Here is a 225872-nt window from a genome sequence, read left to right on the forward strand (position 1 = left end):
GCGCAGCTCTGGGCAGATCTGAGGGACGTTTGGGGCACACCTCCTCCCCCACGACGAGCCCCGCTAGCGAGCAGAGCAGAGGTCGGGACAAGTCCCCCGAGTGGAAAGGCAGAGCCGCTGGAGCCGAACCCCAAACGCAGGCGCCTGCCAGCGGCTGTGCCGTTTTCTTCTCTCTGAGACGCCAAAACCACAAGGACGCCGCACGAACTCTTCAGAAAGCTCAGGTTCGCACGTCAAAGCTGTTTGCAGGCACGCCCACACTGCTCTTCGTCGGCGTGTCTGCCGTGAACGCCCCCTGCTCCGTCGCGCACCACTCCGGGCGACGCCCCGCGCCCCGTCGTGGAAGGGCGCTGCGGGCCGGGCCCTGGCACGGACGCCTCATTATCACCGGCTGGTTTCCACACCGCGGCCCAGACCCGCTGGGGTCACGCTAAGTATGTCCTGGTGACAACAAAAGAGCCCTATCTGTCCGGAGTCGGTTTACCTGCGGCTGCCAGCAGTCACCTTGAATGACACGCCACCTCTCGTCCCTTCCCTGCCTCCCTCGCACAGCAAATGTCGTGCTGACTGTCACTGACTGTCTCCTGGCCAGCAGGAGAGGTCAAAGGCAACGGGTGAGCTGCTGTGAATTCACCAACGGGCACACGGGGGTGGGAGTCAGCCTGCCAAAGAACACAGCACAGTTGCATCACAGAACAGGCCCCGGCTGGTGGGGCTCAGCGGACTGAGTGCCAGCCTGCAAACCAAAGGGTCACTGGTTCGATTCCCAGTCAGTGCACAGGCCTGGGTTGCGGGCCAGGTACCCAGTAGGGGGCGTGTGAGAGGCAACCTCACGTCGATGTTTCTCTCCCTCTCTTTCTCCCTCCCTCTCCCTCTCTCTGAAAATAAATAAATAAAATCTTTTTTAAAAAGATGTTTTTCTTCGACCGGCAATAAAGCAATTAAAGGGCTGATGCTCCGGTTTCCGCCGCCTCCCCTCCCCCGACACTGAACTCGCCACTCCCCCATCCGCAGAGGGAGACATGGGGAGCTGCCCAGAGCCTTGGGGGCTCACACCCTTCAGGGAACCCCTGACCCCAGGCTGTCCTTTGAGGGGGACAAAGGGACTCTGGGCAGTCAGCAGAGGCTGCCCCACAGCCCCTTGGGCACGTGCTGGGGGTGCAAAGCTTAAGTGTCAACATTTACATAACAGTAACCACGGTAACCCTCCACTGGAATCAATGCCAACAGAGTTCCAGGCAATGACAGCACTGTATCAAAGCACAACCTCCCTTCCTGAACGTAACACCATCGGCTCCATTAGCGAAGGGACAAGACCCCAGACAGCGCTGGCAAAGCAGCCTGAGCCCAGCGACGGGCCTTCGGCAAACGGCTCGTGTTCAGCAGGAAACCGATTCACAGTTTCCGAGCCGCCGAGAAGCACCACCGGGGACACAAGAAGCCGCAGACTTACCCCGTGAGGGGTGTGCTCCCCGTTTCTCCGCGCTTCCACCACCGCTCTCCCTCGAGCCCCTCCCTCCGGCGAGGAGCCCAGTGCCAGCGTCCAGGAGGGACGGGTGGGGGCACCGAGCCAAGGGGCCCCCTTCCTGCGCACACGCCACGCCGCGCAGGCTGCTGGTTCTGGCCGTCGCTCCGAGGAACGAAACACTGTTTTTTACTCAGCAATTCGTTTTCCGGTGTCCTTTTTAATTCATGAGCGTTTGAGAAAAATAAATATAACGTTGCCGTACAAATTTGACATTCGTTAAAAAACATAAAGGTGTTTTATTTCGTGTCCTCGCCCGCAGAGAACGACATACGGAAATTCGCCGACGGCACTGGCAGTGCGAGCTCGGGCGGGGTGACCCCGGTAACCGGGGTGACGGGGGTCACCTGGCAGCGTGGCCAGCGTGAGTCTTGTCGTGCCTCCGGATGATGTCCATGAGGTTGGCGCCGGTGACCAGGCGGCCCTGGGCCTGCCGGTCCCCCTGCTGCTCCCTCCGCTGCTGCTCGCGCAGGTAGGGGGACTGCAGGAGCTGCGGGGGCAGCAGCGACCCCGTGGGCTCCACCCGCTTCGCCAGGTCCCAGAAGAGCCGCCGGGAGCTGTTGTTGACGAAGGTGATGGCCGTCCCACGCTGGCCCAGCCGGCCCACTCTCCCCACCTGCAACGAGAAGCGCGGGGGCTGTTGAGAGCATCCTCGTGGGGGCGTCACGGCACGAGCAGTCCCTCTGGCGGCACTTTTCCCGGATTCACATCAGCGCATCCCCACGTGGGATGGCGGTCCGGGGGGCCGCCAATGGCACGTCTCCGAGGAACGGCCCCAGTGGAAAGTGAGGGTGCGACCACACGCAGTGAGAGTCAGTGCTGCTTGTGACACCCCTGTTCCCCTTACGTGTGCGTGTGTGTGCACACGCGAGTGAGCCCAGGGACGGGCAGTGGCTGCTGTGGGGCGGGTGTGGGGTTCTCCGTGGGGTGACGAGAAGCCTCTGACTCTGGCCGCGGTGACAGCAGCGCAACGACGACCCCGAACACCGCACCGCCGCACGGCACACGTTCGGTCGGCGAACGGCGCGGGATGTGAACAGGCCCGTGGGGACCTTTGCACGGGGGGGTTTTATATCTCACTGCGCGGCTGTCAAACACTAACCGTCACCGTCTCCGAACTCTACCAGACGGAAGCCCGCACCCCCAGAGTCAAAAAGCAGACGCGGGAAAACCTATCACAGTGTGAACACATGGGTCCTCCCACCCAGCCGGCCGGCACCCAGGAAGCTATGCCTGAAAGAAAGAGCCGCGTCAGGAGCACAGCGAGCAACACAACACTGGGGACCCTCCCGGTCCCTGGGCGGGGGATCTGCTGGTCACAGAGCGCCTGTGCACCCCCGCCCCCCCAGCAGCCAGTGGAGCGGCCCCAGCAGAGCGGAGCAGACAGGTCGAAGTGTCAGGGAGCCCCGAGCACAGCGCCTGTCCGTAGGGCAAGCACTCCCACGTGTCAGCATGCACCCCGCCACTCAGTGTCTGAGACACGCTCTGCGGAGAGGCCCAGGCCACCGCAGGCACACGCACGTGCCCGTGTGACACTCGAAGAAGACACAGGCGCTCGTCTTTTCTGCACCGTGAGCCCGGGGGTCCCTCATAGGAAGAGGCCCGCTTCCCCTCTGCCACCCCCGCCCTCTGTGTTGTGTGTGAGTGCAAGTGTGTGTGCACACTGTGGTTACTGACACAGTCACACGCACGCCAGCATGCGGGCACACCGCCAGGAGGCCCGGAGATCCCCACGTGTGTCCCCTGCCCCAGGCCACCGCAGAGGGACAGCACCGTGCCCTGCGAGTGACAGGAAACCGCAGGGCTGGCCCGGGGGCGCCCGGACAAGGTTAGAGAATTGCCTCAGCACGCTCCCTGCGGGACGCCTCGGTGCTCGCTTCTCGAGCGAATGCTGTGATGTTTTGGAAAGACTCCCACCCTGAACCACTGCACATTCTTGGACGCTAACATCCCAGCCGGTGACCAGAGGGCAGGCAGAGGGGCGGGATGGGGGTGGGGGGGGCACGGTGACAGTCTCCAGTCTCAGTGCGCAAGTCACCGAGACAACTCTGAACAAAGGCAGGGACAGCGTCTCCTGGGCAGCCCAGCACAGCGGGCAGCAGCGCTGCCCCGGGGACACCGGACACAGGCTTTCCCCGAAGGGCCCGAAAGCGATGCCGCGGCAGGAGGCCCGGGGCGGCGGGGCGGCCGTGGGCGCTGAGAGCGGGCTCTGTTTCCGCGAGAAACAGGAGCCCGGGCCGGCCCCTCTGGCAGCGACCGACGGGAGAAGCTGCTTCAGAGGGAGACTGGAGCGGACACGGGTACGGGCAGCGGCGGTGGGGACAGGTTCCTGGAAAAACAAGCACTTTCACGGGTTCGCTTTGCTCTGGCCGGACGCAGCAGCTTGAAACAAAGCCCCTGTTTTTTTCCTGATGATAAAAGCCATTGGACATGCTTGCTGAAGAACATCAGAAATAGGAAATAAAGAGAAACCAAACAGCAGTAACTTGCAAACATTAAGCTAACATTTCAGGTTATTATTTCTTACTAGGCTTTAATGAATTTAAGGCAGAGCGTTATTATAAACAAATTTGGCTTATATGCACATACACCTAAGCAGAAAGAATCAAGTTTCACGCCCATCACAGAACCTTTCCCTCTCTCCCTCACACTGACCGCGCCGCGCCCAGGGAACGGCGCCGCACCGACACCGAGAGCCCTCACCTGGTGCACGTACTCGTCCATGCTCGAGGGCATATCGAAGTTCACGACCAGCCGGACCCGGACCAGGTCCAGCCCTCGTCCCAGGACCCCCGTGCTCACCACCACCTCGTGGTCTCCGTCCAGTAGGCCCTTTGCGGGGAAGCAACAGAACACGGTCTTCAGGGAGTGTCCCGCGTGGCTTCACAGAACCGGGCGGCCCTCCCCTCTAACCCCCCCTTCCAGGTCCTGCAGCACCTTTCCCGGCCTCGAGGCTCAGTGCCCCGCACGGAGATGCCGAGTCCCTCCCCAGCCCCCGTGTGAGGGTGCTCCTCACGCGCTCAGGCAAACCTCCGCCGGAGGGGGGCTCCACCCACCCCGGTCCACGCGGACCAGCCTGAGGCTGGGGGCTTCCCAGTCCGCCAGCTCTCCGGCAGACGGCCCCTGGGGGCCGGGTGGCTGCTCCCAGCCACAGGAACCAGTGACAGGAGCAGCTCCCTGCAGTCACCAGCACCCTCCAGCTCTCGGTGGTTAAGAAAGGGTCCGCTTCAGACACCAGCTGGGGGCACGGAGTCTTGTGCGACAACGAGACCCTCGCAAGCAGAGCTGCAGGAAAGGGACAGAGACGGCGCCGGCGCCCGACCTGCACGATGCGCCTCCGCTCGGCCTGGGGCTTCTCCGCGTGCACGGACACGCTCTTCAGGCCCGTGACCTTGCCCACCGCCTCGCTCAGCAGGTCCGCGCCCAGCCTGCAGCCCACGAACACCAGCACGGGCGGCCGGAAGAGCTTCCTGTCCTGGGGGCGAGAGCGTGCAGTCAGACTTGTGCGGGACCGACCGACCGCGGCCGGTGCTTCTGGGGGCGTCAGCGCAGCTTCGGCAGCAAGCGTGGGCGCCAGGGGGTTAGCGACGCCATTCGGGGGGAAACGGCACGTTCCCAAGTGAGTGTTTCATTCGAAATGCACACAAACAGGAGCCAAACAGCCCACTGCCCTTCTACGGCAAAAAGGATTTTTAAACATTTAAGTGCAATTAAAAATTTTAAATACGCCCTGGCTGGCGTGGCTCAGTGGATTGAGCGTGGGCTGCGAACCGAAGCATCGCAGGTTCGATTCCCAGTCAGGGTACATGTCTGGGTTGCAGGCCACGGCCCCCAGCAACTGCACATCGATGCTTCTCTCTCTCTCTCTTTCTCCCTCCCTTCCCTTCCCTCTCTAAAAATAAATAAATATTTTTTAAAAACGTAAATCTTTAAAAAATAATTTTAAATACTGTTCATAATAAAAACAAAACAAGGAATGATAAATGCTGCTCACGAGGCAACCCAAACCGCACCTGAAATCACCCGAGCTTGCCGACGCACTCACCCCACAGACTGCTGTGCAGCTCAGTCACTGGCAAAGCTCTGGTTCTCAGGACCAACTAGCCGAGAAACAGTTTGTCCCCCCTACACATAAAACTACTGTGGTCCGCACAGAACCCGAGTCGGGCACAGCAGCCGAGCCCCCGACAGCGAAGCCGGACCCCCGAGGCTGCCCCGCACGCCCACCCCCGCCCAGGGCCAGGGAGACGGGCAGACGGGCCCTGCAGACCGGGGCCGGCCGCCCTCCCACTCACGTTCAGGACCTCAAACAGCTTCTTCTTCTTGGCGGGTTCCTCCACCCACAGCACGATCTGCCGCACGTGGGCGCCGGGCAGGTTCGGGGCGCCGGCGGCGACCCTCACGGGCTCGCGCAGCAGCCGGCCGGCGAGCTGCTCTATGCTGGCGGGGATGGTGGCCGAGACCAGGATGGTCTGGCGGCCGCGCGGGACGCGCTCCAGGACGTCCAGCACCTGCTGCTGGAAGCCCATCTTCAGCATGGTGTCCGCCTGCAAGGGAGCCGTCTCACCGTCCGCCTGCTCGGGCACGGACCCCACCCCGAGGACGCGGCGCGGCCCAGTTGGTGTCTGCGGCCCCTGAGGAACCGCGACGCTGCGGCTCCCCGTCACCCCCGCACCGACCGGGGCCTGGCAGCGGTCTGCACCGCGAGAGCCCGAGCACAGCCCTCAGAAAAGACCCTCCATCCCTTCAGGGGGAGATGCCCGGACACACAAGGCAGCCGTGTGACGGAACGCGCCTTTCCTGAGCCTCACGGCGCTGCGTGACCCCGTCTCTATGCGCCGTACTCACTTCGTCCACCACCACGATCTTCACGCCACAGAGCTGGACGGAGCTCTGCTTCACGACGTCCAGGAGGCGGCCGGGGGTCGCTATGACGACCTGAAGGAAGGGGGGAGGCCAGTGAAAACATTACCGAGCGAGCTGGAAGGCTGGTGAGGGACGATTCAGTGTGCAAGTCCCCCCCACACACACACACACAATACTACCTAAACACAAAGGGAAAAATAAGCTCGAGAGAACTTGGCAGATCCTCTCGTGGGGGTCCGCCAGGTTCTGCAGCTGCGTGGTGGTTGCACAGGGTAACATCCCTGTTCGTAGGCCTCCCACACCCGAGTGTACGAGCTCCGGACCCTTCCACAAATCCCGTCTTTCTGAGAGTCGCCTCCTCGACCTTCGTCAGGGTGACACAGGCCACCGGGCGGCTGCAGGAGCAGACGTGATGATCACGTGGCACCTGCGTGCACACCCAGCAGCTCCTGGCACGCGACACGCCCCGATAAACATGTCCTTCCCTTCCCCACACAGAACGAACTCTACAAAAATGACGCATGGCAGGAACTGGGGGCCGGCTAAAATCACACAGGAACCCCTCTCCAGGCAGGAGCCCCGAGGCCGCGCCCCACCGAGAGCCGGGCTGCGGGGTCAGCGCTCACCTTGACGCGCTGCCGCAGCCGGTGCAGCTGGGGCGGCAGCGGCAAGCCCCCGACCAGGAGCGCGGTCTTCATGCGCGGCAGGCCGCGCATCAGCTCCTGGGCCTGCCTCTCGATCTGCATGGCCAGCTCCCGCGTCGGGGTGAGGATGAGTGCCGAGGGACCCGTGCTCTGCCAGGGCGGGAAACGAGGCTCAGAACGGCAGCCAGGCCCCCCTCCCCATCTCCGCGGCTACGGGCCAGCTCTTCAGAGCTTCCCCGAGCCGGCCCTCCCGCCAGTGCCCATGAGCTTGCCTGGAAGCAAGCCCTCCCGCCTCCCGCCCACTACAGAGTCCATCGGAGAAAACCGCCCTGGAGAGAACCACGTCTCCCACGACATAGGCAGACTCTGCGAGCCGAAGGCCCAGGCCCGGGCGAGGCATCCACAATGACCGAGGGGGGGCCGCAGAAACCCTCATGCAAACTCTGCGATACTCCTCAAGGGGCCGTGAAGAGCTAGGTCAAGGCTGACTGCCTGCCCTTGACCTCCCCTCTTGGATTCCTTGTGGATTCACTTCTCTCTTTGTCCAAAGAACTTACCTGTACACACACCCACCCTATTTGCTGCCCATCGCTCTGTGTCTGGGCCCCATGGGAAGCGTAACCCGAATCTTGGCCGTTGGGTGCTTTATTTTTTTCTCATGTTGTCTTTCCCTACTTTTTGGTTTTTCAAATGTGTTAGGAAGGAAACATTTTGTGAGGAGAGCCATTTTTGAGACCTTCAGTAAAGACCTTTTGTTCGGTATCATGTAAGAAAATATTCCTTAGAATTATGCTTTTCAGAGACAGTACTAACTTCTAAATATTCAGTTTCCGTCGGCAACTTGAGTGTGGTTGAGCACAAAAGCTGGTAAGTACCTCCCTTGTTTCCGAGAAGGGTCCCCTTGAACTTACCTCCGGCAAAGCTCGGATGATCACGGGAAGGAGAAAGGCAGCTGTCTTCCCAGAGCCCGTGTCGGCACTGGCCAGGATGTCCCTCCCCAGGAGCCCCACGGGAGTCATCTGCATTTGGATGGGGGTTGGCACTTCATAGCCCGAGGCCTTCAGGTTGAGGTTCAAGGCCTCGGGGAAACCACAGTGCTCAAAGTCAATGATGGGCCTGGCGACATCTTGCCCCTGAACTGAAATTCCCAGCTGCTGTTTAAGGTTCTCCACCTGGTCCTCCTGAAGGCTCGCGATAAAGGGGTGCTCTTTATACACGTACGGCAGGGGAAGCGGGGGCTCGGGCTGCGAGCCAGCACGCTGCGGGCTGCCACCTGCTGCCGTCCCCTCCTCGCCCCGAACCTGCAGCAGGTGTTTCGCTTTGCACTCCAGGCTGCACACGTCCTCATCTGTCTCGTCACAGATGTACTCCCCGTAACGGCCACAGACCACGCACACGGGTTCCCCGGGCTCTGCCCAGCGCTGCGTCTTGGAAAACGACTTAACGGGCTCCTCAGACTGACGGCTGTCCAAGGCACCCCGCCCGGGTCCCGCCTGTGGACTGGGGCAGGGACACGGTTCCGCACCGCGCCTGTCGCCGGCTGCGGCTTCTTCTGCAACGCGGGCATCAGCTGGGTGACCGGGACCGCTGCCTTCGTCCCGCCGGAGGCCTTCTGCTCCTGGCTTCGCTTTCTTGGCCGTGCTGCCGCCTCTGCCGTCCTCCTGCGTGTTCCTCTTGACGGTGAGGGACCGCGGAACAAACATCCTTCAACACGCTGTGGAGGCAATCACATAGTGAGACTCCTCTTACCCGCCATCAAGCTCAAGTATCAAGTGCCAGGTGGCTCTCCTGGAGTCAGCCCAGTGTCCCTGGGCTTTGCCTCAGGGAACCGGGGAGAGCGTCGTGACAGCACCGTTATCAAACTACTCTTCCACTCACCACTCTCCCGAGAAGACAGAATCCTTTTTTGTGCACATGCGTGTGCACGTGCACACACCCACATGGGCACACAGCCTACTGCTGCTTGCTGGCTGCTTGCACTCTGAAAGAGCATACTAGGGAAATGGTAGTAAATCCCGTTGCCTTTTCACAAAACAGGAGCAATACCTCCCAACGGGAATCTTTACAACCAAAACCACCATGCACGGGGGAAAATGCTACTTTGACCCAGTAAGTAACAGCGACGGCGCTGGGGTGTCCAAGCCCGGTGCTTAGTGCTTCACGTGCTATACCCGCCCTTCGCGGGTGTAGTAGACATTATGCTGTGTCGAGCCTTAGCCCAGACACGCGCGTCCGTGGAGGACACCGGCCACGCGGACACCGGGGGCTCGCGGGCTCCTTCCGCGCTGGGGCGGGCCGGACTCCGCGGTGCCCGCCGTCACCAACACGTCTGTGCAGCCCAGGGCAGTGGCTGGGAGAGAACCCTTCCACCCCACTCGGGGACCCACAAATACACAGTTTTCTCCAAAGTCTCAGGACAACTGCCCGATCCCAGCGGAACGCAGCTGCGGGTCTGCAACTGCTACCCTAAGGCTCCGGGGAGGGAGGCGCTCTGTTGGGTGCACTAAGGGCCGGCGACGCGGTCCCCCAAGGCCCACAGAAGCCAACCCCCACGGCCGCCACGCCGCCCCTCCACGCCTCCACCCCGGCCTCCCAGACCCTCCCCAGCGCCCAGCCCTCACCCGGGCCGCGGCCCCGCACCCAGAGCGCCTGCGCGTCACGGAGGCCCGCGCCCAGAGCGCCTGCGCGTTTGGGCGGCTGCGCACCCAGGACGCCTGCGCATCTCGGGGCTGCTAGGAGACGGGCCGGGAGGGGCGCGGCGCGGGGCGAGCGGGAACGCCCATCCCGGGGCCGCGGTCTAGGGCCCGGGGCCCAGACCGGGCGGAGTCCCGAGCCGCCGGGCCGCCGCGTCCCCTGCAGCGCGGAGCCTGCTCCCCTCTAAGCGCCGGACCGGGCTTCCGGCCGTCAGGCTCGGCCTCGCCGCGGCTGGGAGGGGCGAGCGGAGGAGAAGCCCCTCCTCCAGCCTTTGGGAGGGAAGGCGGAGCCAAGAGGGAGGCGGAGCTCCAAGAGGGAGGCGGGGCCTCAGCCCGGCGCGCTGTCCACGCCCCCTTCCCGGCTCCCGGCCGGAGGCAAAGCTCGGATCCGGATTTGGGCTGGAAGGCTCGCGGGGAGGGGCGGGTGTGGGGATCCTGCTGGAACAATTGACGCGATGGCGTGGGCCGGGCTGGTGAAAAAGAGTCAGACGGCCCCAAAGGGCGGAAGGGGCGGCGCGGGGCCTGGCAGCCTCCTGGAGTGGGAAGTCTGCGGGCGAAGGGAGGGGCGCCGGCCCCGGGGCCTGGACGCAGTCCTGCTGCCTCCGGCTGGCAGAAGGACTCTAAAATTAAACAGGACGTTTCGTGTGGCGGGTGTGCTGTACCGGGTGATGTTTCCGCCATTGCCACGCCCACCGCGACAGGCGAAGGAAGGACGCAGCCACCGCTCCTGCGCCGCTCTGCTGCGCAGCCCCCCGGGCCACGCGCGGGCCACGCGTGCGTGTAACGGGCAGGGGGACGAGGCTGATGGCTTAGGAGACACCTTCATGTGTCTTCAGTATTTTTAGATAGTTTCAGCCCAACGTTTGATGCATACAAAATAATACATTGACTATAAACGTTTTAAAGCAAACTAATACAATGACGGTTTGTGACCGCACCACGTTATTAATGTCACCCGCATACCCGCGCACTCTCGGGTTCTGCGGCTTCCCTCAGCCGCTGTCTGGGCTTGGTCTGTCTCTCCTCGTCGTTTCTAGGAGTTTCGGCCTAGTTAGATGATACCTTGTTTCGTTTTTCCCCTTTTTGAGCTTTGTAAAAATGACGTGTATACCCTTGCCATTCAGCAAGTGTCTGATTCACATGCGCGAAGCGCGAGCGCGACCATTTGTTCTGCTGCAGTTACCCTGTGTGGCGTCGTCTGTCCACCTCCCTGCGGACGCTGGAGTTGTCGCCAGTGTATCCTTATTATGAGAGGCAAATTCACCGTGAAGCTAATGAAATGTGAGCGTCAGGGCTGCTCCCTCCCACGGGTCCCTGGCAGTGGTTCACATGGTCGTGTATTGTTGTGAACTCTGCAGAAGGAACATATTTGAGCCTCGGCGGATTAGGGCTGCTTTCTGCCCACACTCCGTCAGCGCTTCTCCACCTGGGGGGTGCTGACGGAGGCTGCAGGCGTCCGGGGACCCCGCCGAGGGGGGTGGGTTGGGGATGAACTTACTACTCTGACTCCAGTGGAATGCATTAGCAGGGTTCAAAGTCTGTGCACGTTAGGCCGCTGTCCTGCACCCCACGGCAGGAAGGTGCGGGGACAGACGTCTTATCAGCATGTGACAGTGTCCCACAGCATGCAGCCCTGGACGCCGTGCATGCTGGGGGAGAAGCCGTTTGAGATGTGGGGAGCTAGAGGCCGGTCTGTAAAAGTTCGCTGGGTGCGTGAGGTCGTAGGCAGGGCACGCAGCTCTGAGCAGTGACCAGTCGGGTGGAAGGCCTCTCTCCTTGGGAATGTATTCACGGCCGCGTGATTATACACGCACGGCCCATTTTCACACACAAAATGTATCAGACTCCATGAGTTGGTAGGTCACAAACCTGTTACAAAACTTCAGTGAGTCTGGATGCGAAGACACATGTTTTTCATAAATGTTAATAACGAAAAGATGTTCGACGAACCATGCTAGAAGAAGTTTCATCAGTTGTTCCAATAATGTCATTTAGAGCAATTTTTTCCTCCCCATCCAGGATCCAGTCCAAGATCCTTTCACTTTCTTTATTTCTGCACTAATTTTCCTTTAAATTTTTTTTAAAAATATGTTTACTGATTTTAGGGAGAGAGGGAGAAACATCAATGTGAGAGAGAAATACTGGTTGCTTCCCATACGTGCCCTGACCAGGGATCACACCCACAACCTAGGTGTACGCTCTTACCGGGAATTGAACCCCCAGCCTTCTGGTATATGTGTGGGACAATGCTCCAGCCCACCAGGCCACCCAACAGGGCTGCTCTAACTTTTAAGGAATAAAAAAGTTCTTAAGTTTAACGTAGTCCAACCAAGGGTCGTGGTTTTAGCCACCATTTCTAGCATGCCCGGCACATCCTGATCCCCAGGAAACCTCAGAAGTCAGTCCCACAAATGTGCGTTCTGGCTTCCAGCGGCCTTCTCCCGGAAGACCTGGGGCTTGGCCGTAGGCACTCATATTCACCTGCGGAAAACTCGTCAGTGCTTACACGTGGGATGCTTCCCTCTTAACTCGCAGCCTACTGAGTTACGGCTCACCTCGGCACGTGCTTGGGGAGTGCTGGATGGGGCCTGGGATGGGACATCCAGGCTGAGATGGGACATCGGGGCCCGGGATGGGACACCAGGCCTCCACCTTCCAGGGTCAGCGACTCAGAGCTCAGGGCCTGTGCCTCTGCCCCCCTGTGTGCGCTTTCATCAAGAGCTCGGGTTCGAATTCCTGATTAGGTGTCCATGTTTCTCCCTAGAAGTCTTCACCAAAGGGCGTGACGGTCCCCTCTGCATGGCGGGGCCGCGGGAAGCCTTACCTGAAGTGGCTCACGTGGAAACCCCAGAGGTGTTCCGAGTTCCTTCCTAGCCTGCGTGGTGCTCTGCGGCGGGGAGGGACAGGAAGACGGGCCGGTGACTCAGCGAGCCGAGAGCCGGGGCCTCCGCAATCCTGCACGACCCTCCCGAGGGCCCGCCTGAGGCCGTGCGTCAGGCAGGAAACGCCGAAACAATGCGGGCCGACCTGCCTGTCCGTCACCCTCAGGTTGAGACACGAACACAAATAAAAATGCCTATCATTCTTCCATCCGGGCACCTCCGCGCTCACACCTAGTGCTCGTTTACAGCCGCGCCTCACTCTCGTGGTGTGGGAGGCTTGGGAAACCTGTGTGGATTTTTGTGCCGGGGAGACAGAATGCACAGGGCGATAGCATTCGAGGGCCGCTGATCTTTTCCCCCCACGTCATCATCAGAAGGTCCCAGACCCCTGCTAGGACCTTACCACTATCTGCCTTTGGTCCCTGTTCCCGATAAATAGTGTGACGAGGCCTTCACGTTCCAAACTCTGAATTATGTGCTCCTCTGACAGCTCCATGGGCTCTACCGCGCGGCAGGCTGGGAGCACGATGGTGAACCAGAAAAACAGGCTCCGCTCTCACCCGAGCTTCCTGGAGAGGAGGGGAGATGCCCCAGGGTGCCACAGGACACCCGGGGCGGCACATGCACCAGACACGGGGGTCGGGGGTGGGGGCGTTCCGGAGGACACGACGAGGACATGGAGGTCCAAAGGCCGCATAGGAGTTGAGGCGAGTGACACCGGACAGAGAGGGGAGGAAAGGCTCCCAGGAAAGTGGGGCGCGTCCGAGGAGCTGCCCGAAATGGGGAGTGAGCCCGCTCAGGGCGGGTTATGCCGGCATTGACACACGGCCCCCAGATCTCAGCGGCGTCTGACCACGAAGGTTTCTCTCACTCAGGTGGCCGCGTGGAGAAGTGGTCCTCGGGGCTGAAAGTGCAGGGGGAAGCCGGGGCAGTCCTCCCGGCTGCAGAAGACGGTGGCCGGAGCTAAGGCAGCGGGGGTGGGGACAGGGAGACAGAGCCACGGGCAGGTGACAGCTTGTCCCGACGGGACATGGACCTGGAAGAGGGGTCGAGGATGGACACCAGTGCAGCCTCTGTGGTGAGGTCCTCCACTCGCCACAGAGCAACGTGAGGCTGAAGGCTCTTAGAGCCGCCACGGATTTAATGCAGCAGCACAGTAAACATTTTTCTGTGAGTAACTTCAGAAATGTCTTCCTGTGCGTCTCCAGTACATTATAGACGCGATGGCCTCTGTGGTCAACACTGTTCTTTCTGCCCGAACTCCAAGCACAGACGATGTTCACCCAGGCGCACAGTTCTCGACGGGGAAGCTTCCGAGATGCCGCACGAGGAGATGCCTCGCTAAGACTGTTCTGCACTCTGCACTCGCCCTGAAACTGGGGCTTGTGGAGATGTCATCGGGGGCGGGAAGGACAGGCTGGTACTGAGCTACGGAGCCCGCTTCTGTGAACCGCAGCAAAGTCGGGCACATACAGGTTTCCAGCAGCAAACGAGGTCAGGTACCTGCCTCGCTCTACACACAGAAATTAACTCAAAATGGTAGACTCGAATGTCAGAGCTGACGTGTAAAAAACTCTTAGAAGAAAACCTGGGAGCGATCCTCATGGCCTTGGGTTAGGCAAAGCCTTCTTAGTTGTAAAATAACTAAGGGCAAAAGGAAAAATGGATACACTTAAAACTTTTGTGCTAGATACAACACCATCAAGAAGCGAGAGGACAACCCACAGAATGAGAGAAGTGAGTAGAAATCCATATAACTACCTGATAAGGGTCTAGTATCCAGAATATATAAAGAAGTCCTACAACTCTGCCCTGGCTGGCGTAGCTCAGTGGATTGAGCGCGGGCTGGGAACCAAAGTGTCTGAGGTTCGATTCCCAGCCAGGGTACATTCCTGGGTTGCAGGCCATAACCCCCAGCAACTGCACATTGATGTTTCTCTCTCTCTCTCTATCTCCCTCCCTTCCCTCTCTGAAAATAAATAAATAAAATCTTAAAAAAAAAAAGAAGTCCTACAACTCAACAATTAAAAAAAAACAGTTTTTAAAGGGTCAAAGGATTCAAATGGACATTTCTTCTCCAAAGGTATACAAATAGCCAACACATACATGCAAAGTTACTCAGCATCATTGGCTGTCAGGGAAATGCAAATCAAAACCACAATGAGATAGCACTCCGCACTAGTTAAGGTAGCTAATTAAAAACCAGACCGACAATAACAAGTGCCGGCACGGAGGTGGACAAATTGGGACCTTTGTGGACTGCTGATGGGAACACAAGATGCTGAAGCCGTTTGGAAAGCAGCCTGGCAGCTCCTCAAAATATTAAACCCAGAATTACCGTGTGACCCAGAAACGCCACTCCTAGATTCCTGAGGGAATCAAAACCAGCGTCAAACAAACACGTGCACGACCATATTCACGGCCGGGTTACTTGTGACAGCGAGTGGAAACAATGCAAGGCCCATCGCTGGTGGGCGAGGAAAGCATGCTGGGTAACAACGTAGCACTGGGAATGAGGCCCTGGCACGTGCTGCAGCTGGGTCATCGATTGAAAAGAGCCAGCTGAGCGAAGGAGGTCCGGCACGCACTGTGGTTTCATTGATACGAAACGTCCAGAACAGGCAAATGTTTAGACAATGTGAGCGGTTGTTCAGGGCGGGGGGCGGGGCATGTGTGGCAGGAAACACTAGAAGTGACGGCCAATTTTTTTTTGGGGGGGGACGAAACGTTCTAAGTGGTACTGTGCTGATGGTGTGGACAGCCCAGTGAATACTGGAGACTGAAAAACACTGAGCTGTACACTTAGAATGGGTGAATCGCATGGTGTGGGGGTCTCAGTAAGGCTTTTAAACAACACTTTTAAAGGAACTGGTCTTGGATGGTGGGCCTTTTGTTCATCGATATCTTCCACAGAGAACAGGTGCTTCTACTTGTAAGAAGAAGGAACAAAGTTATCGGTGCCAACGGTCTATCTGCACGAGGTCACTTCTTAGAACCGTGTCCAGGCCCGCGGGGCGGAGACCACCGAGGACCCCTGAGGGGACTTCCTGTGGTTTCCGGCGTCTCCCGCGGCTCTCTACTGTAAAATACAGGAAGTTTTATTTTTTCCTCCCCACAGCCAAATCTGTGGGCGTTTCTATTTTTTCATGTCGTGTGGTGATTCATTTCGGGCTGAACGCCTTTCCATTTTTGACGCTGCATTGTTCGCTGCCTCGCCAGAACCTTCTGTACTTGCACGTCCCGGTTTGCGGGGGGGGCACGTGGTGTGTGGCTTCCCCGGCGGGGCCTGGCCCTTCGTCCACCCCCTCCAGCAGACGGAGTTTGCTCCCCGTTCCGTCCCACTGCCCGCTGACGGGTCGTCGCCCGGTCAGAGTCTTGTCATGGTGACAGACCAAAGCAACAATGGATGTGTGTTGCAGGAAAAAAAACAAACAAAAAAAAACAATCTTACATTTCAACTTGATGGTGTGACAATATACTTTGGGAATTTAAATTATTATGTTAAAATAGACTGTAAAGAGTCTAAAAGATGATATAAAGCCATTGTAAAGAATTGGAATTTTTCTGTGAATTGCAGCATCTGTTAACATGTTGATTAATTACTTTATTGTGGGGGGTGGGGCACTGGATCAACTCCCAAAAGGAAGGTTTGATGGAAGAATTAAAATAATTCTTCAAGCCCTGGCTGACGTAGCTCAGTGGACTGAGCTCAGGCTGCGAACCAAAGTGTCGCAGGTTCGATTCCCAGTCAGGGTACATGCCTGGGTTGTAGGTCACAGCCCCCAGCAACCGAACATTGATGTTTCTCTCTCTCTCTCTCTCTCTTTCTCCCTCCCTACCCTCTCTAAAAAAATAAATAAATAAAATCTAAAAAGAAAATTCTTCAGAACCAAGTAGGCCATCTGACTAGGTCACAGATTCAGTGAATGAGCTACTAGGACACAACAGAGACCCGGTACCACTGTCCCACACTCCGCTTCCAGAACAGGCAGCCCTCACCTGGGTCCCGCTCCCGGGATTCTTTCCCAGGGGCACAACTGAGTGACAGACACTCCTGGGGATTTAAGAGCCTAGAGCCGGGGTCCTGATGGAGGGTTCGGCCTTCCATCTTCCCGGAATGCGGGGGGACATAAATAAGTTCAAAAAGCATCATGCGACATCTTTCCTCATCTCCTAGCTCCTTCCCCAGGAAGCCAAGCCCCCTCTCACCCCGAGAGACCCCACCCTCGCCCTGGGGTTGTCACAAAGCTCCAGCCCTCCTCCTCCTCACCGTGTAGAGCGAATCAATGATTCGGAGTAAGAGTATCTGGTGGACACAGGACTAACCGAAGGACTTCCGAGTCCCTTAAGAAGTGTCTGCACCAGAAGTCACTGAAGGACACCTGTGCGGGTTCCTGGGTGGCTCCTGGTCGTGGATAGCAGGAAACACGCACACGCGTATTGTCCGCGTGGATGAGCGGGCGGTGCCGGTGCGGAGCGTTGCCCGGGAAGCCCCACCACCTGCCAGGGAAGCGGACAGGCTGCGGGTGTCCCCGCACGAGCCCCCGAGGGCGTGCGGGCCCAGAACCGCCCTGGAGACCAGGCGCTCCTCTCCTTTTCAAGACTGGCGCGGGCAGGAGTGCATGCCTGCCCGGCAACCCGCGTGGGTCCCCTCGCGAGGCTCCCGAGACTGTAATCAGCGAGGTCCTGACCACGTCCCCTCCCCCGGGTGGAAATCCTTCGCCCCCCCCCCCCCAGGAGACCAGAGCGGCTGACCCCGGGGGGGGGGGGGGGGGGCTCGGCGGGAGAGCCCCGCGCGTGCGCAGACTCTGGGACTAAAAGCTCCGCTTCGTGCGGAGCATCCCGACTCCTCTGACCCAGACACTATCCACTGGGGGAGCGTTCACCCCAGGGGACTTCTTCTGTCGTCGCGGCTGGAGCGGGGAGTTCCGGGGGCAGAGGCCGGGCCCCCCCCCCCCCCCCGCAAAAGGGCACTGGACTGGAGCGCGCGCATGAGCACACACTGAAAACTCCCCCCCCCCAAGGCGGGTGGACACCCTCTGCTCCTTGTCCGCGCCCCGCCGCCCAGCCGTGTGTCTCCCAGACCCTTCGCCACCATTTGAGTCTTCTTTGAACCGCGCCTACAACTCACACTGTCCCACGCAGCTCGGAGCTGCAAGCGGCCCGTGGGCCTGGCCATTCCTGAGCACAAAGGACAAATGTCTTCGTAACTCCTTCAGTCTGGGACACCGGTCAAGGGGTAACCCACCCCACCCGGCGCGTCCTGGGTGGAGGTTGCTACAGACGCAGAGCCTCCCCGGGGGCGGGGACGGCCCCCCGCTGAACGGAGGCCTGGGCTGCACCCGCCGCCGTTCTTCCCAAACGGGATGCCGCTGCCCGAGGCTGGGGGACAGGGCAAGGGCGACAGCTCGGGCCAGGGCCGGAGGGCGTCCCTGCGCCATGGCGGGAGAGCCAGAGAATGCGCCAAGGCTTGCTCTCTGCGCTCCCAGAAACAGGGCCCCCACCCTCCCCGCCCTGCGCTGCACCTGAGGGCACTCACTCGAGGCCACTTTCGGTGACTTCTCAGGCTTCTGCAGCTTCCCCAGTGTTGTTCTGACCCCGTTTCTCAAGAACGGAAATCAGGGAAAACCCTAAAAATGGAAAGGGTTTTGCTCTTGCTTCAAAAACAGCAGGGAGGAGACCTCTTGGAGGCTAACCACACGGCGGTGGGGGGGGGGGGGGAGTAGTTTTCCAGAAGAAAAACCAGAGTAGCCACAGCGAGGAAGAGAGCGATCTGGGAAAGTCCCGGAGATGCGCGGGGAGAGATTCGGGACATGCGGAGGGCTCGTTCCGGGTTTGGAAACAGCCTTCCGGCTGGGACAAGTGTGGCCGAGCCCTGTGGTGCGTGGTGCTCAGCCACGAGGGGGTTAATGCACGGGGTTCTGATTTTGATTAGCATTTTCTCCTAACTACTGCTCTTAAATTCAAATTATAGCTTTCCAGAGGGTTCAAAAAAAAAAGAAAGAAAGAAAAAGAAGGAATCAGCTGAGGTTTGCATGGTGATCCCACTCTGCTCTAAAACCAGAGATTCCGCCGTCCGTGGAGTTCCGTGCCAATCTGCCCTTCCTCGTGCCCGGTGGCCCCGTCCGGGCAGTCACCCGGGGAGAGTTGGCACGAGCATCCCTGGGTGGGTTGGAGTCCCGCGTGGGACACAGAACGCAGGCCTGGAAATGTCGGTTCCCAGTGTGTGTTTACATGTCGGTGACTCACAGAGGTGTTAGCGACACAGCCTGCATTCAGCGGGGGTCGGTCCGGGACGCACGTAAGGAGCAGTGAAATGCACCTGTGTGCTTCACGTGGGCCGAGGTGCCGCTACTTTGAGGTCCACATGCGCTCGGGGGGAGGGGCTCCCCAGGAGGCAGGTCGGCCGGAGGGTGTTGCTCACGGACACGACCTGGTGGTGTCTTCCCCGTGGGCCGGACAGGAGCTGGGGCGGTGTGGGGCGGTGCTGACGTGAAGACCAGAAACGGGGGTCCACGGCCCCTCGGACCCCACAACGGTGACAGCTGGTGCCGGGTGCGGGCAGGGGTGTGAGCGGGCGCACAGGGCAGGAAGACACCCGAAAACGAGGACCCAGGGGGAGCTCACCCTCCGCGCCTCCATGGTCTCCCTCTTGTGTCTTCAAACCTCTTTTAGAGGCTCGTGGGGCCTGCTCGTTCTTTCTTAGGCGTTTTATGTTTTAAAGGCTTATTTATTTTTAGAGAGAGGGGAAGGGAAGGAGAAAGAGAGAGAGAGAAACATCCGTGTGTGGTTGCCTCTTATGTGCCCCCCGCTGGGCACCGGGCCTGCAACCCAGGCCTGTGCCCTGACTGGGAATCGAACCAGTGACCCTTCGGTTCATAGGCTGGAACTCAATCCACCGAGCTACACCAGCCAGGGCTGTTTTAGGCATTTTAATAGACAGATGGGAGAAGGAGAGTCAAACATGGGGAGTCGACAACGAAAAATGCTGAGAACTGTCCCGCCAGCCAGCCCATCCTCACTCTGCTTCTGCTTCTCCAGCAGGACATTCTCCGTGACACATTCCTGGAAATCCGGGAGAGGAAGTATCAGGGAGGCATCCCGTCGGGCCCCAAATCAGATAAAGCCCAGGGAGGAGCAGCCAGCCTGCAGGCAGGCAGCCCGCCATGGTGGCCGCGATTTTCTTTTCAGTGGATTTAATCAAACCAAAGCCTCGAACCCTGGTTTTCAGCCGGTGTTTGAGTCGCCCGGCGGGAAGGTGGTTATTTGCTCTAACTCGGAGTATGAAATTAAAGCAAACAAACACGAACCGAACGGGTTGTGTAACACGCGGCGCTGGAAGTCTCTCGGTTTTGTTGACACGGAAAAGCACGCCGTGCTTTTTCCAAGGAGAGGTGCGTGCCAGAGTCATGCTGGGTCTGCAGGAGCCGGGGAGCGGGGAGGTGCCAGGGACATTTTAATACACTTCTTTCCGTGACCTTCGGTTTTCTGGGGGGACCTCACCGACCGCTCCGAGACCTGATGGCAGCTGGTGACAGACGGGACCGTGGAGTGGCTGGCGGGGCTAGTGAATGCTTCTTTGTTCCATGTGCGGCCAGCCAGGGCTCCGGCCCGCCCAGCCCTGGCCTCCCAGGCCCTCTCTCTGCCCAGGGTTGTAACTTGGCGGGGACACTGTATTCACCAGACTACTTGGGGTCAAGGCATTTTTTATTTTTTATACATTCTGAAAACACGCCATGTTCAACAAAACCAGCATTTCAGGGGCAGCCTGGTTTTTCTGCTTGCCTAAGTCGTGTTCTTGCTGTTTATTCCAGTGCGTTTTGGGAAAGGAGGTGATCGGAGAAAGGGTGCTTCAATGAGACCTTTGATCAAAAACCGATCCTATACTTGGCAAGGGTTAGTGACGTCACGCAGCCTTGGTGCCACTTGGAACCGAGGGAAAACTGGGACGTGGGCGGGGGCGGGGAGGGTTGGCCATTGGTTTTCTCCTGGAGAATGTCCACGAAGAGAAAGCACCCCGGACTGTATCGCATCGGCTGAAAGACTCTCTGCAGTAACACCCACATGATGCCTGTTCTAAACTACAATAATCACAGTTTTTTTTAAAGATTTTATTTACTTATTTTTAGAGAGGGAAGGGAGGGAGAAAGAGAGAGAGAGGGGGAGAGGGAGAGAGAGAGAGAGAGAGAGAGAGAGAGAGAGAGAGAGATACATCAATGTGTGGTTGCTGGGGGTCATGGCCTACAACCCAGGCACGTGCCCTAACTGGGAATCGAACCTGCGACACTTTGGTTCGCAGCCCATGCTCAGTCCACTGAGCTATGCCAGCCAGGGCTAATAATCACAGTTTGTTTGTTTTTTAAAAAAGATTTTATTTACTTATTTTTAGAGAGGAAGGGAGGGAGAGAGAGAAAGAGAGAGAGAGAGAAACATCAATGTGCAGTTGCTGGGGGTTATGGCCTGCAACACAGGTATGTACCCTGGCTGGGAATCGAACCTGGGACACTTTGGTTCCCAGCCCGTGCTCAATCCACTGAGCTATGCCAGCCAGGGCTTAATAATCACAGTTTTTTAAAAAATACAGTAAGACAGGCTTTTTAAAAAGATTTTATTTATTTATTTTTAGAGAGGGAAGGGAGGGAGATAGAGAGAGAAAAACATCAATGTGCGGTTGCTGGGGTTCATGGCCTGCAACTCAGGCATGTGCCCTGACTGGGAATCGAACCTGCGATGCTTTGGTTCATAGCCTGCGCTCAATCCACTGAGCTGTGCCAACCAGGGCTAGTGAGACACTTTTTAAAAAGCTCCACGGCACTTAGTGGCCACGGAGAAGTCGCAGAAGCTGAGGCTTGAACAGGCTTCTGAAGTCACCGGGGCCGTCTCTCCTGGAGGAGGCACGGTCCCCTCCACCGTTCTGTTCTGAGTTGTCCCCGGCCGCTGGGACTATGCAGCAGCACAAGATACCGGCCTCTGGGTGCCCGCTGCGATCCCAGCTTCCTAGCAACTGGGGCGGTGCCGAAGGGCAAGGGTTTTCCAGGTGGAAGGCTGCGTCTGCCGCCCCCTCTGTCGGGAGATTAAAAGGCCGGGCACCGAGACGTCGGGGTTCTGTCTGGGGAAGGGTCTCAGCCGGGGCTGCAGCCTGTGGACTGGGCGTAGGTTCAAACCTTCGCTGCAACTGCTCCGTGTGTGGAGGGCGGGCTCTGGGCGGGGGCGTGTTGCGAGGAGGCCCTTCTAGAACACTCCGTGTTCTGGGGCCTTACGGCGTCATCACACACACACACACACACACACACACACACACACACACAGTGATTCCATAGAGTCACTCACTGTCCCTTCAGACGTTCTGCTGACAGTGTCTGCTGGAGAAGTACTTACTGCTTTTCTTTCCTTCCCACCTCCAGCTTTCGTTCCAAATAACCTAGAAAGAAAGTGGTTTTCACACGTCAAACAAACAAACAAACAAGAACATTGGATTACCGAAGTTCCATACGCCCTACCCTTGTGGGGGCCACAGGCTCGCTCCGCCTTTTCAGGCTCTGAGCGTCGAGCTGTGATTTCCCTCTTCCACTCTGTCCACAGACCTCAAATCCACGACATGAGAAACTAAACAGGAAGTTACAGTTCTCTGATCTAGAAAGTGAGGAGGAAGATAGGGAACAGATGCGGGAAACGCTCGGGAGACGGAAGCCACCATGTTTTGTTTGCTAATCAAAATCATACATTCGAATTCCTCCTAAACCCCAACAGCACCCCCCCCCCCCCGGGCAGGAAGACATGCGGTCTCTTTGCCAGCTGTCCCTAGGTCATGGGGGGAGGGACACCCCTGTCCCACGTCCACTGGTGGCCCACAACCTAGTTAGAAAGAGGTCCTCGAAGCTCAGCAGAGCTCTTGCAGCCAGAGCTGCGAAGGGAGATCTGACTTCTATTCTTAGTGACTACCAGAGGAGGAAATTAGCCCACACGCCAGGACTTACTCTGAAAACCCCAGCGAGTTTGAAAACCCCAGCACAGCTGAAACGGCAACAGTAACTATCTCTACAGCAAACACGAGGCCCAAAACGACACACGTGCGTCCTTTCTCTGAAGGCTCCCTGGGGCCGGCTCTGCCCCAAATGCTCTTCGGGGTGAACACACTCAGTTCTGTCGGCCGGAGCAGTGGCCTCCAGGCCTGGGGGTCCCGCGGAGCCGCCGAGTCTCCCAAACGAACGAAAACATAAATGCATCGGCGAGGGGGGAACGGGGCGGGGGTGGGGGGAGCTATGAACATTTCCTTTCACCCAACGAGGGGATGGAAAAGCTCCACCATCACCAATAACCGCCGTTTGTGAGTTAGAGAAAGAACATTGTAACAGGAAGAAAAGCAGGAAGGGAATAATCTCATGATAAAAACAACAGTCCTTCAGAGGAAAAAAAATAGCTTTATAAAAAAGTCAGTACATTCTCTCAGTGTAAATTCTAATAAAACGCAACATACCAGGGGCCACCGAGAACCACTTAGCATGCAGCTTTACGGAGCCCAGCTCTCTGTGTTCAGTCCCAGGGGCGAGGTAGTTGGGGTACACTGATCTGTCTTATTTGTATTTTTTGTTACCTACTAATTCACTGATTCTTCTGTTTGTTCAACAAACACTTGCTGTGGGCTCTTGTCGCTCAGGTGCTGACGGAGATTAAGAAGCAGAGTGGGGTGGTCTCTTCCCTGACAGTGCACGGAAGGAGCCCTAATTCAAGCACACACAGATCAGGGAAGCTAGGGTAAGGCAGGGAAGGCTGCATGGAAGAGGAGGCATTTGATGTAGATACTGACGAGATGGAAAGGCTTCCACCGCTTGGGTCGGTCTGCTGGAGAGCATCCTGGAGGGAGATGATGACACTGTCCAAGCCGAGAAGCCTTGGAAAAGACGAAATAAATATGTTCACAGTCTCGAGAGTAGTCCGGCTCGGTGAGTCCAGGAGAGTGAGTGCCGGGGAGATACGTAGGTAAAGACAGGCCGTTCCGAGAGGCTCCCCAGAGTCGGGGCGAGTGTGCAGTCTAGCTCCAGCCATGAGGCGCAGCCCCCAGGTGGGTGAGTGGGGGTGGGAAGATGCCGGGCTTTGGGATCAGGAGCCTCGTTCTTCCCGAGAACCCTCTGAGGGGTTCCGGTAACCTCTCGGGGCCTCCGCGCTCCACCTGTGCGTGCCCCTGCCCGCCCCACGCCTTTAGTGACTAAACAGCCTCAGATGCAGCAGGTGAAAAGCCCAGCCCGGCACTCGGCCTGTGCTCTGAGACCACGCGGGACTGCTGGGTGTGCACCCTCGTGCAACGGTCAGAACCCAGGTTCGGGGAGGTCACCGAGGGGACCTGCACAGTCCGCAGAGAGGAGCCACGTGGGGGTGAGGGACGCTGAGAAAGACGCAGGAATGGAGCAGTGGACGGAGGAGAGGGAGGTCCGACACCGGGACCCCTGCCTGGAGGGGGGGCAGAGGAGGGAGAGAGGAGGGCAGAGGGATGGCACAGCACTGGGAGCTGCAGGCAGCATCCTCAGCAGCATCTGGGAGGCCTGGGACGGGAAGCCCAGCGAGAAGAAAGCCTGCTGAGTTTGGTTTTTGATCCCGTTGTCGCCTGTGAGGCCCTAGGGCTGCATCCGGGAGGGCAGGCCCCGCGGGTGTCAGGGAGATCCTCAGGATGGGACTCAGAGCCCAGCTGCAGGTTGCAGAGCCGCCGGCCTGGGGACGAGACTCAAAGCCAAAAAGCCGTCTCTGCGGTGCCCAGAGTGTGAGTGCAGCAGGAGGGAAGGAGGGACCGGGTGTGAGGGCCCCCCCCCCCCTTCCTGCTCCTGCTCCTGCTCCTGCTCCTGCTCCTGCGCTCAGGCCGGCAGAGCACGGTGGGGCTGGACAGCAGCGGGGGAGGGGTTGGAAAGGCCAGAGAGAACCAGGTGCGCGGGGAGGGCCAGGAACCTGCGAGGGAAGATCGTTTAAAGAACAAAGGGGCCCTCGTGAGTGCCACGTGCCACAGAGGCCAGGGGAAGGAGAGCCCAGGAGTCCCAAGGAGCCGACCAGGGACTTCTTCAGTGCGAAGAGCGCCCGTGGTGTACGGGAGCAGAAGCCAGCTGTCGGGGAACGAGTGAAGAAAGACACCAACTTACATTTCACATAAGCGAAGGTGCGCACGGATCAAAGGCACGTGAACTAGGGAAGGCGAGGCCTTTCGCCCTCGCCTCTGGTTTCGTGTGCGTGCTTCCAGGGAGATCCGGGGATGCTCCGGGAACGTGTGTGTTTTGCACGCCCTCCCAAAACACACTGCCCTGCACCTTTCTCCTTCCACTCAACCCCGTGACATCTCCACAGGAGGGACCCGTCCCCACGGTCCCCCGGTTGGTCCTCCCCTATTCCGGCGGGCGGAGGGTGGCTTCCACTGAGGAGTTGTTCAAAACAACAGAACTTCCCCGGTGCCCAGGCGACGCTCTAGAGCTCCCGGGCTTGACACTCTGGTGGCAGGACAGCGGCGATTGCCAATGAGTAGAGTCCCCCTGTCGTTGATCTGGTCCCTGCCTGCACGGGAGGGTCCGTCTCCTCTGTCACCTCCCCTAGCCTGTCCACAGGATCCCGTCGTAAAGTTTCAGGGAACTGAAAAAGCAACTTCTGCTCTAAAGACTTAACCCGGATCGAAGGCAGCTGGCCGACCTAACCTTCCGTCACGGTCTGGTAAAGCGCACGGATGCCACCTTCCTCTCGCAGGCAGGCAGGTGGCCCTGGGAAGGGCTTACCCGTTGCCTAGTCCCACCCCCTCGCCCCCAGCAGTGGAACCCAAGGAGCAGAGCAGTGGCACGTGCTCCCAAAATCACGTGGCCGGAGAATGCCGGAACCCCGGGTCCTCGCTTCCAGCCGGTGTCTCTTGCCAGCTGCCTTCCTTGGTGTTGAAAGGGAAGGAGCCTCCGCCCATTTTCAGAGACTCGGGGACCCTGGTCTGCGTAGGGGCTGTAGCTGGGCACCTGAGGGCCAGGCCTCGCCTTCCGGCTGAGGCCCTGACTCAGTGCGACTCTGGGGCTGCGTGGCCTCCCTGGGTTCAGTTGCTCCAGCCACCCTTGGCAGCACGCCACGCAGGCCTTGCTGGGATGATGAGGCTGGTGAAGTAATCCTCGTAAAATTCTGCCGGCTCTTCAGATGAAAGCCACGACTGTGTCTGGAGTGACAGAGTGTCGGCTACACAGCACAGGCCCTCCCAGCCTGCGCTGGTTCGCCAGATGCCCTATTTCGTCTTCAGCTAGTCAGGCACTGCCCCCCCCCCCGCCCCCCGCCCCCCCTTGATCATTCTTACCCTGGTGGATTCAAAGTTTCGTTACTCCAGTCCCTTGAGTGTCAAAGTAACTAAGGCTTTCATCACTTAAGTTCTCTGCACCTTGGTCTCTCCATTTGCCAAGTGAGAACAGTAACAGTGCCGGGGTGAGGGTTAAATAAGTTAATATGTAGAGAGCAGGGGCTGGTACGTAGAAAGTGTTGATACATAGTTGATACATAGTACGTGTTAGTGGCTATTAGTGTAACTCATTGAGAGTGGATGGTAGTATGTGGATACAAGCTTTCAATTTAAAAAAAATAACACCAGGTCTCAGGGGAGGACGATAGGTTAACTGTTTCTTTGTTTCTGAGATTTGCCTGGATGTGACCAAGCTTCCAGCCTACAGGGATACAGACATGACAATGAGATGAGAGCTGGGCCACTCTGGCCCTGGGTCTCCAAGTTTTCTCCTGAAAGAGTCGCTTCCCCAGCTGCCTGGTTCGACAGTGCATCCTCAGCAGGCAGGCACTCGATCAATATTTGCTAAAGACTGAACGAGCACACTTGTGACCCCGTCCGAAGACAGAGAGATGGAGGCCGGCCACAAGGAAGGAAGTCTGGCTGAGATTGTGGATTTTCTAGGATAAAGAGAGAAACAGTTACGACAGTGAGAAGGGGGATCGTGTGTGCCGGGATAAGCGGAGCTGTTGTCCGGCGGATCGAGATTCCGAGCCCGGAGACAAACAGAGGGATGGCTGTGCCACAGGACAAGCTGGCCCAAAGAACTGCGGGGTTCAGGTTCTGCTCCTAACAAAGTCAGATATCTTAAGAAGGTGGTGGAGGGCATTTCTTTTCGCCTGGTATTCTGCAGAGATTTCTAGTTGCTGAAAGGGATCATTCTGAAGGTGTCACAAAGAGCACCCTATTAGAGTGTCTGTCTCCCTGGAAATGAATCCTCCTTTGTGCCCAGGGTGTTTCTCTGTTAATAAGAGCCTCCCGCTCTGACCCCAGGCCTCACAGCCTCCCGGAAAGTGAAAGGTGCTCTTTGTGCGAGCGTTCTGTTTCTTATTCCTAAACACACTCCTCCCCAGCCCGGGTCACAGTCAAGCCATCAGTACTAAATGCATTGCCAGTGAATCAAAGGACAAGTCACAGCAACTGTCTTTGTTTCCTCCTCTTCCTCATTGTGTTTATTTAGGTTGAAGTGGTTTTCAGTAAAACTCAGCAAGTGTTTACCCAGCACCCTTTGTGAGCACACCACTGTGCCAGGGCGCACACAGCACGAACTGGATGGGACAGGGTGGCTGGCCTCCAAATCTTGTATCTGCTTGCAGATTATTATAATAAGTGGCAAAATGTTTCAGTATCTCCTTTCAACCTTTCCAGGCTATAGGTTCCCCTGGATTTGGCTTGCTGCTCTAGAAGTCAGCTGCAGGGGAACTTGGGTGCATTAGATCTAACAGAAGTCTCGGAGAAGCCTTCCTGATCTCGTCTCCTGCGTGTTCTGCCTGTCCATCGTCTCTCACGGGGCTTACCTCTTTTCCCCTGTGTTACTCAGTGTGTGCGCCAGCCTCCAGAGTCCGGGAAGGGGGTGGACGCCAGCCCTGGTGCCCCCCAAGTGGTGGGGCTGGCAGACGTGGGCCTGCTTTTGCAGTCAGACACGGAGATGAGTCGGCCGTGAAATCTTGGCCTTGCAACTCGATCTCCACAACCCTCAGTCCTGCGTCTAGAATGGAAAGATGATAACAGTGCTGGATTCCTCGAATGGATGTGAGAATTTACCTGGCTAACATATGAATCCTCTTTGCAAACTGTTGTCCGTCTGTTAACTTTATCATGTCCTATGTGCGCCAGCAAAGGGCCTTGCCTATGAGACATGCTCTATTAACATTCATTAAATTATTGGAAATGACATCAGCCACCCTGCAGTGCCTGATTCTTGTCACATTCTTTTCCTGGCCCACATTGTTAGCAAGGCTCACCCGTGGTGTCTCCTGGGTCCAGGGTGGAGTGTTTGTGGGGATTAACCAGGATCAAAGGGATGTGCATACTACTGGTGGAGCTACCTGCCCCTTTACAGAGTAGATCCCTCCCCTCACGCTTTCTGCATCTTGCTTCTACCTTAAGGGCAGGTAATTCCAGGGAGGCTGGGGCAGTTAAAACATGGGCTTTGGAGCACTACAGTTCTGTGTTCAAATCTTGGGTCTGCCAGTGTACTAATTGTGTGATACTGGCTGATCTAAGAATTTTTTGAGCTTTAGTTTTCTCATCTGTGGAATGAAGAGAGCACAGGACTTGATAACAAATAAATTTGGTAATACATTAAAATGAGATATTGTAAAGGATCAGTGAGTTAAATAAACTCAAGTAGCATTAACTACAATAATATCCATCCTTAGTCCCTAAATACTAATTGAGCAACTACTATGGTCTAAACAGTACAGAGGTGCTGGAGAGAGACCCTCCCATAAGTGGGAAAGGCAGGAGTAATTGCCCACTGCACGGAGTGTGGCCAACGCTATGACAGAAATAAGAATGGGGTGCACTGGACACAGGTGGGGTGGGCGCCTATGCAACAGCCCTGGCCGGGTGTCAGGAGCTATCGGGGAGGGCTTCCTGGAGGAGGTGATTACCGTGAAGCGGCTTGCGGCTGGAGCAGGAATAAGCAGGGTGGACAGAGGGGGCACACTGAGCACGGGCGCAGCTCTGAGAAAGCACCCCAACGTCCCTTGGGAAGATGGAGAGCGGCTGTGACAAAACGAAGCCGTCCAGGTGGAGTAGGTTCCAGATCCTGGGGCGGGGGGTGGGGGGTCGGTTTGCTCTGTGACACAGTCCATGCTTGTTTGACGGGAAGGAGGAGGCACTGGCCGATGAGCCCCTCCCCCAGAGGGCACGTCGGAGCGGAGAGCGCGGCGTTGAGCAGGGTATCCTGACGTCACAAATGCAGGCTTGGAGGCTCACCGACCCTCAAACCTGGCTAAAGCACGCCCCTCCGCCGCCGCCCCACCCGCCCTCTCTGGGTTCCTCTGAGTACTAACTAGAATTGTGCACGTCTGGTTCGCAGCCAAGTGCGTGACTCGCAACCAGCGTTTTCACAAACACCAGTTCTCTCTGCTTACCCAGCGGGTCGCTGCCGTACGAGGGCCACGAGAGCCAGGCCTCCGTCCCCCCTTCCCCTTCCTCCCCCTGCAGTGTAAGCGGCGGCAGCTAAGCGCCAGGGACGCGGAGGACGTCCACCCAGGCTGGCATCCAGGAGATGCTTACAAAGCAGCCCTACGGAACGCGGGACCCGGGCTGGCGAGGCCGGCGCATGCTCCGTGAGCGCAGCCTCGGGGCCGTGCCGCCCGCAGCCTGCAGCCGGAGGAAAGCCGGGCAGGGGTGTGGCTGAGGGCGTGGCCGGGCGTGGCCTGGGCGTGGCCTGGGCGGGAGCGAGGTCGGGCATGCTCCGTGCACCGGGGCCGAGGCGCCCGCGGCTGGGGGAAGCCTGTCGGGGGCGGGCACGGGGGTGTGGCCAAGGGCGTGGCCAAAGCGAAAGCGAGGCTGGGCATGCTCAGTGCTCCGAGACAGGAGGGCCGGGATCCCTGCGGGTGGAGGAAAGCCAGGGGGAGGCGGGCCTGGGGGCGGGCTCGGGGGCGGGGCCTGCCCGGGGCGGGGCCGCGCAGCGCGCATGCTCAGTGCCCGCAGCTGCTCGCTCGGTCCAGTGCCGCAGCCGGAAAACCGCAGCGGCGGCGGCGGCGGCGGCGGTCTAGGGGGAGCGGCGGACTCGCGCGTGAAGGGGACGAGCGCTGCGGGCGGCACGGGGCGGGCGGCGGCCGGCGGCCGGCGTTCGCGGCGGCCCGCGGGGAGGCGGGCGCGGGCGGGGGGCGCGGGGGCAGGGCCGGCCGCAGTGATTTTGACGTTTGCCGAGCGTCGTGCCCGCGGCCGCCCCCGCCCGCGCCCCCGCGCCCGCGGCCTGCCGGAGGGAGCGCCGCCTCGCCACGGCCGGCCCCGCGCCCCGACGCCGGGGCTGAGCGCCGCATCCCGACGCCCGAGGCCGCCGCCCCCGCCGCGCGGCCGAGCGCAGACAAAGGGGACCGGCCCCGCTCACGCGCGCTCGCGGGCGGCGCGGGCGGCGGCCGGAGGCGGGGGCTCCCCGCGCGCGGACACCCAGCCGCCCCGCCGCCCGCGCCCGCGCCCCGGGCCGCGCGCCATGTGAGCGCCCGCGCGCGACGCCGAGGACCGCGGGACCATGGGGGACGCCGCGGAGCCGCGGGAGCTGCGCAGGACCTTCCTCGTCCCCGCCATCAAGCCCTTCGACCACTACGACTTCGCGCGGGCCAAGGTCGCCTGCAACCTGGCCTGGCTGGTGGCCAAAGCCTTCGGCACGGGTAGGCGGGGGCGTCCGCGCCGGGCCCCGGGGGTCGCCCGCGCGCGCGCCGGCAGCTGGCGGGACACCGGGAGGGGCGGGCGGACGCGGAGCGGCGCGCGCCGGGCTGGGCGGCACCCGGCGCCGGGGGCGCAGGTGGGGTCTGGCCGGGCCCCCGGGGCTGGGTCGCGGGGCGGCGGGTCCCCGGCGGCCCGCGGGGTCCCGTCCCGACCCCGGCGGCTCTCCGAGGCGCTGCGGCTTCCGGCCCCCGCCCGCCCGTCCCGCCCGTCCCGCCGGTGTCTGTCTCGTCGGAGACGCGGGTGGCCCGCGGGACCACCGCGATGTCGGCGCTCGGGGTGCCGGGTGCCGCCCCGGCCCCGGAGCGGCGGGCGGCCGCGGTCGAAATGCGCCGAATCGCCGCGGACGCTGCCCTGGCGCTCCCGGCGCCGGGAAAGCCGCTGCCGGTTTCGTTTCCTGTCGCCAGCGAGACCTGCCCCTTTCTCCAGACCGGCTTCGGCTGGACGGACGGACGGACGGACGGAGGGGGTGCGGGGGGACGACAGCTCCCTGCCGCGGGATGCGTCGGTTTTGTGTGAATAGGAGAGTGTTTGCGGGGCCTGCGCTGCCGACCCAGACGGGCGGCCGGGCCCTCCCGCCGCGTCCAGCCCTCGCGGAATCGCAGGACAAGGCCGCGCTGTCAGCGCCCGGCCCGATAACTTCCAGCCGTTGTGCTCGGTTTCCGTGCCCGGCTCCTCAGTTCGGGGCGTGCGAAGTATTTGCCGAGAAATTTCCTAGCGTTTACAGACCTTCCTCCAGAGGTGAAGTCGAGTTTGGGGGAGGGTGCGGGCAAAGATTTAGGTCGCTCTCACCGCTGACATGTGCACAGTGGGGTGTTTCCCGGACCCCACGCCTTAGTCAACCAGCAGACGGATCCCACCCAGGGTTTGGGGGCTATCTGAATTGGTTCTCACAGAAGCTTCGCATTGGCCCGATTCTGTGTTTATGATGGCTTTCGTCTTGTTTGGGCTCTCATGCTCCGATGCTGAAGTAGACAGAGACGTGGAGTGTTTTAAAGCGGGCACCTGGAGTAGATGCAATAAAAAAAAAGTCGCTTGGAAATGACTTACGTTTTAAAGGTTTCTTCGGAACTAAAGGTGCAGACGGACACCGGAGCAGGCACCGGGCACCGGTGTGTGTGTGTGTGTGTGTGTGTGTGTGTGTTTTCTGGCACCCCCGGCGCCAGTGGGGAGGGCAGTGGGGGTGAGAGCTGAAGCGGCACCCTCAAGCCCAAGTCCCCTTGGAGGAGGACTGGAAGCTGCTGAAGTATTTAGGAAAGGGGGAAAACAGGGCCGGGGGTGCGGCGACCCGCGTGGAAAAGCAGCGCGTGCAGAGTGGGGGGCAGAGGGGCCAGCCGGCCCCCGCCGCATCTCTCTCCCCCTGAAGCCGGCGCACCGAGAGCGCAGAGGCCGGCGCTGGCCCTGGGCTCCCAGAGGCCCGGGGCCGGAAGCGCCTCCTGTCCGACACCAGGCCCTTCCCCGGGCTCTGCAGCGCGGCAGGGACACACAGGGACACGCAGGGGACACGGCAGGGAGGCAGGAAGGGAGAGCGGTCCCCCGCCGGGGGCCCCTCCGGCGGGCCGGGCCCCACGCTCCAGGCTGCGACCACCTTGTCCGGCCGTCCGGGACTCCGGCCCCTCTGCGACGTGGGTGCCGTGCTCCCCGCTGTGAAACAGCAGCCCCAGTGTGGAGAGCGTGCACAGCCTCCCCCCCCACACACACGCACACTGCCCTTTCTCCAGGGCAGCGGTGAGGTTGGGTTTGACTGACTCCGGAGTTCGGCATGGCGGCAGGTGGGGCCGGCCCGTGGGTCCCCGGTCCTTCGCGCAAACTGTGTCCTCCTGCAGCCGCCTCCCCAGACTGTCCTCTGGTCAGAGCAGATGAGGGAGCGGCTCGGAGGTGGGAGGTTGCTTTGCTCAAGCCGAACGAACACCTGGCCAGTGGTGGGTGCTGCGTGCCAGCCCGGGGCTCTCTGGCTCCTGGAAGTTTCGCTCTTCACCTCACCCTGCAGAGCAATCCCTCCAGCTGCGAGTGTAGAACTGTGCACATAGCACGTGTTCGAGTCTTTTTTTCCTTTAAAGAGTGGCTGATCTTAACTGTCAGATGGTTTAAGGGGATATTGTTGGTACTTAGTAACATCTGCCTTGGCAACAGTTGGAACAGATTTAAAGAATCATGAAAAATGAGCTGAAAGACCTTAGCGTGACAGAGCAGCAAGAAATGGACACTTTAGTAACGAAGTTTTATTTATGCATGTTGTTTATGCTTTAGTCGACAATCTTCCAAAGTGCAAGTTTATACGGTGTAAGTAAAAACGAAGTAAGTAACGTCTTATTTCTCTGGGTGTCAGTCTTCTTCACACGCTGGAAATACTGTTCTGCAGCAGAAGTGAATGGAGAACGAGTCTGAGAGGCTGTTTCCCGGGGGTGACAGTGATGAAGCAACGGGGGGGGGACAGTGACAGGCAATGGGAATCGTTCACAGATTAGCCCCACTTTGCTCTGATTGGCCCAAACCACCTCTGTGACAATGCAGCCGTCTTCAGGCATGCATCTCGTGTCTGTCCATGACGAACCTCCTCACTGTTGGCACGTTTCGAAGGAGTCAGTTTTAGAACCATGTGTTGAAGAAGTCATTTGAAATGATAGCTAGAAATACACTGTGGACGTGGAGTGAAGTCACCGAGCCATGAAAAGTAAATAGAGCGGAAGTTTGTAGTACCTAGAAAGCAGGTGAGGCGTGTACTTAATCTGAAGTCTCCGCGTCAGAAGCTTTGCCTCATGCTCTTGTCTTTCCACTAAAAACATTCCAAACAGCCCGGATCTTAATCGTTTATTTTGTGGGAGAACGCAGGTTCAGTTTTGATCGAACCAGGAACCGTCTGTTTACATGCATTTAACTAAGACAGAGAGACTGTAACTTAAGGAAGGTGCCGAGGAGCGAGAAGGCAAACCGCTTTCTCCACTGGCCAGCTGAACCGCTCTCGCGGTGGCCCTGTCTTCCCCGGCTTGCTCTAAATGTGTGCCCCCCTGAATCCTTGGGCGGAAATGGTGGGGACAGAGCCTCTACGGACACTGTTCCTCCCCGAGTGTTTTTTCTTTATTAGAGAGAAGGGGGGAGAGAGAGAGAGAAATACTGATGTGGGAAAGAAACGTCAATTGTGGGCTTCTCGCACACGCTGCGCCCCAACCAGGAGCTGAACCCCCAACCCAGACCTGTGCCCTGACCAGGGATTGGACCGGCGGCCTTTCGCTCTGCGGGACGGTGCCCAGCTGCTGAGCCACAGGGGTCAGGGGTCGCTCGTTCTCGAAAGCGGAGGTCTCCACGGGGCTCTGAAGCCCACTGCCTCGTGTCGGTCGGCCATCCCAGCTCTGTCCGGTGGCGCTCCCCCCTTCCTGCCCGTTCGTGTAAGGCTACACGAAATCACTTGCTCTCAGGAACACCCCTCGACGCGTCCCTGTGCACGCCCCGGCACGTGCTGCAGCCCCGACCCGACCCTCCTGGGAGCTGGGTCTCCTGCACACGTGACGGCCGTGGCCTCGGTGCTGGGGAGGCTGCTCTTGGGAGGGGACGCACAGCGGAGGCAGGTGGGGAAGGTGCCGCCGGGGTCAGCGAGGCAGGGGTCAGCGAGCCGTCCCTGAGAGCTGGCGGTGGGCGCACGGGGAGGAGGGGTGCCAACTCTCTCCGGGGCCAGGCTGCTCCGTGTCTGCTCTCGCCACCGAATCCGAGTGACAGCTTCAGAGCTGGAGGCTGTTCACCGCGCTGTTGCACCGACGAGGAGCCGGCAGCAGCCCAGAGGCTTGGGAGCCCTCCAAAGCCACCCGCCTGTGGGGCCAGGGAACGGCCTTCGCCCTGGGCTCCTGGCCGCGCCCTGTGTGGGTAGAAGTCAAGTTCATGGGAAAGAGGTGTTAGGGACTGGGGATGATCCTAGTATGTTTAAATGGCTGCACCGGGGCTCGTGGGGGGTGACCTGAGTTGAAGGCTATGTACAAGGGTGAGGTCACCTGAGGTTCTAGGGAGGAGGAGGTCACCTGAGCTCTCGAGGCCTAGTGACCGGGAGAATGAGTCGTGATGCCACTGGCGGAGAGGGCGGGTGGCAAGTTGGAATGATGGCAGGTCGCCTTCGTGTGTGGAAACCTCGGACGTGACGCGTTGGCCAGATGTCTGAGGAACCCAGCGAAGTCGCCGGCCGTAAGTGTGGGTGTGCGTTGTGGCGGGGAAGTGGGGCTGGAAACAACCGTTTGGAGTCTTTCCTGGGCGCAGTGGTGTCAGGGACTCAGGGACATGGGGAATAGATGAGACCAGGGAGGAGGGAGAGAAGGCAGTTGGGGCCGACTGGTGGGGGACACTTGGACCACTTCTTGGGGGGAGGCCTGAGGGAGGGGGCCAGAGTTGGGGAGGGAGTTACTTGAGTGTGCTCAGCTCCTCTCGTACTTCCCCTGCCCCAGCCCTGGCTCCAGCCGTGTCCTGAGGAGCCGAGGTTCCTGTTCGTGGGAAGGCCACCAGAGACCCAGAGGGAGGCGCCGTGCTCACGGGGCTGGGGGCCGGGAGACCCGGTCCCTCCACAGCTGACACGCAGCTGCACCTCTCCCTCCCTCTGGCTGCAGGAGGGCGCGCCACACCAGGGGCCCGTGCGGACACCTCCCGCTTCCGTCCCCCACAGAGGCCGTCCGGGTCCGGGCCCCTCCCTTGTCCGTGTCTCCCTCGGTCACCGAGACCTGGCTCCCGCTTCTGAGCTGGGGTTTCTTGGGACCCCCCTGGAGAAGGGGGGTGGGCCGGCAGCCCCCGGGGAGCAGGAGCTCCTGGGAGGCCCTGGGGGCTCACGGGCCCTCGCGAGGATGGAGGGGGTTGAACGCAGCAGTGCCGGGCCTCTGGCACGTGGGGGGCGGGGGGAGGCCAGGCTGGGTGTTTGGGAGCGCCACCTTCCCCGGGTGGGTGTCGAGCACCAGGGTGGCACTGTTCCGGGTGCGGTGGCACTGGGTGGAGGCGTGTCCTGCTGTCCTTGGGGCTCCGTGCTCGTGGGAGGAGTCGGAAGTGCACACGCCCACCGTCACGGAGGACTGCAGCTGGGCGGCCGACTGGGTGGTCCGGGGAGGTGCGTCTGAGGAGGTGACAAGTGTCTGAGGTCCAACTGGACAGGCCAGCCCTGTGAGGGTCCGGGGGGAGGGGGACGTGATGGGCAGAGGGAACGGCCAGTGTGTGCAGAGCCCACAGGGAGGACGCAGCGCATTGTGCCCCAGAGAGAGGCCGGCGTCGGGACCCCGGGGCAGGGGGCGGTGGCGGGCGGGGAGGCCCGTCTTGGAATGGGTCTTGGAATTGGGGGAACAGGAACCGAGAGAAGTGAATCCTTGCTCTCACAACCCCTCATCAGGGAAGGGGCGGGTGGAGACCCCCCTTTAAATCCAGGGCCCGGTTGTCCCACTGTATCACGCCGCCCCTCTGGTGCGAACGCGGGTAATGGACCACAGGCTCGGCCTCAAGGGAGGGGGGCCCCTGCGGCCCCTGCAGCGCTCCCAGCGGGCGGGTGGGCGCGGCCGGCGTGGGACCTGCGGCCCCGTCCCGATTCCCAGGGACACACGGCTGGGGCGGCTCCCGCGGGAGGCCCGGTGCCCAGGAACCCCTGCGAGTGGCGTCCACGCCCTGCTCCCCACGAGCTGATTTCTTATCTTTGGGAGAGGAGGGAGCAGGCGAAACCTCTTATCTGTGATTCTGCCTGTTTGTCTCCTGATGCGCCGTTTCGGTCGCTCGTCTCCCAGTGTGACGCCCGTCCAAGCTGCTCCTCAGGAGGTGACAGCCACGCACTGTGCACTGTCGGTGGACACGGGGGACGTTGTTGAAGTCCTCCCTCAAGCAAACACTCGTCCTCAAGAGTGACCTGTTTTGTGGTGTTCTCCGTGCGGTTTCCATTCTCCGGGGGGTGGAAGACCTGTTGGTCGTGTTCCCGACACCTTCCTTGGCTTGCTGTGGGTCCTTCCCCTTCCCTGCACCGGGGTCTCTCTGCTTTCATGACCTGGGGTGTGGGCCTTCCATGATGGGGGGGGCGCTGAGTGTCCATCTCCCACCTTCTAGCCCGAGACCTTGCTGAGCCATTGTCGTTTCTGGACATGTTCCGCGGGGAGGTTTGCAGCTGGGGCTCTGCGCTGTCAGCCGTGTGCCCGTGGGCAGTGGCCCTTCCGGGTTCCTCATCTGCACAGCGGGGACGGGGAGGCTGGGTGCAAGTTTGGGGAAGCGAGTGGTGCCGAGAGGGGCCTTGGAGAGAGTCGGTGCCTTCCCCACAGCTGTCTGCGCGGGATGCCACGGGCCGGGGCAGTAACTCGGTCTCTGGTGGGTGCGCAGGCGGGGCAGGGAGCTCTGACGCTGACCGTGGGCGAGCCTTTGCTGTGCTCGGCTCGAGCCAGATGCCGGGAAGTAAAGCCCCTGGGCAGACACTCTATAACAGTTACGGTAACGTCCAGTAAGTCCCCTTTCAGCGCGGTCCCCGGGAGGCTGCCCGGCATCGAGGTCGGCCCCGCGGTGCACGGCCCAGCCTGCGTGTCTCGCCGCGGCGCTGTGGGGCCCGGCCGGCTCTCCGCCAGCTGACGGCGGCCGTGGCGGAAGGAGAGCGTGCTCAGTTAGTAAACGAGGGTGGCGGTATTTTTAGACGTCGCCGGGTCCCAGATTCCCAGATCGCCGCATCTCCTCTTGGCCTCCTTGCGGAGTCCTGCGCGGGCCGCCCTCCCCCACGCCCCCGCCCCCCCGCTCTGCAGCGCGGCCGTCCCTCTCGGATGCCCCCGCTGCCACCCCACTCCTCCGCGCCTTCTCCCCGTGTCCCCTCCTCCTGCTGGTTGTCACCACTGCCTGTCACCGCTGCCACTGCTGTATGCCAGGGTGATGTCCCCGGACGTCACCCTTCCTGTGTCACTCTGCCCTCTGGGACGGCCAGCGGTTCCCCGTCAGCTGCTGTGCGAAGGCCTCCCCTCCCCGCTTGGCCCCCCACGGCCCCCCGCGGGCCCTTCCCCTCCTACTTGGGGCAGTGGGCGTCGGCCTCCCCTCCCCCTGCTGGCGAGAAAGCCTCTCTTCTCCTGGTGAATCCCGTCAGCCTGTTCCTCCGACTCTGGTGCTTCCAGATGAGTCACGCCAGCCTGCTGCTGCTGCTTCTCTCTCTGGACTCGGGGGCTTAACTGTTCGCTTTCCTCCTGGGCTGCGTAGCCACGTGATGCTTCGCGTGGCCTCCAGCTTCCCAGTGGCTGGACTGGGCCTGTCTCTCTGGACGCCTGCCGGCCGTCGACTCCTTGAGGGCGGGGGCTGTCTCTCGGCCCCTGAGTCCCCACAACCACGCCGGTGACACGGAGAACGCACCTGCAATACGCGCTGTAGTACCGTGTGGTGACCAGTTGTTCTGGGAGGGAGACTCGCAGAGCTTCAAGGTGAAGGTCTCCAAAGACTTCCTTAATTCTCTGAGCGTGCCTGTTGTGGAACGCGGGCCTTGATCGGCACCACGCTTCACTGCTCTGACGCCAGAGCGGCCCGCCCAGGAGACTCCGCCGCCAGGGACGCGGGGTGGCCGTCTGGACCCCGAGCTCTGGGAGGAGGCGGGCTGAGTCGGCTCCCCGTCCCCGTGGGGACCCATCCTCGTGGGGGCAGACCTGAGTCTCGTCCTGGCTGTCACGGGAAGCGCAGTGCCCGGTTAGGAGTGGGGGGAGGGTGGGAAAGCTGAGAACAGGGTGGCCCGCGCTGGCCGTGTCGGGCTGGTGTGGCAGCCTTGCTGCCGGCAGGTGAAAGGTGCCCCTGCCGAGGATTTGGGGGTGGCCTTGGGGGCGTGGGGCGGCGTCTTCTTCGTGGGGCGGCTCTTGGCACAGGGTGGGGGTGTGGGCATCTGGGCTCCCTGTCAGGTCCCAGGTGTGATTTCTGCGTCTCCGTTGAGCGGGTCGGGCTGGGCGGGGTGGGGCGTGGCCCCTGGAAGGTGCGGGTGCCGCAGGGTGCGGGGCAGGGGAATTCAGGAGGAGCTCTCGGGCAAGGGGCTCTGCACTCAGAGGTGGCCAGGCCAGCTGTCCCTTGAAGTACCTGTCCCACTGCACTGCCCGGTTGACTGCCTGGATGGGAGGGACGTCTCCGACACTCGCTGTCAGGGTCTCTCGCCCACTCTGAGCGCTCGAGTGCGCGTGCGTGCGGGTGACTGCCCCAGAGCCGGCGGGCCGGAGCCCCCGTCTCCACGTCTGCTCTGTGGTCCCCCCAGAACTCGCTCGGCGCGGTGTCTTCCATCCGGGCGGGCCTGCCCTCGTTTCAGAGCAGCTGCCACGCTCTCGTGAGTCGTCTTCTCAGTTGAAGGACCACAGTTGCTTTGAGGAAGAGCCTTGACTTCCGCGGCCACTGAGTACACTGTTGCGGCGAGGGTAGTGACCAGCGAGTACGCTGTTGCGGCGAGGGTAGTGACCAGCGAGTACGCTGTTGCGGCGAGGGTAGTGACCAGCGAGTACGCTGTTGCGGCGAGGGTAGTGACCAGCGAGTACGCTGTTGCGGCGAGGGTAGTGACCAGCGAGTACGCTGTTGTGGCGAGGGTAGTGACCAGCGAGTACGCTGTTGCGGCGAGGGTAGTGACCACCGAGTACATTGTGTCTCCCTTACGGAGAGCCCGAGCGAGCTTCCCCCTCTCGCCCTCCGCAGAGAACGTGCCGGAGGACCTGCGTGAGCCCTTCTACACGGACCAGTACGACCAGGAGCACGTGAAGCCCCCCGTGGTCCACCTGCTGCTGTCGGCCGAGCTGTACTGCCGGGCGGGCAGCCTCATCCTCAAGAGCGATGCCGCCAAGCCGCTCCTGGGCCACGACGCGGTGATCCAGGCGCTGGCGCAGAAGGGCCTGTACGTCACCGACCAGGAGCGGCTGGTGACCGAGCGAGACCTCCAGAAGAAGCCCATCCAGATGGTGAGTCCCGCCCCCCGGGTCGCGGGGTCTGCAGGGGCGCCCCCGGGCGTGGGCGGTGCGGCGTGGCTCCCGCGCTGGAGTGGCCAGCCGGTGAGTTTCTGCAGGGCAGGTGCGTCAGTGCCTTGGATGAGCAGGAGCTCCCCCTGCAGGACGCTCAGCGGAGGGCGGGGAGCTGCCCGGGGACAAGCAGGCGGGGACCTCGCAGGACTGTGTCTGGGGCCGGAGCCATGCGTAGGCGGGCCGCTGGCTGCCCCAGGCCCCCATCCCGCTGCAGCTCGGGTCTCCAGAGTGCCGGGTGTCCTTGAAGCGGTGTTAGCAAGGACAAGGGTCTGCACGTTTGGTGCAGCCCCACTCCCCTGCGAGACCGCCTCACGTGGAGGCAGGTGTGTGTGGAAGGACACACCAGGAGCCGTGGGAGACTGGGGACCCACAGAAGGGTGGGCAGCACCGGTCCCCCCAGCCCAGCCCTTAATGAGGCGATGACCTACTTCGCTTGCTGCCTATTTTTCTTCTTTTTTTTAAAAAAAGATGTCATCCATTTATTTTCAGAAAGGAAAAGGGAGAGAGAAAGGGAGAGAAACATCAGTGTGTGGTTGCCTCTCACACGCCCCCTACTGGGGACCTGGCCCACAACCCAGGCATGTGCCCTGACTGGGAATCGAACCAGCGACCCTTTGGTTCGCAGGCCGTCACTCAAGCCACTGAGCCACGCCACCAGGGCCTGTTTTTCTTCTTGTGAACAACCCGTTTTATCACTTGCAAGGAATGGAGATGAAGTCTCAAGAAAGATTTGGTTGATGACTTGGTCACAGGTTTATGATGGAACTACCAGGGGTAACCCAGAATGTCTGGGAGCTGGCAGCTCGAGGCCACGGCTCCGGTTTCGCCCGAGCCCGCCCTCTGATTGCTGGGGACTCGGTTTAGGGGCTGTCCCGTGTGCAGGCAGCTGGCCGGCCCCAGGGGCGGCAGCGGCTCTCGGCCACGGCCCCCTCCCAGGAACCCTGCACCGTCACCGCTGGCGGCTCCGTGCCCCCGGAGGAGCTGTGCATTTGCGCATGGGGGGACGTGAGTCCGGTAGCCTGGTGACCGTGTGATGGGAGCGGCTCCCCTTCGACACGCTTCCCGAGTCAGCTCCCCATGAGGTCGGCGTGCCAGAGGCCACTGCAGAGGGCTCACGGTGTCACTCCGGCTCCCCGCACACCACTGAGCAGCTGCCAGCTGGGGCGTGCTCAGCCGGTGGCAGGGGCCAGCGTGGCGATGGCGCCCTTCCCGTGCTGCGGAGCCCAGTTCCCCCGGCTCTGGCTTCCCCTGTGGGCGGCCACGGGGGGCCTTAGCCCTCTGCGGCCTCCCAGTTGTGGAGCTCGTTTTGGGTGTGTATTGTCTCGGGTTTCGTCCCAGTTTGACTCAAAGCTCCCGGTCGCTGCCGTGACACTGATGGACAGAACCACTGTGTCTCTGTGGCCCGTGTGAACAGACCTCTCGGAGCTCGCGGGGGGACTGTGTCTCCTGAGCTGAAAACCACAGACAACCTTTGCCAGCGCAGGGAGTGAGAGTGGACACCCACGGGACCCAGCTACTTAAGCACCCGTGTGGGTGTGCCGTGCGTGGGATGCGACATGAGATCGAGACTTCCACACGGGACTCACGAGCTGATGTCTGTAGTTTGATCAGACCTTCTCTGAAATAGTTGTCGCTGTGCAAACCAGAAACGCACCCTGAGGTGCCTCCTCTCACCAAGCACCGAGGAGATGTTGGGCACCCGGGGCGACGAGGGACTGTGCTCACCCTCCGGGAGGGGGAGGGGGGGCTCCTGCTTGTCGAGAGGTGTTTCCTGTGCCCGTGTTCTGTGGCCCCTGCGCTCGGCTTCAAGCTCACGTCGTCCTTGGTTCCAACTGCAAGAGAAAGTCGGCGTGGGAAGTCCCAGTGGACAGGCCAGCTGGGCTCTGCCGGCCGCCCTGTCCGGGCGGACATGGGTGGCCCCCCGCTGCTGGCTGGGCTGGGGAACGCAGGCACACCCCTCCCTGTGCCGTTTGAGATTCTCACAACGCTTTCTTAGCTCCTCTCCCGCCTCCAGTGGTCTTTGAGGCAGGACGCCGGGCCGCACGAGCGGGGCGGGGCTGGAGGCGGGAGGACCGACGCGGAGGTCTGTGTGGCTGAGACGCGTGGGCCGCGAGCAGAGCCAGGTGACGCTGCGGGGCGTGGGTCACGTTGTTCGGTCATGGCCACGGCCATGGCCACGGCAGTGGCACTGCCCCACGCAGGAAGAGGCGGGACGGGGGCGTCCCATGAGGAGCAGATGAGCGGCTCCCTCGTCCTGAGCGTGTGCCCCTTGCACGTGCTCCTGCAGTGTCGTCTCCGGGGTCTGCGTGTCCTGCCGCGGCAGTCAGGGAGCGTGACTGGCATCCCGGCACGCACGCGCTCACACGCCAGAGCCCCACACGTAACGCCCGGCTCTTGCCCCTCGTTCCAGAGCGCCCACTTGGCGATGGTGGACACGCTGATGATGGCCTACACCGTGGAGATGGTCAGCGTCGAGAAGGTCATCGCGTGCGCCCAGCGGTACTCCGCCTTCTTCCAGGCCACCGACCTGCCCTACGACATCGAGGACGCCGTCACCTACTGGATAAACAAGGTGGGGGGGCCCCGTGCTGGAGCGGGGAGGCCCTGGGCCCGGGGGGTGGGGGGGCGAGGGGGGAGGGGTGACGAGAGGACCCGGTGCACGGCAGCGAGCGGGAGCGAGGGAACCGCCGACCGGCGTCAGACTTGCACGAGGCCGGGGGCCCGCCCCTGTTCTGCATCTTAAAATGAGGGAAAGTGAAGGAAGCGCCAGCACCTGATTTAAAGGTGGCGGCTGTTCAAAGCGCCGGGACGCTGACGGAACCGCCTCGGGGTGCCGTCTGCCCGCCGGGGGGGCCGAGCCCAGAGACCTTGGGTCGCGGCAGCCCCCAGCGGACCCTGCGGTGTCGACGACAGGTCCCCAGAACGCCGCAGGTGGGGTGTGCGTGGAGGAGGCGCCGTCGCTCACGCAGCTCGGCATCACTTAAAACCCTCCACGTGTCTAGCCACTGAGCTGGGTGTTAGGCGAGTTCAGAAAACTACTGATTTAGGTTCAGTGGATGATAACGGCGTTAATGTTTTCTAAAGGCCATTGTTGATTAACTTGAACTTTTACTATTACTAGAATGACCTTGAAATCATTGACTCAAAACCCAGAGCTTTCCAGATACTCTCAGCAAGTGCTGCATGCACTGGACAGGCGTCCGTTGACCGTTCTGGGCCGGGGCCGCTTGAACAGCCTGCTGGGGAGCCAGCCACCTGGGAAAGGCCCGTGCGGGCCCGCTGCACGCACCGCAGCGCTGGCTCTCCCTCCGTCCACACGCTGGACCCCCCCCACCCCCCTGAGGCTGGGGCACGTCTGGGTCGCAGCTGAAGGACTGACCGTCCGGTCCTGCAAGAGATGGCAGGGCCTTTACTGAACAGAGAGAGGCCGCACGGTTCCCTGAGCGTTAGAACCAGGTGCTGAGCAGCTGTGTCTGCCCTGGCACTGCGGCCCCTCCCTGACACACGGGGGCGGCCAGTGGGATTCGACAAGTTAAAGAGCTGATCCCAGGTCACCAACGCAGCCCCCGTGACACACGCCCTCTCTGGTCGGGGTAACGACGCGCCCCTCATGTGAGCGCAGTCGGTGCCTGGCCTCGGAGACCGGCCACGGCCACCTACACCTTGAGTTACCGTAGCCGTGTGTTTGAGTGTGAGTTCAAGCGGCTGTGTCTGTGTTTCAAGGTGAATGAGCACTTGAAAGACATCATCGAGCAAGAACAGAAGCTGAAGGCGCACCACCCCGCCGAGGCGCCGGGAGGGCAGAAGGTATGTGTCTCGGAGGAGAGGCGGGCACCCGGCGTGGCGCCCCCCCCCCCCAGGGCACTCGCTGGGCTGCCTCCGGTGGCCTTGGCGTTGCCCTGGACGCACAGCCCGGCTGTGGAGCCCGGGGGCAGAGGAGGTGCAGAGAGGAGGTGGGCTGGGCGACGGCCTTGGGGGAAGGTGTCAGCGGCTGGAGCCGTTTTCCCAGGTTCTCCTGGGAAAGCGTGTGACACGGGAACACGGGCGCACACTGCCGTGTGGCCAGACCAACTCTGGAAGTCCCGTCGGGCATGTCAGCTGCCCACGTGACCGCCCCGGGGGGGCAGGAGGAGATGCTGGCGTGGGCCCGGGCTTTGAGAAGCTCGCACGGCGTGTGGAACGCTCGGCTGGGTGCGCGTGTGTGTCGCGCACTGAGACTGAGCCGAGAGCGTCGTCTGCCATGCGGCGGAACGTTCCATCTCTGGAGGTGCGCGGCGGTGGGAGCCCTTTAAGCGTGTGCTGCGGCGGTGGCGCTGAGGCGCGAGGACCGGATCGGTCAGAGACTCGGTTCCCATCCGGACGACTGTAGCCTCTGCATCCCCACGCAGGCCTCGAGCTCCTCTGGGGCCCCCCCGCCCCAGTCCTGGTGCGCTGCTGCGGAGGGGGAGGGGCGGGGAGGGGAGGGGAGGGGAGGCTGCCAGCAGGGCCAGCCCAGGCGAAGACGCTCTGTGCAAGGCCCCGGACACTGGACACTGGGTCTGCGCTGGACGTCGGGCGTCACAGCGATGGCCCTGGCTCAGGGCACGGACTCGCTCGGGGACTGCTGTGGGGGCTCCACGTCCTCTCCCCGGAAGTTGGATCAGAGTGGATGTGGCCTTCCCACCACCGGACCTCACTGCTTGGCGCCGTCCCTCCCCTCCCTTCCCCAGGCCTCTCCCCTTGAGCCCCTCCCTCCCGCTTCTGGGGGCCCTGGGGGCCTGCGCCTTGCGGATGGGTGCAGCCCCGCCCCCCGGTTGTCTCCGGCTCTCATCAGGGGTGAGGCCGGGAAGGCGGCCCCCGGAGTGGTCACTAGTGCCCCCAGGACGCTGTCGCGCCCACGCCGCTGACCGGTTAGACTCCGCGGTGCGGCGCACAGGTTGTGAGCTGAGGGCCCAGCGAGCGTCGCTCCCGTGGGGAACCGGGTGTCATCTGTGTCCCAGACCGGTGGGACCCCCGGGCGGCCGGTTTCTGAGGGCGGCCTCCGCGGCGTCCTCGGAGGTGGGGGCGGAGAGAAGCGTCGCGCTGAGGAGCCTCCGGACGGTTCACTGATGGGGTTTCCTCTGGTTTCAACTCGCTCTCTCTGCCGCCGGTGCCCCTCCGGGTCCTGCCGTGGAGGCCCAGTTGAACTTGAGGGTCAGACCAACAACAAGTACCTCTTTGGCATAGTTTCCTGAGCACCTCGTGGTCCCTGTTTGCCGAGTCCCGCAGCCCTGCGTTAACGCTCTCGAGGTCGCGGCCGGCGGCGGGAGGTCCACCTTCCACTCCCCAAAGCGGCTGCGCGGAGCGAGCTGAGCGCAGGGCGGCCGGGCAGACGGGTCTCACCGCCGCCGCGCTCCCCGACCCGCAGGAGGCGCCGGGCCTCTCCGGGCCTCGTTTTCTGTGTCTGGGAAAACTGAAAGGTGGGATCGGATGGCTCCCAAGTTCTGTGGCGGGAGTGCTCCTCAGAGTGTCCGTCCCCACTGTGTCCGTGAGCGTTCAGCGCCGGGAGGAGCGTGGCAGCGGGGCCGGCACGTGAACGTCCACACGGACACGCCTGGCGGGACTCCACAGCCCCGGGGCTGAGCGGGCACCTGGCGGCCACCCCCGCCCGTGAGCGCCTCCCGGCACGTCTCACGGTGCCTGCTGCTCGCAAAGTAGGGCACTAGGTCAGGGGACGCGGGAGTGGGGGAGTGCGGCCCGGGGGGGGCGTGGTCGGCGGCTGTGGGGGCGTGGTCGGCGGGGTGGGGGCGTGGTCGGGACTAGGCTAGCCGGCAGGCTGTGTGGACGGTTTTGGAGAGAGCCCCACGCTCACGGGTGTGCGCTCTCCAGCCACGGCGCGAGCTCTGTGGAGAGTCTGCCTCTCGGGGGAGCAGAGATACGCGTCCCCTCGGCGTCCCCTCCGCTGCTCTTCGCGGAGAGTGTGGGGCAGGCGCTCCCCGGGGGCTGGGGGCTGGCGCACGGGCTCCTCCTGGAGAAAGAAGCACGTCCCCGGCTGTAGCTGCTGTTCGTTTGAAGGGCCCGTCTGGGAGGCCAGCACGCTGTCCCCGGTGCGAGGGCTTTGAGCACCGTGCCGAGCCGGCACAGCCCGCGCGGGTTTCCGCCCGGACCCGGGTGCCGGAGCACTTGACCCCCGTGGCTGGCTCCCTTGTTCGCCTCTGCCTCTGCAGACGGCGCCTGAGACGCCTTCGAGAGGAGGGCTCCGGAGTCAGGCCGCTGGGGGCGCGCTGCCCTGCCCCGGCCCCTTTCCGAGTGTCCCGGCCCCTTGCAGGGCAGACAGGACCCTGCTAGGGCGCCTGTCCGTCTCTGCCCCCAGTGCATGGGGCCTTTGACCTCTGTCACGAAGGGCGTGGGCTGACATCCCGAGGACTTAGCCCCTTTGGCGCTGTCTTTGGGGAGTGCTGGTGTCTAACCTGCAACGTTGTAGCTGGTTCGGCTGTCTGTCTCGTGCGTTCGTGAAGGCGGAGAGCAAACCCTCGAGTCCTGATACAGTGACTCGCTCTCAGGTGCATCGCTCGGTCTGACTCCTAGGTTTGCCTTGGGTTCCTTTCCTTGCCATCATTTCAGTGGAATAATTGCGAGGACTTGACCCGCCTAAGTCAGGTGGCTTTTGTTTAGAATTCCGCCCCTAAGGTTCTGCTTCGTAGTTGCAGTTTATCCCGCGGGGGCGTTTGTGGCCGGTGCTGACTCCGTTCTTCCCTGCCGCTCACCCTCTGCAGGCCGCACAGCACCCGGTCTGGCCTGCACCCTGGTCTCACTCTCAGCTCCGTGCAGCTCAGCGGGGAGCCCGGTGCACTGAGCATTTTAAAAATTCGGAGATGGTTACATGGTTTTTTTTCTCCACCCAATACTCTCTGCGGAGGGCTGGGCCTGAGGAGAGATGCATTAGCGCTCCCAGAGCCCGGCCCCCTGTGATGCCCCCTGCGCCGGGGCTGCTTGCTGGCGCCCCCCCCCACCCCCAAGCAGTGTGACTGTGGCGCTGACACGGGGACACCGGGCGCCTTTCTCACGCCGCCCTCCCCTCTGCGTGTGCTGTGGGCTCTGATTCGCTATGAGCAGGTCTGCCCTCAGCTGCCACCTCCCTGTTACCTGTGGGAGTCGGTGGGTTCTCGCTCAGTGGGTTGTAGCCTGGTTCTGTCCACACGCATCCACTTCTTAAATCCACGTGTGTTTCGAGCGGACAGTAATCGGCATCTAAAAAGGCCGTGTGGACTATACACGTGGAACCCCCCCGCTGTCAGAACTGACGGGCCTAGCTGGACGCGATTCTGATGACTTTTCCCTCTCCCTTTGTTTCTGCTGCTCCCTCCGAAGTCCCCTTCGAAGTGGTTCTGGAAACTGGTTCCCGTAAGTGTGCCCGCGCCTCCCGCATGCCCCCCAGACCTGAGACCCCGAGACCCCGGCGCGGCCGCCGTGTCTCGCTGGTGCCGTCGCTTCGTGTGGACCTGTCGGTCTCTGCCCAGGCTGGGTACTCGGGTGTTTGCTCCTGCGTGGGCTGGAGAGAGTTAAAAAACCAGTCGGGGTCTGGGGCAGACGCCGTAAAAATCACTTGACGCGGAAGCCTCTTTTGCTGGCAGCCACAGACCACCAGTAACTGGGGTGAAAAGCGTGAATGTGGACTGATGAGTTCCAGCCTGACTGGTAGGGGACACCTTATGTATGAACAAGTGACATTCCGTGCACCCTTGTTGCCAGTACTGGACTCCGCTGGGTCCGGTCCCCGTTCGACTCGGAGGGCGGATCTTCCGGGACCCAGTGCGGGGGGAGGGGGGGTTGGATAGGTCACCGCGAGGCTTTGGCATGCCGCTCATGTGTCTCTGCCCGTCTGGCCTGAGCGTCGGCACTCGCTGCTGGAGCTCCGTACAGACCGCTGTGTGCATCGTGCTCGTGCGTGTGTGTGCATGCCTGTGCATGCGTGTGTCCGTGCGCCCTCGTGTGCCAGTCCATGCACGCGTGACCCTGGTGCAGAGATGCTGCCCGGCAGAGCACAGTAGGACCAGGGCACGCTGCAGGTCTTTGTCCTTGACCCTGGGCGGTCGGCTGCCCTGGGGAGTGGGGCGCATGGGCAGTCGGGGGGGACCTCCGAGAAGAGGCAGATGTTTCTCGCTGGGAGGGTGAGGCCCTGGCTGGAGCTGACCGGGCATGAGCACGGGCGCCCGCGGCCGGGCTCCGGGTCGGCTTCTCCCTGCCCCCTTCCCGCACCCGCTCCCGCCTTCTCAGGGCTGATCCGCAGACTGTCGGCCGTGTGCCAAGGGCTGCGTGACGTCAGCAGTCCCCGGAGGGACGTGTGCAGTGCAGTGCACGCAGTGTCTTTCTGGGTGTCGTGCCCTAGGTGTGCAGGTCTGCCAGCCCCGGGGGGCGAGGACGGGCAGGGACGGGCACCTGGGAAGGGCTACGGGGTGGGGGAGCGCCCTGCAGCTCTTGCTCTGGGGCACCAGCCGGAGGGGCTGGGGGACAGCGCCCCCCGGAGGACGCATCTGCCCGGCTGAGGGCCACCCGCCCTCCAGAGGGGGTCAGCCTCGCCCGGGGGTTACCGCTCTCTTTCAGGACGCTGCGTTCCTGGTTTTATTCTGACAGAAGTGTCTTACTTCACAACCGTGTTTTAGCTGTGAAACATACAGACGAGCAGCTAGACGGACTGGGAGGGGAACTAGTTTTATTCGTAAAAGCTCTTTAAGCAGCAGCGACCGACGTGCCCACGGGCTCTGCTGGGAAGGACCTGTGCACACACCTTCCTGACGCCCCCCGGCCGGTTCCTGGCCTCGGGGGCTGTGGCTGCAGTCGGCGCCTGCCGCGTGCCCGGCTTCAGGGGCCGCGCAGCGCTTTGTGGCGTCTTGCCCGACCCCCCAGGATCCGGATTCGTGGCCTCGGGAAGGTGGGCGTCTGTATCTCCCCATTTCGCAGATGGGGCGGCAGAGGCATGAGGCTGGTGAGTGGCGGCACCAGGACTTGAACCTGGGTCAGCCGGTGCAGGAGCTGGCCCCCGACCCCCACGCCCCCAGGCGGGCCTCGTGCTCGGGGAGCTGCCCTGCACACCCGCGCCCAGCGCACCCTCGGTCTCCCCGGACCAGGGTTCCTCTGGTTTCCTGGGGACGCGGAGGCCCTCGGGCTGCCCTGCGCCCGGCCAGTGCGGCCGCAGTGGGGGCGGCTCTTCCCGAGTCAGAGCTGTCCCGCCTTATCCGTGCCGCCGCACTGTTCAGACCACAGTCAGTGTATCTCCGGCCGCCACCCGCGGCCCTCGGGGCGCTGCTCCTGCCCACCAGGACCCCCCACCCAGGGCCACGTGCCCCTCCCCGCCCCAGTGTGGCCCCCCCTGGCAGGTCTCTCTGCCCTCCCCCCGCCCCCCGGGTTGCTGGGGCCTTGCTGGGGAAGGACCGCCCAGGGAGGGCCCAGAGCGGGAGCCCCCGTCAAGGCCGGGACCATGTGCCCTGCAGGGGAGCGTGCTGATGGCGGGCGCGGCGCCCTCAGAATCCGGCTGGCGCTGCTCCGTGGGGGGGCAGCCGGGCTGGGCGTGCTGTCCTGCATGGGGGCAGCGGTGCCGCGGTGTGTGTGTGTGTGACGCGGGTGAGGGCCCTGGGCCCCGCGGGAGAGGGGGCGGCGTGCGCGGTCCTCGCTGCTCTGCCGGGCTGCGCGGGGGCTCGTCCGGCCGCAGTGCTGGCTCTTCCCGGGTGCCGCGGGCGCCGGCTCACTCTGGTCTCTCCCCGACGCCGCAGGCTCGTTACAGGAAGGAGCAGGCGCTGCTGAAGCAGCTGCCCTGCATCCCGCTGGTGGAGAACCTGCTGAAGGACGGCGCGGACGGCTGCGCGCTGGCCGCCCTCATCCACTTCTACTGCCCCGGCGTCGTCCGGCTGGAGGGTGAGCGGCGGGGGCGCCCCGGGCCGCGGGGGGGGGCTGTCTCAGGGAGTAGGGGACCCCCGCCCCCCCAGGGCGTCTGTGCGTGAGCCAGGGGCGGGGAGGGCAGCCGCGAGCTGGCCCCGGGCCCCAGCCCTCCGGCAGCAGGGTGCGCCCGCACGGAGCCACTGCCTGGGGTCGGAACAGCGGGGGGGGGGGGGGGGGGGGGGGGGTGCCGGGGTCCCCGAGTCACGGCTCGCTCTCCCCCCGCCCGAAGACGTGTGCCTGAAGGAGACCATGTCCCTGGCGGACAGCCTGTACAACCTGCAGCTGGTGCAGGGCTTCTGCCGCGAGCACCTGACGCAGTGCTGCCACTTCACGCTGGAGGACATGCTCTACGCCGCCGCCTCCATCAAGGTGCGTGCGCGCGCGCGCGCGCGCGCGGCCGGCTCCCGGCCCCGCCCCGCCCCTTCTCCGCGCACGGGCGTCGGGAGATGTTATTTCCACGTGTGTCTTCTGAATGCCCTTCCTGGCACTTGCCCGTTAAAAGTCTCGGTCCCGCCTCTCTGACCGCAAAGGGACAGGTGCTCTCGGTAAACACGGGGGTGTTTGTGCGGCGGTAAAGCCCGCAGGTCCAGTGAACCACAGCCACGCTGACGCCGAGGCCGCCTCGGTCCCGCGTGACCCAGACGGGGGCTGTCCTCGCTCGGGCGCGGTGGAGGCAGGTGCGCGTGCGCCAGGGGGCTGCGCTCAGTCGCCGCGCTCCGCGCCAAACCGGAGACCGAGGCCTGGCCTGGCCTGGACACTGCACGGCGTCCAGCCGCAGGGGGATGCGCAGCCCCAGATGCGGGCACCTCGCGGCAACTTTCCCTCTCACCTCCGGTGCGGTGGACGTGCCGGAGCGCGAGCTCGTCCCCCTGCCCGCCCTGCACCGGTGCGGCGGTGCGCTGCCGGGCCTCCGTAGCGGGCAGGTGGACGGCCCCGCAGGGCAGTGAGGGGTCGGGAACAGGGCATCTCGCTGGGGACACAGCGGAGACGCCCTGCGATGCTGCCGGGTTGCCCCAAGGGAGGGCGGGGTTCTGCTGGCACAGGGAGCCCCCCAGACACCCTTCAGTGCAGGAGGCAGGCAGCAGACGCCATGAGGATCGCGGGACGCGAGTCCCTCGTTCCTCAGAGCCCTTCCCTGCTGTGCGCACACGGAGACGCACCCGCGGGTGCCGGGAGAAGGCCCGCAGGAGCACAGGCGCAGACCTTGACGGTGGTTCCCCCTCAGCGCGTGTCGGGGGTCGGGACGGCGGCCGGGAGGGCCTCTGTCTCGGGGCGTCACCGCGGCTGCCCGGCCGTGCACCAGGAGAAGAGCTCCCAGTGAGGCCGGGCCGGGGTCCCCGCGGGGAGAAGGGGACGGGTTTGTGCCTGTTCTCGGCCCTCAGCCCCGGGGAGCGGTCTTCCCGGGCTGGGCTGCCTTCCGGGGAGTGGCTTCCTGCTGTGCTGACCCCTGGTGGCCACGCGCGGCGCAGTCGCACGAGGACGGTCGCCTGCCCCGGTGCCCGGCGCGGCTGGGACAGCGCAGCCGACGTGAAACGCCGCGTGGGTCTGGGGCGTGCAGAGCGACCACCACCGCGGCGGGAACCGACGCTCCGTCGGCGACCGCGTCTGTCCTGGGCTGAGACCGTTAAGATGTGTGACACGGTGCCACCGACTGCGGTCATCAGCACCCCCAAACTCATCTTCTCACGACGGGGGCTCACCCTTCGCCTGCACCCCCCCCCCCCCCCCCCCCCCCCCCCGTCCCCGCCGTGGGAACCACCCCCGCCCCGCCCCGCTTCTCTGAGTGCGGCTCGGACCCCGCCTGTGAGGAGGGCGTCAGGCAGAACCGGCGCTTCCCCGGCTCAGTCCGCGTGGCACAAGGTCCCCGAGGCCTGTCCCTGTGGTTGCAGGTGGCAGGGTCTCCCTCTCCCTCGGGGCTGACGTTCCAGGGGTGCACACACACCTCATCGCCGCCCGCTGGCCCGCCCTGGCCCCCGGGGGCAGCGCTGCGGCGGGCGTGGGGCGCGGGCGTCTCCTTCTCCAGGTCCTGCTTCTGCTGCTGCTTCTGTGGGGAAGACCCGGCAGAGGGTGCTGGGTCGCGGGTGGCTCTGTCCTGAGTCCTTGGGGACCCCACGCTGTCTCCGTCGGGGCTGCGCCGGCCTGCATCCGCACGGCGTCGAGGGAGGAGCGAGACGCGGTCCTCACGTCGGTGGGCGGTCTCCGTCCAGTCCCGGCCAGCCCTGCTGACTTCCCTTCTCCGCCCCCCACACCCCCACCCCGCCCTCCCGTGCAGAGCAACTACCTGGCGTTCACGGCGGAGCTCTTCTGGTGGTTCGAGGTCGTGAAGCCGTCCTTCGTGCAGCCGCGCACCGCCCGCCCGCACGGAGGTAGTGCCTTCGGTCCCAGCCCTCACCCTCAACGTGTCCCGATCGGGGTCCTGGGCGTTCGGTGGCTTAGAGCCCCGGGGTTCGCTGCGGGAGACGGGGGTGGGGGGGCACAGGAGAGCAGGGAAGCAGAGGGGTCGCCTGCGGGTGGCGGCCTCGTGGGGTGGGGGGGGCTTGTAGCTGTCCCTGCCGTTCCCTCCCTCCTGTCTGCTGCGTCTTGTCCCCCACCCCCAGCTCTCGTTCCCTGTCGGACTCTGGGCTTCCGGCGTTGGGACCCAGAGCCCACCCAGACTGTGGCTCGGCTTTAGTCTGTCACTGGAACTCGCCACCACACTGTAAAAAGGAGACAGACAGACAGACAGATAGATAGATGCCCTAATAGGTCTTGTGACTAGTAGTATGGTTTCTTGATTGCCATCATGGCAACTAGTAAGAAGGAATAGAGGGTTGTCATGAAGATCCCCAGAGACGAAGAACAGACCCCTTCCCGAGTGGCTCTGAGGCAGAACGGTCCCCCGTCGACCCCCCTGCACGACCAGAGGCCGGTTTCTGTGGGGGAGAGACAGCCCTGGGTCGTGAGGTCGGCCCCCAGAGACGCTTCTTCCCGCCGATCAGCGGCCAGTCCTCTCCGCTGCGGCAGCGGGACTGCTGGGACATGGCTCTGCCCACCCCCCTCCCCGGCCCTGCCCTCCCCCGACAGTTAGGGAGAGGCAAGGGAGAGGCGAGCGAGAGACCTCGGAGGGGAGGGAGGCAGACTGAGTGTGGAGCCCGTGTGCCGGCACCATGGCCCCAGCCCTCCTGGGGCCAGGGGGCAGGGCCCAGCACCCTGGGCAGCTGCTGTCTGCCTCAGCACAGGGCTCCCCCGCGCCACCACCTGTGGTTTCATGTGGGTGGCCCGCCGCCCGGGGTGTGCGGCGGCTGGCACGTCAGCTCCCCCCCCCGAGCAGTTTGCCAAAGTGTGGACTGCACCCAGGGGGTTGCGTGCTGACCCCCGAAATTCTCTCCTTAACTGGTGACCAAACAGCTTCACACGGAAGCAAACGTGGACTCACGTAACCGAAGTCCTGCGGGAGCTCCCGCAGGGTTAGACACGCAGGCCTCCTTTTGTTTTAAATACCTGCACGTAATGTTAGGCCTGTCCCCCTGATTAGCCTTGATTACGTGAGGTTTTTAAGCCAGAAGAACACTTGAAGAATGTAAAGAAAATTCTACCTTGTGAAGGTTATTTAAGAAAGCTTCCAAGTCCCTCTGATCCCTCTGTAAGGTAGAAGGGAAGTCAAGATCAAGTGTCCACACGGTCTCGAGGTCATCAGACGATGATGGAAATGTGCCGGGTCCGTAACCGGGGTTTTTAAATCTCGTAGCCGAGCCTGCGTACGACCTGCCTGCAGCCTCCCCAGGGAGCCCCTCGGACAGCTACCCCCACTCCGCCCGCAGCGCCAGGTAGGCCGTCCACCTGCGGTCCGCGGGACCACAACGCAACCACTGGGACGGGACGAGCGTGTCAGGGGCAGGCTGCTGGGCGCCGCACCGAGGGGGGGAGGGGGGGTTCCGCGGTCCGGACCCGCAGCCTGAGCCCCGCCCCTCGCAGCAGAACCTGCTGTCCCTGAGGGTCGTTGGAACGAGAGTGACCCTCAGGGCCTGGGGAGAACTTTCTTTATTGTCTTGTTTAAGTGCAGTCGGTACGCAGTCCCGTGTCAGTGACACTGGCATCTGTGCACGACACAGTGACGTGACGTTTCCGTACCTCACAACGTGACCGTCCCCCCACGTCCAGCAGTCGTCCGCCACCGAGCGGACGCGTCACAGCGTCACTGACTGACCGAACCCCCCTCGCGTGCCAGCGAGTCCACGCAGGGCTCGTCTTCCCTGCCCGCGCGACCGCACTCAGTGTCCGTGTCGTCACCCAGCCGCGGACTGAGACGCGCCCTTGCTTTTGCCTTGCAGCGGGGAAGGGGCCGTGTCCCCACACTCCCGGCACCTGCCGCCTGGACAGTCTCGCCCCCACGCCCGTGCGGCAGCCGCAGGTAACAGGGGTCCCAGGGGCTCCGCGTGTGGAGCGGCGGCTGGGGAGCGGCGGGAAGTGGGGGGGAGCGAAGGCAAGACCCAGGCCGGTCTTCTGGAAAACACGGTGACCGCACCCAGCGGCCGCCCGGTCCGTCCGTGCTCGCTCCTCCCGGTGAAACGGCCCCTTCCCCACGTGCACCTGCTGCCTTCTCGGCGCTGCTAACCAGCCCTCGAACACGTGAAACCCGTTCAGCTGCTGTCAGTCAAACCTTCCCACAGCTCCAGTGACCGTCTTCCCCGGTGTTTTTTGCAGGAGGAATTAGAAGGTCTTCGTCCATGTCCTACGTCGATGGCTTCCTAGGGACGTGGCCCAAAGAGAAAAGGTAGCGAGCGTTGCACCAGGCTATCCGCACTGTGGAGAGGTGCTGACCCGGCCTCCCCGGCCGCGTGCCCGGCTGTGAGAGGGCGACGCGGGCCGCGGAGGGGTCCCAGGGGCTCCGGGCGGAAGGTGGCCTGGCTGTCCTGGCCGGGCCCTGCGGGCCATGCGATGGAGCGGTCGGCCGTCCACGCCCGCGGGGCGCACGTCCGCGGGGTCCTCGTCCGCGGACTCAGCCCACCGTGGGTTGAAAGTGTTCCGGGAACGAGCGCCGCTGGCGCGCCCCGTGGGGTCGCGCCTGGGACTGTGGCTGCGTCTGCGCTGAGCACGGACTTGTTCTCGTCATCGCCCCCTAGTGGTGCGGCGCCGTGCTGACACGGGCGTCAGGTCCCGTCCAGGGAGGGGCGGGGCCGGCCAGACGTACGTGCGTGCGTGCGTGCGCGCGTGCGCTGACCGCGGCGCGATGCGGTCCGCACCGGGGCTGGGGGCGTCCTGGGACCGCGGAGCCCTCCGCGGACGCCGAGGGGCGGCTCAGACTTTATTTTAAGCAGCTGCTGTTCAGTGACACACGGCCGTCCCTCGTTTGGGAGCATTTACGGGCTTTTTCTGACTCCTTCTAGGTCGTCGGTGCACGGAGTTTCATTCGATATTTCCTTTGACAAAGACGACACCGTGCAGAGGCCCGCTGCAAACCAGGGCATCACTCGCTCTCTCAGTAACGAGGGGCTGTCTCTCAACAACAACCGTGTGCCCAGAAACACCCGGAAAAGCGCGTCCTTCAGGCCGGTGAATGGCGAAGAGGAAGCCGAGAGCATCGAGGAGGAGCTGGGCGTGGGCTCGCACCCGGACCCCCAGCCCCGCGTGCCCATGAACTTGAACGAGCTGAACGCCAACGCGAAGGTCCACTACCGGCTCCCGAACGGAGCCCTGCAGAGCAGAGCCCTCCTGGACGAGCTGGGCAACCCGGCCGAGGCCCCGAGCATCGAGGAGGCGCTGCAGATCATCCACGACACGGAGCAGGCCCCGCGCACGCCGCCGCCGGGCCAGCGGGCCGACGGCTTCTTCCTCCACGGCCAGGAGCTGAGCGTCCTCAACGCGAACCTGCAGCTGCGCCAGACGGGCCCCGACCCTGTCACGGACGTCGGGGGCGCCCTGAGCCCCGTCACTGACGACACGGAGGTGGACACCGGGATCCACGTCCCTTCCGAGGACATTCCCGAGACCGTGGACGAGGAGTCGTCCCTGCGAGACTACACGGTCAGCCTGGACTCCGACATGGACGACACGTCGAAGCTCCTTCAGGACTACGACCTGCGCGCCGGCGGCCCGCGCGAGGCCTCCAGCCCCTGCCCCAGCACCGTGAGCACCAGGTCTCAGCCCGGGAGCAGCGCGTCCTCCAGCTCCGGGGTCAAGATGACCAGCTTCGCGGAGCAGAAGTTCCGGAAGCTGAATCACACCGACGGGAAGAGCAGCGGGAGCAGCTCGCAGAAGACGACCCCGGAGGGCTCGGAGCTGAACATCCCCCACGTGGTCGCCTGGGCCCAGACGCCGGAGGAGGCCGGGCCCCCGCAGCCGCGGGACAGCACGCAGCTGCTGGCCTCCGAGATGCTGCAGCTGCGCATGCGGCTGGAGGAGAAGCGGCGCGCCATCGAGGCCCAGAAGAAGAAGGTGGAGGCCGCGTTCACCAGGCAGAGGCAGAAGATGGGGAGGACGGCCTTCCTCACCGTGGTGAAGAAGCGGGGGGACGGCGCGGCCCCGCTGCGGGAGGAGGCGGCCGGGGCGGAGGACGAGAAGGTGTACAGCGACCTCGCGCGGGAGAAGGAGCCGCAGCGAGCCGGCGGGCAGCGCAGCCGGTCGCTGGCGGACATCAAGGAGAGCGCGGAGAGCCCCCCCGCCCGGTGGCCCAAGTCGCCCACGACGCCCGTGGAGCCCGAGAAGCAGTGGGGCCTGGCGAGCCCCGCGGAGGAGGCCGCGAGCGAGGGGGAGGTGCTGGAGTACACGCGGTCCATCGAGAAGCTGAACGCCTCGCTGCACTTCCTGCAGCAGGAGATGCAGCGCCTGGCGCTGCAGCAGGAGGTGCTCATGCAGATGCGCGAGCGGCAGTCCTGGGTCATCTCCCCGCCGCAGCCCTCCCCGCCCCGGCAGGGCCGCGAGCCCAGGCCCGCCCGGCCGGCCGGCCCGGCCCCGGCCGGCGCCGCCTTCTCGGAGCCCCCGCGCCCCGCCCACCCGTCCCCGCAGTCCTCCCACAGGAAGGGCCCCTCGCCCTCCGCCAAGAGCCCGAGGACTCCCCGGCCCAACGAGCTGAAGATCCCGCCCCTGACCCGCACGCTGGCGCCGCCGCGCTCGGTGGACAGCCTGCCTCGGCTGAGGCGCTTCTCCCCGAGCCAGGTGCCCATCCAGACCCGCTCCTTCGTGTGCTTCGGGGACGACGGGGAGCCGCGGCCGAGGGAGCCCGAGCCCCAGGCCAAGGAGGAGGCCCGCAAGGAGGCCTCGGAGCAGCCCGCGCCGGCGCCCGCGCCCGCGCCGGCAGAGAAGGAGATGAGACCCCTGGAGTCCACCGTCGCGGAGGTCCTGTCCCAGCCGGTCACGGAGACCGTGTGTCTGACCCCGAACGCGGGCCCGCCGAGCCAGCCCGCCGGGCCCCCGCCCCGGCCGGCCTTCCCGCCCGCTGCGCCCAAGAACGCGAGTCTCATCGAAGTGTCCCTCTCGGACCTGAAGCCCCCGGTGAAGGCCGACGCGCCCGCCGAGAAGGAGGACGGCGAGAGCGACCGAGAGCAGGCGGACGAGGACCAGAAGGTGTGCTGCGGCTTCTTCTTCAAGGTACGCCGGCGCGTGCGTGCGCGTGCGCGGGCTCGGGCGTCCGCTGGGCGGGGCCCGCGGCGTCTGCTCCCGGCGGCCTCGGCCGCCCGCCTGCCGCGAGTCCTAGCGGGCCGGGGCGCCGAGCCCCTGGCGTGCGGAGCGGCCCCGCCAGGCAGGTGCGCGCACGTCCGGACGGGGGCTGCTCTGCCGCTCTGCCCCTCTGCCCCTCTCTCTCTCACAAGCGCCTGTAGGGGGCGCTGCGCAGGCCTCTCCAGACTCGTTCGCGTGCCGGCCTGTGAACAGTGCGTGCCCTGGCGCTGTGCACGAGCACGTTTGGCCTTTTCTAAAGTCTGGAGCATCTTACCTTGCCTTACGTTTTTTTACACCCTTTCAAAACTGGCCACGTGGGCTCCTGCAGGATGGCCCGCTGACAAGCTCGTGCCCCTACTTCGCGCAGCTGTCACTGCAGTCGCTGCTGGAAGAGCCTGGGGGGGGGGAAGGTCCGGCACCCACCCGGGCTCCGTGTGGCTGCAGGGTGTCGCCTTCAAACAGCACTGCGGCCACCTGAAGGAACCCCGAGCGCTGTCACCTCTTGATGGTGGAGTGTTGACGTTTTTCATAGATATTCACAAGACAAGAAAAGCCTGATGTTTTTAAGCTTTTATTCTAGTTATCATTCACTTTTTTCATTTTAATGTTTCTCTGTGTTTTCCAAATTACCTGTAGCATGGGCCCTATAGGGAAGAGCATGGGTTTCGTCAATCATCAGGAACAGGCGTTTATTACTTGCTTTCGTTTCTACGCGGAGGGGCCGAAGCAGCTCACCTCCGGCTGGGTGTGCAGTGCAGGCGGGAGGCGGAGGCCGGAGCGCGTTTAGATCCCAGCGGGGGCGCACGGCGGCCGGACCCGCGAGCGCCGGAGCGCTGGCCATGGCGGGCTTAGCTGCGGGGGCTGCAACGCGGGACGTGAACGCAGAACCTCTGTTAGAACTGGCCTCGGGCGTGCGCCCTGTGGGCCCCTCTGAGGGTCTGTGTGAGGCGCCCGGGCAGCGTGTTGGGCCCAGCATCAGAGAGTCCTTAAGCCGGTGGCCCCTCCTGCCGTCTGCGGCGCCCTGAACGCGGCAGCGTGTTGGAGGCTGGCTAGAGCGGGCGGTCCCGCGGATGCAGGCAGAGACGCGGCGGGCCAGGGGGCCTTCGGGAGAGGCAGGGTAGGCCGCCTCCCCTCTCCTCCCACGGGAAGAAAGCCTTCCGTGTGGTCCAGAACCTCCGCTGAGAAAACCACAGCGACAGTTTCATTTACGCGATGTCACTTCGGGGAACCAGTTGTTGGTGTTTCAACTCCACTTTTCTTTATCGAGCATATATCTTACACACCATTCAAATGCGATTTTAAAAACTAGGGGGGAACTCCCCACTTGAACTATTTATTAGGGTCCGAAAAAACACCTCTATCCTTTTTTTCCTTTTTATGGCTGGTTGTTCTTTGCTAACGTCCCGGGTCTGGAGACGCGGTGACAAGTCGGTGTCCCCCGTGACAAGTCGGTGTCCCCCGTGACTTGATGACACTTGCCACTTCGGTGCCCGTCTTTCCCCGCATCCCCGGAGCACGTCCCTGTACGCGGTGCGGCTGGGAGGAGGCTGGACAGGTGTTCAGGTTCTTAGTTCCGAGGGTGGGAATGAGAGCATCGGTGCCTAAAGCGTGCCCCCCCTCCCCCGGGAATCTGTCCCCAGGACGACCAGAAGGCGGAGAACGACATGGCGCTGAAGCGGGCGGCCCTGCTGGAGAAGCGGCTGCGGAGGGAGAAGGAGACGCAGCTGCGCAAGCAGCAGCAGGAGGCGGAGCTGGAGCACCGCAAGGAAGAGACGCGGTGAGGGCGGGTGGGGTGTGCGTGCGTGTGTGTGTGTGTGTGTGCGCGCGCGCGCGCGCGTCTCCATCAGTCGCTGGCGGATCTCCAGACGTTTGCGCTGCCTGGGCTGCTGGATTCAGACTGACTTTTAGGTTAATATTTAGACGTTAATTTGGTTTCCCAAAGTATTACTTGGCTGTATATTTTCACCTACGCTTGAGGCCATTTCAAAGTCAAGTTCTCTAGAAACCACAAGAGTTTAACTTCACCGGATTTCACACACACACACACACACACACACTCTCACACTGTGTCGGTGGTACGCGCATGTCGATTGTAATGACCTAAACTATCTGAAGCAGGTTTTCAGTGACCCGTTTACCCCCCGCCTCCCCCCCCCCGGGTGCGGACACATGAGGGCGCGCGCTCTCCGGGGACTGCGCCCCGCGGGCACAGCCCCGGCCCTGACCCAGCCTCTCCCAGGCGGAAGACGGAGGAGGAGCGCCAGAGGAAGGAGGACGAGCGGGCGCGCAGGGAGTTCATCCGGCAGGAGTACCTGCGGCGCAAGCAGCTGAAGCTCATGGAGGACATGGACACGGTGCTCAAGCCCCGGGCCCCGGCCGCCAGGCAGAAGAAGCCACGCCCCAAGTCCATCCACAGAGACCACGTGGAGCCCCCGAGGACGCCCACTCAGGGTCCTCCAGGTAACGCAGCTCAGGCACGGAAGCACCAGCCTGGTTGTCACACCGGCGTGGCCGCACCTGGTCCGCCAGCCCGGGGAGGGCTGGCCCGTGGGCACGCACGCTCCCCGTGTGGAGATCGTAGGGAGCGAGGGCGGCTCGGGGCCGTGGGCTGCTGTGTGCATGCGCGCGCGCTAGAGGGCGTGTTTACACGGTGCTGTTGGCGCTCCCGTGTGGGTGGCCCGCCCTCCCTCGCGTCTGTGCAGGCGCCTGCGTCGTGGGCTCGCAGTGCGGGAGGGACCCGAGACCAGGGCTTCACGCAGGCCTCCGCTAGCCAAGAGGTGCTGGGGAGCCCCAGTTTGTAGTCTTTGGAGTTGAGAGGGGGTATTTTTTTCTGAAATTCAGCACACACAACCACTTTTTAAGACAGTGTGTATCTTGTTGAAACTAAAAACCACTGAGCATTTCGGGGAATTCCCGTAGTTATGCCAAAGCTGAGGAGAAAAACAGCTCTCTGCCTTTTCTGGCCACCAAAACTTGTTGATACTCAGTATCGGCTAAAATCAATCGATGGATTTCTCATGTAAATGTAGTTTATCTTTTTAATGTCCTTTGTGTTCATTCTTCTCATGTAGCCCTGGTGTCCTGGCTCACATGTTCCTTCTGGAGTAGCTCGTGTCAGTAATGAGCTTTGTTTTTTCTGTAGAGAGGCTCGCTGCCCGCTGTAGTAAAGCGTGGCTACAAGCGTGCAGCGCGCTGGGGCTGACGCTGAGAGTCAAACCAGCAGCGCCTCAGAGGCCGGGCTCCCAGAGGCAGCGCCGCCCCCCCCAGCCCCGAGCAGAGTCTCTGTGTCACCCCTGGGAGCTGCCTGGCTTGGCTCTCCCTCGAGACCGACTGTGCCGTGTGCTTTCAGTGTCCAGCCTCTCCCTGGCGTCGCTGACCACGGGCGACAGCGAGAGCGTGCACTCCGGCAAGAGGACCCCCAGGTAACCGACCCGCTACCGTGGGCTGGTGGGAGTCCGCCCCCCTTACCCTCCCTCCTAGAATGAGGGGTGTCTGCCCCCCCACCCCCACTGTTGTCCTCCCTCCTAGAATGAGGGGTGTCTGCCCCCCCACCCCCACTGTTGTCCTCCCTCCTAGAATGAGGGGCATTGTCCGCCCCCCTTACCCTCCCTCCTAGAATAAGGGGTGTCTGCCCCCCACCCCGCTGTTGTCCTCCCTCCTAGAACGAGGGGTGTCTGCCCCCCACCCCGCTGTTGTCCTCCCTCCTAGAACAAGGAGTGAGCCCCAGTCAGGGCCTCTGGTAAGTCGGGTGGACGGCAGTGGTTCAAAGACACCCCCACACAGCGGGCACTCGCCTGGCACTGGGTTAGAGTTCCGGCAGCACTGGCGTGGGTGAGACAGACCCTTTGTGAACTGCAGCGTCAGCGACGACTGTGGACGCAGTGGCGGTGGATCCCGTCCACAGATAAAGGGGGTTGCCCCCCCCCCCGAGTGTGTCTCCCACCAGGCACAGTGTCGCCCCGGGGGAACGACCCCAGAGCAACAGCCGGAGGCCTCTCTCGCGCCCGCCCCTGCGGAGCACAGGCTGGGAGAAGGGTCAGCGTCTTGCTGCCCTATGCTCTGACACCCTGGGGACCCTGTCCGCCGTGTGGCCACCGTGTCGAGCCAGCAGCTGCTGCGCAAGGCGCCCTCAGAGCCTGCTGCACTCTGGGCGCGGCCGGCCCTGCTGTACGCCACCGCCGGGCGCGTTGAAGGCTCGCGCTGACTCTGGCCCCAGCTGTGCCGCTCCCCGCCGCTCCCCGAGCGCTCTCCCTCTCCCTCCGCGGGAGCAGCCGTGAACCGCGCCCCTCGATGCCCGCAGGTCGGAGTCCGTGGAGGGCTTCCTGTCGCCCAGCCGCTGCGGCAGCCGGAACGGGGAGAAGGACTGGGAGAACGCGTCGACCACGTCGTCCGTGGCTTCGGGGACGGAGTACACAGGTCTGTGCCTGCGCCTGCGCCTTCCGGGGGAGACGCCGCAGCTAACCGCGGGGCGGGGGCGGGGCTGGGTTCCCCCGCCCCTTGGGGCGTCGGGGAGGCCGGGGCGTGTCCGGGGCCGGCCGGGCTGCTTCTGGAGCGAGGCCGCTCCTCACGCTTCTCCAGCCCTGGCCACGCTGGGTCGTGGTCTGGGTCTGAAGATGTTCTCAGCGTTCAGAAGCCCGCAGCTTTGCAAGTGGTGCTGCTGCTCGGTGAAGAGCTAGGACGCTCTGCGTGCCGGCGGGCGGGCGTCCGTGGCGGGAGCGGAGGGGACAGCAGGGTGTTGTGGGGAAGGAGAGGCTGCCAGCGGGCTAAAGAGGGCGGGAGAAGGCAGGCAGGTGCCCGAGGGGCGGGGGGAAGGCGCAGGGTGTGCCGCAGCACTCTGTCCCCCTGGGGCCTGCCGAGGGGGCACCGGGGAGGGTGGGGTTGGAGCTGCTGGCACCCGAGCACTGCCTGTGGCCCTCGGCACAGCCCCCACGTGCAGGACGGGGTGCAGGGGGGTGCCGGTGGGAGACGGGGCTCTGTGCGCCCCACTCTCGAGGGGAGCGCGGCGGGAGAAGGCGAAGGTGCTTCAGGGGTCCGTGGGCCGAGGAGCAGGCGGTGGTGGGAACGCGGCAGGCCCAACGGCATGGGAGGGGGAGAGACGCAGCCTCCCCTGGGCTGTCTAAACGCTGCTGCGGCCCAGGGGCCCACAGCCCCACTCTGTCGAGAGCCCCTGCAGCCCCCAGCCCCAGGGGGACGGGCACAGTGGCCCGAGGACAGTCAGGGGCGGGGGGTCCCACAGAGGCTCCTGCCCGTGTGGACAAGGCGGGTTCTGGGCGGGCGGTCACTGCCCTGCGCTTGTCGCCGCAGGACCGAAGCTGTACAAGGAGCCCAGCGCCAAGTCCAACAAGCACATCATACAGAACGCGCTGGCACACTGCTGCCTGGCCGGCAAGGTGAACGAAGGCCAGAAGAGGAAGATCCTGGAGGTGAGGGCGCCACCTGCGTCAGCCCTGGAGCCAGGGCTCCCGCCCCCCTCCCCCCACCCCACCCCACCCCACCCCCCTCCGCCTGCACATGTGAGGCCGTGTGAGGCCGGGCTCGCTGCCCGTGGGGAGCCACGAACCACACTCTGGCCCCGTGCACTCCTTCACGTCTCCTGAATGTGGGTGGCGTGGGGGTCCCTTTCCCAAGCGAAGCTCTTGGGGAGTGGAGGGCAGGCACAGAGCCCCTGGGGCCGGGGCCTCCCATGGGCCAGGGCCCTGCAGAGCTGGCTGAGCCACAGCCCAGGCGCCTGCGTGCCCTGGCGGTGGAGGTGTGCCCCGCCCTGGCCGCGGGCGCGCACTTCTGGCTGCCGGGATCCGTGTTTCAAGTGTCACTGGGTTCGGCCCAGACACGCCACACGGTGGCTGGGCAGGGTGTTCACCGGTTTCTCTGGTTTTGTGTCTCGTTCGCCGGCTGTCGGGCCAAAGGAGATGGAGAAGTCGGACGCCAACAACTTCCTGATCCTGTTCCGGGACTCCGGCTGCCAGTTCCGGTCCCTGTACACGTACTGCCCAGAGACGGAGGACATCGCCAAGCTGACCGGCATCGGCCCCAAGGCCATCACCAAGAAGATGATCGAGGGGCTGTACAAGTACAACTCGGACCGGAAGCAGTTCAGCCACATTCCCGCCAAGACCCTGTCCGCCAGCGTCGACGCCATCACCATCCACAGCCACCTGTGGCAGACCAAGCGGCCCGTGACGCCCAAGAAGCTGCTGCCCTCGAAGGCGTAGGCCTGGCCGCTCCTGCTCCCAGCGCACGGACCCTCCGCGCCCCGCCCGGAGGGCGCCCTTCTGGTTGCCCAGGAGGAGACCTGTGGCTGCCGGGGCAGCCCGAGCGCCCTGGGGCCGGGTCCCCGGGGGCGGTGGGCGCACTTGGAGACGGAAGCGCACAGCTCACCGGGGCACAGGGTCGCCGGGGCACCTGCCAGGCGCCGGGTGCGAGGCCCTCACTGTCACACACTAGTTGGACTAACGGTGGGGATATGGCGGAGGTTACAGATCATGGGTTTATTTGTTGCTTTTTTAAACTTTTCACGTATGTGCTGTCTGCAAAGGGTTTGTCTCATCCTTCCTGTCCATGGGTTCATTCTCGCCTACCTTTGGGTTCTGTTTCATGTGGAGGTGGTGCGAGTGGGGAGTGGGCCCCCCCGGGGTGCTCGGAGGAGCCCCGAGCGTCCGGGGTGTCGGCGCCCTGCAAGGCGCCAGTGCTCGGGACGTACGTATTACTCACGCAAGTATTAACACTTCTCGGTGGACTGAGGAGAGCGTCGTGAAGAGCTGCTAGTAGATTTGCTTTAAACCACAGGAGCTTGACCAGGAGTCGTCGCGAGGAGCTGCTGACTCAATCAGTGTTGTTCTGCACGCGCCGGCTGACCGGAGGGGGTCCGAGCGCGCCGGGACCACGGGCGGCGGGCTCGCTCTTTGGGGCCGGGGAGGGCGGGCCTGGCGGGGGGCACCATCCCGAAGGCAGAAGGTGTCCAGCTGGCCCTTGCCATCTTTCCCTTGTATTTATGACTGATACAGAATTATATTTAGAATTCCTAAACATGTACGAAGGGCTACACTTTAATTTTAAAACAGCTTCCCGTTCCTCACCTTATGTTATTCTCCTCCTCGCCCCGTGCACGGACGGCGCGAGCTGGCGGTCCCTCAGCGGTGTGCGCGGGGGGCTGGCGGGCGGACCTCCGTTCTCAGGAAAAGGCTCTGGGGACCACGTGGCTGTCCCGTGTCAGTGTTGTGACTCTGTGTGACATCGGGCGGCAGCGTGGTGTCACACGCGAGGTGCCGGCTGGCTTTCTCCCGTGGGGAGCTGAGGCCGGGGGGCCTCCCTCCAGTCCAGGGCGGGGGGGGGGAACTGCCGGCGCCTGCGGGGTGCACCTCCCGACGCCGGGCGGGGCCGGGAGGGCCCGGGCTGCACTTTCCTGCTGTCGCGGGGCCCGCGGGCGCCGCTGCCCCGAGTTCCGACTCTGCCTCAGATGCTGTCGATATTTTACTGTAATTTATGTTCCTATATTTATGTATATTTGTTAAAACTGTAAAAACAGCCACAGACTTTTTTCCAATATCTGTGCAAGACACATGTGTAGCTCCAAACCCTTTGTGACCTGCTGTTTGCATGTGAGGCCAGGCTGTGTAACCCCTGTTCCCTCGGTGTATACATACGGTGTATATAACGTACGGACATTAAAACCGGGGACCGCACGTCGTCCTTCCCGTTCGTCCCGCGAGGAGGCGGCGGCCGGCGGGGGGTCCGCAGGGGGCTGGTCGGGGAACCGGGGAGCCGGCCCAGCCGAGCGGCGGTGCGCGGCGGCGAGCAGGAGGGCACACGACACAGCGTGTCCCCTGAACCGCAGTTCCCGCACCCGCCGGTCCTCGGGGCTCTCAGGGGTTTCTCGGACACTGCTGGGCGGTGCGGCGTGCGGTGAGCACCCCGTCCCCGCAGAGCTGGGGCGCGGTCCCGGCTGCTGTGCCGTCGGAGGCCACCCGGGCGCCGAGAGGTTCCCCCTGCCGCCTGAACAAAGGCACGGCCCCCGACGACCTGCTCCCGGGCGAGAAGTGCTGCTGGTGTGACCCTGTCGGGGCCGAGGCGACCTCACCCCACACGGCGCTCCGGGGTCCCGACCCCTGCGTGAGGGTCACGCCTTGACCCCTTGCAGGAGGCGGGTCTTACTGGTAGCACACGGGTCTGTGAGGCCCCGTGCTGAGCTCAGTCCTCACGGGGGTGGGGGGTGAGTTTGCACCCACCGCACGTCAGTCTGGCCCGCTGGCTGCGCCTGAACCGGTGCCGGCAACAAACCAAGCGGCCGGCAGACTCGGGCCTGCGTGCCAGCTCTCCGCAGGGGTTCTCTGGGTTTCCTGGGATTTTCCTTGTCCTCACGAGACCAGAGCAATTAAAACACAAGGATCTCGATGACAAAACCAAAACAACCTTCCCACATCACCGTGCCGGAGCAGACACCCGCCTTCGGCCCTCCGCCAGGCGCCCGCGCCCCAGAGCCGAGCGGCCTGCCCGCCGCGATGGGCAGTGAGTGCCCTCGTCATCGTCAGCCGCCCCGGCGTTCCCCCAGGAGACTCCGCTGCAGAAGAGGGGAGTCCGAAACCCGGCGCCCACACCCGCCGACAGCGGGTCCCCTGCTCTGGCCGATGGGGGTCAGCCGGGCAGGGCAGGGGCCGTGACCTGTCTGCACCAAGTGCAGGGAGGCCAGCCAGACCAAGGGTGGGGTGGGGGCATCCAGGGAGGACTCTTGGAAGGTGGCTGTGTCTCCGGGGCGCAGCCCCCCTGGCGTCCGTGCTTGGGGGGGGCATTGTGCCCGCTGTGGAGTCAGAGCCCTGACCTCCCCCGCCCCCCCGCTCCATGTCCCCCCGAGGGGGTCACGCTGGGCAGTGGCCTTGCCAGCTTCCTGGCCGCAAGGTCTCAATGCAGACTTGTCCAGCAAAGGGGTCCTGGCCCAAATTCAAAGTCGGACCCTGCGGGAGAGGCCACCCGGGAACTGGCCCCACTGCTTGGGGACAGCAGAGTGATAGCACCCCCTGGGGCAGCCCCACCAGGGCAGGCGGGGGGGGACCCTGCCCAGTCCCGCTACTTACTGTGAGGGACATCGCCAGGCAGCCGGGGCGCGTCCTGGGGAGCAGCTTCGTGGGCCACGGGGTGACCGGGGAGAGAAGAGGGCCCGCCCTTCCCCAACGGGCCCTGAGCCCTTTTTGTGCCGAGGGGCTTCCCTGCCGCTCGGCCCTGCAGCCTGGGCTGGGTTTTTCCTGTCAGAACTGTGGACGTGGGACCAGAACTGTGGGCGTGGGAGAGACGGGGACCCTGCTTTCCTTGACAGCCCGTCCTCCCCTCCCCCGGCCCCGAGGGCCACGGAGGAGTCAGCCGGGAGGGCCCGGCACACCTGCAGACCACAGGCTTTCCACTGAGTCACCCCGGGGGCGGAGCCAGGCTGCTGCGGTGCAGACACAGGCCCCGGCCGGCCGCCCCGGGGCGGGACAGGATGTTTCTGAAATAACTGCGCATCCTCAAGGCCTCAGGCACCGGGGGCAGGGGGCCACTTCCCCGGCGTGCCCACCAAGCCTTCACACACACACACACACACACACACACACGGCTCGGCGCTTCCCCAGCGGGTGTGGGCGCACCAGCAGGGGCGGCTCTGCCTGGTCCTCCTCGCCCTCGCTGCGCCCACCGCCGGTCGGACCGTCCCGCTGGGCTCTGAGCAGGCGCAGACGGGTGACCGGCACGCCGGGCGCGCAGTGGGACAGCACCGTGCCGGGAGCCGGTCCCGGGTCTGTGTTTTACTGTCTGCGACTGTCAGTACCCAAAATGACTTCACAGCAGTCGTTTCAAGTAAAATCTCTGCTCTCGGCTTAAAAGTTTTGGGAAAGTGCAACAGAAACCTGACCAAAAAAAAAAAAAGATCGCACTCTGAGTCGATGGGAAAAAACGACAAGCTTACTTTTTAACAAGAACAGAACTGAGGCCCTGGCTAGCGTAGCTCAGTGGATTGAGCGCAGGCTGCGAACCAAAGCATCGCAGGTTCGATTCCCAGTCAGGGCACATGCCTGGGTTGCAGGCCATGACCCCCAGCAACCGCACATTGATGTTTCTCTCTCTCTCTCTCTTTCTCCCTCCCTTCCCTCTCTAAAAATAAATAAATAAAAATCTTTTAAAAAAAGAACAGAACTGAATGTTTTTAGATTATCAAAGGGAAAGCAAGTTTTTAAAAAAATCCGCACCTGAGGGCATGCTCTTAAAGGAGCGGAGGGGGAGGGGGAGAGAAACATGCATGGGGTGCCTCTGGCACGACCAGACTGGGGTTCGAACCCACGACCTTCCCGTCTGCGGGGCGACACTCCCACCAACTGGGCCGCACCGGCCAGGGTGAGGAAGTTACCGCCTCAGACTCTGACGTTGCCGAGGACGACAGGCGTGATGACGTGCCCATGTGAAACTCAGAACAAGGACACACCGCTGGGAGCAAAGCCCGGGAGAAGATCTGCACCCAGGGGCCCGTGGCGCACCCCAAGGTCGCCCAGAGGCCTGTGTGTGGACAGGGGGGCACAGGCCCCGCAGGGGAGGCGAACAGGCAGAGACCCCATCGCGTTTCCACTGGAGGAACGCAGATTTCTAAACAGAGGTGCCCTCTCACCGCCTCCCCTACGGAAGCAGAAAGGACGGGCCTGGCCGGAGGACGTGGGCAGCGATCGCACGGAGCCCAGGCCCCCGGACGCCGCCGCGCAGTCGGTCACTCAGCCCTGAGCGCGTCCCGGCGTTCGACCCGCACGAGGGACCCCCCCCCACGAAAACCACGCCTGAGCAGGCAAACGGGTCCCGAGTGGGGTTACTGCAAATGTCTGCAGAAACACTGGACAGAACCTAAATGTCCAAAACTGAGGAATTAGAAAGTTAAGCCATCCCCCAAAATGGGAGGTGGCTCAGCCTTCACCTCCTAATCAATCACAAGTGCGACTGGACCCGGCGGGGTGCAAGACAGAGCAGAAGAGAACAGAAGAATCTCGTGGGGAGTCTCTGAAACAGAATGTGAAAGCACAGAAAACCCCAAGAACGGAGAGGCGGTGAAACGAGCTCCCCCTGGTGCAAGGCCCGCGCGGGCCGGCAGCGAGAGTTCCCCGGGTCACCAGGACCGCGAGGGCTCTCTTGTGCCTCCTCCTGGGGTGTGGCTGGACGGCGTTTGTGACGGAGGCGGCGAGGGTGGTTCTCGGCCCTTCCCCCAAGGTTCAGATGGCTCGCACGGGACACGGAAGTCGGGGGGGCACGCTGCTGCAGGAGCCCGAAAAGGGGCAGAAGTGAACCCCACTGCTGAGAGCACACCAGTTCAAGGCGACGTCCACTGCTCAGGGACCGCCTGCGCCCCAGGCCCGTGCCGTCACCGGGGGGACAGGGAGTGAGCAGGCCCCTGCCCGCTGTGCCCTGTGGACCCGCCAGCAGGTGGCCAGGCCCCGCGGGGACCTCCTCCTCCGGTGGGAGCAGGCTGTGCGGCCGGCCTGGGTCACCAAACCGGGAGGGCGGCTGGGTTCGTGGGCCCGGCCTTTGCCACTCTCCGTCTGTCTGGACTTGGCGAGAAAGGCCCGCGGGGCCCAGGCCCCGCAGAGAGAAGCCCCCATGTACTCGGGGCCACCGACTTCCCTTGGGTGCGAGGCCACAGCCCAGGAAGCAAGTCTCTGTGCTTCTCACAAACAACCTCATTCCACTCGCCAGCCCCACCCATGCCCCCTCCCCCGGCCACTCACCCCACCTCCTCACCTGGTGTTTCCCCTCGGTTTCTCTCTCTATTTCAGAGCCCGGGCTCCAGGTGCCACAGACACAGGGTGCTGGGAGGGGTGGGGTGTCCATCCAGGCCCTCCACAGGGGAAGGAGGCTCAGCCCCTCGGCCATGGGGTGTGGGTGCCACTCGCCGGCACCCAGGGCGTCAGACATTAGGACTTCTCTGGATCTCCAGCAGCCCCTCCGGTGTCTGCCCTCAGGGGTACGGGGCTCTTTGGGGGGGACCCATGCCTGGGGCTGGAGTGCCCCCTCGGCCTGGGAGAGGACCAGCCAAACCCAGGCAGGCCCCACTCTCCCTGAGAGTCCCGGCCCCCTGGGGTTGCCGTGCACCGGAGGGACCTCCAGCTGGAAGCCTTGCGTCCCGGGGTGCCCGGGTGAGGACAGAGCTCTTAAGACTCTCGGGGGTGCCTTGCTTTGAATCATAAATAAATGCCTTCATCGGCCTCCGGGAGATCAATGCCAAACCTGACTCACACACAGAGGCCTCTCTGGGGCCCCGGCCTCAGGGGACTGGGCGACACCCACGGACACCCCAGCAGAACGCCGGGCCTGCCCTCGGCTCCTCTCTGCCGGGACCACTTCTCTCTAGAGTGGACCCTCCCCCGCCGTCCCACCGCCAGACCTCCCTGCCCCCGACGTAAGTGACCGGAGCCCACGGCGGGTCCCCGGCCCGAGCCTGTCCCCGTCCAGCCCCGCCAAAGATGGCGTGTGTCCTGCGCGACGATGGCGGGGCTCCTCGCCACCTACAGAAGGAAATGCAGGCTTGCCACCTGCTCCCTCCCCTCACGCCCCTCGCACTGCCCCCCCCCCCCAGTGTGGTCACCCTGGGCCCAGTGACCGCTGCTCCCCCTCGGCTCAGGCTCAGCTGCCTCCCGGACCTGCCCCAGCCGCACCTCCGGCACCCCTCCCTGTCCAGTGCCCCCCCCATCGGGAGGCCCTTGTCTCCAGCGGCTCCGCAGTGTGACTCTGCTCGGGGGGGGGGGGGGGGGGGCGAGGGGACACCACTCGGCCGCACGTGTCTGTGCCTGGCCTGGACCGGGAGCCTCGAAGGCCAAGGCCGCCTCCCTTGCAGTGCCGGGGACAGCGCCTGGCACTGTCGGTGACGCGGGGAAACGTGCTGGTCCTCCCCCCCCCCCAGGTGTGACACCACACTGCTCCGGGGGGGTTGTCACTTACCCCTGGTGCCAGCAGGGTGGGCCCTGGGCTCTAGCGTGGCATCTCACGGGGGTGGGGGGGGGGGGTCAGCCTCACCGGCATCGCCCAGAATCCCCGCTGCGCCCCACCCTCCGGAGACAGGGCGCGGTGTCCCTCACCACCCCCACCTCCTGGAGCCCACCACCCCAGGGACGTCTCCCCCCGCACCGACTCCCCTCCCTCCTGTGCGCTCCCGACTCCTGATTTGGGACCGCCGCCCTGGGCCACACTGGGTGCCGTCTGAGCTGTGCTGAGCTTCCCTCTGTGTCTGGCTTAGGAGGCAGGTTTTGCCGAGTGGAGGGAGGTGGGGAAGAGCTTGGAGTTGACCCCCAGGCCCTGCTCCTTCCGTCTGGGGAACGCCCCCCCTGCGCCCCCCAGCCCCTCAGCCGGAACTCCCCCACTCGGCTTCCTGAGAACCTGATTAGGTGGGGAAAACGACTCTTTGTGGTCAGACCTTCAGCCCAGTGTCCCAGGACGCTCACACCCAGTGGAGAGCCCTGGTGGCCGGAGGCAGGGCCCCAGGGCAGGCTCCCCACGTACCCACCAGCCCGGGGCGGTGCAGGCGGGCAGCAGAACTTCTTCCGGGAGCACAGGAGGGTGGGCTCGGGGCCCCCTACCGCCCAGAGGAAACCCTCCTCCGGGCCTCCCCCCTCCCCTCTGAAACCGGAGAACTCCGGGCCCATGGCCCCGGGGGCAGGGAGGGGGCTGAGCACAGACAGGGCTGCAGGGCACTCACACCTCCGCCCAGCCTCAGGCTGCCCCCAGCGGGAGGCCAGGCGGGTCTTCGGGCACGGGGGCTTTTCCTCCAGGGAATGGGGGCCTCCGCCTCGTTCCTTTCCCCTCCTTTCCCCTGTGCAACCCCGAGTCGCAGGCCACCCTCCTGCACCGGGGAAGCAGCTCCTCCCCCACTCTCCTCCCCTCCCCCACCTTCCTGCCCACCCATCCCCTGGGCCCGGGTTGCAGGAAGGGAGGTGCTGGGCACCCGCCTGCAGAGCCGCTGCCGCCACCTGCGCCCGTGCTGCGTCGTCGGTGCGCTCAGGCTCCGGCCCGCCATGCCCCCCACCCAGCCCTGGAGCCCCAGCCCGGAGGCGGCGTCCTGGGACTACTCGGGGTCCGGGTCCGGCGCCCTGGAGGAGGAGCTGGAGCTGTGCGCGCCCTGGGAGCTGCCCTACGCCCGCGTCTTCGTCCCCACGCTCTACCTGGCGGCCTTCGCTGTCGGCCTGCTGGGCAACGGCCTGGTGCTGCGGCTGCTGGCCCGGCGGCGCGGCCCGCGGCGTCTGGCGGACACCTTCGTGCTGCACTTGGCAGCCGCCGACCTGGGTCTGGTGCTGACGCTCCCGCTATGGGCCACGGCGGCGGCGTGGGGTGACCGCTGGCCCTTCGGCCTCGCGCTGTGCAAGCTGAGCGGCTTCGCGCTGACCGCCTCGCGCTGCGCAGGCGCGCTGCTGCTGGCCGGCCTGGCCGCGGACCGCTACCTGGCCGTAGCCCGGCCGCCCGGAGCGCGCCCGCTGCGCTCCCCACGGTGCGCGCGCACCCTGTGCCGGGGCGCCTGGGCCGCGGCGCTGCCGGTCGGCTTGCACGCCCTGGTCTCCCGCGACCTGCAGCCGCGGCCCGAAGGCCCCGGCAGCCTGTGCGGGGAGCGGCCCTCGGACTCCCTCCAGGCCCTCGGGCTGCTGCTGCTGCTGCTCACCTGCGCGCTGCCCCTGGGCGCCACCTTCTTCTGCTACTGCCGCCTGGCGCGCCGTCTTCGCGGGCCGCGGCGCCTGGGCCGCGCCCCTGCCGCCCCGCTGCGCATCGTCTGCGCCGTCGAGGGCGCCTTCGTGGGCTCCTGGCTCCCCTTCAGCACCCTAAGCGTCATCCGCCACCTGGCGCACCTCGGGGCGGTGCCCCTGACCTGCCGCCTGCTGTGGGCGCTGCGCTGGGGCCTCACCATCGCCACTTGCCTGGCCTTCGGCCACAGCTGCGCCAACCCGCTCATCTACCTGCTGCTGGACCGCTCCTTCCGAGTCCGGGCCTGGCGCCTGGTGCACCGGCGCAGCCTGGCGTCTTCGAGCTCCGGGGACCCGGCAGGAAGCTGGGGACGGGCGCACACGGAGAGCCCAGCGGCGGCAGGTCCAGCCTGAAGGTGGCCCCGGGAGGCGGCTGGATCCCCCAGACCAGACGCATCTCCCCTGCCGGCAGCACGCCGGCCGGCCAGCACCAGGGACTCCTCCGCCGTCGCCCTCCCCGACCTCGGGGCTCCAGGAGCTCCCCCAGCCAGGCGGCGGGGCCGGCGGTCTCTCAGCCCAGCGGCCGACTGGGCCGACTCCCTCCAGGCTGCGACACCAGCAGACCGCAGCCGGGACGCCCACGGCCCACCAGGTCCAGGAGAGGGGAGTGGGCTTCTTCCCTGCCCTCCGCAGCAGCAGCAGCAGCAGCAGCACTGGCCGCAACCTCCACCTCAGACCCCGAAGCTGCCGTCCCCAGCCGTGGTGCCTGCAGAGCCCCCGCGTCCTGAGAAACACCTTCTCCGCGTCAGACCGCGGGCCCCTGCTTCTCCAGAAAGCCCCAGAGACCGTGGGAACGGGCCACCCTCGTGCTGTGCGTGTCACCTCGCAGACCTCGCCATGTGGGTTAGTCACGCCAGTTCAGGTTTTCAGTTTCAAAGTTCGCCAAAGCCCTGGGAACCAGCCCCGGCGTGAGCTGCCCGCCGTGCTCACGCGGCGACTTCCCAGAAGGGCTGCCCTGGGTGGACACCCTCTCCCCGCTCCGTGGAGCTCACCTGGCAGCCACCGGGGCCCTTCCCTGGGGCGGGGGAACCGGGGATCCCTCACTCGGCAGGCGGTCAGGTCCTCTGTCACACGGCCAGGGACCCTGGAATGTTCTGTGTGGGTTCCCCTTTCTCAATAAACGCTGCTGCTGGCCTGAGCACAACCCGGTGTCCTTTCTCACGCGCGCATGGGCAAGAGATGCGTGTCAGGTGGTGACTGAGCCCAGGGGCAGACAGAACTCCACCGGGCGGCCGAGGCCGACCTCGGGGTGGCCGGGTTGAGGTGGTGGAGGCCCTCCTGCAGGGGAGCCACAGACGGGTTCTCCTTGTGAGTTCACAGAGCGAGTCCCGTTTTGTAGGTGACGGAGAGAAGGTCAAAGGTGGAAGGGCCGCTGGCAGCCAGGGGCCCCTTGGAAGAGGACATGTGTCCTCAGCTACGCACAGGGCCTTTCGGGTGTCCTTTCTGAGGTCGCCCAGCCCCAGAGGTCAGGGCTGTCCACGCTGCGGCTCCGTGACCTGCCTCCGGGGTTTCTGGGGGCTGGAAATTCAGTGTTGGTGCTGTTTATACATATACACATATATAAATAGTACATATAGTGTATACTATCTGGTGCGCATACAATGCTTACACAGTGCATTTATGGATCTACATAAATGGAGCCACTTCAAAATGCAGTCGGAGCTGCCGCCCCAGAAACCACCTCCCCCGTCGTCTGCCTCCAACCCCGGGGGTTAAAACGGGCAGAGTGACCTCTGGGCGCCCACGGCGGCCGCACCCCAAAGAGCCGTCTGCCAGGGTCTCAAGAGAGCAGTTACCGTGACTGCCAGCTGCAAAGAAAGACGTTGTTTGGAATGAGTGTCCCCAAGTTTCTGTGGAGCTCACGGTCCCCTCCCGTCCCCTGAATACACCCCCCCGCCCGCCCCGCCCTGGTCTCCTAATCCGAACAGACGCCACTGGGTTTCTGCCTGCTCAGATCCGTGCTTCCAGAATAGCTTCTTTTTTTTTTTAAGTCTCAAAAACATTCTTGTTGCTGTTCACGTTGGCCTTTTATTCTCAGGTTAACAGTGGTTTTGCTTTAAGCAGATTTGCCACAAAGGAATTCAGTCAGTCTGGGGGCTGGAGCTCAGGAATTCCCCCGAGGCCAGCCTGCAGCCTGTGGGGGGCCAGCCGGGCAGACCTCACTTTCCTGCCCGGGAGCCCAGGCCCTTGGGCCCTCCCTGTCCCACTCGTGGCTCTCTGGGGCAAGTGGCAGTCATCTCGCCCGGAGAGAGCTCAGCTGCCGGAGCAGGCCCTCAGGAGGCTGGCGGGCCGAGTCCCCACATCCGCTCAGTCCCCAGCAGCTTCCGACGACTCCCTACCTGCGTCCCCTGAAGCCGGAGCAGGAGTCTCTCTGTGCCCAAGGGGCTTCCACTGCCCCCACCCCCTGCCCCCCCGCCGTCACGGAAACTCAGCATCTCCCTCCGGTGTGGCCAGAAAGTTCCCTCCCTGCGTTGGGTGGGTCCCTGCGTGAGCCCGCCCGGTCCTGGGGAGCCGGTTGAGTGAGCAGGTGGAGGGCGGAGGGCAGGGTCTCCAGAAAGAAATCAGTCAGTCTGCAGCCAGAGCCTGAGGACCAGTCTCACCCCCACCCCCACCCCGCCCCCCCCCCCACCCCCCAAACGCTGACTGCGGGTGACTCCCTTTCAGGTTCTTCAAGGGCTCTGCAACTCAGCACATCCTCACCACCGACTGTTCCACGCACGTTACCAGGTTGCTCCAAGAGAGACTGGAAAACGTGGATGATAAATTCAAAAAGGTCACAAAGTCCTGCTCGGCACCCACACACTCCAGGAATGCAGAGTAACGGCCACTTGGGTTTGGGAGCGCCACCAAGCACCCTAAAGCGGATCAGAAGTGCCTTCTGCCCGGTCTCCAGGGGTCCGGGGCTGGCCCTCTGTTTCACTGCCCGGCTTAGTGTCCAGTGTCCGTCTCCCGGCAGCCCCTGAGGTCCCCTCGCGAAGGGGCTGTGTCTGACCCCATGCTGCGGCCCCACGCCTGCAGCAGGGCCCAGCACGCAGCAGCAGCGGCAGCAGCAGCTGGGGGAGGACGGTCAGGAAGGCCGTGGCACCGCGTGAACCGACACGCCACGAGGTGTCGGGGACAGGCAGGACGCCACGTCCCGTGTGTGTTTTCTGAAAGGGCACAAGGGCACGAGCTGGAGGGGCCACGCGAGCGTGAGGCTGTAATCCTCTGCCCGCCTCCGCCTCTTCGCCCTGGGCCTGTCCTCAAGCCTTTTACTGTTCCAGGCAGCTCGGGCAGCGCCTCCAAGTCCTGGGCCCGGGCTCCCGCCGGCCCAGCCACCCAGCCGCCCGTCTCAGGTGGCTCCCGGCCCCTCCAGCCTGGCTCCCTGGGGCGAAGGGTGGGCAAGATGCACCTCAGTCTTCGCCAGAAGGGAGGAGCCACCGGGTGGGGCTGAGCCGGTTACCGAGAGGTCAGCCCCCGGGCACCCCGGGCACCCCAGCACGGGTATTTCTGGCTCTGGGCTTGTGACTAATTCTGGGCTTCCTGGTCGTCTGCCGACCCCGGGGCTCCCGCTCAGGGCACAGTGTGGGAACCCAGGCCCGCGGTTGTGAGTGATCTGGGGAGCTCAGGGGCTGGCAGGCTGGCAGGGCTGCGCTGGCGATATGACTCAGCCCCTCACTCCGGGGGGCAGCGAGGGCTCCGGACGCCAGGCAGGTCTGAGGGTCTGCACTGCTCCGGGCCAAGGCCCAGGGGCCTGAAGGAGGCCCCTGGCACCCTGCGCCCCCACCACCGGGCCCCCAGCAGGAGCCCGGGGAACGCCCGGGAGGGAGGGGGGAGGAAACAGAGGTGCGAACCCGCCCCCCTCCTCACCCTCCTCAGAGCCAGAAGGTGTTTACTCAGCGCGTGCCTCCCGAGAGCGGCTGGCGGGGGCCTGAGACGGGCACACCTGTGGGGGGGAGTGGTGTAGCAGGAGGAAGCCCCTTTCATCCGTCCGTTCGAGGACCCCGAGGACCAGAGACGGGAAGGCGCCTGCTCAGGCTCAGGAGCGGCGCCCCCCACGTTTTCAGAAAGCACACCCGGGGGCCCAGCCGTTCTCACGCCCCCGAGGGAAGCAGGCCGAGAGCCCCTCTGCCGCGTGGAAGTGGGTCGGCCAGGGTCCCCCGCCCAGCGGGGCAGGAAGTGAGCCCCAGACGGGGGCTGCGGGCGTCTGGGGGAGGCTGCGGTCCGCCCCCGGAGCCGCGCCAGACGCCGGCCGCCTGATCTCACTCAGCCGCTCTGGAAATGACTGTGACACGTCGAGGTGCCTGCTCCTGGTCCCCCCTTCTCCTGTGAGGCTCTGTTTACCCCAGACGTCTCAGAAAAGCAGGCTGTGCCCACGCGCCCACGCACGCCAAGCCACAGCACGGGGTGGGCCACAAGCCCCCCCCAACTCTTTGCATCTTCTGAACCAGGTCTCATACTTTGTATGCCCTACGGCGCCAGGTTTTCCCAGGGCTCGGTCACTAAAACTATGATTCCCACAAGGAGAGGAGGGATTTAATACTAAGAGCAAAATAACCAGGGCCCTCCAAGAATCTCCTTTACTTTTTCTCTGGACCTTTTCTTTCCAACCTTTCTCCACCGCGTTCCCGACCTACGACACTGGGACCACGAGACAGGTCTGTGTTTTCAATTGCAGAGCCTCTTGCAAGCATTTTCCTGCGCCGCGATGCAGGCGTGTGGACGGCCGCTTTGCAGGCTTCCCCGGGGGGGGGGGGGGGGGGGGGACCGTAAGGGCCCGCCCCCTGAGACCGGACCTTCCATTTGCTCAGGGGCCCCGTTCCCATCCGGCCCCTGCCCTCAGTGGGTTTGGAGTGTCTGTTCCGAACCGAGCGCGTCTCAGCAGCATCTACGGTGACTTCAGAGCCCAGCGCGCTGGCTGTGAAACGCAGCGGGACCCGGCAGCTGCTCGCTGTCCTGGTGACCTGGCGGGTCACGCCCCCGTCTCCAGTTCGAATCCCACCTGTGAGAGGGGGCGGAGGGCCTCCCCACCCACCCCGCACACGGAGCAGGCGTGACAAGTTCCCTGGGAGCACGCAGGGCTCGCGGCCCGGCCGAGCCCGGGTGTTCGCTGGGGTTGCCGGGAGCCGGGGAGAGAACGCACGTGACTGGTGACGCGGGACTGAGCTCCGCGGGGGCTCGGACTCCTCGCCGCGGGTCTGCTGGGCACTCGCCGCAGGCCCGCGAGTCTGGGAGCCCCCCCCCCTCCTCCCGGGGGAGACTCGGCCCCCCCGGACGGCCGTCTCCGGCGGAGTCTCCGCCCCCCACGGAAGGGGGACAGTGTGGGCTTCCCCGCACGGAGAAGGAAAGACAAGCGGGCGTGGGGACCTCTGATTTTCGGTGAAACAGGTGTTTGGCTTACCTGGTTCTGTTTCCTTCAGACTGAACGTCTTACGAGAGTTCTGTGCTGCGTGCAGCTGCTCGTTGGCTGACACAGAACGGGTCGGCCCCGTGACCGCCAGGGAAAGCCTGCGAGTATGCCCAGCACGCCGTCTCCCTGGGCCAAGAAAGCCCGGAGCGGTCCCCCAAAGGCGTGGGACTGAGGGCCTTCACCCCAGATGAACGAGGGGCCCCTCCCCGGCCCACCAGCCCAGTGACTCCACATCCCCACGAGCGGGGGCCCAGCCTGCTCCCCTTTGCCTCCTGACTGCGTTTCGGCAAGACTGAAGAGGTTTATAAACTGCACCCATCCGAAGGCGGGAGGCGTATATGCGCCCATTACACAGAAGGAGACCCGGGCGAAAGAGTCCCCGTGCACAAAAGACAACCCCGCCACACCACCGGGTACCACCGACAAGCCACCCGTGAGACACCCAGAGCGCACAGCCCGCTCCCCCCACGCTGCTCCCCCACCCCGGTCCCCAGAAAAGGCCGTTTCCCTGCGCCCCCGCGCCGAGATCGCTCTGCACACGCAGATCCCTGCGCTCAGGGTCCCACGGCCGCGGAGCCCGCCGGCCGCCCAGGGCTCCCCAAGGTGCTGTATGCGCAGGGGCGTTACTTTAAAATATGACTAATCAACACGGCTGCCTTCGGGGAGCGGGTGTTTCTTCGATCCCAATCTGAGTTTGGAAGACAGATGGACAAGAAGTTTACTGCTTTTTAAGAGAAAAAAAAAATCACCTTTGGCAACAATCCCGCGGGAGAGGTGGCCCGGCGCGGGACTGGGGCAGGACGCCCTCAAGTCACCGCCTGGGTCGTTCCCCCGGGACAGTGGGAAACACCATCTCACGGCCAGGATCCACGGTCACCCCCTGGGTCCACCCACCGACTTCGCATCACATGAGGGACCGGGGTTCTGCACTTCCGGATGGGGGCCGGTGGGGTGCCCAGCTCCTGGGACGCATCCCCTCCGAAACGGAAAACCAGGAAGCATTCAAACCTCTGCCTCTGACTTCCAGGTCCCAGGACACACGGGGGTGACAAGTGAGTTAAATGTGAGCAGGGGTGCAAAAAACTGTAACTATCTTCCGGAGGGGGGGCCCTTGCAGTCCAGGCTCCCCCTGCCAGGTGAGTGTCCCAGGAGCCCACCTGCATCAGCGCACCAGCTGGCGTGGCTGTGAGAGGCTGTGTTTGGCCGCAGTGGAATTTTTTCAAGGCTCTTTCAACACATTTGCCCACTTCATGATGGGTGATTTACCAGTGCACCTGCCCACACCACACTGAGTGTTCGGCTGTTTTTGACCAAAAATGGCTTGACCCCCAGGCCCCACCCTCCCTATTTACCCAATCTCACCCCGAGCAAGCTTTTCTCGTTTCCCCAGATAAAAAAAGTCCTCAAAGGGAAATGTTTTGCCGATGCGGGAGAAGTGAAACAGAAAACGGCAGAAGCCCTAAAAGGCGTCGAACTCGGAGGGTTCAAACACTGCTCTGAGCAGCGGAAAAACCTCTCGACAGGCGTGTGGCTTCGAGCGGAGAGTGCTCTGAGGGCGACTGGAGTTTAAACACGGAAGAATAAATACACGATTTTTATATAAATAAACTCCAGGCGTATTTGGGTCCCCCCCCCCCGTCATGTGAGGCGGCACGCAGGTAAGACACAGAAGGCAGGACACTGCTTCATGAGACCTCTGACCTGATTTCAACAAGTCGCTGACCGACCAAGTCGGGGGAGGGGAGCGGATGAAAGAGCCACACACACACACAAACACACACACACACACACACACACACACACACACAAGCCAAACGCAACGATCTCTGCTGCAGCGCAGGTACAAGCAGGCCGCCCGCACCACGGGGGCGGCTGTGAACGGGCGGGGGGTTACTGGGACCACGGTCACATGGGTCTGCCAGCAGCATGCACGGCTTTTTTCAGCAAACACCTAGCCGTGATGTGTCCCCGCGCCTGGAAGTTTCTTCAAACCGCCTCACGGGAAACATACGCCAGGAGAATAATCACCAGCAAGTCTGGCTGGTGGGTGCACGGCAGCTCACTGCACTAGCCCGCTGTTGCGTGCCCTGGAACGTGCCCAGAACACAAGTTTCAACAACAGTTGAATCACAGCAATCGCACGCAGATAAGGCTTATACTTGCGCAGCACAAAGTGCACGCGGAGACGAGAACGCCGAAGTCCCCCTTGTCCCCCAGTCCCTCGCCGGAAGGGTCAGCTGCCACCACTTGGGTGTATCTCACTGGTTTTTAGCGGCTTACCCTTTGCCGACAGAGTCCGGGCTCTTGACTGCGGCCCTGGGGCAAGAGAGAGGTCGCCCGCCTGGCAGCATCTGAGAGGGCCTCGGGGTAGTCGGTTTCGGGAACAGACCCAGTGTGGCTTCCCCTCCCCCGACGCCGGCCCAGGCGGCTCTGCCCACCAGGACGGCCCCCCACTTGCGTCCAGGTGGCACGCACAGCCCCCTCCCCGCCCGCCCCGCTCGGGGCTGTCACCGCGCCCAACCGCTTCAGTACGTGTGTGTGTGCGGCGAGCGAGAGGGGATCGAGCTCAACCCTCCGGCCCGCGGCGTGGGCCCCGGGGGCTGGGAGCCGTGTGGGAGGGCGGCGTGAGGTCACACGTGGCCTGTTTACCAGCCACTTCAGCACCTTTCAACATCCTCTGACCTCGGTTGAAGCCACCCACCCGTGGGAGCGGCGGGCCGCTCTGCCTTCCCCAGCCCTCCCGGGGCTCGGCGGCGACAGAGGGCTTTCCGGGCGAGGAAGCCCAGACCACAGGCCCGGCGCGGGCTGGCCCGCGGCCCGCGGGGGCTGGCGGCCCTCTGAAGCCGGCACTGCGGAACCACAGGAAGCGACACTCGTCCCTGGTAAGGCAGCTGCGGACCGCAGAGATGAGATTGGCAGGTGCTCGTTTTAGCGTTTCTTCCTCCCGGGTGTCCGGCAAGAGAAGAAAACAGTTTCTTCTTTGAAGACCAGGAACGTGGAAAACACCCTTGACAGCGATCACTACCTGTGAGGGCAGAGCCCGGGTGGAAACGCATGTCATCTCTGCACGTTTGTCACGGTCACGCAGTCCTGCCTGGGTGCAGCCACCCCCACTGCACACGGGGAGAAAACCGAGGCACCTGGCTGACGGAAAATTCTCCCCTGAACGTGGTACCTGAGCCGCCGAGTGCCCACCTGCCCAGGGAGGGCAGAGGAGAGGAGTCCTGCCCCACCCCACCCGCACCCCCGGGCAGCAGCTGAGATCTTAGATGCATCTCCATGCCCTTGAGAAGGGCGGCTCCGCCCTGGGCAGGGGGCAGCCCCCCATCCCGGACCCCACGCACAACGGCCTCTCCTGCAGGGCCCAGGCTCCTGCCTCCTTCCTCCCCGAGGTTCAAGGGCCGAGGGCCAGGGCTCTGCATCCAGGGGGCCTGGCAGCTCACTGCTCACACAGCCCCACGAGGGGGCCCACGGTGGGGGGGGACCAGACTGACACCTCCCTTTACTCTGGGCCACCCAAGGCCAAGCAGATAGGGGCTTTCTTGTGGGGCGGGGCTGGGTGGGGAAGGAGGTGGCCTCAGGACCCTGGTGTCCTGTGGGTGGGGCGCTGGTCTCCGCCTTATTTGAAAACCCCCTTAAAAACACTGCTGGTGTTTAGCTTTTAATCCTCCGGTAGTTGTTGTTATTTTTAACACAAGTCACTATCTTAAACTCCCACATTGTCGGGGGGTCTCCAGAAACCAAGGTGCGAGTGGCCGAGAGACCAGCGCTCTCAGACGAGGGGCCCAGAGGGGGGGGAAGTGGGCCAGGGTTGGGTTCACGGTGAGGAAGGGCCAGGCTTTGCCCTCCTCAGGCCCTCAGAGGAGGAGGGGGGGACCCGTCCTCCCCAGCTGATCCTGGGGGGCAGGGAAGAGTTGGGGCTGGACCGGAGCCTGCAGGCCTGGTGCCGGGCCCCGGGTCCGGGGCTTCAACCCTGGGTTTCCACCAGGGCCCTCGGAGGCCCACCCCTGGTCCACACCCAAGGGCGGTCCGCTGCCAACTGCTGCCCCTCCTGGTGGCGGCGCTTGGGGAGAGCCGCTCGCAGGGGGGCTTGGGAGTTGGGCGGGGGGTGGGTGCTGGGGCAGGGTCCAGTGGGACTGGACCCTGTGGGCTGGAGGGGCCGATAGGAGGTGGAGGAGGGACGAGAGAGGCGAGGCGGAAACGACAGAGGAAGAGAAGCGCAGGGCGAGCTCTGGGATGGGATGGGGGAGGGGGGGCATTCGGATCCCGTCAGAGAACTCTGGGCTGGCAGGGTGCTGGAGTGTTGGGGGAGCAGGTTCCTCCTCCGGCTCCTCCCCTCGTGCTCCGAGCCCCAGGGGTGGGTCTGCCCTGTTCTCCGAGCCTCGCTCCCCACTCGGGGCCTGGCCCCGGTTTCGGGGTGTCTCTTCCCTTGAGCAGTTGAGGGGAGCCCCTGGCTTGACCCTTTAAGTCGGTGGCACGCCCTCTGCACAGCCACTCACCTGCCTGTGCCCAGCCCAGAGGGTGCTGGCCGACAGACGCCCCGGGGCCCAGCAGTGCCCCCCGCCCACACACACCCGCCGGCTGGGAACGGCCGATGCAGTCGAGACAGGAAGCGGGGCCTCAGCTCCAGCTCACTCTGGGGTTTCCAAAGAGCTTCTACCTGGGGCATCGCCGGGGCACTGTCTGGGCCTGCGAGACTCCACACTCCTCACCCGGCCCACGAAGCAAGGGGGCGGGGCCTGCTCCCCGCTGGGCCCAGGGCTGAGGCTGTGAGACGTCGGGGCCAGCCCAGGGAGCAGGCGGGGGCGGGCTCTCCCCTGTGTGCACCGGTGGGGGTGGCCCTCCAGCAGCTCCGGCCCCCCCCCCGCCGCCACTGCCGCTCCCACAAGCCCAGCCAGATGGCCCTGCCCCGGCCCCCTTCCTCCCCCTCAGAGCAGGGACTCGGGAGGTCTTCCCCAAGGGGCTGCTGCCACTTCCCAGGAAACCTGGCGCTGGGGCCCACCTGAGGGTCGTACGGTGAGCACCCCTCCGGGGGAACCCCGCAGCCAGACGCCTGGGGATCCCCAGGTCCCCCTCTGCCCTCCGCAGCCAGCCACTCACAGAGGGAGGCCGGCCCGCTCCAAAACAGCTCTTGACTCACCTGCACTCACGGCCCCGACGCCACCGCGTGAGTCAGGCGCCATCAGCCCTGCCCGGGGGACCGTCTAGCCACGGTCTCCCTGTTTCCAGAACGCCCCCACGCACACACCACGGTGAGTCGGCCCCGGTCACCTCTGGGTACAGTCAGCCTTCCGTGGCCCGACGGCTCCTTGGCATGTCACCCTGGTGGCGAGGCCCACGGTGCCCAGAGCGTTGGCCAAACATTCTTCTAGATGTTTCCGTGAAGGCATATATGTATTCAGACGGGATTGACATTTCAATGAGCAGTAGACACTCTGGCTGGTGCGGCTCAGTGGACTGGACACCGGCCTTCGGACCAAAGGGTCGCCGGTTCCATTCCCAGTCAGGGCACACGCCTGGGTTGCGGGCCAGGTCCCCAGTAGGGGGCGCTCGAGAGGCAGCCACACATTGATGTTTCTCTCCCTCTCTTTCTCCCTCCCTTTCCCGTTCTCTAAAAATAAATAAGTACAATCTTTTTAAAAAAGTAAGTGGACAGTAAACGCTGGGAAAAGCAGATTACCTTTCCTGACAAGGGCGGGCCTCGCCCAATCAGTTGAAGGCCTCAACAGAACCGAGGCTGACCACCCTGTGAGGAAGAGGGGTCCTGCATGCTGACCACCTTTGGGCCACACAGCAAATCTTCCCAGGGTCGCCAGCCCGAGGGCCCACCCTGCAGATTCAGAGGCTCTCAGCCTTCCATTTTCAGGGTGAAACCCTGAAATCCCCCCTCGCCACCCCAGGGCTGTGCAGCCAGCCCGCCTCCTGCAGTGCGTTTGGGCACGTCTGAGAAAGCGACCGCGTGGGGGCGGACGGCTGGGACCCCGGGCTGGGAGGCTGGAGCAGGGATGAGCCTTCCTTAGCGCCTGACCAGGACAACGCCCCCACCCCCGCCCCAGCCCTACCCCCTCACCCCATCCCCGCAACCTCCGCGCCAGCAGCCCTGCTTCCCAGGGGGCCGGCCTGCCTGCGCAGCCTTCGACCTCCTCAACCTTCCTTCCCGGCGCCGCCCCCCCGCCCCCCCCCCCCGCCCCAAACACACACACCCGAGATCCCTGCAGCTCCTACACCTGCGGTCCCAAGTCTTGAGCGTTTGTCCGGCCGGTGCTACCCCGCTTCCTGCTCAAACCTCCCAAATCCGCCTGGCTCTGCCTCCTGCACCCGGCTCGCCGCCGCCCCCCCACCCCGCCCACCCCGCGACCCGCCCCCCACTGCGCGCCCAGGGTCCTGGCCCTGCCTCTGTGTTTCGATCACTGTCTGGGGCGGGGGTGGTGGGTGCACTGGGGAATGAACCTGAATTAGTTTCTTGAGCAAATGAGAACGGGGGAGCGAAGGAATGAATGATGGGCGGGCTGGGCACGTGGCTCGCAGTGCGCAGCGGCGGGAGGAGGGCTTGGCCGGGCGGAGGAGGGGAGGCAGTGCCGGCTCGCGGGGCGCGCGGGAGCAGGGAGGGCGCGGCGCCCCCGCCGCCTCCGTGCCCTCTCCCGCCCCGGGGCCTCGGAAATGGAGCTGCCCGGCCAGGCCTGGCCAGGGCGCTTGGACGAGGGCGGCGCTCGGGCGCAGAGGAGCCTCCTCCCGCCCCGGCCGCGGGAACCGGCCGCGCCGGGGGGGTCCCGCAGGCGGGCGCCCGAAATCGGGCGCAGGGGGACAGCCTCGTCTCTGGGACCAGAGCCCCTGCAGGCCGCCCATCCGCGCTGACAACCTCTCGCCCTGTACGCGGCCCCGCCCGTCTCCGGGGTGGGACTCTGAGCCCGGCCGGGCGCCTTCCCCCCTCCTCCGCGCCTTGGTACGCCCCGGGGGACAGATGTCTTGGGATCTTTAACATTTGGGATGCTGCGAATGCCGAAGTTAAATGGAATACCTCCGGGGAGGGCGGGCTGGGGGGAGGCTCGGGGGGAGGGACGGCGGCCTGGACACGCGCGCCCTGCGGCTGCGGGGCCCGGCCGGGGCGCGCGGGCGCGGGCGCGCGGCGCTGCGGCTCCGGGGGACAGGTAAGGGGGAAACAGGGGGCCGCGGCCGGGCGAGCGGGGGATCGGCCCCTGAGCCCACCGTCCTGGGCCTTAGCGGAGGGGGCCCTGCGGAGGATGGGGAAATTCGCCCTGGGGGCGGGAACGTCGCGTTCCTACCCCACATGCCTGTTTCCAGCGCCTCCACCTTTCTCCTTGGACCCTTTCCGCCCCCCAGCTCCCTGGCCAGGTTCCGGGAAGCCCGAAAGCAGCCAGACAAAAGGAGCCAAGTCTCCGCCGCCGGGATGCGGAGGGCGTGGTGGGGGAGGGGAGAGGGTGGACAAAGGGGCTTTTAAGGAAAGTCCGGGGTTTGGTTTGGGGGCGCGTTCCCGGCTGGCCTGGGGTTCCCCGGTTCCAGCCACGCCACCATCGCTTGCGGGAGGTGAACACCTTTCTCAGCGGGAAGGGAGGAGAGGAAAGGAGGGAAACGGCGGAGGAAGGAGCCACCCCGCCCCCTCAGCCTGCAGGGTCCCGGGCCCTTCCTCTCGCGCGTCTCCGCGGCGGGCTCAGCGCTGACCGCGGGTCGTTAATTCATTCGGCGGAGTTCGGGGCGCCCGAGTGGGCCCTGTGCTGGGGGTGCGCGGAGCGGGACAGGCCCTGGCCTGCAAGGACTTCTGTCTGGGGGATCCGAAGCAACTTAAAGACCGCACCTGGCCCTGGAGAGTGGGTGGTGGAGGGGCGTGGGGGCCCTCTGATGCAGGACTTGTCCCTAGGAAGGGGTCCCCCGAGAGAGAAGCAGGTCTCTCCTCTCAGAGGTGTCTCCGGGTGCTGTGCTGTGCTTCAAGGAAACTCGGCGTCCTCCCCAGCTGCTGGTCCCAGTGCCCCTGTGCTGGGTCTGGGGCCGGGCATCCTGAGACGTGCTGGAAGTGGGGTGTCAGACCCCAAGTCCCCAGCCAGCCATGGACTGTCCACCTCCCCTTGGTATTTTGACTGGAATGGCAGACGGCCGGCCCCCGTGGGCCTGGGGGCCTTGGAGGAGAGAGGTTAGCCAGTCCAGCTCCACACCCCAGATCCTGTGAGCTGGGGAATGCTGCCTGTGGGTTTGAGGGTGCAGGGGCCTTTGGAGGCAGTGACGAGGGACTACCCGAAGGCGGGGTTCTTCACGGGGTTCAGGGGCCCCAGAACCCCCAGAGGGAATCCTGAGGGCTTGGGAACTTAGGTGGAAAACCTGTGTGTCGCCTTTCGCAGAAATGGAGCCTCAGTCACAAAATCCAGGAAGGCCGGCTGCCTGCGGCTCTGCCGCTGGTAGAGCCTGCGGGAGTCCCGTGTCTCGGGGCGCTGGCAGCTGCCGTGAAATACTGTCCGCACGCGTCACTCCTGTGAAATTCCCCACAGACACGCCTGTGCCGCCACGCCGCTGCACGGCTGTGCGCTTTTCAGGTTTTCGCCCTGCATTTCAATGTAATTGGTTCTCAGGGATTCTCTCCACCGTATGCATCCAAAGATACGGCCGCTAGCTGATTCCAGAAACTTCCATCCTCCCCACCTGGAGCTGGGGGGAGGGTGTCAATTATGTGCAAAGTCAACTCCCCTCTGTTTGAGGTGGTAAGAATGCGCAAACCTGGAGGGGCTGGGAGGGCTGTTGTTTTCCTGAGGACTGGGGGGGGCGGGGAGGGCTTCCAGTTCCTGACCCAGGGCTGGCTGCTCCCCCGGGGAGGGGGCGGGCCCCTGGCGGGGCCCCTCGGCCTCCGTGGAGCAGAGGAGGTGGTCAGCCTGGCGGAGTGGCCGCATTGTTTGGAGAGGGGCTGTGCAGGAATGCGAGGCTGCTGCAGGGGCGGCGGCGGGGGGGCGCAGTGCAGAGGGGAGGGGGCTGGGACTCCGGGCTCCATGGAAGGTGCCTGCTCTGGGGCCATGAGCCATGTTGAGGGGCCGGGCCGGGGGAGGGGGAGAATCCGAGCGTGGGGGACAGGGTGGTGCGTTTAGGGACCGAGAGGCCTCCCCACCTGGCGCCAGCAGGGCCAAACGCCAGGCCGAGCAGCCGCAGTGGGGAGAGACCGAGTTGACAGCCGTGCTGTCCAGGGGGCGGAAGAAGCCCCAGCCCGCCACGGTGTGCAGGTCACAGGCCCCACGGGGCGGAATCCGGAGACTGGGGGGGGCGGGTGTTCGGGGTCCCCCCGGCAGCTGACTGCTGGAGGGCGAGGTGGGAGTGGCGGGTGAGTCTCTGCTTCGGGTCCCCCGATCCTCGGCCTGGTTTCGGGGGAAGGTGGCCAGGGGGCCTGTGCACCTCAGGGCTCTGGAGCCGAAACCTGACTGAGGCGCAGCTGTGACCTTTGGCCCTCAGGGGTCGGTCCTGTGACCGTGGGTGAGGGTCCGGCCTCTGTCTTCTGCGACTTGGGGGTCCCCAAGGGTCACAGGAGAGACTGGTTTCCAGAGCTCGGAGTCACAACGGAAGGTCATCGGGGTCAGGAGGGCCCTTGGCTGCGGGCGGTGGGTGAGGCTGGCCAGGGCCAGGCGACAGGTGGCTTTAGCTCTGGCCTTCCCCGCCGAGACGGGCCCAGTTCCGACAGCACCTGGCTGAGGGGTCGGCGGGGTGGGACACCTGGGGGCTTATTTCCTGGAGGAACCAAGTTCCACTTGGGTCTCTGGCCCCTCGCTTGTGGGGAGTGGGCTCAGAGCCCGGGGTCCCCTGGCCCTCCCACGGAGAAGGGACGGGCCTGGGGCTGGGGCCAGTGCTCCGCGGACCCTCCTGTGGGACTACGGGAACAGGGAGCAGATGGCCTTGACCGCAGGGGAGATGCCTGAGAGAGGAACTGGGGACAACCCGGTCTTCTCGGGACCCCAGAGCCGTCCTGGGGCTTTCGGTCCAACCTGGGGGCAGCCCTCAGGCGTGCGGGACCGTGGGGCCCGGCCTAGTTCCTGCTGCTGCTGCTGCTGCCGCTCCCCGTGGACAGTGGCCCTTCACCCCGCTTCTGGGGCCTCGGAGCCTCGATTTCAGCACAGGGAAACTGAGGCTGGGGGGAGCAGCGACCTCCAGAGGCCCGAGCTGGGGTGGGGCCAGAGGGCCCTCCGGCCCCTCCTAGCTCTGTGTGTAGCCCCTGGGCCCGGAGGGCCGTGCAGACAGGACCCCGGTGCCTCCCTGTGGGGCTCCCCCACGGGGAGCCCCCTCCCTGCCGCCCGGAAGTGCAGGGGCCCGGGAGCAGCCGGGGCGGGACTGTTCCGGGAGGGACCGGCTCACCTGCTCCGCCCTCTGACTCAAGTCAGGACAGGCAGCCTGGCTCCCGGGCTCAGCAGCCTGGGAGGAGGGACGCAGGGACACAGAGCTGGGGCCGGGCGCTGGCACTGGCAGGGTTAGCGAGAGGACAGTGGGAGCCAGGGGGCCAGGTCCCAGAGCAGCGGGAGGCCCCCTGTGGCCAGGGAGACCCCCGGGCCATAGCATGTGACACCCTGGGTCCCCGACCTGGGCTCCGAGGCTGCGTTCGGACTCTGGACTCCGGGAGGAACCACAGAAGCAGGTGAGGGCGGGACTCGGGGCGGGGTGCCGCCGGTCTCTGAGCGGCCGGGCCCGCGGCCGGCACCGCCAGCTTCGGGCTTCTCCTCCTGTGGCCGGGGCCCAGAGGTGACCGGGGTGCTGGTGGGTCTCCCCACCCCGATGAGGAGCCTGCAGTTCGGAAGCCTCAGTTTCCGCAGGAGGAGGGGGAGCTGGACAGAGGCCCAGGACTTGGCTTCGGGGCACCCGTGTGAAGGAAGGACCCCCGTGGCCGGGCCTGAGGGACTGCTGTGGGTGTCTCTCCGCCTCCCCACGCCCCTTCTGTTCTCTGGGGGCCTTGTAGTTGGGCCCGTGGGCTGGGGTCTGGGGGCAGGAGGGTTCCTGGGTCGGGCAGCGGCGGGGGGCTCCGGGGCAGGGCCCCACCGTGGGCAGAGCAGCTGGGGCGCGGCCCGAGGAGGGGGCCTGTGGCAGGGCTGTGTTTTATGCCGTGTCCCCTGCCCTGTGACAGTCGGGGGCCCCGAGAGGCACAGTGACTTTCCTGGGGTGACAGGGACTCGAGTCTGGGGCCCCGACCTGGGGCCCCTGCTGCGGGCTCAGCGTTTGGTTGGGACCACCAAAAGCTGGCCCCTCCCGCCGGACCCGGCCGACCTGGGCTGGGGGTGCAAGCCGGGCTCTCCACCGGCCCCCCGCCCCTCGTCCTCAGAACTGCCCCCCTCTGCTCCAGGCGGCACAGCTTCCCCAAGGCAACTCCTTCCGGGTTAATGATTAGTGAGCAAGTGTGACTAATTCTCGATCCTTACCCTTCCCTGTCCAGAGCCTGCCGAGACCACCCTGCTCCGGCCGGGCCTAGGCCCTGGGGAGGGTCGGAGGGTGCCTGCCGCCGCCCTTCAGTGCGGCCCCGCCTCACCTCTTGGAGAGGAGGGGTTGGGAGGGATGCACGGGGCAGAGCACCCCCTCCCCACCACCCCGACATGCTCCCGGGTCTGCAAAGGCCCCACATCAGCCTCTTCTGTTTGGAGCCCTGCCCCCGCCCGCCTGGGAGGCTGTGGCCCCAGGCGTGGGGCACAGGGGTCCGGGGAAGCGTCTCCCTCCTGCTCCCCTGTCTGCACGGGTGGTGGAGAGGTGGCCGCTGCCAGTCTCTGCCTCGCTCTGCGCTGGCTTTCCCCCCGGGGGGCGGGCGGGTGGAGGGGCAGCCCCGGGCCCCCGCCTAGGGTCCTGGGCCCCCGGCAGGCAGGGTGAGCTGCAGACGGAAGCCTGGGCGGCCTGGGCCGCTGTTGCTCAACGGGCTGACTCAGTGAGGAGGTAGCTGGGCTCTCAGACGGCCGCCCGCCCCGCCCCACCCGCCTCCCTACCCCTGCCCCACTCCAGCCGCTGCGCCGCCCGTGGATGTGGGGAGGCGTGGGGGCGGGCAGCAGGTGCTGCTCTCCTGACAGGTGCCAGCTGGGCTGAGAGACACAGCAGGGACCGTCCCTGAGCCACCTCTGCTCCCAGGCCCCAGGCGGCTTCCGCTCTAGTCACCTCCTCCCTGCCCTTCTCGCAGCCCTGACGGCCTCCTGGGGCTCCCCTGGCCGTGGGGGCTGGGGTCCAGGCCGAGCTGCCCTCGAGGGGGGGTCTCCTGGGCGTGGGCGGCGTCCTGGGAGCTGGTCCGGGGCATGGGCGCAGCCCTCTGGGACCTGCCCGGGTGAACCCCCTGGTCAGGGAGCAGGGCGGCCTGGGCTGGGGGGCCGGGGCCCGGCTGAGTGCCCAGTGTCAGCACTTCCTGAGGGTCCCTCACCCGCCGGGCAGCAGTGGGGCCTCATGCCTCCCGGGCTCGATGCAGGGGGCCGGGACCCCACCTGCTCCCCTCCCCTCGCGCTGTCCCGGGAAGTCGTTTTTTGCCTCTTTCCCTGCCAACCTGTTTCCCAGGGTCAGTGGTTCCTGGGGCCATCCCCGCTGCCCACCCCCCTGGGTGAGAGGACTGTCCGGGAAGGAGGCAGCCGGGGCCCTCGAGCCTGACCCCTCAGCGCTGCTCGGAGCCCAGGGGGCGGACTCGTAGCTTCTGCTTCTGTCTCGTTCCAGCTGGGGAAGCTCCAGGCCGCCGGCGCGGCCCGGCCCAGGCCGGGAGGGGTGCCGTGCCTCCTGGCCCCAGAAGCCCACCATGGAGGCCAAGGACGAGGCCAGCGACACCGACAGCGGCGTCATCCTGCAGTCTGGTGAGTGGCTCGGGAGGCCCGCACCCCCAGGCGGGGGCTGGCCAGGGGGAGACACTCAGGGACTATGTGTGGGTGGGGGTGGGGTGCGGGGCGGGGGTGGGAACTGGGAGGGCTGGACAGTTTCTCTCGCCGGAGGCGCCGGCCTGGAGTCTGATCCTATCGGGCACAGACGTCTTCCCCGCCTTCCCTGTCCTCCCGGTCTTCCCCCGGGGACGCCAGTGATCACTCAGACGGAAAGTCCCTCTGGTCAGGGCCCGAGCCGCGGGCCCAGGCTCGCCCGGCCCGGCGGAGGACGGGGAGGAGAAGAGACGCACACGCCTGTACGTGTGTGGGGGGGGCACACGCTTCCCTACGGGGGCCTGGCCTGTGCGGGCCCCCCCCCTGAGCGCGTGCCCTGCGCCCGCAGGACCCGACAGCCCGGTGTCGCCGCTGAAGGAGCTGAAGGGGGCCAAGGAGCTGACGCACGCCATGCGCAAGCAGCAGCGGGCGCTGGAGGCGCGCCTGGAGGCCTGCCTGCAGGAGCTGCGCGGGCTGTGCCTGCGGGAGGCGGTGAGGCCCCGCCCCGCCCCCCGCCCCCTGTCCCGGGGCTCCCTGGGGAGCCACGTCGGGGGTGCTGGGGCTGCCGGAAGGGGAATTCTGGAAAGGAGAGGGGAGCATGGTGCCCCGAGTCCTGGGTGTGGGTGCTGGCTGCTCCGGGCGGGGAGAGGCCCACGGTGTCGGGGGACCGAGCAGATGGAGGCGCGGCCTGGGTCAGGGGGCAGCTCTGGAGGAGGGGGGTGAGGAGGCTGAAGGAAGTGGGGGGGGCGCTAGAGAACACCGGTGTCACCACCCTGGGGACCACAGCGGTGGAGGTGTCCTGGAGGTGGGCGGAGCCGGAGGGGACAGGCCCCGCCCAGTCCCCGGGGCTGGCCAATGGAGCGGAGAGGGGCGTGGCCTGAGCTGGACGTTGCCTCCGCCGCAGGAGCTGACGGGCGTCCTGCCAGCCGAGTACCCCCTCAAACCTGGGGAAACAGCCCCCAAAGTCCGCCGCAGGATCGGGGCCGCCTACAAGCTGGATGAGCGGGCCCTGCACAGAGAGGTGAGGAAGTGAGGGGTCTCCGAGGAGGACCCCAGAGGAGGTGGGGGGTCCCCGAGGGTGGGTCCGGAGCCGGGACTTCACGGCTGGACGGGGACGCTGAGCACGCTGCGCCTCTCCAGTGCTTGGTGGCCTCCCCCGGCACACCCGAGAGGCGGCTGGGCTGTGTGTGGGCCCGGGGCACCCCGGAGGGTGTGGCCCAGGTGGCCGTGGGGACGGTATGCCACCCCAGGGAGCAGGGCAGCGGGCAGCTCCGGGGAGGACGTGGCCTCGGCCCCCGGTGGGCAGAGGTCACCGAAGAGCTCAGCCAGCGGCCCAGTGAGGCGGTGACCTGATCAGACTGGTCGCTGCGGCCCCCGGACTGCCCTCCCTCTCGTCAGGGTGGCGGCCCGGGTCCTCCTAGGGGGCCTCCCCTGAGCCGTGAGTTGTGACAGTCCACCCCGGCCGGCTCGCCTGCCCAACCCTCTGGAGTCAGGAGGGAAGGTGCCCCGGTGGGTCCAGGCCGGCTCTCCGGGCCAACAGCTGCTTGGCTGCTGGGCACCTCCCCGCACTGCACCCTCCGCCCCAGGTCGGCGGATCGGGGGCTCCGGGCCGGCCTGTTCTCTGCGCCCCCGCTCACCCTGCCCCTCCCCCTCTCCCCGGCGCCCGCCCGCCCCCGCAGGACCCCCTGAGCGGCCTGGAGCAGGAGCTGGCCCTGCAGCTGCAGATCGCCGAGGCCGCGCGCCGCCTGAGCCGCGAGGAGAGGCTGAGCCGGCAGGCCCGCCGGCAGCGGAAGCGCGCCCTGCTGCAGGAGGAGCAGAGGCTGCGCGCCCTGGAGCGCTGCCTGGGCGAGCAGCGGCGCCACCGCGCCTCCCTCCCCGCCGCCGCGCCGGCCCTGGACCCAGGTGACCCTGCCCGCCCTGCCAGCCTCTGCCCCCCAGCCCTTTAGGGGGCGCCCCTCCTTCCTTCCGCGTCCTCCCAGAACCCACCGCCCCCAGGAGACCCCCTGGACGGAAGGCTCGCCCCAGGCGGGCCCAGAGCCGGTTCCGAGGGTCCTCACCTTCCCGCCCTCACGCCCTCCCGGCCCTGGGCTGCCCAGCCCAGAGGGGGTGCAGGGCAGATTCCGGTCAGTCCCCAGGGCCGCCCTGGGCCATTCAGAGTGGAACCCCGTCCCAGCAGTGCCCTGCCCGCCGTCCCTTCACCTTCGGGGACCACCTGGCTAAGGGCGCGCCCCTTCCCCTTTCCCCTATTGCGTCCCTCAGCTCCACGGCCTGGGGGCAGGCAGATGTGGGGCGCCTGGTGAGTTATTGGGGTCCAGGACCAGCCGTTGGGGGTTCAGCGGTGAGGGGACTGTAGGAGGGGAGGGGTGGGCCTGGGGTGGAACTGGATTCCAGGCGTGGCCTCAGCGGGACCGGGACCGCTGGGCTGGGTGGGTTGCCGATTGCTGACTGATTATGCGCAGCCCCCACCCCCTCAGGCCCCAGCCCCACCCCTCAGGTGGGGGGCTGGCTCTTTGTCCAGTTGGGACCTTGGAGTTGGGACCTTGGACGGAGCTCTTCCTGTCCCCTGCCTGGTGACCCACGCCTCGGGCAGTCCCACGTGGGCACCTGATTTAGGGTAGGAAGGGTGTGACCAGACACCTCCCAGCCCCCCTCCCGCCGCCTCCAGCCAGGGGTAGAGGCTGAGGAGGGAGGCTGACCCAGGAAGCACGGGGCACGGGGTGTGACCAGCTCCGGGGCCGACCTCTCTGGTTGAAGGCCTGTGGCCTGCACAGGACACCGCTGTCCCCGAGGCTCTGAGGGAGGCGGCAGCAGCATCAGTCCCCCCTGCGCCCCCCCAGAGCTGGCCACGGCTGTCCCGTGCCGGTCGCCGTCATAAAGAAGTTCCGAGGCGGCCGCATGCCTGCCTTCAGGGTTTTCTGGGTGCCCGGCTGGGCGTTCTGTCCGCCGTCGGGAGAGCGGGCTCGGAGCCCGGCTGCGGCCAGGGGGTCCGGGCGTGAGTTCCAATGGCTGCCTGTGGGTGGACTGACCCCCAAGGTGGCATCCCTCCTGCAGGCCCCGTTTCCGGGGCAGCTGCCGGGAGGGGCTCTCGGCGTTTCCCCCTAGACGGGTGCTGGGAGGGGCCCCTGAGCGGGCACAGCCAGCGTGCGGTTACTGGCACAGTGGAAACGAAAACCTTGTTTTCCTGCTCGTTGTCCGCAAACCCAGTTGAAGATAATGGCAGAGTGGGGGGGTCCACCCGGGTCGCGTGAGGCGGATTCTCACCATCAGGGGGTCGCAGTTGGCTGCGGGCAGTGGCCAGCGCAGGCCCCTCGGCTCTGCTGGGGCCCAGCCAGGTCGGTGGCCGGTTGGATGCCCTCCTCCGGCCGGCCCAGCCTGGCCGGCTCGGTCCCACAGGCCCGCACTCAGAGCCGCATTCGATGGCTCCTGGCGGTGGGGCTGAGTTCTCCCAGCTGGGTCCCTGGCATCTGTGGAAGCCGAGACGGTAGCTCAGAAGTGAGCCGAGCGCCTCCCTGCCGAGGGCCTCGCGGAGCTCTCCCCGCCCCCCCCCCCAGCAAACGCTGGCTGTTTCTGACAGAAGGGGAAACCGAGGCCCGGGGCATGGAAAATGCTTGTTCAGGGTTTCAAAAGTGACGTCGGCCGGGAGGAAATCGGGTTTCCTGACTCCTGGCTTTTAACTTCTGCCTTTTTTCTGTTTCCAAGCAATACATGGACACCAGTAGGGGGCTGAACACACAGCAGGCACTTCCCGAGGGGGTCCCCGGTGGGGGGGCAGGGCGGGGCCAGGCCTGGTGGCCCCGACGTCTGGGGGTGCCGCCTCAGCTCCTCTCCTCTCCCCCCAGAGCTCTGCGTCTCGGACGACAGCTCCCTCTCAGACGGGCTGCTCCTGGAGGAAGGTGAGTGGGGCCGTGTAGGGACGACTGTCAGGGCCGGGACCCCGTGGCAGGACCCCGGGTTCAGGCAGAGTGCACGGGCGAGGACTGCCATCGGGGAGCAGGTGGATGCGACCCACAGGTCTCCCCGACCCCCCGCCCCAGCCGACACTGGCGTCTCCGTGCCCCAGCCCGAGTGCAGCGAGCGTGGGGACGCACTGGCCACTTTCCCTTCTAGATGCCCGGTCACCCAGTCGGGAGAGGGAGGGTCCGTTCCAGCTGGGCCCAGGGCCCCCTGCTTTGCTCTGGGGCGTTGATTTCTGTGTGCACCTGTGGGAGCCGAAGGGCCTCCTGGCGCAGCCATTGTGCTTGGCGAGAGGAGAGTGGCGGGAAGCAGAGGTCCTCCACTGTGACCCCTGTGTACGAACTGCAAGGGTGCGGGGGTCAAGGAGGCCGAGACGGGGACAGTCCCACCCGGGGGAGTGCCCGGACCCATGAGGCAGGGAAAACAGGCGAGCGGACGGTTTGCCGCGGCACCAGGAGCCAAGGTTACGGGGGGGAGGTGATGAGAGGCAGGGCGAGTCCACCTGGGCAGGCTTCTTGGAGGAGGCAGGCGTCCACCCGGGCCGTGAGGCAGCCACTGAGCCCCAGAGGAGGAGGCGTTGTTTTCGTTTCTGACTCTCTGGGCCCAGAGCCACGGCCGGCACAGCCGGACAGGCAGCCGGGGGAGGCAGGTTCCTGCCGGGCCGGTTCCCCAGCCGCTGCCTCCACAGGTCTCTCTGCTCCTCCAGAGGAGGCCCGGGTGCCGGAGCCCGCCCCGGCGTCCCCGCCCCAGAGCCTGGAGGGGCTGCAGCCTGCGGGGCCCGAGCCGGGGGGCCTGGACCCGGCCCCCATCCAGAACGGCCCCTGGAAGGAGACCAGCCTGGACCAGCCCTACCAGAAGCCGGGGAAGGCTTCAGACTCCAGCAGCGAGTCCAGGTCGGGGAGGGGGTCGGGGAGGCGGGGCTGGGAGCTGGGGGGCTGCCCTGTCCCCAGCTGTGACACCCGCCCTGACCCACTCCTGGTCCTCCTGCAGCAGCCCGGCCACCACGCCACAGGACTGGCCCGCCTCCTGCCACGCGGTCCCGGTCCGTAGCGTCCCCGGCCAGCGGCAGGGCCGGACGAGTGCCCCGGCCACGCCTGACATGCAGGGGCGGAGGGCCCAGTCGCAGTCTGTGAGGTAAGGGGCAGGGGCACAGGGGGTGGGGGACCCACCCTGGAGAGCCCGCCGTGCAGGGGAATGGCTCCTAGGCACAGGCAGGCGCCTGGGGGCAGCGCTGGCCGGGGCCTGCTCGGGGACCCCCAGCCCGGGACGCCTGGGCAAATCGTTCTTGGGGCCTCTCTCTCCCCACGTCCCCCGGTTTGTCCTTCTGCACAAGCCCCCCCGGCTGCCACCCTGTTCTCCTGGCGACGGACTGTGGGTGTCGGTGGGCACCCGTGTGCTGGTCTCTGACCACGTGCCGCCGAGTCCCGTGAGTCCCATGGTTCCATGTCCTGTGAGTGACGCTCGTGGCTGCGAATGCCCAGTCCACCAAAGCCGAGCCGCTGCCCCCGCGGGAGCCCAGCGTCAGGTCCCCAAGGGCATCTGCGCACGGCGTCCCCGTCAGCGGCATCTGGACCTCATTCTGCGGGACTTCCTGTCAAAGATCTAGTGTTCAGTACACGTTGTTGACGGGTCAACACGGACCCCGGGTCCCGGGGAAGCTGGTCACCACCTTCGGGGCGGGGGGCAGGTGCGGGGGACACAGAAGCAGGTTGCCAGGGTGACACAAGCAACCCACACAGCGATCAGTCCACGAGGGCACGAGGGTGAGCTGCGTCTCACTCGCTCTCAGCTGTAACCCTGCCGTTGCCCGCCCCCCCGTCCCCTCCCCGAGGCCTGTCACCCCCTCGGGCCGGGGACACCGGGCAGTGTCCGTGTGGAGCGGTGACGTCGCTCACCAACAAAAAGCACAGAAATGCAAGCGTCCGTTCGCCGGGGTCCGCGCTGGCCGGCCTCCCGCCTGGCCTGGCCGCCGTGCCCGCCCCTCGGACTCAGGGTGTCCGTCTGTCTTCGTCCGCCCCCAGGATGGACTCCTTCCGGGCAGGGCCCCGCCGCCGCCCCACGCACTACACGGTGACCGTGCCCAGCTCCTGCTGGCCCCCGAGCGGGCCCCCGCGGCCGCCCCACGCGCCGCCCCACTCCTGCTCCGAGGACAGCGGCTCCGACGGCTCCAGCGTGTCCCACGCCACCTCGCCCGGCAGCAGCAGCCCGGACGTCTACGCCCTGCAGCCGCTGTCCCCGCCCCGGGCGCCCGGCTACCCCGGGGCCTGGGGCCCGGACGCCCCCCGCCCCTCGCTGCTGCTGCCCCCCGGGCCCTTCCCGGCCGAGCTGTACGTGCTGGTGCGCGAGGGCTGCCTGCCGCCCGGGGAGGCGAGCCACGCGGCCCTGGAGGAGGAGCGGCTGGCCCTGCGCCTGCAGCAGCTGCAGCACCTGCAGCAGCACGTGCGCCCCCGCGGGCGCCCGGCGCGCACGCCCTCCCTCAAGGACAGCCCCGCCGGCCGCGCGCTCTGCCGGGCGGCCGTGACCCAGGAGCTGCAGTCCTGGCACGAGCGAGCCCGCCTGCGGGGAGCGCGCCCCCACTCGCTGGACCGCCAGGGCGCCTTCCGCCTGCGCAGCCTGCCCCTGGGGCGCTCCCTGGGGCCCCGGACACAGGTGAGGGCCCCGGGTGTTGTGCCTTCCGGCCAGAGGAGGGTGGCCAGCCCCACAGTCTGCCGGCCGGGAGATCGCCAGCTGGATGGACAGGCCCACCCCATCCCCTCGTGGCTTTGGGAGGCACCCGGGGCCCCGGCTGTGTGTCCCACTCACGAGTACAACCCCACGCCAGCCACGGGAGAGGGTCCCCCCGAGAGCTGAGGCCTCACACCAGAGTCCGGCCCTCATCAACGCCCCCCAGCTGTCCCGGCTCCAGGGGCCAGGACAGAGGGGCGCTGGGACGGGTGGACCGAAGCCAGAGCTCAGGGCAGCCTGTCCGCCAGCAGCCTCACCGACACCCTGCCTGTGGGCGAGCTGCAGGGCAGGGCACCGTGTAGGTTAAGGGTGCAGAGCCAAAGGCAGACCGTCCGGGTTCAAACCTCGGCCCTGCCCCTCCCTAGCGATGTGGACGGGCAGGCCGGTGAACGCCCAGGCTCTCAGCCCTGGGTAGGGAGGGAGCACTTTCACCCCAGACTGTCGGGGACTTGCACTGAGTGGCTGGGTGTGAAAAGGGTTGGGGGAGCAGGCATTGTGAGCACCAGACAGCTGGGCCTGGACCAGGTGGGGCTGAGCACCCTGGCCTGCGATGTGGGCGGCCACTGGGGTCTGCGGCCAGTTTCCTCACTCTGGAGCGGGGGGTAGCACCCACGAGTGCATTCTGCTTACCCGGGGGCCGAGGGCTCTGCGGGGGCCACGCTCCTGAAGTAGGCCGCAGGCTGCTCCTCCGAGACCCTCGCTGCCACCGGCAGGCCCGGCTGGACGTGGGTGTCCCCCGCCTTCCACCGCTTCAGGCCGGGCCACAGCCGGCCCCGGCCCCGGCCGCACCCTCCTCCGTGCCCTCCCTGCGAGCCCGGACCTGCCGGTGGCCCAGCCCCAGTCCGGCCCAACCCGCCAGACAGGGAGGGTGCTGAGAAGGAGCTCAGGAGAGGGGGTCGGAGGTCAGGCGCCCGTCACACCCCTAGGACAGTGGGGGGGGAGGGGGTGAAGGGTGATTCCCTGGGGGACAAGCTGCCGCCGGCCGGGAGTCCTGGGGACCGGAGCGGTGCCCCTGGGCGTGCACGTGGGCCGCCCACCGGCCTGCTCACCTCCCGCCTCTGCCCCCCCCCCCTCCGGCAGGTGCCCGCCGTGTGTGTGCTGCGCCGATCGCCCGAGGGGGCGCCCGTGCAGGTCTTCGTCCCCGAGAATGGAGAGATCATCAGCCAGGTGTAGCCGTGGCCGGCGCCCTGGGCCCCCGAGAGTGCGCTGCTCCCCGGCGGGGCTGCGACCCCTCCTGTGCCTTCCGCAGCTCCCCCGCCCCCATCGCCGGCCGATGGCCTGGAGCTGAGACTTCCTTTTCTTTTTAAACCAGTTTTTGTTCAGAAGTCCTGGTCTGTGGGTTTATATTGTCGTTTGTTCCCAAGATGGCTGTCCCGTGGCGGTGCCCCTCAGAGACTGGCCGACCGGCCCCGAGGCCCCCCGCCTGTCGGACTCACAGCGCGCCTCCGTACGCAGCCCGAGTGGCGGGGTGCGGGGGCAGCCGGGGCCACAGCGGGTGCCCCCACACTGCACCCTCTGGTTCCGAGAGCGTCCCTGAGAACAGCCGGCACCCCCGGCCCTGCTCCCCAGCTCTCTGGGCACCACAGCGGTGCTGGCTGGGGAGCCCCTGCCCCCCGACACTGTGCTCTGTGACGCACGCACCGAGCGAGGGCGCCCGGTCTGTGTCCTGGTGGAGGCCCGTCTTCCTGCCCCCTCCAGACCCTGCTCAGGGTCCCCGTCACTAATGGCTCTCGGGGCCCCGTGGGCTCCCAGCGTTGGCTGGCCTCTGAGCCTTGGGCATCAGGAGGCCGGGCGGGGGCCCAGCCCGCGGTGCTGGCCGGAGAACAGCTCACTGGGACCCCTGCGCGGGGCATCCAGCCCCGTACAAACGCTGTGGACATGCACAAACACTGTGGAGAGACGGTGTGCTCCAGGGCAGGTGGGCGTGGCCACGGCCCTCCCACTTCCCGCCTCGCCCCGCCCCGCCCATCTGGGCCCTGAGAATGTTCCGGTGCCAGGGCCAGCCCTTGTTTTCCCCGGCAGCGGGGAGTGCCCACGCCAAAGGGCGTCGACGACCGGTCCCGGCAGCCGGGACTTGAGTAGGCCTGGGTGGCTGGCTGAGACGGTCCCCTGTCCGGGGCCTCTGCTGCCCGGCGCGGTGCCCAGGGGGTGGGGGGCCCTGCTCCGAGGAGGCAGGCAGAAGCCCCAGATGCTGATTGCCCCCCCACGGGGATCCTTCCCCTCCGAGGTCCCTGGATGTGGCCAGCGGCACGGACGTGGCCGCAGCCTCCAGGACACCGATGCCTGACCCCCAAGAGGCCCTGCTGTCCTGCTGGACAGAGGCGGTGCTGCCCCGGGGGCCGGCGGTCCGAGGGCTGAGGGAGGAGGGGGCACCTGCATGCGCGAATGTCCTCCTTTGGCTGTTGTCCTCGCCCAGTGTGTCTCTGAGCCCCTCCCCCGGCCCAGCCGCCTCCCCGCCCAGTGTCCTCCGGGGCACCTGCCCACACACACCTGAGCGTCCTTCACGTTAACTTATTGGTCCTGGAAGGTGCCGGCCGTGTCCTCGGCGGTGGGGCCGCACCTGTGTGGATTCTTGTGCCAAACACTCCAATAAAGTCTGTTTCTGTGACCGGCCGAGCCGACTGGGTGACGGTTCTTTCGCGCCAGGCAGCCAGCTCTCGGGGTGCCCGCCGGGGGGCTATGCGGCCGGGTCCTGGGCACTCGGTGGGCCGGATGGCATGGGAGGGGCCGCCCGCGGCTCCCCTGGCAGGATGGGAACGGGTCTCCCGGCCCGGAGCCGGGCGGGGCTGTGGTCGGCGGTGAGTGCGTCTCCGTCTCCGGCTCCTCCGGCCGGTCCAGCAGGCCCTGCTGCCCCCTCTGCAACGCTGGACACGTGGGGGCTTCCTGGGGGGGAGGGGGTGCTCTGATGAGGGACTGAGGAGGGGGAGGGGAGCTTCCACCAGGACCACCTGCCCTGCAGGGGTCGCCTCGGCCCGGGGTAGGCGTGGTGCCCCCTGCAGCGTGGTGCCCCCTGCAGCGCGGTGCCCCCTGCAGCGCCATCCCCGGAGGAGGAGGAGGAGGAGGAGGACTCGTGCCTGAGTCTGAGGTGCCGCTGCATCAGGTAGGGGCCCTGCCTGCCCCCCCCCCCCAGCTAAAGCGGGGGCTGGCCGTTCAGCCCCACGCCTGGTGCCCAGCCCTGGGGACCAGGGGTCCTTGAGGCTCAGGGCCTGGCCGGCCGAGGCCCGGGGCGTCCGTTCCTGGGGGCGGGGGCTGGGAGGGGGGCCAACTCGGTCTGACCGTGTCGGGGACACGTGGCACTGGGTGACGTGTCTCAGACGACGGTGCGGAGTTCGTCCCCAGCGTCAGGGACTCCTGGGGACGGCAGCTCCCCAGCCCCAGGACAGAGCAGGAGCGGCCCAGGGGAGGGGGGGCCAGGTGGGGCCCCCACGCAGACGGCCGCTAGGGGGCGCTCTTCTGGGGACCCCGAGTGCCAGGCGAGGGGAGCGGCCGCCTCCTCCCTGGGAGGGCAGCCTTGGGGACCCGGCCCGGGGCAGACGGGTTCCGAACGGGGACACAGGGGTGGACCCACCACTCGGGAGGTCACGTCTGAGTCTGAAACGTCCCCCGAATGAGGGGGAGACCCCCGGGCAGCCGGGGTGAATCGGGCCCTTCAGAGGGTCTCCCCGTCCCCCCACGGGGAGGCGCGGGGGAGCCGGCCCTGCGGCCCAGCCGGGCCCCGCTCAGCCACTCCCTGTCCCCACAGGCCCCGCCCCTGCCCCCTGCCTCTTCGCCGTCCGTGGACTAGCCGCGCCCCCAGGGAGGAAGGAGCGGGCGGCCCCGCTGGCCCGGTCCCCACGGTCGCCGGAGGCTGCGGACCACCGCCCTGCGCGCGCAGATGAACCCCGCCGACCCCGGCAGGCCCCAACCCAACAGAGTGACCGCCTCGCCGTCCTCTGAGCATGTGTCCTGGAAGCCTCACCTGATGGGTGAGCCCCGGCCCGGCCGAGCAGCGGGTCACAACAGCCACTCAGAGGCCGTGGCGGTGGCGCAGCCGCCTCCGTCGTCCCCTCTGAGCTCTGCGCGCCTGTCCCTCTGCAGAGGGGGCTGCTGGAGACCCCGCAGCCGGGCAGGGGCCGGGCTCTGTCTGAGCGACACCCCGCCCAGCCGGCTCCAGAGCCGCCGGGCTCCCGGATCAGTGTCTGAGTTCCAGATTCTCAGCCCAACCTCACTTGGGGTGCCCAGCGGAGGTCTCACGTCTTTATGTGTTGCTTAAAATTTTCAAAAAAAACCCCTCATAATTTCAGAGGGCACCCAAGGGTGCATGTATTGATCTTAGAGGAAGGGGAGGGGGAGAGAGGGAGAGAAACACCGGTCAGCTGCCTCCTGTACACGCCCCTCGGGGGATCGAACCCACCATTCCAGGCGTGCGCCCCGACCGGGAATCACACTCACGACCTTTCGGTTTACGGGACGACCCTCCCACCGGCTGAGCCGCACCAGCCGGGGCAGGGGTCTCCTGTTCAATACGCCCCCACCGGTACTCCCAGCCCCCAGCCCGCCCACCCCACACCCGACTCAGTGCCACTCAGCGTGTCCGTTCCTCAGGCCAGCCCCACGGCCGTCTGTCTCCCAGACCCCCCGGCCCCGGCCCGCCACTGCTCCTGCTGGCCCCACCTGCAGGGCGGACACAGCCCCTGACCCCTCGTGACACTAGGAGACACGTGGTGGCCACACCCGAGATGAGCTGGCCGAGCTGAGGCAAAGCAGGTGGGGGGGGGGGTCGGGCAGGGATTGTTGCTCACGTGCGTGAATGAGCTCCTTCCCTCCCCCGCCGCACAGACAGGGCGAGGAAGCCCAGGCTTCTGTTTGCTGAAGGGCACGGGGCGAATCAAGTGGAAGGCCTGAGCTTTGAACTTGGCGGTTTGACACTGAACTGTGGGCCTGTGGCTTCCAGCCCCACCCCAGGGCGCAACTTTAGAGACACGGGAAGTGGCCTGGGCGCCCGTGTAGCTTGGGGTCCCCACTGACACCATCTCCACCCTCTTCCTTCATCCCCTCCCGATGGGCCCTGGGGTGGACAGGCTCCCTTCCTAGCCTCTCCCCCGAGCCGCCTCGCGCCCGCGTGGACGCTGCATGGACACTCAAATCCCTGCTGAGGGAGGCCTGCCCGGAGGGGGGCTCCCAAGGCTGGTTTGGGGTTCGAAGCCCATGCGCATCCAAGAATTTCACAGCCCGCGGAGGACAACTCCAGTGGTTTGGGGCCCCGGGGGCTGACCCCCAGGTCTCCCCTCTCTCTGCAATCTCTCCTCGCTGGCCCTGCCTGACTCTGACTCGGAAAACCGCTTGCCCAGGTCCCGCGTAATCGCCTCTTCCTGGGGCCGCTGACGGCCACGCGGGGCCGTGGGCCTGCAGAAGCTGGTTCTCGGGCTGGGACCGCCCCCTCTGGCTCCGGAGCCTTCCGGGCACAGGGCTGGCCGGGTGGGGTGGCTGTGCTCCCCGGTGCCACCCCAGGGAGCCAATGGCGTCCCCTTGCAGGACTTCGCCAATCAGAGAGAGAAGCCTACTGGTTCATCCTGGAATTTCTAGAACGAGAAGCCGTGGTGAGGAAACTCTCGGGGAACGCTTTGGGAGCTGAGTGGGAAAGGAGGGCAAAAAAGACGTCTCCCCTCTTCCTTGGCATCTGGGGGGCTGGGCCCCTGGGCGGATCTGTAGGAAAGGGCGTGCCTCGTAGAACCCGAGCCCCACTGACCCCAGCGGGCTGCGGAGGGGGCCCGGGCGCCGCGCCGGCTGCTCTGCGGGCTGGGCCGGGCTGGGCGGGCGGGAGCGGCCCCGTGTGGCCCGCAGGGGGCTGAGGGCAGGCGTGTGTGTGCTCTGTCCTAGTCGGAGCTGGACAAGCTGGAGTTCCTGCGGGCGGTGGACACCCTCTGCAGCGCCGTCCGCGCCCAGACCGGCGTCACCATGGACGACTACCTGCCCAAAACCGTTCTGGCCAAGGCAGTCGAGGTGGGAAAGGCCAGCCCTCCGGGGGGAGGGTGGAAGCCCCCATCCCCCATGCCACGAGCCCAGCATCTCTCTCTCTGATGGTTTTAGACAATATTTATTTATTTACTTTTAGAGACGGGGGAGGGAGAAAGAGAGGGAGAGAAACATCAGTGTGTGGTTGCCGCTCGAGCGCCCCCTACTGGGGACCTGGCCTGTAACCCAGGCCTGTGCCCCGACTGGGAATCGAACCGGGGACCCTTTGGTTCCCAGTCCGGCGCTCAGTCCGCTGAGCCCCTCCAGCCAGGGCTCTCATGGGGACTCTTGTTTCCTCCGGCCCCTCCAGACTCTGATCCTGAAAGAGGCCGGCGAGCTCCTCACCAGCAGCGTGTGCCAGCAGGCCATGCTCTGCGTCGTGGCACTGAGGTGGCCCCCGCTGTCCCCCCTCCCCGCCCCGGGGTCTCGATGCTGGGACATTTGGGTTGGGAGGAAGGGCAAGGTCCAGGGATTCGATTTTCGGGCTCTGGGTGGAAGACCCCATGACTGCCCCCTCGTCCACCAGCATCCGGATGGTGGGGTCCCCAGCCTCACCACTGGGGTGAGACTGTTAGGACAGGCGTGGGGGGGCTTCCCGGGAGCCAGGGCCTCCCACCGTCCCCAGCGAGGGCTCAGGCCCCGGTCGCACCTGCGCCTGAGGGACAGTGGCAGGTGGGGCCCTGGACACGTCCCCCAGCTCCCCAGGTGTCCCCCAGAGCCCTGGGTCCTCCCTGCCCTGTCCCCAGCCAGGTGGACCCGCCCTTCCACTTGGCCCAGAAGCTGGACCTGGTGAGCGCGGCCATCTCCTGCGTGTTCCCCCTGCCGCCCATCGCGCCCAGCCCGGACCGCAAGGACAGCGCCAGCCTGTACCTGCAGGTGCGCCCACCGGCGCCGGCCTCGGCTAGAGGCTGCCCCGGGGCAGGAGCCCTGCCCCCTGTCTGGAGGCTCCCCTGTCCGGCGCCCCGCCCCCACCTCCGTCTCGGGAGCAGACAGTCTAACGAGAAAACTGGAGTGCGGAGCAGTGGGTGCCGGCCCTGTGCCGTTCCGAACGGAGGCTTCCCCTGATCTCACCGAACAGCTCTAGTGGGCAGGGTCCCTGGGGGCTGTGTTTGTCCAGAGGGACCCCCAGCACCAGCCTTCCCCTCTTTGCCCCTCCTCTGGGTGGACCCTGGTCCGGCCCACCGAGAGGTCCAGGAAGGTGGGGGCGTGGCGGCAGAGCTGGACCGGCCCCCGCTGTCCTTGCTCCCGAGGAGGGGTGTCTGAGAGGATGGGGGCTGCTGCCGTGGCTGTCGGCCCCCCAACCCCCACGTGTCCTGACTTGCCAGACCATCCAGGCCTTGGACGACATGCTGCAAGCCCTCGTCATGGACCAACTGGACCCCGACATGGCCGTGCTGCAGAGGCTGCTGGAGGTGAGTGGCCCGAGCAGCCAGGGCGGCAGGACCCGGTGCCCGCCTGGCACGTGGTGTCCCAGGGCAGCGGGGGAGCGGAAGGAAGTGGACCCCAGGGTCCCCCGGGCGTCATCCTTGACCAAGGTCTCAGACCTCACCCCAGTCGCCTGGGGACACATCCCTCCGTGTCTAGCAGACGGTTTCATGCTCTGGCACAGGGGCCAGGAGGGCGGGGCTCGCTTTCCCAAGGGCTTGCGCCGGCACCCCGCCCCCCAGACAGGTCAGCCTGGGGGCTGACACCAGTGCCCGCCCCGCATGGCTGTCGGGAAGGTCAAGTGGGTTATGTACGGAACTGGTCACCGGAAGTGCCAACCTCCAGAAACAGGTGGCTCTGCGTCTCCCGTGCAGAGAGCACCTGGGCCCTGGGCAGCCGGCGGGCCGCAGGGGCGGGGCCTGCCGCAGGGAGCCCCCTCTCCCCTCTGTCCCCCGCCCCTCCTGGGCCCGGCTCTGCGATTCAGGCAGCACTGTCTCTAGACATTCCGGCAGGAAGGGCCAGGGACGCTCAGACACACCCTCCCTTGCACTGTCCAGTTCTGGGTGCTGTGTGCGGAGTCTGCACATCCGTCCTTTCAGCGGTCGGACCCCTGGCGGGGAGGGAGGGGCCGCAGAAGGGCTCGGTGACCTCCCTGCCCCCCAGATTGTCCTGCCGTGGCTGACCATGTCCGAGAAAGAGCAGGAGCAGACCCGGGCCGCCTGCACCATCTCCCACCTGCTGCGGTTCATTTGCAATTTCCCGGGGCTGCTGGTGAGTGCCGGGGCGGGGCCGCGGCTGGTCTGGGGTCCGCTCTGCCCAGGGAGCGCCAATCCGCCGGACACAGCCAGACTGCCGGGCTGGGTCTGCAGCTCTCCACCGGCTGGTGGGCTGCGGGGGCCTGGCTGCCCGTTCCGCCGGGAGCTGCCGTGGACGGGTTCTCCTTGTGCGGAGGCGGCGAGGCGGGACCCCCTGCAGGCCGGCCGGCCGAGCGGCGGTCGGGGGGCTGCAGCTGCAGTGTGGGGGGCCGGTGCACGGGGACCGCCTCCTCTTCCTGCAGCACCTGGAGGAGTTCTCCGTCAGCGGGCGGCTGATGGGCGCCCTGGGCGTCTCCTGCATGCACGCCGGCCGCGACGTCAGCACGGGCGCCTCGGAGGGGCTGCACTACCTGTTCAAGCTGCTGGCGCTCCACAGAAGTAGGCGGCAGAGGCCCGGGGGGCCGTGCGGCAGGGCGGGGTGGGGGGGTCCACTGGCCCACAGAACCAACCGGTCCCTGTCCCCGGGCCGGGCACCTCGAGGGGCAGGTCCCAGTGGGGGGGTACACGGGCTTGTTTTATCTGGACGAACCCCAAGCCCATTGCTGAGGAGGTACCCTCTGTTAAGAGGTTCTAGAAGATTCTCAGGGAAAGGGGGAGGCTCGACCTGCAGCCACCTGCGAGACCACTTTGGACCCTCAGGGCCTGCCAGCGGTCCCATCGTGGCCCCCGGGGGTGCAGCGCAGGAAATGAGCATCCTATCTGGGGAGCAAACGGGGTGTCCTGGCCTGGAGCTTCTCTGCCCCCGGAAAACCAAAGATCAGACAGCCACTCACACCTGTGTGTGTGGCGGGGGCGGGGGGGGGGCAGAGGAATTGGCAAATGCCCCCAAGGGCGTCTCAGAAACCTCGGCGTCTTGTGGTTCCTACGTAGGACCCACTCCCCGTGAGGGTGTTTTCCTAGCAGCGGGGCAGGGGTGGGGACGGTCCCCGTGCCGGCGCACCCACCTGCCAGGGACAGCAGCTGCCACGGACCAGCCGCCTCCCCAGGCACCGCTGCCCCCTGCCGCCAGCCCGGCGGCCGGGAAGGCGCCCTGTCCGGCAGGCCGACCTTCTCTGCCTCGGAGGGGCGGTGCGGGCAGGCGAGGCCCTGTCCCCCGCGAGGCCCCGCCCGTGACTGCCGTTGCTGGGTCCAGGTCGGCCGCAGAAGGCGGAGAGGATCCTGAAGGACCTGCAGAAGCACTTCCGCGGGACGTCCCTCGTCTACATGCAGTACCTGGCCACGGTGACCCTCGCTGCCCCCCGCCCCACCCCCCCTGCGTGTGGGGCGTCCCCGCGGGGGGTGTCTGTTTGCAGGGGAGAGAGAGGGCCTGGCTGAGGCCACCCGGGGCAGCCCTCCCACGGGGGAATGTCCCCAGAGGCCAAGGCCCCTGGTCCTTGCCGCGCGTCGGGGGGTGAAGTTTGAGGTTGCACCATTTCCTGTGTGCAAGCCAGGGAGTTCCTTCTAAGCCACCAACACCCCTGCCGTGCCCTCTCCAACTTGGTGCCGCCTCCGGCTGTTCTCACACTGAAGCCCCACGTCCTGTAGCCCCCGGGGGGGGGGCATCTTGCTGAGCCGCCCGCACTCCGGCCTCCCCTGGTCCCGGCCCCCCTTCCCGCCCGGCCGGCCTCCCCGGCAGCACCTGGCGGCCAGGCCGAGCCCTGCTCCACCCACACCTTCACAGCCTGCTCCCTCCCCTGGAACTCCACCTCGTTGGCAGCAGGCGGGGACTTTAGAGGGACCCCCCCGCCCCAGGAAGCGTCCCCGGGTCGCCCACTTCTGGCTTCAGTGCCCACCCTGTCCCTCGAGAGCACGTCCCACCCAGACTTGCTCGAGGGCGGGGGCAGTGGGGTGTCCCATCTGGGGTGCCAGGTGGCACCAGGGCGGGGACGTGTGGATTCAGACGCGAGGCACAGAGTTGGAGACCGTTGGTCGCCTCGCTGCGGGGGCTGTAGGCTGACTGAACGCCACGCCCCCCCCCCCCCCCCCCCCGCAGTGGGACCGCTGGTCACCGGGGTTCCAGATCCAACAGAGAAGCGCCTTTGGCATTGCCCTCTGCCCATCTCACGGTGTCTGGACCCCGGCTCCGGCCTGGGGACCTCGGAGCGGCAGGCGTCCTGCAGCTCAGCCTCCCTCCAGGGACTGGCCACATGCTGGCCGGGGCCACCACGTCGGCACCCGGGGGCCGGGCGCTGGGCGTCCCGAGGCTTCTGGGGACGCGGGAGCAGGAGCCACCGCATGGAGACAGCGGTCCTTTCCTTCCTCCAGTTCTTCCGGAAGTGCCTGACCCCCGAGGAGAGAGCGGACGTGATCCTGGTGTTGCTGGAGGCGGCGGCCAGCGCCCGCGAGAGCGACGTCGGCGCGGCGGCCAAGATCCTGAGGGTGGTCCTGGGGCCCTCGGTGCCGGACATCGGGAAGGTAGCCACCCCGCGGGCCTGGGCGGGGCTTCCCTCCGCTCTGTGCCCGGTTGCTGCCGGCGGGGGTTTAGGGAGCTGCAAGCCGCGAACCCAGAGGAGAGGAAGGTGCAGTGGCCAGGGCTCTGTTCTTTGTGCGAAAGCTCCTCCTGTGGGAGGGGCGGCCACCTGGCGTCCCTCTGCCCGGGAAGGGACAAGGACGCGCGTGCAAGCCGAGGGAGTGGATGGGCAGCAGCGTGCCCTGCTGAGCCACCCTCGGGCTTCACGCTTGGGCTGGTGTGTGTGTGGGGGGGCAGCCCCCTTTGCTCCGGTGGGAGAGCACGCTGTCTGGACGGGTGTTCACGCCTCGCACACGTGGTGTGTGGGCCTGTGACACAGACCCGCGCGAGGGATGGAACCCCCGGACGCTCGTCAGCGGCGGGCTGGATCGCCGTCCGGCTAAACAGCACAGTTTAACGTGGGGGTGGATTCTTCGATCTCCTTCGACGGACGACACGATGTTGGTGTCAGACACGCACCGTGTGCGGCCCCGCGGTCCCGTGGGCGCCTGGCTGTGGTCTCCCGGGCTCGAGCGTCCAGGACAAACTCCCTCTCCCCCCCCCTCTCCCCCTCCCCCCCCCCCCCCCCCCTCAGGTCCCCGAGATCGTTCAGTACGCATACCACAGCATGAGCAGCGTCCCGGAGCCCGCGGCCCCGGGGACGGTGAACAGGGTCCTGCAGCTGCTGGCGCAGGCCTACACCGACGACGTCATCCTCACCCTGTTCCAGATGCAGGACCAGGGCCCGAGGTGGGCGGCTCCGCCCCCCCCCCCGCCCCTCCCGCCCCCCCCGCAGGCCTCCGATGGGCGAGTTCTCACGGGGACCGGGTTCCCGGGCAAGTCCGCCCCTTGCTTATTCGGGGCGGGGCGGTCGTAAAACCCACGTGGGCTTATGGCCGAAAGTTTGAAAGCATGTCCCGTGTTGAAAAAGCAAAAAAGAAAACATTTAACGCCCCACCCCCTGACAGGGCGCCCTCTGCTATCACTTGGTTATAATTTTGAATCCACCTATCCTTTAGGAACAGTTTAAGAATGAATAGTCAGACTTGCACTGTGTCTGCCGATTAGCGTAGCTTCCCTTTAATGTTTGAGCGTGGCAAAAAAAAAAAAAAAAAAGACAGCAACAACAAATTGCACCGTGGCGTTTTCCCGAGTTAGAACCCCTTCGTAAACGTGATGTTAATAATGGCTGTCTCACGTGACTTTGTCTGCACGTCTGATACCACGCATCTCCCCCGCTCCGCGTTTTAACCTGGTTTTTAGGTGGTGCAGTGCGCCCCCCTTCTGTGTGGTTCTCCACGGGTCCTCACGTGTGTAGTCCGTCGGGTCCCAAGGCGTCCCCGTCACCCCCAAGTCCCCCCTGCTGCCCCCGGAGCCAGCTCCCGTCGCCGCCGCCCCAGACCCTGGGGCCGGCCAGTCCGTTCCCACAGTGGCGGGGTCCGGCTCCCGTCCCTGAGCGCCGTGCGGGTGGGACCCGGGAAGGCGGCCACACGGGTTTCCTCGCTGAGGAGTGTCCCACGGTGGACGGGCCGCACTTGGTCCGCTCGCCTCTGGCACTGTTCCCAGTTCGGGGTGATTTCGAGTGAGGCCGCTGTCGACCTCTGGGCACAGGTTTCAGGGGAGTCGCCCACTTTGCTTTTTCTTGGACACGTTCCTGGCGGGGGGGTGGGGGTGGGGGAGGCTCCCGGACCATCTGGGGGATAACCTGAAGGGTCTCGCACAGCGGCCGCGGCCTGGCGTCCTCCCTGGCTGCGCGGGGGCCCTCTGTTCCCGCCCTCGCCCGGGCTGGGCACGGTCCGTCCTTAAACGGAGCCCAGCGGCTCCAACAAGGGCGCGGCGCCATCCCTCTGAGGTTGAGGCTGAGGCTCGAACCTGCCTTCCCATAATGCACCTGCCACGGACGGTGCCGAGTCTCCCGCGGCATCAGGTGTCTGCCGTCTGTGCCCGCCCCCGGCCGCCCGTCCAGGTCTGGGTGGGGCTGTCGGCTTCCTTCCCGCTGAGATTTGAGAGCCCGTTATGTATTCCGGATCCCACCTTCTGCCGGATAGGATTCTCCCCTACCCCCCCCTTTTCGTGGCTTGCCGTTTCATTCCCCGGAGAGTGTCTTCGGCGGCACAGACGTCTTTGAGGGATGGGAGTCGGGTTTACCGTCTGTCCTCTCGCACGTTTCTCTGCCAGCTTTCCCTCGGGGAGCCTTGCACGCGCGTGTGTTTGTGCGGAGTGAGGGTTCCTCTGTGGTTGGCTGTTGTAAGGTCCGAGGACAGCCCCCCGGCAGCGCTGTGAGGGGGGGGTCCGGCTCCGCCTGGTTGCGGGCGGACGCCCAATTTTCCCGGCACCGTCTGCCCAGCAGACCGGCCTCTCTCCGTTGGGCTGTTTGGCCAGTTTACCCAAGTGACCGGGTGACCGGGGCACGAAGCAGAGTCGCCAGCCGACGAGCGGGCAGAGCCGTGGAAGGGCTGGCCGGCGTTTCCCTCTCCCCCGTCCCCTCCCTCCTCCCTGAAACGGGAATCGGCCACAGTCGTGTCTGCTCCTTCGGCGCACGCCTAGGCGGTGTGTTTCGGGCTCGGGGCCGTGTCACCGACGTCGTCACACTTGTGGGGAGGGAGCGGGTCCTCTACTGCCTCGCAACAGAGCGTCCCCTTACCACCGCCGCCCGCCGGTGGCGACTGCCCGCCTTCGTTCCGACGCCAGGCGCCCAGGCCGCCTCTGTCTCTCGGCCCGCCCGGCTGGCTGATCGGGAACCCCGGTGTCCTCCTCCGGGAAGCGGCCTTGGCCGACTGGCGCCTCCCCTGGTTTTCTGCTTCCGTCCCCTCAGTCCTGCCGTCGTCCGGGTGGTTTGCTGCCTTCCGCTGGGTTTGCGCTCCACGGGCCCTGAGCCGGAGGGGCTGGTGGGGCCCGTGGTGGGCGGGACCAAGCCGGGGGCTGCTTCTGCCTCCGCAGGGGCGACCACAGACACTGGGAGACCCTGGCGGCCGCACCGCAGTGCTACGGAGCTGTGATGGAGCACCTGCTGCAGAGGCTGACGCCGCCCCTGAGCCCCGGCGGCCCGGAGCCCGGCGCCGGGACCCACGTCACGCCGCTGCTCGTAGGGCGGGGCCGTGCGGCTGTCCTCAGCTCCCTGGGCCCCCACCCTCTCCTGTCAGCGTGCGGCTGACCGGTCCGGAGTCTGGGGCGGGGCGGGTGGGAGGGTCCCCCCGCTGGTGGCCGGGCCTCGCAGGGAGACAGAATAGCCCCTGCTCCTCCCTGGGTGGGCTCTGGTGGGGGGGACCGGCAACCCCCACCGCCGTGCCTTCTTTCTCGAGGTTGGCGAGACAATAGCCAGCCCCCACCGTGACGAGGGCACTTTAAGTCAGTCACGTTCTAGAAGGTTCCCTCGATCTTTCTGGCTCACACTGATGTAGCCTCCCGCGTGGGTGTCCTGGGCCAGCCTGTCCGTCCCAGGGACTGTGGGCTGAGGCTCCCCAGTGACGGGACCCAGGCGTGGACCCCGAGGACAACCATGCCCCCCCACACACAGGCCACCAGGGCGGTCCAGGAGCTGCTGCTGCAGCGCAGCCGGCGGATGGAGGTGCAGGCGCTGCTCCCGCCGCTGTTCCTGGCCCTGCTGTCACGGACCTCCTTCCTCGTGCTGCAGGGGGGCGCCGAGACCCCCCGGGACCCGCAGCCTGCTGCCGCCGAGTGGACAGACCCCGTGAGGTACCTTTGGGCTCCCGGCCACTGTCACTCGTGACCGTGCTCCCGGGCCTGTCCACTGAGCGCCCAGGTCTGGGTGTTTCCTGCCACCCGCCCGCCTGGTCATACCCCCCATTGCCAGGGTGCCGGGATGCTGGGGCCCCGCACCTCCGTTCCACAAACCTCAGAGGCGTCCTCAGACGCTCCTCAGGCGGCAGCGGCGATTCTGGGCCCGGGGAGACCGGGCAGTGATGGGCTCCTGCCTGGGCCCACAGCCGCGGTTCGGTCCCCGCCTGCTCCCCACCACTTCCGGCCGCCCCTGGGGGCCACACGGCTCTCTCGACCGGGGTCTCCAGGGCTGTCCCATCACCAGCCAGTCTCAGGGAGGCTTGGGTGGCCGGTCGGGTTGTGGGTGTGGGAGGGGCGCGTGGGGTGAGGGGGCGACCTCCCGTCTGCCCCCTGTGCCTCCGCCAGCTCCACCATCGAGGCCCTGAAGACCTTGATCCAAAGCGCTGGGTACAGGGACCACGTGTCGTACGTGCAGAGGCTCGGGGGCTGGCAGCTGCTCCGCAGCCCCGAGAGACACTACGAGGGGGTCACCCTGCTGGCCAGGTGAGCCGGGGCGGCGTCCCGGGCCCGGGCGCCCCCATGGGCCCTGCCCTGCGGCCCAGACCCGACCCCAGCGCCCGCTCCCGCCTCCCCCGCAGGGCCATGGTCGTCAAGAACTGTTGGCACAACCGCCCCCTCTTCAGCCTCATCATCTCGACGCTCCGGGACCTGGGGGGCGGGAACCACCTGCCCGCCTTCGTGTTCATGACGGAGGTGGGTCTCCCGGCTGCCGGTCGAGGGCCGGCGACTGCCGCCGGGCATGCCGTGGGCACGCCCCGTCCCGAGGGCCACACGCAGGGACGCGCCGACGCCGTCACACGTGTGCGCCTCCAGACGCGAGCACAGCTCGTTCAGAGGTGTCGGGGCCGCTCTCGTCTTTTAAGTTTTATTCCCAACAACACACGCACACACGTTTAATTGCACACGCATGTGGCAGACATGTGCACGGAAGTCATGCATGCCACGTTCCTTTTCGGTGCAGCCTTCTCAAACCCTCCCGGGCTTGCCTTCTCCCGTGCGGTACACCTGGCTCACCCACCACCGTCTCTCTGTCCCCCGGGGGCGGGGGGTGCTCGTGGGTGGGCACGCAGCCTCGCCTGCGCCCGTCCCGCTGCAGCCTCCTGCTGGCTGAGTCCCCCCACGCAGGCAGGCCCGCCCGGCAGGTCGCAACCCCTCCAGCCCCCACACCCACGTGGCACGTGGGGCGCACTTCTCAGGACGCCCCAGGCGAGCTCGCAGCAAGAGCGAGGGGCTCGGGCAGGACGGGGTGTGGACCTGCCCCCCGCTGGCCCCCACACCAGTCCTCCCCGCCCTCGGCCTCCTCCTCCAGCTGCTGCGGTGCCCAGACGTGGCGGCCTCCGTGGACGACGCCACCGTCCACGTCCTGGCCGAGTGGTTCCAGTGCGAGGAGCCCACCACCGTGAGGCTCCTCCTGCAGGTGGTGGAGACCTTTAGGCGGCACGGGAACATGGTGACCGGGGCCGGGCGAGTGGCGGGGCCTGGGGCGGGTCCCTCGGGGAGGGAGGGAAGGGAGACCTGGAGGGCAGCGCGCCCGCTGGCAACAGGGCAGGCGGTCCCAGGGGCAGAGCAAGTCCTCGTGAGGCCCGGGCTTGCGCCGCCGACGGCCCTGCCTCCCAGGAGAGGGAAGGGAGGGTCACTTGGGAGAACTGGCCGGGCTGGTCTCGGCCCCCAGGACGGAAGGCAAGGGAGGGAAAGCTCCCGGGGTGTCCTCTGTCCTCCCCCCTTCCCGAGGGGGCAGACCACCCCTGCCCGGCCCTCCCCGGGGAGCTCTCCGGGGCTGCCACCTGCCTGGTCTCGGGAGCGACTGCAGGCCCTGTGCGCCCTGGACCGGCAGCCCCCCCATCCCTCCCCAGAGCAGGCAGCTGCAGCTCCTACAGCCCTATTTGCTCAGCTGCTGCTACTCCCTGGACGGGGACATCGTGGCGGAGACGCTGCTGGTGCTGCGGGGCCTGGTGGACAGCCTCCGGTGGCCGCAGTCCTCCTCCTTCCTGGTGCGGCTCACCTTCACGCTCGAGCCCTTCTTCGAGGCGGTACGGCCCCCCGCCGGCGCGGGGCGAGGGGGGCGGGCGCAGCGGCGACCTCGGAGGCCCGGCCAGACTGACCCGGGTGCAGCCCCCGGCGGGGGGGGCTGATGGCTCATGTCCTTCAGAATGAGGAGGGCGAGGGGAAGGTCGGCGGGGGAGCCCCGGCCGTCCCAGGACCGCGGACGGGGGCGGAGCTGTCTTCCTGCGCAGGAGTCGGAGTCCCTGCGCCTGGCGGCCTTCGAGATCTACGGCACCCTGCTGGCCAAGGTCAAGGGCACGTACCTGGCCTTCCCTCTGAAGCACCAGGTCCTCAACCTGCTGGTCCTGCTGGTGCTGCACCTGGCGGACAGGAACGTCGGCGTGGTCCAGGTGAGGGCCGTCCTCCCGGCGGGGGGGGGGGAGGGGAGGCGGGCACAGGTGCTGCCGGCAGGGGGTGCACTCGGACAGGGGCTTTGCGAGACTCGGCCTCGGGCCGTCTGGCAGGACCGGGTGGGAGCAGGTGGGGGACTCGGACGGGCCGCCCGCCTCTGGCCCCGGAGGGTCGCAGGAAGGGGCGGGCCCCCGGGTTTCCCGGGCTCCGGGCTCACCCCGCTGGCCACCGAGGTCCAGTCGGGACACCCCCTCCCTCGGCCTGCCCCCCGCCCCCACCCGGTCCTGCCCCCCATCGCTCCTCACGCCGGGCCTGTCCGCCCAGGTGTGCCGGCCGGCCCTCCGCCACGCGGCCTCGATCCTGGGCTGGTCGAGACTCAAGGCCGTGTTTGCCGAGAGAGACGTATGGACGATCCTCACAGCCGTGGTGAGCGGCAGCCTCCTCGCTGGCGGGGGGGGGGGGGAGGCAGGAGGCCGGGGGCCCCGCCTCGCGGGCCATCGTCCCACCCCGTCGGGCCCCACCTGACCCGGCGCCCCGTCCCGTCCCGCAGCTGAAGCAGGAGCCGGGCAAAGCCCTGTGGTTTCTGCGGCAGAGCGTGGTCCTCTTCAAGAGCCCGCAGGCCCCCATCCGCCAGCTGGCCGTGTGGTTCGTAGGTGCGGGACCCTGCGGGCCTGTCCCGGGTCCTCCAGACAGCCCGAGGGCCTGGCACAGCAGGGCCGGGGGACGGGAGGGCCGTCTCCGGCTGCAGGGGTCCCTGCAGGCTCCTGGTCGGGTGGGTGACCCTCCTCACTGGGAACGGGCCTTGTCCCGGGAGGCCAGGCACCCCCCCCCCCACCGTGCTCCCGGGGGCGGGGTCAGGGCCTCGAGTGAGTGCTGCCCTGCAGGAGGCTCCGAGCCTGTGGGGCTGCCTCCGGTCCCCCCTGGGAAACGCATCTTCGGAGCACAGGGGTTCCCTCTCTCTCCCCCTCCCCCTCCCCCAACTCCACAGGCCTCGGACCCTCAACCTCATGGGAAAAGTGCAGACCCGAGACTGGCGTCCGCGGCCGTTGCGGGGAGGGGACAACAGACAGGGCGGGCGTGTGGGGGCTGGGGGGAGGCCCAGGGTGGGGGCAGCCGGGCCCCCCTGGGTCCTCCGTGGGCCCTGAGGCGCCGTGTGCCCCGCAGGCCAGATCTCGCGAGTCCTGGACACGGACGTGGGCAGCGGCATGGAGGAGGCATACGACGGTGAGGGGCGGTTTCGCCTCCCGGGGGGAGTGACGCCCGCTGGCCAGGGAGCTCCTGGCCCCCCTTCCCACCCCCGTGCCCACCCACTGACGCCCCTCCCCCTGAGCTGCGGACTGCCCACCAGCTGGGACTCTTCCTGGGCGCCTCAGAGGGGGGACACCCGACCTCCTCTCATGGGAGGGGCCAGGAGGTTCCCCCCGCTGGGGTGGTGGCCAGGGGTTCCCTCCACCTCACCGCGTCCCAGCCCAGGGCTCTGCCGCCACCTGTCCCCGAGTGCCGGCTGCCTCGGGCCACCGCTCTCTCTGAAGCTGGGGGGCTCGACTCACGGTTTTGAGCTGGGACAGGGGCGGGGGGACCTTGGTGAGGACCCGGAGGGCTGGTCGTGGGCACAGGGCTGGGAGCAGCCGGCCTGGCGTTCCCCAGCCTGTGCTTGTGACGGAGCGGCGTAGCCCCCGGGGGGAGCTGAAGCTCGGGTTTCCATCCTGCCAGCCCCCTGCCTGCCCCCCAGCCCCCGGCCCCCTGTCGCTCTGTGCAGCCGTCCTGGCCAGTCCCCACCCCCGCCCCCTGCTCCCCGGCCCCTGGGCCAGCCTCCCGCCCCGCCCCGCCCCACCCGCACCTCTGGGCAGAGTGAGCGCTGCGTCCCCTCTGCCGCAGCCCTGAAGTCCATGAGGGAGGACCCGGACCCTGCCGTCGGCTGCCTGGCCGAGCAGACCCTGCACGTCCTGGAGGTCAAGGAGCGGCTGCCGCCCAGGACCTCCACCTCCTGCTCCTGCCTCTGCGGCAGGAGGCTCTGAGCCAGCTGCTCCCAAGCCAGGCCCTTGGGCTATGGCCGTGCCCCGGGCCTCGCCCCACGGCCCTGCGCGGGAGAGGAGGCCAGGCGAGCCCTGCTGCACCTGGGAAATAAAGGGAGCTGACCCTGTGGAGCGGGTTTCCTGGTCTTTGTGCGGAGTCTGGGCCTGCCGGGCAGGCCAGGTGGGCGGGCCAGGCCGGGGCCACCGCTCGGGTGCAGCCTCATCGGCAGGGCCCTGGGGATACAGGCCCCCACCCTGCCCCACCCTGCCGCCCCTCTGCCCTCTCCCACTGGGCGGCGAGGCTGAGGGTTGAGGGCGCGTCGATGGAACTCCGTCCCGGGAGGGCAGGGCCCTGTGTGGCGGTGAGTCATGCCAGTGCCACAGGCTGGAGAGGGTTTATTAGAAGGCTGGGGAGAGCTCGTAAAACCTCGGGGGACCAGGGGTCCGGCTGCCACTCCCCCGGAGCAGGCCTGCTCTTCAAGCTCTTCAGAGCCGGTGCAGGTGGAGGCCTGGCCTCCGCTCCCCGGGGCAGCCAGACGCTGCCTCCTCCCTCACCCGCCGCAGGGCAGCCGCGTGGGACCCGGGTCGCTGGCCCCCCGGCCCGGCTCTGGGGGCTGGGGCAGTGTCCCAGGATGGTAAAAAGTAGTGCCCCCCCTGGCCAAACCTGCCTGACCGGGGCCCCGCCTGGCAGGCCTGGCCTCTGCCCCTGCACCCAAGTCCCCGGGGGCACGGACCTGCCGCCACCCCCCGCTTCCACCCCCAGCGTTATTTCCTATAATAAGCAGATATCACTCTTATAATTTTGGGGGGGGGAGCGTTCCACATTAAAGGAACAGGGAACCAATGCCCCTAAACCAGTGTTCCCGCCCCCCTGCCCCCAAGTGCCTTGGCATCTTCAGGACCCCGGGGGTCCTGGGTTTGGAAAGACCAGCGTTTCGGGGAACACTCAGGCAGGGTGGGGGCGGGGGTGGGGGAGGGGAAGGGCACAGTCCCGGGGAGGAACCCGTTGGTTGAAGTCGGCTCCCCAGCCCCTGATGGGTTCAGCCGCCCCTAGGCCCCTGTTTGCTGGGTTCGCCCCCGCACCCCGGGTCACCCCCACAGTCAACAGTGGTGCCTGTCCCGCAGGGCAGGGCCCTGAAAAACAACGAGCGGGTGGGGAGCCCGGGCGTGGCTCCGCCGGTCCCCAGAAACGGTGTCCTCCGAGGCCACCTAGGGTGCCCGCAGCCCCGGGGGGTGGGCAGTGAGGCGGCCATGCGTTCCCTGGGGGCCCAGGTCCCCTCTCCTGGGCCAAGACCCCTGCATCTGCGGACAAGAAGCCCCCCCGCCACACCCCGCCAACTACTTCTGCGCTTCGGACTTCCGGAACCCCGACTGGACCGTCGTGGCCACAGCCTCGGTCCCAGATGACGAGCAGGGACTGTGTGGACGGACAAGGCCACCCCGGGGTTTACTGTCTGGGGCACGAAGCAGTGACCAGCCGGCTGGTGGCGGGGCGGAACTGGCCCCCTGCTCTGCCCCGGCCTGTCCTCCCAGAGGATGGGCCAGCCTCTCGGGAGCCGCTGGGGGTGGGGGCTCAGGGGTCCAGTGACCTGTCACGCCCCAGCCCCCCGAAACGGCCCATTCCCTCATCATCCCCTCACTCATTCAGTGCGTGCTCAGCATCTTGGGCCACAACACGCCCCTTGGGGGTGCAGAAACGCGCCGGGCGAAATCGTCCAGCCCGGACTCAGCTGCAGGGAGGTCTTCACAAGAGGGAGTCGGGTGCACGAGGCAGCGGGATCCCCGAGGACCCCGGAGCGGAGGACCCTGAGGCTCAGGCCCCGACGATCAGGGACGTGCCCTGCACAGCGCCCGTGACAGGCCGCCCCAGGGCCGCAGTGGCTGCGTCCCGGAGCCCCACTCCCGTGTCCATGGGGTGCGGTGCCCGTTCCAGGCTGCCTGGCGTCTCACCAACTCCGCGCTATTTCTGTGTCAGAACAATGGGAGTGGAAGGTGGAGCACAGGAGAATTTCACGGGAGAGGGGATGTGAGTTTTTGAAACAGCACTGGAGAATCCTGACTGAGAACGGGGACCCAAGGCCAGTGTGGAGCGGGGTTTGCTTTTATGCTTTCATGTTTCGTAATTTTTCTTTTATTGTTAGAGAACGGGGAAGGGAGGGAGGGAGGGAGGAAAACGTCAATGTCAATGTGTGGTGGCCTCTCCCGCGCCCCCTACTGGGGACCTGGCCCACAGCCCAGGCAGGTGCCCCGACTGGGGATGGGACCTGTGACCGTTTGGTTCTCAGGCTGGAGCTCAGTCCGCTGAGCCCCACCGGCCGGGGCTGGAGCTGTTTCCTCCCGAGAGCTGTTCGTGTTTCTCCGCCCCCTCTTCAGCGCTGCCGGGAGGCAGGGACCTGGCGCCCACACATGCAGCACGTCCTCCGGGCCCCCCGCCGCCGACTGGACAGGGGTGCGGGGACGGCAGGTCCGGGGTCCGGGTTCTGACCCTGGCCGTCTCACTAGCTGTGACCCTGCACAAGCCACCTGCTCTCCGAGTGCTCTCACTTCAGAGAGCGAGGACCCCGCCCGTCCCAGGGCAGAGAGGACCCAGTGAAGAGCCGGACGCGGTGCCCGGTGGGGGCCCAGGTGGGCCCATCCCGGGAGGCAGCACACGGGTGTCGGGGAAACGTGACACGCCCTGCCCCTTCGGAACCGGGTCAGCCCCCCCCCCGGCCCGCCCAGGGCACCCTCACCAGGCCAGCCGCCCCCTGCCCCGAGAAGGGCCACCAGTCCGGTCGGCAGGCCCAGGGACCCCACCGCGGCAGGTGACAGCCATTCGGGTTTTATTCGGGACAACTCCTGAGGGCACACACACATCCGGTCTAGGGGCGGAAATGTACAACGTGAGGCTTAAATAACTTTCATACATATGTACAGTCGCGGGCAGAGGTACAAAACCTATGGATACCTTGTGCTGGCCGCAGAGCACCCGAAGGGGGGGGCCGCACCCGTGGCCCCCGAGGCCCAGCCCGGGGCGGCGGCTGGAAAGAGCTGGTGGGGAGGGCAGGGCCCCGATTCACATCCGAGGTCTTCTCAGACCCTCGGCTCTTCTTCGCAGAGCAGCGTCCACCTCCGTGCAAGGCCCTCATTGGGACATGGGTGCCAAGGGCTGGACTGGGGCCCTGGGGCCCTGGGGCGTGGCTGGGCTGGGGCTGGTTGAATGCCGGGGAGCCAGGGAGGGGCGTGGACGGGGGAGAACGCGGGTGCCCTGGGAGAGACAGAACTTTCCCTGCACCGACCGACCGAGGGGGTGGCGAGGGCCCGGGGGCTGCGCCCAGTGGGGAGCACAGGGCGCAGCTGCCCGTTTGGGATGGTGAGGGGGCCGAGGACGCAGGCTTGGGTCGCCCGGTCGGGAGGAGCTCAGTACTCGCGCACAGACGCTGGCAGGGCCGGAGCATGCCGGAGGGGAGGGGCCGCACCCAGCCCCGGCCGCAGGGGAGGGGCCGGGACAGCGGGTGTGGAGCTGGCTCCCAGCTGCCCTGGGGGGACCAGTCACCCCATGACAGAGACGGGGGAGGGGGGAAGTGCGGGCCCAGGCTCACAGGGACCCAGCGTGGGCTCAGCCAAGAGAAGATTGGGGGTGTGGGGTGCAGGCAGGGTGCTCCTCCCGGGCCAGGCCTTCCCGCATGGCCTGGCAGCCCGCAGCGGCCCGGCCTCACGCCCTCCGAGGGCCACAGGACAGGACGAGGACGATGACCAGCATCGGAGTGGGCCCTGGTGGGAGGAGGGCCGGCCCCCGAAACGGACCCATGTCCCATGGAGCCGCCTGGGCCCAGAGAGCACGGGCCACCTGCCTTGTGCTCAAACCACGACCAGTTTGTGCTTCCAACACGGGGGTGCTTGTGCCACGAGGCCGGGGGGCCGGCCCCCAGCCGAGTACCTTGGGCCCCACGAGGGAGGGGCTGGGCTGCTGCCACCGCTGCGGGGCTCGGCTCAGGGAGACTTCAAGTGTCAGGTCGGTGCCGCGCAGGGACAGCAGAGCCGCCGGCGGTGAGGTAGCACGCCATCGGCAATGGGTGGGGGGGGGGCACCTGGCGGGCCACAGGGCCCCCCCAGCAGGACGCCGGCCGCCCCGCCACGGGGTGACGTGGGGGCAGTCTGTCTGTTTCTGCAGCCTGCGAAGTCAGGCAGGCGAGTCTTCCTTACGGGTCGGCGCTTCCAGCTCAGGCGGGGAGAGGCCGGGGCGGGGACGGACCCGGGGGCATTGCCGGGCACCCCTGGCGGCTGGAAGGGAGGGTCCAGTGTGGGAGACAGATGGTCCTAGGGGCCCACGAGGGCGCGTCCAGCCTGCACAGAGGCTCACGGAGACGTCACCACTGCGTCCAGCGGGGCCACCCGCGCAGAGCAGCATTCTCAGACTGGGGAGGGCTCCGAGCAGGGTGGGGGCAGGAGGGGGCAGGCTGCGTCGCTCCGGCCCCAGCAGGTGCTGTTCCCTGTCGGGGCAGGCTTGCCTTGGGCCAGGCCGCGGAGGCACCCCAGCCAGACGGAGGAGGTGCCGGGGCGAACAGAGCCGTCGCCGGGGGGCCCCGGGTCCCCGTCCTCTGAGCAGGGCTGGGCTCCTGGCCCCACACTGAGGCGGGCAGCACCGAGTGGAGAAGCGTCCTTGAAGCGGAGCACAGGCCGGGGCGCAGGAGCCGTGGATGCCGAGGTGCCCCAGCAGGGGCCGCACTCAGGTCAACGCCATCCCTGGGCGGAGCCCCCAGCCCCTGGTGAACCCGGCACCGCTCTCCCGGAGGGGGCCCCGGCCCACGCCAGTGTTAAGGCTTGAGAATGTCTCCTGAATACTCAACAGAGGGAAGGAGTGAGGGACTTCCCGCCCCTTCAGGGGAGGACGGGAGGGACTGGGGACCATCAGGTGGCTTCCTGCTGGCCACGGCCCCCCGAGCTGCTGCCCACGTGGCCCAGGAGGGACTCTGGGGAGGGGGCCCTGGCAGGCCCTGGGCTCTGGGCGGGGCACCCTGCCTTCCAGGGCAGCAGGCGTGAGAAGACACAGGTGGTGCTGTCCCCCCTCCCCCCGGCGAGGCTGGTGTCGGGCTGCCCAGGGCGGGCGCCGGGCCCGGTGGGCGGAGGAAGGCACTGGAACCTCCAGGCAGCTGGGACCGGGTGCACGGGGGGCCCTGGGGTGCTGCAGGGACGGCCTGGGCTGCACAGCCGAGGGGGGCATTTCCCTCCCCTGCACGGCCACAGGGAGGGGGCTGGTGGGTTCCTGGCCCCCAGCGCAGAGGGACGGACGGAGCACGTGGAAGAAACTTCAAGTCAGCTTCCAGGAGGCAAGAGCGAACGCTAGAATAAATAACTGAAGCCCGTCTGAGCCTCGGCCCAGGGGAGTCCTTCCAGCAGCCCCGCCTCGGCCCTTGGCACGGGTCCCCGAGGGTCGCCAGAGTCAGCAGAGAGTGGGGGTTCATGGCCAAGGCGCTGGGGGCCCAGCTGCCAACACGGTTTCCATGGTTACCTGAGGACGATGTTTAGGGCTCAGACGCAGCGGGAGCCGTGGTCCAGAGGCTGGGCTGGAGTGCGGGGGCTGCCTCGCCCCCCCTGCAGGGCCACCCCCGGGCCCAGGGCTCCAGGAAGGGCTGGGCCAGCTCAGCAGGGGCCAGTGTGGCCAGTGCAGGGGGGGTGGGGCCGCAGGAGAGGAGCAAGAGGGGAAATGCCCTCCGGTGTCACAGCTTAAATCCCCCCCATGTCTGCCCCCAAGACGGGGGTCGGCGTCCATGGTGGGAAGGTCCAGGGAGGGCGAGGAGGACGGGGTGGGGGGCGTGGCCACCACCCACACCCTGTCCCCAGGGCAGCTGGCCCCGCGGCCGCGGCGTCCCCTCTGTGTGGTGCGGGCTGCTGGGGCCAAGGGCCGGGGCTGTCCTCTGACCTCAGTCCTAGGGGGCGCCCCGGGGTAACCGCCGGACGCTCCAGAGCTTCACTGTCAGGTCACTGGGGGGTGGACAGCGAGTGGCTGGTCAGCCCTCAGCCTGGGCCCGGCTGGCCGCCCCCCACTGCTCCCCAAACACCCAGACGTGGCCAGGGCTCAGGGCCGAGCCCCGGTGAGGACAAGGGTGCAGGGTGCTGGGCGGGGGAGGGGCCCGTGTTTTCCTACTGGCTTTTCCCTACAGCGGTTTGGCCTGGTCCAGCCCTGACCGCCCGTCCTGCTCCCCGCGGCCTGGCCGCCCCCCCCGTCCTGGGGTCGCCCCGCCATTCCGGCCCGGAGGGGGGGGCGGAGGAGAGCAGCACAGAGGAGCGGTGGTCTCGTACCGTGGAGAAGCAGCTCAGGCCGAAGTGGAGAGAGAGGGGGAGAGGGGGGAGCGGGAGGAGGCGGGGTCAGGGCAGGGTGGTGGCGCGGCCTTTTATGGCCAGGACCCGGCGAGGAAGGCAGGGGGTGAGTCCGGGGACGTAAGCCCACAGCTTCACCCTGCAGTCGCTGTGGGGGAGACGGGGGGCGGGGGGGCGGAACAGGCGGGAGTGGGCGGGCGGAGGGGGGGCACGTGCGGAGAGAGAAGGAGAGAGAAGGAGAGAGAAGAGACCTCCGTGAGTGCCTCCCCTCGGGACAGAGCACCTGGGCGCCCCCTGGACAGGGACCAGAGCTGGCTTTGGGGGCGGCTGGGCTGCGCTGTGATTGAGGGCACCCGGGCAGGTGTGAGGAGAGGGGGCGGGGCCTGCTGGGTGAGGCACTGGGGCCCTGCAGGGGGCCCAGCTGCGCTGTGAGTGAGGACACCCGGGCAGGAGTGAGGAGAGGGGGCGGGGCCTGCTGGGTGAGGCACTGGGGTCCTGCAGGGGGCCCAGCTGCACTGTGATTGAGGGCACCCGGGCAGGTGTGAGGAGAGGGGGCGGGGCCTGCTGGGTGAGGCACTGGGGCCCTGCAGGGGGCCCAGCTGCGCTGTGAGTGAGGACACCCGGGCAGGAGTGAGGAGAGGGGGCGGGGCCTGCTGGGTGAGGCACTGGGGCCCTGCAGGGGGCCCAGCTGCGCTGTGAGTGAGGACACCCGGGCAGGAGTGAGGAGAGGGGGCGGGGCCTGCTGGGTGAGGCACTGGGCCCCGCCCAGGCCCTGCCCCGGGAGCCCCCCCAGCCACTGCCCACGCGGGGAGGGCGGGCGCCCACCTGGAGGCGGTGAAGATGTGCCTGGTGTTGGTGCAGATGGCGTTGATGGGGCTCTCGTGGCCCTTGATCTCGCCGATGGGCGTGAAGTTGTCCACGTTCCAGACCTTGATGACGCCGGCCCGGCAGGCGCTCAGCAGCATGGGGCGGCCCGGGACGAAGGCCAGGGCGCACACCCAGTCCTTGTGCGCGTTGGGGATTTGCTGGGGGAGGACAGGCGGGTGACGCAGGGCCAGGACCCCCCCACACTTCCGGTGTCCCCAAGCAGGCAGGCCCTGGACGAGGGTCTGCCAGCCTCCCCAGGCTCGGGCCTAAGACCCTGCCCTAGAGGGACCCCCGCCAGCCCTCGGAGGGATCGGGGAAACGAATGCTCCAGGGGCGGGAGGAGAGGCCAGCCTCACGGTCCAGTCCAGGGCAAGGGGTTGGAGCAGGTGGAGGGTGGGCAGGCTGGGGGCCCTCGGGCCTGGGCTGCGTGCGGGGAGCGCCTGCCCTGGTCCCCCTGCCTGTCCCCCTACCTGGATGAGCTCCTGCTGCTCCAGGTCCCACTTCTTGATGCCGTTGTCCCGGGAGCCACTGAAGAGGACGTCCCCGTGGATGGCCAGGCACTCGATGCCGTCGTAGTGCGGCGGCTCAAAGTTGTGGGTGGGGCCGATGGTGCCGGCCACGCACTCCCCCAGCTCGAACATCTGCAGGGCGGGTGCAGGGAGGCCCCAGAGTCACCTGCCGCCGGTGCAGCCTTGGGACAACCCAGGAGACGCGGCGGACCGGCACTTCCCGCCCACGGCTCTGGCCTCTTCGGGGCACGCTGTCCACTGTGTGGCCAGAGGTCCTGACATTTTTCACGGGTGCCCTCCGGGCAGCAAGGGGAGGGGCAGAGGGAGGAGCAGAGGGAGAGACGCCCAACGTCTCGGGTACCTTGACGTAGTGGTCCTTGGAGCCGGTCACCACCAGGTCGTGCTGGCTGGCCGTCTGGGTGACCGTCAGGCACATCACGGGCCCGATGTGGCCGGTCAGCTTGCCGACGGGCTGGAACCTGCGGAAGGACCCAGAGGGGCAGGAGGGTCAGCGTGTCTGTCCTGGGAGGGACACACCTCTCCTCCCCGGGCAGAGCTGCCCTTCCCCAGGGGCCTCGGAGGGTGCGGGGAGCAGGACCACAGCGGGGACCTGCGGCCCTGGGGCAGCCCCCCGCTCTGAGACCTGCGTGCCCTCCCTCGGCCGCACCCTCCCCCTCCCCCTCGCCCGGCAGCCCCGGACCTGCCGAGCTCCCAGATGCGGACGGCGTTGCCGGAGGCGGCGTACAGCATGGTGCCCGAGGGGCTGAGGGCGATCTGGTTGATCTGGTGCTCCCCCGGGGCGCTGGTGATGGTGCGGGTGGACGCGGCCGCGCAGGCGTCCCCTGAGATCACCTGGCCCGAGGACCTGCCCGGGAGGAAGTGGGGCCCGGTCAGGGATAAAGCACCAGTCAGGCCCCACTCAGAGCAGGCCCGTTGGCCACTTCCTCCAGGAAGCCTTCCCTGACTGGCAGGCAGGATGAGTGGGACCCAGGGGAGAGCAGGACCCAAGCACCCGCCCCGACCTCCGGTCTGCCTGAGCTGGGGCCCGGAGACTGTCAGACGGAGTCGTGACCCTGGGGTTGAGGCTGGGTCCTGTGGGAACCTCTCTGGCCCTCAGGCCCCTCCTCTGTCAAAAGGGGGGACACGCCCCCCTGCTCCCCCGGCCTCCATGTGGAGCGGAGCAGGAGGCGCCCACTCTGACCTGCACTCCCTGCCACCCCGGCCCCGCCCCCTCGGCCAACACCCCCACCAGCTGGCACGTTTGTCTCAGCCGGCCACCGGGCACGGGTGCGCCATGGCCGCCCAGAGCCCACAGTTTACAGCAGGGCCACTCTCGGCGTGGCGCGTTCCGTGGATTTGCACAGAGGTGCCACGACAGGCCCCCTCGCTCCTGTGTCACGCAGGGCACCCCTCTGCCCCCCTGAAGGTCCTCTGTCCACCGTTCAGAGAACCGGAGGCCGAGAGAGACCACAGCGGGCAGCGCAGGTGCGAGAGGACCCCTGGCCCCGCTCTGGGTCCAGCGCCCGGGCGCAGAGGCTGGGGGGGGGGGGGGGGGCGGGACCACACGGGCTGGTCCTGCAGGCAGGGGGCCAGCATGCAGCAGGCTGCCGCCTGCTGGGCTCCCCCTGCTCCCCGGCTCTGTTCTCCACTCAAGCGCAGCTCGGGGGGCTGGGCCGAAGGTGCAGCCGGCCAGGCCAAAGGCCCCTCCAAACTGCTGCCCCGGACGCCGCCCCCAGCCCAGGGGTGTCCCTTCCTTCATCCCTCAGCGTCAGGCTGTGCCGAGTGGGGGCCCCGGGCCGGCCCACTGCGGGGAGGAGCACTCACGTGAGGGTCCGGATGCACTTGGCCGAGTCCCGGATGTCCCACACCTTGATGTAGGAGGTGGACACGGAGAACACGAGCCCCGAGTGGCCGCAGTACTTGATGGACACCACGTTGTTGGGGTGGCCCTTCAGGGCCGCGATCTCCTGCCCCGTGACCAGGTTCCACATCTTGCAGCTGCGGTCTGTGGCGGCAGAGCCATGGGGAGGGGACAGGCGTCAGGGGCAGTGGGCCCGAGGCTGGGGGCCGGCTCCAGGCCCGGGGGTGGGGGCGACCCGGGGAGAGGCGGCCCAGGAAGGTTGGGGAGGAAGCGCGGGCAGAGGCCCCGGGGGCGGCAGGGATGGGAGCCTGGGGCCAAGGCAGGGGTCGCCAGACCAGGCCACAGGCGAGTCCGCCCCACGTCCCCCAGACCCGGGAGACAAGGGCGCCCCCCGCCGGTCCGGGCCCCGCCCACCTTTGGACCCCGTGAAGAGCAGCTCGTCCGTGGCGTCCAGGCAGAGGATGGGCTTGGTGTGGCCCTCGGCCATCGAGACACACTGCAGCGGGGCCGTCCGTCCACCCTTGGCTCCCCCGACCGGCGAGATGATGCCCCTTCCAGGACAGAGGGAGAGAGGGCGGCCGTCAGCCGGGGGTGCCACCCCAGGCGGAGAGGGGGACGCGGCAGAGGGGGGGGCCTGGGCCCGACGGAGGAGGCCCCAGAGACGCCGGCTGGGGCCAGCAGTGTGGTGCCGGGAAGAAGGTGCGCGGGCAGGGCGGGTGCTGCCCCATCCTCCGGGATTCCGGGAGAGCGCCCTGCCCTGCCCTGCGCACGGGGAGCTCCCGCTGGCGCTGTGGGGGGAGCAGGTCCCAGGGCTGGGGGCCGCTGCACCCTCACGGTAGCCCCATGCTGCTGCAGGTCACCCAGGCAGGCGAGGGACCCGCGGGGGGGCGCCCGGGGCGCCCCCGCACCCTCTGCCAGCGGCCGCCTCAGGCGGGCACTGCCCACGCAGGGGGGCGCACGCGCACGCACCCCACCTACAGCCCCTCGGACCAGCACGGTCGGACCTGAGCCTGTCACTCACACAGGTCCCCTTCTGGGACCCGGGCTCGGCTCTGGGTTGAGGGGTCTGTGGCCCCTGGCGGGTGCGGGGGAGCCCCTCCCAGCCCCACAGTCCCCGCATCGGCCCACGGCAGACGCTGCGGGTGGAGGCTGCTCCCCAGGGAGGGCCTGTGGGTATGAGGCCCCCGCTGAGAACACAGCCCGGCGCTTTCCCGAAGACCACCCTGCCCCCGACAGGAACGCTGAGGCCGGGGTGACCCACGTGCCTCCCGAGGGCCTCTCAGGGCCCCGGGGACCCAGTCAGTGCCCCCCATGCCGAGAACAGCATCAGACAGGCCCAGCTGCCAGCCAGGGCCGCCCACAGAGACGCCCCCACCCACACACCCCCAGCTCCCTGCTGCCGGCCCTGGGCCCAGCTGTGCGGCTGGGCAGGAGCTGTGGGCAGCATGTTAATGAGTAAACCCGCCTCGGTGAGACCGGGGGCTGGCTAGCATGGCGGGGGGGGTCGGGGGGGCCGTGCCCTGGCCTCTGCAGGAGGGGTGGCAGGGGGCCTCATGCCTGGGGTGGGGGCACGGCCAGTGGTTAGCGGGGGCCACGTCCGGAGAGTGGGCCGGTGCTCCCAGCCCAGCCGTGGCCCTTTGTGTGGGGGCTGCTGTGTGGGGTGGGCGGGGGACAGGGGAGCCCCAGCACTCCCGGTCCGGGGGACGGAGCCAGGTCTGCGTGTGCCCACGCTGGCACAGACGGAGCGAGTCACCGGGACCCTGGGCACAGCCACCGACGCTCCTGGGCAGAGCCCAGCCCAGCCTGGCCCAGACTCCATGCTGCGCGACCCCACCCGGGCGGCAAGGGAGGAGGGCCCGGGGCCTGGGACAAGCACGTGCACGCCCTCCCGAGCCCCCAGCTCCAGCCGGCGGTGCGGCCACCCTGAGAGGAGAACCGAGGGCAGGAAGGGGCATGGGGGGGCGGTGGAGAGGTGGGGCGCATGCTGAGGGCGGGGTGCATGCGGAGGGCGGGGGTGCATGCAGGCGGGAGGGGCTGGGGAGCGAGCAGGGAGGGGCACTGGGGACAAGCATGCGGCCGGCCGTCGGTGTGTACCTCAGGACCTCCGACAAAGAGGAGTCGCTGTCGTCAGACCTGGGTGGGGCAGAAAATTAGCTGGATTAGGGGGAGGGCGGGAGACACACAGGGGCGGAGCCAGCAGCGGGAGGTCAGAGGGCGGTTATTCTCTCGGAGGGCAGCGGAGCGGGGAGGCACAGGGACAAGGCGAGCGCTGAGGGACAGGGGGCAGGAGCTGGGGACCGGCTGGCCTGGAGCTGGGGACAGTCTTCCGCGACCAGGGTGGGGTGGGGTGGGGAGGGGTCCAGGGAGCTGCTGAGCGCCGGCCTCCGGTCTGGGGAACCCCTTCCTGGGCTGTCTGCTGGTCCCAATCCCTCCCACTGCCCCATCGCACAAGCTGGGGGCGCCCATCCCACTAGGCAGTGTGGGGACTGGCCGGCTCCCCCCGTCGGGGGGCTGGCAGCTTCCAGCCATTCCTCAGGGACTCACTGAGTTACAGCAGCGCCCACTGTCCCTGGAGCGCCCACAGGGATGTACTAGGAGCTGGCTGTGCACCTCACATGAGCCCCAAGACCCGGATCCTGAGGGGAGGACCTCGGGCTGGACGACTGACCGCCAGCTGGCACGGCGAGAGCCCACCCCACCTCACACCGCTTCTGAGAAAGGGGCCTGTCCGCTGTAAAGGCATGGGGGGCGCCCTGGTTGGGGTGGGCCAGACTCGGGGTGCCCCCCCCCACAGCGGGAGCCTGTGCCAGGGTGGGCGGGGGCGGAGCATGTGTGCACCCAGAAGGGGCGTTTCCGTGGGCAGGGCTGGTGCCAGAGGCCCACCGGGGTGAGGACCGGCACTGTCCAGCCTGCTCCATGTCTCTCACGGCAGGGCCGGCGAGGAGCATGAAGAGGAACTCCTGGGGGACAGGCCCCTCCCCCAGGCCAAGTCCCCTGCTGTGGACACAGGCCAGCGCAGGCCGCAGCCCCGGGTGCCCCGCCCAGTGCTGGCACTTTCTCGGGGGCTGCCCCATTTCCTGTTGTGTCAAGTGGGGGCGACAGTCCCCACGGCCGGCTGACGGCCCAGGTGAGACCGAGGGGGTGGGGGCCCGTGCCGGGGAGGCCCACTCTCAGCACCGTCCCACCGGCAGGGGCCGCCCCCGCGGGGCGAGCCGACCAGCCTCTGAGCCGTCCCGGTGGGGGGGGGGGGGCTGGTGGAGCTGGAGGAGGGGGCGTCATGGAATCAGGGCCTCAGCTGAGGAGGCTTCAAGGGCGGTTCTGGGGGTGCCACTGGGTGCCGGAGTGTCCCTGCCAGCCCTGTGGCTTTGTGCGTGTGCTCTCCCGAGACCCCCCGAGACCCCCCAGCGCTCCGGGAACCGAAGCGTCCCAGGTCAGGACGGAAAGGGCAGGGCAGCCACGGCCCGCCCCAGGCGCCCACCCCTCCCCCCGGAGCTGGCCGCCGGGTGCTTACTTGTCCAGCGCCGACCCTTGGCTCTGGTGGCTGGTGAGGCGGGAGAAGACGTTGCGGTCATTGCGTGGCCGGGTGGGAGGGGACGGGGGCGGCGTGGACCCCACGTCTGCGGACCTGGCGAGCGGGGGGTGGGGGGACAGAGCGGTGTCGGCGAGGGACCGCAGCCCGGCCCGAAGCCCCACGTCCAGCCGAGCCCCCCGAGTTCTCCCAGACAGCCCGTCCGCCCACGCGGCTCCCCGGTTCCAGGCTGGCTCCCCGGCCTCATTGAAACGCGCCTGTAGTCCGGAAATGACCCCGCCGCGCTTTCGTGGTCAGCGCAGACCGGAGGGCGGTGGGGAGACACCGGCGCACCCGGCCACCCTTGCTGCTGGCTGAGCCCGGTGAGGTCACACCCCCGGCCCGTGGCCTCCGCCCACCCTGCGGGCACTCGGCCTCCTGCGGGCTCCTCGACGCCACGGTGCTTGCACATCCACGCTTTTCCTTGGTGGTTTCTGCTCACACGGCCCCAGGGGGGCGCCGTCCCGTGTCCCCGACCCGGAGGGGCTGTGACGGCCTCCCGGAGGAAACCCGTGCGCTCCCGGAGCGCCAGGCCCGAGTTAGTGAATCAGGGGCGCACTCGGACCAAGTGTCTTCGAGCAGAAACCCGCCCCCCGGTGCGAGGGCTGGCACTGACTGGCCGATGAAAAGGCCGTGACCGGAGGCCCTGGGAAGGGGGGCCCACTCAGCGCCGGGACGTGAGCATTTCAGGCGGAACTGCTGTGAGGGACGGGACCCGACCGCATGGCCCTGCTCTGGCCCCCGGACGCTCCGACCCGGGTTTGGCCTTGGTCCCTCGGACGGCCCTGCGTCCTCACAGTTCACGGGGAAGCGGCAGGGGTGAGCCCCAGGGGGGAGCGCTCCTGCCACCCCGACCTGTGGCCAGCCGCCCTGCGAGGCACCGGCGGTGGGGGGGGGGCGGCGGCTGGCACTGGGGGGAGTCCCCCTGCCTCCCCCCAAGGCCAGAGGCGGAGACGTCCTGAGACCCCGCCCTCCCACTCCTCGGCTGTGACCTGGGGTGGCCACCCGGTGTCCCTGAGAATTCAGGGACACGCCAGAGGACCCCCGAGGCACCAGCGGTCTGCAGAGGCCCCCCAGGGCCGGGCCAGGGAGCGGCCGCCCCCCCGCCCCCCGCAGACTTCCCCGGCCTGCCCTGGCCTCCGTGCGTTGTCTTTAAATGCCCGAACTCCTCCCTCTCACACGACCAGACGGACCCCAAAAGGGGTTGAAGTGCGTCCGGGCAAGGGCAGCCCACCAACGCGGAGCGCACCCCCGCCCTACACTGTCAGCCTCGGCCCGGCTCCCAGATCTAGGTGCGTATGGAGGTCACGGTCCTGAACCCACCACTCCGGACGGGGCGGGGCGGCGCCTGTGGGGTTCGGGGAGCGACTCGGTCTGGCCCGGACTGAAACGCCCCACAGTGGTGGCCACCGCGCTGCCGAGGCCCAGGCGGGGGTCTGGGGGGTGTCTGGAGGACGGGGGTCCGGCGGGCACGAGCTCTCACCTGGCGGGCTGTCCCCGGTCGTAGGACTTCCTCCGGGTCAGGGGGGAGGTGTCGGCGCCTCGGGACTGGCGGGGGCTGGAGCAGAAGGGGCGGGTGAGGCGCCGCCCGGCTCCCTGCCCCCCCCCCCACGCCTCCACCCCAGCCCGCCGCCGGGCCGCCCTCCTTACAAGGTGCTGCCTCGGGTGGGCAGGCTGACGGTGCGCGAGACCTTGTCCCGGAGGAGGGGGTCTCGGAGGGAGAAGCCCGCGCCGTCCTCCGTGATCTCCACCAGCGAGGCCAGCGACTTGGTGATGTTCTGGTGGAGACGTCCAGCGGGGGCCCCAGGCACTCGGCGGACACGGCCTTGATCTGGGCGGACAACTTGGGCTCGCCCTGCAACGGAGGTGCCAGTGGACCGACTTCCCATGAGGGTGGCCGGTGGCCGGGCAGGTGGGGGGGGGATGGTGCAGTCTGGGAAGGGCATGGCCCACAGCCCGTCTCTCCCGGCTTCTGGAGAGTTCCGAGCCACACACATGGGTTCCCCAAGCTTCCTCGGACCGCGCAAACAGCCGCTCCCCAGCTGACCCCTCGCCCCGCCCCTGCACCGGCCTCTCTTCAGAGCCGTTTCTCGGTCCCAGCCCACTAACCGGGCCCCTGTGGGCACACAGACCCCCTCGCTGCTGGCCCCGCTGGCGGGCCGCCATCTACACATATACAGGAACCAGGAACCCAGTCTGTCTCTGACTCAGGTCAGGGGCGGGGAAGAGGGAGACATTGAAAGTGGGGACCCTGGCTCTGGTGATGTCGCCCAGCAGTGGCCCTGGCCCCTCCTCCCACCTTCCTCGCCCTCCAGAAGGAACGGGCTGTATCGGGTCACACACCTGGCCCCCCACCCCTCCGACCCCAGGCTAGACCCTTCCGGGGCCTCCACCCTGGCTGGAGGCAGCGCTGGGTCCGGGCTGGGGGTGAGGGCAGAGCCGTGGAGCGCGGACCAGGCTTGACGAGGCCGGGCTGTCCCAGGGGGCTCACCTTGAACTTGAAATCGTCGTGACTGGAGGAACCCTTCATGGTGAATGACTGGGAGAAGCTGAGGACGAAGCAGAGGGAGGCCAGCACCCGGTGAGCCTCCCCTCGGCCCTCCGGGACCTCAACCTGGGCCCCAGGAGCCCCCGACCCAGGCTGCGCCCTGGCCCCTGGGGCTCCCTCCACCCCTGAACCATTAGCCCCGGGGGCGCTGAGCTGGGGCTCACTCTGGGCGGGCGGGGGGCCTCACCTGCCCTCGGAGAACTCCGAGACCTCCTCATCGGTGCTGGCGTAGCCGTTCTCTGGGGGAGGGGAGGGAAGTGGGGATCGGGGCGTGAGAGGCCCCCGAGTGAGGGTCCCCTCCCGCGTCCCGCCCGCTGGGATCGGGCGGGCTTCTGGCCGGGTTCTGGGCAGGCGCAGTCCCCGGAGGGTCAGGGCCGGGAGCCCTGGAAGCGCCCAGGGACTTGGAGGCCGTGCCCGGCCCGCCTCATGCTCCCCCCATCGCCCCGAGTACCCTGCTGCACGTTCTGGATGAGCGCCTGCAGCTCCGGGTGGGCCTCCGCCTTCTCGCGCAGCGCGTCCAGGAGCGGGTGGTTCTGGGAGGAGCCCCCGACGTCCGTCTGCCTCAGCCGTCCCTCCAGCAGCCGGATCTGGGCCTCCTTCTGGGCCACCTGCAGCCCCTGGGGCAGGGAGCCGGGCCCGGGTGAGCCTCCCGGGGGGGTCCCAGGGGACCGCGGGCACCCTGTCCCCGCCCCCACCTCCCTGCTTCCCCTGGGGGGGCGAGCCGTGCCCACCTTGTCGATGGACGCCTTGAGGAAGTTGTCCAGCAGGAGGCGGGCCTCGGCCAGGGAGCAGGAACTGATGACCACGGACGTGTCTGTGGAGTCCAGCTCCTCCTGGGAGGGGGCGGGGGGCGGGCGCGGACAGCTGCGGTCACCCGACGGCCCCCGCCGCGCCCCCGGCGCCCCTGCGGCCCCCGCCCCGGGGCACCTTGGTCTCCTCCAGCTGCACGATGGTGGCCTGGCAGTCGGAGATGCCGTCGTTGACGTAGTCGATGTTGGCCGCCAGCGCCTCCATCTCCTCGGCCAGCTCCTGCAGCCCCTTGTCCTCCGGGCTCTCCGCCTGCAGCCGCTCCCGCCGCCGGCGCAGCGCCTCCTGCAGGAGGAACAGCTCCTCCCTTTTCTGGGGGCGGGAGGGGCGCCTCAGGGTGCTGGCCAGCCCTGCCCCCCCCATCACCGGGCCTCTGGGGACCCCAGCAGCTCTGGATTCCAGAGCCGCTACGAGGAGCGGGGGCTGTGGGGGAGGGGGCCGCGCCCACCTTGATGAGTCGCTCCATGTCGGCCTCCAGGTTGACAATGGTCATCCGCTGCATGACGATGTCGATGACCCTCCGCTCCAGCGACTGCCACTTGAGCCGCGCAGCCTTGCTGAAGCTCTGGCCGGCCCCTTTCTTCTGGAACTTCTTCCTGGACCCGGTGAGGCAGTGGGTCAGGGCGGGGGGCGGACTCTCCCGGGGCCAGCCTCCCACCGGCCCCGCCCCGACCCCCAGGCCCCGCTCACCTGGCCGGGCGGGCGCCGTGGCCGCTGGACGCCGGGTGGTCCAGGAAGTGGCTGGCTTTCCGGTTCCACTGGCGCACGATGCTGGAGACGGAGCGGGCCCCCGACTCGGCCTCCGACGAGGTGCTGGCCGACACCTCGGCCCCCGAGTCCAGCATGGGCGGCTTCAGCCCCACGCGCCCCGCCACCCGGTCAGACATGGGCTTGGCCAGGCGCCTCAGTGCGGACACCTGGGGGCACGGAGCGCGGGACCTGGTGAGCAGCGCACCCAGAGGCCAGGGAATGTCCGGGTAGGGGGAGGGGCCCCTCCGTCCTGGACTGGGCTGGGCTGGGCTGAGAAGGGGTCCCCGTGTGTGAGGGGTGAGCACGAGAGAGAGAGAGAGAGAGAGAGAGAGAGAGAGAGAGACTTCTGCCCTTTAAGGCCGGAAAGAACAGCACGGGCACTGGGACCAGGGCCTGTAGCCGGCTCTCCAGCCCCAGCCCAGGCCGCACCTGCACCTGCTGGAGATGGGGGACCCCGGGCCGCTCGCTGGGGGTGTGGGGGGTCCTCAGGAAGGCGCCTCGCTCACCTCCTGGGTCTTCCTCCTCAGGACCAGCTCCTGCTGCCGCTTCTGGGACTCCAGGGCTCGGATCTGAAACTGCGGGGGGACACGGGGGTCCCCACTCAGGGCCAGGCCTCGGGGTTCCGCCTGCTGACCCCATGCCCCCTGGAGCTCGGCCGTTGTCCCAGAGGTCACGGCAGCCCCCTTCTCCGCACGGGCACTTCTCTGGCCTCTCGACCAGTGACATTGGGCACATTCCCGCCCGTCACCGTCACCATGGGGCTCATCCCAGCCCTGTGCAAGGCGGGGCTGCACAGGAGCCCGCAGGGCTCCGCACCAGGTGGGGTGGGGGCCCTCACCTCCTGTCGCCGATGCTCCTTCTTCAGCTGCGCGATCTCCCGGTTCCTCTTGGTCTCCGCCAGCCGCCGCCGCTGCTGCTCCTCGCGCATCTGCTTCATCAGGGCCACCTGGGGCAGGCGGAGGGGGTGGTGGGACAGGGCCGAGCAGGCGGCCCACACGCTGCAGGGAGTGAGGACGCTGGGCGGGGGACCGGCAGCCGCTGCCGCCCACTCCCCTGCAGGGGCTGAGCTGCCCCATCTCCTGGGCCCCCTGGCCCAGCCAGGTCCGGCCCCGGCCCCCACTGCTGCAGACGTGATGAGGCTCCCCCAGGGGGCAGCGTGCAGCGGGGTTCCCCGGGGACCCCGGACCAGTGCCCGGCCCCAGGCCCGGTCATCGCAGGGACGGCGTGACTGCCGGCTGCGGGGCGCGGAGCCCCCGCCCCCAAGGCGCCCACCTTGGCCTTCTTCATCTCGGCCACCTCGGCCTGCAGCTTCCGCAGCTCCCGCTCGTAGCGGGACTGGTTCTTCAGCAGCCGCGCATGCTCCTTCTGTGCCGCCTGCAGCTTCTGCAGGTCCCGGTGCATCTCGCGCAGCCTCTTCTCGTAGTCGGCCCGGATCTTGTTGGCCTTCTCCTCCGTGTAGCACTCCATGGTGCCTGCAGCGGCGACATGGCGGCAGCGGCGTCAGGGCGGCGTCCCCGGGGCCTGGGCCCCGGGCCCCTGCAGGGCCGCCCTCCACAGCTGCTTCTCTGATTTGGACAATGCCAGGGCCAGGCTGGAGGACACCCAGGGACCTTTGTGCCCAGCACGCCACGGGCTTGGACCGGCGTTTTCATGTTACAATCACCACACCCCTGGCCACCAGCTTCCCCGGAGGGCCCTGAAGACCCTCCTGCTGGCAGGCTGTGACCCACGACTGGAGGGAAGGGCCAGTCAGAGGATTAGAGTCAGAGAAAGACAGAGCGATGGGGGCCGGAGCCAGGGGAACAGGCTGACCTGCACCCGACCCCTCCTACTGCGCTGCAGACCACTCCCCTAGAGAGGTACAGCCACCTCAGGGCCCGCCCCCAGCCCTGCAGCCTTCCTCCTCCCAGCGGGCGTCATTCCCCCCCCCCCTCCTCCTCCTCTAGGACTCACACCCCAGGGGCATCCTCAGCCCCCCCGTGGCCACGTCCCCCAGCCGTCCATCCACGAAGCCTATGTTCGCCCTTCAAACCCCGCCCACAACTGGCCACTTCCCACTGCCCAAGCTGCCTTTCCCGGGACCCTCGTCGCATTGCCCACGTTCGCTCCCCCAGCCAGCAGCCCGAGGGATCTTTCCAGAATGCTCTTAGAATTCACAACCAGCCCGTCTCTCAAAAGGCCAGGCCTTTCTCCCCTCCCCCAGAAGTCAAGGCCACACCCTCACCCTGACGGACGGGACCTGGCCCCAGGTGCTTCTCTGACCTCCTATCTTGCCACTGCCCCTCCCACCGCGCTCCAGCCCCTGGTGCCCTCGGCCTTCTGCCAGCGGCCAGGCAGATGCCTGCCTCAGGGCCTGGCGCCTTCTGTTCCTTCCGCCTGGAACGCCCTTCCCTGCACTCATTCTGCCCCAGCCCCGTGTCACCTCCTCCTCTGTGCAAACGTCACCGGCACCGGGAAGCCTTCCAGGGCTGCCCTTTTCAGACTCCAACCCGCCTTCCTTCCCTGCTGTGTGCTTTCTGCCACACTTATCCCTGCCTGACGCGCCCAGGTCACGGGGTTCGCCTCATATGAGTCAGGGAGTGAGCAGGGTGCAGAGCCGCGTAAGGAGGGCGGAGTGGGAGCGGCGGGCGTGTACAGGGGTTCAGGGGAAAACTCCCCAGGAACTGAGCGCAGGGAGAAAGGTCGGAAGGCGTCACGTTCGTGTGCCTGGGGACGCGAAGGCCTCTAACACGTAAGATGACAGTAAAATAATAAAAATCATTTAAAACGTGGCATAGACCTGCAGTCACACAGAAGAACCCTTTGACTACCGGCAAGGTCCCAGCCCCCTGCGGGAAACCAGGTAAATCCCCAAGAGGCCAGGGGGTGGGTGGGGCTTTGCGCGGGGACGGGGCCCTTGGGGCAGTGGGCGGGCCCGGGGGCGGGCAGTGGGCGGGGCCTCACTGAGGTTCTGCAGCACGCGGTCGCGCTCCAGCTGGGTGTCCCGGATCTTGTTCTGCAGCAGAATCAGCTTCTCCTCGTACTGGTGCTTGAGCGTCTGCAGCCGCCGCTGGCTGTTCTCCAGCTCGTCGATCAGCTTCTGCTTGATCTCGATCTCGCAGGTCAGGTCGGCCAGGTCGGCCTGGTAGTTCACCTCTGTGGGGCGGAGACCACCAGCCTGACCCGCGGCGCCAGGGTGGGGGCGGCGGGAGGGGGCCGGGGGCTTTCCGCGGTCAGTCGCCACCAGCCGCTGCCCCGAGGCTGGAGGCTGGAGGAAGTGACACGCGCCGCGGTGGGCAGGGGCTGCCAGAGGGAGGACTCAGTTAATGCAAGGCCCCCGAAACTCGAGGCTGGGTGGTCCAGGCACTCCTGCTCTGACCCGGAGGCCACCATCCCCACGTCTGGACGACCCGGGGGCAGGCTGCGCGGAGGCGGGAGAGGGAACGGGGCGCACCTTGCTGGGCCCCGAATCTGAGATGGCAGCGGGGCGGAGCTGAGGGAGCCGGAGTCCCCCATGGAGGGGACCGCAGCAGCAGCCAGACCTGCCTTCCAGGCCCAGCCCTGCAGAGACCGCACCGTGCAGACACGCTGACCCCTCCGAGCCCGCCCTTCCTGGTAAGGTGGGGCGAGCCCCCAACAGCTCTCGCAGGGGCCCTGGGGGGCCGGGAGAGCCGGGCCGTGGAGGCGTCAGGCTCAGCTTGGAGCCCGGCAGGCAGGCGCTGCCCTCGGGGTCCTGGCCGCTGCACTGCCGTGGCTGCTGCTGTCATGTGCGAGGCTCTAGGCTCCAGACAGCCACCGTCTCTGAGACCTGAGGACTCGGGGGCCCGCCCTCACCCTGGGGGCACCCGGCTGTGGCTCTGCCCACAAGAGGGTGCCCTGAGCAGCTCCACGGGCCCCGGAGGGCACACGCACCCTTCCCCTCGGCGTCCGAGTCCGAGTCGGCCAGGCTCTCGTCGCTGCCCGAGTCCTCATCCTCATCCTCACGCCCCTCCTCCTCCTCCTCCTCACAGCCACTCTCGTCCGGCTCTTCCTCCTCCTGGGCACCAAGCGCCATTAGGGTGGGCTGGCGGGCGCCCCCCCCCCCCGCCGCCCCCCACAGGAGCTGGCTCCAGCCTCAGGGCTGCAGGGCGCCCAAGGCAGAGGCCAGCCCAGACCACACGGCAGGCACGGCAGGAGGCTGGGGGTCAGGGTGCTCTCAGACAGGGCCCTTGGGCCCACTCCCATGCTGGAAGAGAGCCACCCAGCCCCCCAGTAGCCTGGTCAGAGCCCCCTCCCTGCACTGGGATGAGGTGGGAGACAGGCTTGGAGGCACACAGGGTGCCCGGGCAGACTGTCAGGGGGCCCCTGGCCCTCCCCTCCACGCACACGGCGGCGCTGGGGCCCCTCCCAGCAGAGGCGGGCGAACCAGGAGCCGGGAGCCGCGGGCGGGCTCACCTCCTCCGCCTCGTTGTCCTCGTTCTCATCCGTCTCCTCGCTGTTGTCCTGCTGCAGCGGCACCCTCTTCTTGAAGGCCTCCTTCTCCGGGCTGCCCGGGGGCAAGGGGAGGCCGGTGAGGGGGCCACACCCGCCTGGGAAGGGGTGGGCGGTGGACGGGAGGGCGGGGTGGGAGAGGCCCACCCAGAGCTCACTGGAGGCGCCCCACCCTCCCTCTCCCCCCGGGGGGCGGCAGTAGGCATGGCGGGGACTCTGCCAGAAGGCCAGGTGGGTTTGCTCAGGGAGTCGCCGGGCAGCCCTGGGCAGCGACCCCCCAGGGGGGGGGCCACCCCGGGGCGCTCACTCGCCTCCTTCTCCGCTGCCTGATCTCCTTCTTCTTGAGGCGCTCCAGGTCCTGCTTGGCCCGGCGGATCACCTCGGCGGCATCCTCCATGGAGCTGGCCGGGCTGCCGCCGAAGCCGGGGGCCGCCGGGGAGGCACCCAGGGCGTAGGGGCCCCGCGCCGAGGCCCGGGAGAGGCTGCGACGCAGGGACTCGTTCATGGCCTCGCTCTCCAGGAGCTTCGTCCTGCGGGGAGGCGGGGGGCGGCCGGCGTGAGCCAGGCCGGCCCGGCCCAGGGCCCCCGGGCGTGCCAGGCTGTGCCCGGGTGTGCCGGGCCCACTCACCGCAGCTCCTCGATCTCCCGGATGTAGCTCTGGATCAGGGCGCCGATGGCCTCGTTGCCGTCCCCTGGGGGGAGAAGTCACAGAAGGACCTTCAGGTCTGAACCGGTGGCCTGGCCTCTGTGCCCCCCCCACCGCCGCAGGGCCGCATGCACCGGCCTCTCCCAAAGAGGGGTCTGCGTCCAGAAAGGCTTGCCCTGTGCACAGGTCTGCCCGGGCAGGTGAGTAACGGCGAGACACTGGACCCAGCCGAGCGTCCCTCCGGAGGGACTGGGCGGTCACCACGCACAGTTCCTCACCGCCACAGACGGGGCACGGCCATTTACAAAAGCTGGGTTGTTCATAGGATTTAAAGCACAGCGCTGGGTGCAAAGGGGAGGTCGTGGGACACCCGACCTCTGGCGCCGAGGAGGAGAGACTGCGTTGTCGCCACACGCGTGGGAGTGTGCAGGGAGGCACACCCCCCCGGGGAGCACACGCTCGGACGAGCTGCTCCCGGAGGCTCCAGGCAGCGGGGCCGGAGCGGGGAGGGGAGGGGAGGGCAGGGAGAGAGGGTTACCCTCCCGGCACTGTCTGCCGTCCACACAAGAAGTCACAACTGACCGGATGGAATAGCACTTGGAGCTGATTCGCAAGCTGCTCGGCCGGCCCCGCCCACCCCGCATCCCGGCTGCGGGCGGAGAGGGACTCACCGGCCTTAGCCAGCAGCAGGCTGGCCTCCTGGCTCATGAGCTGGGTGACGCGGCTGTTGATGGCGTCGATGGCCTCCTGCATGGCCTTCACCCGCAGGCGCAGCGCCCCGTTCTCCTTCTGCAGCATGGCGTTCTCCCGGAAGAGGTCGCTGTAGCCCTCGCTGCCGTCCTCCCCCATCACCCGCTTGCCCTGGGAGGAGGGGCGGAGTCAGGTGCTGGGCCCCCAGGAGAGGGGAGGGGCGGCAGGCCGTGGCCCCCGGTGCCCCGGGCTTCCTAGGACACAGCCCCTGCCTCTCGTGCTCGGAAACCCTGCGTGCAGGGCTCCCCGTGAGGACGGGAAAGTCCGGGTTTGTGACCGGCCCTCGCAGGCCTCACCCCGCGCCGCCTCGACCTTCCTCTCCACGGCTCCCCTTCCCACCCCCACAAACTCTCATCCTACAACGCCCGCTCCACTTGCTTTTGCTGACGTCCCGCTCATTCTACCAATTCCAGGGGAAAGGCCGCCTCCTCCAGGAAGCCCTCTCTGACCAGCTGAGGAAGTAGGGCCAACTCCCTCCTGGGCCTGCCCCTGCCCCACCCAGCACAACGGACTGCGCATGTGGTCCCACCCACTCTCCTCCCCCTCCCGCGCGAGGTCTAGGGGACTCCCGGGGCCCACACAGCAGACAGGCAGACGCCACCGCGCAGAGCAGCCGTGCGGCCTCGGGGCCGCGCGAGGCGCGCTCACCGCCTTGTACTCCAGGAGCTCCAGCTGCAGGCGCGCGATCTCGGCCCGCAGCGCGCCGATCTGCTGGCTCGTCTTGTCCTGGTTCACCACCACCTTGTTCTTGATGTTCCGCGCGCGGTTGGCGTACTTGAGCGTGTTGAGCGTCTCCATGAAGTCCCGGTCCGAGGGGCTCACGCAGGCGATCATGATGGTCTGGCTGCGGGGCGGGGGGGGTGGTGGAGTGAGGGTCCAGGGGCCGGCAGGTGTCCCCAGAAGCCTCAGAGCCGAGCTCCTGCCACAACCCTCCCCCCAGCAGCCATAACGCCCGGAGGACCCGGACCGCCCACAGCGCAGGGAGACGGCGCCGGGTCAGCGCTGGAGCGCCAGCCGGCGCCCCCTCACCGTCTCCCCTCTCGCGCCCTATCTGGGCCCCCTCACTGCCTTTAGGACTGCGCCCCCTGTTGTGCAGATGAGGAAACTCAGTCCCACCATGTTGGCCAAAGGTCATGGGGTATCTCAAGGTGCCGGCACCCCACGCAGCCCAGAGCGGGAGGTCTCCCTGCCCCCGGGGCCTTCACACTTCAACCCTCACATCCTGTTTTCCCGGGTTGCCCCACCTCCTGCCCCTCCCTGGGCGTGGGCGGGTACCTGTTGCCCCCGAGCGAGTCCTGCAGGAGCCGGGTGAGCTTGGAGTCCCTGTAGGGCACGTGCACCACCTTCTTGCTCTGGTCCCCCAAGGCGCTGATCACGTTGCCCAAGGCCAGCTGCGAAGACAGACCCCGGCACTGGAGAGGCACTGGGGGGCCGGCGCGGCCCCCGAGCCACCGCGCCTCCCCGGCCCTGCGCCTACCAGGCCGCAGTTGATGGAGATGCCCTCCTTGGCCCGCTCGCCGGTGGCCCCCGTCCGCTTCAGCCGCTCGGAGCCGGCCAGGTCCACAAAGTGGAACTTGGCCGTGAGCGTCTCGAACTCCCTCCTGGGCGTCGCGGCCTCGGGAAGCCCGGGCAGCGTCTCGGCCACCTGCGGCGGGAGGGAGGCGGCGGCCGCTGGCTCAGGGCTCCGCGCGCCTGCTGATCCCGGCCCCGCCCCCTCCCGGGCCCCGCCCCCTCCCGGGGCCCGCGCTCCTCACCAGCTCCGTCTGGGCGCAGACCCGCATCTGGCAGACGTGCACGGTGAAGATGGCGTGGGAACGCGAGCTCTGCACGTTCATCTGCGTGCTGGCCGTGGTGCGGGACAGGGCGCCCTGCCGCAGGCACTGGATCAGCTGGGGCGGGAGGCGGAGGTGAGGGCCCGGCCGGGCGACCCCTGGCTTCCCTGGTGCCCCAGCCCCCACCGCCCTGCGCGCCGGCTCACCTCCTCCTGGGAGTTGACCAGGCGGGACGTGACGCCCGTGGTGTAGATGCCGCCGTTGGCATCCTCGTGGATCTTGATGTTGGACTTGCGGTGGCGGGCGTCGGGGTCCCGGGTGCCATCGAACAGGTCCAGGATCTCCTCGTTGTAGAGCTGGGTGGGGAGGGGACAGCTGCTGGGCTCCTGGGGCCCCGGGCCCTTCTCCTGCCTGTGCACCGGCCCCCTTCCACGGCCGTGGCGGCTGCGGCTCCGGGCTCCACCACTTTCTCCCGGACAGGGGTGGGGGCATCTGGGCCCGGGGAGGGACGGTGCTGAGGCTGCCCCGCCCCCAGCAGTTATGGCAAAACACTGGGGACCCACAGGGGATGAGGGGCCCCGGGTCCCACATATAGATGAAGAGACGCCTGTGACTTGGGCAAATCCTACTCTGTGACTGCCTGGGAAAGTTGGGGTGGGGATGTGCTTCCAGACACAGGAGGGGGGGGCTCTAGGTGACGACCCCCTCGCAGCAGGGGGTGGGGGGCACGTGGCTGTGTGCCCTGCACTCAGGGGGGAAAGAGGCCCAGCCTCCCAGGGAGGGCCTGGTGAGACCACTCGGGTTTGGGGGTCTGGCCAGGCCCGGTCGGCCGGTTTCAGAAGGTCTCGGCCTCAGACACACCTGCGTTCATAATTGCTAGCAGGGGAGTGTCACCTGCTGTAGGGCTGGGAGGCTCAGGGGCGGGGCGTTGGGGCTGGGGGGCGGGAAGGGGGACTGGGCAGCGGGGGCAGCGGCCAGCAGAGCCCTGCGGGGGGAGGGGCGGGCTGCCGTCCTCAGATGTAAGTAAGTTTACGGGACAGAAATACCCGCAGGAAGGGGAAGAGGAAACGGAAAGGGGCTGGTGCCCTGGTGTCTGTCTGTCAGGACAGACCTGGCACCATTTAACCCCTTGTGGTCCGCCCTGGGACGTGGGTTTCCTACGGAACAGCCTGGCCTTTGGGGATCTCCACGGGGACCGGGTGGAGAAAGGAGGGAAACAGAGAGGAGCTTATACAGACTCATGTCAGCAGGCAAGACAGACAGACAGACACGCGCCCACAGAGGCAGCCTCTGTGTCCAGAGTCCAGAAGGACAAGAAGACAAACACAGCACAAACAACGGCCCTACAGGGCCGCCCGGGGAAGAGCGGCCGCCCCGTGCGCTCGGGAGGGAGCAGTTGTGGGGCGGCGGGCAGGGCCGGGCCGGGGCTCGGCGACCTAGAGCGGCCTCCCCCCCACAGGGGACGCCCTGGGTGCAGGCAGAGCACAGGGCAGGTGGGGCGAGCACTCAGGCCGGGGGTCTCCAGGTTGGGAGAGCAGAGGCTGGGACGCAGAGCTGCCTGGTTCGGTTGTTCCCGGGCGGGGGGGACCTGGGCAGGCCCACTGCCTTCCCGGAGACCCGCCGAGAAGGCCTTCTCCAGGCCCCGAAGCCTGAGCTGCCGCAGCCCCTGGCCCTGGCACATGGGCATCTCCCCAAAGGGAGGCAGGGCGCTCCTGGAGTGTCTTCCCTCCTGGGGCCAGAGAAGACTCGGGGGTCCGGAAGGGCCTCCGCCAGCGAGGGACAGGGCAGGATGGCAGGAGGCCGGGGGGCCGGAAGGGCGGGCGGGAGCCCCAGTTCTCACTACATGCCAGGCCTGTGCTTCCTCTCGCGGCCCCTGAGGAACCGCGTGGTCACCCCGTTGCACAGAGTCCTGAAGTGACCCGCCCAAGGTCAGGGTCTGAAGGGACCCCCTAGCCCCGTTGACTCAGGCCCCGCCGGACACAGGGAACCCCCTGAGAGTCCCACCCCGTGCGTGGTCTTCCAGCCCTCGCTTGGATGCTTCCAGCAGCGGGGAACTCATCACCTACAGACGCCTCCAGGGCTCCCTGGCCTCATCCCACTGCCCTGGAGGACAGCCCATCTTCCATGGTCTCCTGGTCCCCAAGTGTCCCTCCCGCCCGCCCGCCCTGTGAGGCCACGGTACCTCCAGGAACTGAGCGCTGACTTTGAACTCTGGCTCGGCCACCCCCTGCTCCTGGGCCCGCCGCTTGCGCTCAGCGATGCCCCCGAAGAGGTGTGCGATGGCCCTGGGGATGATGCCCTGCTCCTCCTCGGCCATCACTGTGTCGAAGCCAGTGCCCATGGTGTAGGTCTTCCCGGCCCCCGTCTGCACGGCGAAGGTGGAGGCATGTGTTAGCCAGCGCCTCCCCCCGTCCCCTCGCCACGACCCGCCAGCCCAGGCCCTGCCCCGAGGGAGTCCCGGAGCCACGCCCCGGGGCTGTCCCTGTGGCCGGCAGCCCTCCCCCCGCGGCAGCCTCGGAGGACTGAGGAGGGCCCTGGCCGGGGCGGGCGGGCCCACCTGCCCGTAGGCCAGCACCGTGGCGTTGTAGCCCTCGAAGCAGCCCTCCACCAGCCTGCGGACGCAGGTCGTGTAGACGTGCTCCTGCCAGGTGTCCAGGTCGAAGACAAAGTCGTAGGTGAAGGCCTTGTCCTTGCCCAGGAGCACCTGGGGCTCGCCCGGGGTGACGGACGTGCAGATGTGACAGCCCTCGATCTTCTCCTTTGGCAGCTGCGGCCGGATCCTGCCGGGGATGGGGTGGGGGCAGAGAGCCGGGGTCAGCCCTCCAGCCTGGCCCCCCGCCGGCCCCCCACAGCTGGAGGGGAAGGAAGCGAGCTTCGGAGCGCCCCCCAGAGGGCAAAGGCGGCTTTGGCAAAAACACAACGGTAATGGTAATAGCGTCGACACTGCCCGTGTTCGCATCCGCTGACATGCATTACATGTAGTGAGCTTTCTGTCGGACCTGCGTGGTAGGGTTTTCTGTGTTCATATTAACACGTGTGTTCCTGTGAGGCGTGTGTTGTCTGCTGGATCTCACAGGGGAGAGAGCGGGGTGGCGAGACTTCAAGGGACTGGTCCGGGGACGAATAATGCAACGTGACAGGGCCAACCCCAGGTCTGTCAGGCCCCACGGCGGGGTGGGGGGGGGCCAGGTTGGGGACCGGAGGAACAGGCCCCGCCACTCCCAGGGGCTCAGCACTCCGGCTCAGAAGCCCTGCCCCCGTGCCAGAGCTGGGTGGAACCTTCCTGGGAACCAGCTCTGGTTCCTCTCCAGGAGCCCAGGGGGCCACCCAGCGCAGTCCTGCAGGACCAGGTTGAAGCCAAGCTGGCCGGGAAGGGGAGGGACCCCTAGAAGGGACACCCAGCCCGTCGCCACAGGAGGGGCCCACACCGCAGATCCCTGGCGGGGGTTGGGGGGGGCTCTCCTGGAGAAAGGAAGGAAAGCGGCAGCAGGGCTGAGGGGGCGTCAGCCGTGGACAGGGCTGTCTCCATCCAGCCTGGCTTCCCCGAGTCTCCCCAGCAGCCATTGCCATGACGACGTCGCCGTGGCAACCAGAGGTGAGGCAGTGAGCATGCGCAGGGACTGGCAGCCAGCACCTCTCCGTGCCTACAGTGAAGGGGGATGGGCGGGTGCTGACACTCTGGCTCCCCACCCCCCGCCGGGGCAGCCCTCCGCTGTCAGCAGGCGCTCACAAGGTGCCCCTCGTTGGGCCCTGGCTCCCTGAGCCAACGTTCGCCCCGAGAAGAACCGAGTGAGACCCACCGCGGGCCCAGGGCTCCTGGCCACAGAGCCAGGGCGTCCCGCCACCCTGCCCCTGCCCCCGAGCGCCGCCGGCCACCTCGAGCTCACCCAGGCCTGCCCCTGCCCTGTGCGGTGGGGACAGGGGCGGGGGGACGCTCTGGGCGGGGGCGGGGGGTGCAGGTCCTGCAGGCCCAGCGCTCCCACAGAGCCTGGCCTGGGTGGTCCCAGAAGCGCCCCGCCCCCCCCAGGCCAGAACAGGTCCCCTTGGGTTACCCGGACAGACGGCAACAGGACGGAGGCCTGAGGAGGGTTCACGATCGCCCACCCCACCCAGCTGTTCCAGCGGCTCCGGGCCAGCTGAAGCCGGCACCCAGCGTCCCAGGGTCCCCCAGAGTGGTTTCCGCTCATCAGACCGGCCGGCCGGCCAGCCAGAGCCCAAGGCCAGCAAAGGCTCCTCCTCCTGCATGGCGCACAGTGGCGGCTGACACCGATGGGTGCTCTCCGTGTGCACCAGGCAGACTGTGAGCCCTGCTACCCCCGTTCCACCCACAGGAAGCGAGGGGCCCGGCAGCCCGACAGGAGGGGTACAGGGGTCGGGACCTGTGTGTCTGTGGCCCCTCAGGGGCCCCGCCCTGCCGTGCGGCTGAGGGGCCGGCTCAGTGTGCGGTGGGGACAGACACACAGGTGCTGGGGACAGAGCCCACAGGCACCTGAGCAGGCCGTGGCACCAAGCACAGGCCCAGGCAGGACCTGGAGCTCTGGCCCTCCCTCGGGCCGGCTTGGCCCCGCGCCTCTGGGACCAAACACATCCCGCCCCCCTCCGGCAGCCCGCCTGGGGCTGCAGGTGAGCGGGGCCTGGCTGGGCAGCCCCGGGGGCCCTGCGGCTTTGCACCAGCTCCCAGGAGGCGCCCCCACCCCCACACGGGCTGCCCGCGATGGGCGGTCTGGATCCAATTCAAAGACCATTTAATTACCCCGGGCCGCTGGCAATGCTGGCGATTGGAGGAGATCGAATCAGGGTCCCCGGAGGCCAGGGGCAGCGGGAGGGGCAGCCGCCCTGTCGGTCAGAGAGACAGGCGGTTCTTCGCCCCCAGCCCCCAGGCCACGGGGTTGCCTGCCTGGTGGGAACAGGTGGGGGGCCAGTGTGGGAGGGGACGAGAGCAGGGGATGCTGGGATGCTAGGGTCCAGGAGTGGTGGGGTCCGTCGGGGATCCCCCCTGGGACCCTGCCAACCTATGTGGGGTGCTCTGCAGCCAGAGAGAGCCAGCCAGCCACACACTGGCCCATTCTAAGCACCAGGGTGCTTTGCAGGATGCAGATGGGTGGGCGACGTCACCCAGAGGAAAGGGTGCCGGCTGGGAGACGGGGGCCGTGGCCCGGGCAAAGCACTGCCTCCCAAAGCCGCTGACCTGGGCAAGGGAGAGAGTGCCCGTCCAGGGAAGGGGGCTGGAGGGGTAACTGGAGACGGAAGCCCAGGAGAAGTAAGGTTCCGGGGAGCTTTCTGGGCTGGTGCTGGGCCGGGCATATGCCCCAGACAGCCTCCCTCAGTCCCGCCCTGAGCTGGGGGGCCTCCAGAGCCCATTTACCCTCGTGGCCCTGCTCCTCCCTGAGGGTTTGCGGGGGGCGGGGCGTCCATGTGGAAGCCAGTTTGCAGGTTGTTTCAGGACCAGATCCAGGACTGGGGGGCGAGGGGAATGAGGCTCCGGCTGGCCTCAGTGCACAGTTGAAGGGGGCACGTCCGTGAGGAAGGACAGCTGTAACTTAACGCGGCATTTGGGAACCCCGGACTGGCTGACTACAGCCCGCGACGGGTCTGCTCCCTGGTTGTGTCGGTGAGGTTTCCTGGGCCAGATCCCCCGTCTCGCTGTCCTCCGGGACCCCCTGGAGCTCATCTCAGGCGTCTCCCCCCACCCGAACCCCTCCCATCCGAGGCGAGGCAGCCCGGCGGCCCGGAACCTCCCGGAACACAGCCTGGTCTGTGTGCCACTTGGCACCCGCAGCCCGAGCGCGGCGGGAGCCGGGCAGGGGTGCGGAGAGAGGGCCAGGGCTTTTCAGCGGCAGGATTTGGCACCGGGGTGGGCACTGGGCTTCCTCTGCTCCTGGCTGAGCAGGAGCTGGCCGCCGCGGGCGGCGGTTCTCAGACCCACCCCCACCGCCCCGAGAGGGGCACCCCCCAGCTCGGAGCCCGCGGGAAGAGCTGAGCTCAGCTAGTCCTTGAGCCTCCGCCGGGAGGGAGCAGTGAGGACGGGGCGGGAGGGGGACAGAGGAGACAGGAGGAGGTGGCCAAGGAGAGAAACTCCCTCTGCAAATGGTACCCAGAGCCTCACGCACACCCAGCCCCAGGACGGGGGCAAGGACGGGGCCCACTCTCTTGCCCCCCAACCCCCCTTAGTGATGACATACACAGAGACAGCCAGTCACGGCCCCCAGGCACCGCCCAGTGTGACCTTGGGCTCCTGGGGGGTTGCACAGTGTCTCGGATGACATTCGTCCCACGCAGTCGCTGGCAAGGGCCCCTCCCCTGTCTTCTAACTGGCCTGCCCCCGGTCCTGACTCCGGGCTCCTGAAGGCATGACCCGGGGAGGGAGTCTCGGGTCTCTCCCGGACGGACGCTGTGATACTAACAGAATGAGCCAGGATGACGGCGCCGTGTGGTCCCGATGATGCCCGACCCTCTCTTGGCCGGCACCTGCGGCCCCAAACCCCTCGGCCCCTTCGTCTCGCCCCGTCACCGCTGCACGACCTGGGAGCGAGGCCGCCTCTCTGCCGGACACTGCACCGGCCGCTCTGCACGGGGAAGGCGGGAGTCTCTGCCCCAACTGACCAATGGGGGCTCAGCGAGAAGTCGAATGAGCTGCTTCAAGGCCGCAGGGCTGAGGAGTAACAAGGCCTTCCAGGCAGGCGCCTTCACTCGCCATCAGCCCCGGGGACCGGCTCGCTCCAGGAGGAGGGCTGGGCAGGGCCCGCTCGCGTGCAGCTGTTCACGTGTGAGAAACATGTGCCTCTGGGACTTCCAGGTGGGGAGACACCCCCCACCCCCGTGCGAAGGCTAGGAGAGAGCCCGAGACCTGGCCTGGCTGGAGTCGCCCCGAGGCTGGCCCAGGTAACCAGCAAGTCTCTTTGGAAATAGCCCCAGGGGAGAGAGCCTGTCTGTTCCTTTCTCCTGTGGGACCCCGATGCCTGTCTGAGCCCTGGAAGGGAGCCCCAGAGGCCAGGGGACCGCCGGGAGGAGGGCCATTGCCCTGTCCCGGGGTGAGCTGCCCTGCAGACTGAGGGACAGAGCACACCCACACCCGGCCCACGGGCAGCCTGCAGCCGAGCTGTGGCGTGAACGGGTGTGTGTGCGTGTGCGCATACGTGGCAGGGACTCGGGGCAGCCCCGTGACCTCTAGTCTGCTGTCACCCTGAGTCACGAGCCACCACGGTGCCCTGCCATGGAGGAGCCGGATCAAAGGGGAACCGGGCCACAGCAGGGGATCTAGATAAGCCGGAAGAAGGAGCTTCCCGCCCGCACGCCGCTGCCCGGGAAGGGGTGCCTAACTGACTGCAGTCCCCTCCCCCAGAGTCACAGCCGCCGGCGTCCCTGACGGTGGGAGAGCCCGGGTCAAGCTCGCTTATGCAAGGGAGGCCCTGGCACGTGTCCGGGCGACCCCCACTGGGCTGAGGCTCTGACGCGCCCACAGCCGCACGGCTCGTGGCGGCGGAGATGAAACGCCGGCCTGTCCGTGCACAAACCTGCAGCGACACGGAGGGACGCTGCGCCAGGTCGGGCAGGGCGGCTGGAGAAGGGTGACCCCTGGAGAACTCCCAGACCGGCCCTGCGGGCAGCTGCCACCAGGCCAGGAGGGGAGCACGGAACCAGGACGAGCGGGGCCAGGAGGACCGGCAGGAAGATGAGGAGGCGGCCGCCGCCGAGGCCGAGAGCAGCACATCCTCCTCCGGCTGCCCCCCCACCACGGCAGCCTGCCAGCCCTGGATCCCCGCCCTCCCAGGGGAGTCTGGCTCGCAGACACCGAGGCTTTCAGTGGACTTCGCCCAGGGAAGGCATCTTCCCGCAGAGGCCAGGCCCCCTGGAACGGGCAGTGAGGTCTTCTGGGGGTGCCGGCCCTTCGGCTGCAGGGCTGCCGTGGGGGGAGAGGCAGCTGGAGGGTCCTTCTCCTGGCCTCCCAGGCCCTCCCCGCCCACCCGGCTGAGGCTGCCCGCAGAGAAAGGACCCGGCTGGCTCTGAACCCCAAATAAGAAGGCTTTGTACTGGGGGGTCAAAGGGCACGGTTAAGGAGGTCCCGGCAGGCCTGGGGGAAGGGTCTGTCGGCGCTCTCTGTCTGAGTCCTGCCGCTGAACGCATCCCGGGTGCACGGGGCAAGGGTGCAGGAAGGCTTGGGTGCCGACTCAGGAGCCTGGGTGCAGGACTGTGACCCCGCTCCCCCTGGGAGAGGTCCTTGGCCTTTCTCTTTCAGGTCACCCAGAGTCATGCCCAGGGACAGGCAGTCTGCCTGGTCCAGGGCCCCCAGGGACCCCAGCCCTCTCACAGGGCACCCCCAGAGAGGCCGGAACAGGCAAAGGGAGGAAGTGGACCAGCCGGGTGGAGTGACAGGTCAGCAGGCAGGACCTGGACAGGCCCCAGCCTGCTACACGGCGGCCCATCTGACCCCTCCGTGGCCGGGCCTGGGAAGAGGCGGGCCCAGGTCAGGGACCCGGCTCCGCGGTGCTCCAGCATCCCCGCCCCACCCCCACCCCGGCATCTGGCAGGGGTTTCCCATGACCTCCCGGGGGACAGAGCTGCCGAGTCAGGCTGAGCTGCAGTGCCCCGAGTCATGATGGCATCTGCATCTGGTGGGGACAGCTCGTGGGGACTGGGCCCTGGGGACTGTCTCTGCTGAGGAATGCAAAGCAACAGGCTCCTGGCCCGAGAGCGGCCGGCTGCGTGGGGCAGGGAGCCTCTCCCCACTGCCCCGGCCGGGGTCTTGGGAAAGGGGGGTGGGGGTGTCTGTGCAGGGGAAGGAGGGCCCCCTTGACACAGGGAGTTGGGCGGGAGGTTAGGAGCTGGGACCACGGTGGGGACACCCAGCCTCGTGCAGTGAAGCTGCTGCATAAAGGGGGAGCCTGGACCCTCGGGCCTCACGGCACGCCTGCACGGCACCGCCCCACGTGCACACTCGGGCAGCAGCCATGCACAGTAGGGCAGCCGTGTGCACTCGGACAGCCACGTGCACAGTAGGGCAGCGTGTGCACTCGGACAGCTGTGCACAATAGGGCAGCCGTGTGCACTTGGACAGCCGTGTGCACTGGGACAGCTGTGCACAGTAGGGCAGCCGTGTGCACTTGGACAGCTGTGTGCACTGGGACAGCTGTGCACAGTAGGGCAGCCGTGTGCCCTCGGACAGCCACGTGCACAGTAGGGCAGCGTGTGCACAGTAAAGCCTTCGAAGGAACTGAGGCTCGAGACGCGCAGCCGCGAGCAGCGTGGGGCGGGTGTGCCTGGCAGGGACCGTGCCGGGACTCCAAGCCGGATCCTCCCTCTGCAACGGGAACAGCCTCAGGCACCTCTCGGGGCCCCACGCGGGTGACGTGGGCACACACCCGCCGCAGAGGGGGGCTGTGGAAACAGCGGTGCGGAGCCACCTGAGGTTCAGAGTCCTTTTCCTCGCAGCAGCCTCCTGCGATCGGCCCTCTCATGACTCGGGGTGTGTGGGGGGGGACTCTACGTCTCGGCCAGCGGTCACTGCAGCTGGGGCCACGGCACCGCTGCCCAAGCACGCTTCGCTGTGCTCGCGAGGACTCCCGAGGAGCCTGCCGGCTGCCCCCATTCTGCGGTGGGTAAAGCTGAGGCCCCGACGGCCCAGCCCGCCCTTTGCCCCCAGAGCTGTAAGAGTGTGGGTGCCACTCCCCGGGCCCCGCCCCAACTCCCCAGAGGGTTTGAAAAGCTCCAATCAGCCAGGCGGCCGGGTGGGGGAGGGCACGTGGTTTCCGGGGCCTGCGGTTACTCCAGTCCACTTCCTCGTGATGACATAAACCCGGTTTCTGCAGCAGGGGCCGCCACCAGGGCCTCGGGTCTCCACCCAGCCCCCGGGGTGGAGGGGTCCTGCTGGGGACGGCACGGGACACAGGTGGCCTTGCTTGGCACCGACTGGCCGGGGCCCCGCCCCCACCCTCGCACACTTGTCTGTGTCTCCTTCAGCCTCTCCCCCCCCAAGTCACCAATTCTCCTGATTCAAAATTCAACGGATGCGAAGACTGCAGAGTGGGGGTAGCGAGGGAAAGATGGCGGCGAGAGGGCACCCAAGGGGGACGGGGCTGCCGTGCTCTCACGGTGGGTGTCCCTGGGGTCCCCTTCCCAGTCCCTGCTCCGCCCTGGGGTGTCCACGGAAGGCCTTGGGCTGGCTGTGTCACCCGCCCCCCCCACCGCCCACCCTCGCAGCTACCCTGCAGGGAAGGAAGCTCAAGGAAACCAGAGATAAGGGTCAGGCCACACAGAGGGCGGCCCTCAGGGTGGGGGCTCCGGGCTAGGGCCCTGGAAGGGTCTTCAGTAAACACACCATATGATTGGCTTCCTTCCCCAACTTGAGCTATGCCAGCCTGCATTTCCTAACAGCCTCCCCCTCCCCCTGCCCCCCTAGTGGCCCGGGTGTTGCTGGTGGGGGGCAGGTGGCAGCTCAGGCTCACCCCTCTCCCACACCCCAGCGCCAGATGGAGGCCAGCTCTAGGTCCTGATCCTGCTTGGGGATTGATGGACGAGGGGGTGGCAGGCAGGCTGCCGGGCTGGGCTGGGCTGGCCTGGCCTGGCCTGGCAGTCTCCCAGTGTGGACAGTTTAGGGGCAGGGGGACCAGGCTGCAGGGAGGCGTGGGTGGGGTGTCTGGGGACACCTGGACCTTCCCCCTTTCCCACAGCCCAGGACCTGAAAGTCTCTCCCTCTGGCCCTGCCCCAGCCCGGGCCTGCCCTGTGGTGACCTGCTGACGGCCAGCTTGGATCGTGTCCCAAGGAGATTCCCCGCCAGCAGCCAGGGCACCCCCTGCGTGTCTCCCCTCAGCCCAAAGCTCCCCTGCCCCCCACCACACACACACACACACACACACACACTCACACACACACACACGTCTGTCTCCTTGTCCCACTCCTGGCCTCCCGTCCCCAAGAGCTGGGCCCAGGGCTCACAGCAAGTCACTCTCCTGAGGACTCAGGAGGCACTACAGTTAGACGCGAGAAAGGACTTCCACAGAGTCAGAGAGAAAGCGGCACCCGGTGCTGGCAGGCTCTCAGCAATCCCAAATCGTGGGTCCTCCCCACTCCACTCCGGCCCACGCCCAGCCCTGTGGTGGCGAGAGAGGCTCCCGGGGGTGGGGGTGGGGGCTGGAAGGGGACCTAAAGGCTCGGGGGACTGCCCCCTACCCCAGCCCTGCCCTCAGCTCTCTGATTAGAAACTACTGCCTTCTGTCCAGGCACTGTCCGCCTTCCACGGCCGGCTGCCCATTGAGGTCTGGCGTGTGTCCGGCTGGGCACTCCTGCTGGGGCGCGGGTGGGGAGGGGCGGGCCCTCACCTGCCAGGAGCCCTGAGACCTGGCTCTTCGGACACTCAGGTCCCCCCACCCCTCCACCCAGATCAGCCGCTCAGGCAAGGAGCGGGGCACCCGGAGCTCGCCGTGCAATGCGAGCAGGAAGCAGAGATGAGGCCGGCGGCCCTGAAGAGCGGGGTGCAGCGGGCAGGCCCTGCCTCCTGTCTGTGGAAAGCAACCCAAGGACCTTCTGGTGGGGGGGGGGGTGGGGGCGGGGGGGAAGGGACTCCAGCTAGTCCTCACTCCTCTACACAAAGTGCCAACCCCAAGGGACTTTCCCGCCCCCGGCCGTGCCCCAGTCCAGCCTGGGGACCCCGTCGCGGGGAGGGGGCTTTGTTCGGCTCCGCCGTGCAAGATGGAGTTTAAAGGAAAGCCCCCATGGCAGAGCGCCCCCCACCCAATCCTTCCCCGCCCTGGTTCCATGGGGGGGGCGCCTTTTCCGAGCACTCAGACCCCCCCACCCGGAGATGCCACATTCACACTTCTTGCCACCCCACCACCCAGGCACCTCCCTCCCTCGACCTCTCCGCTTCCTGCTGCAAAGTCAGCTCTGCAGCAGCCCGGCCCCACCCGCGGCCAGCCCACCAGGCACCTGCGGGCTCCCCCTTTGTCTGTTGGGGCCAGCAAAGCTGAGCTCAGAGGGTGCCTGGATGCAGCCTAGTGCGTGGTTGGGGTGCCTCCATCTCCTGCCCTGGACTGCAGGGACCGGGAGCCGTCCCCCCTCTCTCTGGGCGGCAGAGGGCTGGCGAGGAGGCTGAGAGCGCGTGTCCTGTGCAGGAGGAGGGATGCCCTTCCGTGGTCAGCTCTGATCCCATCTAGGTGACCTTCCTGGGCTCCTGGAATATGGGTCACCTACCGCCTGTCGCAGATTCCCACCCTAAACCTGGACCCCAGACCCCCATGCATCGCACGGGGCTGGGCAGGGCTGGACGCCCCTGTCCAGCACCCCTGCCTCAGTGAGCGGTCCCCGACGGCCCTCTCCCACCCACGGACCCCTCTCCAGGAGACCAACCCAGAGCAAGGACAGCGAGAGGGGGTGTGGTGTGCAGGGTGTCCACCCAACAAAGGGCACCGGTGGCTCAGCTCACCTTTGCAATGTTCCCTGACCTGCACCTGTGTGCCCCACCCCGCGGAAGCCCCAGCGTGTCCTGTCCCCACCTCAAAGGTCAGGGCATCACTTCAAACCCCAGATAAGTCCGTGCAGCCCTCCCGGGTCCATTTTATCAGAGTGCCTGAGCGCATACGCCGGGCACACCCTCCTGGCCTCTTGCGGTGGAACCCCAGGGACATCTCTTCCTCTGTCCCCAGCCCCCCTGTCTGCTTGGGACAGAGCCAGCAGGCTCCTCTGACTCCCAGCCGAGGCAGGGACCATGCCAGCCCTGCACTGATCTTTGTCTGCAGGCTCGGGGGGCGGGGGGGGGGGGGTGCTGCCAGCCGGGCAGGACCCAAGGCAGAAGCAGCCCGCTAGGGTGGATGCGGGGAAATTTCCCCCCAGCAGCCCGCTATGAGACAGCAGCCCCGTGGGGAGGCGAAGAGGAAACACACAGGCTCTCGGCCTGGGCCAGGGCTGGGTGTGAAATACCGGATTTCCTTGTTTATTCGATTTTCTGATTATTAAGGGCTCCCAAGAGGGGCCCGAAATCACCACCCAAACAAAGCCACCTTCCAGCAGCGCGCGGGTCCACGCGGCCCTTCCTTCGGGCGTGCAGGCTCCGGACCCAGAGGCCCTGTGGCCACGCGACACAAAGCCCGAGCCCCTCGCGCCCGCTGTCTCCTACCTGACGGCCACCTTGACGCAGCAGTCCCCTTGGCCGGCCATGGCCCTCGGGCGCCAGGGTTTGGGCGTGGATCAGGGTCAGGGGTCCCGGGGCCAATGCCCCAGGCGGCGGTGGCGGCCAGAGCGGGCACCGCAGGGGGGACAGCGCGGTACCGGCGCACACACCTCCCGCCCGAGCGCACCGCCCACCTCGCTGCCACCCGCGCGCACAGCCGCGCGGACAAAGGGGGCGGGGGCCGGCCCGGCCCAGGCCCCGCCCCGAGCTCAGGCCCAGACCCCGCCCTAGTCACGCCCCCTGATTGGATGACCAATCGAGGGCCTGTGCCAGCATTAGGGGCGGGGCTGGAGCCTTTAAAAGGAGCTCCTGGCGCGCGTCCGCCCGCGTGCTGGGGGCGGGCGGAGTGGCGGACCAGGAGGAGGATCCACGGTAGCCGAGCAGACCGCGCCGGAGCCTCGGCCTGGGGGGGACCCCGGTTTCGTAAATGAGGAAACTGGGACCGAGAGAAGGGAACTGCCCAAGGTCACAGCGAGTTAGTGGCTAAACGTGGGTAAGAACCCAGGTCCCCAGGCCGAGAGCTTCCCTTCCAGCACGCGCAGCGACCAGCCCTGGGTACTGAAAGCCCCAGGAAAGCCCGCTTTATTCCAGTGAATCTGCGACCTTCCCTGAAGGACATTCGGGTGTTTGAGACGCCCTCCAGCTCAACCCTGCGGCATCACAAAGCCTGTCTTTGGTTCATCCCTGGCCAGGCGTGCTGCCCTCCTGCCAGACCTTTGTGACCCCAGGGGGCCCCCACACTCCGCCTGTTGTGACCTGGGGGGCGGGCTGGGGATCCACGTGGGAGGCCTGAGCCGCCCTGGGGACAGGAGGGAACAAAGGGGGCACTCAGCTGACACCTGGGTGGTGGCTGGGGGGCAAGGGGGGGGACGGGGGAAGAGAGCAGCTGCCTCCTTTCTGCCGGCACAAAGGACAAGGAGGAGGCCAGAGCCCCGGGAAGTCTGCCTCCCCTCCTGCCGCACCCGGGCATGGGGCATCGTCTCTCTGCCTCCCAGGGCCCAACATTGGGGCCATTCACAGGCCCGCCACCTCAGCCGCTCCCTCCCCTGGTCGGGGCCCAAGCCGGGGACCCAGCTGCAGCCCCAGATGCGCAGGGAGGTCTGTGGGGGAGGGGAGGGCGCACAGCCCGGCTCCAGCCTCTGGTGGCACCCTGGGATGATGCAACCGGGTCAGCGACTTGGGCACGGATGCCCCTGGTGGTGCCCTCCCCTCCCTGCCCTCCCTGCAGACCCCTGCGCCAGCCGGCAGCCCAGACCCCGTCATAAACCAAAAACAAAGGTAACTCCAAGGGTGAGAGTCACCGCCCCCCCCCCCCCAGCCTGGTGGAATGTGGGAGCACCACCTGCAGGGCAGAGGAGGGGAGGCAGGGGGTCTGGCTGGACTACTCTGCACCTTCTACTGCCATTGGGACCTACAGGCCGGTCTCTGGAGCCAGCAGGCCCGCCTGCCAGAGTGTGGGGGGTGGGGCGGGGGGCAGCAGAGTGTAGAGTCAGACCCGGGGCTCTCTCCCCACCCGTCCGCCCCATGAGAGGTGAGGAGGAGACCGAGTTTAGGGAGCGTCTGCACGAACAAGGTGCCTCAGGGGCACATTCTCACTGCACCCTCCTCACACCTTGTGAGGGCGGCTTCACCCCTCTTTCGGGTTTGCAGACAGGGCAGCTGGGCCTGGCCCCGCACGGAAGCGGCAGACCCAGGCTCTGTGCCTGCAGGGCCCCTCCCTGCAGTGGAACCACGTGGGCCCCAGGCTCTGCCCCAGGGGCAGCCCTCCCCACGGCGATGGCGAGGCCCGTCGTGCAGGGGCACTCCGAGGTCTCTCTGGGCTCCAGGGCCGGTTTCCTGCCTCCAGAAAGTCCCCTGCCTGCCGAGAACGGGTGACCTTTCCGACGGGTGGCCTTACTGCTGGGAAGTGCACCGGAGCCCTGCCCCACCCGCCCCTCCGGGCCACAGGGCGTCAGAGCCAGGGGCACGGGAGGTCAGGGTCTCAGGTCCCCAGGCCAGCCCCTCGGCAGGGGCTCCTGGGCCCCTGGGCAGCAGCAGGGCAGCTAGAGACCCGAACCCCGACTCCCGGGCGCTGCAGCCCCAAGGGGAGGCTGAAACTGGGCCAAGAGGTTGGTGGGGGGCCCCAGAGGCAGGACAGGGGCTTAAATGCAGCCCTGGAGATTCCGGTCAGTGAGGTCAGCGGGGGCCTGGGACTGGCCTCAGTCTCTCCAGCCGCCACTCGGCTGCGGCCCCCTCTCCAGCTGGCTCCCACCCCAGCGCCCAGCTTCCTTCTGTCCTTCCTCCCGGACCCAGAGTCTCTCCAGGTCGGCTGCCTGCACGCCCGCCCTCCCACCCCAGCCCGGCCCTCCTGGCCTGACAGAAACATGCACACACACTCACTCACTCACATACTCTCACACGTGCACACTCGCACACACACACACTCAAACACACCCATATACACTCACTCCCCAGTGTTTGGCCCTGAGGCCCTAACTGGACTGGGGTCTGGGCCCCCCTCTTGCCCTGAGCTGAGGTCCTTCCGCCAGGGTTTTGGGGTCTCCGTTGCTCCAGAGCTGTGGGCAGCCAGGCAGCTAGGGAGTCTGGGCGGGGGAGGGGGGGCGCCCTCTGGGGCAGGAAGCTCCCACACTGCATTGTTAAAATGCTCGGCAGTGAGTGGGGGCCCAGATCCTGCAGCCACGGGCCTCCAGAGACAAACCAGCACCCCCGAGAGGTAGACCCCCTTAGGCCCTGGAAGCGTCTCCGGGGTGGTCTGACGGTGAGTTCTGTTCCCCTCCGTCCCTAGGGCTGGAGCTAGGCCTCGGTGTTCGCAGAAGCCCCCCGAGCTGTGACCCCACGTCCCAGGTGGAAAGTCCAGCGTCCTGGACCTCCCGTCCCAACACCCAGCCCCGCCCCGCCCCACCCCGCCCCAGTGGCTGCACTTGGCTCGGTGGGAGGCCCCGCCCGCAGCTGGCTGGCCGCACCCTCCTGGAGCACCCTCCTGGAGACAGAACCCAGATCTGCCTGCCAGCGGGCCCCAGAGAGGGCCTGGTGGGGTGCAGACTCAGAGGTCTCGGCTCCAGCGCGGGCTGAGCCCGACTTCCCCTCCCACAGAGGAGGAAGACTTAGCTGCAGAGGAAACCAGAATTGGTTATAAATAGCAAGGGGGAGAGAGGACTGCTGTGGGTCACAAACTCCCCAGCCGGTCTTTAAAAAAACAACTATTTTTGGTTTCGAGTGTGACCGAGGGGTTGGCTGCTCTCCGTACAACCCCCATCACCGCCCTTCTCTGCTGTGGCTCTGATGCGGGGGGACAGGGTCACAGCGTCCTCGAGTGGGAAAGACCCCGGGATCCCCTCGTTCTGCCCCTCCACTTTCGGGTGGAGAGCCTGAGGCCCAGAGAGGGAGAGAGACTTGTCCGAAGTTGCACAGCAGGCTGGGGGCCGAGCAGGGACCGCAGCAGTGTCCCCGGGCTCCCGGAGCCGGGCAGCCCCCCAGCAGCTCCCCAGCAGCTCCCCAGCAGCGGGCAGGGCCCGCAGGTGAACACCGAGACCGGGCCGGGGCAGTGTTCATGTGCAGGTAACAGCTAAGTCAGTGCGTCAGAACACAGGACAGCCCGAAGCCACGGGTGGTGGTGCCAGTCCCGGAGTCCTAGGTGCACACTCCAGCGACTGCTCCGCCACGTGTCCTGGGGCAGGTCACGGAACTGCTCCACAGCCAGTCCCCTGTCCTCAGTGTGACGACACCCACACTGGAGTCATCGCGGGGCCGTCAGGAGGCGGTGGAAGTGAGGTCGCCAGGCCAGGCACCCAGCGCAGAGCAGAGGGGGTGTGAGTCCCCTTCCCGTTCCACGGACCGCCCACCCCCACCTCTGTCGGACAGAAGGTGGCTTTGTCACAGCGAGGTCCCTGGTGGGCAGGAAGTCTCGGGGACGAGAGTGGATGAGGCTGGGTACAGGGGACTGGGATGAGGAGGATGCCTGGCCCGAGGGGTCACTGATCCCGGGAAGTGGGAGGGGCCAATTCACAGGGAGCGGCCCGGCCTCTGCTGACCACGCTGGGCGGGCCCAGGCGCCAGGCTGAGTGTCTGCAGAGGCAGGAAGGAGCCCGGGCCTGCTGACCCCTGCCGGACCTGACGCCCCAGGTCGCAGCCTCACGGGGGGCCGTCTGCAGGGGCGTCTGAATTCTGCCTCAGCTGCCCGTGTGCCGCCCTGGGCTGGGGGAGCCGCACAGGTCTTCTCACTGAGCCCTCACAAGGCCCCCTGACGCGCCTGCTGCTGTCCGCCCCGGTCTGCAGAGGAGGAGGAAACGGGTTCAGAGGTCACTTGGCCGGCGGAGCGGTCATTAGTGCCGGTCACCAGATATTTCCACTCTCTGCCTTCTGGCCCAAGGCAGGCCGGCCTGTCCCCACTCTGAGGTGGGGGGTGGCCATGCAACGGGCTCTGACCAGCGGCACGTAGACAGGACTGCAGGCTGTGGCCGTGCGGCCGGCTCTGACCCACGTGAAGCTGCCAGCGGGCCTGCGTACCTTCCAGGGCACACAGCAGCTCCCTCGGGCCCGGTCTCCTGGGTTCCCTGGGGCCCTACGGGCGGGCAGAGGTGGGCGGACGGCTCTCCACCCCCACCTGCGTCCACCCTCGCGTTGGCTACGGAGTTGCCCTCTTTCCATGAAAGAGCCCCTGGTCTGCTGTGGGGGGCTGCCCGTCAGGGACCCCTGAGAAGTAATTAGGAAAATGCCGGGGGGTTCCAGGGCCACGGCCCCTGCCCTGTCCAGGACACGGTCATCGGGGTGCCATGAGGACTCAGCCGGACTGGCCCTGCACTCGGAGACCGGCCCTCGTCCAGTCCCTCTTTCCCCTGGGACTCCTCCGTCCCTGCTCCGGGACTGGGGGCCGCACGGAGGCGGGGCGGGTGCTCCGAGATCCGGGGCAAAGCCGACTGTGGCTTCTGAGGAGCAGCTGCGGGGCCTGAGCGGGGCAAACTACTAACAGCCACCGTTCGTGGCGCTGGGCAGGGTGCCCACAGCAGCCTTAGGACAGCGGGCGAGGGGCCGCCCCGCTACAGCAAAGGCGGCACCTCGGCGGCCGAGGGGCAGGTTCGAGCCCAGGCCAGCCGGTTTCCTGTCTCCTCCCGAGCTGGGTCGCAGGGAGGGGTGGGGGGTGGGTCTGGCTGGCAGAGCTGAGGAGGCCGCCCGGACACGTGGCCAGCTCTGGAGGTCCTCCAGGGCTTGCCCCCGGGGCTCACTCACAGCAGCTCTGTGGCCGTGGCCCCGAGCTGGCGACAAGCCCAGTGTCCACGCCCAGAGGAAGGGCTCGCCGGGCCCCTCACACCGCGGAGTACTGTCCAGTGACCACCAGGAGCGAACTTTCGACACGGGACACGGCATGGGTGAACCTCAAGGTGGTTACACGGGTGAAGGAAGCCAGACTCCCCAGAGAGCTCGAGCAGTGCACTTCCATTGGGTAGAAAAGTCCAGAAAACATGAGCCAATCTGGCACCCGGTGCGGGGGTGGGGAGAGGGCGGGGCTCCAAGACATCTTGGTGGTGGGATGGCTCGGGGTGGGAGGTGCGTATTTTCCAGAAATAACCAAACTGTGTTCCTTGAACATGTGCTACTCGCGTCTTGTTAATTATAACTCGGCCGAGTGGGTTTAAAAGGCAGCGTGCTCCCACCTCTTTGCTCAGGCAGAACCGCGGGGCAGCTGGTGAGGCGTCCGGGGTCACTGGGGCAATCAAGAGGAGTCCCGGCCAGCTAAGGGCAGCCGAGCCCACTGTGCTGCCCTGTGGGGCCTGTGAGCTCCTGGAGGGCCCCCCATTTCCTAGACGGGGACAGTGCTGGGGAATTGACGAGTGGAGAGGAGGAGAGTGGACGTGAAGGGAGGTGGGGGCACAGGCCTGGGGACGAGGAGGGAGGAGGCCTCCAAAGCAGTTCCCAGCAGGGTCCCTCTGACCCCAGCGACACCACAGGGGGTCCCTTCCTCTGGATACAGCAGCACACAGGGCCACCGGCCCAGGAACGGCCAGTTTGCGGTCCCCAAGGATGCACCCTTCCTTGGATTTTAATGGGACATTTGCCTCCGGCCAGCCTTGAGGGGCCGAGAAGCTGAGCATTTGACCCTTTACAAACGGGAGGAGGTGGGGGAGGGCGCCGGAGACAAAAGAGGGAGCTGGTGGGGCCGGGCCAGCTCTGAACTGCGTCCTCTCCTGGAACCAGCTCTCCGGACACATGTGCCCTGGACGGAGGAGACACCTTCCCTGGGGGAACCGGAGCAGGACTGCTGGGCAGAGAGGCGTGGAGAGGGCTCTTCTCCCTCTTTAACTTCCAGGGCAGGGGGCAGGTGCCAGAACGGAGACCAGGACTAGGGGCTGGGGTTTGCACGGGGCCCTAGCCCAGGCGAGGAAGAGCCAGCAGGCAAGCCTCAGCCTCTGCCCCCTCTCCCCCTTCCCTGACCCTGGACGGAGGCCCAGGCCTGGGGGGTCAGCCCCCAAGGCAGAAGGCCAGGTGTGGGGTGCCCTGGAGAGCAGAAGGGGTGCTCCGGGAGAGACAGGGAACCCCTGACAGTGGCTGGGACTGGGGCGGCTGCCCCGCCCTGCAGACCACTGAGCCCCCTGCCCAGGCACTCGCTCTGGGGGCAGCCAAGGGCCCTGGGGCTATGCTGGGAGGCTGGGGGAGGGGAGTGCAGTTACCATAGCAACAGCCTGAGTGCTCAGTGGAGGGAGGGGAGCAGAGGGGAGAGCAGCAGAGTGGGAAGGGGCCACTGGGGACAGGAGGGACTGGACGTGGGGCCTCACTGCCCCTGGCCGGCGATGTGACCAGGCATACACGTCACCTCCGTGTGCCTCCCCACCTCCCCGGCTGCGGAGGGGTGTCGTGCGGGCAGGTGCTTTGTGAAGAGGATGGTGGGCTTGGGTCCACGCCCCCAGCTGGGGCTTGGGAGGGGCCTGGTCCACCGTGGCTGCTGTGACTTGTCGACCGTGGGGGCCCGGGAGCCTGCCGATGTCTGAGGCCGAGAAGAGGCGCAGCTGGGGCTCCCGGGCCCGGGCTGGAGCAGACGCTGGCCCGAGAGACGCGGCTCAGAGCAGGGGGCCGCAGTGACGGTGACAGCTGGAGGTGGGGCTGCTGGGCTCAGGGCTGCTGGGCATATGCAAAATGACACTCCAGGTGCCCCCTCTGGCCTCCCCAGGCCCCGGCCCACCCCACCGGGAGGGCTCCCGGGGAAGCCCGAATGAACAGGTGACAAGCGGACGCCAGGTGCCCACGTCACGGGCCTGGGCACTTTAATGTCCTGCTCGGGGGCGGGGGGTGTGGGCTTGCACCAACACACTGACTGTCCCTGCACTTCCGCCTGGGGCGGGGGCGGCGGGTCCCTCCCCTCTGGCTGGCTGCCCAGCCCCCCACCCCCACCATTCGTTCACCCCGAGGAGATGGGCAGGTGCTCTCCACTCCAGCACCCGCGCCCCCCCCCCCCCCCCCCCGCCGCCCGGCTCACGGCCTGTGGGGAAGGAGGGTCTCCTGGGAGCCCTGAGGCTGGCCGAGGCTGCCCAGGGAGGACCGGAGGCTCAGGGACCCCAGGGTGCTGGCCGGGTCCCCCGAGGACTCTCGCCTTCGCAACAGCTCCGTGGCCGCCACCTCCACGTCCTCTGGATCCATCCGGCAGGCCTCTGCCAGGGCCCGGCCCGTCACCTTGACGAAGCCGGCGTCAGCCGCCAAGGAGTCCAGGCCCCCGCGGAGCAGAGCCTGTGGGAGCAGAGGAGGCCGGCGGCGGGTCTTCTGGGGGCCTGCCCTGGGGGCCTGCCCTCCCCGCCCCCACCCGTGCCCCAGGGCCAGCCCTGCATGCGGCCTGTGGCCCAGCCTCACCTCTTGGATCAGCCGGGCAGTGGCTGGAGCCTGGCACCCGGAGGGACTGTCCGGGCCCCTGCTGCTGTGGGGGGCTTCCTCTGGCAGGGACCCTGGCGTGTGGCTCCTCCTTGCCTCAGGCACGGGGGGCACCGCCCTGGAGCGCTGCTGCAAAGGCAGAGACCCCGAGAGGGTGTTGGGGCCACTGGAACCCAGCGAAACCCCAGCTCCTCCGAGGGGACCTCGGCCAAGACCCAGGCCCTGCGGTACCTGGCAGGGGGCAGGGGGGACCTGGACTCCAGGTGCGGCTCCCCGGGTCAGCTGTCCTCTCCGCTTCCCCGCACAGAACTTGCTGTGTGGCTCTGTGGGCGAGATGGGGGGAGGGTGGGTGGTTGTCAGCAGACCCCACACGGCCAGTGGGCCGCACTCTGAGGCCCGAGGGCTGGAAGGGCGTCCTGGAGGGTGGACATACGCCGGGGCGAGCACTCCAGGCCAGCAGGACGCCCTGTGCCCCCAGCCCCCACTGTACGGGCGTCTCTGTCCTGTGGGCAGGGGAGGGGGTCAGGCCAGAGCGCGAGCAGCTCGGGCCAAGCAAGAGTGCGTGCCCATGAGTGAGTGTGAGTGTGAGTGTGTGAGTGTGTGCGTGTGTGCGTGTGAGTGGTGGAGCGGGGCGAACTCCCACATCTCCATGGAGCTCCCCCCGGGTCCCTGCAGTCACACTCGGCTCTGCAGGGCCTGCTGGGAGACAGCAGGCCGTCTGCCGCGGGACCCAGGGCCCGGGTGTCGGCGTGTCCGGGCTGTCCTCGGGGTGTGTTCCCTGGCACGCTGGCCAGGGCCCCTTTTATGATTCACACACGCCCCGCCTGCCTCGCTCAGCCACTGGACGGCACCCTCGTCCTCGGTCGGCTCTCGCACCCGGGGCTCCCCGGCCCCCATCACACCAGGCCTCTCTGCCGGGCTCCCAGCCGGGTGCCCCAAGGCCGGGGCCCAGCGGCCTCTGGGAGAAAGCTCAGCGTCCGAGCGCAGGGGGCACTGACCCGGGGCTTCGGTGGCGGCAGCGGCGGCGGCAGCGGGCGGCTCTGCCTCTCTGGGGGGCTCCCTCTCATAGTGGACGCTGAAAGGGAAGCAGGCCCGGGGAACCGGTGAGCTGGGGCGGGCGGCTGGGCTGTCCGCCCTCCTGCCCTCTGCGGCCCCCACGTCCTCCTCCCTCGGGGTCTGACCCGTCCATGTCCCCGGCAGCAGCCTCGCCTCCGGGCCCGAGGTCCCAGCGCAGCAGCACCCTGCCACCCCGGCTCTCCCAGGGCAGGCTGGACCGCCGGCCTCACGCCTCCACATCCTCGCAGGTGTCTCCCGTCGGAGATGCCCGGCCCCACCCTTCCCACCTCCGTCCCTCAGCCCCGAGGCCCTGGGTCTCCGCGCTGGCTGCACACACAGCCCCCCGCTGCTCCCAGCACTGCGAGTGACCGTGCCCCTCCCCGGAGCCCCCTCGCAGAGCGGCCCGGGAACCCCGGTTCTGATGGCTCCCGGGTGATCCCCGTGGGGCTGAGCGAGCTCAGTGCCAGGCTCCGGCGGCCCCGGTGATCCATATCCTCTCTGCCTTCTCGGGACACCAGCTCTCCACAGTTGTTCCGTCCCCACAGGGTCACGTGACACGCCCCCTAACAGGCTGACGGCCCTTCAGGACAGGGCCCACCCAAGTCTGGTGCTCCTGCCTTCGCACGCCCCCCAGCACCCGGCCCTCTGCCGTGCGGGCTGAGTTCCAGGCCTCTGATTGGATGGTACGTGGGCAGCCCCGTCTGTGGGACTGGACGGCTCGCTGGGCTTCTGCCCCGACCCGCCCAGTCCTGGGGGCACGGACTGGGCCTTTGCAGGCCAGAGACCTCGGTCCCCAGCCGCCCGTCTGGAGCAGAAGCTCTGGGTGGAGCCCGGCACCTGCTGTTTTCTGGACACTGGTGTGGCCATGTGTTTGGGGCAGTGGGAGGGCAGCTGCCCGGCACACCGGGCTCCCCCTGAGCCCAGCCCGACGACCGGCCCCCCGTTGTTTGCACAGCATTCTGTGTGTGGGCTGCTGACGCCCCGCCCCTTCTGACCCAGTCTGTCCCGTGGGCCTGGGCCCCGCACCGTGCCCCAGGTGTGCCTGCCAAAGCACCCCGCAGCCGGCACCCGCACGCCAATGCCCCTGTTGGCCACGGGAGCCTGCGCAGACCGGGCCCTCCCGCCCCCACCCCAGCACCCCTGCCCCCAGGGCTGGCAGGCGCCGCCGCTACCTGGCAAACACCCGGCTGCTGCTACGGTGGCTGCTGCCGGCGGCAGTGTTGGCGTTGGCGTTGTTGGTGTTGGCGCGAGCCAGCGGGTTGGCGCCGGGGCCCTGGGGGAAGTCCTCCAGGAAGACGGGAGACTCCAGCTCCTCCATCTCTATCTCGGAGAACTGGAGGGGTCTCTGGTTGGCCATGACCGGGGCCAGCGAGTTGGGCCTGTCCAGGAAGTTGTCCACTTGGCCGAACAGGCCTCCGGTCCTCTGGGGGCGGGGAGAGAGGGGTGGGGCTGAGAGCAGGGGCGGGGGGGGGTGCTGGGGGCGAACCAGCTGCTACGTGGCATCGGACATCACAGGGCCCCTCCCGGGGCCACGGTTCCCTCACGAAAACCCCAGAGGTGTGACCAGGTGGTCCTTAGGGCCAGCCCCTCGAGGACCCTGACACCAGAGGGCATGTGAGAGAGGCAGGTGGCTCGGGTCGGACGGGGAGGGAAGCGTGAGGCTTGGCGGGCAGGACAGGGTGGGCCAGATTGGACAGGGTGTGTTGGATTGGAGCCCTCGACTGAGGAGGCTGGGTCCCCAATTCCGAGTCCCCAGCGATGTGGGGGGGTCTTCTGCTTCCGAGTCCCCTCCCCTCCTGTGCCGGGGGCTCCGGGCCCTCCCTCCCGGGAGACGTGGCTGCCCTGCGGTGCCTGGAGCCCGAGGGAGGCCCCGCCTCACCCACCCACCCGGAATATCCCTTCCTCCATGGCGGCCTCCACCATGGCTCTCTCCAGCTCCTCCTCCGCGGTCAGGTCTCCGGAGATGGTCCGGCGGATCTCGGGCGCCGCCTCCTCCTCAATGGTCCGCAGCCCGGCCTGGGGCGGAGGGGACACCCGGTGACCCTCCGTGCGAGTGGGGACCAGCCCTCGGCCCCCGGCCCCCCTCCCTGCCAGCCCTCACCGCCGCTGGGGCTCCAGCTCGGGGCCCCCCTCTCTCCAGCCCCCACACTATCCGGGCTCTGCGAGGCCTCTGGGTGGTCCGACCCCCCACGGCCCCCGAGGGGCCTCCTCTCGACCTCTCGGATGGTTTCACGGCCCCGGGCCCGCAGGGTGGGGTCTCTCTGTGCCCAGCGGGGCCTCCAGACAAACCACCCCTTCCGACCGCACGCGCCACCAGCACGAGCCTCTGAGCTGATCAGAGTCCCCCCCGCCAGGACGGGGCGCACGCACACCGGTGCCCCTGACCCCCTGACAGTTTGCAACGGGAGCCCAGCATCACTTCCGTGACGTTCCCGTGTGCGAGGCGTGCTCTGGACCTATTGAGAGCGGACATCCCCAGACCCAAGCGGAGGGCTCTCCCGTCCTGCGAGCCGCACGGCGTCCCGGTCGGGCCAGGGAAAGGCCCAGAGCGGCTCCAGATGGACGAGACTGAAGGGCCACTGAAGAGGCCTGGAGGCCGTGTGGCTCTGGGCCGGGCCCCCTGGGGTCACTCGCACGGGGCCGGCGACGCGCCACGTCCACCGCCCGGTCTGGGTGGCGGCCCTGTGGCACGGAGGGGGGTTACGTAAGACGACGCCCTCGTGTGCAGGAAATCGGCCTTCAGGTGCCCTGGGCCGATAGCACCCCACGCTGGGAGTTAGTCTCAGAAGGTTCAGGAAGAGGAGAAGGAAAAGGTTCCTGGGTTACACGTGCCGCGTTCTCAGCTGTGACACGGTTTCAAACCAAGACTTGCGATGGGAGTAAACTTCTGAACACACAGCCCACGGGCCCGTCTATTTTCGAATCCACAAATCACGTGCACCACAATTAACACCAGGAAACAGAAATAAAGGGCGGAGGAACTAGAACACAGGTGTCCAGGGTTTTGCACACCCCCAAGGCTCATTTAAGTGCCTCCCAGGAGAGCGGTCTGCCCTGGGGACCATTGCTCTGACCCACCACTGACCCCTCCTTCCAATGAGCCCCGGGGCCTTAGGTCCTGCCTTCCAGACACAGATGACGGGCTGCTGGCTCTTCCCTTGTGGTTGGCCAGACCGTCTTCCGGCGAGGGCCACCGAGACCCCTCGTTGCCTTTCCTGACCTCTCCTGGCCCCCTCGTCCCCCCTGTGCCCCTGTCCCCCGCCCTCCAGGACTCGGAGAGGGAGCAGAGCCCGGAGCCGCCGGAGCCGCGGAGCCGGGGGGCGGGGCTTGCCTGGATCTGCACGGCATCCTTCTTGGGCCGGTACCCGTAGTACTCCTCCTGGCGCTTCATGAACTTGCGGAAGTGCTCCTGGATCAGGAACGTGGCGTAGAACTTGCCCACCGTCACCTCGTCGTCTGCGGGGGGGGGGGGGGGGGGGGGGCGGGCCGACAGGCGGCGTCCTGAGGCCCACGAGAGCCCGGGGACGCTGCAGGCCAGCCCCGTCCTCACTGACCCGGCCGGGGACGGTTCCCGCCCCCAGGTGCCGCGTGCCCTGGGGGCCGCCCTGGGGTCTATCCGAGGCACGTGTGGAGGGTCCGGGCCATTCCCAGATGCCCCCAGGACCCCCCCCACCCCCCGAGAAGCCTGCCCTCCCCCCGCCCCCCGCTGCCTCCAGGTCTGCTGCCCCAGAGCCGCGCACACCTCCGATGGGCGGGATGACTTGGTCCAGCAGCTTCATGCTGGTCCTCTTCCAGATCTTCTTGATGATGGCCCGCAGCTCCTCGTTGGCTTGCTCGAAGTTGCCTGGGGCCGGGGCGGGGCACGGGCGTCACCCCGGAGTCACCGGGCCGAGCCCGCTGCACCCGACACAGCCACGCAGGACTCCGCAAGCCCCTCACCTTCCGTCTTGATCTTGAGGGCCGTGCGGACCAGGGCGAAGAGCGTGGCGTTGAAGGTGACTGTGCCGTCGCTGTTGAGGGGCATGTTCATGCCCACGAGCCGCTGTGCGGGGAGAGGGGGGCTCGCGGCTGAGGGGGCACCGGGCCAGGCCTGGCAGGTCGTCCTCGCCCAGCCTGTGGGCCAGGCGGGGCCGGGACATGGGGCCAGGGGGTGGGGGGGTGGGCTGGCCGGGACCCCTTCACGAGGGGTGGGTGGAAAGGTGCATTGGGAGACACTGTCCAGACCACAGGTCCTCGGGGAGGGGTGTGAGGGCCCAGCAGACGGCGGATCTGGAGGGATGCCGGCTTCCCCGCCCCAGGCCCGGGGCCTCCCCTGGTCCCCAGGGCCCTCCCCGCAGCCCCGGTCACCTTGCAGGCCACCCGGTGTGGGCAGAACTTCCCGAAGCCCAGCGGGGGCTGGATCCTCCGCAGCAGGGTCACCACGTCCAGGTGCTTAATTCTGCCCCTGGAGGGGACGCGGCCGTGAGCCTGGCCGTGCCCCCGCCCCTGCTCCCACCCCACCGCCCTCCCTGCTCAGAGAACCACCCGGGGAGAGAGCCAGGAGACCGTTGGGGGTCACGGCCATCCGCCCACCAGGAGGAACAGACTCTCTTCTGGGGGCTGGTGGAGGCCGGAGGCCCCTCCAGGCCTGGGCCCTGGACCGTAGTCCCCCGTGGCGGGGCCTCCCTCCCTCCCTCGGGCTCTGGTCACGCTGGCTGGGGGCCCGGGGGCTGTGTCACTAGAAGTGGAGGGTAGGGGGCAGGGCAGGTGGGCGTCCACCTGCGACCTGTCTGGTTGGCGGCCGTAAGGATTAGATGAGGCCGTACAGGCAGCGGTCAGCACGGTGCCTGGCGGCCGGAAAACGGTCCTGGAACGGGAGCCTGTTGCCTGCTCAGAAAGACTGCCAGGCAGCAGGGCACGCGGGCCTCGGGGCCGGGTTAGGAGCAACGCGGGTTCGGACCCAGTCAGTCCGGGGGGGTGGGCGGGGGCGGGGGTCTGTGTCTTTGTCAAGAGAGGAGCTGTGGGTCCGATGACCGCACTCGGGGCAGCCCGGTGGGGCGCTGAGCTGTCCGCTCCTAGAAGCGTCCCTGCCTGCAGAGGCTGGGCGGCCACCTCCCAATAAGACCAAGGTGGTTTCTGCCCTGGTGGGGCTGGGGGTGCTGTGGGGCCCCTTCCGACCCTGAGAAACTCCAGGTCTCTGAGTCTCTCGGGCCTCGGGTGTTGGAGGGAGAGGGTTAGGGTCCGTCCTCATTGACCTGCACGGTGGCCCCTGGTGGACGCCAGGACGGGCCCGGAGGGAGGGCTGACGGGGTGGCAGGGGCCTGCGGACGGACTCACGTGGCCTCGGGGTCGTACTCGGCCCAGATGGCCTTGAACTCGTCCAGGTGGTGGGGGCCCAGGATGGACCAGTCCCGCGTCAGGTAGTCGAAGTTGTCCATGATGACGGCCACGAAGAGGTTGATGATCTGTGGGAGGGACAGGGGCCCCCAGCGCGGAAGGCAGGGGGCACAGGGATGAGGTGGGGGCGGGGGCGTCTGCTGGCTGTGGGGCCCACAGTGTCTCCCTGCCCGGCCCTTCCTGGTGACCCTCGGCCCCCACGGGAGCAGCTGTGCCCCTGTGCTGGGACCCAGGCGGTGTCTCCGCCCGGTGCTGGGTGCCGGCCTGAGCCCCTGTGCCCAGGAGACAGCGTCCCTACCCAGGAGCCCTCACGGGGCCCCACCCCGACCCCGAGCCGGCCTCCTCTGCATATACGGGGGTGGGGGCTCCCCTGGAACTACAGGGCGTGTCGACACGTGAGCCCGGTGCCCAGCGAGCGCCTGCCTGTGGGGCCAGGATGCACCTCACGCGCGTCCCTGCCCCCTGCACGGAGCCCGGGGCCCGGGGCCGGCCCAGGGGAGACGCTCGCATGGCCTTCTGACTGACTCAGGAAAGACGACGGTGGAGGGGCGAGGGCCTGGGGGGGGCCTGCCTAGCGAGAGCGGAGGCTCGTCCCCCTCTTTTCGTTGCTAACACCCAGAAAAGTGGAACCTTTTCTCGCCCCTCTGGGGACCAGAGGGCGGGCAGGAACCTGGGCCACGCCCAGACGCCCAGAGCCAGCCGGGACGTCCGTCGGAGCAGCGCCTCCCTGAGCCCCCCCCCCCGGCCTCCCCGAGCCCCCCCGCCCCGTGCCCCCGCCAGCCCCGGCAGGCCGTGCGGAGGCCGCCCGCCGGCTCACCAGGAAGGCGCAGAGCATGTAGAAGCTGATGAAGTAGTAGTAGGCGAAGTTGGTGCCACAGGTGTACTCCTCGCCGGGCCCGTAGTCCGACTCCGGGTCGCACAGCTTGCCGTAGCTGCTGGCCAGCAGGACCTCCTGCCACGCCTCCCCCGTCGCACACCTGGAGGGGGCGCTCCTGTTGGCCCCACCTCGCCTGGGCTGCGCCCCCCCCACCCCCCCCCCCAGCTGGGAGGTCCGCTGTGAACCAGGCCTCAGCTTCCCCTCGGCACAGCCGCCCCCCTGCTCCGCCCACTGGGGCAGCAGCGCGGGAGGGACGGGACACAAAGGGGGTTCCTCGGAGGGAGGGGCCAAGCCGACCCATGATTCCTGTCACTGGGGGGGGCGGCAAGGGAGGACACAGGGCTGATGGACGGGAGGCAGGGTCAGAGGTCGTCGAGGCCTCACCGCCCCCACCCTGGAGGACGTTGGACCTCCGTCTCCGGCTCCTGGGGTGAGGCTGGGGGACAGCCACCCTGCACTCAGGCCCGGCTACACCCCACTCGGGGCCCCGTGGGGCGAGATAGGGACAGGGGAGCCCAGGGCCCAGCGAGGCCGCATAGGTCTCCCCAGCAGCCGGCCCGCTCTGTTCCGTGCAAAGGCCCTGGGGCCGGGGCAGGCCCGTGCCTGAAGAGCAGCAGCACAGCTTGGGGGAAGGTCTGGAAGTTGTTGTTCCGGTTGATGGGGGTCCCGTCCACCAGGGCGATCTTCCCGAACATCTGCAGACCACACGGGGGGGCTGCCTGGGGGCCCCGACGCGGCCCGCACGCCGCCCTCTCCCCCCGCCCCGCCCCCGTCTCCCCTGAGCTCCCCCAAGCCCCCGTCCCTTCTGGACACCCGGCCTATCCGCGAGGTTGCGTGAGGAGGCTCCTCCCATCCAGCCCCGGGGAAGCAGGGGTGGGCAAGCCTCCCTAACAGGGAGCCGTCTTGGGGCTCCAAGGAGGGGAGAGGGCTCCGTGGGGAGGGGGGCTAGGACCCCCGGGGCCACTAATAGGCCTTAAAGATGGAGCCGGGCCCCTGGGACGGCGGGATGGCGTCCCCCGACTCCCGCTGCAGCCCCCGGGGTCCTAGGGGCTGCTGGGGGGGGTTGGGTGGGAGGGGAGGGCCGGCCCCCCCAGGGCCCACTGCGCCCCGCGCACCTGCATGCCGATGACGGCGTAGATGAAGAACAGCATCACGATGAGCAGGGCCACGTAGGGCAGCGCCTGCGGGAGGGGCCGGCGTGAGGCTCCCCCGGCCCCGCCTCCCCCCCTGCGTCTGGCTCCCCCGGGTCCCCAGGGTCCCCGGGTCCCCCCGGAGGGCCCCCTGGCTGGGAGGGCCGGGCACACACACACCTGGAAGGACTTGATGAACGTCCACAGCAGGGTCCGCACCCCCTCCGCCCGGCTCAGCAGCTTGATCAGCCTCATGACCCGGAACAGGCGGAAGAAGGCGCTGGAGATGCGGGCGCTCTCGTCGGGGTCCTGCGGGGCAGCGGCCCAGGGGTCAGTCTGGGGCGGCGGCACCTCCACGGGGCCGGGGGCGGGGCGGGAGGGGCGGACGGGACAGGTGCCCTCTGCGGGGCCTTCCCCCGCTCAGGCCTCCAGGGCTCTGGGCTTGTTTGGCCGGGAGGAGGGCGGTGGGCGTGCAGCGCCCCCGTGTGGCGAGTCCCAGCAGGAGGGGTCCCAGGGCCTCCGGCCAGGGTCCGGCTAAGGCCAGGCCCACAACCTGCCCGTCTGGGCCTCCTGCCCCATCTCCCCTTCTCTTCGAGCTGCCGCTGAGCCAAGCACCCTGGCCGCTCTCCTGACCCCCACCCCCACCCAGGGCTCTCCCGGTGCAGAGCGTCCCCAAGGCTCACGCGCTGCGCTGCCCCCATGGCAGGGCCACGCCCCAGCCGGGCAGCCCTGCCTTGTGCCAGCCTCAGACCCCTGATGACCCCGGGAGGGGAGAGGCCCCCCCGCCCAGCTCCCTGTGTCCCCAAAGGCTTCGTGTTTGGGGCCTGTCCCTGTGGTCCCGTGCCCATCGGCATCACAGGCCTCTCTGGGGGTCCCCATCTGCACTCGGGGAGCCCCTCGCCCCTCTTCCGGGGCTCTCGGGAAGCCACTGGGTCCATGCACCGTCTAGCACAGAGCCCGCCCCCACCCTGCCCTGGACCCCGGGGGACGGGGGTGCCACTGGGGGGGGAGGGAGTGCTGTGTGCTGGAGCCCCATGCACCATGCGGCCGGGCCGGCATGCAAGCTGCAGGGGCGCCCGTGCAGCCCGGAATTACAACGTTCCCGCAGCCACCGCCGAGGCAGTACAGTCCCCCGCTGGAGGCCAGGAAGGTCTGCGGAGAGAAGAGACGAAGGGGGGGACACGGTGGGAGGGGGTGTCAGGGAGGACAGGTGCAGATCAGTTAGAGGAGACAGGGAGGAGGGGCGGAGACCCGGGAGGCTGCCCGTGCTGGGTGTCAGGATGCAGCGGGGGCGGGGCGGCCGCAGGCTGGGGGGCCGCAGGCTAGGGGCGGGAGCAGGGAAGGGGGAGGACGGGCCCCCAGGCCCCTCCTCATCTCCAGGTCCACCTGCAGCAGCCGACCAGGCGCTTGGGCTCTGCTCGTGTGTCGTGTCGCTGGGGACCTTGGAGAGGGCCTGCCCACATGCATGAGTGAGTTCTACACCCCCCACCACCCCACTCCCTGGGCCAGGGACAGAGTTGGGGGGTGGGGCGACCCCAGAGCAGATGCACCTGCCCTGGCCTGGCAGAGGCTGGTGGCCTCCAGCTGTGCCCGGCTCAGGGGGAGCAGGCGGGGGTGGAGGGTGGGCAGGGGGAGCAGCTGTGCCCCTGTTTATACCCGGCTTCTCCTTTGGCCACACGTCAGGGGCAGCCTGTGCTGGGGTCCTGGGAGGGGGGTGTCCTTGCTTTATGTCCCCACTGTTTACGGGGGGGGCTGGTCCCCACCCCACCCCCCATTCTCTAGGGCAGCTCCACCCTGGACTCCCGGCTTTGACCCTGACCCGGCATCAGAACCACACGGAAAACTGAGAAACAGGTCCCTTCACCGGGGCCCCAGCCAGGAGCAGGGGAGGGTCCTGGCCTCCGGGTGTAACCCCAAGTGGTCCTAGTTGGCAGCCAGAGTGACCGCCGCCTTTTGTGCTGCCCGTGCAGCGGCCACCAGGCTCAGGGGCTGAATTACAGTGAAAATCAAACACGATCAGAAATGCGTTTCCTCAGCTGTGCTGGTCACATTCTGAGTGACCGGCGGCCATGTGTGGCTGGTGGCCCGAGCGCTGGACAGAGCGTGACGCGCCTGTCATCCCAGGGAGCCCTGACACACGGTGGCGCTGCCCCGGTCTGTCCCCTGGTCTGTGCGTCCGGAGCAGCAACCAACGCTGGAACCTCGGGCCTTGGTGTGACTGGTTAGGGACGCCGGATGCTCGTGACCGACGACACGCTGCCCCCACCCCCGTCCTCCGCCCTCGAAGAAACTTCAGCTGCAGCAGTTGTCCCCTGCGCAGGCCGCACGCGTCACAGGCAGCCACCGCCGCCCGGGCGGCTCGTGTAGAGCTCCCTCCTGGCGGAGCCGGCCAGAGGCTGGTCCAGCCCGGGCCCTCGGGGGCCGTGTCCAGCAAACGCGGAGCACGGTGGGAATGTGTGACAGGCATGCACACGCGTGCACACGCTGGTTTCCTCCGGAGCCCGCCTGCCCCTCGGGACTGGGGCCGGAAGTCCTGTCTCTCACTCTCTGAGCTGCACGTGGGGTGCACAGGACCCCCAGGCTGGGACCCCGCCCCCCAGGTTGGCCAGCGTGGCTGCTGAGTCCCGAGAAGGCGACGCTCCCACTCGGCCTCAGCCTCCGGGCGGCTCGGGTCTCAGGCCCCTGTCGGACTCCAGACCTGCCCCGGGTGCTCACGCGCCTGCCCGGGTCAGTCGGGGGTCGCTAGAGCCATCGTGTCCCCACTCAGCCCGCCTTGGGGTTCACGCACTCGGTGCTGAGCATGTGAGGTTCAGATGGAAGGCTCCGCCGACAGGGAGCTCCTGGCTTTGGGGCTGATCCCCCACTGGGCTCCCCTGGCCAAGTCAGCGCCCTTGAGCGGACTCCCGCCCCTGCCAGGGTCAGCGGCCTTGGAGGGCAGGGCTCTTCCTGCCTGTCCTCCGGGCCCACCTCCACCCTACAGGGTCCCTCAGACCCTTGAAGGCCACCGCGGCCTGGAGGGCTTGGCTGCCAGCGGGGCTTCCGCCGTTCCTACCCCCCCACGCCTCTCAGTCTAGCTCCCGGGGCTCTCTGCCTCCCCGCTGAGGCCAGGGTCCCCAAGACCGGCCATGGCACGCACACTAACTCCTCACCACCTCCCCTTCCCTCAGGCTGCACCTCAGACTATGTGCCACCACCAGGAAGCCTTCCATGACCGCCCGCCCAGCGGCTCTGGCCTTGGCCAGCCTGGCACGCCCCGAGGTCCGCCTGGAGCCTGCGCTGTCTTCTGCTCTGCAGGACTGTGCCCTGGGGTGCCAGGCTGCCCACACTCTGTGTCCCTCCAGACACATCTGTTCACCGAGTGAGTGCCCCCCGCCCCCTCCCCAGGGATGGCCCCGCCCCCCAGGGATGGCCCCCCACCCCGGGATGGCCCCGCCCCCGACACTCACGTCGATCTCACTGAGGATGACGTCGATGATGCTGCCAATGACGATCAGGAAGTCAAACACATTCCAGGGGTCCCCGAAGTAGCCCTGGGAGGGCAGGGCGGGAATCGGGGTGAGCACTTGGACGAGGCGCTCCGGAGGCCAGCAGGGGGCGGGGGTCCCGGCCAGCTGTGGGAGAGCAGACCCAGGGCCAGGCCCGGGGCGCTCCCCTTTTCCCTGGGGCTCCCGTGAGCCCCCCACGCTCACGAGAACCCCGCTCCCACGCCCTCTGCCTTTGGCCCCTGTCTCTTCCAAAGTGTAAAGTGGTCAGTGGGGAGGGGGTGGTTGGGGGCTCAGGATTTGGGGTGCAGACGGGGAACACTTTCACCCTGTCCCCCTGGAAGCCTCAGGCGGGACAGCACAGCCCTGACAGGGGCGGCTGGGCTGGACATGGGGCGGTGGACTTGGGAACCGAGGCCGCCACAAGGACCCCGGCCCCGGGGTCAGTCCTCAGAAGCTCGGGAGGGGCGGCCAGCGCCCACTGCATCCTCAGCCGGCTCTGCGGCCCGACTCCCTCGCCCGCCCTGCTCTGCGGGCGGGTGTGGCCCCAGGGCTGGGCAGCTCGGGAGCCGGGGAAGGGCCTTCTGTAGAACGAGGCTGTGGAGTGGGGGGGCCGTCCCCCAGAAGGCCCCCCGCCGGGCCTCACCCGCTCCCGGGGCCCCATGGCCCCGGCACTCACCCTGGCCTTGAAGGCCACGAGCTTGAGCAGCATCTCCAGGGTGAAGATGAGGGTGAAGGCCACGTTGAGGATGTCCGAGATGTGGTTCATCTGCTCCGACTGGTTGTAGTGCTGTGGGGGGAGGGGCGCAGGGCGGCTGGGGAGGGGGCGGCCTCGTCACCTGTCCTTGGGCAAAGGAGGCCGCTGTGGCCACGGGGCTTAAGAGATCAGACGCGTAACACGGGCTGGACGCCGGCGGCGGCGTGGCCTGTGCGGTGTGCTCGGCTCCCGGGACACCTGTTCTGCGAACTCGACACCCGGACTTGGGCCGGAGCCAAAACCGCAGCCGGCGCTGCCCCCCAGAAGTGGGGCGGCAGAAGAGAGACGGAGAGAACACACTTCCTCCGCCCCCCCACCCTCCGCATGCCCCCACCCACCCCTCACGGAACCGACGGCTGGTCAACGGCTCAGCCTGGGTCCAGTTCTCTCCGCTGTCCCACGTGGCACCTCCCCACCTGGCAGGTGCCAGGAAGAGCGGACGGGGGTGGGGGCAGCCTGGCCCCCTGGCCCCCCCCATGCTGGCCGGCCCTGGCGCCCGGGCCCTCACCTGCATGCCCAGGCAGATGGTGTTGAGCATGATGAGGGCGAACATCAGGTACTCGAAGTAGGAGGAGGTGACCACGTACCACACCTGGTACTGGTAGGGGTTCTTGGGGATGTAGCACTTGAGCGGGCGGGCCTTCAGGGCGTACTGCACGCACTGGCGCTGGGACGCGGCACACGGGGGCGTCAGCCGGGGCGCTGTCCCTCCCGCTCCACCTGCCCCCCCCACCCCCACTGCCTCCTGTGAGCCGGAACCCCCAGCCGAGGGGCCTGCAGGGCATGGACGGGGGAGTCCCAGAGGCGGGCGGGCTCCCTCCGCGTCACCACGGGCCTCTCCGACTGACCGCGGCCCCGCCGCCGCCCGGCACCTGGTTCTTGTTCAGCTCGCAGTTCTTGTACTCCGTCTCCCCCTGCTCCTGGAAGGTGACAATGACGAAGCCCACGAAGATGTTCATCATGAAGAAGGCGATGAGGATGATGTAGATGATGAAGAAGACGGCCATCTCCACCCGGTGGTTGTACACGGGGCCCTTGTCCTCCTCATAGGAGTCGATGGCCCTGTACAGGAGCCTGGGGCGGGGGGGGGACAGGCGGGCTGGGGGCTTGGCCAGGCCGGAGGGCTCCACCCCCCAGGGGGCTTTGTGGAGGGCGAGTGTCGGGTCAGGGGTCAGGGTCATGCAGGGGGGGGGGGGCTGGGGCAGACCCCGGAACGGGCCGCCCTGCCCTCCCTCCCGTGGGGCGCCCCTCCACCCTCACCGGTTAGAGGGAGAGCCCTCTGCCGATGGGGACGGGACGCGTGCCCGGAGGCCCCGCTCAGCTGTGTTTGGGGCGAGCGCCCGGCACGCCAGCCCTCGGGAGCCCCCCGGCCCGGCCCCCAGCACCCCCGGGAGCGGCCGAGGGGCCCCCACTCACTGCGGCCAGCCCTCGAAGGTGGAGACGGTGAAGAGGGACATCATGGCGGACAGCACGTTGTCGAAGTGGAAGTCGCTGTGCATCCACTCGCGGGGGCGCAGCTCGATCTGCGTGGGGTCCCCGTCCTTGTACACGTAGTAGGGGCCCCTGGGCCGTGGGGGGGCCGCGGTCACCGCGCTGTGCGTGGCTGTGCCGTCCCCCCCACCTCGTCCTCCGGGCCCCGGGCAGCGCGTGTGCCAGCAGCTGATGTCTGGGCGGGACCGAGGGGACCCGCCTGGCAGTCCCTCCCCTGTTGGTGGCTCCCCTCCTGGGCAAGGGGCCCCGCTCCCGGCTCCCCCCGGCTGGAAGGGGCGCCGGCCCTCCCCCCGCACGGCGCACCTGCACTCGTCCTCGGTCATCTTGGACGGGTCTGTGCAGTAGAAGAACTTGCCCTGCGTCCGGGAGGAGGGAGGGACGGGCATGTGGTCAGGGACGCGGGAGGGCCGTGGGGGGGGGGAGGGGGGAGCCCCGGTCCTCCTCCCAGAGGGCAGCCAGACCGGGGGCCGGGGGCCCAGACGGTCCCCCTCCACCGTGGCCCCCCAGCCTGGGCTGGGCTGGAGGGCCTTGCTCATGGGCCATGGAGGCCCCGGCCCGGAGAAGCAGCCCCGTCCGGGTTCGCAGGATGAAGGGGTGGACGCTGTCACATGACTGGGGGTGGCCGAGGTTCCACCCCGCGGTTCTCAAACAAGACACGTGGGGGGAGGAGAAGACTGGGTACAGGTGACGCGCTCAGGTGCCAGTGCAGGGGACCCCAAAGCCGGGGTCCAGAGATCAGCGTGGTGGGAGGGACACCCCGGCAGAGCTGGTCCCGGGAGAGGAGCTGAGGACGGGGGGTCGGCTCCCAGACAGACAAGCGAAGACGGACCCCCACGCTCAGAAGCTCCCGGGAGACTGAACGGTGGGGACACACCTGCGGCTCACGGCTGCAGACGCCCAGGTGACTGAGGGGGCGGGGCTACAGGGCTGGGTGGGGGCGTGTTCCGGGCAGGCCTGGCCTGGTGGGGGTGGGTGAGAGTGATGGAGGGGGCCGCTGTGGGCCCAGCAGGTGCAGGGGACGCCCCCATCCTGAGGGGGAACCCCAGAAACCCGGGAGACGGCAGGTGCGCAGGGCACCGGGGGGACAGCCGCCCTCCCGGTGGGGGGTTCCCCGTGCTGAGGGGGGGAATGGGCACTGCGGCCCGGGCCCGAGGGCGGGCCCCCGCCGGCGGGCTCACCTTGAAGAGCTGCACCCCGATGCAGGCGAAGATGAACTGCAGGAGCGTGGTGACCAGGACGATGTTGCCGATGGTGCGGATGGCCACAAACACGCACTGCACCACGTGCTGGGGGGCGGGGGGGCGAGATGTGGCCAGGTTGCAGCCCCCACCCTCGCCATTCCGGCCCCAGGTTCCCCCTGACCGTCGGCCCCCCTGCCTGACCCCTGCACTGGCTGCAGGCAGTGAGTACGTGGGAGCGCGGCTGCCCAGCCTCACCCCCACCCCCGACGACAGGCAGACAGGCATCAGGGGATGGGATGCGTCCAGCTGAACCTGGACAGTCGGCCCCACAGCCCCCTCCTCTTCCCCCCGGCGGGGGGCACCCAGGGCCCCTCACCTTCAGCCCCTTGGCTCTGTTGATGGCTCGCAGGGGCCGCAGCACCCGCAGCACCCTCAGGATCTTCACCACGGAGATGGAGCTGGACCTGGGCCGGCGGCGGGGGCCGGGCTTCAGCCCCTGCTCCTCCAGCCCCTCCCCTGGGGCCTCTGGGTGCCTGCCACCCCTCCACCCCACACCCACCGGGGGCTAGGTGTGGGCTGCCCCAGGGAAAGCTGCCTCCAGCAGCACAGAACAGGCTCTCTGGGCGGGGAGGGGAGGGAGGGGAGGGCAGGGGAGGGAGGGGAGGGGAGGGAGGGGACGGGGTGCAGGCTCGTCTGCCTCGTCAGACGGGGAGCCCCAAGTGCAGGACCAGGCTCCCCAAAGGGCTGCCGGGACGGCCTTCCCCTCTCTGACCCCCTCCTGGTCTCCAGCCCAAGGCTCTGCCCCCTGGGCACCGTGACTCCAGTCTAGCTGGGACACCCCGAGGGACTGGCTCCCCGTCAGTGGCTCTGAGACACCCTGCCCAGTGGATGGCTCCATTCTCGGGCCCTGGTGGGGGGCAGAGGGGCCCACGCCCCCCCCCCCCCCGCTGGCCTCTGCTCACTCAAGCCGCATGGACACCAGGGACACGGCCACCACCAGCAGGTCCAGCAGGTTGAAGTAGTTGCGGCAGAAGGAGCCCTTGTGCAGGAAGGCGCCGTAGGTGGTCATCTGCGGGGGACAGGCAGCGTCCTGGCTGGGGCCGGGCGGGGACGGGCCTGCGGCCCACCAGCAGGGGTCGCTCAAGGGCAGGTCCCCCTCGGTCTGCTCTGAGGAGGCGGGGCGGCCTGGGGGGTCTGTGTGCTCTGTCTTCCACTCCAGGTCTGGGGCCGCCACGCCAGACTTTGACATGGGGGGCCCCAGCTCTCCGTCCCCGTGGGCCACGGAGCGGGGAAGCCCTGGACCCCCTCCCCCGCAGGACACCACACAATTCCTCCTCTGCCTCGGACGCTTCTCCAGACGTCCCTTCGGCCCCACAGACGGCTGAGTCGGCTGCACAGCCCTCAGGGACTCGAAGACCGTCACCAGGCCCCTGGCCTCTCTCTGTCCAGCCCTCGGGACCCTGGCCACCCCCCTCCCTCACCTCGGCTTCTTTCATACATTCTCGGTAACCTCCCGGGCCCTCTGCTCAGCCACCTGCACCCTCCACATCTGGTGGGGCTGAGGCCTTCGCTGGCGGGGCCGCCCCTGGACGCAGGCATCTCCCACCACAAGGGGCTGCCCTCTGAGCCCCTCCCAAACGTCTCCTCACAACGCCCTTGCCGCCATGCAGTCCTCCTGGACTGCCCCTGTTCTCTCTTCCTAATGAAATCCTGTCCAACTTCAAAACCCGCCCAGGGCAACACTCTGGGGCCGCCTGGAGGAGAGGCCTCTCGGCCACTGGTGTGACTCGCAGGCTGGGAGTGAGCCACAGCTCCGGGGACCTGCTGTCCTGCTGGCCGTGCCCTCGGCGTGGGGAGGGCACCCGAGACTCTGCACACACTCGGCCGTGGGGCTGAGAGGCGCTCGGGCCACAGGTCGGCTGCGTTGCCGGTCTCCGGCTGCCTGCCCTCCCAGCCCTCCTCCGGGCTGGAGCCGAAACCCCGTCTGGTCTCCTGGCTTCTGGCTCATTCCCAGCCTCGCTCCACCTTCTCGCTTTTCCCTCGCCCCTGCCATCCGGCCCGAGTGAGTGACGTGTGAGGAAGTTAGAGCTGTTTGGGGTCTGGATTTCTGACCCAGAGACGCCCCACACCCACGCTAAAGCCCTCCCGCGGCCTCCACGCACCTTCAGGATGATCTCAACAGTGAACACAGAGGTGAACGCAATGTCAAAGTACCCGAGGATCTGGGGACAGGCAGGGAGAGGGGTCAGTGAGCGGGAGGGTGAAGCAACGATATCACTGTCACCATCAAAACCACCACAACCCCCACGACCACCATCACCATCCTCACCATCATCACCACCACCACCACCATCATCACCATCATAACCACTGTCATCATCCTCACCATCACCACCATCACCGCCATCATCATCACCATCACCATCACCACCATCACCACCACCATCATCATCATCATCCTCACCATCACCACCATCCCACCACCACCATCCTCACCATCACCACCATCACCACCATCATCATCACCATCACCATCCTCACCATCACCACCACTATCACTCAACCCAGAGGACGAGAGCCTGGCTCTGCTTGTGCTGGGACGACAGTGTGCGGAAGGAGTGGACTGGGCAGTCTTCACCCTGAAGGTACTTGGACTCTGAGAAGCTCTGACGCCCGTAGCCACACCGAGGACACAGCCACCGCCAGCCCCAGAGGAGGCGTGGCCAGCTGAGGGCTGCAGTGGGGCAGGGACGGGGGGCGAGAGCCGGCTGAGGGCCGGTCTGCCGCCAGCACCTGGTTCCTCATGGACTCGGCCCGGATGGGGTCCTCGGCGGCCAGCGCGGCGCTGCTGAGCATGATGAAGAGCAGGATGAAGTTGGTGAACCAGGTGGCATTGACGATGCGGTGACACAGGACGCGGATCCTGCAGGGACCGGAGGGTCAGGGGAGCGGCGAGTTGCTGGGTGCTCGGGCCCCACCGGCCTCTGTCCTGCGTGGGGGACGAGATTCCTCCCTCCTCCCGGCTCAGTGGACAGCAGCCTCCCCCTGGGTGGGCCTCCGCTGGACATGCAGGGCCCGGCCCCTCCTGTCCCTGCAGCCTTGCCCCACCCCAACCAGGCCCTCCCACCGCCCTCCGTCCCCAGTCAGAGAAGCTCCGTGAGGACCCCCGGCTGTGTGTGTGGGTAAAGGCGTGAACTTGAGAAGCCGGCGAACACGGCAGCGTCCCCGCCCCTGTGCCCTGTGTAAAGCTGCCCCCCAAAAGAGCCAGTGCACCCAGCCCGCTCGGTGCCAGCAGGGGGCGAGGCTGAAGCCTTCTCCCCCGCCCCAGCCCCGCCCCCGAGCTGCAGCGTTTCAGGCAGGGCCCGAGACCCCAGGCCCCAGGAGTGGGTTCTCCCGGGGCAGAGAGTCAGGACACAGGGGTCTCGGGAGGGCAGGGACGGCCCCAGCCCTAGAGCCCTGGCAGTCGCCGCGTACGGCCGGCCGCGGGGACACGCACTTGTTGGTGGGGCTGAAGATGAAGAAGGAGCTGGCCTCCGGGATGGGCACCGCCTTCTCTTTCAGCTGCAGCTCGGCCAGGGGCCGCGGCCGGGGGCTCACCGGGATCTCGGGCTCATCCTCCTCGTCGTCCCCTGCGGGGAGGGGGCCTCGCTGTTGGGCCGTCCGTCTCAGACGCTCACAGGCCGGGGGTGGGGGGCGGAGGGGTGCCAGCCGGGGACACGCGGGAGACCGTCCCTGGGAGCAGGCCCGGCTCTCACCTGGGAAGTCAGCCGAGGGGTAGGGGTCCTTCACCTCGTTGACGTTGGACTCGAACTCGTCGACTTTCAGCTGCAGGGGAAACGCGAGGAAGAGGACGGTGAAAACGAGGCCTGCGTGTCCACGTACGGGACCTTCACGGGGTGGGGGCCCGTGTGGGCTTCCGCTCCCGGGGCCTTCCCCACGGCCTGGGGACGGGGACACTGTGGTCACCCCCGTTTACAGATGCCAAGCCAGGCCCGGACAGTCCAACAAACTGCCCCAGCTCCCGCGGGTGGAGCCAGGACCCCCGCCCGTGGGGTGGTGCCCTGTGCCCTCCCCCCACCAATTTCTCCAGGCTCCCGCCCCCACCAGGGCCCCCAGCCCCTCAGGGGTCGGTCGTCCTCCGACCCGGGGAGCCTCGGCCCCCAGGAAGGCTGAGCGGGGCCAGGCTGGGGCAGGGCGGGTGGGGGAGGACCGTGGGAGGCCGGCCTGGGCCTTGCTGTGGAAAAGGGGTGCCGAGTCGCCGGGGGCGGGGCGCTGGGACTCTGAGGACGTCTGGGCCCCGGGCTGGGCACCTGCACCGCTCAGCACAAAGGCTCACCTGTGGGAGCTGGAGCCGCGGACTGTCCCCCACTGGGGTTGGGGCGGTGCCCTCACCTGGCCGAGCACCTGTCTCCCTCCCCCACCCCACCCCGCCAGCACCCCCAGGCCCGGGGTGGGGGCGCCCACGGACTTGCCGCGTGGAGCCCGCCCCGACCTGCCTCAGAGGCCCCCCGCGCTGCGCCCACCTTGGCCGTGGTAGGGATGCCCTCCCCCTTGGGCTTCTGCTCCAGCTTCTTGGCCGCCACCGACTTCTCCTCCTCCGGCTTGTCCGGGAGGCCCCTGCGTGGGGAACCGAGAGAACCCACAGTGGGGGCCGAGCCAGAACGTCCTCCAGGACCTGCTGAGGCTGGGGGCCCCCTGGGGGCCCTGCACCGAAGACCCGGAGGATCCAGCCGCAGAGAGCCCCCCCCCCCCTCCCGGAGCTGGGGCGCCAGCACCCCTGCACGGCGCCCCACCCAGGACTCGGCATTCACCTGGACATCTTCCGGCGCTTCCTCTCCTCCGCCTTGGCCTTCTGGGCGGAGGTCAGGCTCTCGGCCTCGGCCAGGTTGTCCACGGCGATGGCCAGGAAGACGTTGAGCAGAATGTCTGGGGGCGGCCAGCTAAGGAGCCGGGCCTGCGGGTGGGAGGGGCCCAGGTGCTCCCCGCCCACTGCCTGGTGGGGCCACCGGAGACCCTCTGGCTGGAGTTCCCCCACAGGAGGGCTTGGGCCCGGGGACACGGGCACCGTGGGAAGCCTCCTGCCCCGTGTGCCCAGAGAGGGCCTGGCTCCCCTCTGGCCCCGAGCATGACCCGTTCCTGCCCAGGGCTGAGCCCAGCTCCTCGCCAGACACACAGGAGCTCAAGGTTCGTGGGCTCCCTCCATGCCCCTGCTCGTCCTATCCGGTCCCGCGGGACAGGCGTCTGGCCAGGCACCGCGGCCCCCTCTGCCCGCTTACTGCTGGCTCTGCCCAGGCTCCTGCTGCCTGGTGCCTGCCTCCCCCCTGCCCGCCCCCTGCCCCCCCCCTGCCCACCCCCTGCCTTTGCCCCAGGCTGGCTCTTCCCGGCTCCTCCCCCAAGCCCTGCCCTCCTGCCATCCTCCCCTGCAGCCTGACCCCTCGGGGGAAGGACCCCTCCCCCAGCCACTCCTGCACTTGCCCTTGGCCCTGTCCTGTCTCCCTCCTCCCCCCAGGAGGCTGGGAGCTGCCCAGCCAGGGGGCACCCTTCACCCCGTTTAAGCCCCTCTCCCAACCCCCAGCCCCCTTCCGCCCCCCACTCTTCCCTGCGCCTGCAGGGATACAGTTGCCGCAGACGAAGAGGATGATGAAGTAAATGCACACGAGCATGCCGGGGTAGGAGGGCCCGCCGTAGGCCATGATGCCGTTGTACATCACCGAGTTCCAGTCCTCCCCCGTCAGGACCTGGGGGACGGGTGGGGGGACGGGGGCAGGGACTGAGATTCTGCCCCAGCCCCAGGCCTTTTCCCCCTCCACCCCTCCCCCGCCCGGACCAGAGGTCCCTGCTCTAATCCCCCCGCCCCACACGTCCTGCAAAGAGCGGGAATCCTATCAAGGCTTCCAGGGCCACGGAGTGTGACTGTCACCGAGTGGGGCCACTGCTTCCCCGTGCTCTGTCCCCAACTGCACGGGGTGCACCCGGGCCTCCTGCCCCTCCCCCACCCCGGCCTCCAGAAAGGGCGCGAGGAGTTAACTGCCGTCCAGGACACTGCGGCCGCCCAGCCAGGGGTGAACGGGAGACAGAGGAGCCCTGCCTTGGGCCGGCCGACGGTCACTGTCACGCACTGCCCCTCCCGTGTCCCCTCGGGGTGCTCCTCTCGGGGGCCCGCACAGCGGAGGGGAGTGCCTCAGCCTGCACGGGGCAGCCCCCCCCCCAGTGTGCTGCTCCTCTCGGGGCGCCCCGGTCCCGCTCCCTGGGGCGGCTTCCCGTGCGCGCTGGCTGAGCCTGCCTGCGGAGTGGGGGCCGATGGCGTGTGCTTCCCGGGAGCGCACAGCCGTGGGGCGGGGGGCCCACCCGGCCAGCTTGGCGCTCAGAGGCGGCGGCGGCACACGACAGACTGACAGGCGCCTGGACTCCCAGCTCCCCCCCCCAACCCCATTGGTTCACAAGCTGCCATCCGCCTGGGGGCCAGCGCTCTGCGGGGCAGCAGGGGCGGGCACCCGGGACGAGCTGGGCACAGCTCCACACTCAGGAGCGTGGAGGGGGCAGACCAGCAACTGTCACGATGGAGAGAGCCACGGGGCACGAGGGAGCCTGCCGAGGGACCTCGACCTCAACCCCGCAGGTCCCAGGGGGCTCCCCAGAGGAGGTGGCCCCCGCGGGCACCCACCTGGAAGACGCTGATGAGGGCCTGCGGGAAGCTGTCGAAGTTGCTGCGCCGCACCTCCGTGTCCTCGAAGTCGTACCTGCCCCCGAAGAGCTGCATGCCCAGCAGCGCGAAGATGACGATGAAGAGGAAGAGCAGCAGCAGCAGGGAGGCGATGGAGCGGATGGAGTTGAGCAGGGACGCCACCAGGTTGCTCAGCGACGTCCAGTACCTGCAGGGGGCGGTTGGGAGGTGGAGGGGGCGGCCCTTCCCACGGGAGTCCGTGGGGCTGGCTGGGCTGGGGGACGGCGGGGGTGGGGGCGCGGCCTGGAAGGGGAGCCCCCGGGGCGCGGTGCCTTCCACTCTTTCCTTCCGTCGCGGCACGCGTCTTCCGTGCCATTTCACGCCCGTTTGCAGGACTGCTGCCTGACTTCTGGTCCCACCGCGGGGCTCTCCACCCACGGAGGTGAGGGCCACCCCAGTCCGCGTGCCCCGACCCCCTGCCTCGCAAGTCCCCGCCCCCTCCCCTACCCCTCCCCGCCCTCCCCGGCCCCGCCTATTCCCTGTTGGCCACGCCCATTCCCTGTTAGCCACGCCCAGCCCCTTTCCCTCCCCCTCTCCTCTTCCCTCAGCCACTCTCTCCTTCCCCTGCTCGCTCGTCCCCCGGTCCCACGCCCCCCTTCCCGCCCTGAGACCAGGGGAGGAGGTAGGAAGGAAGGGAGGGGTGTGGTCCAAGGAGGGGACCGGACTTTTTCTCTTGCAGAGACGGGGGTGCCTTTGCGGGAGCCGGAGGACCCCAGACCGGCGAGACGGACGTGGGTGGGCCCGGGGGGTGGGGGGGCGCGCCGCCCGCCCCCCGCCCCCGGCTCACTTGGTGATCTTGAAGATGCGCAGCAGGCGGATGCAGCGCAGCACGGAGATGCCCAGGGGGCTCATGGCGCCCGACTCCACCAGCAGGAGCTCCAGGACGCCGCTGCACACCACGAAGCAGTCGAAGCGGTTGAAGACGGACATGAAGTACTGGCGCGGCCCCAGCCCGTACATCTTCATCAGCATCTCCACGGCGAAGAGCGCCAGCAGCACGCGGTTGGCCACGTCTGGGGGCGCAGCGCGCGCTGAGCCGGGCGCCGGCGGCCCCGCCCCGTCTCCGGGGGGTCACCTGCCCCTCCCCCCTCCCCCCTCCCCGGTTATTCGTTCCCATCTGTCTCTGCCTCGGGCTCAGCAGCCTCCCGAAAGGGTGCTCGTTCTCTCCGGGCCTCACAGAGAGGTCCTTTCCCGCGCCTCCCGGAGAGCACGTGGACAACGCGGGCGTGGTGAAACGTCGTGGGGTCGGAAGCTCGGACCCCTAATCGACCGGCATGCTTTACGCCCGGTGCCGGCGGGAAGGGTCTGCACAGGCACCCGAGCACATGCGTGGGGGTCTCCCAACGTGCTGCTGTTACCACCCGGGAGGGAGGTCCCACCCGCCCGCACTTTCTGGAAACCGACGTCGTCAGTATCCGACCGGCCTCCTCCGCCAATCCCTCCGCGCCGCGGGCGGCCCCCCGGCCGGCTCACCTTGCAGGTGGGTCAGCCAGTCGGGCTGGTGGTGGTGCTCCGAGGCCACGGACAGCGTGTTCAGGGCCACGATGAGGATCACCAGCCAGTAGAAGGCTCGGGACTTGACGGCGTCGTGGCACTTCCAGCGGAGGACACGGTTCCACCGCCGCCAGTGTCGCCTGGGGGGGGGCAGAGCAGAGGGAGGGCGGGGGCTGCCTTCTCCGAGCCCCAGCTTCCCGCACGGCTTCCCGCAGAGCCCGGCCGCCACAGGGGTCCGACCGCCCCTCCCCCCGGCCACGTGAGCGGCGGAGCCACGCCGGCCTAAGACCTCTGTTCCTCCTGGCCGCGCGCTCCCTCCTTCAAGGCGAGTGGCCGCGGTGCCCGCGGCAGAGGACGCAATGCAGCGCTGGACACAGTGCGCGGCGCGGAGCGGGGCGCCACACTTCCCGTGCTGGCGGGGCCGGCCCTGCGTGCCCCTGGGTGCCCCTGGGTGCCGCGGTGTGCCCGTCAGAGGAGGGCTTCTTTAGCAAGTCGACGGCATCGGGTGGGGGGGGGGCCGCCAACTGGGCGCCTGGACCGTGGGGGCTTTTGGGAGAGCTCGTGGGCCGTGCGCACCCAGGGCTGCTGCCTGTGCACCTCTGACCCAGCAGGTCCTGTGCGGGGGTTTCCAGCAGAAACGCTCCCACTGTGAAACGCTCCCACTGTGGCCAAACTGCTCCCCGCGGGGGGTTTGTTCGCCAGCCCAGACCCGAAAGCGTCTCTCCGGCTGTGTCCCTCAGTCCGCACACCAGGAGACGTCCCTAAGCAGCACCGAGTGCCCGCACCGTGGGTGGGCCACTTTGAAGTGTTGCCAAGTGCCCTGACTGGGGGACGTGTCCAAAGGTCACGCCAGGAGGAGGCGTGGGAGCGGCGGAGCCACCTGGAGGCTGGGAGGAGCTTCAGGTGCACACACGTCACTGCCTGGAGGGGCCAGTCGGAAAGCTCTGGCGCTCCGCCACCGGCCAGGCCGTGGAGACCGCAGGGAGCCCGGCGGTTGCCAGGGTGGGGGGTGGGGGGGCGAGTGGGGCAGTGAGACTGCCCATGTGCTGAGACAGCGGGGGGGGGGGCGCACAGGTCGTGTGGACACTCGTCCGAACCCAGGGGGTGTCCAGCACCAGGAGCGCCCCTCCCGGCAGCTGCGGACGCTGGGGGACAGTGACGTGTGGGTGCAGGTTCATTTTGGGGCCAAATGCACCGTCTCGTGGAGGCGTTGAGAGTGGGGGGCTGTGCCTGGGGGGGCGTGAGGGAGACGGCAGCTCCCTGCACCTTCTGCTCAGCTCTGCTGTGAGCCTGAAACCACTCGTGAAAATGTCTCAGTAACAACGACAAGAGACGTGTGTGCGACGTCGGCCTCCGGGGCTCATTCTGAGTCACAGACGCGAGCGAGTAATTGGTGCCTGGCTCACATCCGACCCCCACCACCTGGCAGCCCCTCCCAGGAGCTGGGCCCCGCCCTCGGCCCCGAAGTGACAGTTATTATGTAGATAACCCCGCGGTGGAAGAGTCCCCAACAAAACCCGGGAACCAGCCCCGCTCTGTGTGTGTGTCTGTGCGTGTGTCTGTGCGTGTGAGTGTGTGTGCACGTGTGTGAGAGCGAGAGAGGAACACGTGCAACGGCCTCGGGGATGCTGCTGTTACCATGGTTACCTCTGCGCAGGGGGAGGGGAGAAACACCCCACCTTCCCTTTGGTGTGTTTCCCGGTGGCGCCGTCTCTCGCCACCTCGGTGACGCTGGGATTAGGAACAGACAGCAGCCGCCCAGACCACCACACCTCCTCTGGGGACGAAGGCGCGAGGGGGCCAGCCCCCGCCCCACGAAGCTCCAAGGCGCCTCGCTCTCCGGGTGCACACCCGTGCCTCCCCGGCTGTGGCTCCGGGGCCGACCTGCTGCCCCGCCCGCGCCACCCTGGTCCTTGGGCGGCAGCAGTCCGTAAACGGGGCACCCTCCGGGGGGGCTACGGGACTGGGGCCGTGGCCCTGAGGCACCTGGAGGGAGGGGGCGGGGCTGTGACGAGTGTCTCGGTGCTGAGGCCCGGGGCTCGGGGCCTGGCGGCGGGCAGACACTCACACAAACTGGATGAGCTTGTTCAGTCCCTCGATCTCGTACAGGCTCTCAGTATCCGAGCCACCTTCATCCAGAGACAGCTTCCCTGGGGACGAGAGAGCCTCGGTAGGCCGGCCCCCGGGCCCTGAGTGGCTAGACACACCCAGAAAGGGCCACGGACTGGGGTGGCCCTGGCACAGCAGGCCCTGGGGGGGGGGGGGTCCGGGTGCCCCTGCCTTCCCAGGACCAGGTTGCCAGGAGCAAAGGACGGGCAGGTGGGCGGGGCCGTGTGCTCCGGGAGGGGCGCTGGGCCCACAGGAGGCCAGCGTTTGGAGCTGCGAGGCCTCGGACCTCTTGCTCACCTCCCAGGGCCTCGGTTTCCTCGCCTGCACAGCGCAGTGCTGCTGCGCCTGCTCTGTGGGCCGCCCGGGCTGGTGGGGGCTCCAGGGAGGGGTGCCCCCCCGGGGAGGGGAGCTGGGGCAGACGGGGGCCCCGGCCCGAACCTTCTCTCAGGTCCTCCACATCCATGACCTCGCCCTGCGTGATCCAGCTCATGTAGCCCCGGAGGTCCTCCTCCAGCTGCTGCTTCTCCCGGAGCTTCTGGAAGGTTCCCCTGGACTTGGCCTTCTCCCGCTCTTTGGTGAACTCGCTGTGGTGGGGCAGGGAGGACAGGAGGGAGGAGAAGGGGAGCGGTGTGGGGAGGACTGAGCTTCTCGAAGATGGACGCAGCCCAGTCTGTGGCTAGTGCGCCCCCTCCCCGTGGCCCCGCTGGCACCCAGGGTGCAGGTGCCCTTCCCGGGGACTGAGGGGCGGCTCTCCCTGCCCCCCCTGCCCCCCTCCAGGAGCCCTTGGGAATGCTCGGCTTCCCTCCTCATGTCTTCCCGTCCCCCCTCAATTCCTCCCGCCTCGCCTTGGGGGACACCAGGGGTCAGTGACCAGACAGTCTGTTGCCCGAACAGAATCAGCCATGAGCGCTCCAGTTTCCCAGGGAGCGCTCGTGGGCCTCGAAAGAACCAGGTGACAGGAAAGGGCCCGAGGGTCAGGGAGGGACCCTCAGGCCACCGAGCAGAGCAGAAGGGACCCCCCAGCATAGCTGGGGACTCGTGGCCCCTTTGGTGCCGAGCCGGGGCACGGCTGGGGCCAGCAGGCTGGGGAGGCGGAGGGCCAGAAGGAGGCTCGAAGGGAGGGAGGACAAGGGAGATGGAAGGGTCCCCGCCTGCAGCGTCTGTCTCTGCCTTGCCAGCCAGGGACAGGCCCTTGGCTGCAGGGGGCGCAGGAAGGTGCGGACAGCCAAGTCACCTCTCCCCGCCCTGTGCCTCCTGCCCCCCCCCAGCTGCCCTTGGGCTTCCTCACCCGCTCAGGACACCCAGCACCAGGTTGAGGATGAAGAAGGACCCCAGCAGGATGAGGGTGACAAAGTAGATCCAGGGCCACTCGTTCCCGATGGCGTCGTTGACCTGGAGGGACAGAGGGGTGAGTCCGACGCCCTGACTGAGGGGTCCGCCCCGCTGACCCTGGGGGACAAGGAGGCAGGCTGGCTGGGCTGTGGTGGGGGCGGGGGACTTTTCCTCCCCTGAACACCTAGGACCTCTCTTGAGGGTGGGGGGTGCCTGCTGACCCTCTACTTGGCTCAGGGGACGCTGACCCATTTCTCCCTCCAGTGGGCCACCTCCCTGGCCTGACTCCCTCACGGGGTCCACCTCCGCCTGGTTTCTGTACAGTCAAATGTTTTCAACGCAGAAGAAGCAGTGAGGGGTCTCAGCCTGAGCTGGGCCCGCGGCCTCGTGACCATCACCCGTGGCCCCAGACAATCCTCCTCCGGGGGGGGCGCAGTGGTGCGCCCTGGGTCCCTGTGGCAGAGCTGAGGCCACACAGGGACCGCCCTTTCAGGTGGTGAGTGATTTGCTTCCATGGTAGGAGCTCTCGAGAACTGTTCATAGGAATCCTCCACACTCGCAAAGCATTTGACACGTTACAGCGTTTCTCCCACTGTTTCCCCCAGCATTACAAGGGTTCCTCCACTGTTACTATGTTTCCTCCACTGTTACAATGTTTCTCCTGCCATTATAATGTTCCCCCACTGTAACAATGTTTCCTCCCACTGTTAATATGTTTCCCCCACCGTTACAATGTTCCCCCCACTGTTACAATATTTCTCCCACCGTTACAATGTTTCCCCCACTGTTACAATGTTTTCCCCACCGTTATAATGTTTCCCCACCGTTACTATGTTTCCTCCACTGTTACTATGTTTTCCCCACTGTTACAATGTTTCCCCCACTGTTACAATGTTCCCCCCACTGTTACAATATTTCTCCCACCGTTACAATGTTTCCCCCACTGTTACAATGTTTCCCCCACTGTTGCTATGTTTCCCCCACTGTTACAATGTTTCCCCCACTGTTACAATGTTTCCCCCACTGGCAGCTCAGGCTGCTGCAGCTGAGTCTCAGCATGGGAGCCAGACGGACTAGAGTTCTTAGTTCTGTTGCTCATGAGCTCCGTATCTGTGAGCAAGTTACTGAACCTCTCTGAGCCTCAGTTTCCCCATCTGTGAAATGGGAACGATGCCTCCCATTGCCAGGCGATTAAACAGGAAGTGCAGCCTAGCTCTCAGTAACACCACGTAAACAGCAGATGCCACAGGAAGGTTTCCATGGCATCGGCTGCAGGCCGCTCTGCCGTGATGAAGCGGATCCTCCCATTCCCTGTTGGTGCTGCCCGAGGACGTGGGCAGCACTCTCCTGTCACGGACGAGGAGACTCATGGCCAGTGTTTATCACTCGGGCAAGCAGTCCTGCTCAGTGGCCTGGAGAGAGACTCAGAGAGCCCGTCACCCCCCAAGAGGTCTGAGACTCCGGGCCCCAAGGAGTGAGTGACACCAGCCAGGCTTAGGGACGAGGTAGGAGGGGGGACCAGAGCCACACCTGCAGCTCCTGGCTTCCGCTCCTCTGCTCCTTGCACATGCTGCACAGGCAGGCTCCACACTGGGGGTGTCTCCAGGGCGCTGGGACACACGCCTGGGGCCCAGAGTTCCCCAGGGGAGAGCCACAAGAGGTGGGGCCGCCTGTCCCCCCCGCCAGCCCGGAAGACAGGAGATGCGCGGGCGGTGCCGCCAACCCACCCAGTACAGGACCTCGGTCCAGCCCTCCATGGTGATGCACTGGTACACGGTGAGCATGGAGAAGCCGAAGTTGTCGAAGTGAGTGATGCCGTGGTTGGGCCCTGGCCAGCCGCCGCGGCACTCGCTGCCGTTGATGGTGCAGGGGCGGCCCGAGCCGGTCCTGGCGCAGGGGGACGGCTTCTCGTTCTCCACCGTGGCCACGACGTCTGCGGGCGGGAGGGCCGGACAGTGGGAGGCGGTGGGCGGTGACGGCAGCAACGCTGCTGGTGCCTTTCCCAAGGCCAGCGGCAGTGGCCGGCAGGGACCCAGCATGCACTGCTCCACGGCAGGGCGGCCCCCCCCACCCTGGCCCGGGGGCTCACCGGTCCCGATGAAGTAGCACGTCTTGTGCATCTTGCCCTTGAAGAGCTCCAGGCCGATGATGGCGTAGATGATGACCATGAAGAGGACCAGCAGGGCGATGTGGAACAGCGGCAGCATGGCCTTGAAGATGGAGTTGAGGACCACCTGCAGGCCTGCAGCGGGGGGGGAGCGAGGGAGGGTCAGCGCCCCGGGGTCCCCTCCCGCTCTCCCCACCCTGGGCAGCCCCTGGGACCCCAGGGGGGGAGGAGGACCCAGGGCTGGGCCGGGGAGCAGGCTGGGCAGGGGGCAAGGGGACGCTGTCACCCACTGGGCACCCCGGACACCAGCCGCAGGGGCCTGAGCACGCGGAAGGCTCTCAGGGCCTTGACGTCCAGGCCGGCACCCTTGTTGCTCAGCGGGGCCGTGTTGCTCTGGATGACGTTGACCTGCTCCAGGATCACCGTGAAGACTCTGGTGGGGAGGGGAGGGGGGGAGAGGGCCCAGCGGTCAGATGAGCACTGTCCCTGGGACCCCGTGTCCCCCCTGCGCTCAGGGCACCCACGGGGAGGCCGAGGGGAAGGACAGCAGATACGGTTCCCCCCTGGGTGCCCACGGCAGCCCCGGGACGTGGCGAATAGTCAACAGAGTGTGCGCTGCCCTGAAGGGCCGAGTGGCGGGGAGGCGGCTGCCTCTGGGGCTGGGACCCCCTGGGTCTGGGTCCGGCCTGGCCCCTGGGGAGCAGTGTGACCTTGGGCAAGAGCCGGGCTCCCCGGGGCCTCAGCTTCCGTGAAGGGAGAGAGCAGCTGGTGATCGGGGGAACCGCCTGGGATGTCTCGGCACGCAGCAACGGCCTGCTGGAGGCCGCCGCTGCAAGGACGGGGTTGTTCTTACCCGTTGCCTTAGGGGCTGCCCTGGGGCCCCCGAGGTTATGGGCTGGAGCCCGAACCCCCAGGACCTCAGACTGGCTGTGTCTGGAGACAGGGGTGGCAGAAGTGACTGGATGGTCAGGGGAGAAACGGCCGGCCAGTGGAGCCGCACAGGTCCTCGCCGGGGCAGGCGGGGTATGACCAGCCAGGCAGGGCGTCCTCTCGGGCCCCCCCGCCCCGGGCACGGAGGGGCTTCTGTCCCGCCCTGGGGTGCCGGCGGAGGCGGTGGCGGGCACAGGCCCCCCCCCCCCCGAGGGCCCCCCCCCCGAGGGCGCCCCCCCCCCCGAGGCCCCCCCGCCCTCGGCCTCACCCCAGGAAGACGATGACGAAGTCGAGCGCGTTCCAGCCGCTGCGCAGGTAGGCGTCCTGGTGGAAGAGGAAGCCGTAGGCGACGATCTTCATGGCGGCTTCCACCGAGAAGACGATGAGGAAGAAGTACTCCAGCTTCTCCTGCGGGAGCCGGCCGTCACGCCTCATGCCTCACGCCTCACGCGGCTCCCGGAGCCCGCCCTCGCCCCTGGGCCCCGCCCCCTGCACCCTGGCCCTCGGTGCCCCGCGTCCCGGGCACCTGCCGGAGCCCCCGCCCACGGGCTCCGCACTCCCTGCAGGCGCCCCCTCGCCGGCTCGGCCCGAGCCTGCGCAGACACTTGGGCCCCTTCCCCCCTTCCCCCCTTCCCCTGGGGCGCACTCACCGCCCACTGAGACCCCAGACCCTGGGGGCGGTGCCACCCTCCTGGCCCTCCATCTCACCCTCGGAAACACAGACCCTGTGCCGGGTGGGGGCCCTGCGGGTTCACTGCTCTTCTTCTGCAGGCAGCACCCCCCCCCCCGGCCCCCAGACCCGGCGCCATCAGGCAGGGGAGGGGCCGGGGGTCCTCCAGCTCCACCTGCAGAGGTGCCTTCCTGGCTCCCCCAGGCCTCCCCCGCAGCCTGATCCTCTGTCACCCCGTCCGCGTCCCCGTCACCCTCCCCCACCTGGGGTGCCCCCTGGGCATGGGCAGGGGTCCCATTCCTGTGCAGGGAAGGGTCCCTGGGGCCTGGCCCCACGAGAAGGGTAGGGAGCAGGTGGGGTCCCAACAAGGTGCTGCAGCCCCAGGGGCCCCGCAGGACGGGTGGGGCTGTGCAGGGGGCAGAGGGGCGGACACAGTGGCCGGCCTCTCGGGCAGCGGCTCACAGGCAGCGGCCAGCCCTGCGCATGGGAGAGTGGCCTGCACCTGCGGCCGCCTGTCCTGCCGCCACCCAGAGCGAGGCTGTCCCCGTCCACAGACCTCGGAGGGGTCGCCCAGGGTCCTCGCCCGTTAGCTGCAAGGCCCGGCTCCATGGGTCGCACAACCCAGGGCCCCTCCGGCCACATCATCAGTGTCCCCAAAACGTGTCCCCAGGGTCGCCGCCGGCGGGTGGGGGCTGTCGCTGTGCACCAAACGCCTCTCACTGGCTCTGGGCCGGACGTGGTCCAAAGCCCCCGGGAGAGTGAGCGTCCTCTTTGCAGGATGGAGGTGGCGGAAACCACCTGCGTCCTTCGGGGACGCGTCCACCATCGCTGGCGCCCTCGAAGGCGCCCTGACCCCCAGGCCCGTGGGGGCCGCTCCCCTGCCAGCCCCCCGTCCGCTGGTTCTCACGGGGCTGTGGATGGGCCACGTCCGGGGGCCTGCCCTACCCCGATCTCATCGCACTCGCCCTGACGTGTCCCCACCCCCGGACCTGCTCGTCCCCGCGTGTCCCTGTCTCCACTGGGGGCACCCAGCTCCCTCCAGGGGCACCCTGCACCCTCCGGCTGTGCTTCCTCCTCGCCAGTGAGGGGAGCTGGGCTCAGAGGGGCGGTGGGCGCCCGGGCTGCGGGCCCCAGCCCACCTGTGCCACGGAGTTGGCCGCGCTCCTGGCGAGCTGGCCTGTGTGGCTCCAGGCGCACCGCCTGGCCCCCGGGGCCCGGGGCCCCGACCTCTGTCCCCGTGCCCACCGCAGCCGCCAGGTCTGGAAGATGACCCTGGCGGCGGTGAGGGAAGATGCTATCTTTAGCCGGTGAACTCTCGCCCCACCGACTGGTCTAGGCCTGTCCGGGCGGGTCCGTCCTGCCTCCCGCCTGAGGTCCGGGCTCCGTGGGACCTCGGCTGGGGCCGGGAGTGCAGAGAAGGGAGGAAACCAAGGTTTCCTGAGCCCCCCAATTCCCCGAGCTCCAGGCGGACACGAGGCCGGCACCCGAGGACAGGCCCGTGCCGCCCGGGAGATTTTGCGGTCCTTTTGTGCAGAGGGGGAGGCCGGGGCTCAGGGAGGGCGCCGAGCTGCCGGCGAAGGGCCAGCTCCGGGCAGCTGGACCAGCTGCCTCCCCAGTGACTCCCCAGTGACGGCCCCGCCAGGCCGAGGGCTCCCCCTCAGGGAGCCAGGGCTCTGGGGGAGGGGTGGCTGGTGCCTGCGGGGGCGCGGGCAGCATCAGGTGGGGCCTCAGGTCATTCTGTCGGGCCCCTGCCGGGTGGCCGGGCTCCCTGCCCGCACCCCCGCAGGCCCTGGTTCTCCGTCTGACGGGCAAGGCCGGAGCCGCGGCAAGCCGTCCCAGGCACATTCCTGACCCTATAAAAAGACCGCCACGCTGCCTGCCAGAGGCTTAGGCTGCCGCCTCCCGAGGACCAAGCAGCAACCCGAACCCCAGGAATGTCCCAGAGGCCTCGACCCATCTGCAGGAGCCACTGCGAAGCCAGCCCCCCCCGACCCCTGGACAGCACCAAGGCCCACTGCCACCAGAAACCAGCCGAAATCTGGGAACCCAGCAGAAGGAAGGCACCAGGTCCCCGAGGTGTCACAGTAGAGGGCGACCTGGCCGGCCCGGCCGAGGGCTGTTCCATCACTAACTCACCGGGCTTCTCAGCCCCAGCCCCGGTCACGTTCAGGCCGGGCGGCTCTTTGTGCGCGGGAGGGGGTCCCGAGCATCATGCGGTGTTCGCAGCCTCCCTGGGCCCCACCTACCGGAAGCCAGCTGCACCTGCCACCCCCCCACCCCCCGGGTCCTCCTGAGCCCCCTGCTAGAGCTGTCTGTGGGCCAGAGCAGCGCCTGCCCCCCTGGGCCAACCAGCCGGGACAGCCCATCCGAGAGGTGGCATCATCCCCTGGAAACGCGTCCTCTCCCCGGGAACCTGTCCCCCTCTCCCTGGAGTCCCAGGTCGGGGAACCCCAGCCGCGTCTAAGGCAGTGTGCACGGGACCCCAGGACACGTTTAGGGCCTTTGTTCTGTTTCCAGATGGAAAACGGCCGCGGTGTGGCTGAACTCCCTCCCGGAGGGCAGGCCCTGTTCAGAGGGGTCAGCTTCTCCAGGGGCTGACCTGGAACCCAAATCCGAAACCCTGAAGGGTGGGTGGGCCCGGGGGGTGGGCCCAGAGCCCTCCCAGACTCCCGACGAGAGAGGAGCCCCACCGTGAAGGTGAGGGGGCGGGGCTCTGAGACTCACCTCCCTGCAGGGAGTTTGTGCGGCCCCGCCCACAGCTGCCCCGCCCTCCTGCCCAGCCCAGGAGGGAGCCGGGGCTCTCCACGTGCAGCCCAGCTCACGCGGAAGCCCACCCACCTGGGACGGATTCCCCGGAATCCTGGGAACCACGTGAGGAGGGCCAGGTAACATCTTTCTCCCAAACTCCCCCCCACTGGCGAGGTGGGGCAGGGACAAGCCTGTTGAGATGCGTGCCCCGGGTCCCCACCCTCGGGACCACGGTTCCCAGGGGCGTCCCCTGGGAGTCCTCGAGCCCTCATTCCGGGAGCAGGGCTGGGAGTCACCGGCCTGCACGGGAGACCCCCCCGAGGGGGCGCCCGTGGGGTGTCCCTGGGCCCCGCACCCCCCCACCCTCCGAGCCTCAAGTTTCCTCGTCTGTGACGCCACCCCCCACAGGGGACTAAGACGGACCATGGAGGGGAGTGTTCAGTGATGAGCCCCGCACCCAGTATGGACCCTGTAGGCGGGAAGCGCTCTTACTGGCTCCGGGTGGGTGGGCCCTTTAAATCACGCCTCCACCGTCTCCCCCATAAAGCAGGGGGCGGAGAGAAGGCAGGGACCCGGTTCTGGACAGTCCTTCCAGCCCCGGCCTGTTCCGGTTCCCTCGCAGGTTGTGCCTTCTGCCTGTGGTCCTCGACGGGCCGCCCAGGAAGGGGAGCACGGGGGGGACGGGGTTCTCTGGGTTCTCTCCGGGAAGGGGGTGGGCGCTCAGCCCCCTGAGCCTGGGTGTTCGTGCCTGTCACTCGACACTGTGCCGGGGACCCAGGAAGGCGCCCGGGCACGGTGACACTCCCGCGGGGATGGGCCGGCCCCTCACAGAGCCCAGAGGCGCAGAGGAGCCGCTGGCCAGCCCTGCCCTGCGGGTGGTTTGAGGGTGTCTGCATCCTCGGGGGCGGGGGCTGCAGCCCCGTGCTCCCCGGCCTGGCGCAGACCGCGGGCGGGGGAGGGTGCCTCTTACCAGGCCCACGTTCAGCCTGTTGTTGTCGTCCTCCGGCATGGGCAGGTACACGGCCAGCGCCACGCAGTTGGCGAAGATGGTGAGGAGGATGATGGTCTCGAAGGGTCTGGCGCCGGGGTTAAGGAGAGCCCTCGCGTGAGGCATGGCTTCGCAGGGTGAGGGGCGCCCGGGAGAGAGGGCCGAGTTCTCGGGCAGGGGGGGAGGGGCCCGGGCTCCCCTGGGGGGCAGGGAACCTCCCTCCCGCGCTCTGAGGCCGCTGGGCGCTGACTCGGGCTGAGGCCCAGCACCTTCCAGGGCCAGGGAGCCTTAGGGTCCCACGCCCGCCTCACCTGCCCTCTCCCCAGGCGCCCTGGCCTTGAGGTTCTGGCCAGGCAACCTGGGGGGCCCCCTGGGGGAAATGGGGCTGACAGGGGACAGGCGAGGGGCCCGCAGAGCAGGACCTGGACGAGGGACAGTGGGGAGAGAGTCCCCAGTGTCCCAGAGCCCCAGGAGGGTGTGGATGACCACCGGCTGGACCAGCACCCTCCGAGCCACACACAGCCCCCCGCCCCCGCACGGCCGTCTTCTGGGGCGGCCCAGGCCAAGCCAGGGCAGGCAGCATTGAGGGAAAGGGGGGAGAGAGGGTGGGGGGCTCGGCTGGAACCCCGTTCCCCAGGTGCTGCAGGAGCACAGGCCTGGGAGGGGAGTCCAGAGGGCGGAGGCCAGGGGAGATTCCTGCCCCCCCAAGCCCGACCCCATGGAGGCAGGGCCGAGGGTCCGGCAGCTGGGGCTGGATGGGGGGCTCTGACTCGAACGACTCCACCCCGGCCCCTGTTTTCCCTGCCCAGCTCCTCGCCCCTTGTGCCCGGGAGCAGCTGGAGGGAGGCTGAGCCCGGGACCCCTCAGAGGGGCTCTGCTTTCAGATGCTCCTGCTCTTCTCTGCCAGCCCAGGAGGCTGGCCTCCCCCACCCACCTCCTCCCTCCCCCCCCAAACAGCCCCCGTGCCTGTGGGACTCTCCCCGCAGAGCGCAGAGCCTGGGCTGCAGGCCCTGAACCCAGGCGGGGTCGGAGCTCGGTGGGTGGCCAGGCCGGCGGCCCGTCCTCCACGCCCGTCCCCCACCCCACCCCAGCGCCCGCCTCTCCCCACTCTCCCCCGCCCATCCAGGGGAAGGTTTGCTTGCAGCCCCCCCTCCCCCGCCCCCGCCCCCGCTTTGTTCTCCCCCACCCTATACAGGAATGAGCCCGGGGAGTCCCCAGGTGACGTGGACCCGGGCGCACCTGCCTGGGAACCCCCGGCCTGGCCCCAGCGGTCAGTGGACATCTTGGGTGGGGGGGTGGGTCACCAGGACCTGGCCGCCCACTCGGGTCTCAGAAACCGCCCCCCCAGTCTTCCCCCTCCTCCCTCCCGGCCGAGGGCTGTGTTCCCGCAGACCCCTGCAGCACTGCCGTCCCATCTCCGAGTCCCCCCCCACCCCAGGCCCATGCACGTGGCCCGTGGCCCGTGGCCCGTGGCCGGCCCGTCCCTGCGTCGTGGCGCGCGCCGCCCCGCCCGGCCCGGAGGATACTTCCACTCCACGATGCTGATGCAGGCCTTCCTCAGCGGGTTCTCGAGGGTCAGGCAGAGCAGGGCCCGGGGGGGCCTGGGCAGAACCTCGGGGGCCGGCTTCTTGGGCGGCTTCTTCCTGAGGCCCTCGTCCTGGGGCGAGGGCGGCTCCATGCTCCCGGCGGCCCCGGTTGCTCCTGCTGCCCGCCCCGCGGCCTCTCCTGCCCGCGTCCCCTGTGCCCTGGCCTTGGGGACTGGCCCGGGCGTCGGCAGGGCCCGGGCCGCCTGCTGGGCCGGCGGGGGTGGGGCTGAGGATTACTGTCGGAGTAAAATTAGCCCCTCAGGCCGGGCAGCTGTCATTCCGTCGCTGCCGGGCAGCGACATCCCAGTGTGCCGGGCAGGGTGGGGGCGGGGCGGTGGGAGGCACCCAGGCCTGGGGCGGGTAGTGGGAGATGGGAGGGAGGTTCATGGAGGTTCGTGGCTGGGCAAGACCCTCGGCGTGGACCCCCAACTACAGACTGGCTCCCTCATGCCAAGATTAGCTCCACCTCCCCCAGCCTCACGGTGCCCCGCCCCCCCCATCCAGAAAAGGTGCTGGGTGGCCGGCTGGGGACAGGCCACAGCCCACAGCCCTCCCACCTCAGCACAGGCAGCTACCAGGCCAGGGCCCCTCCCCATGCCCCCTGCCCTCCCCCCACCCCCCCAGTCAGGGAAGTGAAACCCACAGGCAGGGCAGGAGGCTCCCAGGACAGTCTGCGATACACCCGCCTCCAGCTCAGCACCTGCCACCCCCGGGGCACCCTGTCTGCTTTGTGTCCCCTCCCCCGACTGCTGTGACGGTCCAGTGCTTTCTGTCTGGGGCTCTGGCCCCCCGGAGCCAGCAGGGCACGCGCCGGCCCCCGGTGAGTGGGGGTGGAGCACACCCCGCACAGCTCGCAGCCCCGCCGGAGTGGGGATGAGAGAGAGACTCGGGGGGTGTGAGGGCCACCACAGTCCAGGAGTCACAAGCTCAACGCACATTTTATTTCGCCGCTGGGCTGGGAAGGTGCCAGTAAACCCAGGCGGTCCCATGCCCACACAGGCAGGCAGCTGAGGGGGACACCAGTCCTCACCCGGCCTGGCAGGGGAGAGGCTGGGAAGCCAGGGAAAGGCCCCTGGGGAGGAGAGGGCCGGCGGACCGCCTCCGTCCGGGAGGCTCGAGAGCGCCCCCGCGGGGACAGGGCCGGGCTGCAAACTGGCTTCCAAAGAGGGTGCTGGCGTTTGAGGCCATCTGGTGGCGAGTCGGGCAGGGCGCATCCAGACGGAAGCGCAGCCCGCCTCCCGCGGACTCGCAGACCCAGGGCTACGCCTGCGGCCCCGGGGACGCCGGAGGGCGCGGCGGCCGGCTGTGCACAGCCCGGAGCTGGGCCCCGGCTTTCCCCAGCGCGGGGCTGAGGCTGAACGGGAGCCACACCCGCCGGCGACCATCCTGGGCCGCCCTCTTGCGGCCTGTGGCACAGCGTGGAGAGCACTGGCGCTTCCCCTGGCCCGCGCCCGGCTGCGCCCACCCAGCTCCTGGGCACGTGTTGGCCCCTCGCGTTCCTGCCCTGCAGGTCCGTCCGGCCGCTGAGGAGGAAGTCAGCCGCGGGGCAGGGAAGGAGGGGTCGCAGACACGGAGCGCTCGCCCTTTGCCCTTCCGAGTGGCCGCTGCGCCGCCCCGCCCCGCCCCGCTGCGACCCCGCAGTCACGGGCGCCTTCGGCAGTGGGGCGGCCCTGCGAACTCCGATCACTGGCCGGATTCCTCCGACTCCAAGCCCGGCGAGGAGGAGAAGCGGGGGCCCTCGGGTGGCGGGGCGTCGCCGGGGCGCTCGGGCCGGGGGCCGTCGGGCGCGGCGCGCAGCAGCTCCTGCAGGTGTCGGATGTAGCGGATGGCGGCGCGCAGCGTCTCCACTTTGCTCAGGCGCCGCTCGGCCAGCGCGCCGGGCAGGTGGCCGCGGAGGCGCGCGTAGCCCTCGTTGACGCAGCGCACGCGGTGCCGCTCGCGCTCGTTGCGCTTGTGGACGAAGGCGGGCTCGAACGCGCAGTCGTAGCCCCCGAGGGCGCCGGGCCCGGGTGCGCAGGGGAACAGGCCGGCGTAGGCGGCGGCGGCGGCGGGGCCGGGGAACAGCAGGAAGGGCACGGCGCCCGGGGGCTCGGCGGGCAGGGGCGCCGGCCGGGGAGGGGGCGCCGTCCCCAGCTGCATGCCGCCAGGGGGCGCCGCGGGCGCCCGGTCCATCAGCGCCCGGCAGAAGTGACTGTTCATGGCGCCGCGGGGGGCCGCGCCCACAGCCAGGCGCTCCCGGAATCGCCCCTGCTCGGGGTCTGTGCGTCCCCACCGCGGGGACGAGTCACATCGCCAGCAGCAGCTCTGGGATTCCAGGGCTGGTTAGCGTTGCTCTTCGCTCTCCGGGGTGCCTTCCGCGGCCCCCCTAACGGGCGCCATCGCTGCGGACACGGGCGGCACCGGGCAGAGGCTCCTAGTGCATGGGCTCCAGTCCACCCGGGAGTGGCGCGGCTCGGGGCGCTCGCTCTCCTCTGCCGCCCATGGGCACCCGCCTTGCCAGCGGCGGGGCGTGCTGGGGCCGCAGCGCTGGGACCTGGGTCCTCTCGCCCAGGAGACCCCAGGCCGCCTGGGGGTGGGGGGGATGCAAGGGCAGGAACCGACTGCCCCCCTTAGGGCCGCGCCAGCTCCGCAGAGGGTCCCCGGAACGGTCCTAGAGAAGGAAGTGGACAGGCAGGTCAGTCAGGAAAGGCCCGCAGGGATGGGCCCCGCGTCACCACCTCCCAAGGGGATGTGGGCTTTGGAGGGGGGCAGGGCGCCCTCCCGCTGAAGGAGAAGGGCTCCGAGCGGTGCTGCGGCCCCGGGGGCGGCCTCTGTCTTGAAGGACTGAGTCCCACTCCTCAGACTCAGGGAAGGGAACCTCCTCCCAGGAGGGCGCTGGTCCGTGAGAATCCAACAAGAAAAAATGTGCCCAAAACCCCCGTGGGGCCTGGCTTCTGACGAGTGCCAGCGACGGCACATCCTCGAGGGTGGGGACGAGTCTCATCGCTGACACCTCCCGGGGCCTTCCATCCAAAGGTCACAGCAGCCCCGGGACCACCACAGCCGGCCGTGGGGTCTCACGCGGCACGGAAGGACATGGGCGTTTGCACACGTGGTTGGGACTCTGAGGGCCCTCTCTGTGCCGGATGGAGGAGCATCACCGAGCCCCCACACCCCACGTGGACTTGCACACCAGCCGTCTGCAGGCCCGGGAGTGTCTGCCCCGGGGTGGCCGAGTGCAGAGCTGGGCCCAGCTCCGGGCACGTGCAGACGCTGCAGAAACTTGTGGAAGAGCCGGGAGAGCCGGGCAGAACGGCGGGCTTGCAGCCTGGGTCCCCCCCGCCTTCCCTGGACTCCAGGAAGCTTGGCCAGCGCTGGATGTAATCACTGCTGCACCCCGGGAAAGCTACGAGGAACCCCCTTGTCTGTGCTCAGAAAATACTCAGTAGCAGTGCCCTCCCGCCACACACACACACAAACCACCCGTGCAGAACTCAGGCAGGACCCCGTCCAGCCTCTGGACGGGGCGGAGCCGGTGGGAGACAGGGCCACCGCGTGCCCACGGGAAGCGATGGCAGCCGCAGGTGCGGGGAATGCCAGTCCTGCCCTCCCCCCGGTGCACATTTCCCCTCCCTGTCGCCCCCGCCCCTGGGGACTGTGGGAGTCCCCAGGTCTTCGGGGAAATGCAGGCGGCACCTAACAGGAACACAGTTACTGGTGTCTGGGATTGTCGGCGAGGCAGGTGCAGCCGCGGGAAGGGCTCCTGGAGGCGCTGAGGGTCCGGGCCGTGGCTGCGAAAGACCCCGGGCAGCGTGGGCCGCCCCGTACGGCCCTGGGCACCGCACTGAGGTCCAGATGCTGCGCACGGACACGCCTGTCCTGGAGGGAGTCCAGAGGAAAGTCCCACCCACTCGGCCCTGGCTTTCTCGTCTCAGGCCCGGCTGGGCTGGGCTCCCGGGGGACGGGCTCGGGGCTGTCCCGGTGCGGCCACACTGCCAGCGCTCGCCCACATGCGGGGCTCCGGTCTCAGCCTCTCAGCCATGGACGGCGCCCCCGGCTTACAGACGAGGGGACGGAGGCTCAGAGAGGGACGGCCACTTGCCCAGGGTGGCACAGCTGCTACAGGGCAGAGTCGAGGGTCACCTGCAGGCCTTTGGGCTGCTGCGTACCCTCGAGAGGGGGAAAAGCTGGACTGACCTTCAGAAAGGGACCTGCGGGCCTGGGGGCCACCGAGAGCCGGGAACCCACCGTCCAGGACCAGAGAACACAGGTGGCCTGCCACCCAGGCTTCCTCCTCGCTGGGCACGGTCCTGAACGCCTGAGGGTGCGCTCACACACATGCTCACACACACACACACACACACACACAGCCGTGCGATCCTCACTGCCGGCAGGGACTGGCACTCCCCTTATTCCACAGACAGGAAAATGAAGCACAGAGAGGCACAGTAAGCTTCCCAAGGTCACACAGCCGACGACGAATGGTGAACTTGGGCTTCAGGAGAAACCGGGACACTCCCTGGGGCCGGCGGGCTCGCTGCCCCCTGCAGGGCGAGTCCGCCTCAACAGCCCGGAGCACGAGTGAAGCCGAGATGTCGGGGAGGGAAAGGCGGTCCAGGCGTGGCTCTCCCCCTCGTCCAGAAGGCCGTTCTCGTGGGGATCAGTGTTGCGTGGAGAAAGCCCTTGGGCTCACGGGATGGCGGGAGTGTGAGGTCTCCTGGGGTCCCGAGGGTGGGGCGCGACGCCCCTGTCACCAGGCTCTGGGGACACAGCACCTTCTGGGAATGAACTGACGCTGCTTCGTCCTGTCTGTGTGTCCCGAGCTGGGTGTCCTGATGAGGAGGTGTCTCCTGTCCCACTCCGCCGGGGGGAGCTGGGGCCCCGAGAGCCTGCACGTGTGGCCACTGGGACAGTGGCTCTGGCTTCTCGCGTCCCCACCGCAGGCCCCTGTCCCGGCGGCTGCGGTCCTGGCGGCCCCCCGGGCAGGCAGTCTCTCACCGGCTCGCCCCGCCCATCGCCCACGTTTGGTGGTCGGTCCCCCATGTCTCAGAGGGAACAGGCGTTTTCTGCAGAAACTCGGCTGATGACCGGGGGCTCAGGCCAGCAGAAGGGGCTTTGGACCCTGGCTTTGCCCCCGCCCAGCTCCAGGGCCTTGAGCGAGCCCATCTTCTGTCCTGTGTGTGTGTGTCGGGGGGCAGTGCCCACACTTTCTTCTGCGGTCACTGCGCCGTGCGGGGAGACTGTGTCTGAAACGCCCATGGTGGGGCGGGCCAGTGCCCAGTGACCGCTGCTGGGTCTGGGGCCGGGCCAGGGGGCCCCTGGCTCTGTCTGGCCCCCCACAAACTCTCTGGGCACGTGCAGCCAGACCGCTCTGGGTCTGGGCTTGACCTCCAGGGAGACTGCCGTTGCTGCAGAAACCGAATCCCCTCAAAGGAACGCCCCGCCCCCCGTTACAGATGGGGAAACTGAGGCTCAGAGAGCTTCCGAGAGCTCAGGTGAGCTCCTAGCGGACAGCGGGGTTTAAAAGCAACAAGCGTGCCCACATAGACCTTGCTCTGGTCTGGACACTCACCCAGGCTTGCGTGCCGCCCACGGCAGGGCTCCGGGGCAGACACGATGGCGGCTGACCCTGTACCGGCGTTGGGGCAGAGACCCAAACAAACACAGGCCCAAGGACACCCAGCTGCTCGGGGACGGGGCTGGGCCCTGACCCCCGCAGTGGCCGCTGGAGCCTGTGCCCCCACCCGCCGCCCCCCATGGCCCCCAGCAGCCCAGTGCTCCGGGACCCCAGCCTCCCTTCCAGGGAAGCCCCCAGCCGGCACCCCCCCAGGGAAAGCCCCGCTTTGCCTCTGGGGGTGTCAGGCGTCCAGCCAAGCCCAGAGCCCGGGGCCAGAACCACAGAAGCACCCCCGAAGCCCTGCACCCCCCCACCCCCGCCCCCCCAGCCAGCGGGAGGCGGCCTGCGTCCCTGCCCTGCGGAGGGAGGCGGTCGGGGACGAAACCCCCGGGGACCGTGCTCCTGGCCCGTGTCCCCGGCCGCCGCCGCCTGGGCTCGGTTACCTCCTGGGTGGGCGCCTCCAGCAGAGCGGCCGCGGCCCGTGGGCTTCCAGCGGGGGACGGCGGGGCCCCTGTGCCGCCCGCCTGCCCCGGCGCCTCGCAGCTTCTGCCCGGCTTCCCGCCACGGCACCAGGATCCAGGTACGCTTTACCTGATGGGGCTTCAAACGGGACACACCCAGAAGGGGAGGGAGGAGGGCGGAGGGGGATCGGCTGGAGGAGGAGGGCCACTCCTGGCCTGCTGTGATTGGCCGCCCGCGCCCTGGCGAGGGCAGGTGGAGATGCGCCAGGGCGCTGCCCTGCCCAGCGGGCTCCCAGGGCCGATGGCCGCCTGCAGGGCAGGGAGACACGGTGGGGGGGGGGGGCACACCTCTCTCAGACTTCGGGGGTCGGGGGCTGTCCGGTGGCCCCTGGGCAGGACCGGGCGCAGGAGGATGTCAGGTGTGGGTCCACTGGGTGTTGGCCCGAGCCCCTTGGCCCCACGGCACCAGCAGAAGGAAGACCCCCGCTCAGCACCCTTCAACCCCCAAGGCCCCCAGGGAGCCTGGGCCAGAGTCAGCCATCAGGGGTCACTCCACGGGGACCTGAACTGCCACAGTGGCACGGGGTCCCTCCAAAGCCATCACAGCCCCAGAGCACGAGCTGTGAGGCTGAGTTCTCTCTGCACCCACTCCCCCCCTTGCCTGTCCTCCCCACGGATGAGCACGGAACCCCGAAGCTGACGTGCTGTGGCTTTTCCCTGAAACTCACTAAAACAACCACATGACCGCGAGAATGAGGAGTTGGCGTGTGGGCACCCCAGGTCGGGGAGGAACGGGCTGCTCCCCCGCCCTCGCCCCGCTGGAGAAGGCCTGCCCCTCCAGGCTCGGCCAGGGCTCCTCCCTCGGGGCTGCGCCCCCACCTCCCTGCCCGGTGCCCTGGCCAGAGGGGCCCAGCGTCCTCAGGGCCAGCCTGCCTGTAGCCTTGGCCCGCCCTCCCCCGGTCAGCTCCACGCCAGGATGCAGCCGGGGCCAGGGGAGCCACCGTGGCGTCGCCCCAGGAGGCTCTGAGCAGAGCTTCCCAAGGCTGGTCTAGCTGCAGTCCGGGTTTCTGGCCACAGCGGGGGGGAGGGGGGGGTGACCCCTCAGAGCCCAGACCGAGGGGGCCCACCGCACGTGGCAGGAGGGACAGCGGCAGCGGGCACCCTGCGTGTGTTCCTGCGTGGACAGGACTCATCCTCGGATCCCCACGGGTTCCCTGTCCGCTCCTGACCGCCGCTGGGGGCTGGAGGCCGGCACCCCCACGTCCCAGCCGGGATGCAGAGGCGGGGGGGGGGCTTTCAGGGGGACTTGGTGGCCCTGCTGGTGAGTGGGAGTCGGCCTCTGCACCCGGGTGGCTGGGGAGTATGGGTCTCCACTGGGCCACTCACTTTACTAAACCCTGGAGGCTGGGGCCTGGCCCCCACTATGGTCACCGTCCTCTGATGGGCAGCCGCAGGTGACACCCTGGCATCCTCGGAGACGGGTTTGGGGATGGCCGGGGCTGCCACAGGGCCAAGGGGGTGGGAAGCCAGGTCTTTCCAGGCCTTCAGGGTGCACTGCCCACCTGCCCGCCCGCCCTGCCAGTTCCAGGGGCCCCTGGGAGCTGCCGGGTCCGCGGAGTGCAGGTCTGGGCACCTGTCCCCCAGCCCTTCGGCCACTCCCCCAGGCTGTGCCCTCTCCTCAGCCCCACACAGGGCAGCGAGTCACCTCCCCACGCCTCCCACCCCCACACGGGCTTGCAGGGGCCCTGTCACTCCTGCTGAGTGGCTCTGGGGCCGCCGGCCGGGGGGCAGATGGGTCATCGCCTCTGCCAAGACCTCCAACCCCAGATGGAAGCCTTTGATGGCTGTGCAGGAAGCAGGTGACAGGGTGCATGGTGGCCCCTGAGAAATGACAAGGACGCGGATGGGGACTGTGGTGCGAGGGCGGAGGGGACGGGAGGGGACAGGTTCCTCAGCCACCCACCGCTGCTGGGACGGTGAGTGAGGGGCAGCAGACCAGGGCAGAGCCTCCAGGTTTCAGCTGGGGTGACTCCGGTTCAGAGAGAGGAAGGCAGCCACAGTTGGGCAGAGGCCTGCATGCTCCTTCTGATGGTTGTGTGGCACCCTGGGGTGGGGTGGGGGGCAGAGTCCCCCGGGACCCGGGTGGACAGGCTGGAGCTCCGGGGTCAGGTCTGGTCCCGAGACCGGGGGACTCCGGCACAGACACAGGGAGACCAGGAAGGAGGGGAGCCATTCAGGGAAATGCTGCAGCCCAGGGCGGGGGAGCCTCGGGCTGGGTGGGGTCCTGGGAACCCCTGACCTTGAGGAGGGGGAGGGGTGCCCAGAGCAAGGAGCACCAGAGGCCGGGGCCCCAGAAGCCAAGCACAGCAGCTCCCCAAGGGAGGCCCACGGCGTCCCCTCCGGTCAAAGGGCGGGGGCAAAGGTGAGAGCAGGACTCCCCCCCCCACCTGACCCTGCCGCAGAGGGCTGGGCTGGAGGCCTGAGGTGGAGGTGGGGGGAGGGTGCGCAGATGGGCAGGGGCGGCTCCCGTGGCCCGAGGTGGACGTGGAGCCCACGGAAGACTCTTTGTGGGCGGGGGGGTGGGGCTCGTGCTCGTTCCCAGGCGGAGGGGGACTCGGGACGGGTGACGAGGAAGGGGCAGGGGTCCAGGGGGAGGGGCAGCAGGGGCTGGCTGGGAGCAGGAGGGACACGCTGCCCCGAGCCGTGGGAGGGGTCCGGTCCTGCACGAGGGCACACTCGTGGGTGGGCGTGGAGCTCGGCTCTGGGGAGGCTGAGCTCACACCTGCGGCCCGGGGTCCGCGCAGCGAGGTTTCCTAGTGGATGGGGAGTGTGTGTGGGGGGGGGGGGGGGTGCCGGTGGTCGGCAACAAGAGGCCTCGGGAAAAGGGTTTACGGCCTGGCGGCCACGGGCCCACAGAGGCCCAGCCGGGTCCCTGTCCACCTCGAGGTGAGAGTGCCGTCGTGGACGGCGGGGGTCGGGTGTGCATGGTCCACGAGGGCAGACACGTCCCCGGCGCTGGCTGCCCGGGCTTGGCCTCGCTCATGCTCACGGCTGTGGCGCGGGGACCCCCTGCTGGCCGAGCGCACCTGCTCGGGGCCCCACAGCCGACCCTGCCCCCTCTCGGCCATCGCGTCCTTCTGGGTTTCCAGCACCAACCCCGGTCTCTGCTCCTCCTGGAAGCCGGGCCAGCAGGTCGCCCCGCCCCCAGCACTGGCACGTGACCTTGCAGCCTGGGCCCCGGCCTCACCGAGCACCCAGCCTCCCTGGGTGGCCTGGGGACAGACACTCGGGTCCTGGGTCCCTCCAGTGCCTCTGCCCAGGCCCCAGACCCCCCAGGGCGCTTCCTGGGTGGAGGCGGACTGACCAGGGTGGCTCCCACCTCCGTCTCTCCCTGCCGACCCGCCCCCGGCGGTTTTGCATCGGGTGCCGGCCTTGTCGGAGAGACCCCGATGACACGGGCTCACTCCCGGTCTCAGGGGACCGCCCACGGAGGGGGGACGCACACAGGCTCCAGGGCAGCTCCGGGGGCCGCCTGCCCCGAGCTCCCGGGAGAGGAGGGACCGAGAGCTGCCGCCTCCAGCCGGAGGGCAGGGTGGCTCCCGGGGGAGCAGGTGCCGTGGGCACTGTCCCTGCCCCTTGGCACTCACCAAGTCACCGGGGACACACTTCCCCCTCGGAACCTCTTGAAACGCAGAGAGTGAGAGAAACAATTTAATGGTGGCTTCCGTGATTACAGACTACGGACGACATGAGCTCTGTCCGTCTCCATGCTCAGGCACGGGGGGCTCGGGGACCGGTGGGGACCCGGGCTTGGGCACTGGGGCGCGCAGAGCCTCTCGTGTCCTGTGGTGCCACCACCGTCTGGCTCAGCTTCGCAGACACGGGAGGTGGGGCCGCCTGGCGTCCTGAGGTGGGGTGAGGGCCCGGGCCGTGGCTGCCCACAAGGGCATGGCCCAGCTTGCTGGGGGGGGGGACCGTGGGGAAGGAGGGGGCCAGTGTCCCCGTGTGCTGACTGCCGGTGGCTGTCCGCCCCACGGAGTGGCGATGGCCCGGCGCCGCCCTCCAGAGGTGAGAACATTCCAGATGTTTGGAGCAGGAAGGGCAGCACCAAATGCCTCCCTCCCCATGGGCTGCGACCGCCGGGGACCTTGCCGCAGAGGAGGCGGAGGCTGTGCCACAGGCCTTTCCAGGGAAGGCTGGGAGGGCGGCCCGAGGTGGGTGGCGAGGCCCCAGCTCCGTCCAGCCGCCTAGCTGAGCATCTTCTGCCGGTCAAAGACGGTCTTCCTCTGCTCCCGCACCTGCAGCTTCCAGCGCTGCTGGGCACCCTCCATGCGCCCCAGCACGGAGCCGGCCCGGGGGCCTCCGAGGGGGGCCGCGGCGGCCGGCGTGGGGCGAGCGTCCTGCAGCGGGAGGAGGAGAGGAGACGCTGAGCCCCGCGGGGGGCCCCGGGCTGCGGGGTCTGCGAGGCGGCCCTGCCCCCCAGCTCCGGGGCCTGGGAACGGTCTGGAGGCACGGCACAGGCTCCTTCTGACCCGCAGGGGGAGGGACCCAGAGGTCACAGGTCCCCCCACAGGGTCACAGGGTCACAGCCCACACAGGGGCAGGAAGTCCAGCCAGGGGGCGGAGAGTCTCCTGCCCCGAGGGTCCTGGGGCCTGCTTGGAGGGGGACGCAGGGACTGGCCTCCGCAGCTGGACGCGGCACTGCCCCGCACAGCCCGCCCTGGACCGGGCCGCACGGCCAGCGCCCTCCCCCTGCCCCATCCCCTCCCCTCTGCTCCACAGCCCTCTCGGTCCTCAAAGGCGGCATCCGCCCCTAATTACCACCTCGCCGCCTCTGAAGCCGGCGAATTTCCTGCAGGACCCGGGCCTGATCTCGGGGGGGGGGGGGAGCCGCAGCCCGGGGCCGGCCCCCCGCGCCCGCGGGGATTTCCTCCCAGCTCTCCCTGCCTCTCATCTCCCGCCACCGTCTCTTAAGGGATTAGCAAGGCCCTCTAAGCCCGAGCCGCCCTGTAAATGCAACCTTGCTTCTAACACTGGGCTGGCACCGCTTCTGTCGCCACGCAGCTGCCAGGCTGCGGGGGGGTGGGCAGGGGAGGGAGAGGCGCACAGCGGGGTGTGAGGGGCAGCTGCGGAGAGGGGCCTGGCTGGGGCCGAGGCTGGCAGGCAGCTCTCGGCCTCCGTGGGGCCCGGCCACTCGTCCGGAGCACGGCCCAGGGGGAGTCAGAGGCGGCCGTGCCCCAGGGGCCCACGTCCAGGGCCCAGGAAGGGCCCGGCAGCACAGGGACTGTGCTCCCGCCTCTGACCGCCTGGGGCCGTTGCAGAGGCTGGCCAGGGGCCTAGGAGGGAGGGACAGCCAACCCCTGGGCGGCGGCCGGCTGCCCCTGGACAGTGATTTCTCCAGGGTTCACTGTGACGGTGTAACAAGCCCCCTGTTCCCAGACGTCCTTGGCGGCGGCGTCAGCAGGGGTCACACGCACACACACAGACCACAGGCACCTCAAGAAGCGGCCGGGCGCGTCCCGGTGCGCCCCGCTCCGTGTCACGGGTGGAGCCTGCTGCTCCCACCACCGAGCCTGCATCACGACCCGGTGGCCGCGGCCCACCGTTGGAGAACCACGGCTGACGGCCAGGGGCCAGGGCGGGTGTGGCCAGCTCAGTGGACCGTGTGAGAGAATGAGGCGCCCAGCACGCAGGCCTCCCTGGAGCAGGGGCTCGGGGACGCGCCGTGTCCCCCGCAGCTCAGCGTGGGGCCCGGGCCATGGCGGACTGAGAGTCCGGCACTGACGCCACACGGCGCACAACCTGGACGGGTGGCCTCGCCCCCGAGCCCCCATCTCTGTCCGAGACCGAGGCGCTGTGAGCAGAGCCCTCGGCGGGCCCTCGACGCACGGCAGGCGTTCCCATCGGCCCCGGCTCCGGCGGCCCAGGCAGGGGCAGGGGGACCTGCCCCTGGGAGTCCCCGCGGCTTTGCACGCCTTCCCACTTCAGGCGCCCCGTGGGCGCCCCACGGTGCCAGGACCGGCCCCCGCACGGCCAGATGGCTGTGGTGGGCGCCGGGGCCCACTCAGGGTGCTCTGGGCCACCAGGCCCTGGCCTCCAGGCCTCTCCCTCCCCAGCCCACCCCGGCCCCTCCAGGAGGGCGAGGAGCCCAGGGGGATTGCAGGCAGCTGGAGGGTGGGAGGGCAAGGAAGCCTCAGCCAGCTCCTCCCCCAGCTCAGGAGGGGAGACCGGGCCGGGGCTGAGCCCACACCCACCGCAGGACCGAGGCCTCGCCCGCCGCCCTTCATACAAGGTCTGGACAAGTGGCTCCTAAGCGGTGGGGTCGCGGGCCGTGGGGGGCTGCCGCCGACAGGCTCTGTGCCAGCGTCTGGTTAAAGGCGTTAAGGACACCACTCCTGTCCCGGAGGCGCCGGCGTGGCCTCGGCCCGGCCCGCGCTGCCGTGGGGAGGTGGCTGAGGGCTGGACAGCCACTGGCCCCCCTTCCCCGTGAGGTTCGGTCTCAGGCGGCTTGGGGAGCTTCGGGGCACAGCGGGGAGGAGGGGTGGGCCCCTCGCTGAGGACAAGGAGACGAGAAAAAGGCTCCACCCCATCTCCGGTCCTGGGCCTGCAGCCGGGCAGGCCATCTTGTCACTGAGCTGGCTGCACGGCCGAGAACGTCCCTCCGGCCAGCCCGTCGGGAGGCGGCCACGGGGCCGCCCCCAGGCCCCCAGGCCCCCAGGTCTCCGCCCCTCTGTCCTCTCTGCGGCAACCGCTCCCACCGCGTCTGCGCGGCCAGGCTCTCCCTGACCCCACGCCCCCGCCACACCCCCCTTGGGACACTGCCCTCGAGGCCCCAAGTCCCTGCTCCGAGGCCTGGCCTGGCCGCCCCGCTGCTGCGGTGGGCGATGCACCCGCCCCAGCACCGCGCAGAGCTGAGCGGTGGACCGAGCCCGCTGGCCACCCCCGCCCCACCCCGAGTGGGCCCACCCTGGTGGGGGGCACTCCTCCTGCTGCCCTCCGCTGACCCTGCTGCAGTCACTGGGCCGCGTAGGTATGATGAAGACCTGAGCGAACCGCCGCGTCCTTAAGGACAAAGGAGCTTTCTAAAGCTGCCCACGCGCACCATCGGGGTAGGTGAGAGCCCCCACACGGACCCCGGGCTCAGGAAACGACCCGGGGTTCAGCACCGCGGACAGCGGCGGGCAGCGCGCGGTGGGCGGAGCCAGCGCCCCTCTCCAGGCGCCGGCGGGCGGAAGGCTGCGTCAGAGCGGCCTAGCCTGCACCTCCCTGCCCCGTCCTCACAGGAGACAAGGGCAGTGTCCCCTTCACAGCGTGTCTTGTCCCAGCCCCCTTGTCAGATCCCGGGACCCGGCATCTCCCGCTCGGAGCTGCCCACCGGTTCCTGGACAGGGGGGGCGGTGGTAGTGGCCCTGAGTCCCCCCGCCCTGGTCCCTGTGCGCCCCAGGTGCCGTCACCGTCTCTCCTGGACTCCCCGCTCACCCCACCCACGAGGCCCGGCACCGTCCCCGTGCCCCGGGGCCGGCGGGACCACTGGGGCCCCGCTGTGGGCAGCAGACGCCCAGAGCCTGCGAGAAGGCCTGCCCCCTTCTTCAAAGAGGCCCGAGCCCACACAGCTGAGCAGCCCTGCTTCTGTCCCGGCAAACACGCCCACTTCCTCCTTTCAAAGGGCGTCTGAGCCCGGGGATTAGGCCCTAATGCCGCTGGCATCCCGGGGGGGCGGGCAGCGCCCAGCGCCGAAGCTGCCAGGCCTTCAAAGGGACTCGCCGGCTTTCATCTCTCTGCACAGCATGGTCCCTGGTCCCCGGGCAGGAGAGCCCCCTGCTCAGGAGCTGGGGAGTGGAGCCCAGGACCCCAGGCCTGGGGCGTGGCCGGCCTCTGTATGGGGCCTCTGACGGGGTCCCAGACTCTGGCAGGGGTGAGGGGCGCAGCCCGGGGGCCGAGACAGAGGTCCCATCTCACGGCTGTCGAGTTGTGCTGGCCGGGGCGAATACCCGAAGACCCTGGGAGGTCTTGTTCCGGCCTCGCTCCTCTTGGGGCGAAAGCGGAGTCCCCCCAGCCCAGGGGTGGCCCCTCCCTGGTGCTCTCTGGGAGGGTTCTCCAGGCCACTAACAAACGCAGAGACACAGCCTCTGCCTGCCCCGACCCCCCACCCTCCAACACCCCCATGGCCACGAGCCCAGAGATGGGAGGGCAAGCTGAGTGTCCTCACCCTCCAGGACCAGGCTCCCCTCAGCCCTGTGCTCCCCAGCAGTTGGGTGGTCACTGTCCTCGGAGCTGGCTCTGAAGGCCCCCTCTGCCAGGGAGCCCTCCCAGACTGACAAGAAGGAAGGGTAAGTCCCCAACCCCGGTCTAGTAAAGGGCCTCCCCAGCCTCCTCCCCAGCCGTCCATTTCCTGGACTGGATCCTGCCCGCACCTGCGTGCTCCATGCCCGCTCTCCTGGCTTGGGCTGTGCTGGGCGGGGGCCCCTGGAGACAGACAGGAGTCCATGAGCCCGTGCAGTGCGGGCAGAGGGAGGGAGAGAGGCCTGTGCACGGGAGGGGAGCCGCTGGGCCCCAGGAGGGGGCGGCCAGGAGTGCCCGAGGCGAGGCCCCGAGAGGCTGCTCAGAGTGACGGGGCCATCCTGGGTCCGGGTGCCGGGAGGGGCGCCCCTCGGGCCAGGCATCAGACGCTGGACACACGCCTTGTTCCCTCCAGAGCCCCCATTCCCCGGACCCCCCCCCTCCGCCTCCCCAGTGCCCCTCACTGTGGACAGCCCTCCCTCCGGCTCCGCCAAAATCTGCCCCCAGACGTGTCCCCTCCGACGGGGCTCTGCTCCGGGAGCTGCACTGACCACGCGTGGCCCTTTCTCCCCGGAGTCCCCCACACGGAGGCAGCCCTGACTTAGACCCAAAGAGGGGAGCCCTGCATGGCCAGGGGCAGGGGCCGGGGCCGGGGGCGGGGGCTCAGGACACAGGGGCGGGGCCGCCCCTCCCCCCGCCCCCATCCCAGGGGCAGGGAGCCCGGCATTCCGGGAGGAGCGCCCCCGCCCGCCCGAGCCGTAATCAGCACTCATCTCTCTGTGACGCCCGAGCCAGGCCTGCAATTAGCACGGGCCCTAATTGCCGAGTGTTTATTAGTGACGCCCCCCGCCCGCCCCCAGAGCTGCTATTACCGTGCATTAATAACCGGGTAGGCGCGCGGGGTTTCCTCCCGAACACGGACCACCCAACTCCAGCGCCACCCCCCGGCGGGTGAGGCTCGGCCTCGCCGCCCCACCTCTGGGCCCGCGGGCCTGAGCCGAGGGCTGGGCGCGGCTGGCGCAGGTCCGGCGAGTCCGGAAGCACTGCAAGGCTGCACCCCCGGCACCGGGCAGCTGCGCGCTTGGGCCTGAGCCCCGGCCCTCCCACTGGGAAGCCTGCCCTGCCCCACCTCCGGCCTGCAGCTCCCCGGGGCAGTTCAGCCCAGGACAGGTGACCCTGAACCCCAAACTCACGGTCTAACTGCGAGGCTGCTCCTCACAGGGTGTTAAGTCCCCCCCCCCAGCCCCCCCCCACCGCGTGGGTCCTGCTGCCCTGGCTTTGCTCAGGGGGAGGCCAGACTCCCACCTGAATGCCGCCATCATGCACCTCCTGGAGGTTTTTTTGTTTTTGTTTTTGATAATGTTTTTTTTTTAAGCTAAACATCTCCCGTTTCTTCAACCGTCCCAGGGCGGGGCCGAGACCCAGACTCCCGTGGGGACTGCTGTCCTCCCTCTGTCCACCCTGCCTCCCCTGCAGGGCGTGCAAACCTCCTCAGCAGGGGGACAATGGGAAGGGGGGACAGTGGCCATTCGCCATGCCGGCCTCCATTGTGCCAGGGCCTGAGGGGACGCAGGGTGCCTGGAGTTAGGGGCTCCCCATCTGCTAAAGCAGAGACTCCTCAGAGAGACACGGGGGGCCTTCGATAACCTGCTGTAAGCTCCCAGCCGCACTTCTGACGCGCCCACCTCGGCCCTGGCGTGCCCAGCTCCTCGGGCCCACCACCCGCCTGCCCCCGTGTTCGCACCTGAAAGCCCACTTTTCCCTGGAGCCCATGGGGCCGTGCTATGCACCGAGCAGTGTCTGGGGTCACGGGAGATAATCCCGCCCCCTGGAGCCCACCGCCAGCCTGACACCGAGCAACCAGGACGCCACTCGCTGGCTCCCACCCCCTCCCAGCTCAGGGTGGCAGGAAGACACGGCCGCCCAGCTGCCCCCCAAGCTGCCGACGCCGGACATCTGGAGAAACCCAGGGCCACCCCCTGTGCCATCTGGGGGCACACTGGGCAGTCCCCGCCGAGGAAGAAAGCTGGCATCTGGGGGCCAAGTGGGACACTGAGTGGGGGCAGTGGACGGGAGCATGGGGAGAGGTGGGACCCTGGGGTCACAGGACCCTGTGCGGCCGCCACAGCCCGGCTACCTCGTCCTCCTCCACGTTATGCAGCTGCTCCGTGTACGCGTCTGGCTTCCGGATCAGGGGGTCCACCAGCATCAGGAAGGCCATGTACAGCAGCAGGGCCCCCACCACCGACAGGTAGAGGATGACGGTGACCTGAGGAGACACCGGGCCCTGAGCCTGGTTGCGGCTCCAAGGGACGATGGATGGCCGCAGGGCCTCCTCCGAGCGTCCCCTCCTGCCCGCCAGTCTCCCGAGGCCAGAGCAAGAAGGAACGGCGAACCCTGTGGACCAGGATGCCCTGCGATGCCCCGGGGTGGGGGCAGGGCGGGGACAGAGCCTAGGGGAGGGGCGCCTGCTTCCACCTGAGAGGCGAGAACACGGGGCCTTCGAGGGTCACCGCCTCTCCCCGTGAGCCTGGAGGGGGGACCCAGCAGGGTGGCTGCGTCCCTGAGTCACTTCGGAGTGACACTTGCCCTGGACCCTTCGCAGGACAAGCAGGGACCCACGCAGACACCAGCCCCGGGGGGCCGTGAGCAATCAGGAAGCGGGGACGGGCTGGGGGCCGTGAGGACCCGGGCTGGGGGCGGAGTCCCTGGGAGAGCCGGAGTCCAGGCGAGGGTCAGGGCAGGCCCAGGACAGAGGGCCCAGGGCGGCTGGCTCCAGGGGCAGGAGTGGGTCTCCGTGCCCGGGACAGGCCTGCCCGGAAGCCAGCCCCGGGGCCACCTGGAAGGCTCTGGAAGGGAGCCCAGCCCGCGCACGCGCCCTCACCTTGATGGTGGTGCTGCTGCGCTCCTCGTACTGGCACTCGCACAGCAGGCAGTAGGCCTCCGCGTCCACCGGCATGGGCTCCACCACGCGCAGGCAGTTGCTGCGGCAGACGGGCAGGCGGGCAGGGCGTGGGCTCGGGGCCTCCGCTCCGGCCGGCCCGGGAGGGGCCGGGCGACTGAGCACCGTGGGGGCGTCTGGGGTGGGCTGTCTGTCAGCTCACCCCACCCCCGGGCGGTCCCTCGACTGTGGCCACAACAGACGAGGTCCCGGGGCTCCCCCAGGACCCCGTGTCCTAGGGCTTTATGAACGCACATCGCGGGGGGGATGTGAGGGAGGGACAGGGACTGCCGTGGACAAAACTGTGTGTTTACCGTCCCCTGGAAAGCTGCTGAGAGGGCAGGCCTCCCTGCACTCACCACACACACACACACACACACACACACGCACACGGCAACCGCCTGAGCGGACGGAGGTGCTAACTGGCCCGCATACGTGTATCACGTCATCCCCACGCATGTCAAACTCGCACAGTGCTGCGTGGGAGCTCGAGCTCCAAACAGCCGAGCAAAACCCACCAGCACGAAAGCCCGAGCTCTCATCACGGGATCCCCCGTCTGTGCTCAGCTCCCTGCGGGACCGGGCAGGACGGGGCGCCCCAGGTCCTGAGAAGCCCGGGGCAGAGGCTCGCCCTCGACCCCCACGGACACCCGCGGCCCCGCCTCTGCCCCAGCCGCACGGCGCGGGACGGACGCAGCAGGGGCGGCGGCCTCACCAGTCCTTCTGCGAGACGTTCTGATTGTAGATGTGCCCGCTGAGGTTCCTGTACGGCGGGCAGGTGCACTTGCACCTGGTGTCCTCGGGGCTCTGGGGGAGACGGCAAGTGTCAGGGGTGTCGCGGGCCCGCCCTCTAGCAAGACCCCGACTCCCGGCTCCCCGTTCCCGACGGCGGCCACGGGAAGGCTCTTGACCTCGCCCCATCCCCACGTTCGGCCAAGAGGGTGTTCGCAGGAGGGACGCGCCACCCCGGGGGCTTCCAGACAAGCCGTCCACGCGGCAGACGACCACAGAAGGCTGCCGAGGGTCGGGTCGGGGGCCGGGGGGCTGGGGGCGCCGGGAGCGTGGCGGTCCCTACCCTGCGCCCCCACCTGCATGTGCACCTCTGTCCCAGTCTTTGTCGCTGGCCTCTCCCCCCACCCCCACCTCCGACCTCCTGGGTTAAGACTGGGGAAGAGACGGGCCGAGGGAGGGAGAAAAAGGGGGCCGTTTCCATGGCGACACTCACACTGCCCCTCTGAAGCTGCAAGAGACACGGCCACAGGGACTTGCACCCGGGGTAGGGATCCCCCAGAGGCGGCGCACGCCACCCCTGCTTAAAGAACACCCCGCAGGCCCGGATGCTGATCCTCGGGCTGAGGGCCCACGACTCGGGGCCGGGATTGAACGCCTGGCCGAACTGCAGCCTCAGCCTCTCCCGGAAACACCATCTTCTCCAACCAGGCTGGGGTTTTCTGGCCGGGGGCCAGGAAGGTCATGAGAGACCCGGTCCCTCCCCACCCCCACCCCCACCCCCTCCCCCACCCCCACAGAGAGAAGGGGCAGCCTGCGGGGTAAACACCTTCCCTCTCTCTTCCCGGAAGAAAAGATGCCCAGGCCACAAATCACCCCTTGTTTTCTCCCGTCAAAGCTCCCCTCCCCACCCTTCTTCCTATAAAATCCTTCCACTCTGCACTCCCCCTCGGAGCCCATCTGGCTGCTGGGTGGGTGGGCTGCCCCCTGGTGCAGGAGTCGCTTGGAAAAGCCAATGTTTGCCCCGGCGGTGCGGCTCAGTGGACTGAGCACCGGCCTCCGAACCAAAAGGTCACCAGGTTGATTCCCAGCCAGGGCACCTGCCTGGGTGGTGGGCCAGGTCCCCAGTGGGGAACTTGCAAGAAGCAACCACACACTGATGTTTCTCTCCTTCTTTTTCCCTCTCCCTTCCCCTCTCTAAACACAAATAAAATATTTTTAAAAACCATGTAGATTCCCATTCATGCTTTTTAAAAAAAAAAAAAAAAGTCATCATCTTCAGATGTGCTCTGCTGAATTTTGCTAACACCTCGGGCCTCCCTGGTAGCTTTGGTACGGAGCTACCCAGACCCAGGCGCTGGCCGCTTCCCCCGAAAGCGTGGAAGCGACCCTAGGAGTCCCAGCCCTGGGGAGGCAGCCCTCCCCGCAGCAGCTCCCATCTGCCGAGGGCCTGACCCCAGGGAGCGCGTCGCTGCAGAACCACCGCGGAGAACCAAGAGCCGAGCGTGGTACGGACAGCTCGGGCCACTGCCCCAAACACGGAGTCCCCCGCTGGAATCCCACCCGGAGGGCCCGCCCCCTGGGAAACCCCCAAAGGCAGGGCCGCAGGGGAACGAGCTGGGGCTGGTGCCCGTCGGTCCACCGGGGTGCAGGCCCCGCCCCCTCACCTTGTTGGCCCGGGCTGGGGGTGCCAGCAAACAGCCGACCGCGGCCACCACGCACAGGAGCTTCACGCCGGTCATCCTGGGGGCTCAGGGACCCGACACCTGGGAAAGGTCGCGGGGTCAGACGGGGCCAGTGGCCGCGGCCTCACCTGGGATGGGTGGGGCTGGGCTCCGGGGCTCCGGGGCCTCCTCGACCCGGCGCCAAGTGCTGCGATCCCTCCCTCTCCCCAGTCTCGAGGCGCCCGGAAGACAGTGGGGGTGTCCCGGGGCCCCGATCCCCGCTCAGGCCCACCGATCCCCCGCCCCGAGGCCCACGGCCCGCTCTGCCCGCTGAGGCCCCACGGGACCTGGGGCGCAGAGTCCAGGAGCTCTGACCCTGCGGCCAAGCCGGCGCCGCCACACCCGCGGCCTGGGGTCACCCGGGGCCCCTCTGGGCCGTCACGATCACGCACCCCTCCCCCACTCCCGGCCTCTCACCTGCCAGCCCAGCGGTGGCCGCGCGAGACCCGGCTGGCCACGCCTCCCCAGGCTTCCATTGGCTGCCGCCACAGTCCCTCAGCGGATGGCGCTGTCGCCCAGGCAACAGGGCCCGCCTTTGCCTGGGTGCGGGACTCCGCGCAAGGGACAGCGGGCATTTTCCAACCGCGAGCAGACGGGGAAAGGGAGCGTCGGCCTTCCCAGCGGGTGGAAGGAGGGGCCCGGCCCTCGTGGGCCTCCGGGAAGCGGCCCCCGGACACTCGGAGGATAAACTCCGGGTGCAGAGAGGGGCCCAGCGGGCTCCGCCTGGCTGTTTCCAAGGGAAAGCACTTCGTACACAACAAGCCAGCAGACAGGCGACAGCGAGAAAAACGGACGAGGGGGCTTCGTCCTCACGACCTGGAAGCGCTGCTCAGGGGTGTGAAGGATCTGGGCCAGTCCCCGCAGGGGGGGCAGACGCGGGGCTTTGGGGACCTTGGCCGGGCCCGGCCGCTCTCCCACTGGGATGGACCCCGCCGTGGTCGCGTCTCCGGGGTTCAGGGTCGTTTCCGTGGGCAGCCCACTTGCTGCCCACGGACTCCTGGCGCCAGGAAGGGGCAACGTGGTGGACAAAGGTCTCCAAGACATCGCATCCAAGGTCAAAAAATGCTCTAAGAAGACAGGGGGCTTTGCAGATGGAGGGGGTGGGGAGAGGTGGGGACAACAGTGGGCTGGGGGGGGGGGGGCCAGGTCACCGCACCTGCCTGGTCACAAGCAACACCCTGGGCAGAGCCTCGTTTTATCCTGTTGGCTGGAGGGAGGGGGGTGTTCACGAGCTGTCAAGTGAAAAGTAAATAAATCCGCCTTAAAGAAGTCCTTCCAGGCGGCGATTTGCAACCGGCCTGCAGGAATCCGCGCGCCGGGCAGCGCCTGACGATCTGGGACCTGCCTCTTCCCCCTCAGACTGTCGTCACAAAATGACAGCCGCCAACCCAACCATAGCTGCCTGGTGCGGATCAAAATTAGACCCATTTTTGGGTCAGATCCTCAAAACATATCTTTTTGGAGGGCTGCAGCATTTTAGTAGTTGGTGTACGAGATGCAGAACATTGACAACCGCTGCTCTGAGGTTACCCACGCGGTCTGAACCAGGCGAACTTGGAAAATGCAGAAGCAGGTCAATGTCATGGTCTGAGCAGCCCGCGCTGCCCTCTGGTGGCCACAGGAGACGTGGCCCCCGGGCTTCCCGGCTCAGTAGAAGCTGAGCGCAAACTGAGACGTCTTGGGGGCTCGCTGCTAGATGGAAATGAACTCTGTGGGGGCCACTGTTTGGGGGTGCCTTCTAGTGGAGGCCACCATCCCGCCGTTCCCCACGAGGAGAAGGCGGGGCTCGTCCCGCGTCCCGCCTTTCGGGGAGGGTGTGCTGAGCCTCTGGGACAGGCCCGGGGTGCCGGGACCGGAAATGCGGACCAGCCGCCGTGCGGCCCGCGGGGGTGGGGCGGGGAAACCTGGGGGTGGCCAGTCTGTGCGCGGAGCCTCGGGTCCGCTTGGAGGAAATAGCACCCGAGACCGGAGCACGATCAATACGAAACGATAAACATGTAAGGGAGCCGGAAAACGAACCCACTGTCATCGGCTTTCCGACACAGAGTCTTCGCAAAAACAAGATGGCCTTGCGTTCAGTCACTGGTCACTGATGTGAGTAACCGCCCCCTTCCCCCACAGCTGTCATATCCTTGGGTCTACGGTTCTCACGGCAGCGTGGTGTTCCTGATGAGATGTCCTGCCTCTGGGGTCCCAGCTGCTGCCCACCCCCCAGCCAGCCGTACCTCCTTTATCTCCGAGAGTCGGGCTCCACTGCCGTGAGCTGCAGGCAGCCCCCAAATCGAGGACCATTTCCCAGATGTCAGAACTTGGTCCCTTTCTCCTTTTCTCCCAGGGTGCGGGGAACCTCCCGTCTCACCCCCTTCTCTGGGCCAGGAGCTCCTCCCACAGCATGGGGTTTGGAGCGTGAACCCTCAGGAAAGACCTGAGAAACTCGGCAATCCTAAACGATCTGCTCCTCACCGCAGAGAAGCTGACCTGCCCACCAGAGTCCGTAGTCACCTCAGATGGCCCGCCCCAGCCTCCCTTGCGGCCCGAGGACACCATCACTTCTAGGGGAACGGGACAGGAAGTGGTGTGCACCACTGCGGGCCCCGCTGGTACAGCCCCCAGCATGCACTTCTCCATGCTCTGTCCCCTCGGGCTGATGGAAGCGGGGGAGGTGACACCCTAGGGATGGAGAAGGCACGTGGTAGGAGAACTCTGGGTTCCTGCATGGCCACCTTAAGGGAGTGTCACACCCGCCCGGCACCAGGACGTGGGCATGGTGACATGCCGCAGAAACTGGGGGAGGGGGTTGTCGGGCCACCCAGCTCAACACACCGAAAGGCTAGAATCACAGGACTAACAGAAACAGCTATCGGTCTGGTCCATTCGCAGTGACCACAGTCAGTTCGGCTCTGACCCCTGAGCTGGTCAGTGTTGGGATGGACCTGCCCAGCTGCTCGCTCGGCACCTGCCCCTGGAGCGCCCGCACTGCCCCGGGCTGGAGAGCTGGGTCCCCACCCTCTGGAGCTCCTGGTCTCGGGGGGAAGTGGACAGCTCCACGAAACCAAAAGCCTGTGGAAGGAAGGGGCACTGGCTGTGTGCACACAGGGCAGGGGCTCTGAGGAGGCCGCTGGGTGAGGCGACCTTTGTGGTCCCAGCATCATTGTGACCTGGAGGAGCTAGCCGGCACTAACTCAGGCATACTTAGCCCGGTGGGAGGCCAGCTGTGTGGACGCTGGGGGGCGGAAGGTGTCTGGACAGAGAGGAGGCCAAAAAGGAGGTCGGTGTGGCTGAAGGGCGTTTGGGAGGAAGCGGGAGGGAGGGGTAGGGGCAGGGGCAGGTCCTGGGATGCTGGGGGACAGCAGCCTGCTGGGTGTGACACCATCACTCCACGCTCAGTGGCCTAACCAGCAAACACCGGTCACCTCCTGGTCTGTGTGGCTCAGTGGAGGCTTCTGCCAGGACCCTGGGGTCCCCGGGGCTGTGGCCTGTCTGCCCCACACAGGACCCGGCTCAGCTGGGGGTCCTGGCTGGACTCCGTGCAGATGGACGCCCTCAGTCTGCTGGCCTGTCTCGGAGCAAGGCCGCGTGGGCCTCTGCAGAGGGCGGCTCGTGCGTGACATGGAGGCTGGCTCCCCGGAGACCGGCCTGAGGCGGAGGCAGGGAGACAGGGAGACAGAGGGCGCGCAGGTCCGAGTGGGCAGTGGGGCAGGGGCCGGCTTTCTAGAGCCGGATCTCAGGAGTGACCTTGGGTCCCTCTGCGTCTTCTGTGTGGTCACTGCTGCAGGCCGCACTCAGGGCAGGGGGCTCGTCGGCTGCCCACGAGACCCTGCCCACCGGGTGGTGGCGGGGAGCGTGGGAGCGGTCGAGGGGACGCAGGGAAGGCCCCGAGGGGGTCTCACCCGCCCAGAATCCCCGGCTGGTCAGAGTGCAGCGCCGGGGGTGGACCCCGCTCTGTGTCCTCGAAGCTGGGACCCTGGCTGCGCCCGGGCATGCCCAGGGGCCCTGGCGAAGGCTGCACTGCTGTCATCGTCACAAACACGGAGACCGCCTGGGGGACGGCCAGCCTGGGGCCGCCTAGATAGACAGGCAGCCAGTCCCCGTCTGAGGAGGAGCCGGGCGGGGAGACCACTGGGGCGTCCCCTGTCCACCCCCGACCCAGGGCTCCAGAGGGACATGCTGTGGCAGTGCCCCGACTTCCCAGGCCTCCTGCTTCCAGAAACTCCGTGGCAGGAGCTTTTCCAAATGCCGCAGATGAGAGCCCAGCCTGGTCCCCGGCGTCTCTGGCCACTTCCCGGGAGATCCTCTGGGGCAGGGGCGTCATACCCACTGTCACCGGGGGCCACATCAGCCTCGGGGTTCCCTTCCAAGGGCCAAATGTGATTTCAGGACTGGGTACATGTCACTGCTCCTTACCCAGGGGCAAGGAGCTCGGCTGGTGCTGCCGCCGGGGAGAAACGAGGTGCCGGGCGGATAAGACGAGGTGGAGGGCCGGACTTGACCCGCGGGCCTGCTGTCTGCCGCCCGTGCTCTCAGGAGACACAAGGTGGCCTCAGTGGGCCAGTCCAGGCCAGGCCTCCCCCGGGGGCCCTCCCTGGGCAGCCCCCACACTGGAGGGCGGGATACAGGCCTCCAGCAGTCCCCCCCGACCGGAGGGGTGCAAAGGCAGCCAGGGGCCCGGGCCAGCTGTGGGGTCAGGGCAGGCTGCTCTGAAGACCCGTCACCGTGGCCCGGGACGAGCCAAGTGGCCCAGGCCGGACACAGCCCACTGAGGGGGGAGGGCCCGGGGTCCTGAGAACTGGCTGCCGATCGGCCCCCTCATCTCCAGTCACCGTCCCGCATTCGAGGTCCAGGAGAGAGAGCCAGCCCCGCGCCCCGGACGCCCCTCCCTCGGGCAGAGGGGGCACACTGCTCTGGGGGGGGCAGCCCAAGGTCGCCCTGTCCGTCAGGCGGGGGGCGGCCGGGCGGAGCTGGGGAGCCAGAGGGAGGAGAGTCCGATAGGCTCCGAGGAGTGGCCCTCGCTCCTTGCCGGCCGGTCCTGGGGGGGAGAGACGCCTCCCTGGACGCCCGCCGCCCCGGACGCCCATGTTGTTGCTGGCAGCGCGTCGGCCACTTGTCCCGAGTGCATGGTGAAAATTCCAGCAGGGCCGAGAACACGGCTCTGCTGGCAGCCGGACGCGCGGACGGACGTGCGAGTGGACAGACAGGCGTCAGGTGGCCGCGGCGCGTCCAGCCCCGCGCCAGGCCGCCGGTCATCGAGCCGGGGCAAAAATGGAAAGGGTAAATGTTTGCCCTGCGACTACACGCAGAGGACAAGCCCGGTGTGAGGGGCTAACTTGGTGGGGGGGGGGCGGACCAGAAGGGGGGCTCCGAGCCTGGATGCGGCCCCCGGCCCCACTCGCCCGTGCCCCCACGCTCCCGCCCACGGTGCCTGGCCCGCCCACCGCTCGGCCGGCCTAGACCCTCGGGGGGAGGCGGCGCCCTCCCAGCGAGGACACCTCTGGCCCGGGCCAGCAGCTGTCATCCGAGAAGCACGGAGATTACCCCACCAGGCGACAGGCTTGTTGTAGAGAAACAGGGGCAGCTCAGGTTCCCGCCCGGGCGAAACCCGGGGCAGAAGCGTGGCCCGTCTCCCGGGGCCTCCGCCCTCCCCTCCCCCTGGCTGCCCACCCGGACAGGGCTGGGCTGGGGCGGGGGAGGCCTGCTGGGGCAGGGGTCTCCTTCCCCTCCTGGGGAACGGGGCTGGGGAAGGACTTGGGACCGACCGGGTGGCGACGCCCCGGGCCGCAGACCTTGGCCGCCTGCCCGGGCCTGGGCGAGAAGCGCAGGGCCACAGAAAGTGAGCCCGGCCACTGCGGCGGCGTCCTGGCCACGGGGCCCCCGGCGCCGGCCGAGCCCTGAGGTCACCGCCAGTGTCCTCGCCAGCTGCCCGGGGCCTGCTGATCCCAGGACACATAGCAGGGCAGAAAGGCTAATCCAGTTTTTACACACGCTCACTTCACACTTACGTAGCACCCGTCGCCCTCGGGGTCAGAGGAGCTGCCGGTTTGGGAGGTTTTACGCTCGGTGGTGGCCTGGGCCCCGGAGGGACTGAGCCTGGGGGCCGACGGATCCCGGAGCCGCCGCGCACCCCACCCCGTCCGTCCCAGCCTCCGTCTGCACCTCGGCGTCCCCACCCGGACGAGGGGTCAGACGGCACCCACCACTGAAGGGCAAACGGGGAGAAACCCCGGGGGGTGTCGGGAGGGGACTCGGGTCGGAAGCGGAGGGGTCCCTTCTGTCCGAGAGCCTCACCCCCTCCCGCTGCACGCCTGCTCGCCCAGGGAGGAAAGCTCACTTTATATATATATATTTATGTATTTATTCTCCCCTGAGGACGTTTCTTCATTCCAACCAAGGGAGCCACGCCGGGCAGGGCGCAAAGTTTATTTTTCTAAAACGTCTCTAATTGACTTGAAGGAAACCTGCCTAGTTGCTTGGTCGGGAGGGCGGGGGGCCCGTGGGAGGGGGCTGCGGGTTGTCCCAGAGGAGCAGGGCTGGGAGGAAGGTCTGGGTGGGGGGGTGGGGGTGGCTTCTGTCCAGACGGCTGCCCGCAGAGCCAGGGTCAGTCTGCTGACCGGAGAAGGAGGCCGGGCGTCCCTCTGAGCTGCAGCCCTTGTGTCACGGAGATGGACACAGAGGCCCCTATGGGGTCAGGGCTGCCCCACCCCCCGCACGCCGCTGGTGGCCGGGGTCCGCTCCGGGTCTCTCTGAGACTCCTGGAGCCGCGTCCTGCCTCCCCCGGCCTTCCCACCCTGGGGAAACCAGGGCCCAGGCATTGGGCCTTTCCCCCAAAGATGAAGGGGTGTCTCCTCCTTCCAGGGCCTGAGGCCTCCACCAGTGAGGCCGAGTTGCCTGACGCGGCGTCTCCCAAGCTGGGGAGACAGGTGCTGGGGTCCGGGAGTGCCCCCCGCTGTGGGCACCCATGCCGGCTTGACCGCCTGCCCTCACTAGAGACCACTGACCCCAGCAGCGGTTGGTGGTGGGACCGTTCCCGACAAAACTTTATTTATAAGATCAGACCGCAGCCCCGGGGGCTGCAGCGGGCCGAGCCCCAGGCGGCGGGAGAGGGGGGGTGTCCGCCCTGCCCTTTGGGCTGGGTGTCCGCGGCCAGTCGGCCCACCGGCAGCGCCAGCCTAGGGCGGTGAGCTGCGCTCTGGGTTACAGGCCTCCGTGCCTTCGAGGGGGTAACCTCTGAGAAATGCTCTCGGGGGGCCCCGGAACGAGCCTGCCGGGCCTCTCGGCCAGGCCCCGGTCACAAGAAGACCATGTGGACAGGACAGCAAAAATAGATGCAAACAAATACATCGCTCCCTTTGCCTTCCTGGCCCTCTGCCGCTGGCCTCTCCTCCTGGGGCCCTTGGGGCGAGGCGATAGGCCCAGATCCCCATCGACGCCCAGGTCCCCCCAACGCCCTGCCGAGGGCCGCGGGCCGCTCTCCACGGCCGCGGGCCGCTCTCCACGCCGGTCTCCGCCCCTCTCTCCTTGCCCGCGGCAGCCCCCACCGGGGAGCCGGCAAAGCCGCTAACGCCCGGGCAGCTCACAAAACACTCGAGCTGCGAGGTGCTAAGTCTTCCCCGGCACCTCGCTCCAAGGGCGCCCGCCCGCCCCAGGCCCTCGCGCAGGGCGGGTCTGCCTCCCCCTCCGACACTGGCCTCTCGGGCGGGCGGGGAGCTGAAGGCCAGCGCCCCGGGTTCCTTGAGGCAGACGCCCGCCCCACTCCCCGTGCAGGCCCCCACGGACTGCCCGTTCGGTCACGTTTCCTGGTCACGGGCCTGTGGCCTCGTCTTCAGCTTCTTAAACACCAGTTTCCTCGTTGGCAACAGGGGGTGGCGATGCCGGCAGGCTGGAGGCCGGGAGCCCGGGGGCCCGGGCCGAGGGCAGGTGGGGACGCCACTGCGGAGGCGAGGAGCCTGGCGCCGGCAGCAGGGCCCCACTCCCCGGGCCCAGGAACGCCGTCCGTCCTCGTCCTCCTCAGAGTGGACGCCCTCCCCTGCCTCATCGCCCCTCTCCGGGGCCTGACCTGGGGACGGACCTCCTCCTGCTGCGCTGTGTCCCCGCCCAGCAGGCCCCCCAGAACTTTGCTCCGGCCTGTCCGGCCGATGACCCCCTTGGCCGACCCTGAGCCTGGCGCTGAGGGCACCTAACCCGTCTCTTTTCTCGGCCCAGCCCCCTGGTTCGCTGCTCGTCGAAGGCCCTGGTCTGCCAGCAGGTGCTGGGGACCCGCTGGCCTCCTCCCGCCCCTGCACCAGCTGTCACCGCAAACGCAAGGAGGCCGGCCAAGGCTCCGCCGGAGTCTTACCCCCTGCCCCCTGCCCCTGTCCCCTGCCCCCTGCCCCCTCACACGGCCCCGGGGGGCTCCCCAGGACATCACCTTCTCCATCTCCCTCTGGTTCACCCCCTGACACCCCGCCCTTGGTTCTGCCCAGGAATGACCCACCCCTGGGCGCCCTGCTCCCCCCACACATTCACAGGTGACTCCGTGGTGGGTAGGACGGAGGGCGGGTGTCGGCCTCAGGACCCAGGGCGCTGGCCTCCCGCCACCGAGGCCAGTGTCGGAGGGGGAGGCAGACCCGCCCTGCGGGAGGGCCTGCGGCCGTGCACCCTTGGAGCGAGGTGCCGGGGAAGACTTAGCACCTCGCAGCTCGAGTGTTTCGTGAGCTGCCCGGGCCGTTAGCGGCTTTGCCGGCTCCCCGGTGGGGGCTGCCGTGGGCGAGGAGAGAGGGGCAGAGACCGGCGTGGAGGGCGGCCCGCTGTTGCTCATCACATTCTCGATCACCTGCCGGTTTGCAAATCCCAGCACAGACCCCCTCAGCACCCCTGCTGCCGCCTGCTCCTCCCCCCAGAAGGTCACGGACGCCCGCCAGGGCCGAGCGGGAAGCAGCACCGCCGGCCGTTCCCGGCGCCTGTACCCAGTTCCCCTCGACGTGGTTTCTCCTCGGCCCGTGGCCTCCGTCCGTGCAGCCCAAG

General features: G+C 67.5%; 9 protein-coding genes across 16 annotated transcripts; 4 read left to right on the forward strand and 5 right to left on the reverse strand.

Moving 5' to 3' along the window:
• Positions 1-1757: 1757 nt before the first annotated feature.
• On the reverse strand, positions 1758-10010 carry DDX59 (DEAD-box helicase 59). Of its 3 annotated transcripts, none has more exons than XM_028531127.2 (8): positions 9657-10010; positions 7947-8749; positions 7018-7185; positions 6374-6463; positions 5821-6072; positions 4848-5000; positions 4229-4357; positions 1758-2141 (listed from the first exon to the last, which is right to left on the reverse strand). In XM_028531127.2, exons 2-8 carry the CDS (start codon positions 8736-8738, stop codon positions 1869-1871), a joined length of 1857 nt encoding a protein of 618 aa, XP_028386928.2. In that variant the 5' UTR covers positions 8739-8749; positions 9657-10010; the 3' UTR covers positions 1758-1868. The 3 variants fall into 3 exon arrangements, with proteins under 3 accessions (XP_028386928.2, XP_035871958.1, XP_035871959.1); XM_036016065.1 differs by lacking the exon at positions 9657-10010 and adding an exon at positions 9429-9609; XM_036016066.1 differs by lacking the exon at positions 9657-10010 and adding an exon at positions 9423-9609.
• Positions 10011-29547: 19537 nt separating this feature from the next.
• CAMSAP2 (calmodulin regulated spectrin associated protein family member 2) lies at positions 29548-63016 on the forward strand. Of its 2 annotated transcripts, XM_028531128.2 has the most exons (18): positions 29548-30235; positions 38913-39172; positions 41643-41804; positions 42956-43039; positions 46562-46594; positions 48961-49102; positions 49356-49495; positions 51399-51492; positions 52854-52932; positions 53437-53516; positions 53810-53879; positions 54493-56692; positions 58402-58538; positions 59001-59221; positions 60111-60183; positions 61062-61177; positions 62066-62184; positions 62668-63016. In XM_028531128.2, exons 1-18 carry the CDS (start codon positions 30097-30099, stop codon positions 62971-62973), a joined length of 4455 nt encoding a protein of 1484 aa, XP_028386929.1. In that variant the 5' UTR covers positions 29548-30096; the 3' UTR covers positions 62974-63016. The 2 variants fall into 2 exon arrangements, with proteins under 2 accessions (XP_028386929.1, XP_035872110.1); XM_036016217.1 differs by lacking the exon at positions 46562-46594 and having other exon boundaries at positions 62668-62973.
• A 7593-nt stretch (positions 63017-70609) lies between these two features.
• GPR25 (G protein-coupled receptor 25) lies at positions 70610-72091 on the forward strand. Its single transcript, XM_036016052.1, has one exon. The coding sequence runs from the start codon at positions 70768-70770 to the stop codon at positions 71836-71838; it is 1071 nt and encodes a 356-aa protein (XP_035871945.1). The 5' UTR covers positions 70610-70767; the 3' UTR covers positions 71839-72091.
• An 11376-nt stretch (positions 72092-83467) lies between these two features.
• Positions 83468-98867, forward strand: INAVA (innate immunity activator). Of its 3 annotated transcripts, none has more exons than XM_036016013.1 (10): positions 83468-83816; positions 89522-89655; positions 90062-90204; positions 90617-90733; positions 91392-91614; positions 93552-93605; positions 94373-94559; positions 94657-94800; positions 95688-96315; positions 97471-98867. In XM_036016013.1, exons 2-10 carry the CDS (start codon positions 89601-89603, stop codon positions 97561-97563), a joined length of 1644 nt encoding a protein of 547 aa, XP_035871906.1. In that variant the 5' UTR covers positions 83468-83816; positions 89522-89600; the 3' UTR covers positions 97564-98867. The 3 variants fall into 3 exon arrangements, with proteins under 3 accessions (XP_035871906.1, XP_035871907.1, XP_035871905.1); XM_036016014.1 differs by lacking the exon at positions 83468-83816 and adding an exon at positions 87075-87488 and having other exon boundaries at positions 94660-94800; XM_036016012.1 differs by lacking the exon at positions 83468-83816 and adding an exon at positions 87077-87488.
• Positions 98868-111771: 12904 nt separating this feature from the next.
• LOC118498281 (maestro heat-like repeat-containing protein family member 1) lies at positions 111772-115295 on the forward strand. The gene is made up of 8 exons (XM_036016076.1): positions 111772-111852; positions 112163-112317; positions 112688-112883; positions 113088-113246; positions 113572-113673; positions 113798-113900; positions 114412-114471; positions 115126-115295. Exons 1-8 carry the CDS (start codon positions 111772-111774, stop codon positions 115263-115265), a joined length of 996 nt encoding a protein of 331 aa, XP_035871969.1. The 3' UTR covers positions 115266-115295.
• Positions 115296-119049: 3754 nt separating this feature from the next.
• KIF21B (kinesin family member 21B) lies at positions 119050-153422 on the reverse strand. Its single transcript, XM_036016007.1, is given in 36 exon segments — positions 119050-121226; positions 122388-122587; positions 122900-123070; positions 123300-123417; positions 123639-123803; positions 124763-124943; positions 125214-125350; positions 126894-126932; positions 128311-128424; positions 129851-129925; positions 130018-130147; positions 130150-130222; positions 130859-130916; positions 131103-131154; positions 131367-131532; positions 131647-131748; positions 131843-132034; positions 132171-132318; positions 132413-132639; positions 132979-133047; positions 133311-133418; positions 133745-133944; positions 135416-135607; positions 136364-136487; positions 136886-136976; positions 137233-137451; positions 137550-137613; positions 138239-138428; positions 138966-139161; positions 139593-139708; positions 139795-139962; positions 140072-140206; positions 140296-140445; positions 142272-142454; positions 142647-142869; positions 153199-153422. Coding segments are annotated over 36 exon segments (4872 nt in total). The 5' UTR covers positions 153240-153422; the 3' UTR covers positions 119050-121171.
• Positions 153423-160676: 7254 nt separating this feature from the next.
• Positions 160677-197341, reverse strand: CACNA1S (calcium voltage-gated channel subunit alpha1 S). Of its 2 annotated transcripts, none has more exons than XM_036016006.1 (44): positions 197085-197341; positions 195541-195646; positions 191421-191560; positions 190513-190655; positions 190205-190357; positions 189843-190048; positions 188072-188175; positions 187222-187367; positions 186743-186824; positions 184654-184814; positions 183968-184193; positions 183121-183328; positions 182074-182194; positions 181268-181382; positions 180980-181073; positions 180212-180281; positions 179953-180085; positions 179250-179379; positions 178619-178678; positions 177419-177525; positions 176833-176920; positions 176454-176561; positions 175579-175631; positions 175201-175347; positions 174657-174858; positions 174293-174451; positions 173707-173817; positions 172992-173075; positions 170641-170697; positions 169726-169854; positions 169531-169596; positions 169019-169110; positions 168356-168515; positions 167479-167606; positions 166510-166606; positions 166102-166204; positions 165905-166006; positions 165494-165618; positions 164050-164178; positions 163335-163585; positions 162105-162181; positions 161338-161429; positions 161089-161232; positions 160677-160968 (listed from the first exon to the last, which is right to left on the reverse strand). In XM_036016006.1, exons 1-44 carry the CDS (start codon positions 197234-197236, stop codon positions 160717-160719), a joined length of 5613 nt encoding a protein of 1870 aa, XP_035871899.1. In that variant the 5' UTR covers positions 197237-197341; the 3' UTR covers positions 160677-160716. The 2 variants fall into 2 exon arrangements, with proteins under 2 accessions (XP_035871899.1, XP_035871898.1); XM_036016005.1 differs by having other exon boundaries at positions 161089-161235.
• An 821-nt stretch (positions 197342-198162) lies between these two features.
• On the reverse strand, positions 198163-199768 carry ASCL5 (achaete-scute family bHLH transcription factor 5). Its single transcript, XM_036016025.1, has one exon. It carries the CDS (start codon positions 199341-199343, stop codon positions 198828-198830), a length of 516 nt encoding a protein of 171 aa, XP_035871918.1. The 5' UTR covers positions 199344-199768; the 3' UTR covers positions 198163-198827.
• Positions 199769-206896: 7128 nt separating this feature from the next.
• TMEM9 (transmembrane protein 9) lies at positions 206897-217429 on the reverse strand. 2 transcript variants are annotated; one of them, XM_028531283.2, is made up of 6 exons: positions 217293-217429; positions 216819-216917; positions 215138-215229; positions 214366-214465; positions 213619-213750; positions 206897-207601 (listed from the first exon to the last, which is right to left on the reverse strand). In XM_028531283.2, exons 2-6 carry the CDS (start codon positions 216891-216893, stop codon positions 207449-207451), a joined length of 552 nt encoding a protein of 183 aa, XP_028387084.1. In that variant the 5' UTR covers positions 216894-216917; positions 217293-217429; the 3' UTR covers positions 206897-207448. The 2 variants fall into 2 exon arrangements, with proteins under 2 accessions (XP_028387084.1, XP_028387085.1); XM_028531284.2 differs by having other exon boundaries at positions 217163-217296.
• Positions 217430-225872: the final 8443 nt, after the last annotated feature.

The sequence above is a fragment of the Phyllostomus discolor genome, chromosome 15 (genome assembly GCF_004126475.2).
Source record: "Phyllostomus discolor isolate MPI-MPIP mPhyDis1 chromosome 15, mPhyDis1.pri.v3, whole genome shotgun sequence".
NCBI classification, from domain to species: domain Eukaryota; kingdom Metazoa; phylum Chordata; class Mammalia; order Chiroptera; family Phyllostomidae; genus Phyllostomus; species Phyllostomus discolor.

What these genes read in the sequence shown, in the direction of transcription:
- LOC118498281 (XM_036016076.1), top strand. Translation starts at nt 111,772, where the DNA reads ATGTGCACGGAAGTCATGCATGCCACGTTCCTTTTCGGTGCAGCCTTC. An exon ending in AACATGGTGACCGGGGCCGG is followed by an intron (nt 112,318 to 112,687) that starts GCGAGTGGCGGG and finishes CTGGACCGGCAG; the next exon opens with CCCCCCCATCCCTCCCCAGA. An exon ending in CATGGAGGAGGCATACGACG is followed by an intron (nt 114,472 to 115,125) that starts GTGAGGGGCGGT and finishes CCTCTGCCGCAG; the next exon opens with CCCTGAAGTCCATGAGGGAG.
- GPR25 (XM_036016052.1), top strand. Translation starts at nt 70,768, where the DNA reads ATGCCCCCCACCCAGCCCTGGAGCCCCAGCCCGGAGGCGGCGTCCTGG.
- CACNA1S (XM_036016005.1), bottom strand. Translation starts at nt 197,236, where the DNA reads ATGGAGCCGCCCTCGCCCCAGGACGAGGGCCTCAGGAAGAAGCCGCCC. An exon ending in CCTCTTCGTCTGCGGCAACT is followed by an intron (nt 181,383 to 182,073) that starts GTATCCCTGCAG and finishes GGCCGCCCCCAG; the next exon opens with ACATTCTGCTCAACGTCTTC. An exon ending in TGGAGGAAGGGATATTCCGG is followed by an intron (nt 163,586 to 164,049) that starts GTGGGTGGGTGA and finishes CCCCGCCCCCAG; the next exon opens with AGGACCGGAGGCCTGTTCGG.
- INAVA (XM_036016013.1), top strand. Translation starts at nt 89,601, where the DNA reads ATGGAGGCCAAGGACGAGGCCAGCGACACCGACAGCGGCGTCATCCTG. An exon ending in CGCGCCGGCCCTGGACCCAG is followed by an intron (nt 91,615 to 93,551) that starts GTGACCCTGCCC and finishes CTCTCCCCCCAG; the next exon opens with AGCTCTGCGTCTCGGACGAC. An exon ending in GCCCAGTCGCAGTCTGTGAG is followed by an intron (nt 94,801 to 95,687) that starts GTAAGGGGCAGG and finishes GTCCGCCCCCAG; the next exon opens with GATGGACTCCTTCCGGGCAG.
- ASCL5 (XM_036016025.1), bottom strand. Translation starts at nt 199,343, where the DNA reads ATGAACAGTCACTTCTGCCGGGCGCTGATGGACCGGGCGCCCGCGGCG.
- DDX59 (XM_028531127.2), bottom strand. Translation starts at nt 8,738, where the DNA reads ATGTTTGTTCCGCGGTCCCTCACCGTCAAGAGGAACACGCAGGAGGAC. An exon ending in GGCTGCGGCAGCGCGTCAAG is followed by an intron (nt 6,464 to 7,017) that starts GTGAGCGCTGAC and finishes CCCTTCCTTCAG; the next exon opens with GTCGTCATAGCGACCCCCGG. An exon ending in AGCGGAGGCGCATCGTGCAG is followed by an intron (nt 4,358 to 4,847) that starts GTCGGGCGCCGG and finishes TTCCCCGCAAAG; the next exon opens with GGCCTACTGGACGGAGACCA.
- CAMSAP2 (XM_028531128.2), top strand. Translation starts at nt 30,097, where the DNA reads ATGGGGGACGCCGCGGAGCCGCGGGAGCTGCGCAGGACCTTCCTCGTC. An exon ending in CACTCCGCCCGCAGCGCCAG is followed by an intron (nt 52,933 to 53,436) that starts GTAGGCCGTCCA and finishes TTTGCCTTGCAG; the next exon opens with CGGGGAAGGGGCCGTGTCCC. An exon ending in ACGTGGCCCAAAGAGAAAAG is followed by an intron (nt 53,880 to 54,492) that starts GTAGCGAGCGTT and finishes GACTCCTTCTAG; the next exon opens with GTCGTCGGTGCACGGAGTTT.
- TMEM9 (XM_028531283.2), bottom strand. Translation starts at nt 216,893, where the DNA reads ATGACCGGCGTGAAGCTCCTGTGCGTGGTGGCCGCGGTCGGCTGTTTG. An exon ending in GCAGCAGCACCACCATCAAG is followed by an intron (nt 213,751 to 214,365) that starts GTGAGGGCGCGT and finishes GTGTCTCCTCAG; the next exon opens with GTCACCGTCATCCTCTACCT. An exon ending in ATAACGTGGAGGAGGACGAG is followed by an intron (nt 207,602 to 213,618) that starts GTAGCCGGGCTG and finishes CTCCCGCTGCAG; the next exon opens with GACGCTCGCCCCACGCCGGC.